The sequence below is a fragment of the Rhipicephalus microplus genome, chromosome 2 (genome assembly GCF_043290135.1).
Source record: "Rhipicephalus microplus isolate Deutch F79 chromosome 2, USDA_Rmic, whole genome shotgun sequence".
NCBI lineage: Eukaryota > Metazoa > Arthropoda > Arachnida > Ixodida > Ixodidae > Rhipicephalus > Rhipicephalus microplus.
The window spans coordinates 294,743,915-295,006,009 of NC_134701.1; the positions used below are offsets into that span (position 1 = coordinate 294,743,915).

The window sequence follows — 262,095 nt, forward strand, 5'->3', positions numbered from 1 at the left end:
TTGCAAACTGCACATAGGTTAGTTAATGAAAATCCTGATTTGTGAAGATAATAATTTAACCAAGGAACTCTACAGCGAAAGCTTGTGAGGGTCACCTCACGTTGATGGGAAAGGCATTTTGCGGTGTTCCATGTGAATTGCAAGTGCCGAAATTTGCAAGTGCCGAAATTAGTTAGTGCAATTCCAGCATGCGCGGAATTGCACTAAAGAAACCAAAAAAAACCGAACTTCTGATAGGCTACGTGGTATGAGAGACCAAAATATCCCGAGAAGAGGAGACTGCTGTGCGGACGTTAAATGCATACAAACAGACACGAAATCCGAAATAATAATAGCTTTTGATTGTAGAGAACTTAGTTTTTGAAGAGCCAGTGTAATTGCCAGGAATTCTGCAAGACAAATTGGCGTTAAGTCAGGCAATCGGAGCACAAAAGACCAATCAAGCTGATGGAAAAAAAATGCCTACTCCCACCTTCTGAAGATGTTGCGTTGCATCCGTCGAAATTACCACGTAAGTAGGAAAATGACTGAGATGGTCTTGAAAGAGGCCCTCCAGAAAATGCTTTGGAAGTAACTTAGCATTTTTTAGAAAAATGTCATCGAAAACTAAGTCAACTGGCATCGAGCATAGGGTTTGGGGAGTTAAACGCTGAAGGGAAACGTGAAGATTCGATAACAGAGACTTGACGAAAATGAGTTGGGATAACGACGCCGCGGGCACTTAAAGAAAGAATCTGGATATTTGATGAAAACTGTCTGTGAACGGGTGAGGGGCACATCGTAGACTTTTAAAAATGTTTGTATGGTAAGCTGTCGAAATCTTGCATCAAGTGGAATGATTCGAGCTTCCAAATAAAGCACGCTATTCGCAACACACCTAGATAGCCCGAGACACAGCCGCAGAGTTTGCCTTTCTAGCAGTATAAAAGGTATTAATTTGTGCTCAGCAGTTCCAAAAAAAAACAGAACGCAACCAAACTCCAGAATTAGGGATACGTCAAGTTTGTATATCAAAAGTAACACATCTCTGCGCATCCCTAAATTGTTATTGCAAAACCGGCGTAACAATTCTAAGGCGCTTTCTGCTTTACGGGTGTTTGATTCTGTTAGTTACTACCAATTTAATCATCATCATCATCATCATCATCAGCCTGTCTACGTCCACTGCAGGACAAAGGCCTCTCCCATGTTCCGCCAGTTAACCCGGTCCTGTGCTTGCTGTTGCCAATTTATACCCGCAAACTTCTTAATCTCATCTGCCCACCTGACCTTCTGTCTCCCCCTACCCCACTTCCCTTCTCTGGGAATCCAGTTGGTGACCCTTAATGACCAGCGGTTATCCTGTCTACGTGCTACATGCCCGGCCCATGTCCATTTCCTCTTCTTTATTGCAGCTATGATATCCTTAACTCCCGTTTGTCCCCTAATCCACTCTGCTCTCTTCTTGTCTCTTAAGGTTACACCTACCATTTTTCTTTCCATTGCTCGCTGCGTCGTCCTCAATTTAAGTTGAACCCTCTTTGTGAGTCTCCAGGTTTCTGCTCCGTAGCTAAGTACCGGCAAGATACAGCTGTTATATACCTTCCTCTTGAGGGACAGTGGCAATCTACTTGTCATAATTTGAGAGTGCCTGCCGAATGTGATCCACCCCATTCTTATTCTTCTAGTTACTTCAGTCTCGTGGTTAGGCTCAGCGGTTATTACCTGCCCTAAGTAGACATAGTCTTTTACAACTTCAAGTGCACTATTACCTATCGCAAAGCGCTGCTCCTTTCCGAGGTTGTTGTACATTACTTTCGTTTTCTGCAGATTAATTTTAAGACCCACCTTTCTGCTCTCCTTGTCTAACTCCGTAATCATGAGTTGCAATTCGTCCCCTGAGTTACTCAGCAATACAATGTCATCGGCGAAGCGCAGGTTACTGAGGTACTCTCCATTAACTCTTATCCCTAACTGTTCCCATTCTAGGCTTCTGAAAACGTCCTGTAAGCACGCAGTGAATAGCATTGGGGAGATTGTGTCCCCCTGCCTTACACCCTTCTTTGTTGGTATTCTGTTGCTTTTTTTATGAAGCACTATGGTAGCAGTTAATCCCCTGTAGATTTCTTCCAGAATGTTTATATATGTTTCATCTACGCCCTGATTCCGCAGTGTCTGCATGACGGCTGATATTTCTACTGAATCAAACGCCTTCTCGTAATCTATGAAGGCTATGTATAGTGGTTGGTTATACTCTGAGCATTTCTCTATTAGCTGATTGATAGTATGAATGTGGTCAATTGTTGAGTAGCCTGTTCTAAATCCTGCTTGTTCCTTTGGTTGATTGAATTCTAATGTTTTCTTTACTCTACTAGCAATTACCTTTGTAAATAGCTTGTATACTACAGAGAGCAAGCTGATCGGCCTGTAATTCTTCAAGTCCTTGTCATCTCCTTTCTTATGTATTAAGATGATGTTAGCGTTCTTCCAAGACTCTGGTACTTTTCCCGTCAGGAGACACCTCGTAAATAGAGTGGCTAGTTTTTCTAACACAATCTGTCCTCCATCTTTCAGCAGATCTGATGTTACTTGATCCTCACCAGCAGCTTTGCCTCTGTGCATGCTCTCCAAAGCTTTTCTGACTTCTTCTATCATTACCGGTGGGGTGTCGTCTGGGTTACTGCTAGTTCTTATAGTATTAAGGTCGTGGTTGTCTCGGCTACTGTACAGATCTCTGTAAAACTCCTCCGCTATTTTAACTATCCTATCCATATTGGTAGTTAATTTGCCTTCTTTGTCCCTTAGTGCATACATCCGCCTTTTGCCTATCCCAAGTTTCCTCTTCACTGCTTTGACGCTTCCTCCGTTTTTCAGAGCGTGCTCAATTCTCTCCATGTTATACCTTCTTACATCGCATACTTTACGTCTATTATTCAGCTTCGAAAGCTCTGCCAGTTCTATTTTGTCTGTTGTACTTGACACTTTCATGATTTGACGCTTCTTAATTAGGTTCCTAGTTTCTTGGAAAAGCTTGCCGGTGTCTTGTCTAGCTACCCTGCCTCCAACTTCCACTGCACACTCCGTGATGATACTCGTCAGATTATCATTCATTGTATCTACGCTAAGGTTGGTTTCCTCGCTAAGAGCAGAGTACCTGTTCTGCAGTGACACTCTGAATTCCTGTATTTTCCCTCTCAGTGCTAGCTCATTGATTTGCTTCTTGCGTATCAGTTTCTGTCGTTCCTTCTTCAAGTCTAGGCGGATTCGAGCCCGTACCATTCTATGGTCACTGCATCTTACCTTGCCAACCACTTCCACATCCTGCACGACTCCTGGGTGTGCAGTCATTATAAAGTCTATTTCGTTCTTATTTACGCCATTAGGGCTCCTCCATGTCCACTTGCGGTTTTCTCGTTTTCGGTAGAAGGTATTCAAAATACGCAGATTATTGCGTTCTGCGAATTCTACTAGTAGCTCTCCTCTGGCGTTTCTAGTGCTGATGCCATAATCTCCTACTGCCTGGTCTCCAGCCTGCTTCTTCCCTACCTTTGCATTAAAGTCGCCCATTACTATAGTATACTGTGTTTTCACCTTACTCATTGCCGATTCCACGTCTTCATAGAAGCTTTCAACTGAAGCGTCATCATGGCTGGATGTAGGCGCGTAAGCCTGTACTACCTTCATTTTGTATCTTTTATTCAGTTTAATTACAATGCCTACCACCCTTTCATTAATGCTATAGTAATCCTCTATGTTGCCAGCTATGTTTCTGTGAATTAGGAACCCTACTCCCAGTTCTCTTCTGTCTGCCAAGCCCCGATAGCAAATGACGTGCCCATTCTGTAGCACAGTATAGGCCTCATCTGTCCTCCTAACCTCACTCAGCCCTATTATATCCCATTTAATGCCTTCTAGCTCCTCGAATAATACAGCTAGACTTCCCTCACTAGATAACGTTCTAACGTTAAACGTTGCTAAGTTCAAGTTCCAATGGTGGCCTGTCCGTATCCAGAGATTCCTAGCACCCTCTGCTGCTTTGCAGATCTGACCGACGCCGTGGTCAGTTGCTCCGCAGCTGGTGGGGACTGAGGGCCGTGAGTTAATTGACGAATGCCTACGGGAGGGGGTGGCCAGATACTGCACCAGGGTGGCCAATCCTTCTCTGGTGAGATCATTGGTGCGTACCGGCTTTAAGCCGGTACGCACCGCCATACCAATTTAAATTGTCCACGTAAACAATGTGTAGATATTTTTGTGCCAATACTTGTGGAAACCGATCATTTCAATATTGCAGCGAAAGAAATACAGGACCGGAATATAGGAAATACAAGTAGAGCACATTTGCAAACATTAAGCAAAAAAAAAACAGTCCGCCAAGCCATACCTCAAGCTCACTCACGTACGATTGTAAGATTTAATACAAAGTATTGATATCTCGGGATGATGAGAAAAAGGCAATATCATCGCATAGACGTAAAGAGGAACATTTTTATCAACTAGAATTGATGATAATAAGATATTAAATAAAAAAGGTGACAGAACTGATCCTTGTGGAACACCTCTTGTTTGTTATATGAGGCAGAAATAATTCTCTCGTGGCAACAAAAGAATTGTCTCTCAAAGAGAAACTCCTGAACCCAAGATACAATGTAATTGGGCACATCACAGTCCTCTATTCTAGAAATCAATATACTATGTTCAACACTATCGTAGGCTTTTGCAATATCTAATGGGACTAATGCAGAAAACTCACCAGGTACTTTTGCAAGGCAAATTCGGCTTTCCAAATCAAGATGAGCCGACCATATAGAGCACTCCTGTCTAAATCCTACTTGCCTTGGCGAAAGAATACCTCGACGAGTGATGAATTCACTGGGCCTGCTATTAAGAATTTTTTCAAATATTTCAACTAAGTTCGAAGTAAGCAAAATTGGCCGAATGTTATCTGGGAGGACATATTCGAGGCTTTGATTTTTTCGCAGCAACACAACTTTAGCAATTTTCCATGCGCTTGGAATCCATGTGTGCTGTACGGAGCAGCTAACAATATTCAAAGGCTTATCGGGATGGGAATTGAACATCAATTAAATAATAGAGCTTGTAATCTGATCCGGAGTGGGAGCCGCTTGATTTGCAGTTAGAATGACATCTGCCAGTTCTGCCATAGTGACTTCTTGAAAGCTTGAGGTTGAGCTTTGGAATGTCGTAAGTCACAAGCTCGACACAGCGAAATGCGCTTCAAGTCCTTTCGCGAAGCCCTCTTACAAATCGGTCGCCTCTTAAGGAGACAGTACTATACTGAATGCGAATACGCTGGTACCTGTGAAGATTGTTTGTTCTGTAAAAATCTGTACAGAGCAGATCTTTTATCGGGTTTCCCTAAACGTGAATGTAAATCAGATTTGTGTTTATCTTTAGGTATAGCGACTGTACGCTTAAACAGTGCTACGCAGAATTTACAGTCAACCCAATTTTTCAGAATATGGTTGTGGCACAAACGTTTACAAGCAGCCTTATGTCGCCTATACGCAAGCATACAATCTTCAGTCCATCAAGCCGAACTTGACGGTATGTTGCCGGACTTAACAGAATACTCTGCTGGCAGAACAGTCACTTATAGACATGCTACTACTGAAGCAGCTCTTTGCTGTCCGTCGCGTCCTCTCAATGACGAAAGCACAGAATTTAAAACAGTTTTATATACTTTATTATGGTGGCTAGAATTGGGAGGTGACGCCAACGGGAGCTCGGAGCCGCTCCTTCGTTTCGAGCAGCGCGGCGGTGGCGCTGTCGGCGGAATGGTGATGCTAGTTACGCGCGCGCGCCTTGAGCGCGCGGACCTTTCAAAGATGCTGTTGCTGAAGCATGATTCAGATAAATTGGCGATTCAGATAACTCACTGTGACGATGGCTGATAGAACGCCATTTCAAGCATTAAAAGAAATTGGCTGCCGCTGCAAGACTTCTGTGACGTTGAATCTGCGCAAATTAAAGCTTTCGTTCGCATATCCCTGCAGTGTTTTGGAGTGCAAGGCGACGGCGTTTTTTTTAAAAAAAATATTACCAAAGTTCTGGGCGAGGAAAATAAAACAAATATTTATTGCACATCATATTATTAGGAAGATCTATTGCACATCATGGAATACAGGGTAAAATAAAATAAAATGAAAAAATACGCACATTTACATACGCTCGGGAGTAGTTAAAAACATTGAAACATTGCACACAGACAGCGCATCGCTTGGCACTAAGTAATAAGAGGCATACAATCACTTTCCACTCGGCAAAAAAAAATCAATAGAGCTTAAAGTTACAATATCAAACTCAGAGCACGCGTCTAAGCTTCAGCAATTTCATTCTTTCCTGCTTAGCGTTTCGTTTGCTGTTCTGGGCTTTGACATGAAAGTGGAGCCTAGTAAGAACATAAAACTTGATAATTTTGTTTGTGAGGGACATATTGTGGTCAGGGCAGCCAACAAGTGTAAGCTTTCTTAACTGCAAGAAGGAAACCAAGTCCATGATGCTGTCAGGTTTGACTTCTGTAACACTGAAGCAGTGGGTAAAAGTGTTCTCGAGAGTGGTCACGAGTTCATTGAGCTTGACTGATGGGTACAGCAGGCCTCCTCGGTCAACAGCAGCCGTGAGGGATGCTGCAGCTGGAGATGGATCGTTCTCGCCTTGTAGGAGCTGCTGGCTGCACTCTGCACATTTGGTGCTTGCAACGCTTTTTCTTGCCACATATCCAGCCATGTAGAATATGAGTCTGGCATCGCTGCTTTGCACGACCATGTCTGCATGCTCGGTGCCGTGGCCGTATTCATTGAGCACTTCATGTGCTTCGGCAAGGTTTCCTACGTCAAGAAGCTCGTCTAATTTCCTCCGAGGAGTGAGGTCCTTTCCGTTGTCAGCTCCCAGCAGACTTCTCAGCAGTCCTGAGGACACATTGCTTCCTTTCGGTGGTTTTGCCAAATTCTGGAAGCTCAAAGTGTTGACCGAGATTAGGAACTGAGAGGCAGTCGGATGATCATTGCATCCAGACATTTGTCGGACGATTCCAAACAGCCTCTCCAGGGGGTCCTGACTCAAGCGGCATGTCATCATATAGCTGAAGTTCAACTTCATCGTCAGGTAGCGGAGAAGGTGTAGCGTGCTTGATAAGGTAACACGAAGCCCCTCGGCTGTACTGCGGCTTAGGAAACCTCCGGAGCCAGCAGCTGTTTCCCAATCGTCCAGGTAAGTCAAGAAGTTTTGAATGCACTTCTCGTGCATCCCTCCAGGCTTAAGTGCACCCGAACTGCACCTTGAAGTCATGGCCTCAATGAGCCTTCTCATTCTTTCCACAAAGCTGACTGTCGCCGCTGTGCTCCCATCATTTTCTTCGATGGTTGCATTGTACAAGAAAAGGCCTCTGAGGACTTCATCACTGTAAAGCCGCACTGCATAATTTACCCTCATTTTCTCAAAGCCATTGGGATGCACAACCGATTTGCTAATATGAGGCATGGCTTTGAGAGTCGTGTCATGCTGTTCATCAAGCTTCCGGGCACAGTCAATAGGGTCAACACTGGCATGGCCTTCTGGCAGTTTCACGCCCGTTCGAACAAAGGTGTTCCTCACACATTTAAGAAGGTGTGGGAAGTCCGAGATGAAGTGCAGAAAACGTTCTGGGTCTGTAGGGTGCTGCCTTCTACATACTGTGTTTTCTTTCCTGCCGTGTATGCCGAATGAGTGCCACATGCTTCTGTTCCACGCAGCTCCATCAGTGGTGATAAAGTCTACGTGCAGACCGGCGTTTTCGCTCATGACTACTGCTTCGAGGATTATTTTGCCTAACGTCTCGGACTTCACATTGCTGCGTGATGCGAACACACCAATAATCTGGTGCCACGTGCCTGTAAAAGGCACGAACAATACTACAACGCCATGGTCACATGCTACGGAGCGCTCACTCTCTGGTGTGAACTTCCCAAGGTCCACAAAACCTTCGATGGTGCCATCGGTTCCCAAGCTCAAGTGTTCAGATAGCTTAATCTCATCAATTAGCAGCCCACCATGGCGCTGGAACAAGTCCATAGATTTTGTTTTTTCCGCCACAGCAGCAAACACTTTTTCGCTCAGGCCGAATCCACTCCTGTAACGCTTGAGATATCGACGTAGTGATGTTCGAGAAGGCAACGCCATGATGTTGTTTTTGCGTATATGCTCATAGAGGCGTGGGCTTTTCATGGACATAATAAGGCACTCTAGAGCCCATTCACTTTCATACTTCATCCCTTTCGTGGATTTTCTTTTAGCCGCAGCAAAGCACGCCTTGACTTGTTGCTGCTGCTTAATGGGTAGGGCCTTCACCGCTTCTTCAAATGCTGTAGAATCATTCCGTGCATTCTTTTCTTTCATTTGTTTGATGAGTGATTTAGCCTGCAGGACACTCAGGCGACTCCTTTTCGCTTGCGCTGTTCGCAGCTTAAGCCTGTATGAAAGCTTTTGGGACTGGGCCACATTTTTGCCTTTTCTTCGCCTGTAGGACTCACGATTCAGGAGTAGTCTTCTGAGGTGCTTGCATTGTGGGCAGGCTTTTTCTGGCGTTGGAGCAACCCCACGGCAAGATGGGCTGAAGGTTCTGCCATCAAAAGTCTTCTCCTTGTACTTTAAATTCACTCCAAATTCACCAGTTTTACCAAACCCTCTGCATGGTATCATGGAGTCGACGTCGCGAAGCAACTCTTCTGCCATTTCGATGTCGGTAATGTCAAGGGTCTTTATTTTTGTGGCTTGCACAAAAGCTGTCGCTTGAAGTTTGTTTTCATCTGATGTCATTAGCACATACTTGTCAATAGTCAACTTGTCACCATCTAGTGCGCAAACTGTAAACACCGTGGCGTTGTCGGCTCCAGCAATTAGATGTCGAGCCCAGTAAGCGCTGGGAAGACCACACTTGCGGACGTCGGGAATTGCGGGCACATTCGGAACATGTATTTGGTTACTGTCGCTTTCTGTGCTGTACGAGCCAGCTGTCTCCTCGCAAGCAGACGTGCTTGGTTCCTGACGCCGAATTTTCGATGGTATAGGCCGCAAGTGGATGTTCTTGACGTCCTTTTCTTCGGCACTTTCTTTGAAAGATACGCAGGAACATTTGGGAATATGGTTGGCACCGCGTCAGATTTCAGCACCGGTTTCCCTCGGGGAATCTGAACAGTTTCGCCGTTTATCACATGCGTGTAAAAACGCTCAATAAACTGCTCGTCGAAATGAAGCTCACATAGCGCCGACTTCACGTCCAACGACTTGTCGGCACGGGGTACGGCTCGTTGCCAGGCTTCGAAGAGGGCAGGGTCTTTGGGAACAGAGAAAAGAGAAGCACGCTGACCTTGCTCCCTCGATGACACATAGCCGCTCGTGCAGCCAGGAGCAAAGCAGTGGCGTTGCCTCGCTTTCGTAGTGCTGGAGTTCATCCTAAGGTCGGCACTCACACTGTCATGTCAGCAACTAAATACATTTTGCCATAAGCGAGACATCAACGCGGAAAACTGCACACACCCAGACACGCTTCCAGAGGCGAACCAGCGAACCCAGCGGCGAGTCGACGAGAGAGCGCGGAGCGCGCGCTTCGCCCGCATCACTATGCCGACAGGAGCGCCGTGGTGGCCGTCGCGGCGGCGCTTGAAAACGAGGATCGCGCGCGCTCGGCGAATATGCGGGCGCTGGCGTCACCTCCCAATTCTAGCCACCATAACTTTATAGTTGATGAACCATTGTTGCCGGATACCAGAGGTGTGGTGTGGTAGCATTATCTCATAGGTAACAAGTACATGATCACTACTTGTCCCATTATCAAACGTTTTCCACGATAAAATAATAAACTGGCCACATGAAAAGGTCAGATCTAATATTAATGAGCTTATTCGGCGTAGAAAGGTAACTTGACCAGAGTTATGACAGCGAAAATTATTATCCTGCAACCAATTCCACAATCGTTTGCCACAGCCATCTGTTTTAAACCCCCAAGAAGTGTGATTCGAGTTAAAATCCCCTGCCAATAAAATTGAACTTGAAGAAGAATTCTTGACACAATCTAGGTGATCTGTGCTTTTTACTCCATTTGGAAAGTACGCATTGATCACTGTAATCCTGTAGGAATCGGGTAACAAACAATCTATACCTAACAGTTCACAATTTGGACAAATACGTTCCAAAGTTACAGTAACATGATCATATATATTTGAAGAGATTAGGGCCATTAATCCACCTCCTCTAACTGGCCGATCAAGTCCAAAAGTTTGAAAATTATTTAGAGTAAATTTTTGGTTTACTGAAAGCCAAGACTCTTGAAGTAATATTATATTAAGATTTGTTTGCTGTATGAGATAAAAAAGATCTGTATAAGCGAAAGATGCGGAACGGCCATACCACTGGAGAACTTTCACAGGCCCTATGGTGGACTTGATATAGTTGACTCAACCGCAGAACGCAAAACGTTCTGCTCGTAGTTGCCATTAGTAGCACCTCTTTTAGGTTTCGACATTGGTGAATTGTTTGTAGGCAACAGAGCACTGCGTCGCTTACGAATGATATTACCAAGCCTCATGTCACCAAATGACCCACTGAGCCCCGCAAGGGTCTGCGCCTGAGAACTGACAAGCTCTTCAGGGGGAACATCTTGACACCTACTGTTTTGTTCAGCGTCGATGTGCCCAGCTTCCCTCTGAACTGTGACAGTGTGTGCAAGGAGGAAATAAGGCTGTTTAAACTGGCAGCGAGCATCTCGGTCAAATCTTCAGCAAAGGTGTTGAAAAACGGTTCCATAATAATCATTGGCATAGTTTTATCTGTCACTGCCGACACTGAGGAAGCAACCGTAGCTTCGATGGACCCACACTGGCATAACGTAGCAGCCACATACCCGACTTCGCGCTCTTTAATGAAGGATGTTGCCTCAGATCGAGAACAACGGCGTTTCTCCACAATATCCAGAATTTGTGTTTCACGTTCACGAGTAGGGCAGTTATTGTTTGTGGCTGCGTGTGCTCCATCACATAGGCAACACCTGCAGTTCTCTACCCAACGTTCTGATGTAGCATGTGACCTACTGCATTTCGGATATCTCAATAAGGACCTGCAAGCATTATCGTTATGTCTAAATCGCCAGCAGTTACGGCACTGCAGTGGGCGAGGTGTCAATGCCTCTACACGGAATACGTAAGGCCAGGCCTTCAGCTCTGAGCGGCTTGTGAGACCCGCAAAGGTAACGATGACGCTTTCAGTAGGGACCCACGTATCACATACAGGTCTGGTACACCTGTAGACAGGTACCACGCCTATCGGAGAAATTATCTTTAAGAGGCTTCAAGATTAATATTAGTAGGAATACCGCGAACAATGCCCTTCATGCAAGCAAGATGAGGGGGGACAAAAGCGCGAACAGCAATGAACGCAAATCTCGTGGAGGCCAGTAAGTCCTTTAAGCATTGAATATTTGAAGACCTGCATAGTATGCCAGTCTTGCCGAAGCGCCTCACCTCCGAAATGTCCAGAAAATGCACGGTTATGTTGCGAAGCTCTTCTTGAAATTCCTCCTTTTAACCGAATGGCTCCACCATTTAACCGAATGGCTCCACAAGCACGACGGGCAAATTGCTTACGCCATTTTTAAGGAAATACTCCAGTGGTACCGATTCAGCCGGGCGACTGGCCGATCAGGGCGCGCCCTGGCCGGGACCGGAGACCACCATTGATGGCGCCTGAAAAAATCAGCAAAAAAATCCGCTGCAGATAAAGGACCAAAGGCGATAAATGTGGCCAATCCCCTCTCAGCAGCAACGACGGCAGTGAACGTTCCACCCGATTACCGAATCACACCAACCTTCTTCTCATGGCTCTTGCAGGGAATTGGCCGAGTGTTACGTACATAAATGTTTCTTCGCAATACTTCTCGTACAAGCTAGGGATAGGTACTAACTTAATTATGGAATTTAGCTCAATAATATTTGTCTGACTGGCGAATTCCTCTATGGCGTAGTAAACATCCTCGTGACTGTAGGCCAGCGTACAGGCGCCAAAAGAAAAACCAACTGATTCAAATATTTCAAGACCGAAGTTTCGAAGAGGTGGTACTATGAAACTTCTCAACGACGTGTAACGGCGACAGGATATAAAGTAATGACTAATTGTTTCCTCCTCCTTACAGAAGAGACACAGAGGAGACAGCGCTTGACTTGCTTTATGTAAGTAAAAGTTGACGAAGGTAACCCAGCAGCGAAGTTTGGCTATAGCCTTTTCTATTACTTTTGACCGCGATAACTCACTGTTCCAGGGAAATAATAGGAGCTTATATTCTGGAGAAGCTGTCAGGACAGGGTCTGATAAATGCGGAATGATGCAATTACAATGTCACCAGATGTAGAGAGTGAAGAACACACAGATGAGTCAGTGATAATTGCTACTACTTTATGTAAACTGTGTAACTTCTGGAGAGCTAATATTATGGCCATAACTTCAGCTATAAAAACTGCGATAAAATCCGGCAGGCGTAAAGAAAAATACCACTCCAGTTCAGGGCAGAATATTTCTATGCCAACTTCTTCCTTGATTTGCGATGTATGTGTTGCAATAACTACAATCGTTAGTAGATCATTTAGATGTTCTTGTGACAGTCCATTTAAAATTCTATGAGGTAATAATTTCGCGTGGTTTGTGAGAATATCGTGGTAGACAATGTCTTTGAATTCAAGCTTGCATGGTCAAAATACGCACATCACGAATTCGTACATTCAGGGAGTAATCCCCAGCGGGACTCTTCCTCTTCAGTGCAGTGGCTGAGCCCTGTCTGGAATTTTCTCGAGTATTTCTTTTTCTTTTTAATTCGCCAGTGTTTGCCGCACTCGCGCTCAGCAGCGTACCTCCATCATTGTGCCGCGCCGACTTTGAAAATCACCTCACTCACGCACTTCACTCAAAACATTGCTATAATTGATATGACACTTTAATCAGAAAAAAATTTGTTAAGAGTTGCACCTAGAATATAATTTAAACAATGTACATTTCTACTATAAGCCACTCATTTCTGTCAGACTTCCCGATTTGGTACCTAGGCCGATGCCCAAATTTTATTTTTTTTTCAAATCATGATTTTGTTCTTTTTATGTATTAATGTAATATTTTTTTTATTTCAGGATGAAATCAAGAAAAAATGAACATGAGCTGGGCACGTAGCACGTAGACAAGATAACCGTTTGTCATTAAGGATAACTGACTGGATTCCCAGAGAAGGCAAATGCTTGAAGGGGAGACGGAAAGTTAGGTGGGCCGATAGGATTAGGTAGTTCACAGGTATAACGTGGCAACTAAAAGCACAAGACCTTGTTGATTGGCGAATCATGAGAGAGGTCTTTGCCCTGCAGTGAACGCGTAGTCAGGCTGATGATGATGTAATAAAATTAAAACCTATATTTATAAAATAACTGCCATGGCGTGTGTCACCTTTGAAGTTTCTACACCACTGGAGAACCAATAATTTTAGAGGCAACTGGGAGATACTACTTAAGTTTTCTTTTTCCGTTTATTATTCATTTATTGTTTTTTCGAAATTACACATTTCTTTTTTGTTTTCACTTGCCTTCATAAGTTCAGATTCTCTACTTTCATGACAAAAAAAATGAAGCTTGTCATTAAACTCAAGGTTTGTTTAAATACTTTTAAAGAGCACAAAGTGGCTTATAAAATTTTTAAAGAGGTGATTGTCTAGTCCCAACTGGAAATTGTAACCTGGCTGCTTGCTATTGCCTTTTGCATGAAGAGTTAATGGAAGCCACATGCTCGATATAATCATGATTCCCAGACTCTGATTTGTTTATTTATTTTAGCCAATACTGCCTGCTTTTAAAGTAAGTCGCAGATAGGAGTGGATTACATATCTATACATTTGATATTACATTTTTATGCAAGAAAAAAACGGAAAGAATTTGTAACAAAAATGACGTGTCATAAGTTGATGATGGCATAATCATCTAAAAAGCTCATCTTTGCCACATAGATGAACGTTCATCGCAATGTTTTAAACGCTTTATTCTCAAGATGCACTGTGGACAACTCATTGTGATAGGACGTCACGCTTTTGGTACTTCCGATTGGCCGCATGGACTTATTGTTGTGTGCGAGAGTGGGTGCCAAGAGCTGTCAGAGTCTAGCAATTCAAGCTGACGCTTTGTGCTGAGTGATGCGAACACGGCATTGCTTTTGCACGAACTTTTTTTTCTTTCCCCACTTTCTAGAACTAGAAATAATTCGCTCCTGACCTTCCCTCCTTTATTTCACCTTATTAGGCTAACCGTTGATGTAATTATCAATACGTATAGCTGACTCCCATCTGAGGGCCACTGTCTCTTTATATGTCTATTCACCAGAGTGTTTTTTTTATTTACTACCCCAAAACGTCAGCAAAACAGAATACAGCCTTAAAGACAGCACCTGTTTATTCTTTAGCAGCTAGAAACGTTTAGCGTTTATTTTCATGGACTCCAACCACCCGCGACGTATACGCTCAACGTAAGAATCACCTGGAAGTAGCCAATTAGTCGAAAAGCAAGTGCACGCAACTCGTCAGTTTGCATGAAACGTCAACATTGACACTCGATCTGAAACCAACAATGTCAATATCAAGCGCGACAGGAAGATGTTAGCAGATAACAAATGCGTGGAAAGAAGGGTCATTCAAGGCACTAATCCAGCATAAGCTCGCAAGGTCAGAAGTTTGAAATCACACAGGATGCTTTTTTTTGTTCTTTTTTTAAATAGGAAAAGAAAGTAAAGCGAGCTACGAGCTTGGTGAAGTTTGGAGCTTATAGGCGGTCAGGTGGTTTTCTACAATGCTAATAAAGTGCAACAGACCATCTACTTAGAGATAATGCAGCAGCCAAGCATGCCATGACAAAATTCGGTTCGAATAGAGGTGTAGAACCATTCCCAATTGTATATCTACTTAAAATGCGTGAGAAAGGAATCGTTAAAAAACAAGTAAAAAAATTCCGCCATATCCACGAAGTGAATGATGATGAGTGGGCGAAGCTCCGGAGGTAAACCTGGTAAACCATGAATCCTCTGTACATTTTGCCCACTCGATTTTATTAAATCGCTCCCCCTAGCGTACGTCGCCGCACTAAATCGAACGATTGCCTTCAACCAATGACACGCGCCATATGTGACATCATTCCTATTTTATAAGATCTCGCGTCTTTCATCAACTACAAGTACCGCTTTCTAGTTTATAACATCTTGCATCTTTTCATCATCAGCTACAAGTACCACCATCTAGTAAACACTACAAGAACTAAACGAGAGGTGGCTACATACAGGAGACGGTACCGCCATCTAGTGAACACTGCAAGAACTAAACTAGAGGTGGCTACATACAGGGGACGGTACCGCCATCTAGTGAACACTGCAAGAACTAAACTAGAGGTGGCTACATACAGGCTACAGGGGACGCACAGCCCACGCCCTAAGGAGCTTCGCCCCTAAAAAAAGAGGTCTGGTTGCGGCCTCACTGGCGACCATCTGCACTCTTTCAACAGAGCAGGATCGCCCATCCTGGTGCAGTTCCTGGCCACAACCTCCCATGAACACAGCAATTGCCCCTTGGCCCTCTGTCTTCAGCAGCTGCAAAGCAACTGTCCAAGGCAGCGGTCAGACTTGTGATGCAGCGGAGGGTGTTAATAAGAATCCCTGGGTACAGACAGGCCGCCATTGTAATCTGAACTTGGCTACCTTTAACACTAGAATGCTATCTAGTGAGGCTGGTCTAGCTGGGTTATTTGAGGAATTAGAGGGTGTTAAATGGGATGTAATAGGGCTCAGCAAAGTTAGGAAGACACGTGAGGCTTATACAGTGCTGAAGAGTGGACACCTCCTATGCTACCATGGAGTAGTTGACAGAAAAGAACTAGGAGTGGATTTGCTCATACACAAAAATATCGCTGGCAACATAGAGGAATACTATACCATCAGTGAGAGGGTGGCAAGTAACATAATGAAGTTTAACGAAAGGTACAAGATGACGGTGGTACAGGCCTACACGCCTATATCGAGCCATGATGATTATAAGATTGAACACTTTTATGAAGACGTAGAGTCAGTCATTAATAAAGTAAAGACACAGTATACTATTTTTATGGGAGACTCTAACGCCAAAGTAGGCAAGAAACAAGCCGGGGACCATGCAGTGGGGGAATATGACATTGGTTCTAGAAATGTGAGAGGGTAGTTTGTAGTAGAGTTCGTGGAACGTAATAATTTACGGATTATGAATACCTTCTTCAGAAAATGGGCTAACCGTAAGTGGACGTGGAGAAGTCCTAATGGCAAAAATAAAAATGAAATTAACTTCATTCTGTCTGCACGCCCAGACATTGTACAGGATGTAGAAGTAGTTGGCAAGATTAGATCCAGTGACCATAGAACGGTAAGAGCTCATATTCACCTAGATTTAAAAAAGCAAAGACGAAAACTGATACGCAAGCCAATTAATGAACTGGCAGTGAGAAGAAAAATACAGATTCAGAGTTTTGCTTCAGAACCGATAGATAAACAACGTTAGCGTTGACACAATGAACGATAAACATACTGGTATCATCAAAGAGTGTGCAATTAAATTTGGAGGCTCAGTCACTAGACGAGAAACTGGCAAATTATCTCGGGAGACGAAAAATCTTATTCAAAAACAACAAATGATGAAAGCCTCAAATGCAACTGACAAAATAGATCTAGTGGAGCTTTCGAAGTTAGTCAACAGGCGTAAAATAGCCAACATGAGGAGGTATAACATGGAAAGAATTGAGCAGGCTGTAAGAAGTGGTAGAAGCCTAGAAGCTGCGAAGGCAGACTTGTGCATAAGCAATGATTGGATGTATGCATTGAGAAACAAGGAAGGCAATGTCATAACCGATATGGATAGGATAGTCAAGATGGCTGAGCAGTTCAACAGAGAGCTGTACAGAAGCCAAAAGAACCAGTTTAATATTGTGAGAAACTATAATAGTCCAGGAAAATTTGACATCCTACCAGTAACGATAGGGGAAGTAAAGAAAGCCCTAGAAGGAATGCAAAAAAGCAAAGCGGCTGATGAGGATAAAGTAAAAACTGGCCTTCTGAAATATGATGGAGAAATTGTGTTAGAAAAATTAGCCACCTTATATACAAAGTGTCTCTTAACAAGAAGGGTATCAGAATCTTGGAAGAACGCCAACATCATCTTAATCCATAAGGAGACATCAAGGACATGAAAAATTATAGGCCAATCAGCTTACTTTCGGTTCTCTACAAACTATTTACAAAAATAATAGCTAATAAAATTAGGACAATATTAAGAGTTCAATCAGCCAAAAGACCAAGCAGGGTTTCGTACCGGCTACTCCACGATAGACCAGATTCATACTATCAATCAGGTAATAGAGAAATGCGCTGTATACAACCAACCTCTATACATACCTTTCATAGATTACGAGAAGGCGTTTGGATCAGTCGAGACATCAGCAGTAATACAGGCACTATGGAATCAGGGCATCGAGAAACCATACATAGACATACTAGAAGAAATCTACAGAGGATCCACAGCGACCATAGTTTTCCATAAAGAAAGCGACAGAATCTCATTAAAGAAGAATGTAAGGCAGGGAGATACGATCTCTCCAATGCTATTCACCACGTGTTTACAGGAGGTATTCAGGACCCTAGACTGGGAAGAGTTAAGGATAATAGTTAATGGGAGTACCTTAGCAACCTGCAATTCGCTGATGACCTTGACTTGATGAGTAACTCAGGGGACAAATTACAGTTCTTGATTACTGAACTGAACACAGAAAGCAGGAAAGAAGGTGTGAAAATTAATATGCACAAAACTAAAGTAATGTGCAACAATATTGGCAGAAAACAGCACTTTGTGATACGTGGAGCGATGTTACAAGCTGTAAAGGAATACATCTACTTAGGACAGGTAGTAACCGCTGGGCCGAACAATGAGAATGAAATAACTAGGAAAATTAGGATTGGGGCATCACATTCGGCAAGCATACTCAAATCAAGAATACCCTCAAGAGGAAGGTATATAACAGCTGCATCTTGCCAGTGCTTACCTACAGAGCAGAAAACTGGAGGCTTACACAGAGTGTTGCGCTTAAATTAAGGACAACGTAGCAAGTGATGGAAAGGAAAATGATAGGTGTAACCTTAACAGACAAGAAGAGAGCAGAGTGGGTCAGGGAGCAAACCGGAGTTAAGGATATCATAGTTGAAATCAAGAAAAAGAAATGGACACGGGCCGGACACGTAGCACGTAGGCAGAATAACTGGTGGTCATTAAACGTAACTGACTGTATTCCCAGAGAAGGCAAATGCACGAAGGGGAGACAGAATGTCAGGTGGGCCGATGAGATAAAAAAGCTTGTGTCTATAACGTGGCAATGGAAAGCACAAGACCAGGTTGATTGGCAGCTGATGGGGGAGGCCTTTACCCTGCAGTGAGCGCAGTCATGCCGGCAGATGATGATGATTGCCAAATCCACATGATTTTCCCACACAATTTACAATAATTGAACATGTGCAGAGAGAAATTGCCTCGTTTAAAACCTGATGTCACTTGTATGATCATTTCAAGACTTCTCACATTAAACGTTTCTTTTTCATAAAATGTCTTAAACTAACTTTCTTGTTAGATATTTGTATTCTATAGTTAGAGCAATATGAATCATTAATGATTCATTACCACAAAAGTCTAGTGGTAGAAAAAGTGTGTAAAAAAGTCATGTTTTTCACATTGTGATGTTATATTATGAAAATGTGCAAGTTACTATGAAACAGCTAGCACATTTTAAATCGGCACGAAAACCTATGTTAAGAAAAAATATTCATTGCTCATGGCTACAGATTAAAAAAAAAACTTTTTTCGTGTAATCTCCTTCCTTATTAAGCAGCAATTACGCTTAAGAGATTTACAAATGCTAGTCCTAGCTGGTTGTATCGTTCTCCATCTAATATATAATTACAGAGAGATAGGAAAGAAAGTTGCAAAAACAGAAGCCATGCTAGTGTTACTCCCAAGTGCAGCTCTGATAAGTTTTGCCAGTATAGTCTCAATGCAGATGGAAGTTGCTTTTCGATCGATGCACCGTTACATCCCTTCACACTCCCGCCATGACCAGCAAAAAACGAGCGAGACTCTGCTTGAAGGGCTTGGCCCTACAAGATGCACCCTCCATGTGACAAAAATAGTTTCCCATCTACTTAAGCTACGTTCGTCACCAGTGTTTGTGAGCTTTTACTAATGGGTAGCACACACAATGTGCTATACAATACTGATCATGACGGCAACCCATTAGGAGTGTCTATATAGTCATGTTAAGAAATATGTAAAACCATAGAATCAAGCTCGCCCTTTTTTTGTGGAGAGCTGCATCACCTCCATTGTGAAAAGAATTCTTCCGTCGGGACAATCAACTAATTCAGTGCTTCGTCTTGTTTGTTTACTAATCTACACAAGTAAACTTTGAGCAAATAAAGTGTACAAATGCATTCATTTATTTATTTAATCTATGCATAGTGTAGCAGGCCCAAGAATATACTATCCAAGGAGTTGGGATGTCCTTCTTTAATGCTAGAGGACTTCACATGCAATATTCGTGAGACTTCTGGAGGAGAGAAAGATGCGACAACTTCGTGAGGGGATGCATTTTATGTCCAGATTCCCCATTTGAGTTAGAAGACAAACAGCTGGGCGTTGTAACTATTGCACGGCATCAGTGGAGCAATGATTACCCCAAGCACTTTGGCAGCGGCCCACGGCGATGAGAGCAAAACAGGCGGTGAAATCTATGAGGAGGCTTTTCACATGCTTGAAACACATGGTATGCCTCTTTAATAATAAACACACGGTATGCCTCTTTCTCCACTGTACAGTGGCTGCTTCTATCCACAATTGGCATTATTTGTAGTAATATAATAGCACTTTCAATGGAAAAATGCACTTGCCAAGCTTGCGGGTACAACTAAACTTGAACATATTTTAAGTCGGCCCATGACTACGGGAACACAAGAGAACAAGGGACAAACCAAAGCGCTGACTCGCAACTGAAGTTTTACTTTGAAAAAGATGAATGAAAAAGGAACACTTTAACCTTCACACCTATGTGACCGCATCAAAGAACTAAGCTTGATGAGCAAATCTGCATCTGCCGAAGTGTGCCATCCCTACAACATGGGCGTATGCAGGAAGCGTTGATCCGCAATGGGGCACTACCATCGCCACGCCATTTTGATGGTCCATCTGTACGCGCCTTTCTGCTGTCCGTGCCACGGGTATAGTCAGAAATGTTTTTCGGGAGGGGTTCAACCGACCCGACTGATAAGGGGGGACACAAGCATAAGCTTTTCCCAGTGACGTGACTGTTGGAGGTCGTTTGAGCAGATTGTGTACATGTATATCTAAGTCATGAGACTCCCCCCCCCCCCCAACTTTTCCCCTTGCGTATGCTTGTAAAGAGAGTAAGTAAAAGTAAAGTAATCACAGTAAAGTACAGGTCATTATTTGATTGATATGTGGGGTATAATGTCCCAAAACAACTTTATAATTAAAAGAGATGGCATTGAGGAGGGCTCCGGAAATTTTGGCCACTTGGGGTTCTTTAACATGCACCCAAATCTGAGCACATGGGCCTACAGCATTTTCGTCTCCATCGAAAATGCAACCGCAGCAGCTGGGATTCAATCCCGCGACCTGCAGGTTAGCAGCAGAGTACCTTAGCCACTGGACCACTGCGGCAGGTGTAAACGACAAGTAGAGTAACTGTTTGCAGCAACGGCCTCTCGTCGCATCATCGAATGAACTAGTCTTTGAAAATGCATCGTTGCGATGACTTGTCCGATCGAAGAAGACATTGTTAATCATTAATCTTTCTTAAGCATAAATGGTATAGTCCTCGTCGTGGCAAAGTGCGTTTCACAAGTCAAGGACGGCTCCGCTTACAACGAGGAATAAGAGGTATACGCAGCATGTTTTTGTACATTCATAATTACATTTCGTTTTCGCTTACTTTGCTGAGCAAATAATTTCTTACTGTCGAAGTTTGTGATTACATGCCTATGGGAATGATTTTTGTGTTAAGCTCTTTATGTCGAGTAGCCCTGACGCAGTGATAGCTTTTAGTCAACAATTTTTGCTTTACTGCATGCATCAAGCACGCTTGCGATGCACAATAAGTAATTTTTTTTGTAAGTTATGCTGCACATTACAACATGATTTTGCGGGCGTTATTTTTCGGGCAACCTTTTTCACAACCTTGGTTGACATTACAGTTGCAATGTGACTTTTGATAGCAATGAAGTACTCCAATTGTAGAGGTTTTATCGTGCGCGGTTGCAAGGGCAAAGTAATCATTGTTGAGACATGATCAGTTGATCTGTTGATCAGTTGATCTGTTATCAAACCTGGGGTGAGAGTACAGCTACACACATGGAAATGTCTTGTTCACTGGGTATATGCACTAGAAAACTTGAATATGTGCAAAGATGCGTAATGTCCTCGTTTTACTTTTTTTTTGTAGGTTTCGTCACTCTGCCCACTGAAATGACAGCCTTGTGGCAAGGTGCCTTCCCTTGTTTCCAAGCATACAGCCGTCATTTCCGTTTACGTCAACAGATTCAGAACTGTACATAATATTTCACCGCACAGCAGATATGCCACTGTTCTAACTAGTACCTGGAATCGTGTTTACAGCACTTACGCCAGCATAAACAGGAGCAGCCTCGTACTACACAAAATCGCGAGTGATCAATTCACTAGTGATGAAGGAATTAACTCCGGTCTCCTTCAGAGCATAGTGCAGCATAGTCGATTTCTCAGAACCCATGAACTCTGACAAGAACTGCCAGAGTGTGCAACAAGAGTTTACTTACGCTGTACTGAGCACCATCCGTGCCTGACGGTTATTGGTTTCGGGCATTCTGATGTGAGTCACTGGATTTCCAGTGCTTGCATCAACACCTTCATGCTAATTCACACTTGTGGTATGGCATCACAACACAACAGAACCTACCAGCCTTCTCTAGAGGGCGCAACTACAAACGCGATCGCGCGCCGAGTAAGATACTGGGCAAGCACGATTTTACCAGCACCTGAACGGAAGCGGAGGAAATGTACACCCGCGAATCTTTTCGCCAGGGGAGAAATGAGCACTACTGTTTAAGGCAGAACATTACCAACCAACATGTATTGTCTCTAAAGGTTCTCGTTTCTCGCATTCAGTGTCACCACCCGAACTTTGCTGAGCGCATTGGCTTCCTAGCAATGCGAAGTTACCCCCTTGAAATATGCTCTTTAAATACATCTCTAAATATTCATGTTATTGTACGGATCTCGCACAAGGTGGGTGAATAAAGGTTTCTGAACGTGCGACGAGCGTGAGGACCACCAAAATGATGACCCCGACGGTAGCGATCTTCGCGGATGACGTCAAGCGCATACCTTGTCACCCAAGGTGTGTAAGTTTTTTTTTTTTTGCTCTTCTTTCCCAAAAGAAAGTACTAAGGTTTAGTACTCTGGCATGACCCTGCAGGAGCATGTGGTGGAGATATACACACAGCTGACTGAGCCTGTCCTGCAGCCAAAGGCGGGCAATCTTTCACTGAAATGTGGCACTTAAAGGGGCCCTGCATCACTTTTTGAGCGTAGTCAGAAAACGCAGCCGATCAGTAGTAGAGGCTCCCAACAACACGTGAGCCAAATATTACAGCACAGCAAGCAGCCTGCATTTCGCAATAAATTATCAGTCAGCTAAAAATTGCTTTCTCTTCTCTCGACAAATGACGGATGGCGCTCTAGAATCACTCGTAGAAAGCTTATCTATCAGCCATTGTATCAGGCCGCGACTTGTCCACGCGTGCGTACCCGATCACTCTGAAAAAGTTGAGCACTCAAAGAAAAAAAAAAGTGCTCAAGGTCACAAGGTGCTTGTTGGCAACATATTTTCTTCGCGCCTTCCATCCCTCCCTGCTTAGCTTCCAGCGCTTTCGTCAGGACGAGAGAAGAAGGAATGCAATTGCAGCATATGCGACAAATCTTTGTAACTCCATTCGCACTGGACGGATTCTTAAAATTTTTGCGGCGTTGAACTTGATTTGATTGATTGATATGTGAGGTTTAACGTCCCAAAACCACTATATGATTATGAGAGACGCCGTAGTGGAGGGCTCCGGAAATTTAGACCACCTGGGGTTCTTTAACGTGCACCCGGCGTTGAACTTATAAGGCAATAAGCTCTTCCAGCGAGTTTATTTCATGGTTACTTGAAAAAGTGCTTCAAGGCCCCTTTAACACACAGTACCAGTTGTCACAAACGATTCATGTGCATGCTCTAATATCCGAGATGAGTGCTTCCCACATTATGCACAACTAGTGCGACTTTATTGCAGTATTCACAGCAAATATATACAAAGCTATCTAGTCGGTTTTTTAGAAGGTGTGATCTCAGTAAAAACTCATTTGAGCTAATGTTTATGAGATGCAGAATACCAAAAAAAGTGAGGCTTGATGAACAGGGGCCAAAGAACTGGGAGTCTGTGCTCAGGTCGCCACACTAAGATCAGTGTCCTACCATTCTTTTGCTAGAAACATGCCTGGCGTTCTGTTATCAAAATGACTAGAGATGTGTGGGCCTTTTGACTGCAGTCTTGCAGGTTGCTCCATACGAGCCTCGCGTCACGAATGAGGCTGCAGCTCTGGGGCAAACTCCAGCAAGAATGCTTCCAACAAGTCCTGAAAAGAAAGAAAAAGCACGCACATATTGAAATTGAGGGCTAGTTACTAGCATCTACGGGTCATGTCCTGTTGCCCTAATCCGAGCCAATATTACTTTCATTGGCCAGATCTTCAATGGCACAACGCGGCTATCACGAGCCATTTCTCATGGCAGGTGTGACATTAAAAAAATCAGGGCCAAGCTTGCACTAGTGGCTCAAGGCCAAAGGCATAACTGATTCTTAGCTGGCCCTGGCCACTCAAAGCAATGCCAAGTAATTCCAAGTTCCTGTCGATTTCCAGCAGAATTGCCTCCCGCCATTTAAGCTACACTACGTGGTGCACTACATTAAACAAGCCGAGGCTCAATTTGTAGTGGTGCGATTCCTGGTAAGTGGCTTCCCAATTGGCAGCACAAACCTTCTTCAGTCTCCCAATGACTGCATCTGGCGCAACGTGCGGGTTTTATACAGCATATGCTCACTTGGCCATGACATCACAGCCGGTGTGACCAAGCGTGAGCGTTTGTATGCAAAGCTCAGGCTGTTGGCAGAGCAAGGTACTATACGTATGGATGGTTTTTGAAGGAAAGGAGTTAATGTCTACCTAATGTGTCAGCATGACTAAGCTCCTTGTAGAGGATGGGAGAAGTGGGATAAAAAGAATAGTAAAAAGATAAAGAAAACTGAGCATTCGCTGCACAGGAGTGACAGAAAAAAGAGATCGGAAAGATGGGAGACAGGGTCGAAAGAGTTAAAAGACGGGCAATGATCGGTGAGAGCTACGCTGGCATCGCAGATCGCAGACGACACAACCATTCAGTTTGAAATACACCGAGCAAGTCCTGCAGTGTGTGAGCTATACTCAGCGACAAATTTTCTTGACAGCAGTGTGTAAGCTACAGAATTCAAGCACATGCCTACTACTACATCACAAAATGGGAGACCCGCAGTGGATAGTTGGCGATCCAGTTGGCGCACTGTAAAATAGCGAGTTACGACACAACTACGTCGCTTGCACCCAGTTGACTAGCCGCAGTATAACACGGCGAGAACACGCATGTTCGTTATCCCGTTCTTTATTTTAGCACAAAGAACTCAAGAAGCCATTGCGCCAGTAATAGTGCACCATGGTTTAGAAAAAAATAGCTTTCCCCGAAGGTTACTCTCAAATAATGGAAAATGGTGAGAAGCTCTGCAAAGCGGACTACCCTATATGGCATGGAAAAGACAGTGTCGAGCCATGATTGCGATTCCCTCGTCAAAATATTGTCATATAGGGTCGTGACGCAGACGAAGGGACCAGACTGGATGGTCAGAGGGAACTGTTTGTTGGGCTGAACTTGTGAACACGTAAAAGGAAAATCATTTTACAGCAAGACACTGGCACTGATAGCGGCGAACAGAGCATCGGCCGTCGATCAACTGACAATCAGCGAAGCGCATCGGCATTTATGCACGTGCCGTCGACAAACTTGGAACATCTCCCCGAAGAAAACCCTGATGGGATGCGAAGCAGCAGCGTTGTGCACGGGTGGCGTCACAGGTTCCACGGCGCTAATGCGGGTGCTGCGGTAAGCGCTGAAGATTTGTTTGAAGCAATAGCCGGCATAGGTCTTGAGTGTGACATGTACAGACATGTTTCAACGCATGCGTTAGGCATGCGTCAGGTTTATTGCGCGTAAACCAAGGAGTTGGCGCGCAGTGAGCGACGGCCACGGCAGGTGTTGCGGGCAAACGGACAAGGCGGCAGCTGCTGGCCCCGCAGCAAGCACACGGCATGCGAGGGAGAGAATGACGTCGGCGCGCACTGTGGGGGAAGCATGCTAGAGCTGTTTCATAGTTTCTGCCCTGCACACTTAAATGAGACAGGTCTCAGAGTATGCCAAAGTGTCATGCAGTGTCGTAAGCCTTTTTTATATTGAGGAACACAGAAGAAAAATATTGGTTATGGACAAAAGCGTCACATACTTGTGCCTCGATACGAATAAGGTGGTCCAGGTGGATTTCCCTTGTGTAAACCCGCACTGGTGTGGGTCATGTAGACTGTTTGTTTCAAGAAAATTAATCAGTCTTCTATTTATCACCTTTTCGAAGACCTTGGACAGACAGCTAGTATGGGCGATAGGCATGTAATTAGAAACTATGGAGAGGCCTTTGTCCTGTTTTAAAATTGCAACAATAATGGCTTCTTTCCAAGCATTGGGGATCTCGCAGAAAAACCAAACAGCGTTACACAGAAAGGAGAGCATTTTGAGTTTCAGAGTGCAGATGCTTTAGCATTTTTCATACACGAGTCGATCGGAGCCTGGAGCATATTTATTACAGCAACATAGCGATGCCGATAGTTCTTCTAAACGAAAGGGTTTGTAGCGCCCTCGTTCGGGCGGCGCGCAAACCGGAGAGCGCGCGATGGCGACAGAAGAAAATAAAGAAGGCGCTAGGCCGTGGCACGTGAAGCAACGGCTCACGTTCCGGGCTGGCATCGGTTATCGTTCAGGCGTGTCTTTCTTTCGCTCCTGTGGCATAAGCCTACAAGTGGTGACCTCGGACGAAGACAATGACTGACTCGAATGCACCCTCAACCGAACAAGCCTCACGTCCGCAGGACGTCTCGGCCGTGCAACTGCGTCTCCCATCTTTCTGGCCACAGGACCCGCAAGTTTGGTTTCATCAGGTCGAGGCGCAATGCTCCCTGTACCGCGTCGCCTCGGAAACGACACGCTACTACCACGTAGCCTCTGTCCTTCCTCCTGACGTTGCCAGCGAGCTCTCCGACGTCCTCTCCAACCCCTCGGACACTACGCCATATCAGCACCTTAAAACCAAGGTGCTGGAACGATTCATGCCTTCGGAACGCGTCCGCCTACAGCAGCTCCTTGAAGAGGGGGACCTTGGCGACAGGCGCCCCTCCCAACTACTGCGCCGAATGCGACAGCTTCTTGGGAAACACGACGTCTCTGCCCACTCAGCGTTGCTTCGCGAGCTCTTCCTCCAACGCCTTTCTCAGCCAATCCGCCTCGTCCTCGCGGCGGCCGGCGACGTCAATCTCGACCGCCTGGCGGAGCTCGCCAATCAGGTTCATGAAACGACCTCCCCATCTGTTAACGCTGTCTTACCACCAGCAGACACAGCGATTTCGCGCCTTGAGGCCCGCATCGACAAACTCGCCGCCTCCATTGCCGCACTCCGGAGCCCCCTGCAGGAGACTCGTTCGCCTCGTTCCGGTCGTCGAGCTCTTCCACGCACACGAGATGCTCGGAGTCCCAGCCCTCCACCCCTCTGCTGGTACCACCGGCGTTTCCGACACCGAGCCACGAAGTGTACACCCCCATGTTCGTGGCAGGGAAACGCCTGCCGGGATCACTGACGGCGGCGTGTGATCTCCCTTCTTGTCCCAGCCGCCTTTTCATGGTCACGGACCAGCTATCGGGCGCCAGGTTCCTTATAGATACGGGCGCGGAAATTAGCGTTGTGCCCCCGACTAAGGCTGATCGTTCAAAGTTACAGGGGCAAGTGCTTCGTGCTGCCAACGCCTCGTCTATAGCAACGTATGGGCTCCGATCTCTCACCCTCGACTTCGGCCTTCGCTGCATTTTCCGGTGGGTTTTCGTCATCGCAGACGTGATTCAACCGATCATCGGCTCGGACTTCCTCTCATACTTCGATTTGGACGTCAGCGTGCGGCGGCGCCGCCTCATAGATGGTAAGACTCGTCTCTCCATCTCGGGAGTCCTGTCCGACATCGCTCCAATGGCCATCCGCATGCTGATACCTTCCTCACCGTTCGAAAAAATCTTGGCGAGTTTCCCGGAGTTAACTAAACCGTGCAACCTCACTCAGCCGCCTAAACATACGGTGACACACCACATCGTCACCCGGGGTCCACCGGCAGCCGCTCGACCACGCCGCCTGTTTGGAGACCGCCTAGCTGTTGCTAAACGGGAGTTTGACCACATGCTGCAGCTCGGCATTATCTGCCCGTTGTCAAGCGCTTGGGCTTTCCCGCTGCATTTGGCGTGTTTTGTAGATTTCCACTCTAGCTTTTGTTTTTCTATTTTTAATTTGTATCATTGGAAGGCTTCAGAATAGTGCGACGAGCTGGACACCTGTTTGAGAAGGCACCTAAAAAGTTCGCCTGGCCTTCCAAGCTGTCACATTGTGTGTTTACTAGAGGGAGTGACTGTAGGTGTTTTCGTGATAGCCTAATAACCATGTGCCAGACTTTGCCCTCATGCGTATACGAATTGATGCCTGATAAAAACTGCTGCCAACTTTCTCTCCTGGCCTGCCGTCGATTCTCCTGCCTTGAGACTATCTTCTTGAAGATTCTCAGCGGTCGGTTATTCCCGAAGCAGCCTCCACGCTTTGTTTTGCTGTCTGCACGCATTCTGGCACTCAGAGTTCCACGATGGCACCTGTCGTTTTCCATGTATCTATTCATTTGTGGGATGCATTTTGTTGTAGCATCAATCAAAAAAGCTGTGAAATAGTTGAAAGCGGCATCAATGCTTAAAGTACATATGTCAGTCCAACTTAAACTAGTAATGGTATAAAACTTTTCCCAGTTGGCTTTGCTTATGAGCCCATTGGGAACCTGTGGCGAACATTCAGTTGATGTAGGGGAGCTCAAAACTAAGGAAAAATGGTCACTTCCATAGAGATTAGTGATGACTTTCCAGAGGAGTAGATGCCCAAGCAATGAAGATACTATGCTTAGGTCTATGAAGAAGTAGGTATTCTTAGCGAGGTTATAATAGGTTGGTTCTTTTCGATTCAGGGAACACGTGCCGGACGAGAGAAGAAACTGTTCAATCAGTCGACCTTGCGCGTCGCAATGAGAGTCACCTCATAGCCTACTATGCGCATTCAAGTCTGCAAGAAGAACATAAGGTTTCGGAAGTTCATCTATTAAGGATTGGAAATCACGTTTTTGTAGGTGATAGCTCGGAGGTACGTAAAGAGTATAAATTGTGATCAATTTGTCGAAAGGCCCTGCTCGAACAGCCATTGCCAGAGATGTCTGGGGTTGAAAGTGTATGCATGCAATCCATTGATTCACTATAATGACAACACCTCCGGATGATGTCATGGCATCATCATGGATCTTTTGGAAAATAATGTAGTTACGTATAAAGTTGGTGTGTTTTGTGTATAAGTGTGTTTCTTGTACACACAGCACTTTTGGTGAGTGTTCATGTAAAAGTTCTTGTACATCAACACAGTTTCCAAGAAGATCCCTTACGTTCCACTGTATAACTTGTATGTTCACAGTGCAAGTAATGTAGTGCTGTGTGTACAAAAAGTAACAGGTCCGTCACGGGCCTCGTAATTTGCTTTTTGGTTTTCTTAGCGTGCTCCCAGAAGCCACGCCGCTCTTCCGGCACCAGGGGTGCCGCCCTGTCCATTGTCCTCTCCGATGCACCAAATGCCCGCACATGTCAGCTGATTTTCGAAATTTAGACCTCGCGTCATGAGGCGAGATCTTGAAACCTGAGGACCCTGGGGTCTCCGATCTCTGTTTGTGAGTAGGCGGAGAAGACTGAACTACTGCCGCCTTAAGGGTAGGAGCCATAGCCAATGGCTCGCTCTAAGTAGGCCGAAAGTGTGGCGAGGGCTGGTGCGCCGCTGCCCCTGACGCACGGCATCAGCATAGGTCGGGCCATAAAATGGCGACTCTTCTTTTTTCTTCTTTGTATAAGATATTCTCTTTCACCTTCAACATGATGATCTGATGATCTCTTTCTTTTTTCCAGAATAAACGCGACCGTGAATATGCGGCATGATTTCCATCACAGTTGATGCAGTGCGCCAGTTCTTTGCAGGTGTCAGAAATGTGGCTGGAAACTCCACATTGTGCACAAGTTTGCTGGCCACGACAGTTTTGCGCTCCATGGCCATATCTCTGACTTTGGAAGCGCCGTCGGAGATTAGGTAAGCATGGTCGTACACGGAGCTTTGTGTACCCAGTTGCAAGTGTCTCAGGAATAATGATGAAGCCAAAGGTAATGATTATATGTTTTGTTGGAACATTTTTGTTATTTCACTTTATCTTAGTTCTCTGGACATTGATTAGATTCTCTTCTTTCCAGTCATCAAGAAGTTTAGCATCTATCAGGTCAACTAGGTCATCCTCTGACACAACTCTTCAGACAGGTTCAACGAACGATGTGCTGATACAGTGATGGGGACATCACCAAAAGTCTTCATGCTGGATAGTTTTTCATATTGCTCCTTGTCTCGGACTTCAGTGAGGAGGTCTCTACAGACCATTTTCGTTGCTTTGTAACCTGTTCCAAGTGTGTCCATAAGGCACCTTGAAACAAGGAATGGGGGTTTTTTTAACTGGTTTTGCTGGTGTGTCACTGTGTATAACATGATAGCGTGAGAAGCTGTCTTCGTTCAGTTAGAAAAGTTGAAAGCTTGCTTCAGTGTGCACTCTTTTCAGCGAGTGATCAACGGAAAGTTGAAAGTTTTTAGCCAATAAACATGGATTGTGCTCAATAGCGGTGGTAGCCACCCACCGCCGAGCCCTACTGGGAGGACGCTGGAAGACATGACGAAATACCTTGCATACGCCAGCTGTGCACCGCCACTATAACCTGATGTGACAAATCCCAAGGTGGTGTGAACACACGAGGTTAACCCTTGCCACCAGGAAGAACCGGTAGTAAACAGAAGAGAAAAGTAGACAGGAGAGACAAAAAGTGAGAGAAAAAACGTAGATGTATGGAGAGAGAGATAGGAAAAAGCGACTGCCAATTACCCCCTGGGTGGGTCAGTCCAGGGGCGCCGTAATGTAAAGCCGGGGCCAAAGGGGTGTGTTGCCTCTGCTGAGAGGGCCTTAACCGTCGAATGCAGAGATGTTTTTTGACGCGTACTTGACTTAAGCCAGTTTCAAAACACCCTTATCGCTGTCAAGTTTCAAGTCTGCTGCGGGGATAGCTTGAAACAGACTTGGTGCAATATTCCAACATGGCCACCTCTCGAATGAATGTCCCGCAGGGGTTGTCCTCTTTTGAGTTCGCATGCCACACCATGGATGTTGTGTTTTCGGATGCACATAACCTGCCGAAGATTCCAAGACCGCCCTACATGACCTAGGAAATACTTTGGAGCTGTACGACAACGAAATATTTCACACTTGCTACCGGTTCACGAAGCACACCATGCGGCAGTTTCTGTCTATGCTCCAAGAAAGCGGGACAATCGAGGTCAGCTTGTGCCTCCTATGCTGCAGCTGCTGACAGTGTTGGGAGATTTCAAACAGTGACTGGGCATCTCGTCCCCATTATGTAGTCTACAGTGGGCCGTGAAGTCGGCAAAGTTACCATGCTGATCGCAAAGCACTTGCGCTCCATGCTAGTGCGCTTCTCGCAGCCAGCGGAATTTCAGCAAGTTACGCAGGACTTCTAAAAAGTGGCCGAATTCCCTGACGTGACGGAATGCGCAGACTGCACGCACGTGCAGATTAAAAGCCCCAGCGGTGAAGATGCCGAAGTGTTCCGCAATCGCAAAGGCTATTTCTCCTTCAATGTGCAGGTAAGCAATGAAATTAGTTCGTGTTTTTTCTATGAATGCACGGGTCGTAAACTTCTTTCCATGCTGTAATCAACGTGTTTGTGTTTAGCCATGATTGTCATGCACTAGCGAAACAAATAAAGCGAAAGAATAATGCAAACAGTTATTCGAGAAGCCCAGCACTTGCGCCTTCGTGGCGGGTTTTGCTCAACTCTAGGTCAGTCTTTTTTTTTTTTTACTGAAAAGTTGCTTTGAAATGAACCTTTATTTTTTTTTTTTTTACAAAGCACACTACAATGGCATTTTATTAAGCTTTTCTTGCTGCTTGCTCCGGAAGGCAGGTTTCGTGAAGGTTTTCAAAGGAACAGTACTGTGCATTTTGTCATAAAAATGCACTCCGATTGACCGTGACTCGGTGCAACACAAATTTGTGCTGCACTGGTAGTTTATACCGAACCCGCAAAGTGAAAAGTGTTTTACAATGCTCTGTTTCAGATTATTGGTCTGCTGCTTTGCTGCAGGCTGTCGCTGTTTCACAGCTCCAGTTTTTCGACATTATTGCCGGCTGGCCTGGCTCTGTTCATGATATCAAAATGTTTGACAACTCCTGCTTACTGGCGCTGTACAAAGAAAACCGGGTGCCCGGAATGCTGTTTGGCGACACTGGATACGCATTCCAGACATATCTATTCACACCGTTTTCTGAACCAGGCCTCGCAGGCACACCCAAAGGAAGGTTATTTCCTATGTCAGTGACTACAGAAAGTTGCAGCACGTTTTTGTGGTGTGGCATTAAATCCAGTTGCTTGTGGAATGATGCATAATATTCTTTCATTTGCCCAGGTGCCAAAAAGCCCAAATAAAGACTCACAACATCACTGAAAGGACTTTCAGCGTGTGGAACAGGCATTTTCCTTTCCTGGACATAGGAATGCAGCACAAGGTCAGAAACATCGTGCTCAATATCGCTGCTTGTGCAGCACTCCACAACCTGGCCTGCTTATTAAAGGAACCTGAGCTCAAAGGGTTCCACAGCCTTCCCCAATCAGTACAGTGGCAACCAGAACAGTGCATTTGCCACCTGTTGATCGCTTCACCGACAGCCGTTCAGGAAATCAAGCACGGAAGCTGCTCATAAGCACGACCTTCACATATCTCAACACTCGGCCATACATGCTCTTTTTAGGGCTGCTGCGCAGGCCCATCTGCTTATCATAATACATGCATGAAAATGTACACTCACATGGTTTCATCGTTTTATGAGAGATCCCATCGTTTATTTATAAATAAGGTGCATTACATTGCAGTGTGCGGTATTTCAATCTCAAGTTCTTACTTTTCTATCTCATTCTTGTGCTTTCAAAGCTCGAGCTCTCACACTTGATTGTCGAACTCTCTTTTGTCTACCCGTTTGAGAATCATGTCTCGTAGTCCTCCTGCAAAAGCCGGACATGGACTGCGTGCTAAAGAGCTCTGCTCGAATTACATTTTCAGCGGCCAGCGTCGTCTCCACAACAGCCATCCGGCCCCTAGGTATCCTGCATGCCTCAGCAGCAACAGTTGCTGCAGAAGTACTACTACCAGCAGTTCTGGCGGCTTGGTGGCAGTTTACACAACTTTTCGCAGCAGTGTTTGCTTCGGCATCATGCTGTGCTATAGAAGTAGGTCTGCTATCCTCGTTGGCACCTGTGCCTGTTGGCAGCTGTGACGGCTCTACAGGAGTGGTACCTAGCCACAGATAGTCTGCAATAAACAAGAGATGGCACGATGTTACTAACAAAGCAACGTCTATGACTCAAACACCTGTGCACCACTGCACGCAGAGAAGAGACATTTCTGGGAAATACACACCGTGAAACTTCTTTAGGACAACATCATTACGTCTTGAAATGCAACACACCATACCTTGCCAATCGAAGTATTGAAGTCCATTTCATTTCGACCATCACTCATGGGCTGCAGCAGCCTCGCGACAAGCAGACTTGCAATGGGGGGCTGGTACTTTGCGGCGTCCGAAACAAAGGCGTTTCTCACCCTTGTCGCCATGTGAGCAGCAATCGAACCCACCAATTGGTACATAGAAGCCATAGCGGAAGGCGCCAGTTCTTCTCCTAATCAGCAGTAACGTTTCATTGCAGAATGAAGCACCATTTCATAGACGCCTTCTAAAAAAAAAAAGAAAAAAACTCTGCAGTTCCACTATTCCTTTCTCTTAAGTTGAGTGTAATGCAGTTTACCTGATTCAACTCAAAGAAAAATAGCAAAAAATTTAGCAGAACAAGCATGAGCCTGCTTATATGCCCTTTTTTTTAAAAACCTAAATACAGTGAAATCTCAGTAGAACGAACCCCATATTAACGAACTTTCCAGATTAATGATTTTTTCGAAAATCCCGCACCGCCTGCTAATAGTTTCTATGTAAAGATATTTCACTACAACGTACTTCAGAATACCAAACTTTTCAGAATAAAGAGCATTAATTTAGTTCCGCATTATATTAACACCTCAGTACTACGAACCCATGCTCTGAAATCCGGCGCGACCAACAGAGCAATACGCAAGCAGACGACAAAGGGAATGGACGCCTTGCTGCTTGAAAGACGAGCGACGGTGTAAAGAAAAAAAAACAAAAAAGCTACTTTTTTTTCTTTCTTTTTGTTGAAATGCTGCTGTTGCAGGTTTACATGCGCATAGGTGAGGGCAACATGGTGAGGGCAACAGCGAGGCAGAGTGGGAGTTGCGGAGCAGGAAGCATGGGCACGGAAAGCCTGAGACAGCAAGGGGGCAGAAAACGAGACACAAAAAATTTTCTTTTTTAGCACTTTTTTTTTCTTCGGAAGAGGCGATGACCAGAGTTATGAATAACTCTGGCGATGACAGTCGCGAGGCTTCGGTTTTTGCTTACACTTCTACATGTGCTCTAGGAGGCCTTGTTTTACCCGTGCCACACGGGCATGTCGTGCTCATCTCTTTTTGGTGGTTACTTGTCGCATCCGCAAAGGAAGTCGGCGATCACACTGCAGCACTACTACAAATGAGTTCATCTCTGCTTACGACGAAGAAACGGAAGCAGTTTTCGCTAAGCGAGAAAGTGGATATTCTTTGGCAACTGGAAAGCAAAAGGCAGGCTGTTGTGACCAAAGAACCGAATCGCACCACAGGAATGTGAATGAGCTGAAAACTTTTGCGCTGCAAAGTTTGTGCTGCGCTTGTAAAAAAAAAATCAGACGACTTTAAAGCAGACGTGCATTTCTTGGTGTTCACTTGTGATTTCTTTTTTCCCGTGAAAAACGAGTTCAAGGACCAACCGTTGTAAAGGTAAGTCATTTTGGTTGTTGGAAAATAAGTATTCATGGTTATTTTTTGGGCTTTCACTATACCAACCTTTTAATATAACGAACAAATTGACGCAGCCCCCCCAAAGTTCGTTATACCGAGATTTCTTTGTATGTCATTTGTCCAAAAATTTATCTGAACAGGCTTCTCGAGAACTGTTTGCACTGATCACGCATGCTACATGCCAACTTCAAAGCAGTTCTTAGTGGAAAATGTAATTTTTAGTGGTTCTTTCTTCATTCTTACACCATGCAGTGTAAAACCTAATGGTCATAGCTATTTGCACTCAGCGCTCACATCTCTACTGAATACAAAACATGTGGAAGATCAAAAGTGAGCCAGTCATGCATAACATGTACCGCTTACCAGTTTTATGGCGCTCTCGCTTTTCTCTTGCAGTTTCCTCTTTCCATTTCTGCTTGAGGTCATTACAGCATTTATTTAGCTGCAGGTAGTTATGCCGAATGATTCCGTGGTTGGCATTGTAGCACTTGGCAATTTCTTTCCATGTTTAATCTTTTTTTGCTATCGATGCAACATCAGTTTTCTAGCACTCGATGATGAGCTTGAACTGCCTCACGAGAGCGATAAGCACAGTCTTTTCATCTTTGGTGAACCGCAGTGCTGCTTTGCATTGAGGTGTCTCTTGACACGATAGGGCACTTTGCTGCGACATCTTGGTCCGAATAGTCTTTTCTCCTTGACCATTTCGCTCAAAAAAGTGACGCGGTAGGTTTCGCTTTCCCCAAAACTCCTTTACTAGTAGAGATTTCCCATGATTTTTGCCTCATTTGGTGCAGCTGTGTGGGACTGAAAGAAATGCCAGACATCCATCTGCAACACGAAGCTACAAAAATAAAGAAGTTGCTCCTACTCGGGGTTCCTTCACCGACTATAACGAGTTTTTCGGTAGAAATGCGAAGGTTTTCTTTGGGTCTTCTAATAGCTATTCATTACGAAAAAGTGAACGAACCCTTCGTTCACCTCGCAGGCCTGTGCCCTTTTCATTGTTCTCCACAAATCTTCCAGCAGAGAACATCATGAGGCTGACCACAATCGTGCCCTCCCCCCTGCCCCTCACCAACATGCAAAACAAATTTGTACCCCCATTCTCCGATGTCCACCGCGGTGGATCCCAGCGGCGGCGGTCGCATTTCGGTGGAGGCAAAGTGATCATGGCATTATACTGTCTCGTATAAGTGCAAAATAAAGAGTACCAGGTGGTCAAAATTTCCCGGGTCCTCCCGTATGGCGTACCTCATATTTTGGCGTCATCATAATTTTGCAAGGTAAAACTCTGGATTTATGACGCACATGCCATCTGCTGTAATGCCTGCTAATGACAATGCAGATACCAAATAAAGAAAGTGAATAAATATTACTATGACAACCCCTCTCCATTGAAGTCCCGTAGAAGCCCGGGTACTTCACCCACACTTTTTCTCTTCTCAATTTTCGTAGACAAACCATTAGCATCTGCGATTCGATTTAGCTCTATTGTCCAGTTGGGACACCCACATGGGTGTGCACGGGAGCTTTATACACCGAGTTTCTAGTACTTGTTGCCTTCATTTTGTATTCACGTATAACTACGACATAGCCCACTACAGGCATGTCCATAGGCGATTCGAAAGGCGAGTATGACGAGAAATCGCTATGCTTTGTTATAACTTGCGACCCAGATATCTGCATATATACCCCTCTGCGTTCTATAGCAAAATACGATAAATGAACGCCTGAAAAAATGTGCTCCTTTTGGGCGACCACTGAAACCAGCTGAAAAAGGACACTTTCCTCAAGCGACAATGCGTGTCTCGGCGCAGCGGCCATCACGTGGACGTCATGTGGCGCTCGGTGGAAGTAAAATTACAAAATTATACTTGTAGCACTTTGAGTCAATAGTTTGAATATGCAAGCTTTTTTGCACTAACACGTGCCTTACACCAAGAACTTTATTATTAACCTCGACAACAGGCGAGCAACGTGCTTCTGCATTCAAGGTCGTTCTTGGTTTGACGAAGCAAGACAGCCTGAGCTTCTGTGAATAGCAAAGGCCGACTTGAATGTTTTCAAGACCGCTTCCTGCTTTGGGCCAATTTGCTCAAGTAGAGTCGAAGAACAAGCCAAGTAACATCTCTGCATTCGGCGGTAAAGGTTCATCGGCTCAACCCCCAGAATCCCCTTTTTCTAAAGACATGGCAAAACCACGCACTGCTAGGCCTGTTAGGGAGTGAAAACCCCCTCATTAGCTCGGGTCCATGGTGTCGCTAGGCACCAAACACCTATTTGCGAAGACAACCCTGCAGGGTAATATACGGAAGGAGGTCTCATAGACTGTATTCACTTCAATGTCACAACAAGTTGTCGCCAAGTGTAGCGAAACAGTCATGGTTGCTAGGCAACACGAGGTGCTATTATCACAGCGCGGGGTTTTTCATTCGTGTTAGATTACCACCCGCTTAGATAGCTCTACTTTAAAAAAACGTGGCATTGTGCTTCAGTCAGTGAGTACACTGCACTTGCAGTTCGCAAGAAGAGTCGACTCAAGTTATATCATGAATAACCGCCAAACCCTATGGGACACGAAAAGAGACGACACAAGGCAGCTGCAGGGGCTGCTCTCCAAGGCTCAGATGGAGATTAGTATCAGCAGGAAAAACTAGACGCACATTGCAGAGGCAGTGGCCACATTAAGGATGGTGATTGCATTTTTTCACCACCCAGAATGAACTTTTGTTCGTTTCCACTTGAATGCTCGGCTCCTCTGTTGTCTTCTGGCATTTACTGAACATCACATTTGTTGAAGGTTATCTGGCATTTTTATTTATTGTCTTATTTTGTTAATTATGCCCCTAACTTTTACACTTTACCATGGATTCATTATGGAATTTCTTTCTCAACATCACAGTCATGCAAGCAAACAAAGCAACCTGGAGTTTTCACCAAAACAAGTATGTTCATCTGCACATAGGTCTCATGCCATATATTACATTGTAACATGCCATGCAAACATTTTTTTTCTATTTCTTTCTCATTGCTCCAAAGGCACATTTTTGTATTACTTTGGTGTGATTGCTAAGTGTGTTACTTAGCTGTTTTCTTGTTATTCATAAGCAATGTGCCATTTTTTTTTTCAGCATTAACTGCAATTTTTGTTTGTTTTCTGACAATCCTTAATATGTCCTATCACTTTAGCTTTATTTGTAGCACAGTTTTTGAAACACATAATTATTGGAAACATTTTTGGCTGTCAGGTTTTCATCATTTGATCTACATTTAGCTCAATGCTTCCTTGAATAAAATGTGATGAAATTTTAAAAAAGTCCAAGTGCCAAAGATACATCCATACTCACGTAAAATAGCTGCTTGTTTAAACGTACATTCTGGAAGACATCAAATGCTTTGGCAGCACCCTTGCGTGCATTTTGTTGCCCGACTACATCAAGGATGCCTGCAATTTAGAAAAGACACTAAAGATAAATCATATAGATAAAAATTTCTTACCATTACTAAAACCAGTTTTTGGCACGTCGCACACACCCGCATGTACAACTCCTTCGGACCCCACCATCAACCAAGCATCCCATGCCCCGGCTAGCTATGTTAGGTAAACAAAATAATTGCGGCATCGTTGTGCCCAAGGATTTCCCCACTTGTTTGTGCCTAGTTCACTTCTAAACGTCAAGAACAAAATTAGGCCACCGATTGCCAGGACATAGGAGGGACATCCTCCACAAACCTCGTGCATGGAATTACAAAAACAGCATAATGCCAATTGCGAGACATTTTGCTACATTGGTATGAAGCACAATGTGCATGGCATGCATGCCAACTGGGAAGGAAAAACACATAACACATGCATGTCATGTTTGTCATGCAATCAATTATTGAACTACATAATGCCACTGTGGTCAGTTGTAATGCTACGGATGACATGAATGTAGAATCAATATGGCAACCACTTGAGTTTTTATTGATACATATGCAGTTTTTTTTCTTAAAGGAGCCAAATCCACAAACCGTAAGTGGGCTAAATCTCACAGGAGACCTCAGAGAATTTCTTTCACTTTTAAAACAATTATAAAAAACAATTATAATCAAAATGTGTAACATGGGCTTCAAAAGGCAGTTTCAAATCTTAAATGAGTCTAAACTAGCACCAAATTGAATCAAACCAACGCTGTGTCAACCAAAACAGCCAACGTGTCCACATCTAATCAGTTTCATTTGTGTCCTAGTTATTTGGCTATCGTGCTTTCTTTCCACAATTAGGTTTCCTTGGACTAGCTTACTAAAGGACATGATGAAAAATATGTGAACAGGGGTTTACATATTTTTCATCGCAAGCTTTCATTTTTTCCTTTCTACCGTTTTTTAAAAGACATAGAGCAAAACTCCTTTCTGCCTTTCACGACCGAGTTTCACTCAACAATATCACGTCCCTTCCCTTTAAGACAGTATAACTGAAATAGAAGACAAGACGGTGCATCTATCTATTCGTTGAGAAAGAAGAATGACACCAAACGGTGTGGCATAAAACGAGCTCAAAACAAGAGCTGAAGCATTTTTCGAAGGCCATCAATAGATGCCAAGAACTAGAAAATGATGCCCATAACAGTGTGCCTTCTGTTTCACAGCACACTCACTCAACAAGTTTAGTAATGGCTATTATGCTCGTGGAACAAATGACTGAACTGACAATGGCTTTGATGTTGAAAAATATTGCCACTTCGATCATTTCCTGTGATTTCCTCGGGGAACTAATTTAGGCCCCCCCAAAAAATATTCCATTCTGACAGTAGCGTGCTGAATAGATTTTAGCTCCAACACAGATTTAACGTATTCGGAAAAAATGAGCACACTGGATAAAAATTGTAGGAGTAGGCCCGACCTTCCTGCCAGGAACAAAAAAAAAAGCAGTCTTCCCAGTTCCTTTTAAAGAAGACTCGGCTGTTTTAGAATGCAAATGCTGCATATGCATCCATCACAATGCACATAATGTGAATATAATAATGTAAATGAACAAAGAGAATTTTCAGGGCTCATTTCTTTTTATGTCAATCAAGTTGTGACTAGCTACATTAAAATGCTGTGCCACTGAGCCAAACGCCTTAGAAAAGTGTTTTACAAAGCACCAATGTGAACTGCCTCAATAGAAATTTTAAGGACATGTCAGTACATGCTAAAGTAAACCTGTATTCTACTGCCAGGAATGCAACAGTCGAAATAGAATTTGGAGCAAATTTTGGAGCAGCAAAATTTTACTCTTGGAGCACTAAAATGCAAATTCGGAGAAGGTTCCGGGGAAAAGAAAAATTTATTGATTTTTTGAAGATAACAAAAAATAAGAACAGCCCAACTTATTACTAGTTACAGCATTACTACAGTAGCAAGAAACAAGAACAGGAAAGGGCAGACAGGAAACAGCGCTCTTAACCGTCCTTGTTTCTTGCTTCCATAGTTACGCTGTAACTACAAATAGATAGTGCTGTTCGTATTTTCAGTTACGTCCTACCAACTTGCCGAAGTTTCCAAGCTTCATAAATTATTTTTTATCACGAAAAACCAAATTTGGAGCAGTATAAAAAGAGTGATGTTTACATTTAGAAAAAAATTTATGTACAAACCATCCAACATCACCTGAATCGTTCAGAGTAAGATAGATATAGATAGATATGTGGGGTTTAACGTACCAAAACCACTATATGATTATGAGAGATGCCGTAGTGGAGGGCTCCAGAAATTTAGACCACCTGGGGTTCTTTAACGTGCACCCAAATCTGAGCACACGGGCCTACAACATTTCCGCCTCCATCGGAAATGCAGCCGCCGCAGCCGGGATTCGAACCCGCGCCCTGCGGGTCAGCAGCCGAGTACCTTAGCCACTAGACCACCGCGGCGGGGCAATCGTTCAGAGTAAACATAAGCACTGCTTTTTCAATGAATGTAGTATTTTCAACCACCCCACAGAGCAAACAATGATAAAGTCCGCATTAGTATTTGCCACATCTTTCAAATACTTTAACAGACTCTGCAAATTCAAATGTGGGTCTGCCAAGCTGGCGACATCGAAAATCAGGGGATTAGTGAAACTGAGGAGCAGGGGTGGCAAAAAAAAACTAGCACACAGCTTTTTTTTTTAAGGCACCAGAAACGTCATACACTGCTCCAAATATCTGCTCATAATATTTTTAGAAGTCTGCAATCATACGAGTACTCACAGCTATGCGGTGTTTACACGCATTAGTAATTCAACAAAATGAGGTGTGGCTAGTGCTAGACCTAATAAAAATATAGTGGTTTACGGTCAGGGTCTGTGCGCTTAAATTGATTGATTGACTCAAACAACAGGCGACCAGCATGGCCTCTATTTGTCGCTGAAATCGGCACAACTGAAAAAATTTAAAGCTGGTCGTGCATTTTGGCGCAGTGTGGCACAATTTCAGCAAATATTATGGTTTTGGGGCACTTTTTGCACCCCTGTACTACCCACACCACACCTTGCTCTCATCCAAGACTTGCAAATGCCTTCAAGATCATGTTAAAAGTGCCAAAAGTGATTAAGTCCATCATGTAAAATTTAGTTTTACCTTCACTAGTTATCTACATGACCGAAAAGTTTTTATTGTCCAAACGGTACATGAGCAAAACGAGATTAAACAGACATTGTGCGGACACGTCAAAGAAATTATCGAAAGCACTGGCACAGCACTTTAATGTAGCAGGTCAAAATTTCAGTGACCTCAAACTTTATAGATTTCAGTCATAGTTCTGGCCCCAAGAGACTGTTTAAAATATAAAAACTATGCAGAGCCATACTTTATTCCCAAGTTCATAGTACTCCAGCCAGCAGGTATAAACATTTCTAAGGGGAATCTTGAATTCATTCGATACGGTTCGTACACAACAAAAAACCAATTTCCTTCTGTCAATTTCTAACCTGTCGTTAGGTGGTGCTTTCGCAGACAACCCTCCCCTCTCCACTTCTTTCTTTCCTTCTCATTCACGGAATAGTTCTCCTCTTTTTACTCACAAAATTAGTCGCGGTGCCCCTCTCTCTCCTCCCACTACCCTGCATTCCCAGTTGCCCTCTGCCCCTCCATTGTTTGAATTGGAGGAGAGAGTACAAAGCATAGACACGTCAGGGCCAAGAAAATCAGTTCTCGCTTCAAAAAAGACAAGTCCGTTCGTCAAAATGACGACTCAGGAACACAACCCTTGTTTACGGGTTTTTTCATAACATTAAAAACATGACACCTGTATTATAAAAACAAATGGCATTGTATGCCAACACATGCCATCATCAACAGTGGAACATGTCAAACAAAATGAATAGCATGTCATTGCGTGACATGAGTATAGAATGCATATCGTAAGATGAATGGCATAAATTACACAACCACATGTTTATACTGATATCCAGCTAAGTTGGCCTAAATATTTCGTACTTTATTTCCACCTTAGCCCTCAATCATCAATGCTTCATTTCGGGCATGTTGTATTTATATGAAACCTACCACTTACTCCAATTGCCAGTTTTTTTTTTTTTTGGTGGGTGTGCTAACAGAAATATAGTAGTAGTAGTAGTAGTAGTAGTAGTAGTAGTAGTAGTAGTAGTAGTCGTAGTAGTAATAACATCTGGCCTTTAACGTCCCAAAACCACGATATAATTATGAGACACAGCTCTAACACAAGTGAAGAGAACAAAAAGGGTTAATAGAAGGAGGCTATAAAAGTGGTTTGTGAATAGTGGCCTCATTTGTTTTCGAAGCGTGTTAAGGGCATAAAAACAATACGAAAGGCAAAAGACAAGCTTGGTTTGCAATTACGTGACTGCCGAGGCACCTACTGGCACATCAACGTAGGTGACTGGTCAGCTGCCTTCCTCAATTCAATAGAAGTCCATAATATTATATATTTGAAAAAAACCACAAGTCTGACATTCAACACAATTTTTCTTCAAATGGGTTCCCGAAATCCATTCTTTTTTTTTCCCGCACCGTTCTTAATAGGATCCCTGTGACTTGCTGATTACGGTATAATTTTCTCGGTTTATGAAAATCTTGCCCGGACAAAGGCACATGAAGTATTTGATGCTCTGAAAACTATGTACTGTGCTGGAAAAATAATTGTAAATTTCAAACGAGCAAAATATATATCAGCTCAGCAATCTTGAACAAAATTAGTGAAGATTAAAACAAACAAACTTTAACAGCAGCCTTCTTCATTGATGCAGACTAGACCATAGGCTATCCCAGCTCACTTCTGAGTTGGTTCGAGATCATTGAGAAAGCCTTTTGTTCTGCAGTGAACAAACAATAGGTTGATGGCAAAGATGATAGTACATACGTATATACAAAAAAAGTTACAGCTTTGCCACAAAGGCGCAGCAATGAACGCGATAGCAACAAATTAGAAGGTCACACGCAGAATGGCAAGCAGATCGAAACGCTCCCGTGTTTCTCACGCACAAATGACACTCAAAACGTACTCACAGGTACAGATGAATGCAAACAAGCATCTCTGTTGTTACTTTGCTGTGTCGGAACAACGCGCTCTTTTCGCGAACGAAGACTGCAGGGAGCGCAGTGACCGTTGTTCGCCCGGGTAACTACAACATAATCGTTCAGGTGAGAGCCCAAAGCGTACGATTCTCCCCACCCGAGAAAGCGCGCGCTCGCAAGAGCGCCCCCCCCCCCCCTCCCCGGCCCTCTCATGCGTGGGAGGTGAGCGCGCGCCGCCACTGCATCACGATTATCTAGGGACGCTACATCAAGGAGCTTTAAGGGACACGCGCTCATTGCACAATCTCGCTGATAATGCTGAAAATATGAGGTGGCCATCGCCAGCACTAAGTGGTAGATATAAATAGCTTGCATTTTGATGTTAGAGGAGGTGCTCCTTCGTGGCCCGGCTCAGTGGTTAATGCCTCGCACTCACAAGCAAGAGGTCGGACATTCGATTATGCGTGCCGGAGTCCTTTTTTTTCTGGATTGTTTTTTTTTCTTGCATTCTAACATATATATATAGATACGTATACATATATGGTGAATCACGTCCATGCCGGTGGCAAAACACAGCCAAGAGTGTCCATATAATTGCTATCGAAATAAAGATTGTAATTTCATACGAAGTAAGGCTGGCAGCCAACTCTTTTGGATCTGACATCACGGAACTCCTTCTAAATGTTTTGTGTGAGTAAATACGGCCGCTCCAGGAAGAAGTGATCTTTTCACACAGTTCCTCTGCCTTGAAAGAGCACAGCTGATACTTGCTGAGATAGCACGCACGCCATCGATTGCAACCGCCTTCAATATCAAAAAGTTCACTGTAGCTACTCAAGTGAGCCTACACCCCCCCCTCCCCCCGCCTCCCGTTTTTCCATGCTAGTTAAAGACGGGTGGTTTCCTTTCTGTTTGAGCATTCACGGCAGTTATAACACGCCGGGGATGTTATCTTATGCGCTTTCCTGCCGATAAAGATGGGCCAGCCCATTTGATCGGAGCTTCAGCAGCGCTCGCGCCCTTTTACCCGCTCAAGAAAGTTACGATGTGCGGGGGCATGTTATCAATTAAGATCGACTTGTTATGGAACATGGGAGCCACAGCAACTGCCTGCAAAAATCCGCTGAAAGTGTACATACAATTGCTATTGCAATAACAACACAGTTTTTCACCGCTAAATCAGTGTTTTTGGTTAACTCTGCCTTCAGTCCCCCTTTTCGTTTAATTTGCGTGTTTATTTTGCTAGTTTTTGTACCGAACCTCCATATAACAAAATCCTCTTTATAGCAAATTTTTTCACGAATTTATTCATAGTGTTATATGCAGGTTTCAGGAGGGACGAGGGTCTTAAAACAGCACGAAATTCTAATAAGTGCCGACTTTCGAAAATTGCAGTTTGAGATATTTATAGTCGAAAGTATGTGTGAAAAAATTTTATAATATAGCAGAATACTATTTATTTTTGTTAAAAGCTTAATATATGAAATCACAAATGTTTTTAAGTCTGAAAACATAATTTTCTTGGCATTGTTATTTTGTGAAGTGAATGTGCCTTACGGAAATTTTGAGAAAGTTTCTGTGACGATATCTAAATAAACTTGGTACCATTCTTTTTCAAAGCACTTGAAATACTCGAAATACACGCTGAAGCTTTTATTTTTCTCTCAACTTTGATAGAAATGTAATTATATGACAAATACCAGCTAAATACTGGAAGCTCACTTTTACCTTCCAAGTTTAAACATTATTTTTGATCAAAATCTACTTTGCTTTTGCCTGTGGGATGACCTTTTAGAAGAAACAGGTAGTTGTGAAAACTAATATTTTTTATTGTGAGTTAGCATAAGGACCCGTAAAAATTTACCTCATTATAATGTGGAAATTTGTCATTAGTTTTTTTCTAAATGAGATATCTGAAATCTGTTTGCAGATTTGAAATTTCCCTTCAATGGTACACATGCATGCTAATTTTCATGACAGTAAGATAATACATAAAAACATTTTATTTAAGACCCTCGTCCCCCCTTGACTGTACTAGTAGAAAACATCAGTACTGTTCTTCTAGAGCATTTTTGTAAGTAAGTCAACTTCTTTGAGACTTATACAGATCTTTTGGCCTGTTTTTCGTCTAGGCAAGACCGCTCTGGTTAAAATGATAGCAGTTGTCGCAAAAATTATGCTGAATTTGCTCATTCACCTAGAACCCGGCGTATTTTGAAGTTAAACGCAATGCAGACAGCTGAAATATAGGCAGAACATCGATTCTCAGTCAACTTGTGATGGGCAATGCATCCAGGCCAATCTATATAGGTGACTTTGTGCGTATCCACATAAGCAGTCCACAAATGCGACATGAGAATGTCTGCTGGAAGCACGATGAATGGTCAAGTTTGATAATAGTAGAAAAATAAAGCCGCCATGCGCAAGAGTGCGGCGGACCACCGCAGTACGCCGCCGTAGCAGACGATACGCCGAGAGAAGTGCAAGATCTGACTGCTGTGCTGCTAGTTCTTTCGACCACCGTTCGGCTCATTTTTCTCCGCTTGCTAGTGGACATATGGTGCTCTGAAACTAAGTTTATTCTAGTAATGTTGGTTCTCCAGTCATTCGGGAGTTGGCCTTCTTCTAATGAACATAAAAACACAATGGAATAATTTATAGATTATTTAGATCAGGAATACAGAAAGGGTGCATCCTGCCCTTCCTGAAAAAAATCAATGTGTGGCCCCTTCATTGATCAGATGCATTTCTCGCAGACCCTGTAGATTGGTGCACAGATTCTAGGGTCTTAACCTGAATGCTCTTGCAGTGCCTAGTCTATTTAACACCGCCTCCTGCATACTAATCTTCAATTATACTTTGTTACTTGCCCTCTTGAGATTCTCGATCCTTTGAAGTAGCCACATCGTTGAATTCACCAAAGCATAATCATGCACTCTCTTTCGAACCAGAGTGTCAGTGAAAGTTTCAGACACATTTAACCGATTCACCCTTAATGACCAAGAAAGGGCTCTGAGCGAACACTAACGTGGCAAGTTTTCCAGCAGCAACAATTTGGCCTGCTTGCGAGCAGCCAGCTGTTCCTGCTCCGAGCGTTGCAACCATTCGGGGGCAAGCTGGCCTTCGGGCCATATCGACTCCCGCAGCAAGTCCAGCATGTACACTTGCATGGGCTCCGAGAACACCCACGACACCCACTCACGGAGTTGCCTGAAAAACAAGATGACAAAATAACAATGCATATTGCAGTGGCTAGGAAAGAGAAATAAGCTAATATGATTTAGTCAAAATGATTTGAAGCAGATCCAACGCACCCCATCATCACTTACGAGGCTGTTGTACTACAACAGCGAAATACAAGTAATGGTACCCCATTTGTGCGACCACTGCTTGCCAGGGTCGAAACGAGCTGCCAGGTCGTGCTTTCCCTCAAAAGCTGAACAATGACACAAGCGTTTCGAAAAACTACGGCAAGTTCTCCGCCTGCCAGCTCGACAGAGCATGTAACAGGGGGCCTGCACAGCCTTAAACAATTCCGCTCACTGTTTTCAGTCTCCTTCACAACGGTCGGGACAAGGTCCACATCATCTTCCCCCTGTTCTCCTACATTGACCGTAAGCTAACACGGCACAACTAAAGACAGTCCAGTTCACGAGTGACTGAAGCTTAAGGGTCTACCTGCGTGGACGAGGCATTGACTGCTAGTCCTAGGCTGGCAGGTTTTGTTTGAAGAAGAAACGGGACTGCAGATTAGCGGTGTCGGTGGGGAAATAAGGGTACGCCAAAAGTCTGGAGACTGATAGGACGAAGGGCTGCGAGAGGGCCGCAAAAGTGGCACAACATAAAACTGTGAGGTCTCGCAATGAGACATGCTCTCAAAACAAACAGACACAGCAGACACGGTCATGCAAACCGAAACACAGTACATTTATTCAATTACTTTCACATCAACAATATTGTCAGTCGAATCAAATATGTTGCTAGTGACACGCTAAAACCACCTTATACAATATTCCAATACACCTTATCAATATAACAACAAACACAAGGTAACTCTAAGGCGTTGTCACTCATGTTCGACTCACTGCAAGGGTTCCACAAGACACAACCTGCAGTTGCTGTATTCCCCGGGACCCTCTCAGGAGACGACCATCCATGCCAGCCGCCACTAGCCAAAGAGGGCTACTCATGTCTCATGTGACACTAGCCATCTTCGCTGCCAGGAATCACTGCCAGTGCTATCGTGCTAATCTGCTCGAGCAAAGTACCACCTACTGCGGCCTAAATGTGGCCTATCCACGTGACACGTGTGCGCCACGAGGTGCAAATGACATTACAAGGGGTGATAGCACCCCCACATGCACGAACCTTCGTTCTAAAGCTCATTCTATCACTCTGTAAAGTTTCATTTAGTCCCAATGTTGTCGCAGAGTGTAATGCGACAGTAGAAACAGCTGGCTTTTCTCAAAATGAAAGCCCACAACCTGAACACCTGGACACAGTAGACAAGGTCGAGAAAATAAAACATTGTGTTCATCTATCCAACTACAGTCGACTCTCGATAATTCAAACTCGAAGGGGCCCGAAAATTTGATCGAATTAAAAGAAGCTCCAATTAATAAAAGCTAAATAAACGGAGGGCTCTCCGTGAAGTGGCACATGTGCATTGAGCTAACACATGAGGGGGAAGTTTCAGAAGACTTACATTTATTCACATATCACAGGACATCGGTTATTATTTGAAGTAATCGGTGATGCGCGTCTGCACGCGTTTGCCTTGAAGCAAGTCAATCAATCTGCAAACTGCGTGCGGCTTCAGCATTCTCTTGGCAAAACAAGTTGCGCGCGGAAATGTGCCGTAGTCAGATAGGAAGGAGATGCGGTGCAAAGCGCTTTGTCCCAGAGTCTCACGTAACTCATCAACCCATCATCATCCATATGTCTGTCCCGGCACTTCCTCCCCCCCCACCCCACCCCACCCCCGGCGCCGACACTTTCCAAAGACGACAACAACAACGACTGCGTAGCGGAGAGCCACAGCATGGCCAGCACGTGACGAGACAGGAGGAGCGTCTTCACGCGGAGAGAAGCAGATCGGCATTTTAACAGAAAACCAACATTCCACAACAGCTTTTTTTTTTTGCTCTCTTTGCACACCTCGTTGAAAGGAGAAGGGTTACGTGGCAGAGACCGGAAAGGGCGAAGCGTGGCACTGCGTGTGAGAGACTCCCCACCCGCTCAAGGCACAGAGCCATGCTCCCGCAAAGGGCAAGGGCTGCCGAAGATAGTGCCATTTTCCTTTCCTTGAATCACACATTCATTCAACCCAGCGACAGCTTTCTTTTTTTCTCCTCTCTCTTCGCGCGATTTGAGACTGAGCAAGCGTTCTACCGCAGCCTCTTCTTTCTTTTAATTTCTTTCGCGCGCAGCGTTGAGGTGTCGCAGGTGCCGCCGCGGGATTGGGCGGGGTGCTGAGAGCATTTTCGGAGCGCTGTATGTTCGAATTAACCGTCGCAAGTGCAAGCGAGTTCGAATTACCGGGCGTTTTCGCCCATACGAATACACATAGCTTTGACGGAACCTCATTGTGAGTTCGAATCAACCGGGAGTTCGAATTAAGCGTGTTTGAATTAATGAGATTCCACTGTACTTTTACATCGATGATATTGCCAGCTAAATCAAAGATGTCACTAGGGACACGCTATAACATCCTTATACAATATGCTAATGTACTCACTCAACATAACTAATACAAGGTGATGCGAAGGCGGCGGCGCCAAGGTTCAACTCACCATGAGGAGCCAATGGGAGATGAGCACTGCCCCAGCCGCCACACACCAAAAGTGCACCCTAGGCCAACCTAGTACGGTCACCATTTGTGAGTGGGCCACTTTTGGGATATATCAGACGTGGTGTACCAGTGTTGAGCTCACTTGCATCATAGTCACTACGTGTCTTTTGTTTGAGCACAGCCGACTCTACCAGGCCGATGAGATAAAGATTCAGCCGCACTAGGGCGACACCCCTCCCCGGATCATGACCAAGTATCGTAGATGTGGCACTAGCTTGTTGTGCTGATATTCCATATTAATTATGTGAAGAAAGTTTATTGAAGGAACTGAGCAAGCGGGTGGTAGCTCAAAAAGAACGCAGGCGGAACCAGATGACGGTGCTCAATCACCAATCTCGTGCCTTTTTTTTGTGTTGATGATAATTGAGCCAATGATATCACCGTCTTCCTTATTCACTGTAATTCACCCCGGCGAAAATGTTGAAGCCATCCTGGCAATCTAATACGTGGTGACAAACGGGTTGAAGTAGGGCTTGAGACGGTTTATGTGAACAATATCACGTCTACGTCGACGACGGTCGCTCGGTTGCGTGATGGGTACGCTCGATCACGCGGTAGAGACCATGATAATTAGATAGTAGCTTGGGTGATACACCAGGGGCGCAGGGCAATACATGCAGCCATACAAGTGCTCCAGGAACGAACGTTGGCGCAGAACGACGCTCGTCGTCACGGGTCTCCTTCTGGCTCTGTTGGTCGGCTGTAGTAAGCCGCTTGGCTACCTTGCAGCACTCTTCTGCGTAACGAGCGGCTTCAGAGACAGGCGTGCATTCGGAGGGATCTGGCGAGTATGGCAGTAAAGTGTCGATGGTGTGCGATGATTGGTGACCGTACAGGAGAAAAAATTGGGAAAACCCAGTAGTGACTTGCGCAGCGGTGTTATACGTGTATGTCACAAATGGGAGAACTCTCGTTCTCCCATTTGTGACATACGATTGAACCGCTCAGTAAAACCGTTCGTCTGTTGGTGGTAGGCTGTACTCTTGCGGTGTACAATATGGCACTGTTGAAGAAGTGCTTGGATTACATCGGAGAGGAAAACACGCCCTCGTTCACTGAGGATCGCGAGGAGGACCATAACGAAGCACAAAACGACTGAGTATGAAAGTTGTGACATCTTGTGCTGCAGCAGTGGGGAGAGCAGCAGTTTCAGGGTACCGAGTAAGATGATCCACAGCCAGGATAGCCTATCGGTTGCCTGCCGTTGTCAATGGTAGTAGTCCGTAGAGGTCAATTCCTGCATGGTCAAATGGGCGGTCTCGGCATGAAAGTGGCTGCAATGAACCTGTTGCAGGATGTGGCGGGTTTTTCTGCCGCTGACATTCGTGGCAACCGCGAATGAACTGGCGGACTAAGATAAACATTCCATGCCAGTAATACCTTTTTCGTAGGCGCTCGTCGGTCTTGAAAAACACCGGCGTGAGCACATTGCGGATCAGAATGAAACGACAGTCAGATAGTAGAGCGTAGCGTTCGGGGAATGACTAGTAGCCATTTCCTACCATCTGCTGAATAGCTGCGCCGGTACAAAAGGCCATCCCGAATACTGAAGTGCGGAGCCTGGCGGCGCAGGGCTTGAGTGGTTGGAAGTGTCGGTGCCTCGGATAACATGTAGCGAAGCGATCTATGGATCATTGCGTTGTGCGGAAGAGATGGTGTCCTCATCAAGAGCTGACAATGTGTTGTCCGAGGAAACACGTACACGAAACGCGTACTGAACAGGAAGTGTTTCTGCGCAGCAGCAACACGATGCAGAACGAATCCGAAATCGTGGAGTGTCATCAGGGGAAAGTAGAGTGTAGATATGAAAACTGACCACGTGGCTTTTGTTTTGTTTTTCATTTACTTCTTAAAAGGCACTTCACTAGGTCAAAAGAGAAATTTTATTTATACCCTGCAAGTTGTTGTGTGCTCAACGAAAAGCTTTGCACCAGTATAATTTTTTAATTGATTGATTAGAAGCCACGAAAGCATGATGAAAGGAAGTGAGCTTGAAACCTATGCCACTCGCCAGGGGTAGATTTCGCTTGTGGAATTCCTTCCTTGCCCTCTTCGGTATCGGAGCAATTCGGAGCCAGAAGTTCACACGACGAAGACGTATTAACATGTCAAGCGCACGTAAGGTTACATTCGCACGACATGCCCATGCTAGGGCGTTCACGCAAGCGGTGTTACGCCGTTTATGTTCCATGTACCCTACTGCATGTTTCTGGGAGATGAATCTCTCCATGCACACACGTTTGCATAGGCTAGCATTGATCCTGTAACCTTACCCCGATACACAGCATCGCACCGCTGCAACCTATCTAAGTGACGGTGTATCGAAAACACGCGAATGTTGGCACTGGCATGATACGAGAATAGCGAGAAAACCAACACAAAAAGAAATAAAGGCAGCTTAGTCTTGCACTCCCTCCATTGTCTCGCATCACGCCCAATACAAAGTAAAAAAAGTAACGCGCATAAATTTCGATCGTCTGTCTTAATATCTTTGTCAATCTTCAAACTTCTATTTATGCAACAAATAGCACAAACTACACATATTGCCTCGAATATTTCTCGCAGAGTCACGAACTGCGTTCGTCCGTGTCTCCGCCCATCCGTACCCTGTGTATACATCACCTCCAACATGCTGGGCGCACACCCGTGAGTTTAGGTCAAGTGGCGTTCAGTCTGACATTCACCTCTCTGCGGGGGCGTGTAGCATTGTAAATCTTTGCAGATGAGATCGTGAGACCCAGTGCATGCAGGACCGGGTTGGCAGTGCAGAGGTTAAAAAAAAATAAGGGAGGTCCCTCGCCCTGCCTCCTTTCTTTTCTGCTTTGTCATCTGGTCTAGCTTGAGACTTCACGCTTTTTAGAATTAGCTGCGAAGAACACAAGCCATAATTTCTTATCACCTTAAGTTTCCTATCACCTAGGCATTTTTATTTCTTGCAGCGTTGTGTGCACACGAAATTTATTTTACGAAAGAATGCGTCATAAGAGCTGTGCTGCCTCGTGAATTGTCGAGCACGGCAGCGGTGTTTTATATCTGCTCGGGGAAGCATGATGTTCACCTGAAACACCCGTGGTTGCTATGTAGTCTATTGCGAGTTCAAAAGTGATGGTTGATTAAAGAGCGCCCCCCCCCCCCTAAACACTCAAGCAATAGTGAGGAGGAGGGGGGGGGGGTGTTCTGCAACCAGACAGTGGTCATATGTTGTAGATATTTCCTATGCACAACCTTTACCAAGTAATGGTGTTCAAAGTTTCCCTATATAACCAGCAAGCAGGGTTTTAGACAGAGTGGCAATGCCAGAATCGAAAAAATAAACCATTACTTCTTCGGGGTCTTTGCATAATCAGGAAGTCTCGTACCATACAAATATTTCATGGTACGTTGTTTACGTTATAATGAAAGCATACTATAGCATACCCATGTGTCAGCTTCATACCGGTTATTTGTCTTCAGCGCGTTAAACAATATTTCAAACAGGAACCACTTTCGCATTGCATTTTGGACCATATACCTGCTGAAATCCTCGTCAGGCTGCTCTATGCATGTGTCCATCTGCTGGATCCCCTCCTTCCCTTCACAGGATGCATAGTCTTGGGCGAGTAAAAGGTTTTTACCACAGACTGCAGAACTGCGAGCCCACTTCAAGATTATGCACGTTATGCAACGAACAACCTCTTAGAAGCATGTATATTGGTTGACGAAATTTATAATTTGTTTATATCAGGGGAATCCAGCAGGAGGCTTCAACTTTTTCGAACAAAATAATGAAGTCTGTTATTTTTTCTGGCCTTTGGGGGGCCTTTAAAACTTGAGGGCCCAGTTCACTTGAACCCTTTGAACCCTATATAATCGGCCCCTGAGTGCATGTACTCTTCTTGCCTGCTCGAAATTCTCAAGTCTATATAGCCCTTATAGTGCTCACAGACAAAAGAAAAAATTATTCTGTGCTTGTTGGACCAAGTTAAAATGAAGCAAGGAAATCTTCTGGCCTGGTAGCCCTTTGACTATTTGCTCCTGCGTTGCCCTTCTCGGCCGAAAAGGAAGAGACCCAAGAGCGTGCTTTTACTCGATAATGCACCCTCAACTTGCCACTCTGGACGAAAAAAAAAAGGGGACCATATTCTGCAATCCCTGCGGAAAAAAAAAAAAGTTGTGGCTATGATAAAGCATTGGCGCCTTTGTACCACCATAAACTAAAACATTGTTTGCTTTCCTGTCGTATACACAGATCTCACACGTATTTCTTCGAAAATTATAATTTTGTCAAAGTTTATTGTGCCTATAATTATAATTTAGAGGGCCTAAAAGAGTGTTCTGCTTGCCTCTGTTTGGCACCTAAAACCCGGTTTTTCAGTGCTTATAAATTCAGCTTCTACTCGTAACATACCAGTTTTGCAATATGTCACGTGAACGAAATAACCACTAGAGCAGCAAGACCATGAAATGTAAATCATGACATTCATGACATATGTGACGATTTTCATGATACGACTAGTCAATTTTGCTAGTCATACAGTCATGTTATGCCATACCAATATTGGTAAGCTACCATTATCGAAACTGCCATGAGAACTGAAAGTTGTAGACAGCTAAATCATGGTGTCTAATAATATAATTTTTCGAATTTCCCTGACTTTTCCAGGTTTTTCATGACGGTTTAAAGCAAATTCCATGATGTTACATCTGCTTGGAAAACTCTGCGCACTAGAAACGGACCCACAAGTGGTAAAAAAAAATCAGGCAATCCTATAGAATAAGTTAATAAATGTATCACACGTGCTTCGAATGTCTGAGCATGTGCAGTAAATAAAAAAAAAATCCGTATATTTGGCCAAAATCACACCTCCGAGCCAGAGAGTCGGCAAGTTGGCTGTTTGGCAGGATGCAAACAAACGATTCGAAATTAATCGCAGCTGAAAGTTTGAAGGAGACCATGATAGTCCGGCAAGGCAATCAAAGCTGCTAGGAAATGTAGAGGTGGCACCATTTCGTGGCATCTGTGTAAAAAAAGGAAGCCTGAGTTCAGCTTGCTCCGCCACTGGAGTATATTCTACTTCACTATAATGGTTACAGGCCGGGCCACTTAAGAGGTGGATTGGAATATATTAGATAGACCTGTATTATCTGGCTTTACTATTTAGGATGCTAATTGAACTGGATTTGATGCAACATAGATTATTGAATTTAGTATTGGTTTGCATCTCCACCTAAACTGTACACCTATAATATATACTTTTCAGCAAAAAAAAGAATTACATACTGCTTGTGTATTCTGCGCACCATGCGTTCACAAGGACTAACAACTTTGCAAGAACGGAGCCGCAACGCATACTTTCTTTCTTTCTTTCTTTTTTTTTTACGACGAGCACAAGCGTGTCGGTTTGATATTTCTCTGGGCTGTGTCCTCAGATGCCTGCAATGAAAGCTAGGAGTGGCGTTTAAAGCGATGGCGCTCAAATATGTGCTGGCAAGAAGGAATCAGTGTGGTTGCAACAGTTTCCTCGATTCCACAGATTTATCACAGATGCAGGTGGGTTACCTTCGTTTGTGTACTCTTCTATGGACATAACGCTAAAGACTAATCAGAGATTTAATAATACTATCTTAGGAAACTGAAACGAAAAATTTAGATGAAGTTACCCAACTCTACCCTTGAAGCGCAAGCTATCAGAAATAAATGCATAGCTGAGGAGGTTTGCTATTGCATCACCAATAATAATAATGATAGTAATAACAATAATAAAAGGTATCCCATAGCCCGTCAAGCCTCTGCAAATGGCAGTGCTATCCGAACCAGAAGGCCTTCAAGCCGAGCCGAAATTAGGTCAAGACAAACATACCCAAATTTACCAACAAGTATAATGTAGTGGTTGGAAAGTCAGGTATGCTGTGGGTTATGTGGAAGCAACAGACATCAAAATAGTGAATGTACCAACATGGAAGCTAAGGAATGCTTTAGCAAACGTGAAGGACAAGTCCTCGAGTGAAACTGTTCACGGTCTTTTTTATTTTTATGCTTCAGGTTGCCACAATTGTGAACTATCACATTGGTGAGACCACTGATTTCACGAAAAGAGTTTAACAATACGAATATGATGTCAGGAAACAACGCGTCACTTCATATGTCCTCGCTTAACATGTGCATACTATAGGGAACCAAACTGACTGGTCAGACGCATGCGCTCTGGCAAGAAAAAAAAAAAAAGCTTTCATCTGCCTGCACCTGGAATACCAGCACATAGACAACTGCACTTACGCTGAACAGGAGTGATAGGACGCTTCCAACAATGTAGTGTTGGTGCTTATGTCACATAATTAGGTGTACTTAAATACACTGTGTATTTCTCGTGGCTATTATTGTGAACAAGGCTCCCATAGCAGGTTCGAAAATGGCAGTACACTTTATATTCTTTTGGTAGGTGTATTCTTTCACGTCTACATTACGAAACAGCCACGCACTGCTTTTGATTTTTTTCATGCATCCTTTTGCTGCTCACTGTAGTTGTAGCTGAAAGAGAGGCTTTTTTAGCTTAGATCAATGGTAATGTCTATGTTTGTGACGATTGCACAGACTGCCGTCAGTTTTTTTGACCAGGCCCGACTTTTCAAAATTACCATTGATCAATGGTAGCTTAGATCAATGGCAACGCAGTAAAAGTCGTTGAAGTTCGGCAAAAAATGCTTCCTATTTAGAAAGTAAGCTCAACACAGAGTCATTTGCTATTGAGCAATCCAAGATGGGTTCACATGTACAGAGGGCTAACACAAACATCTGGCGTTTTGTCGACAGTGTGCTGGTGTGCTACTGGCTCACTGTTTTTTCACCTGTTGCACTTTTTTTGCCTCTGTTTGTTGTTGTTTTAAACATTTGCTATTGTTTTATAGCTTTGCTGCAAGTAGTACCTCCATATCTATAAACGCTTATTGAATTGAACCTGACTTGCCACTGCCTCAAGCAGTGTGGTTGAAACACATTTATGCTGTCTTGACACCACCTATAGACAGTGCAAGTTCAAAATGCACTTGTGCTGCACTGAAGGTGGTAAGAAGTCAAGTTAAAGTGAAGAACTGTTTCTTAATACAGATGTTAGGCTCTGCTCAAGGTTTGAGGGTCTCGGGGAGTTTTTTGTCTTTCGGACCGTGCCACTGATGCAGTTATATTTGCAGGCAAGTTTTCAGGTAACTCCTGCTGATCAGAACAATGGTGCTGCTGAAGGGCCTTGTCTTGTGTCGATGCAAAGGGGATGTTTTATGCATACATGAAGTTTCTGTGCGTGTGTAAAGGCTGGCCGATTTTCACATGCATGTGGCTGTTTTTTTTTCCTTTCTGTCACTAGCGTAGCAGCGTTAACAGAGCCTGGGTTTGTGTACGTGGGTGGCGCTTGTGCTGTGTATGCATACACAAAGTGTTCCAAGCACCACACTGTGTGATTAAAAAAAAGAGTAACATCATTACGCAAAGCACACTAAGTGCATGTTCCTGGTATATTGCAGTAGTAACTACTAATCTTTTATTTAATAAGATTTAGTTAATTTATCTTAAATGCATCTCCAACTCGACAAATCCTCACCTATATTTAAGATGTCAATGAGATGTATGTCAAACAACATCTAACTGTGCTATTTTTAACGTTTTAACTACACATTCTTGGCTAATAAAAAAAGCCCGAAAAACCTTAAAAATGGCACATGACTAGACTGCAGTGTGCATAAGCCCCGCCGGGGTGGTCTAGTGGCTAAGGTAATCTGCTAGCGGCTGACCCGCAGGTTTTCGGGAGCAAATCCTGGCTGCGGTGGCTGCATTTTCGATGGAGGTGGAAATGCTGTATGCCTGTGCGCTCAGGTTTGGGTGCACGTTAAAGAACCCAAGGTGGTCAAATTCACGGAGCTTTTCACTACGGCGTCTCTCATAATCATATGGTGGTTTTGGGACGTTAAACCCCACATATCAATCAATAACAGGGTGCATCAGAAAGCAGCACCCTCAAACAGGATCACTGAGGTGGCAAGTCAAGAAGACTACCTGCTAGCGTATTGTTTTCTTCCTTCTTCATCTTCTTAGACATGTGCATCGTATTAAACAACTTGCCAACATCTCATCTGTTCTACTATTTGCTCCCCCCTTTTGCAAGTGGGAGCATAGTCACATGTTATTTTTCGTATTTTAAGAGCTTTCTTTATCAGCCAGGGAAAATGGGCACGAACCTAGTACATGTTACTTTAGCGTGCCTACATATGCTTCATCAATACTTTAATGATTATATGAGCACTTCTGCAGTTAAAAACATAATCAGTACTAATTAACTAAACCTCATTGACACAAAATTAGCAGTGGCTACCATAGTAATGATTGATATGTGAGGTTTAACGTCCCAAAACCACCATATGATTATGAGAGATGCCGTAATGGAAGGCTCCGGAAATTCGGACCACCTGGGGTTCATTAACGTGCACCCAAATCTGAGCACACGGACCTACAACATTTTCGCCTCCACTGAAAATGCAGCCGCGGCAGCCGAGATTCGATCCCGCGACCTGCGGGTCAGCAGCAGAGTACCTTAGCCATTAGACAACCCGCGGCAGGCCTGGCTACCATAGTATGAGAACAATATGCACTAGGTGCGCTTCGTGTAATGACGTTCCTCCTTTTCTATATCGTGCCCCATGACATTTGGAACATCTTGCATATGCTCCATATACAAGGTCTGCTAGAAAAGTATCTTACCTTAGGTGGAAGAAAAAAATACTGGCGTAACTGGAGCATTGGAAACCTAGTCCCCCTGTATCTAGTCCCCTTGGGTCTCCACGCGCTTCTACCAGTGGTGCTGCCATTGTTGGAAGCATTTTGAGAAGGCCTCTTTCGGAATGGCTCAGCTGTCGTTGCAGCCATAATGTCCTCCCTTGTCTGAAATCTCTCTCATTTCAATGTCTTCTTGAGTTTGGGAAACAGCCAGAAGTCGCAAAGGGCCATATCAGGAGAGCAGTGATGCTACCGAGGTATCTAGATCAACTTTTAGAGCAGCAATATTTTCATTTTGGAGCACTTAGGATCAGCAAAGTTTTCCATTTTAAAGCAATTCGGAGCAGCTAACTTCAAATCCTGGAGGAGAAGCAAGTTGCATTTCCTTTCAAGGCATGAATAATTATTCTGGGGCTCTTGTGAAAACATAGAAATATTTCTGTTCATTGCAAATTTCGAAGAGTCAATGATCTTGGGAGCTAGCACTCTCTATTTCAGTTGATGCAAAAAATATTGCCATCATTATGCCGAGTATTCTGTAAAAAACTTTTTCAGTGATTATATTCGTGGCAAATTAACAGAATGCTGGTTGAATAAAGCTGCACTTCATGAAATAAAATTCTAGATACACCTGCGTGGTTATTAGTAGATATAGTAGACAAACACTGTGACGTACAATGTTAGACTCATACATGTCCTAACTGCATTTCTCTAAGATGACCCTAAGAATAAAGAAAGGTTCTTCACAACTGATTAGACTGCTGGGCGTAACATGACGTCATTTCGCAGTCTCATAAAGCCAACCTTCACCAGTACTCATCTTTCTATTCTGAAACTACACAACTTATAAGCTTCGTTTTCCTTTTGCAGCAATGTTTTATGTGGCTAGGGCGTTCTGTCTACACTCCAAAATCCCCCAGTAGTGTCCTCTAGAAATCAGTGCATCAAGAAAATAAACCCGACAGGGTCCCTTATGCATACGCCTAAGACGACTCGAAAGCAAAAGCCATTTTGTTTTTATTGCAATAGCAATTATATAGACATTCTCGACCAGCCTTTGCTATCACCAGGGGCGCAGGCAGAATTCTTTTTTTTTTTTTGAGGGGGGGGGGGGCATGCACCTTGATTTAAATGGGGAGGGGGGCAGGCAAATGGTAATTTTGAGCAATATATACAAGGTGTTTCAGGAAACTTGTCCAATGTTGTTTAATTATCAGCGAAAAAAAAACTATTTTCTCACTGTTCTCACAGTTGCTTTTTCAGTAACAGGTATTTTAATAGGGTTGAAGACACCGTTCAGAACAGTAATTAGGAAAGTTAAATTAACTTTTTAGCCATGGGTCGTATGTCCCGTGTTGTCGTTTAGTCCTTAGAATGTATGCTGGATGGTGGTAATTGTATATGATGAATATATGATAAAAAGATGTGAGATGACAGTACTTGGAGTGTTCACTCGATGGATGGACAAACGGACACGCACACCAACAGATACACGGAAGGACCGATGGATGCACAGACGGACGGACATACACTTTGCCCCACTCATCATCATTCACTCCGTGTATATGCTATGATTTTTTTTTTAACCATGACCTACAGACCCTACAAAGCGAAAGGCGGACATGTAACAAGGCGTAGCCACTTCACAGTGGGCCTTTCGACACCAAAGCCGCCAGCAACAGCCTCTTTATTGAAATCTGCACAAATTAAGGCTGATTTGCAGCTGCTCCAACCAGGAAACATGCTTTTCTTAATGAGATTACACTTAAAAAAAGAGGGCAAGTGAAAATTTTAAATTCAAACCCTAGCAATCTCGCGTTCGAAACGGCAGCATGTTTACCTCAATAGCGATTACAAATGCAGATGTGCTGCTGGAAGGAATCACGAAAATGAACATCCGAATGATGATTCATGAATTTGGTATAATAAAAGAAAAGTGTTCATGCATTCCCACCGTTGACGTGTTCTTCTTCAGATGCAAAGCGCGGAAAATTAGACCGCGATGTAAAGAAGTAGGTAGACGTGACAGACATTCTAGCAGCACGCATGAAGTTATTAGTAAAAATTGCTTTTATTACGTGCTGCGCTACACTTCAAACCAGCTATCAGCAGCATTCTTGGGACAATGTCTACCCCCAAATCACCGCCACAATTTCACCCACCGATTGCACTAGACGTCTCGAGTCCCTGCAGTGAGGGCATTTCGCCATTAGGCCAAGCGGGTTTGTACAACAGAAGTTGCGTCGGCACCGAACAACATCATAGATTACTTAGGATGCAAGCGCGACCACTATTTTTTCAGCGGAATAATTCCAGGTATATGATTGTGATTTTGATGGCCCCAAGAACAAGATGAACATAATTTGATGCGCAGGCGGGACAATTGCTGGTGATAGATGGGGCTAAATCTGACTTTGGTACAATTTTTGTTTATATTACCAAGATGGCGCAGTAAATCTGATTTGGCACACTTTGGCGCAGTTGGCACAGGAGTGGGTCACTGGGAGAGCAAAGAGCCTGTTGAACTACAGGAGTCTGACTTTTTGCCAAAAAAGTCTGAACCAAGTGTCAGGAATGTGCAGGAGCATTGTGATGAATGCGCCAGTTTCCTGTTGACCACAACTCAGGTCTCTTGCGTCACACAGCATCACGTAGACAACTGAAGACTTCCGTATAGTACTCAAAGGCAATCGTTTAACTCTGTGGTGCGTACTCGTGGTCTACCACACAGTGAGAGTCAAAGAAAGCACTCAGCATCACTTTGACGTTGCTGCGCACTTGGCGTGGTCTTGATGACGTGGAATGGTTCCACTGTGACGACTGGGATTTGGTTTCTGTGTCGCACCCGTACGCCCAAGACTTGTCACCAGTGATAATGGTGCTCATGAAGTTAGGCTCACTGCTAGTGAAATCCACCATGTCCCGTGAGACTTCGACACGAAGTTGCTTTTGCTCCACAGTGAGCCGTGTTGGAACAAACTTTGCCTTCATGGCGAAATCTTCGTTCATAATCAAATGTGCAGAGAAAGTGCTGATGCCCACCTCTTTCGCCATTTCCCAAATAGTCACACAACGGTCCCGCATCCCCACAGCGTTCACTTCGGCAATGACTTGTCATTTCGGCATGTTAATGGCCAACTGGAGCATGGCTCGCCCTCTACCGATGTGCGGCTGTCTTTGAACCGGTTGTACCACTCCTTAATCAGTGTGCGGCTCATAGCGTCGTCACCGAAAGCTGTTTTGATGTTCCAAATTGTTTGCCGCCTGTTTTCTCGCAAAATTTGATGCAGTAGCGCTGCTCCAGTCGCTCCACAATTTTTCTTGCAATTCGAAACCGCCGAGAGCACTGCACACTACCTCACTCAAACCCCAAGTCCCAGCGACTGACGCTATTGTCAGGCGGGAAAAAATTCAACATGTGCACGAAGGTTCAAGGTTGGTTGATGCAAGTGCGCTTGTTTCACAAATCCATCAGGTGCTTGCAAAAAGAATAACGTTGGATACTTTTCTAACAAACCTCGCACTGGAAGTGCTAGGCTTGTACTACCTGTTCAATGATATGAACCAAGTGACATCCAAAAAGGCTTTTTTTTTTTTTGCTTGAATGTTGAATTGACTGACTACACACTGCTTTCATCAAATAGCACCTTGCAATCATCACACGGCCTGAAAAGCTGTACAAGGTAGCAGGCGTGCTTTGTTTTTAGTTTTGCAACATAATGTACAGCACTGGCCACCATGCCACATGGAACTTCCATCAGTGCTGACCACATGCAATTCTGACTAGGAAGAGAACTTGTTGTTGGGCTAGTTGGTAGATCATTTCAAAAGTTAATTAGAGCGCGAAAACTAGACACAATCACTCACACACGCACACACCCACGCATCAAACACACAGCGCTTGATTGTGTGTTTGATTGAGTGATTGTGTCTAGTTTTCGCGCTCTAATTAACTTTTGAACTGACTAGGAAGGCATGCATTTCCAGGCTTGATAGTGATCATGCACGGCAGCGTGAAATTCAAAGAGGCTTGCAAACAGACTGCTCCTCTAACTTTTTTTTTCTCTGCCCTTCTCAGGAGTTGTGCCGAAAATAACATGTTTGGCAGCTGCTTAGACAATTCAAACACTCCCTTTGAAATTTCTTATAATGTGCAATGCAGTGACAGCCACTTTCCAATACTAAGACGTTTTCTGATGAAGGCTGAACACAACTCACTCATAACTGCTCCAACTCACTTCCACTAGTGTCCGATTTGCACAACCCAATGATTTAAAACAGGAGTATCTTGACTGATCGCTTTCTTCTGGCTGGTTAAGTCATACAAGTGAAATTAAGTAAACCTAAATTTGTAAGACAAAGTCAGCAAAATCAGCACCTTATGTACTTTATACATTGTAAAAGATCATGACGATAGACAAGGAAAAAAAAAGCACATACATAACCACACGCCTTTTTCAGTTCTTGTCTCTTGTGCTGATCCCCCATGACAAGTTCGATTGATTGATTGACTGATTGATATGTGGGGTTTATTGTTTCAAAACCAACATATGATTATGAGAGGCGCCGTAGTGGAGGGCCCTGGAAATTTCGACCAGCTGGGGTTCTTTAACGTGCACCCAAATTTCAGCACACAAGCCTACAGCCTTTTCGCCTCCATCGAAAATGCAGTCGCTGCAGTCGGAATACGATCTCCAGACCTGCAGGTCAGCAGCTGAGTACCTTAGCCACTAGACCACCGCGACGGGGCCCCACGATACGTTCAACTAAGTGGCTGACACCCTGCATTATGCAGAAGTTTTTCTGATTAACACTCAACATTTTATTCAAAATACAGTCATAGGAGTTAATTTTTTCACAGAAGGGACTGTAAAAGAAATGTCTGTATAGGGGGCACTCCAAGAAAAGCAATCAAGTTGAATTTTAAAGCTGACAAGCAGATCTAGGATTTAAATAATCCTTTCCACAGCATTTCCACTTAAGGCACAGCATAAAATACAGGTTTAATGTGCAGTGTTGATTTCCCTTCCACTCAGTCACCACAACTGGTCTACATTGCCCCAGGTATTGCCCATACCAGCAAAGCAGAACCACAATATCACTAATACAAAATCAAAACACCTGCCAAATAAATAAAGAAGTGCAGTTTCACTTTAAATTCATGTGCATGAGGCAACACTCTCAATTTGAGCAAGTTCGATCACGGACATTTGTTTTATGCCATCCACGACTTTCAATGACTATAGGGGCACCACAAAAAAACCAAAATGACTCTCATTGCACTGATCTTCCGCATGCATGGAGCCTTTTTCGCAGGTGTTGTCACTGCATGATTGTCGCCGCTTGAGGCTAGAATAATTTTTGATGGCATTGAAATTCCTATGAAGGAAGCAGCTCATGCTTAATTGAATATAGTGTGGAACACACGGTGCGATCATTCAACGGATTCAACGCCCGATATGCTTGGGCAGCAGCTGGTTTGGTGAGAATCCGTCGCACTGCATTGCCACATCTGCCATCCAGCGTGCGTCAAACTCAACATATATTTGTCGTTCGCTCCGTCCAGTGATCGTGCGGCCGTATATTAACAACAGTAAAGAGCACAGGAGACAGGTGACATAGAGCCGCTTGAGATACCAGTCGTTTCTTCATTACTACATTCATTTTGACCGAGAATGCCACTTTGATTCCAGTTTCATGCCAGTGCGATCACTGACATGAAAAAGATGGGTTTCGCAACTAATTTCTAATCAAATAAACCGGTGCTCCAGTGTGGAACTTATTCATAACAGCACCGACTTACGGGTTACGAGCGAGATCGGCAACCATAATGCTTGGGCATTTTGCAGGTAAAACATGTGACACTGTTGGCCATCTCGCTCAATTGCCTTACATTGCTTCAATCTCCATATCGATGTTAAAGAGAAAACTGCTCGCGTATCTCGACGCAGGCATAAGATTAGAAGTATCAATCATATAGCTAAAACTTGAGCACCCTAAACAAGCTTACGCTGGATCGCGGGCGGCGACTGCGTCTTCCCAGCTTCTGCTCGCACGTGTCAGTTGCGGCAAGCTGTTTGCAGGGTTCGTACAGCTATCCAAAGCGATAATTCAAGAATATTTAAGGACTTTCCAGGACCTGCCACAGGTTTTTCAAGGACGAAACAGCATGTAAAGTTGGCATTATTTTACTCTAAAATTTCCAAATACGACTAGTTTTATTGCACTTAAAGAAATAAATACCACAATTACAACAAAAATGTCTTCACAACTTCTTAAGAACATAAAGCACAACAAACAATCACAAAAACGGCTGAGATTTCTCCAGCATAAGCTTGGTGAAGTTCACCAAGGGTTTGATTGATTGATTGATATGTGGGGTTTAACGTCCCAAAACCACTATATGATTATGAGAGACGCCGTAGTGGAGGGCTCCGGAAATTTAGACCACCTGGGGTTCTTTAACGTGCACCCAAATCTGAGCACACGGGCCTACAACATTTCCGCCTCCATCGGAAATGCAGCCGCCGCAGCCGGGATTCGAACCCGCGTCCTGCGGGTCAGCAGCCGAGTACCTTAGCCACTAGACCACCGCGGCGGGGCAAGTTCACCAAGGGTGTTCTAAACATTCAGTATCATGTTATTTCACTTTATTTATAAAGATAACTAAGTGTACAGGAGGTATGCACTTGAGATCATTCGTGAGGAGCACTAGCAGCGAGGTCACCGTCTTGCAGGCCCGCGCACTCGCATAGAACTTGCTGCATGCGCTGTGACCTAAAAAACACCTCCTGCATGCCGGTGCAAGGACGGCACGCGCAAATGGGCCTACAAAATGGTGCAGTAATGGTATTGCCACCTTGCAGATTAAAGCAGAGTGCACACTGCCTGTATCACAATTATAATAATAAACAATAGCTTTGATCACCTCGCAAGTCCACAAGAGTACACAGAAACGTTAACACACAATGAACACTCCTATTGGCTGCTCTGACTCACACCGTATAATCTAAGCACGTTCATCAAACGTCTCCAAAACATTCAGCACACTCTTGCTACACTGCCATTAAATGATTGTATGTTGCAATTATGTAAAACATATTTAATCTTTATCGCTTCTCAAGCACGATATATTAAAATATCACACAATGACCACAAATACCAGCTGCTCGGACATCTCAAGATGTCCAAGCAGCTGGTATTTGCGGAGGGTGTGAGTGGAGCAGCGTAGTGCTATTCCACTCACAATTATATTTTTTTTAAATGTCCAGTCTTCATCCCTTCTGAACACTGAAAAGTTCACAACACCCAAGAAGAACTGGTGACAGTTACCGTATTACCTTGGTGATATTCCTTAAGCATTTCTTAAATACCCTGCATAGTTTGATTGCACCCCTCAAGTCATTAATAATGAGGGAAAAACAGTTCCCAACAAGTGGTCACAACTGTTGCTAGGACTTAGCTCAGTACTGCAGTCCCAAACACATTACAAATCTTTAGCACTTAACACTTTCATAGTCCTAACAAAATACAATTGTTCACAACAAGCAATAGCAAGTTCACAACAGCTGCTGGGACTTCTCTTGTACTGTGTGATGTTTACCAGCTCTACCGCTTTAGTTTTTGCAGTCCACAAGCTGTTGGACTTGGCTAAACACGTGATGTCATTTGATTTTTCCGCTTTTTATGAATAGTGATCAGCTGCAACAGTCAAATCAGCAATAACAGCTTCCAGTTTTTTTTTTCTTCATGTTTTCAGTCTCATAATTGATCAGTAGCATTTCTGACAGCATAGTGTCACGAAGTTTCTCCTGCTTATGAGCCTCGATGCGCGTATTGCAGTGATTCCTTGCTGCTGACACTGATATCCATAGTTTCTTCTGAATGGGAACATTCAGGGTACCGCCAGCTTTCTCTACAACGTCACATATGATGCGTTGTGACACATAGGACAAGTCTGCGAGGTTCTCTAGTGCAACCTGATCATCATCATCATCATCATCATCATCAGCAGCAGCAGCAGCAGCAGCAGCCTGACTACGTCCACTGCAGGACAAAGGCCTCTCCCATGTTCCGCCAGTCAACTGGGTCCTGTGCTTGCTGCTGCCAATTTATACCCGCAACCTGATGGTTTACACTAAACCCACGCTTGCCTGTTGCTTGTCCGTGGCTGAGAATTAGTAGTGATTTGACAACACTTCAAAGCTCACCATATGAGCAATTTTGGGCCAACAAACTAATAGAACTGATCCAGCCAATTCAAACCTTTTCGGAAGAGATTTTTTTGTTTCTGCAGCAACAACTCCGTATATTCAGGTAACACACAGTTTCGTTGTTTTTTGTCAAATATTAGAGCTCCGGCGAGAGCATTAAGCATTTTTCTTGGGCCTGAGAGACATTCATCTGGCTTGCTGCACATAGGAATGACAGGCCTCTAACTAGTATTGACTTTAAAGGGCTCTTCTATCAAAAACTTGTTGCATTCCATTTTGAACATCTTTTGCACTTGCTCTGCAGTCTCTGCTCACATGTGTAGCCTATGTTTCACTTTTTCCAGTACTTCCTCACGTCTACAATATCAAGCCTCAGAAGGCCACTGATCTCTGCTTCTGACAGAATTGAGTATTTTATAAACTTCATGAGCAGCTTTCTTACAACAGTCTCTAGGTCCCTTGCTAAAAAGAAAACTATAGGCTTGTCTACTTGGTATTCAACCAAGAAGGATCTGATGGCCATGGCAATAATTAAGGCAATGCTTGGCTTTGCTAGGACAAGAGGGTCATGAAAAAATTGACACAAATTCTCAAAAGATGCGCAACTCAGTAGGGTAATTTTTTTGTAGCTTCCATGTATCATCTTATGTCACTCCTGAGGAGCAGAGCCCTTTCTATCAATTTGACATTTTACACCCACTGACGTGCTACAAACTTCAGCGGAAATGTGCTCTGCCCAGTTGTGGCTGTAAAATCTTCTCTTCGTGCTGGGTCAAAGAGCGTTCTCAGACTTAACAGTAGGACATCAAGTCCTCATGTACTAGCCACAATACCCGCCCTATAGGCATTGTGGACTGCGTGCAGGCCTCATGTGCCAATATCAACACACTGCACTTGGTAGTCCTCATGCAAGTCTGCTTGTAGGTACCTAAATGACTTTAAGTTAACGTTAGATCCGTCTATGGAAATTTGAATTACCTTTCCAAATGGCAAAGGTTCAAGGGCACTTCACAACTTTTCCTGAATATCATCGGCTGTCGCATGTCCCATGAAGGCTGATGGGAGATATCTTGTTGCGACGCTATGTGAAGAATTCCAGCACCTCACATATACGTCTATTTGTTTCTGCTGAAGAAACTCGTTAGCAGATTCATCAAAAAGCATGACGAAGCAGTCTGAGTTTCCAACCTTGCCCTGCACGGCTGATTGAAAAAAGGTCTAAGCCCCTGGCCCGCGATGTAGGAGCATTTATTCTCTCCGCAGGAAAAAGCCTTTGTGAGCTGACTGTCAGGGAACATGCGCCTTAAGAGATCTACAGCTTGTGCCAAAGACCTGTATGAATAGTCGCGAGTCCACAAGGTTTCAGCATCTGTGACCATGTCATAGGACTTACACGCGCCGTCCAAATCCATCGCCTGAAAGGAAACCGCGCGGATGGGTGCATTATTGTTACATCATTGGGACAAGATAGTTGAGAACTGTGCTTCCTGCTGCTGCCTTCATTGCGACACTGTGCTCGCACGTGGCTCTTGAGTGCCGACTCGTCCATTGTCGCGATGGTGAGGATCGATTGTGCACGGCGCAATCCACTTGTTGTAGCTGTCATGGCTAAGCCACCCAGCTTGAAATTTACATTTCCCCAGCATTATGCCAGTGTTCTTGAATAGATTCCGCTGACGTGGAAAGATGGAAGTTCACCTTAAGAAACCCGTTGAACACAGGCACCCGTCACGATCCACAACACAATGCACGTGCGCCGCAATCATGGTGTAAGGCCAGACACCAAACAAAAAAAGTCATGCATTAATACAGCCTTGCATTAATACAGCAGTGTAGCCACAACAGAATGCAAAGTGACATTTTGTCAACGTTACTAACAGCTAAATGAGAACCAGCTATCTATGAGTTGCTAATGCTTGTGCGAAAAAAAATAAATATATACCCTGGAAGCCAATCATTAAGCATTGAATGGTGTCTTAAAAATACCGTAGTATTTTTTCTGTCTGGCAGTAAAAGTCAGCGTTTTTTAATTTTATTTTTTGTTTAGCTGTGACGGCAGAGCACCAACAACGTGCATTTCACGGCAGGCGACTTTGATAAAGGCGCTAACCATGAGTGGTAGAGGTGCTCCACTATGCCCTACATTAGCTTCGCTGCTTGTGCACTTGAGCAAGACAGACAGATAGCGAGAGGTGAAAACATGAATGAGAAGAAAGAAAGAGCAAGGAAGGCAGTGTGAAAACTGGCAAGAAGCCAGCACCAAAAGTCTGAAAGAGTCTCTCGCTTCATTCGCTCACTGTTTGATGCAGTAAATATTTCTTCCCGTGCAGTTCTGGGAATCGGGACCATCGGTACCAAGAGTGATCACGCCGAATAGCTTTGTCTGGAATGGGGAGCTCGTCATTCCGACGCCGATCTACCACGCTATTGAGGTCGCGATGTCGACATGAATCTTGAAATTCTAGTATTTTCAAGGACGGAAATAAATTCCAGGACTTTCGAAGGCCTTGAAAACGTAATCTTTAAATTCTAGGGTTTTCAAGGATTTCAAGGAACTGTGCTGTGTCGTCAAGTGTTTTCCATTCACAAAAGCATGGTTGTATTTAGCGTGTTTCTGTAACCCCCACGCAACCCCCCCCCAAAAAAAAAAGAAAAAAAAACTACTCGCCTGTTGTGTCTCAAGATTACCCACCATGCTAGACGCTAACACTGCACACTAGGTGCTGTACTGCTGAATTCGGTGGCATGGGCTCGATTGCCGGCCTCGGCGGTGTAATTCCAACAGGGCTAAATGCAAAAAAAACAACCATGAGCTAAAATTTAAGAGCACTTTAAAGAACACCAATTGGTCGAAATTAATCCCGAGGTCTTCACTACGGCGTATCATCATATCACGGTTGTTGTAAATAAAATCCAAGCAATGATTTTATTGCGTTCCAGAAGTCAGCCGACTTCCAGTGCACAATAATAACCCCATTGTTATTGTGACAAATTTCACAATGTGCAAATTGATATCCCATTGCTTTTTCCGTCATCAGCTGAAAAGAAAACCAAGCACACTTCCATAGCACCTTTGACAGTGGGGTTGGAGCATGGCAGCCCGCAGCACGTGCGCTCATTCTTATAGTATTTGCCCATCATCAAAGCTGAAAGGTTCGACATCCTTGCCCCAACATAATCTATGGTACGCCAATTCCAGCACGTGCCAGAAGTTGTGGCACACAACGACGGCCAAGCATGGCTGGCACATAGTCGCCAGGCAAGTTTTCGTTATATCACCGCATCACGGCTTTCACAAGTTGTCGTGTGGCGCTACCATAGCTGAAAGTTGTGGATAGCGCATGATGTCTAGAAAATTGAGCAACACTTGATAGAAAATAATAAATGATACTTCTAATATTCTACCAACATGCCTGTCAAGCAACAATAATGAGCATAAATATAATGAATTATCTGAAATGACAAAAATAATGAGGAATAGCATTGCCATTGAAACAGTGTTATAGACATGCATATAGAAAGCATTATCAAATATAGCAAAGCTGTCAGATATACTTTGCTATAAAAAGTTTCACTGTCTTATCATGAGTATGCAACATGCTTTCATAAAAAACAGGCTCCACAAAAGTTCACTCAACTACTCCTAGAGCGCTATTATCTCAATGTCAAAGCTTAGGCATGTAGGCAATACAGCATGAAAGAAGACACTCCCCCTGAATATCTTTCAATTTTGCTTGCACACATACGAACTTGCGTACAAACACACATAAAGTATGACTGAACCCCTGCCAAAAGAAAAATGTTTAGCTACGCTTCTGGTCACCTCTAGCAGTTATTCTTGCTGAGATAAGTGTAATCGAATGTTTCGAGTTGCTTTTGCAGAGAATTTGTTCTTTTGTTCTTTGATGAGTTGAACAAGTTATTTGGATCCTGCAATAAGCATAACTTTTCTTATTAGCCTTGAGCTCAAATGAGAGAGCAATGCGCTGCCTTCTCAACCATTACTGGTCTGTATACACTGATAATAGTTTAGCATTCTAGCCAGAATTTCGAAAAAAAAAAAAAACATCTGCATGCTAATTGACGTACTCAAACCTCAATATAATGAACACAGATATAACAAAATATAGATTATAACAAATAAAGTAAAAAATAGTCTAGCAATAACTTTTATAACAAATTTTTGAATAAAACAAGCTTATTTTCTTGCAAGATGCAATTGATTGATCAATTGATATGGGAGGTTTAATGTTCCAGAACCACCATATGATTATTAGAGATGCCGAAATTGCGGGCTTCGGAAATTTCGATCCCCTGGGGTTCTTTAACATGCACCCGAATCTGAGCACACGGGCCTACAGCATTTCCGCCTCCATCGAAAATGCAGCCGCAGCAGCCGGAATTCGATCCCGCGACCTGCGGGTCAACAGCTGAGTACCTTAGCCGATAAACCACCGCGGCAAAGCAAGATGCAACTGTTGTAATTAAGTTTGAGTGTATATCCAAGTGTTTCCATTGGCCTTGCCTGTTAATTGGTTTTCCATAATAGGTCTGCACAAATGAGATCAGAGCCCGGCGAAGCAGGTTGAAAACGCCTTGAAGCTCGAATAGTTCATCAGCAAGTGCATACAGTGGCACAGCTATGTCGTCTTTTTTATCCTCTCGCCTGGAAAAACAAAACAATGCACGCTATTAAAACTGAACATGCCAAATCCCCTCCCTTCCAAAACACACAAATAAAGAGGTTGAAGCAAGGCCTGCCTTTTCAGCCCTGGCAGCTGAGCTTTGACTGGATCACTAAAGAATGAAGTGCTAGGAAACTGCACAGGACATCTGCAAAATAATATTCACTGCTTCAATTCCCAGAATTTACTCAAATAGTGAATACTGTTCTTGTGAATTTGCAGGCATTGTTACAACATTTTTATTCGTTCACTTAAATTTGTTACACTCCATTACGGTAACATTTTGCCATTCACTTCATCGAATCATCACTCCGTTCATCTCACATGTGAAATACGTCTGAACTTTAAAATGTCGTGGAACAGCTTGAGATCACTTGGCTTTCTGCATAAACGTTGGTGGATCGAAAATGTGCTGAATGGCATTACTGTTGAAAGCAGTACATACACAAATAAAAATTGCATTTTTTTTTTTGCTCTTGTGCCATCACCTTCTCCTTATGAGTAGAGACTGCCACCCACAGCATGGCTACTCGAGTGCAAGAGGCACTGGGTCAGGGGTGTTTTAGCCGTGGCAAACATTACGATACCGCTCATCAGCAAGGTGTGCAATATGGTCTGCTGGCCTGCTGCACAAAAATGCCCCCTGGTTGGCTTGCACAACTGTGGTCTTTGTTTCATGAAGGCAAAGGCCTAATTGTGGTTCTCGATACTTCACTTTCCCCAACTCTTTTCTCAACTCATGGATTCATCATATTATGTTCTGTGCTTCCTAAACTACTGACAGATGAGACTGTTTCACCGTTCCCCTTAAGTATGGCATAAACAAGGTAAAAGATATAGCAAAGTTACTTTGACGACCTCTTCATCAACTCCATGGTGATGACCTTCAATGATGACTAACAAATCCTGAGCAAGTTTTTCCCTACCCTGAGCCAGTGGAAATGTTTGTATAGCACAGTAAGCAGGCCAAATCACATTTCTGGTTAAACGTGCAGCGCAGCACAGACGACAGGCAAAGAAACAGTCGACACGAGCACTGACTCTCAACTGAAAAAATTTCTCTTAGCTGAAAACGTGTCAGCGTATATCTGGAAAGTGCTTTTCTAAAACTGCGCCCGAATTCAACATGGCAGCAAGAATGTTTTTCAGTCACAAAAAACAACAACTAAGCACTAAGTGAAAATGGGCTTCCACAGAACATTTTCCGGAACTCGTTTAGAGCATGGAGCATAACAATGATGACTCGCAAACGCAACTATACAGGAAGGAAACATCATCTATATGCGGGTAGCATCATATAATGCAGGAACCACCTCCATTGATGAGGCAACACAATCGCTCTGACATTAGCTAACAGCATGGGCCAGAAATACACTCAAACCTCGTTATAACGTAACGGGATATAATGAAATAATGGATGTAACAAAGTAAATAAAGTTTTCCTTGAGAACTCCATTGAGAACCATGCATTTTAAACCTCATTGTAACGAAGTAAAATTGACCGATAAATGAATATAACAAACTAAATTAGTCTATCAAATAGTCTATCATAAAAAACCAACTGTTAAGTATATCGTTTTTTTTTTTTGCGGAGTTTGACGCTCATTCGGTGCAGCTCTTTCAAAACTCCCGTGCCGATCTTACAGCCACACCCTGCGCGGCCGAGCGAGCCATTTTCCTCACACAGCCAGCGGAGAGAATTGAAGAAGCCCTCAGCAGGTCACATGACCGAGAAGCGGCGCCACGGTGCAAAGCTATTTCCTTCTCAAGACGGCGACAACTGCGTCTCCTCTGCTACTTAGAAGTGTGGCAGCTTGGGCTAGTTGGTATGGCATGACGATAGTTATAGCGCGAACACAAAACGACGACACAGAGACAAGAAGGACACGAAAGAGACGAGATCTAACTTCCAACTGAGTTTATTGCGCAGAGCACGAAAATATATAGAGGAGACAGTAACCATGTGATAAAAACCATATGGCAGAAAGAGCAGAACATGAGTAAGAGAAAAACAAAGACAAAAAACAAAAAAAACAAAATCACAGAAAACGGCAAAAAAATCTAAAAAAGCGAAACAGAAAAGTAAAGATAATATAAGTACTTGCGCGCACCGAAACCGTGCGCCTCGTTTTTCTGTGTTTTTTTTTTCTTTGTTTTTCTCTTACTCATGTTACTTACTTTTTCTGCCATATGGTTTTTATCACATGGTTACTGTCTCTTCTATATATTTTCGTGCTCTGCGCAATAAACTCAGTTGGAAGTTAGCGCTCGCGTCTTTCGTGTCCTTCTTGTCTCTGTGTCGTCGTTTTGTTCTCGCGCTCCAACTATCGTCCTCTGCTACCCTCTGCACCGAGAAAGTAGGACTCTCCGCGACAGCTTTCTTCTTTTCTTTTTCTTCCCTCTCTCTCCGCTAGCGGCCTTGAAAGGCGAAGGGTCTCTACGTCCAGAGACGAAAAATGGAGAAGGGTGGCACAGGCACGTCGCAGATTGGCATTTGAGAGAGCAAACAATCTACACAGAAGTTAAAAAAACAGCGCTAAAAAGACGGGACAAGAAAGGACAACAGGACAGGGCGCTGACTAGCAACCAAATATGTTTATTTCTTCAGTCAGCATACATATATACCACCGCACTATCGCAAAAAACAGCCTACGCAGCGGCATGTGAGCCTGCGCAGAGGCATTCAAAAAATTAGTTTGACAGAAATTTGACCTCCTTCGGAAGGAGGGAAATGGAAGGGAGGCTAACACATGCCTCACCACTGTTATGAATGTGAAAAGCTTCCGAAATGAGACGTGCACGTTCATCGTGGTAGTATGATAAGAAAATGGTATCTTTAAAAGATGGGTGGCAACCGCAGTTGTTACAGTGAAGGGAAAGCTGACTATCTGTAGCGCGATTATGAACTTTGTTTGAATGCTCACGCAAGCGGTCATTAGCACAACGGCCCGTTTGCCCTATATAACACCGACCACAGGAAAGAGGAATCTTGTAAACAACGCCATGACGACATTTCACCAACTTGTGCCTGTGCTTCTTAGTACATCCTTTTTTGTACGGTGCCTCACGATTAACATGCTGGCACAAGCTGCCTAGCTTATTTTGGGCAGAAAATAGCAGCTTAATGCCTGCCCTGGCGACAACTTTTTTTAGATTGTGCGCTACCTTGTGCACATAGGGGATAACTGCTACGCTTTTCAGCCAGCTTTTTTCGGACTGCACAGTGGCCAGGCGCTTGTCCTTACAGACTGCTACTAGGCTTTCAGCAATACTAGTCAAAAGCGTTGCAGGAAAACCTGCAAGCTTCAGGCGGTCAACTTGCGAAAAGAAACACTTTTCAACTTGGTGGTCACAGGACCTGTAGAGCGCCGCCTTCATGCAAGCTCTTGCAATGCCGCGTTTAACAATTTTTGAGTGCGCCGAAGAAAAGGGAAGAAGGGCCTTTTTTGACCTGGGTGCGTAACCCCAACACACGTGGCTGTTTGAGAACGACAGTTCTAAGTCTAAAAAGCGTAGTTTGTTATCTGAAGGATGCTCAGTCTTCAATTCAAAAGAACTTAATTCTGCGCGGAACACGTCAATTATTTTAGAAGCAGCAGGCTGCGCGTCAGGTGGGTTAGTGCGGTAAAAAATTAAAAAATCATCCACGTAGCGCATCACTTTTACCGTGCTCGTCTGATCTAGCTTGCTCTCTAGATTGCGGTCATAGCTAGCCAATAAAAGGTCACTCAGAATGGGGGCGATGCAAGACCCTATGCACACTAAGAAGCACTGTACTTCTTCTGTAAGCTTCTGTACTAAGAAGCACAGGCACAAGTTTGTGAAATGTCGTCATGGCGTTGTTTACAAGATTCCTCTTTCCTGTGGTCGGTGTTATATAGGGCAAACGGGCCGTTGTGCTAATGACCGCTTGCGTGAGCATTCAAACAAAGTTCATAATCGCGCTACAGATAGTCAGCTTTCCCTTCACTGTAACAACTGCGGTTGCCACCCATCTTTTAAAGATACCATTTTCTTATCATACTACCACGATGAACGTGCACGTCTCATTTCGGAAGCTTTTCACATTCATAACAGTGGTGAGGCATGTGTTAGCCTCCCTTCCATTTCCCTCCTTCCGAAGGAGGTCAAATTTCTGTCAAACTAATTTTTTGAATGCCTCTGCGCAGGCTCACATGCCGCTGCGTAGGCTGTTTTTTGCGATAGTGCGGTGGTATATATGTATGCTGACTGAAGAAATAAACATATTTGGTTGCTAGTCAGCGCCCTGTCCTGTTGTCCTTTCTTGTCCCGTCTTTTTAGCGCTGTTTTTTTAACTTCTGTGAACATGAACCAACCAGCCCAAATGCGTACGCTTCTGCAGTTTAAACAATCTACCACAGTCTTTTCTTTCCTTTCCTTTTTTTTCCTTCTTCAGCGTTGGAGGATGCCGCCGCGGCATTGGGCTTGGTGCTGAGAGCATTTTTGGAGCGCGGTATCTTCGAATTAACCCTCGCAAGTGCTTGCGCATTCGAATTACAAGGCGTTTTCGCCAATTGGAATACAGATAGCTTTGACGGGACCTCAGCATGAGTTCGAATTAGCCAAAAGTTCAAATTAATGAGATTCGACCGAGTCTATCTTCCGTGACACGCGTGATCACGTAGCGGTACATCAGGCCACAAGGTGGTTTTCTTCTTTGCATGCTTATAGATGTGCGCCCATCTGAGCATACATAGCCACAAATTGTTATAATCAATATAACCTAAATAATAGATATAACGAAATAATTGTGGCTCCCTTTCAACTTTGTTGTAACGAGGTTTGACTGTACGCCATGGGTATTATCTTCAAATTGCAAATAGAAGCAAAAGCTTCGAAGGCAAGCTTTTGCTCATGGGAACCTGAAGGGTGTAGTGCGTCAAGTTTGAAGTGTGGTCATTGTGTGGGAAAGCTGAAAAAAAAAAAAACTAAGTAATTCACATTCCAGTGTTGCCTCAATGCAGTGCATGATCATGATGTGGAGCAAAGGCAGTAGGGAGTTGCTGGAACATCTTCAGTAGGTATAGTGCATGAAGAAGACAGCATAAAATAAAAGCACAAGTCAACGCCCAGCAGTGCCCTACTTCTGTATGGCTTTATTTTGTTTGTGCACTACAAAGAAACCTACTGAAGATGTGCTACCAACAAGCCTGCATTGTATCTTTTGTGAATTTTATTCCTGAAGCCGAGCAGGAACTTGAAATTAGGAGTGAAATATATTAAAGGGAAAGGCACTTGCTTAAGTGCTCGCTTGGAATTTCTAGATACTAGACTCATGCTATAACATTCACAATTAAAAATCGCATGTAGGCGGTTACACCGATACTTGTACTACTCAACATACTTAAAACGTATTCACAGCCAAATACGGCACATACTTAAAAAGCTATTGTGCAAAATAAAACTTACAGGTCCTTATCACATAAATAAAGCTCATCATCTTCCTCGTTGCTGTCCTGCAGGATGGGGCCAGACAAACTGCGAAATGGCAAAAAAAAGAAGAAGACAGAGATGTACATGAAAAAGCCATCACTTCGCACTGGTGACTGCAGCTTTCAACAACTTGAAAGCTGCTGTCACTAGAGTTGTTCAATTATACGAGGTGTAAAGCACCATAACAAAATCCAGAAATACCCATGACAAATTCGTATACAAGAGCAGACTAACGTGCCACCTGTTATGATAAAAAACTCACCGCATTGCCACGGCAAGAATTGGGAGGAGTACTTAGAGTAAACATGGAAGAGTTTTGGGGCCATTGTATCACCTACGAAATGTAAGCCATAGGTATAAACACACTAACTTCATCAATGTGCCACAGCATACAATACAATGTGCGAAATGAAATTTAATAGCTCATTTTTCTGAGCATACCATGATCAAAAGACCTCTACGATTTTGGCCAATAGTGTCCAGAGTTTATACAAAAATCCCATGGGGAGTTTTTCCGCTAGCATTACATAAGAACTCCGGCAATCACAACCTACCTGGGAAAGCGTATTCGAACTGTCAATTTCAACTCTCAATGATTGAGGAGCTACAAGAAATTATTGGCACTGGTCTGCCAGCTTGATCCAATCGCGCTGTGCTGAAAGAGACTTCTACAAAATACCACACCAAATATTCTGAAGTATTAATGCATCAATTAACTCCCGGCCCTTATTCCCCAGCGGCTGCGAAGCAACTGACCACGATGGCGGTCAGATCTGCAATGCAGCAGAGGGTGCTAAGAATCTCTGGGTCAATAAATGAGAAATTTGACGGCAAATAAAATGTCCTCAATGACAACATGACCGGTTTGCATGCTTCGAAGGGGTGAGTATGTGGACTATAAAGGATGAGACAATGTTCACGTGGAATGGCTTAAAGTGGCCCTCTATTCAACCAACCATTTTTTTACTCGTGGGTTGGTTAGAGTGAGAGACAGACTCCCTCACCACTCCCGCACTCTCTCACCAGTGAAGGATTGGATGTCCTGGTGCAGTACCTGGCCACTACCTCCCACATGCATACTTCAATTAACTCACGTCCCTCAGCCCCCAGCGCCTTCGAAGTAACTGACCATGGCGGCGGTCAGATCTGCAACGCAGCAGAGGGTGCTAAGAATCTCTGGATCCGGACAGGCCGCCATTGGAACCTGAACTTGGCAACAGTTAATGCTAAGACCTTACCTAGTGAAGCAAGTCTAGCTGTACTATTCGAGGAGCTAGAGGGTGTTAAATGGGATATAATAAGGCTCAGTGAGATTAGGAGGACAGATGAGGCCTATACGGTGCTACAGAATGGGCCCGTCCTTTGCTATCGGGGCTTGGCAGACAGAAGAGAACTGGGAGTGGGGTTCCTAATTCACAGAAACATAGCTCGCAACATAGAGGAATACTATAGCATTAATTAAAGGGTGGTAGGTATCATAATTAAACTGAATAAAAGATACAAGATGAAGGTAGTGCAGGCTTACGCACCTACATTCAGCCATGACGACGCGTTTGTTGAAAGCTTTTATGAAGACGTGGAATCGGCAATGAGTAAGGTAAAAACACAGTATACTATACTGATGGGAGGCTTTAATGCAAAGGTAGGGAAGAAGCAGGCTGGAGGCCAGGCAGTAGGAGATATTGGCATCGGCAGTAGAGATTCCAGAGGGGAGATACTAGTAGAATTCGCAGAACGCAATAATTTACGAATTTCGAATACCTTCTAACGAAAGCGAGGGAACCGTAAGTGGACATGGAGGAGCCCTAATGGCCAAAATAAGAACAAAATCGACTTTGTACTGAGTACACACCCAAGCATCATGCAGGATGTGGAAGTGCTTGGCAAGGTACAATGCAGTGACCATAGAATGGTACGGTCTCGAATTCGACTAGACTTGAAGAAGGAACGGAAGAAACTGATACGCAAGAAGCCAATCAATGAGCTAGCACTGAGAGGGAAAATACAGGAATTCAGAGTCTCGCTTCAGAACATATACTCGGCTCTTATCGAGAAAACCAGCCTTAGCGTTGACACAATAAATTATAATCTGACGAGTATCATTACGGAGTGTGCAATGGAAGTTGGAGGTACGATAACTAGACAAGACACTGGAAAGCTGTCCCAGAAGACGAAGAACCTCATCAAGAAGCGTCAAAGCATGAAAGCCTCAAGTACAACAGACAAAATAGAGTTGGTAGAGCTTTCAAAGTTGATTTAAAACCATAAGGTATCCAACATAAGAAGGTATAACATGGAGAGAATTGAACACGCTTTGAAGAATGGAGTAAGCGTTAAAACAGTGAAGAGGATACCTGGTATAGACAAAAGTCGAATGTATGCACTACGGGACAAGGAAGGCAAAATAACTACCAGTATGAATAGGATAGTTAAAATAGCAAAGGAGTTTTACAGAAATCTGTACAGTAGCCAGGACAACCACGACCTTAATACTATAAGAACTAGCAGTAACCCAGACGACACCCCACCGGTAATGATAGAAGAAGTCAGAAAAGCTTTGGAGAGCATGCACAGAGGCAAAGCTGCTGGTGAGGATCAAGTAACATCAGATCTGCTGAAAGATGGAGGACAGATTGTGTTAGAAAAACTAGCCACTCTATTTACGAGGTGTCTCCTGACGGGAAAAGTACCAGAGTCTTGGAAGAACGCTAACATCATCTTATTACATAAAAAAGGAGATGACAAGGACTTGAAGAATCATAGGCCGATCAGCTTGCTCTCCGTAGTATACAAGCTTTTTACAAAGGTAATTGCTAACAGAATTAAGACAACATTAGAATTCAATCAACCAATGGAACAAGCAGAATTTAGAACAGGCTATTCAACAATCGACCACATTCATACTATCAATCAGGTAATAGAGAAATGCTCAGAATATAGCCAACCACTGTACATACATTCATTTATTATGAGAAAGCATTTGATTCAGCAGAATTATCAGCAGTCATGCAGACACTGCAGAATCAGAGCATCGACAAAGCATATATAATCATCCTGGAAGAAATATACAGACGATCAACAGCCAACACAGAGCTCCTTAAAGAAAGCGATAGAATACCACTCAAGAAGGGTGAAATACATGGGGATACAATCTCCCCAATGCTATTGGAGATGTCGGCGCTCAGTGCTGAAGTTAGTGAGCAGCAAGTTTGTGCGTCCAGCAGTGACAGTGACAAGACCTCGAGCAACTGAAATACCGTGGCTAAATATCAGTGAGCTGAGTTGGTCAGCAATGCCGTCGCCGTCAAACGGCTCATCCCCTGCCACCGAAACAAGCGTACACGATCGTGGCGGGACGACCACATCATCATCCGTCAGACGCAAAGGCCCTGAACAAGACGTATGCCTCGGCTCTGAACAATCGACTAAAGTAGGGCTGTTGTTGCGAAATGTGATGACACTGTCAGGGATGTTGATCACGGCGCCATGTTCTCTCAAGCTGTTCCCACATGCTTACAGGATGTTTTCAGAGGCCTAGAATGAGAAGAGTTAGGAATAAGTTATTAGAGAGTACCTTAGCTTCGCTGATGACATTGCATTGCTGAGTAACTCAGGGGACGAATTGCAGCTAGTGGTTACGGAGTTACACAAGGAGAGCAGAAAGGTAGGTTTTAAAATTAATCTGCAGAAAATGTACAACAACTTCGGAAGAAAACAGCGCTTAGAGATAGGTATTAGTGCTCTTGAAGTTGTAAAAAACTACGTCTACTTAGGACAGGTAATAACATTGGAGCCGAACCACGAGATTGAAGTAACTAGAAGAATAAGAATGAGGTAAACCACATTTGGCAAGCACTCTCGAATCAAGATTGCCACTATCATACCTTAAGAGGAAGGTATATAACAGCTGCATCTTCCCGGTACTTAGCTATGGAGCAGAAACCTGGAAACTTACAAAGAAGGTTCCGCTTAAATTGAGGACGACGCAGAGACCAACAAAAAGGACAATGGTAGGTGTAAACTTAAGAAACAAGAACACAGCAGAGTGGATCAGGAAACAAACCAGAGTCAAGGATATCATAGTTGAAATCAATAAGACGAAATGGACATGGGCCGGGCATGTAGCGCCTAGACAGGATAACCGCTGGTCATTAAAGGTAACTAACTGAATTCCCAGAGAAGGCAAGCGGGTTAGGGGGAGACAGAAGGTTAGGTGGGCAGATCAGATTAGGAAGTTCGCGGGTATTCTTGCTCTGTCCCGCCCATAGGCACGTCTATGAACACCATGTTCCATAAAGCCAATAACCAGCAAGTCCATGTTCATATTTCAAGTGACATGTTAGCACAAGAATAGTTGGAAGCTTTTAATAATAATAATAAAAAACAGGCCTTCACTGTACTTTTTAAAAGGCCAGTCAACAGGCTCCGACTTTTTTTACACCCCCAAACAAGTTCGGCAATTCGTAGAGTAAACCGCAGCGATACTGTTTTCTGAATAATACAGAGATGCGTGCCACGCAGAGCCTCTATTTCGAAAAACTATTCCCCTGCCCCTTTCCTACGCCTGACCTTTGCTCCTTGCACGCACAGTGACGCTAACTCGGTGATCCACGACGTGACGCAGCACGCAGCTTGTCGATTGGTCTAAAGCAGATTTTAACAAATTATCTAAGTCAAAAACAGTTGCTGTTCCCACCCCCAGCTACGACAGAGCTGTTCAATCATATAAGTGCGAAACTTCCCATAGGCCCCATATATCGAAATCCGGACACGTTACTGGCCCAGTTTTTGAGAATGAGCCGATAGTCGTGCCACATGATGCACACACCCACTATTAAAGGCATTATTTGTGTTTTGTGTTGCTGCTTACAGATGACATGACAGTCTGCTCACGAAAGATCGGGCCAACCTCATGTCCTGGTTTTGGAACGCAGTTTTGCTGCAAATCCTTGTCGGCTGCAAATAGAGCAATAGAGCAACTGGGCTGTGGAGAAGCATCGGCACCGAGTAAACAGTAAACAACCAGGCATCGCAGCAAGCGAAAGTGCAATGTGACAGATCGAGTTTGTCGATGACATCAACTGCTGATGTCTTGTCACGTTGGTGAAGTGGGCGAAGGCACGTCAATGGGCTACGTCTTCCTTTCCCTCTTAAGGAGAAGGGTGGTGAGGCCGGGAAAAAATTTGAAACCAGCCGAAAGCGATGTTCTAGCCCTTGTAACTTCCTTAATACTTAATATAGCACGTATTCGCAAAATTTTTGCAGCAGCATGCTCACAAAGTAAAAGTGCACCTATTTCTCTTCATAACAATTTTCTGTTCTTGGGGTTGTTAACTGGCTCTTTAAACATTTTTTTTTTATCTTTGTGAAGATGAGATCCAGCTTTTTTCGTCTATCACTGTAATGCTGGCAACAATACTGCTGCATCCATGCCACATAGTTTCCTCTAGGCCTTGCGGTTAGCAGAAACATTTAGCACCGAATTTTCTCCTATCTAGTTCTACTTTTGCGAGTCTGTTAGTATGTTTGTACTACAATGCATTCTTTAGTGTAAACAAAATCCCCCGATAAGAAATGTTAGTGAATTTTACACCTTGCTGCGAGAACTTTGCTCACTGAATGTCTAGTCAGGCAATGTGCTAACATATTATGGACAGTCTAAAGCAACTTGATATAGTAGTACACAATGAAGTGAAATGCAAGTGCATTGCGCATATGAGGTATCCGACTTGCTGCTCTTTCTTCGGTATCAACTGCTGTCATTATCAAGTCGGATGTAGCACGTTTTTGTTGTGACACTGCGAAATGTTGCTCAGGCTTCTTCAGCAGCATAAGAACTGACAGTTGGGCCAATTCATACTGAGTTCATGCCCAACACTGGACAAAGGCGAAAATTAAACACCACGAGTGCTTAGCTAGAGGGGCCTGCATCACACTGTACACCTACAAGATGAGTCTGTCACAAAGCTATCACTCTTGTGTATCACAAGTCGCCACTTGTGATGGAAATCATCGTGCCTTCGATTGAATAAACACAGAGTAAATGGAAAGAGTGCCTCTATCAACTGGTTTTATTCATTTGGTCGCTGAATTTGTGTCACCAATGAGAAGCCACACAAACGACCAGACGGCAGGAAGAAATGTAAGCTGCTAGGAAGAAAACATGAACAGGAAAAGACTAAAAGATGCTAACAGCACATGTTTAGAAAAAAACGATCGTCTCATTGTACAGACAGTGCACCAGTGTGACTGCATATGCGGGGACGCTCACATGGTGACAGATTTAGAAATATGGATGTGTCAGCCTTCATCAGCCACAAGAGCCAAAGACCAAACGACTGGAAATGGCTTGGATGCGTGCCCAGCTGGGAGCGGTGCCACAGAAACTTTGCCGGCCGCCATTCCCACACCCCAATGCCCTTATCGGCCACATCTCCGTCGCGCTTTTACAACCTGGCGTGGCAGCTACTCACTGGTAGAGCTGGTCACACGTTATCTCCATGCACTCTGTCTAGGCATTGACTTTTTCCTTGATTTCTGGCAGCGGCACCTTTCGCCACATTCGCACAATTTCTGAAACATGCACTGCTCACAGAGTGCTGCAACGGCCATTAAAATTCTGTGTTTGCTAAACATGTGAACGTGGTTGTGACAGCGCACTCATAGCGTGCTGGCATGGCTACGTGTTTTTTTGTCCTGTTTTACCACCATGTGTGCTTCCGATTATAAATAATACAAGTGCCTCCTTTTGTTTGAACATTTGTGCTCAGGGTGCTGTTTCAAATTCAATATTAACTTTACAACAATGCCAGCCACCAATATGGGTGCTTTTCAGTGGCACGTGACCCTTGAAACACTGAAACAACGGGTAGCTTATTACTCACTTGCGAAAAAACTGCAGCAGGGGAAAAGAAAGATTCTTCTTGGCAATGGGCAGCTCCTCTTTCAGAGGATCCGGGCTCTGGCTGAGAAAGCTGTACAGGGCCTCGCTCTGGCTGAGGCGTTCTTCGTTCATCACAAACTGAAACCCAGATCACATACACTTCCCAATAACATGTTGAGCCACGGCATTAACTCTTTAGGTGAGCACACTTCAAAAATAATAATAATAATTGAACCTTGCATCGGACCCCATACTGTGATGCACACCGATCATGACAACACTCCCACAGAGTTATCATAGTTGATTGTGAGTGGTTTTTAGAGTTCTGTGCCACTTGGTGTCGTGTAGTGTCAGAATATGGCAGCACATGCACATGCTCTTCCTTGTAAAAAAAAAAAGAGCTTAGATTTGCATGCAAACTTTTTTCTCTACGCACCCAACCACTCGCTTACGATCCCTTCACGCACACACATATTGCAATTAACCGAGACGGAAACAACACCAGTTCGTAGGGCAAGCTGTTGTATTGTCTACTATTTCCTTCGCTTTGCTGTCACTGCCCTCATGCTAGCTGAGCCCAAGCTCGAGTGCCGCCACTATTAGTCATCACAATACGCGTGTCTATTACATGTACAGTCGAGCCCGCATATAACGAACCTGAGCGTGACGCGGCATCCGTTCGCTGTATCCCGAAGTTCGTAGTAAATGAAACACGGCTTTAAAAAAAAGTTACGAGCGAAAACAGAAACTTTTTTTGCCCCAAAAAGTTCGTAATGCACGTGTTTCGAAGAGCAGAAACGCTAAGAACGGTCTCGAGTTCATTTAAAACGGCAGGCTGCTCGTCCGCCGAGGCCCGTGGCATATGCTGCATGAAGCGCTGGCTCCAAAGATTCGTCGTTCTCGCAATCCGATTCCTCCAAATCGCTTGATTGATTGATTGATATATGGGGTTTAACGTCCCAAAACCACTATATGATTATGAGAGACGCCGTAGTGGAGGGCTCCGGAAATTTAGACCACCTGGGGTTCTTTAACGTGCACCCAAATCTGAGCACACGGGCCTACAACATTTCCGCCTCCATCGGAAATGCTGCCGCCGCAGCCAGAATTCCAACCCGCGCCCTGCGGGTCAGCAGCCGAGTACCTTAGCCAATAGACCATCGCGGCGGGGCAACCTCCTCCAAATCGCTCTCGCCACGTACTTCATTTACAATGCCCCAATCTGTACACGGTTCCGCAGTGTTGGCATCATCATCGGCCGTAAGTAAATCATTGCAACAGATGTCCTACCCGCTCTCCCAGGTCGCAATCGACGACGCGCTGCCACAAATCGCCGCCGCAGTGGTCCTGTTTGGAAGCTTCAGGCTCGGCATCGGGCCCGACGATCAACGAAGTCATTTTCGCGAAAATAGTTTCGCGCACATGTAGCCTTCACCAGCACCCACGAAATATTCACCATCTTCACAGCTGAATACCGGGATGCCCAAAGCGGCAAGTTGGCTGCCAGGCGGTTAACAGCTACGAGCAAGCGCTCTGCAACGCGGCATTTAACACGCGGATTACACTCAAGCCAAGCGGTCGTACTTCCGACGTTTTTTTTTTTTTTGAGCGGCACGAAAAAGCGTGCTAGTCCTCCCGTCGGCCATCATGACCACACACGCACACCAAGAGAGAGCAAGAAGCGCAAATGCGTGGAACAGCTCTGGGCGCATTTCCAGTCGGAAAACGAAACTAATTCGAGCCAGCGTGGCGGGCGTCGCGGAGCGGTGGAGACGGGCAAAGGGGTTGTGATCAAGAGAGGAGGGCAGACTTGCGAGAGAAGGGCAAGGAGTTGCGATAAAGAACGGAAGAATGAAAGATTCCTTCCTCAGTGCGATAAAGAGAGGGGAGGATGCGGCGGGAGGGCGACCTTGAAAACCAAAACACATGGAAAAGTGGGTAGCTCGCTTGAAAGGTCCACGAAACTCGCACGTAGAAAAACTTAAGAGAGCCAGCACGTGCAGAAGTCAAAGCATGGCTGCCTCGCTCGGTGCGCGCGGCGGCGTTCGAAGACTCGGCAGCCGTGATCAATAAATCGTTTTGTTGAGCCGGCGGGTTTGCGTGGCCTCACGAACTTTGATATATCGCGATTCGTTCCGCTTAAATTAACAGCCGTTCTCGCGCTTCCGCACGCGCGCGGAAGGCATGCTGAGTTGAGTGCGAAGTGAGCAAGAACAAGTCCTAAACACGAAACGAATCGCAAATTATCGCAGTCGGTGGGGTAGTGTACGCGCGTGCGCGTGCACTAGACGCAGACTATCGGATACAGTCGGTGGCCGACGATGTTGGCAAATGGTCTGGTCACTCCAGGCCGGTGACGCCAACGACAGTACCAGCGATCAAAAACAGGGTACGTGGCCGACCGGTCTTCGAAAGATCGGTGGCAGTGTGAAAACACGAGCCTCGTCTGGTGATGCGGGGTGCTCAGAGTAGCTGGGGGACAAAGGACGGAGTGGTCGTGAAAGTGCAAAACATAAAAACAACAAAAAGCGGTCGTGGAGAGCAGAAACTAGAGGGGCAAGGAGGCAGAATCGGCGTTTAACAATAAGAATGTATGGGCACCTCGTCGATGCCTGATCGGTGGTCAAAATTGGTTTCCCGGGAAGTCGGCAGACCGCTGACTCCGTTCGCTGTAACCGATCAGTGGCCCTTGAAGACGTTCGTTGTAAGTGCAATTTTGTGCCACTGAACCAATGTATATTTTGACGGACACGGTTCATTTTAAGCGAAAGTTCGTCTTTAGTGGGGCCGTTATATGTGGGCTCGACTGTATATCTTTTTCGAGAATATAAGGAAAGAGCATGCTCAGAACTGAGGTGCGGTTAGGAGTGTGAAAACAATCCCTGCTAATTCTAGATATTATATCCGACTTCAACCGTAAATGCCGTGAGCGTTTTGTGAATACTGTACTTGTTCCTTTCCTGTTTGGCCTCCATTTGAGGTAAGCTTTCTTCTTTGTTGACAGCTTTAGACTTTAGAGGGTTGGCACAGATATAAGTAAATATGGCAATTACCTTCAAAGAATATCTGCTTCTTCAGTAGCCCTCCAAAGTCTATAAGTGCTACGGCACTGCTGCCATATATGTGCCTCCTTGGAGGTAAACTTTCAAAGCACTTCATATGATGCTACTCAATTGGCTGTAATCAGCTCCAATGCTTCCGGCTTCCACCACACATTGAACCCATCCAAGGAAGATGCACATTAAATATTTTCTGGTAAAGGCAGCTGCAAAACTGAAGAGCCCTCACATCAAGGAACCACTGCAACATTGGCTGGGTCTTGTCCAAAAAGGCTTGGTCATAGCTGCGGAAGCGAGGTTTGCTACCAGATGGTAAGCTCACTTGCTTGAGCCCAGGGCACAGCTGCAGTGGTAACAGTTGCATCAGCAAACTCTGGCATAACAGGTCATTTGGGGAATGAAAAGCCTGTACTTGCCGGCAGCAGCCTTTGGCAGAGGCATTGGAAATCGCCGATGGTCTTGGTAACTACCCAGCCAGAATGGTCGTGATCCGGTCTGCTCACCAATATGGTAAAGTATGGCACTGGTTTGGGAGTACAATCCTTAACAATCTAAAAGTGTGAAAAAAATAAGCATTTATGTTCTCACCTGCCACGAGAAGCTTGCATTCAGTACATGCCCCCCATCCCAGGCGTTTCAAGAGCTCAGGTTGGTCCCCCAACTTTTGGTGTACTCTCTGGCAGCCGTTTCACAGAAATCTCTTTATTCCCATTTATTTCACTTTTCAGGCCTTTAAAATTTGGATCTTGAGCCAGTGACCGGTCACACATTTAGCAGGAAAGGCCCCTCAAACAGATTTATACGTGCAGGAGATGTTGCCTAGATAAACAAGTGAAGTGCCTACTTCTGACATAGCGTCATGACAGCTGTGGCAACGAATTTCTGCCTTGATGTAGAGCTCTTGTGCAAAAATAACAGGAGTCTTACCATTGTAGGGCTTTACTGAAAAATAAGTATTGTGTAAAGAAAAAGAAACTCTTGCATAACTAAAGCCTCCCATGCCAGAATTACCTGACTTTCGTCTGCCTGGTGCATGTTTTAGTAAGTTGAACAAAGCATGACAACTGAAATTACCTAAGACAAACAGCAGAACCACAAACACAACAATAACAAAGGGGCACTGCGTTGAAATGCCATATTGTGCACATGAAACCATTAACCCAAGGATGACAATAAATCTGGAATATCCCACTAAAGCGCTTAACAATGACATTGTGGTGACAAGTCAAACACACTAAAAATTGTCAAATACACTACAATGAAATCTGGAGCCAGTGCCCACTCCTGTATAGTGAAAGATAACAGGGCAAGATTGAGGGAGGGGGAGGCTTGCTTGGTTGCGGATGGCAGTGGGGGAACCTCTAAGAAGAATGCACACCTGTGCTTTTGACGAAACGCTATATTGACTACACATGCATTTAATCAACCAGACAAAAAACTCTTAAATTTTATGTGTTAGGACAGGGGGGGGAAGATGTTTTTTAAATGTTACAATATTAAGTGACAACCCAGAATGAAACCCATAGGTAGCACCTAGTCGAAGTGGTAAAAATTCGTGCAAAAATTGAAAGACTCTCCAAATTTGGGTTCCCGAGAATCACTGCTGCAGAATTCGGTAACGGAGAACAGGATTAAAAAAAATTATCGGACGGAAAGAAGGGTGACGCTTGCTCAGAATTTCCGGCAAATAATTTATAAACACTATCAAACTATACGTATACTCTCTGCCTAATGTTGCTTCCCCCACCCCGTTCCACCACTTTACTGAACATACAAACTCAAACTTAAGTTACATATCATTTCGAGCTGGGAAGCATTCACTGAGAATTCTCAGCACTGAATCGTTTTTTGCTCCAGAGACACTGCTCTATGTGCAGACAAAGCCCAACAGGTGAGTCCTCTTGTGTACACGGTTTCAACCAGACGACGAGCGCAGCTTGTGTTCTTGCAGGGTGGCACTTGCTGGGTGTGAGGCGCACTATCATATAGCTTACGTCACTCAATAAGCCAATATAGAGAACCTTGTGCATAAACTGCCCTTTTGTAATGGGGTTTTGAAACACACACAGAGCCACCAGGGACATAGCTCACAGAACTGTGCTTGCGTCTGGCCTTTGACGTGGTCTGGAAAGCTAACGTGCCAAGTCGTGCTAGTCATCGAGCCTCTTCAGCCCAACAGTCTTAGCGGTCATCAAAGGGAGGATAGTGTTCAAAGTATAATGAGGTGGGCACATGCCATTTTGCGTCTTGTCGTGTTGAAGGCGCATGTTATAAACAGCAAAATCTCGACCCGGTTTTTATAATTGGACGCCATATACATTGAATGCACGTTTGTAAGTGTCCGGTTTACACTCTTAGAAAGTCAGTTTACAGTTTGGAGATGGCAGGGTGTTGAAAAGTAGACTCACACAAGCACCACAATTCCTGCACAACAGCTGCAGTGAACGGGCGTTCACAGTCCCTAATCATCACTCGGGGCGGCTCGTGCCGGTGAATGGCAGAATGCAGCAGGAAAAGAGACGGTAATAGTATAGAGTAATGGAGGCTTAAAGTAGAGCAGTAAAGTAAGCTTAAGGTATAGCAGTAAAGGGCCAGTTTCAGTGTAGCTCTTCTTATATAGTACAGTCAATCCCGGATATATCAAACGCAGATATATCGAATTATTGGCTATATCGAACAGTTGAGAAATGCCCTCGAATTTCCTATGCAAAAATATGAGACCGGTGCACCCGTACATCGAACTCCCGCACAGAGGGACATTCGCTATTGTGACCTAGCCAAGAACGATGCGGTAAACAAGTTTTATTAGAGCGAACTTGTGCTCGACGATAAGTGCAAAATGAGAAGGAATACAGGTGGCGAAGATACCGCCCACCGATAGACGTCGGTGGAAAAACGAATGTCATTGTGCTTCTAGTGTGAGCATTCTATATCTTGTCGTAATCTCCACCAACATTGACTTACACAGGTAACACCTGTCTGATGGTGCCAGGGTGAAACGCTCTCCCTATCAAATGAGATAGTTCAAGGAAGGAGGAAAACAAGCACTTTGCTTGCAGCACAGTATGAGCGCGACTCACAACATATAGCATGATCGGACGCAGCCAGATGTGAGCCACGAAACACAAACGAGAAGGCATAGTTAGCGACTTTGCCCTCCATTTTAAAAAGCATTAGCCTGATGCTACTAATAAAAAAAATAGTCAAGAAAAAGTTGGTCATCTGGCGTAGTAATGCTTAAGCCTAACTACGTGGACAACTTCGAGACTCGCACGTCATCATGACATGCCGTGGTCGCCATCGGGAACAACCTCGTAGATGAGTGGGCCTAAACGTCGCTGCTCAATTTAATAGGGCTTGAAGTACTGACACAAAAGCTTTGTCACTAAGTACGCGACGTAAAATATGGGTTCAAACCCACACGAGATCACCTGGGTCATAATCAGCGTCGCGGCGTCGGAGGTTGTAGCGTTCGGCATCCACGAGGTGTTTGTGTGTTGTACGCACTTGAGCAAGCTGGCGAGCTTTTTACGTGCATTGTAGGTACCTTTGGACGTTGGTGTTGAGGTCATCATCTTCTACATGTGGAAGCATGGCGTCGAACATTGTCGTTGGCTGTCGCACATAGACAAGCTCGAATAGGGGGGGGGGGGGGGGGGGGGGCACTTGAGTAGTTTCTTGCATAGCTGTGTTGTACGCGAACGTGACAAAAGGGAGTACGTCAACCCACATCTTATGTTCATCGTCGAAGTACATATATAGCATACCTGTGATCGTCTTTATTCAGGTGTTCAGTTAAACCGTTCGTCTGGGGATATGCCATTGCCTTCCAGTGATCCGTGTGGCTGTAGTCCAAGACCCATTACATAAGCTCTGCAGTGAATGCCGTTCCGGGGTCCGTGATCAGTACTTCAGAAACTCCATGTCGCAGCACCACCTAGCATATGAAAAAATTAGTGACCTCTTTTGCAGTTCCCCTTGGGAGCGCGGCGGTCTCTGCCTTGCACATCAAGTAGTCGGTGGCTACAACCATTAACTTGTTCCCGGCCTGTGACGTGGGGAACGGTCCAAGAAGGTCCATGCCAATCTGTTGGTAGGTCCTCGATAATACTGCAACCGTCTGTAAGAAGCCGGCGGGTCTGGTAGGCTGCGTTTTTCGGCGCTAGCAGTCGCGGCAGCTCCTGACATAGTAGGTGATGTTGGATGTGAGACGCGGCTAGTTGTACTTCGCCTTGATCTTTCCCAGCGTGTGGGCCGTGCCGAGGTGCCCCAATGTCGGCTTGTCTTGACACGCTGCCAAGATCTCGTCGTGGAGGGGGATGATGAAAAGGTACTTTGCACTCATTGTAAGGTCAAAGTTTTTCTTCACGAGCACCGAACTTTTCAGATAGATATGTGGGGTTTAACGTCCCAAAACCACCATATGATTATGACAGACGCCGTAGTGGAGGGCTCCGGAAATTTTGACCACCTGGGGTTCTTTAACGTGCACTCAAATCTGAGCACACGGGCCTACAACATTTCCGCCTCCATCGGAAATGCAGTCGCCGTAGCCGGGATTCGATCCCGCGACCTGCGGGTCAGCAGTTGAGTACCTTAGCCACTAGACCACCACAACGGGGCAAACACCCAACATTTAAAACCAATGGCGGCAGTATTGCGCTTAAAGACCCTTGGCACTGCGGCATTGTGTCCTTCGAGATGTTCGATCAGGGCGCGCAGCTCGGGATCGGCATGCCGCTGAGTGGCAAGGTCGTTGTCTGTCACGATACCAAAAAAACTGGACGTCATCCTCAAGGTCCTGTGGCGACCCGTCGACGGGAACGCGTGATGGGCAGTCGGTGTACGAATGTTTCCTGCGGATTTGTAAACGATGGAGGCGTCGTATTCCTGCAGGAACAGGTTCCATAACCCCTGGCGGCCTGAGCCTGAGGGGTCCTTCAAGTTTGCGAGCCAGCACAACGCATGGTGGTCGGTCTGCCGTAGACCTGCAGCCTGCCGTAGACGTATGGACGAAACTTTGAAACGCCCCATATTATTGCAAGGCGCTCTTTTTTGAAGGCCGAATAGTTCCTTTCTTTTTTTTTGGAAAGGCCACGGCTGGCGTAATAGATTACTTTTTCACAGCTGTTTTGCTTTTGTACGAGGACAGCTTCCAAGCTTACGTCATTTGCGTTGGTGTGCACTTCTGTCTCTGCAGAATCATTGAAATGTGCAAGCACAGGCAGGCACTGTAGGGAATTTCGCAGTTCACCGTACGCGTTCTGCTGTGCTTCCTCCCAGCAAAACTGAGCATTGTCTTTCGTCAGACATGCGAGCGGTTTAGCGATTTTCGCGAAGTTTTTCCACAAAGGGCCTGCACTACGCGCACAGACCGAGGAATCGTCCCACGCCTTTTTTGTCTTTCGGCCTCAAAAAGCTTGCTATGGCTGACGTTTTTGGGGGGTCACGTAGGACAACCTCGGCATTGATGATGTGGCCAAGAAACTTCAGTTGGTCGTATGCGAAATGGCACTTCTCAGATTTCAGCCATGATCCCAAGCCACGAATGGCTTCGAGTGCAGACTCTAGCCTCGCCAGGTGTTCGTCGAAATTCTGTGCAAATGCGACGTCGTCAAGGTAGACGAGGCAGGTGGGCCATTTCAGACAGGCTTGTATGTTGTCCATGACTCTTATGTGGCCGGTTCTGTGCACAGTCCAAAGCGCATGACCTTCAACTCGTATAGTCCACGCGTTATAAATGCTCTCTTCTCACAATCCTTTTGTCTACTTCAATTTGCCCATACCCAGTTTTCAGATCCATTGAAGAGAAGTACTTGGCATGGCAAAGATGGTTGAGGGTGTCGCCACTTCGAGGGAGTGGGTATACGTCTTTTTTCATGATTTCGTTCAATCACCGGTAGTTGACGCATAATCTCAGAGTGCCATTTTTTTTCTTCACAAGCACAACTGGGGCAGCCCAAGGACTTTTAGACGGTTTCGGCAACTTTTGCCAAGACCGTCCTTTTGTCAAGACTTTTGTCAAGACCGGAAAGTGGCAACTTTTCTCAGCTTCGACGCAATGGTCTGCTCATCACTGAATAGTCGGCGCCTGTGTCAATTAGTGCGACTACGTCGAGGCCGTCGATGCACAGTTGTATATCAGAAGTCAACTGGGCGTCCTCTCACGGCTTGTTCGCATTGATGGTTGGTACAAAGGCATCGTCGTTTTGGTAACTGCAGACTTGGTTGCGTTGGAGAGGGGGCAGTGCCATGTGGCTGCCGTCGCGCTGGGGGATCATGTCGGGAATATAACGGAGCGTCGGACTGTTAGAGCATCGTAAATCTTCATCTATTGCGCGTCGGTGCGTCGCTGGAGGGTTTTTACTTTGCGCCGTGGTGCAACTTCACCTCCTGAAGTTGCTGCTTTCAGATTCCCCATCCTGGGCTAGGAGACTTTTCGCGTGTGAAGTTAGCGTTGCTACTGCGGCTTGTTAATTTGTAGGGGTGGAGCGACGGCTACCAGCTAAAGAGAGCTGGTTCCTGGCTAGTGTGAGAATGTTACTCGTCGATTTCGCTTGGTCATTGGCTGGGCAAGATGCATGGCGCGTCGACTGAAAAACTTGGAAAGCCGAGTTCTCTATAGGGGCAGCAACGATAGACATGGCCGGCTTCTCCGCAGTTGTAACACAGTGGACAACGGTGGGGGGCTCACGATACAACAGTCTTCCTTAGCGTCGGGTGCTGAGCCATAGGTGGTTGGGCGGGCGACAAGTAGTGGCAGTTTGGCAGCTCTTGGCGACAAGTTGAGAGCGGGCGATGGGGGTCAATAGCAGTGGCATAGGATATCGCTTGCAGCTCACATGGTGCTTCCAGAAGCGTAAAGGTTCCTAGGGCTTGTTGGACCTCCTCACAGACGACATCACTTAGAGAAGCTACTTGCGGTTACGGCCCCGCTGGAAAAAGTTTCTGCAGCTCCTCCCTCACTGCGGCGCTGATAGTCTCGCATAGTGTATACGTCAGAATACGTGTCCCATTGATGCAGTTCGAACTGCCCATGTCGACAAACTGGCGGTTACTCTGCTTAGCACACATGTCAAGGGCCTTCTCAATTGTGCTAGCTTTGGCGACGAATTCGACAAGGGTTTTGGGTTCTCCATCTCTATCTCCCGACCTTACGATCGCATTCCTTGCCAGCAGCGCTGACGAAGTGCAAAAGACAGCCAGCCGTGGAATACAATACTCCCGCTGCGTTCATTTCAGAACACTCGACAGAAACAATGGACAAGGGCCTAGAGAAGGGAGCTTCGGACTTTTCGCCCACGTTATACGATGGTCAGTACGGCTAGCCATCGGCGGCGGCCGAGACGCCCAGCTCAAAAAAAAAAAAGAAAGGTCGCTTTTCCTAATTCATGCATGGCGAGATAAAAATAAGGTGAGGGAAGCAGAATGCAACACCTCGACGCCACGATCCACCTAGTTGTGCCACATGCGACAGGCGGCTGCGCGGAGACTTAGGCCTAATGAGTCGCTCGGCAACAACTGGCATCCACCCAGAACCCAGCTTAGGCGTAGAAGAGGCAGCCGCGAGGTGACATCCACTCTTTGAGGTGGCCCTATCGGTCGCCACACACAGCAGCTTACCGAGTGATCGACGTCAACTGCCCGAACGGTGTTATGACGCCCCGGCGTCGAGCCGAAATACCAGACAGCAACAATGCCTGGCTCCCTGAGCCCAAAGAGATAGAAGCTATTTACAGAAAATTGGACTACCCACAAGGCTTCCGTACTCACTCACTTTGGGCCTGGCCTACAAACCTCGTGCTCTAAGCCTTGCTCACCCGAGGATGCAGACCGCATGGCTCTCGTTCTAATTCAACAACGTTTTTGAAAACTAACAACAAAAACTTGCGAGCAGAAAAAAACAAATAAGAACTCAACCTGCGGACAAATTCAAACATGTCAGAAAACCGATCTCCTCGCTTCTCAACAAAGCACACCGCCGACGCTAGCAAAGAGTCCCCCCTAGGCCTACTCTACCCCGGCTCTAACAAAAGCTTGTCCGATCCGCGAAAACTGTGCAAAGTAAAAAAAGAAAAGTGCAAAGTAAAAAAAAAACACGCTTGGTTGCATCTTATTGGTCAACTTCGACATTTTTCCCCACATAAGGGGAGACGAGGGTCTAAAAGTAGTGGTCTTCCGGAATTTTTCGCTTTTTTTTCCGGTTGTATTGGCAGCCTTGCACTATAAACTTTTACTTCTGAAAGTATCAAGCTGAAATTCGCACGAAAAATTATTTAAAATTGCCTCCTAGTGGGGAGCGAAGACATGACAAATGCGCGAAAGTCAACAAAAATGGCGTACTTCACGTTGTCTTGACGCGAAACGACACGTTGGCCGCCATTCGGGATCGTTCACACATGCTGCAAAGGCCTTCCCTTTCACATTCCACTAGTAGCCAGTCTCGTATCTTCACGAAGAATAAACAAAAAACAAGAAAAACAATGCATACGCCACCCGTTTTGAATATCGCAGCAAACAGTGCAAGGCCACCATTGGTCAGCGGTGCGCTCCGCCTCCTCCCTTTCCTATTTTTCCGGCAAAAGAGCGAAGCCTCGGACGTCACAATCAATTGTTGTGGGAATCGAGAGCACCCTCCTACTTGGCGCCTCATTCCCCAGCTGCCGCGCGCACGCCGACAGCGTAGCCCAGGCGCGCATAAGCACCAGCATTCCCCAAGATGGCTGCCAGGGCGCTTCTTGGTCTGGGCCAGTCAACTGTCGGCTCCTTCCCACGCTGGCATGTTCGGGCACGCTACGCTGGCACGCTGTGCGGGCCTACGTCACAACGCAGCGCCCTTTCCCTTTGGGTCGCGCGTGACATCCTCCTCTCCTACGAGCTATGCTGTGCCCGATGATTCGCTCGTAGCGGCAGATGCTCTCAGGCCTCCACGAGAGGTTGACGCGCTGTTTAGCAGGCGGCTTCTCGTTCGTGCGTTCGACTTCGGCCCTTGTGCGGGAGTCGTCACACCCTAGGCAAGCGTACTTGCTCGGTCTTGCAGAGTACTCTATATGGCCTGGAAGCCCGTGAGTGTCGCACTGTGCTGCATTTTGGGTTAATAAACACGTTGTTGTTATCCTGCCTCGTGCGTGGTTTCTGCGCCGTGCCGGAGAAATCGACAAACCCGGCCGCAGCGTCTTCGCACGCAGCGGCAATGGAGGACGTCGCATCCTTACACGGTTGCACTTAGTAGGTAAGCCTAGTGCAAACCTATCTCCACATTGTTCAGCGTTTTTCTGTAGTTTTGCGTCATGGCAAGCTCCAAGAAGCGCAGTCTAGATAATCGAAAGTTCAGAACTCGCCTAAAGTATCGAGGGAAACAGCGTCGGATGCTTCCCAAAGCAATAGCGAATGCCGATGTCACCGCCATCCAACGCCCCGACGCTCCGACTTCGGATAGGCCTAACACTGACACCGAACCCCGCGGCGACAGTGGTTGTGGAATAGCCGCTGCCGTGGAATTCGTCAGTGCATCCCAAATGAAGAGCGGATTCTTCGAGAGCGAATGTACAGTCAAACCTCGTTATAACGAAGTTGAAGGGGGAGTCGTAATTACTTCGTTATAACCATTAGTTCGTTATAGCCAATATCCATTTCTACCGACAATTAGCCAGCAAGAGAGAATGTACTCACCACCGAATATCACAGCAGCCCGCCGCGCAGAGAAAAACGGCCGTCGGAAGGCAAAAAACTAGCAAAATAATAAAGAACAATGCAATAATAAAGAACAATACGCCGAAATCTTCGGCCACTTTTTTTTTCTTGACGCCGGACTCAACGGCTCTCAACATTGCAGACTTCTGCTCAATTGTGATGATTTTGCGCTTACGTTTGCCGTTGTCCATGTCTAGCGGCGGAGGGGTGTTGCTCTTCCACAGCGAACGACAAGGAACCAAGCACAAAGCCAACAAAGCCGCAATCTCCGCCGACCCAGCGTGGAGCTGAGGGAAGGAGGAGGTCAGATGCGCGGGCAGGTCAACGAGTTCCACAGGAGAGGGGAGGTCGGCTGACGCGCACGCTCGCGCGAGTTGCTGCGCGGGCGAGTCCATTAGTTCCTGAGGAAAGGGGAGGCAGGGCGACGTGCACCCACGCGCGTGTTGGCAGGCGGCGCAAGGCGCGAGTTTTGAATTACCGCTGCCGTGATGGGACGTGAACCGGCGCGCGCTATAAGATATTGAATTCACGTATACCAAAATGATCAGTAAATGCTCGTTGTGGTCAAAGAATGGTTCGTTATATCCATTGTGAGGAAATTTTCGCTTCGTTAAAACGAGGTTTTGAATACATGGGCGTCTATGGGAATTTCAAGGGGAATTACAATTGCTTCGTTATATCCATTAGTTTGTTATATCCCGCTTCGTTATAACGAGATTCTACTGTAGACCAGTAGGTGCTGCTACTGCCAACACGCTGCTTTGTGAAATCGATGCGCTGACTGCCCTTGTAGCGAGTGCGCAATGCCCAACCTGCTGCGAACGGAAACTTGGCGTCCGAGAGGTAGCTTGAAACCGCAAAAGGCTTTTGGCGTTCCTCGAACTCTGCTGTGAAAATATGTATTGCCCTGAATCTACACTTTCATTCGCACACGCGTCGAGACGTACTACTTCGGCCCGGGACCAAGGGACGAGCGCTCGTTTCAACAGTGGCAGCTCGCAAGATAGCTTTGCTGTAAACGTGAAGGCAGTTCTGGCAGCACGCGCTATAGGCGCAGGCCATGACCAACTTTCACGATTCTGTGCGATTCTCGGTCTTTCGAGCATGCAGTGCAAGCTGATTTTCATTGTGCCCCAATTTGATGCAAAAAAATGGTTTCCTAATAAATACCAACTTTACAAACTTTCAAACATTTTTTGCCCATTTTCATTTTTTTTTAAATTTCACGTTTTCCAGGCAGCCTCTTAGACACTTATTGTATAGTAATGAAACTTGGCACGCATATTCTTCAACACATGCAGAATGGAAATATCTACTTGAAATAGCAATGCCTACCAAAATTAGTTGTGAAAATATTAGGTTATTCTTTCAAAGAAGATTGAAAATAATTAGTCATTAAATACTATTTTTTTTTCTTGGTTCTAATACTTCGTGACATATCTGGATAGATATTTGCACTTCACAATCTAGCAGGAGTCAAGTAAGATCAGAGACAATGCTTTTACTGAAAGTTCTGTACATAGAAGAGTACCCGCAAAACATGTAACTTTTTCCTATTGTGCATGGCATAACTCAATAACTATAGCAGCTACACAAAAAATGATTGCATATTTGATCTTCATGAAAAACTATATTATTAACAAAATTTTCAAATATCTATGACTAGAAATAAAAAGAGTTCTTTCAAGGAGCATCTCTTCTTAAGTTGATGTTGCATCGAAATTTTAGCTTTCGAGGCTGTTCTGGAGAAGTTCGGCGCAATATTCACAATTTTTATGCTTTTGGAGCAGCTTGACGCAAAAAAACAAAAATGTATCGAAAACCTGCAATATGCGCAGCTGTCTCATTCCTGATTATCCCTGTCTTGTGTTACAGTCGAGTCCACTTATGACGGTACCGTTTCTGACACTATATAACGATGATGGCAATATCTACTTTCGTATGGCAAAATAAACCACTCAGTACGATTCTACAGTGCCGCGATATCGGATGTAGTGACTGAATGCGCCCAAGAATGGATCGTCGACATGCACCTTGCACTCCATCCACAAACTTGGGAAACTATGACTTTTATATAGAAGCAAGATCTTTCCGATGCCAGCAGAGGCAAAAAGCATTGTGGTCGGTGCTTAACGAAGATGCGTCGCATCTGGACTACTCATGTCATTGCAGAAACATCAGTGATGAGGCATTCATTGAGCAGTGCCAATATCCCAATGCTTGGAATATCAAAATAAACGAGTTTGCAGGTAATCCCCTTTAAAAGTGCTTTCACTGCGGTAGACGAATGCCAAGCTGCAAAAGCACCTAAGTGTACATAAATTTGCATGTAACCTCCTGTAAAAGTAATTTCATGAAGGGGCTCAGCTGTCAAAATGTCTATTCAGACGATATCCACACTGCGGCAAAGCCTCACTTCAAGGTTAAATGAACATATTACCCTTAAATTGATTGATCAGTTTTTGAGTTTAAAAGCTTGTTATGCCGGCTTATTTGTTCCAAGTATAGTAAATTATAAAATGCAACCTATTTTTCAGGTTATCACTTGTATTCTGCTTAATGTAAATTCTGCTACTATTCAAGATTTTTCCCACTTACTTTGAACAAAATAAAATGGCTTTTGCACAGACTTTGTTTCAATACCTTAAAAAGTATTGTGTAGGTTAATTAAGTCATAAAAAATATGCCCATTTTTATTCATAATATATGATATATACTAGTATTCGGATTGGATTGGATTCCCAATTCTTCACACAAGGCTAGCTGTGCATGTACATGTTGCGTACAGCAGACTCTGGCAACGTGATTGAGCAGCCTATCCAGCTACTCTCATCGCAGGAGGCCCCATAGATGATGGCACAGTACCTGCCGCTCAGCTACATGGAGCACCTTGGTACTCTTGAGAAAGGCCAATCAAAGCTGACAGATTATGGCTTTTCTACAAGCAGGTACTCAGCTGCACTACCTTACACAAAGAAAATGTTTCTACTGCTGTTCTGTTCTTTTCTCAACTCCCTTATTAGAACTGTGCAAATATGGAAGTGCGAGTGTGAATAGAATATTTTTATGATATTTCTAAAGTATTTTTAACACTTACAGGAAAGAATAATGGAGAGGAGTCCTAGGAGCATTCTTACGAGATTTCTTCTGGCCAAATTGATAAAACACCGGTGCAGAAGTTTCTCATCAAGAGTTAGCAGAGGCCGAATCGTATATGATTTCGTGTAACCAAAGTGTGGCCGAACACTTTACTCGTTTACGGCTATTTCCTCAGCCTCTCTTCTCCTTTCAACTTCTGTGGAAGCCCAAGTGATGTGGCCTACAAGGGTATGCTCCCTTTGAGTCTGTAGGGCCAAGTCTGCAGGCGTTAATATACGAGAGCATCTGCAATTTCGGGTGCTAAAAACCTTCAGTCTAGTTTTGGCACTTCCTGCCCTAATTTCAGGTCCAAAGCAGCATTAATTGATCCCCCAGCTCTGTCCCATCTATCATCTTCATGTTAGAACCAGCATTTACTCATGTTGAATGATTGATTGATTTGTGGGGTTTAACGTCCCGAAATCGTCATATGATTATGAGAGACGCCGTAGTGGAGGGCTCCGGAAATTTCGACCACCGGGGGTTCTTTAACATGCACCCAACTCTGAGCACATGGGCCAACAACGTTTCCACCTCCATCGAAAATGCAGCCGGAATTCGATGCCGCGACCTGCGGGTCAGCAGCACCTTAGCCACTAGACCACCGCGGCGGGGCCATTTGTTCATGTCAAATACATTTGCGACCGTAACAGTTTGAAAAGCCACTTTGCTGCAATACTAGTTTGTGGCAGCTTTTTACTTCATTTTTATTTTATTTTCACATATGTAGCCCGGTTACAGGGCTATTGCAGGAGTGAATACAGAGCCAAAAAATACAAGAAAGAAACTGAGAATAATTGAAATAAATATAATGACAAATCAAATAATTACTAAAAATGCTCTAAAGGTAATTATACAAACATTGCAAGGCTAGACGTAAGGATTAGTGTATGCCGTCTTTTAGTGCCTTCAAATATTCATCTTTTTCTAATGAGCGAATGTCACCTGGTATGGTATTCCATATTTCAATACATCGGGGGAAAAAGTGTATATGAAGAAGTCTCTACGATCATGAAAGACAGATACGTTGAGTGTATGGCTGTTTCTGGTGAATGTTGTTTTTACAGGGGTTATGTAGTTGTTGTGCGATGATTATTGTGGTGAATTTTTCTGAAAAAGAAGTGGAAAAGTTTAGAAGCGTCATCTAGAAAGTGAAGTTAAACCTTGCTAAAGATTGTATAATTGATTTAACGGCTCTGTAACACCCCAACTTTTGCTTGGGCCCAATTGTGACCCGCAGTATTAGTAAATAAATAAATAAATAAAATAAACCAATGTGCACCAGGTGAGATGTCGGTGACAAATTGAAGTCATAGCGTCTATATATGAAATGAATAGCTTTTTTCTGGATGGATTCAATGCGATTTATGTCATCGATTTAGTATGGGTACCATACAGTGGCGCCATATTCAAGTATTGGTCTTAGGAGAGTTTTATATGTTAACAATTTTGTTTCTTTTGGAGCTAAACATAGTGAACGGTTAAAATATCAGAGGTTTTTTTTTTCTTTTTTTTTAGAGCTTTGTTGCAAGTAGCGTCGATGTTTTGAGACCATGATAAGTTTGTGGTGAAAAGGAGGCCAAGATATTTGTAGTGTGGGACCCGCTGTACAATGTAGTTGTTAAACGAATAATTGAACATTGATGGTGTTTTCTGCCTGCTAGAACACATGGCAGCAGTCTTTTGGAAATTGGTGTTCGCCATTAATGACTTGAGATGTAAAGCCCTTTGTATAAAGTAACGCACTCAGAAAAACACAGTCTAGGATAGCACTGTCTCTTGTGGCATCAATCACAACTTGTTTTAGTCCTAAGTTTAATGAAGAATTGACCAACTTCAAACCAAGTGGCAAATCAGTACCCAGGATGGACAGCGATTGCCAAGAGATGCCGGCCACATTAATGTCACCCATGCAAATTAGGTGCCCCCTGATGAAAGCCCTTTTCGGTTTATGAAACTACTCAGTACCATTAGTTGATCTGGTGATGAGCCAGGTTAGCGATAGAATATACCGACAATTAGAGAGGTACTCGCGATATGGACCTTACACCCAACAATTTCGATATCTGGAGGTGACTTCAGTACAGAAAAACTCAAATTAGACCTCAAGAAGGTGGCCACACACCCACCGCGACCATGTTGTCTATCAGCATGAACAACATTTAACCCTGGTGGAGTAACTTCCGAGTCGTAAATGTCAGTGTGAAGCCAAGTTTCCGTGACACCAATAATGTGGGGACAATAAGTTGCAAGCAAATGTATAAAATCAGGAAGTTTGTTATTGAGAGTTCTGGCATTAATGTTCAGTAGGGAGATGTTATCTTGTGCCTCATGATGTGGTCATTTCCTACGGATGGATGGAACATTTGAACTCTTAATAGACTGTTTCGAGGACTTCAATAGTGAATTGGAAATGCAATTCCAGTCATACCGTTCACTATCAACAAATACATGGTCATACCTTAAATGTACAAAAGAACCGTTGTTCCTGAAAAAAGTAGTAGCGTTCCATAATTTTTGACGAATAAACCGTACATGCTCCGAGAAGTTTCAGATATCTGTAGTTCGGAACTCTTAAGTTTGAAGTCATTCTTTAACACCTTGATCTTTTCGCGGAAATCAAGAAGCTTGATAATAACAGGGTGGGATTTACTACTATAGTATGTACCAATCCTGTGGAGCCGTTCAATCTGCGGAAAATCAACCTTAAGTGTTTCTGAAAAGAAGATTTTCAGGCTGACCTGTAAAGAATTGTCATTTTCATCTTCTGATTCCTCAAGACCATGTATAAAAATGTTGTTTCGGCATGATCGATTTTCTAAATCATCATTTTTTAGAAGAGAGCTTGTTGACTGTAGAAGTCAAGTTCTCAGTTTGGCAGTGCAGGTTGTCGTGAAGTGTAGCATTATCCGAAGGTGGTGCTTGTTCGAGAACCGCCAATCACGATTGGCAGAGCTACCCAATTCCGAGACATCGGGTTCTATTTTCTTTTGACCAGATATAATTCGCACAAACATTTCTGACACTGAGCATTGATTACCCGAATCGGTAGTTGATGTATGACTACCTTTCATTTTATTGGAAGCTGTTCTCGATGAAAGGCTTCTTGAGTCCGTCATATTAGCACGAACTGACCTTTGGATAGGCCCCGGGTTCAACTCAACATCACTGCTTAGTAAGAAACTACACAAACAATGAATAATATCAGCATACAAAGGAGTAAAACCAGTGAGCATGAGTGGGGGCAAGGTACCAGCAGCAAACATCTATTGTCTGATCGGAAGCAGTAAGCGTTATTGAGATAACATACCTGAACAAGGAAGAGACAGCAATTAAGCATAGTACTAGTGCTGCTGTGACCTTCCCCACTGAAGCGATAAAGTTTCGGCGGAGCTTTTACGGTATATCCCTGTTCGTCGACATCACATCGTTGGGCATGTTGAAAATTCCACCGTCATAGGTTATGTCACTGATAAAGCTTGTTTGCAGAATGGCCAGCATGCTGACGAACGAACCTTGGCTATCCTCCGGAGGAAGGACAGGGCAGTCGGTGCACAGGCAAGCCGTAGATTGCACGTGTCGATGAGCAGTCGGGGAGACACCAAGATCCATCGAAGATGCGGCTACCAAGAGAGCAGTCACACCAGCGCAAAACTGCACAAGAAATAGACAGCGATTAACTATGGTGCTAGTGCTGCTGCGACCTTTCCCACTGAAGCGATGAAGTTTCGGCGGTGCTTTTATATCCTTGTTCATAGATGTCACACCGGTGGGCGCGTTGAAAATTCCACCGTCATAGGCGATGTCACTGATAAAGCTTGTTTGCAGAATGACCAGCATGCTGACGAACGAACCTTGGCTATCCTCCAGAAGAAGGACAGGGCAGTCGGTGCACACGCAAGCCATAGATTGCACGTGTCGATCAGCAGTCTGTGAGACACCAAAATCCATTGAAGATGTGGCTACAAGAGAGCAGCCACGCCAGCGCAAAACTGCACAAGGAAGAGACAGTGATTAAGCATGGTGCTAGTGCTGCTGCGACCTTCCCCACTGAAGCATAATAAAAAATTAGGGGACCCTAAAGGTTTGTTTTTAGGAGTTGAACGCGATAGCGACATCCTGTTCCTAGTGTGTACTTGAAACACTTAGTACATGAAACCTTTTCGAATTTGCTATGCACCCACTTCGTGGCCTTGAGGGGAGTAGCATGTGTGTCTTTTGTAGTGGAGAACCGGCTTTCAACCACGAGCTATTATAACAACCACATATTCTGAAACCCGTTGGTAATGGGCACTTGTACCACGCATTATTACTGCAATATTTCATGTTTCGTTGTGAAGCATATATACAGGACGCGTGTGTTTGTGAAATCTGAAAGCTATTTTCACTGCATTTCCAAGCAGGGGAAGTTCTTTTCACTGCTTACACAAGCAGAGGCATGACGGTGTGGTATAACACCCGCTTTACACACAAACGTCCCAGTTTCGGTCCCCACTTGGACCCAAACAACCCTGCTCCAAGATTTTTATAATTTATTTATTTTATTTGCATTGTTCTCGATTTTTCGGTCACGTGTAAAATGATTTCTTTCTCGCAACCAACGACACCCCGACGCCAGAATTTCTGCAAAACGAGCTCTTGAACGCGATAGCGTTAAAATCAAAAGGAGTCACAGTCAATTGGACGCTCACTGGAAATAATTTGTCTCAGGGAAGAGTAAAACTCCGAGGCGAATAGAATCTAATAGCAAAGACTACTGAAAAAAAAAATATTTAAACTTAGGAACACACCGAACAACAATTATTAGTTCATTGGATATTGTTATAAGTAGACTGCACTGTTCACAATTGATACTCTTAGTGTTTTGACATTGCATTTAATTCCGGGAGCAGTTGACGCAGAGCACTCATTACTGCCTGTTACGACTAACTTCTGACAATACCACGCAGAGAAAAGCGTAGCAAGCAACAAGCATTAGATAATATTTTAGTGATTCTCAATAATTTGCCCTCTTAATGATTGGTAATGTAACGAACACAATGAGCCAGACATTAAACGAAAAACTACCATACACGTTCATTTAGGCCTGTCAATAAAACCACCGTTGGTAAAATATGCAAAGAAATGTGCACTGAGTCTGCCAGTAATTACTGCTTAAGCATCCACCTGAGAGCCGCTTATGGTGACGGTCCACTTTCCCGAGCCCTGTATCCAGTCGTGTGCTCGTTTCAGTTGGTTGGTAAGGAGGTCACACTTGGCACGCATGTCTTGTATCTCTTTCTCCAGAACTCTCACCATCTGCGAATCCGCACCCACCGACTCAATGTCATTGCAGAGTGTCACAAGTTCAACTAAAGCACTGCACTGTACACCCACTAAAATATTGCTAGGTGGGCCCATTGTCATTCAAGTAGTCCCATACCTGCCAAGTTCAAGAATTTTGAATCCAGGAGATTTTCACAACAAAAGGGGGGGGGGGGGGGCTGATTATTTGCCCATATTTTTTTTTCTACCACAAAAAACAAAAAGACAAATACATAAACAAAAAAGAACATCGCAGAAAAACAAGAGGCGGAGGGTGGTCCTCAATCGCAAGCACCAACATGAGCGTTGAGGTCTTATAGTGGCTTGGATAGGCCAAACACACTAGGGTAGGGTTTCTCCTAAGGTGAGAGTCTCAAAAGATCAACACAACTAGCATAATCTATTTCCGCCAAAACAACTCACGTATGTCTTCCAAAGACAGACATGAACCGAGGGAACGGCGCAGCTGGCTGCCGCAAATGCGCGGGTCAAAGCTTTGCTCGCTACTAGATTCTTTTGACAGAGTGTCTAGCCCCTTTTTATTACGATAGCAATTATATGAACAGTCTAGGCTGGTTTTTTGCCGCTGCCATCATTCACCTTTTATGTATATGTATATATATATATATATATATATATATATATATATGAACACTCAAGAAAAAAAAAAGCCGCTCGCGCTTCGGGCCAAGCTCGTCACGATGCGCCGACACGCACTTATCTCTCGTGCATACTTTGCCCTGCAGATTGGGGGGAGGGAGAGGGGTAGATGCTTGTTCGCGCACACTTATCCTTTGGTGAGGAGAATCGTGTGCTTTTGGCTTTCACTGGAACGATTGCGTTAGTTTCCGGGCCCACAAAGGTCACTTCGATCTTTGCACAAGCCCATTTGCGAAAAGAGCACGCTTTTCATACACACCAAGGTATAACTGGGACACTTGTTATTAGTTTGTACTCATCTGTACCTGTCATTACGTATCGTGCATCGTTTTTGTTTAAACAGCACGTTACGTGTCGAGCAGTAAACGTTGTTAGTTCACCCTCGTCCTATGAGTATCGTTTTTGTTCGTGAGCAGCGTGCTGCACATTTCGATCTGCTTGCTGTTCTCAGCATGACATTCCAAGTGGCTGCTGTTGCATTCATCGCTTCGCTCTTGCGGCGAAACTGTGATTTTTTTTTTAACGTATTTACTCTTCAATCTACCGCTGCGTGCCCTTAGAGCTCGTTTTGTGCGCGGCGGTTGTGGCAAACGGTCATTCCTTTTACAATTCCCATGGGCTTGGCTGCGCATGAGCCTTCAAAACCAAGTCGTTTTATGCCATCTACGATCACATCTGCCACAGTATTGTCCACATAATTTGTGGAAAGCAGCGTTGCTTTGACTTGTTGAGCGCACACTTTCGGGGTTCTGTCAGTTACGTTGTCGCCATACATAATTGTGTCAAGAGGGACCCGCAGCTCGTCCACAGTGGTTGTGGGAACGACAATTACACGCACTGTAGAAGAAAGTGCATGCGCCGTTCGCACGCGTACTTCCGAAGGTTCGAGTATGCTGCTCTCAACCTTCATTCGACAGTTTCCAAACTAAAGTTCGTATCACCCGCCACTATTAGAAAATGTGTTTGGAACATTAAAAGTTAGGCAAAATGAACACAGTAAAATTTGGCAGGTGAATTTCACCAATTCGTATCTGCCACATTTTCGGATCACTGAGATGTATGTTTAGATGAACACCTCTTTAACTCATTTATAATAAAATGGGGTAGGTTCAAGAAACCTGGAGTGGTGAGCTGCTTTTTTTTGTTAATGCAGCCAGATAACGCACAGAAATTTCAATTTCTGGGAAATTTTCATGACAACAATACAAACAAAACAAACGGCCAAAATCCTGGAGTTTTCTCGTTAATCCGAGAGACTTGGCAGATATGGTCCCATGCCCATCATTACCCCGTACACATAGTCCACAAAAAGTCCCCCTGGCAGTCTATCTGAAACTGTGGCACCTCCTCCTATGATATGCTATGCTAAATCTGTAACTCAACTTGACTTTTACAATAGTGCTGCGCTTCCCCATCAGCTTCTTCTGGATGAGGTGGCAGATAGGACCAGAGTCACAATATTGGTGGGACTATGCATCTCTATTGTTGATCTGACCACTCCAGTTTGTATACTTGATCAGCATCTAACCCAGTTGTATACTGTGCACGGTGTCTCAGCTTAAAGATAGCTTATTTGCGAGCTGTTCCCGTGGTTCGGATAGGCACTCGACTTGCAGTGGGCTTACATGGCCGGGCATGTTCAACCACCACAGTTTTTCAGGGAGACATATACCTTGGGGTCTGAATTTGGTGTGGCCTGCAGTGCTTGCAGAGCCCTGCGCTTGTCACTGAGCCGAGACTCGAGCCGTGTCAGCTGGCTCTTTCGCTGTGCCCAGCACTCTTCCACTGTGGGCTCAGCGGGCGAGCCCAGGGGCACACACTCTTCCTGCTGGCTGCCGCTTGAGCAGCTCTGTTCATCTGCAAGCAAAAGACGCTCTCAAAATATACTCCTCCGGCTGGAAAAGCAGTATTTGCTAAAGAAGACCTTTGGCAAAGAACTCAATTGAAGGGATGCGATAGCTAGCTACCTGCTCTGAAAGAGGGCTTTAGTTTGAGCCATATTGATTTGGTCGTTCCAGAACACACAACACAAGCTGCAGGTTCACTTCAATGAAGGCTGTGAGCTGTCTTGAACAATTTTGCGCTTTAAAAGGTAAGATTTACAAATACGACGAATGTTTACATAATAATGTCCTTCCTGTCAGGCATGATCCAGACTCGCGTAACGAATGCACCTTTTTTTCAGAAAAGTTGACGCCAATTTGGGAGGACGGTTGATTACGCAGGAGAAAAGTCACGGGACTTACAACAGCGAAAACTTCCTGTGACGGCTTTACTTGGTTTGGCGCATGAAATGCACAACATATCTTTTTTTGTAGTACCGAAGCTCGTTTTGTTTCTTCGCACGGATCGACGCTGAAGTTTTGTCCAGGAGCTCGATTCCAATGTTCATGTGCCCACTGCTTGTAACCAGCCATGTAGCTAGCGTACCGGTGGGACGCTAGCTACATGGCTTAGTTGGGGCACCTGCGCAGCAAGTGCCCCAACTAAGTTGACAACGAAAAACCCGACAACAAAACCGCAGCGTCAGACGGCGGCGCACAAATTTTACGGTAGATGTTTCAGGTCTGCGATGCGCCGTGGGTGCCGTGGGTGCGGTTGCGTTTTCATGGCCTCGGAGATGGTGGGCGCGGCATGTTTTTAGCCGCACGCCCGCCATTTCGGACGTCACGCGCTTTGTTTTTTTTTTTTGTTGTTGTTGTTGTTTTTGTGCCGCTGTGCTTGCGTGGCCTTATCAGCAAAGTGGTTTCTCTTGCATTTGGCAGATGGCAGTTTGCCGCAAAAGGCGCGACTTTCAAATTTCCATTGATGTCCTTCGCGCTCGCAACTTTTTAGCATGGTTGCAAAAGTATGCTTTGACTTTTATTGCGTTGTTATTCTATTATATAATGGCTTGATTCAATGTTGTTTCGATAGTCAACGGCCGTGGCTATCATACTGAAATAATATGAACAAATATTTTATATATATATATTTTTTTTCAAAAACCAAGGTGGGGGATAGGTTTATTATGCGAGTGGGTTCATTACGTGAGTAAATACGGTAGTTGGTCCAGCCACTCAACTGTCACAGTCAATTTGAATTTGCCCGTTTTGGCAACAGAGTGATTTTTGACAGACCTTTGCTAAACCAGTGTACATTTGTTGTTGAGAAAATGCACTTGGCTGGCGAACTTGACAGAAATGCGTGCCCCTCGTAGTTATGCAACAGTAACATCAATGTTCTGTAATCAAAAGAACCTTTGCAAGTCAAATATTAAAGTATCAGCTTCGCAATCTGACAATTTTTAGAAGTAATAATTGCCAGAAATGTATGCCAGCAATTCAATAGAGAGCTGCTGCTGGGAGTCAGAGAATATTTATTCTACAAAAGGCATTTGCCCAGATATGCGGCATGTATAAAATGTGGAGGTGGCCTTCTCAGCCAGTTTCCAGCAGCTTTGGTTCCGCTTGTGCTGTATATTTATTTTTTCATTTTATTTGTCAAATACTGCCAGTCTTTTTAGGCCATTACAGGGAGTGGGTCGAGAAATATACTGGAGAAGTGCATCGTACAAGATGTCAAACTAGACAGTCATAATAACTAAAACAATAAAATGTGGTAAGTCTCGTAATCAAGGAGGGAATGGTTACAATATACACTAAATGAAATTAGACATTATTTATGCCAACCAAAGCAACAAATAATTCGCAAGCCTCACAGTCAAGAACGCAAAAAAAGAGAAAAAAAAAAACGTCAATATGTTATAGCGTACGAAAATACTCCTCTAATCATTGCGCAAAATTTCATACGCTATCCATGGCAATAATATCTTGGGGCAACGCATTCCATGTTTCAATGGAAGCAAAAGAAGTAAAATTTGAACGTGTTGCAGCGTGTAACGTATTGACTGAGGTGCTTCTCATGACAATTTCTACAGGAATGGCAATGCGGTGGTTTAAAGTGTTCGTGCTTGTCTATGTTTATGTGATTATTATAAAGCAAGAAAAAGTAAGCTTTGCCAAAAGGGCAAAGCAATGAATAAGATAGCAACATATTCGAATGTTTTACGAAGCAAGGCTATAGTTTTTAGAAGCAATATTAAGGGGAGACATGGCTCTTGGGACTCGAAAATTTGCCCAAAAATCGAACTTTCAAAAATCTAATTTTTGTATTCTTTCTACCACTGTGCACCTGTGTGCAAGTTCTTGTTTCAAAATCTCGCGTACTAGCGGCATAACAGTAAATCAAAGATGCGCTGCCATGCCCCCAGCCCTTTAAATTGTGAACAAATCTCGCTTATTTCGGCTGTCTGTAACTCTTGAATGGCCCGCTCCAACGTGGCTATTTTGGTATTGTTTAAAAGCTCTCGCATTAGTCTTTTTTTATCGCTAGGTCAGGCAACACCGAGCTTGCCACTTTCGAAAATAACAAGGAAAAAGAAAGTAGGCGTAAAACGTTGTCATTGGCCACTTCCGATCACATGGCTCAAATGGCGTTGTCTGATTGGCTTACGGCACTTCATTTGAAAACCTGGCTAGTTGAGGCACATTTTAGCTTAATTTACACTCCCATGACAAACGTGCCAGGAGGACTGAGAAAGTTCCACTCAGAGTATCAGATCAACCGAAAGCGAGCCAAAATAAAGAAAGAATGTACTAACGGCATGACATCACAGGTTTCTGCAAGCGATCAGCAAGCGTGCGTCGTTGCTTCGACACCCAATAATGACGATAGAGGTGATTGCGGTCTGCTCCGCAAAGGCATGGTATCGCGCCGCTCTACTGATGATCAAGCGACTCGCGGGCATCCGACATCGTTGGCGCAGGTGATACTGGTCTGCAAGATAAGGGCATGCCATCATCTGGCTTTACAAATGATAAGCAAGCGGCCCGCGACAATGCAACTGGTAGCGATTCTCTCGAGAATGATGGAATTCTTCTCGCTGACTCTAGCCTTGTGCGAGTTGACGCTGAAGCTGTCACGAGCAGCAACGTAGCTACAGTGGCTAGAATAGGAAAGTGTGATGAAGCGCCAGCTAGCGCGTAACGCCTTGAGAGGAAACCGCCAGGTGGCATCGGCACACGTCTGCGTGTCACCCAAGAAGACGATGCGCTGTGCAGAGACGGGAATCAACCACGCGCACTGCCAATGTGAAACATTTAAAATATATTTTGTTGCTCCTGCGTGACCTCAAAAGACGACAGAGAAAATATTTTAATTAGCTTCTGGAATTACAGGATGCCTACGCAGGTGCGCGACTGCACTGAAATATCAACAGGGTGCCGAAAGTGAGCACGTGACGGCACTGAAAAATTTTATCGTTGCGAAGTGGTGGACGAGTGGAACAATGAACTCAGTTGTCAGCCATTGCTTGCAACACCTTCCACGGCAAACCATAATTTCCTGAAGCACTAATCTGTAAACAAAGCCCCATCATTAGTAACGTCAAACTCAGAGATGAGAATCACAAGCGGTATCTGGGTGAAAACCTTTTATTTCCTGCACACAGGTCATACAACCCATTTCACTATCTGTTTACAACAATGCCTTATTCATCATTTGTCGTGAGATAAAAGAACCTCAGGTGGTCGAAATTTCCGGAGACCACCACTGAGGCGCCTCATAGTCATATGGTGGTTTTGGGACGTTGAACCCCACATATCAATCAATAGTTTGTTGTGCATCTTTTTTAGATGCGGAAGCATCTTATACTCGCGCCTTGTAGTGCGCCGTCCGCACCGCTTCTCAAACATTCGACAGCTGACGCGCGCGCATGCACCATCGCGCCGTCGCCCACCATCTGTGCCGCGCGCGCTTCTCCTTCGAGAACATTCGACAGCTGACAGCGCATGCGCCGTCGCGCCGTCGCCATCTGTGCCGCGCGTGCGCTTCTCCTTCGAGAACATTTGACAGCTGACAGCGCATGCGCCGTCGCGCTGTATATATACTCAAGGTCGGCGCTCGCTCGCTCAGTTGCCGCTCGTCCGTTGGTTTGTACGGCGCGTGGACGTCCGAAGTCGCCGTGAAATGAATGCCAACGAATCCACAAACAGAATGATCGACGTCCCTTCGACCAGCGCCGGCCAAACTGTTGGCGGAACCGCTTCCGCATCCTCCTCAGTGTTCCCCCGAGGGAAGCTGCGGGCAATTTTTTGCCCCCTCCCCCCCCCCCCCCGAAAAAAAAGTTTTATAGTTCACAAGCGCCCCACATAACATTGGGCTGCAAGCCTAAGTGATCCGCCTGAGCTTTGGGCACTTCCTCTTTTCACGGGAATATGTTCGCTCCTTGTGGAGTGCCTTTGTGTAAAAACGCAAATGGGTGAGCAGAAAAAAATTGGTCACTTGATTAGTGAGGCTCGGACCATGTGGTGCACAGCCCAAGGTGGCATACTTAATTTTTTTTTTTTTCAAGGAGGGAACAAGCTTTTTCGTTGTAGCTAAACCACTTTGAAGAAGTGATTTCAAGGGCGTCTCGAAATGCTAAGAGCTTCTCCGAAAGGCCTACCCATAGGCGTCCGTACGAGGAGGGGGCAAATGGGGCGGGTGCCCCATCTAACCACCTGAGAGGGAGTGCTAAATCTGCTCTATACATTGACTAGGCAGCATGGCACTCTTTTAGTCATCTAAAAGGGGGGCGCGAAATCTGCCTCATACACTAATTTAACAGAGAGGAGGCACCCTGCAATATACCTTCCCCACCCCCTCTCCCGCCACCGGCAAGCACGCCTATATTGGCCAACTTCATTCAATGCGGACGATTCTGCCACTCACAGTGTGCTAAAAGTGCCAGGAGATGTACTTCTTGTTGAAATGCAGCTCACACACAGCTGAGGTTTTTTTTTTTTTTTTCAAGCAGCTTGTCAGCGCGCGGGATCGCTCTCCGCCACTGCGCAAACAGAGTTTCGTCCTTTGGAACGCCAAACAACGCATGCTTCTTTTTAGCTGACTTGTAGCCTGTAGTGCACCATAGGGGGAAGCAATGGCTTTGTTTTCGCGCCATGAGAGTGCATACAGAAGCATTAGTGTCAGAGTGCCACCGTAATAAAAAAAAATGAGGACGAACGCGCTCGATAAAACTGTCGGAAATGTGCGAACAACGTATAAATGACTGCGCGTGCCCCCACGCGGCTCCTCCTCAGAGGCTTTAGTGCCCTCCGTAGGCGCCACTTGCCGCTCATCACACTTCCCTATTCTAGCCACTGTAATGTAGCCCAAGCGAGTACTTGTGAGCAGGTCATGGCTGATCAACTTGAGTAGACACTGGCGACAGCGCAAAAGAGTGCGGTTTTCCCGGATGCAAGTGACGCATCATCGGCCTCCGCCGCGGACACTGCAGCTTCGCGTTTGATGGTCGACTTGGTGATCCTGAATGGGCTTCTCGCCGATTCCCTACGGTGCAAAGCATGGTGCAAAGTATGTGGCGGATGTTCGAAACTGGTCACGAGTGAGCGAGACTATGGCCTCGCTAAGAAACTGATAGTGAAGTGTGACTGTTGTGGCGAAATTATAACGGCATGGAACTCGCGCAGAGTCGATGGTGAAAAGTCGTGCAATGCATTTAAGATAAACATTTTATCCACACAGACAATGCTTTGTAGTGGGAATGGCCAGACATTCATGAACGATATTTTAGCATCAATGGGACTGCGCAGCAGGGGCTGCACAATAAAACGTTCTAACGGCAATTTTTTTTACCTGGTTCCCCAAAGTGGCATTTCTGATGGTGTCATATTGGAGCAACAATATATCTGGTTCTGTCACTACTTAACCAGTCTCTACGATTCTTTTTTTTTTTTTTTGTCAGAGAGGTGGTGAATTGACAAGTGCAGCATGACTAGTACATAATTACATATTATTAAATAACAGTTATAAAAACATTTTTTAAAAGTTATTATTGGGTTTCACAAATAAATTTTAAAATGTCCTAAATTTTATTCCAGGTTGTTGTAGAATACTCATTTTTGCCTGATTGAACTCGTATATCATCCTCGATCACTGTAGTGCTCAAGAGGCTTTGAAAAAGAAGACCGGGAAGATGGATTCTACAGCCGCCACAGGGACCTTCTCATCGATTAGCTCTGAAGAGACACGCTTGCTGGATTCCGTGCTGACCAATTGTGCGCGCGCGCGCGTCACGCGCTTGCGATCTCCGGCGTTAGCGTAGCTCTGGCCGACTGGGCTCGCCCTACGTCACCTCCTGACGCCGACGACCTCCTGACGCCGCATGATCCAACTACCAGGGCACATAGAGTATACCCTTAGCGTGATGCTGCATCATATGGAGCATGATAAGCCGCTAAAGAAATAAAATATCACTACGACTGAGTGGTGTGAATGGCAGTTGACTAGATCAAGGTCGAGAAAAATCACTGCGTAGGAAATAAAGCAAAACAAATGGGACGAAGACTAAAAAAGAACAAGAAAGCAAGCACTCTTGTTTAGTTCACAGTGGCACGGTGTTTAACGCAATAAGATGTACCAAGTGGCAGCCAGATGCGAGGACTCCCTTAATCGGCAAAATTTGACAGTGAATGTTCTCGTGTAGCTGCGAAAAATCGGGAGTTTTATTGTTCGCAATCGAAATTGCCGTGAGCCAATTGAGTCAATTCTTACAGCTATAAAACGAATTCCCTTTGGGCTGCAGCTAAGTCGTAAAACAGATGTGAATTGCACATTTTTGGTGTAAAAGTTCTTTCTAGAAGGAACCCAACCTATTTGTACAAGCCAAAAGTATATAACCGAAAGCTTGCACGAAAATTGCTTAGCACAAGTGCGTCCCACATGAAACATATATCCGTGCTTCATTGTCAACCGCCGCCTAAGCAACTAAATTGTCTTATTCGCAAGCAAACATATGAAGGAAGCAATGCAACTCAAAGAACAGTGATTACATGTGACTATTCTTTATAAATAAGTGAGTGAGTGATTGATTTATTTATTTATACTGTTAGCCAAAGGCCGATACAGGGTGGAGTACTAAAATACTCTTCACACAAAGACACAAGCACTACACAGTGAATCAAGACAGACAATGCATCTGGTAGCTTTAAAGATAACTATAGACCATATAAATTGTAATGCAAATGAAAAGCAAATCCAACCAAAAGTACAATGCACAAAAGTATTCAAGTTTTACACAGTAGTGACCAACATTGAGCAGAGAGCAACACATACACTACACTCAACATACACTGTTACACATGCTTCAAAATTGTAATCATCAAAATAAGGAACTTTTTCATAATTACGTCTAATTATTTGAACTGATGTCAAAGCATACAAGCCACCTTTCACTGAAAAAAAAAGGTAAAAAAACTTATATACGGTTGCTTTGAAGAATACTAGGCCAGTATCATTTTTTTCAGATTCCACCGAAGAGTTCATTTTAGTTATACTGTTACGATGGGGTGAGTTTATTCAAGAACGAATGGCAAAGGATAGCCACGCCGACATCGAGCTGCCTCCAAACAAACCACTTCGTTCTTTTCTTCCTTCCTTCACACGTTGCCGCTTCAGCGTAACACTCCCCCTTTCCCAGATCAGTCCCGAGGATGAAAGCGCTTTAGGCGGGCGACGTGAACAAGCTGCGTCTGCCTAGAACAGTAGCCGTGAGACACGAGACGGGCGATTGAATATGTCACATCACTTAGGTGATCAACGATGACAAAGGGACCGGTGTAACGAGCCAGGAACTTCTAGTACATGCCGCGCTTGCGAAAGGGTGTCCACAGCCATACTTTGTCTCCTTTTTTTTTCCGTTCGACACGTTCTTGTGTCGTGAATCATAGGCGAACTTGGAGCGGTCTTGGGATGCCAACATACGGAGCTAAGCTCGGCGACGTGCCTCCTCTGCACGGCAGAGAGTTTGGGCAATGCCAGAGTCCTCATGAGCATGAAAAAGCAGAATAGTGTCAAGAAAGTGGCAGGGTGGTCTGACATAAAGAAGATGGAATGGACTGTAGCCAAAGGATTCATGCTTTGCTGTGCTATAGGCGTAGGTGATAAATAGCAAGATGTCATCCCCGTTCTAGTGCCTCGAGTCAACGTACATCGAAAGCATGCTGGTAAATGTTATGTTGGGGTGCTCGACAATACCACTTGTCTGCGGGTGATATGGGGTCGAGTGGCAAAACTGGCAAGCACAGAGACGCAAGAGTTCTTCTACAACATTGGCTACGAATTGTTGACCAAGATCACTCAGAATAATCCGAGGCGGTCCATAGCACAGTATCACAGAGGAGAGGAGGAACCTCGATGCATCAGTGGCCGTCGCTGTTGATAGCACTTTGGTTTCCACATAATGTGTCATGTGGTCGACGCAGACTATAATCCAACGGTTGTTGTTCGATGACCACGGAAATGGACCGAGGAGATCCACTCCAACCATTTCAAAAGGAGATGAGGGAAACGTCAAGGGTTGAAGGAGACCAGCCAGAGTAGTACTTGGTCGCTTTAATTGCTGGCATTTATCACAACTGGCCACATACTTTTCTGCACTGCATCGCATGGTAGGCCAATAAAATTGAGCCAGCAAGTGGTGGTACCTTTTGGAGAACCCCAGGTGCCCTACCGATGTGTCGTCGTGCATAGCGTAGAGTACATGCGTTCCCAAATTCATGGGGACCACTAAAAGAAGGCGAGCACCATCAGCCGCGTAATTTTTTTTTGCAAAGCAAGCCATCTCGTACGATAAAGCCATGGCTACCTATCGGTTGAGCGGCTGAGTCAAAGAGATTATCCAAGCTATGGTTGTTGCGCTGTTCTTCTCCGAAGGTAGCGAGGTCAGGAAAAGCAGAATTGTCGATGGCAGCTAGAAAATCGTCAGAATTGTTGGCGTCACATAGAGTGGTTGGTAGGAGAAGCCCCGAGCAACAGTCGGCGTCTGCATGATGGCGGCCACTCTTGTAGCATATTGAAAAGTTAAATTCCTGCAAACGTAGCGCCCATAGCCCGAGGCGACCAGGAGGGTCCCTTAGACCAACCAACCAACATAGTGAATGGTGGTCAGTCATGATCGGGAAGTGCCGCCCGTAGAGATATGGACGGAACTTATGCACAGCAAAAACAACAGTGAAGCCCTCTTGTTCAGTAATGGTGTAATTCTTCTCGGCCTTGCTCAACGAACAACAGGAGTAGGCGATGACATGCTCGGCGTCATCAAAGCACTGGATGAGCATGGCACCGGATGCCACTCGCGTCGGTGTGCACTTTTGTCGTGGCAGATGGGTCGAAATGGTGCAGTATGGGTCCAGACGTGAGAAGGAATTTAAATTCACGAAACGAGGAATCACACTCCGTTGTACAGATAAAATTCGTATCTTCGCACATCAGTGAAGTCGATGGGTGGGCAGTATCAGCAAACCTGGGGACAAATCGACGAAGTATGAACAGAGACCCAGAAAACTTCTTAGTTCACGTTGTGACTGCGGTTGTTTGAAACAGCAAACTGCAGCAACCTTCTGAGAGTCTGGGCGCACACCATGTTTGTCAACAAGATGACCAAGTACAAGTGCTTCTCGCTGACCAAAGCGACTTTTTTTGGAGATCAGGGTAAGGGCAGCTTGTTCAAGGCATGTTAAAACAACATCAAGTCGATAGTTGGGTTCAGCAAAAGTGTGTCCAAAAATGACGATGTGGTCGAGGTAACATTAACAAATCTCCTATTTGAGTCCATGCTGTACCGTGTCCATAAACCTTTCAAATATCGCAGGGGCGTTGCACAAACCAAACGCCACGACACTGAATTTAAACAAGCCACCTGGTGTGACAAAAGCGGTTTTCTCTTCGTTCACGGAATGCATAGGTCCCTGCCAATAGCCGGTTTGGAGGTCCGCAGATGAGAAGTAAGATGCCGAATGAAGACAGTCGATAACCTCATCTATACGGAGAAGCGGATACACATCCCTTTTCATCACCGAATTCATACCCCAGTAGTTGACGCGAAACCTCCAGGACCTGTCTTTTTTCTTCACTAGGATGACCGGCACAGCCCAGGTGTTCGAAAAGTCTTTGATGACGCCCTTAGTCAACATGTCTTCCACCTGTTCGGCGATCACATTGCGCTCCGATGCAAACACACAGTATGGTTACTGCCTTATCGGATGCGCGGACCCTGTGTCAATCCTGTGGCAAGCCCGCGTATTGGGAACACGAACTTTAGGAGCATGCTGGGTGAAATTAAACAAGGAAACACGCCTGCTAAGGACGGTGACCAGGGCTTGACGCTTCTCAGAGAGTAGTGCCTTGTTAATCATGCTCAAAAATGGCGAAGAGTCTTCAAGGACACCAGGGCTAGTCTCATGCGCACGGGATTCGTTTGAGGCATCATTGCTTAAGGCGTCAATATTAAGGCTTATATCCGCTTCAAGCGAGGTAAGTCGCATACCGCTTGGAAGCACAACAGACTGGTTAGATAAATTTGACACCCAAAATGTACTTGTACCACTGACCACAGAGACAATACAGCGAGGCAGGAGCACACCCTTCTGTGCAACGATTGAAGACATCGGCTCAACAATAGCATCGAATAGATCATTGTCAGCACTAGCAACAGTAACATGGACGCTGGATAACGAATGGGCCGGTACAACGGAATCCTCACAGGCGGCGAGGGTGTGCGAACAAGCAGTAGGTTGGTTGGCAACAAAAGGAGAGACAAAAAGCTCGCCGGTACCGCAAGCAAGAGTGGCAGCGCACTGTTGCAGGAAATCTAGACCCAGAATTGCATTATGCGTTCATTTAGCGGGCACTGTGAATTCGGCTCGATAGACGTTATTAGATAGACGTTCGCGGTGCACTCCAAGAGGTCGTAGCAATTCTCCACTCACAGCACGAATTGTGTCCGCATTATCCCACTTGAACATCACCTTACGGCCTAATTGGGTTTTGAAATTCATGCTGATAACGGAGGCACTTGCTCTCGTGTCCACTAAAGCTGTCGTAACATTGTTCACAGAAACACAAATCTTGTCGGACGCATGGTCACTGGTGGAGGCGTAGCGGCATATAGCTGAAGATGACTGGCGACCTCACCTCCATCGGTCGCACCGCCCGAAATGGGACATCGTCGAGAAGATGCGAATCTTCGGTAGCGTGAAGGTGGAGGCATCAAGCTGCGCACAGACGCGGGTGAGTCACTGTGGTGATTCGCCCGACGGTTTTGTCTACTGTCAAAGTCTAAAGGCCAGGTTGTCTCATCAGCGTGCTGATTATTGTGCCCGTAGAAAGTGCGTGGTCCCCCATAGGACGGTGCTGCCATGCGACGGCGATCGGGGCAGAATCGGGCGACATGACCACGGATGCCACAGTGAAAGCATATGGGACGTTCCCGAGATGCGCAGCAGAAGGATGAATAGCTCGGCCTTTCCATGCCTAATAAACAGTAGGTGGTCTGCGTGCGTAGTCGTCATACAATGGGTAGTACGGGCGCATAGCTTGCTTGGCCCTTGCGGACAAGGCGTATATTTGTAGACATCTAGGGAGGCGACGTTGATAATCGTCACGCTGAAGTAGCAGGAAGGAAAGGGCTCTCGGACATTAGGTGCTGGCCAAGAAGCCGCCTCACATAGGTCGAGCTTTTTGCGCACTACTTGGCGAATCATGGACGCGAGATCCTATGGGGCTGAATGTACGTCGACGCTGACGACATTAGTGACGTTGGGCAGGCGGCCGAACTTTGGTGTAATTCGCCGCGCTTTCAGCGTTTCAAGCGTACGTGCTTGATGACGTCACTTACACTCTCCAGACATTCTTTTGCGATGAGGAACTGATAAACGCGCTCCGCGATCCCTTTTAGAAGATGACCAACCTTGTCCTCTTCTGTCATCTAGGGGTTTAGTGCTTTGCACAACTTGAGTACCTCCTCGATATACATCGTGCAGGTTTCCCCAGGGACTTGTGCTCGTTGCATAAGAGTTTGCTCGGCACGCTTCTTTTTCGCTGCCGGATTCCCAAAGCACATCTTGATTTCATCAACAAACTTCCACCACGTCGTCAGGCTTTCTTCATGGTTTTCAAACCATACGTATGTGTTCCTCTGAGAGAGAGTCCCACATTGTTGAGCTGGCCACTAGCATCCCAGCCATTAAACTGACTCACCCATTGGTAGGAGCTGAGCCATGCGTCGACATCTACCCCAGCTTGTCCAGCAAAGGATGGGGGCTGGATGTAGGGCTGCCACAGAATGCGGGAAGCAGGTGGCTCGTTGTCATTGTCGTTGTGAGACGCCATCGCAGGTGGTAGACCAGCAAGTCATCGACTTCGGCGAAGCTCCACGTATTGCGCCTCAGCTGTTGATGAGTCTGTTCAACGGGGGTGCCGTTATCGTACCCAGCACCTCTCACCAAAAACTGTTACGATCAAGTGTGTTTATTCAAGAACGAATGGCGAAGGGCAGCCGCGCCGACACCGAGCTGCTTCCAAACAGACCACTTCTTTCTCTTCTTCTTTTCTTCACACGTTGCGGCTTCAGCGAAACAATAATATGCAGAAGCACATTCCACTATTCAATCGTTTCCGAGAACAAGGAGATTTAAAGGTATCAACTTTTGCGGGTATGGGCACAAATTGATCCTGATGGCTCGATCTGACAGACTGTAAAATGCATGACATTCTGTTTTGTATGTATCTGTGAGGGTTAAAGTTGAAGCAACCGTGTTTCATTGTCACAAAGTGTAATAATGAATATACATATATGCACAAATACTATAACTTCTTTACTATATGGGTATATTTCAACAGGTCATAGCTCTCAATTGACCATGTACTCTCGCTAAGTACACCCTACTCGTATAACTATCATGCAAACAGCAGCACTTTCCTAGCATGCTTCGGAAATGACATTTTTGGAAATGAAATTAGGGTGGTGTGAAAATATTAGGGGTCAATAATTCTATTGATATTGTATTCACTTACTTTATTAATAATAGTTTAATAATAATAATAATAATAATAATTATTATTATTATTATTATTATTATTATTATTATTATTATTATTATTATTATTATTATTATTATTATTATTTATAATAAAAAAGTGGTTATTACAAGTCTGCCTTTTACTGTACTCAATTCAGCATGAAAAGTTAATATTCGTGCGCTTTTACAAAATAAACAGCACAGTACACATAGTCGGGAAAGCTTAGAGACCCCATCAAGAACGAAAAGTGTCCGGCGCGGTCTACACGAGTGCTAAAAAAATCATTAGTTGATGTCACAGGTCACCAAAATTTTTGAAATCGTGACATCAACATGCGACATCACCACTTGGTCTAAAGTGGGCAAACCCCAAGAGACTGATAAACCGCGCGAGGTGCAGAACGCTTTCGATGGGGAGATAAAGTCGACTGAGAAGAAAAAGAAGACTGCTTTGGCGTTGAAATCCTCTTAGAGAAACGTATAAGACACATCGCGGGTTTTATTGGGATAGAAATTTCGCACACCTCCTGCGCACTTGCTTGGCTTTCGCGAATGTGACGATGCACCTGTCAAAATCTGATCAGTTCCCACACATGGTACAGCAGATCTTTTCATTCCTGTTTCAGAACCACAGCACAGTGGTGTGGTAAAAGAAGCAATCACACGAAACGGTTGCTTTATGAGTGGCACTCATAGCACCAGCATATGGGTTGACCATCGGGAAAATTTGCGCACAGCCTTTTCTTTTTTCACGATTCCAAGTCTTTTTTTTTTTTTTTTGTTCAAGTTTAGAATCCCCCCCCCCCCCCCCCTTTGCGCTTCCACCATTCCCAGTGTCTTGATAGCACGCTAGCTGATTGAGACCCTTGGCTTAGTGAGTGGTAGCTGCAAAGCCAACCCGAGTATGGCATTCGTCATTTGAGAATAGGTGACTCATACATTTGTGGCTGCCCCCATGGAGCAGTCGCTGAAAAGGTTCATTGGAGCGACATGCTTGAGCGCATCTTCATTCTCTGCAAACGTCTTATTTTCTAGGCGTCTATGGCGGCCGATGCTGCCAATACAGAGAGGGTAAATGAATGAGCTACGTCACGCACTTTGGTCAGTGAAAGCTGGGTGCCTAAAAAATAAAATATATCATGATCTACATGAGCAAACAGATTATTTGCTAAACTTTAGTTTTGCTAGAGATAAGTGGTGCATGTCTTGTCTATTCGCGCACTCCAAGCTACCTCTCTGCTATATCAGTCGTTGTTTGTCCACTGCCACAAGCAAATGGCACTCACATCAACGATTTTCGAAAACACAATGATCATTTGCAACACGTGTTACCGTTATGCGAGTGTAATCATTATGCTAGCAAATACATCTTTTATCGAGAACACGTACTGGAAATCGTGTTTTCAAACTTCGTTGGGACCCATGACATTTTACCGAGAGCTGCAAGGAACACTAGAGCTCATGCAGCCATCCGCACTTTTTGCTGCAGTCGGGGAAATATGGCTCGCTAACTCAGGGCTTACAAGATTGTTACTGCACATAAGCGAGCACGACTGTTGCCCACAAACTTGCTCGCAAACTATCCACAAGCTTGTCAATGGGCCTTTTTCAAGTCTGAACAGCCCCTCCATGGAGATCACAGGAATTGAAATTGGGGGTCGGTGGCCTCTGAAGTCATCCGCCACGCACTGGTATTTTTCGGAAGGATTTGCAAACGATGCCAGGTGCCCCTCAGTTCGCACCTGTTTCCACCTTGTGAAACAATTAGATAAGCTTTTTGGCCTTCTGACCCCGCAAAAAACATGGCGTGCATCAAGAAGTCACCACCCGTTCGCATGAGCAGACTAGTCTCTCGAAAAAGGTCCATTGTTATACTATCGTTCAACCTGTCTCACGTGAAATAGTCGAACACAAACTGCCAAACACTCATCACCTGCCTGCGAAGGGAAAGCAGACTACCAGGTAATGTCCTACGTGTCTCAAAGCAAGGTAAAGTTCTTTGTGTACTTCAAAACGATTCTACAGTCCCCTGGCTACAAAGGCGAGAACTATGCTCGTCCTAGAATTTTCGGCACAATAGCCTTAACTCCTTGTCAGGAATGTGACATGCTTTCTTCCCTTCTTTCTTTCTGTCACTCCCTCTCTTTCTTTCTTTTCTTTTTTTAGCAGCCTCTCGTGAGTTACATTGTACACTGAAGACATAGCGACTAGATTTAGCCACTGGGCTAAACACTGAAGTCTGGATAAATAACCCATACGTATTTCGGCGGCAGTCATGTTTAGCGGTGTCACTTTTGACAAACCTCTGAACTGACATGAGACAATTGCATGGTTTTTTTTTTTTCACAGATGGTGCCACCATAAAAAGATATTTGCGAGATTTATTATTTTTTGAAAATCTGCTGTTTTAAGCGCGACTTCACAAAGTTAGTGAGCACTAGTAATTGCAAGACGATACATGGTCCTGCTAATGAGCAATACTTGTAGTGAATTAGCCTATAAAAGAAAAAAGTAAATTTGTACGAACCTGGCAAGCCGATTTGCAAGTACCTTAACACAATTTTCTCCTCATAAAAACCTAGAGAAAACCTTGCTGCTCGAATATTGAAAATTTCAGTTTTAGCTTGAATAGTTTTGTCACTTCATCAGTAATGCTTGAACATGTGGAGCCGTGAATTGCCGAATTGAGGTATTAATAATTCATGAACTACATCAGAACGAAAAACAACCTCACGCAGGCATTAAAGAAGCCCTGCAACACTTTTTGAGCATGTTCAGAAAACGTTGCCGATTAGTAGTAGAGTCTGTTGACAACACGCGAGTCAAATATTAAAGCGCAGCATGCGGCGTGGAATTCACAATAAATTATAATAGTCAGCGTAAAATCGCTTTTTCTTCTCTCAATAAATGACATAGGGCACTGAAAAATCACTCGTAGAAAGCCCATCTATCAACCATTGGCTGGATTGAAAATCACTCGCTCGGTCGTTCAAGAGATCCCCGCAGGATTTCGCGACTTGTCCATGCGTGTGATCACACTGAAAAAGCTGTGCATTCGAAGAAAAAAAAGCGAAAGTGCTTAAGGTCACGAGGCACTGGCAATGTATTTTCTTTGCCCCTTCCATCCCTTCCTGCTTAGCTTCCAGCTCTTTCATCAGGACGAGAGAAGAGAGAATGCGATCGCAGGATGCAACGAATATTACGGGCGTAACGGTAGCGACGCTATCGTTACGCCCGCAATGCCTACAAGCATTGCGTATGGTATTCTAATTCTAGACTATTTGCTTGCACTTTTTGTGTCTCAAATAAATCTTGCCTTGTGTTGAACCTCTGCTTTTATTGTTGAGGTGAGTTCTAATAAGTGCTTCTTAAAGCTTGCTGTAAGTTGCTGGTGTGAGAGTCCGGATTTGTGGCCACTTCGTTTTCTTTTTCGCTCTGTACGTTTTCGTGGAAAGTTTTCCCCCCATAATTCTCGCACCCCCAACTTTGCATCAGTTTTCCGGCAAAAAATGTGCGCGAGTTATGCGAGTAAATATGGTACCTGAAAAAGTGTTTCATAGCCCCTTTAGGTACTTTGTAGCTTAGAAACCAATTCAATATTGTTGCGTACACAAATCAGAGGTTCCATGTTCAATTGCGCGTGCTGGAGTCATTTTCAGTATCTTTTTATTTCTTGCATTTTCATATATATATAAATACGCATACATACACAGTGAGTGACGGCGACGCCAGTGGCAAAATCCAGTCAAGAGTGTCCATATAATTGCTATCGCAATAAAACAAAAAAAGTTATTCACTCGTAAACTTACATTGTTTTGCCCAACTTCAATGGAGCCTGCGGCACTTATTAATTGCTTTACTGGCTATATCTCTTTATAGAAACCTTGCATAATGCTTTTAAGAGGTTCAGCAAATTTCATTTGGTCATGTTGAACAGTTTTGCCCCACGGCCAGTACAACGATGGCTTGTACAGCAAAAAAAGTGGTTCTTGCTTGCATTATTTTCATTGCTATGCATACCGCTTCATACTAGGCTACTAGCTGTCTTTAGAAAGTGAAGTAACTCAAGCTTTGTAATACAATTCACATCAATACGGTGAGTGCAGTAAGCATAGTGCTTCAGCAAACAATGAATAAAATACCGAGTAGGTGCCACCAGAGTGGGACCGCCACTTTAAGAATATTGGCTGAAAAGGAAGACCAGCGAACCTGCTCACTCCTCCTTAGGCGGCAATGAATCTGCACACCAGACAGCTCAAGGACTCACAGACCGAGCCTCTGGATTGCCCTGGTCGAGCTGGGAGGACGATGAGAGATTTGAGCGCATGACTACTTAGAGAGATATTACGCTGTATTACAGGCTAAGCAGGAAAATTTGTCCTCCCGCACACTCGTCATTGAACAAAGAACAGGCGGTGGCGTGGAGCCAACTTCAGACCCATACGTTCCCTAGTCCGGTAACGATGAACCGCTGCGTGCCGAAACTTCATTCAGACAAGTGTAAATTTTCTAACAGGGCAGACTTGAGCCACATTCTCTGGGCCTACCCGCAGGCCCCCATGAGAGGCGAATTCCCAGATGGGAGTGGATGGAATCGCGAGAGTAATTATTGCAATTGCAATTATATGAATGCTGTCATCAGAGTCCAAACCAATAAGATCGCTTACGCATCGTCTGTTTTACGTGTGAGTAAAAGCGGGCTAGTGCTGGGGACGAACGCGGCTGAAGCAAATATGAAACGACCCAGCTGTCACCGTCGCGCGAAGGGCACATGCGATAACATCCCTCCGCATGTGAGGCCTGTCGTGAGTGTCGTCGCTTGTTTAGGAGTTATCTCGTCTGGCAAGGGACCATAGTACAGTCCCGCGGACCACTCGCCTTCGCCAGCTCAGCCTTCTCCGATCGTAGTCCAGACGCGGGCGCGTAACATGCACTCTTTTCAGCAACCCTTGCGGATGAGTAAAAAAAACAGAAAAAGAAAAGAATGTTGGAGGAAAAAACTTAGAATATGGGGGATGAGTGTTTCATAAGGAAGATGGGGATAAAATAGACAGTGAGAGAAGAAAATGGTCTAACTAAAACATAGGGAAAAGTGAAAAAGAAAGTTCTGGCTTGCGAAAAGGAAAAGCGCTGGTTAATCGTGGCAAACGGCCATTAGGTTCGATTAACCCTTGTGGAAGCACGGTTCAGCTTAGCTTTTTGAGGGAGCATGGAAAGGGGACGCATAAAGGAACGGTGCAGATAGTGTGTAGTGAGTTGTGGGCATGAGGACGCCCAGTTCCCCTTCCGGATAGGTGGAGGAGAGTGAAGGTCCGTCGCAGCATCACCCCCTGCCTCCTCCCTGTCCGCCCAGTCGCCGCTCTCCTCCCTATTATGTCAATGTAAAGGGCTAACTATACCCTACCCCCCACCCCCCTTCCACCCCGAAGGTTAACGTTCGCATGCCTAAAGGCGTGGGTGCATCCGTACAATGAAACAGCCACAAAGATGGGCACACATTCCTCGGTGCATGCGCCCGTTTGCTAACGCAGCCCGCGTGGTAAATGTAAAAAAACGCAGCCCGCGTGGTAAATGCGAACTAAGTTCTAGTCGGCATTCTTGCAAAACACAAACGTGAAACGAGGACGAGGTGGGGTCTTTTTTGTACGTCACTACTTACTCTAGCAAGTAATATCAAACGTAAACATTCGGCAGTTGTCTGTCTGGCTCGAAAACCAGTGCCGTGACGGGGCAGGGCGTTGGACGGCTGCGTGAATGTTCGAGTGCCCACTTCCTACACCGGGAAACAAAGAAATTCCAAGAAAAGATACGACAGTGCAGGAACAACCTCCGTCACTTGAACAGCGGAGTGCAGTGGCACAGCACTGTGAGCAGTCTGAGCACCATTACTTCCTGGAATGCTGGCACACTCAGCAGCCAGCAAAAGATCAACCCTACCACAGGGCCACAGCCCTCCCTCCACTACAATAAAGTTTTCTTTCTTTTTTTGTTAATGTACATGACCTTCAGAAACTGCACAGCCATGCGCGATTTCGCTGCTCCTACTCGACAGGCCATATGTTCTGGCGCTATTTTGGCATCTCGAAAACATGCATTGAACCGAGTTGAACATTGCTACATCGTTAAAAACAAAGAAGAACCCTTTTTACTACGAGGCCAGACCACTTTGCTCAAGTGGCCAGACAAAGCGCTGGACACGCAGGGTAAAACTGGATTTCCAGGAGATTTTCCTATGACCCGTACAACCGGAAGAAACATTCAAAATACCAGTTAATCCAGGAGACTTGGCAGGTATGGTAATAGAACACAACCAAGTGTCACGAAAGGGAGCCCCACGAGACTGGTTGAGGCTTTTCTGATGATGAATATGTAAAAATATGAACCGGAAATGGCAGTGCTGTCAATCATTTTTGCACAAAACAGACACAGAACGAAAGTACAAATGTAAGTCTCATTTTATCCAATAGGACGATTACAAAAGTTTCCAGACAACTTGGATTGTATTGGAACATAAGCACTGGCGCTGGAAAATCGAATCAGCCAGCTTTGTGTCTGACTTGCGCCAGTCTCGCAGCGACAGTTCGTGAAAATGACAACCAGTACCCCGCCACAAAACGACTCATCAAACTGCAACACCATCTAGCGTCCACTAAAGGAATTAACACAAATAAATTATTAAAGTTATCGTGCTCTTCAATTTCAAGCTTTGGAAAATGGTGCCTGCCAATACTGATTTTCACCTATGATAATTCTATATTTCTTCATGCCTGGAAAATATTTCTGAATAATCTCAGCTTGGCTATTGGCTATTCGCTCCTTTTTGTCCTTTCACGACATTTTATTCCGTTATGTCACAGAACGCTTACAAAATGGTCCCCAAGACTACAGCATGCGCATTTGAATTTCTAGCTGCTAATATAATTTGAATATTATTTATATTCACATTTGTGCTTAGAGGTCCCCCGATGAAAAACAATATTGCCAGGCCAGTGTAGTGACCCTACCTTCTTTGTAGGTGCCAACGTCCAGGTGAAGGTTCTGCATCTCGATCACCATGCTATGGTAAGCTTCGCTCACCAGAAAAGAGTGGTAATAGCGCTCCTCCAATGCTTGATACACTTCCTTCTGAGCTTGCAGGAATGCCTCAGGACCCTGGAAAGCAAACAATGCCACATTATTGCTCGGTAAGTTCCTTGCTGCCTGTAATGCTACATTCTGCAGAGAACACTGCAACTCTTGCACAGGAGCTTACCTAAGAATGTAACAAAGGCTACAAAAGACATGGTGCATTACAAATGCGAGTGTGTTTGAATACTCGCCACAGATGGCAAATGAACAGCTTTATGAAGACAAATGTCATGCGAGCTACTTGGCAGTCCAATGTTTGATGGTGGTTGAGCAGACTGCTTGGTTCTCACCAGTCTGCCCACCAGTAGATGCTCTATTACGTGCTTGAAGGCAGCTATGCTACATTTTTTGTAGATGATGAAAAAAACCTACAAAAGTGTAAGTGTAAGGGCTTGTTTTCTTTGTTAGACACAATATAACAATATCTTTGTTAGACACAATATAAGTGTAAGGGCTTGTTTTCTTTGTTAGACACAATAAAAGGAGTTCCTGCTTGGCTACCGGTGGCTCCGTACTTCTTGTCAGCTGGCGCTTCAGCGTCGTGCCCTGTGTTCCCCCTGCGGCACGTCCGCCGCACGATACAATAAGGGCTCATTTTTCCGTTTTCTGACACAATATTAATGACATCTAACAGACAATAATGCCAAGCAAAGTATACAGAAAGGTATTAGACCGAATTGTAATGTAAATGTGAAGAAAAAAAAGTCGGTGAAAAGATAACTTGCCGTGAGCAGGAACCGAACTTGCAACCTTCGAATAACACATTCGATGCTCTACCACTGAGCTACCACAGCAGCGATGCCCCCAGCCACTTTATTGGGTATATATGTGAATTTAAACGTGGGAGTGTCAGTCAGCGCCACCAGTAACTATGGCGGCGAGTGTGGCACACTCTTTATGAGCCTGTTTGGCGTCACGTAGCACGTGAACTTATTACAAGCTGGCAGCTGACCAATAGTCCCTCGTATACAAACGAATAGCACCAAGTCTGCCGGTACGAGACCCTCGTTAATGAATAAGAAAAAAAAGTGTATACGTAAGGGCTCGTTTTTCCGTGTTTTGACACAATATTATTGATATCTAACAAACAATCTTGCCAAGTATAATGATGTTATTAGAAATAATTGTAATGAAAATGTGAAGAAAGAAAAGTGGACAAAAAGACAACTTGCCATGGGCAGGGACTGAACCTGGGACCTTGGAATAACGCGTCCGATGCTCTACCAACTGAGCTACCACGGTGGTGATAACCTTGTCCACTTTTATAGGGTATGCTTGTGCATTTAAATGTAGAAGCGTCAGTCAGTGCCACCAGTAGCCACGACGGCGAGTTTAATACACTCTTTTTCGGCCTGTTTGGCATCGCGTAGCACGTAATCACATGATGAACTGGCAGCTGACCAATGATCTTTCGCATACTACCTTAAAGGGGCCCTGAAGCACTTTTTCAAGTAACCATGGAATGTATTCACTGGAAGAGCTTACTGCTTCACGAATTCAACCCCCAAAAATTTTAAGACTTCGTCCACTGCGAATGGAGTTACTAAGATTTGTTGCATGCTGCAATTGCATTCTCTCTTCTCTCGTCCCAATCAAAGCACTGGAAGCTAAGCAGGGAGGGATGGAAGGGGCAAAGAAAATACATCACCAGTGCTTTGTGACTTTGAGCACTTTTTCTCTCTCTCTTTTTTTTTTTTTTTGAATGAGCGGATTTTTCAATGTGATAGCAAGCGTGGACAAGTCGCGGCCTCCCGCGGCGGTCTCTGTAACGACCGAGCGTGCCATGTTCAAATCAGCCAATGGCTGATAGATGTGCTTTCTACGAGTGATTTTCGAGCACCTACCGTCATTTGTTGAGAGAAGAGAAAGTGATTTTTAGCAGACTTCGATAATTTATTGTGAAAGAGTGTTCCACGACGAGCGTAGAACACTCTTTTTTGGACTGTTTAGCATCACGTAGCACGTGATCATACGGGCTGGCAGCTGACGAATAATCTCTTGCACACTTCCCAAGGCACCAAGTAGGCCCGAACACTTTCCTTCATTCATAGTGAGGGTCTCGATCTGGCAGACTTGGTGCCTTCATGTAGTATGCGAGGGATTATTGGTCAGCTGCCAGCTCATACTATGATCACGCGCTACATGATGCCGAACAGACAGAAGAAGAGTGTTCCACATTTGCCATCATGGCTACTGGTGGCGCTGACTGACGCTTTCACGTTTAATGCACATACAATGTGGACATGTGGGGGGGGGGGGGGGGGGCATGCATTATTCCAAGGTTGCAGGTGTTGTGCCTGCCCATGGCAAGTTGTCTTTTCGTCCACTTTTCTTTCTTGGCATTTACATTACAGTTATTTCTAATAAAACCCCCTATACTTATCTTGGCATGATTGTCTCTTATATCTCATCAGTGACCGAAGCTAGAAAAATAAAAATCTTTTTAGTTTTCTCTTAATGTAAGGGGTCATCACACTGCACAGGCACCATCCCGACAGATTCCATTATTGGATGACTACATCTCAATTCTGTCTCCTAAACTGTCAGTTTGCACTCGCCCAACCTAACTAAAACCAAATATTCTCAGGTTTTGTGTGCCAATATGGAGAGATGTTACTGATTTATGTACTGCAATGAGAGACTACAGATACATGTCGAAAGTCATTGTCAACAGAAACTGCCGTAGTTGAACACTGTTAAATTAACTCTGTCTAGTGACAGCTTGTGAACACTAACATCCCTGCTCCTTCTAATTCTTCTCCCATGCCTGGCTCTGGTATGGAATCAGCATGCTCAGACAATACAGAAACATTGGCACAAACTTGTTGACATGAAATATGTGTTATATCCTGACCAAGGTTTAGGCAAGAACGAGGAGCCACCTACATGCCTCAACCACACGGCCAACAAGGGAGCCAACATGTTACACTTCAACAGCGATCACTGAAGTGATCATTGCATTTTGTGGGCTTCCTTTCCCATTACAGCAGCTCCACATTCTAGCTGTGGGACACGTCGGTTCCTTTGCGATAGAGACAATGAAGCCTCTTTCAAAGGGCTGATCAACCCTCAGCCGGAACGCGCTATCCCCTTTCCTGGCTCGTGAAATGGGTTACTTTCCCTCGGCGAAGGAGCAGCCCTCGTTGGGGAGAGGTCGGAGAAAACGAGCGTGCCAATGGGGATACACTTTCTTGCACCGGCCACCACAAAGGGAGGACAAACCCCATATTTCCCTGCGAGACAACGCAATCGACATCGAAGGACGAAAGCGTATACCCATTTGTCATCTTCCTAGAGGGAACAGTCCCTCTTTGCGACGTTCACGCGTTATTGCTAACGTAGCAATAAAGTGATCTTTTGTTGACCTAGCCTGTTGCCTTACTCGCCCAAACCCATCGTAGCTATGACTGGAGCTACGGGAATGCTAAGTACATATATGGGAATGCTAAGTACATTAAGGCAGCCTTTAAGAGTCGCTGTAGAGCTACAGTTAAACCTGGATATAATGAAACTGACAAAGTGTCAAAAAAAATTCATTAGAAACAGGTTTTCAGCATGAAAATTCACGAAAGAAAGTCACAAATTAAACAAAAGAACAACTGGAAGCATAGCTTACCCAAAGCATTTTTTAGAAGCAAAAAACTGCATTATTTTGCTCTAGGGCTTGCTCCTGAGGAATGGTAATATCGAACGTTCATAGAGCACATCAACGAAACAGAACATTGTCATCGACTAGTTGTGGCTTCCAAACTGGGCGCCGACAGTGTGTTGGCGGCGCCAATCTCGGAGGCCACTATTTATAAACGGCAAAGCACGTGAGGAGTTGACGTCCGAAGATCTGTCGTTAAGACTGTGGTCTCAGACAGTTTCCATCAGCGCCTAATCTGACATGCACTTGGTAGTGAGTGACAACACGATTTTCCACAATAAAAAAAAACACGAAGCTGCACATCCTGGGGAGCTGCTCAATGTGCGTGCAGTGAAAATATGCGTGGGTGCAAGGCATCGAAAACAAAAAGCGAAAGACACGGATATTACGAAAAATTATGAAAGGTGCTCCTCATATGCGGCACCACAGAGTGCGGCGCTAACTCGAAATGTCGGGTTTAGCATCTCAAAACCACCGTATGATTATGAGAGACACTATAGTGAAGGACTCCAGAAAACTCGAAATGTATCGACTCGGAGCAAAATTATTTTTTAGGGTTGTCACCTGGTGCCAAGTTAATGAAATGCAGTTCAGAGACTTCTGCAACAACGAAAGAGGTGCAACAACGAAAGAGGTGCTTACAACACAAAAACATTGCTTTTTCAAAGAAGCACTGGCATCAAATTTCAAAATTGAGATGCTCGGTGTGTGTGGCCGTCTTGGCCAAACTTTAATCACCTCCGTCGCGTGGATGTTAATGTATTTTGACGGCAAACAGCATCCGAGAGTTTAATGGAAAATCGAGTGCCCTGCAACATCAAGACTAGTGCTATGCGTTCGATGTGATACATTACACACATACCATACTGAGTGACAATGCGCTAGTAGCAATGTCGTCTACAATCTGAGTGTCCTTATCTTGGCGCCCAATGGGCGTCGAATCCTGTAAACACACTCACTCGTCATGTCTGATCTTCGTCGTACTGCTTTGAATGACTTCGTGAAATTACCAAGATGCAAACCACCTAAAAACAACGGTGAAAGAAAAGAGGATGTTTCAACGTGTGCTTGTCAGTCAGCATGTCAGGGAATGGTTGTGAGTTGTAGTTGTCTAGTTAGAAGCCCGGAAAAAAACGCAATAAGGGTCTTTTGATTACACGCATGCACTATGTGCACATATGTTACACGCCAGCACGACCACAAGCTATCAAAGTGGAGTAGCATATGAACAGATATCATCGCTAACAGGTAACACACAGGTATAATTAATAGTGAATTTTAGTTTGTCCAAAGACTTCTTTGAGTCCACGTATTAATGTGTTACCACCACCACAACCGCGAGAGGCAGAATAGGTGGGGCCATCTGCTGGCGCAAAAAAGAACCTGGCAAACAGAGAACGTATTCTATTTATTCGCTGGTATGCATTCCCGATACCGATATTTCACTGACCCTTTGCGTATATACTTTAATTCGCTGCATGCCAGAACACAACAATATATTTACAGAAAATGCATGTGTCAAAAAGACTATATTCAGAGCAATATCCTTTGGTTGTTGATGTTGAAAATTCGTTACATTAAGCGTGTTATTTTGTTACATAGGGGTCACAAATACATGTGATTCTATGTAGTGACAGCTGGGAATGCAAAACCTCATAGTATCGAGGAATTCGCTACACGGGGCTCTTTGTAGGCATGTTTAACTGTACAACATGCTCTGACAAAGAGAAACTCTAAAAATGGAAGCTGTAATTGAGCCACGTGCTGTGACCATCAGAATCTCATGCTGTGACCATGACCTTTGGCTAAGAAGCCTTCCCGAACTTGGTCTTTTGATTTTGAAATGAACGCATCACATCAGTCAGTGATGAAGGAAAAGTTCTTGCCTTGTTGGCCATAATGAAGGCCTCTATGCCCTTGAGGACGCCTTTTGAGAGTCGAATCCCAGGACGCGGTCGCTTGATGTACGTCTGGTAAATCTCGTTGCCCAGCTGATGCCATTCATCCTGCATCATAAAATGATCCCAACAAATAAGACAACAGCCGGAGGCATGGGTGAAGACCACAACTCACTTTGCTGGAGAGTTTCATGTTCTCTATGTCTTGCCAAAACCTGGCATGGGCAAAATTAATTTTCATCTCATGTCATGCAAATCAGCACTGCCAAAGGAAAAAGAACATGAGGCACTTACAAGAGCAGTGACTTCCCCAACTCTTCCCCCTGCAAGAATCGTGCCAGGTATTCTCGACATACAGGCGACTCCATGAGAACCGAAAATGCAAACACCTGGAGGGAGACGATCAAGAAAACGGAAAATGGTGAGCCATACGAAAAAACAAAGGAAAGAAAGAGAAGCGGACCTTGCGTCCTGGAAGACTTTCTTGCTCTTCCGAAGGTGAGTCTAAGCCACCTACTAGCTTGAGCTGTTTTTCACATCGTGCCTTAGCATATGTCAGCTGAAAGAAAAAGATAACATCAGCAATGACAAAGCAGGAGGGCTACAGCACTTCCTTTGTGTGGTCTTTGTTTTTTGCTTTTTCACTATGTACCAGCACAGACTCCTTAACATGGCTTAATGCTGACTGACTCATCTACTTGGGTTTTAAAGGGCCACTCACCAGGTTTGACAATTTTGAGCTGACAAGCGCAATGTGTACACGAGGCCTTTATGATCACGTCTGCCAAAATTTGCAACGCTACGCGCCGTAAAAATGGGTCAAATTTCAAGATGAACGCTGCTTCCCCTCCCTTCTGCGGGTGCGCGCCCAGAGAATGAGGCCATGACGTGTACGTATGAATGGCCCTACGTACACGGCAATGCAGTGACGTTGGTCCTCTACATAGACGACTCTTCTCTGACATTGCAAACAGTGGCACATGACATGGTGAAAATTATTTAACACAGCATGTGTAGTTCATGTGATTTGTTGCTTGAAGAGATTAATAAAGGTCTAGATAAATAATGAGACACAATAAGGGAATGTGAGCGCCTTTTTTCCATTTTTCTCCCATGAATTGCAACGAGATGCAGGGCTATTGTGTTGGCGTTTCGCATGCGTTCGTGTCCTCGTGGTCAGCTCATCGAGCAGACGACCGCCGTAGAACGCTCCTACACGTTCGCACACTCATTGTGCTCATCTAGTCTAGCGCGTCTAAGCCAGCGTTTCCAAACCATCCCGCAGAAACAGGCAGAAGGCCACAAAAGAATGCTGGTCAACAAACCAACGCCGTTCGCGTGCTCGGGAGTTGGACTTGTTTGGGCATGTCAGGCGCACGTGAGCTCTTGGTCGGAGGCTGGAGAGGATGGGGAAGAGATTTGGCTTGCGAAGGTTACACGGAGGAGCGGCAAGGATGTCGAGCTCCCCTTTTCCCATCCTCATTTCGCACCGCTTCAAAAAACCCGTTTTCTCCGCTCATGATGAGACGATTAAAAAAAAATTTATGGCAAAATATTCCTCATCGGACACCTAACCACTTCCACTGTCTAACTAAAATTTGGTATGGGGATGGTGAGTGGCCCTTTAAGGAGCTATGAATGCCTAGGTGTCACCTTTTACAACACGATACCACAAAACGATACTATAAATAAACCTTCACCCTTCAGCCTTTTGAGGCACTGAAAAATTTTTTTTCCAATGTAACGTTACTAGGCTACAATTCCCTAATAAGGCTTGAGCTGGAATACACATGCAGAGTCTTGGATACTTGCGCAAAAACTAAAGCCAGCATATTTGAAAAAATTTGACAAAAAGCAATTTAATTTATATTTAATAAATTCTTAGTATCCAATTCCCCATCAAGCTAATCGAAATTAAGAACATCCAACTGCTCAAATCTAAAAAAACTAAGTCACAAATCCAGTAACTTGGACTCCTATATTAATTTAAACTAACAACTGATTCCTAGGCTAATTTCTGTATCATGTGGGTTCTCGTTGTGGAGAGCTCCACGCTCTTGGAGTGAACGAACACAGCAGACGCAGTCGGAATGGACTAAAACAACACGCATTTATTTAACTGCTTTTAGAATGACAATATTGCCAGTTGAATTAATATACACCAATCGTGATCAACACGCTAAACAGCCTAACACAATATTACACAACATAACAAACACAATAACACACACGAGGCGGTTTCGCCACCGCCTGTCTTACCACGAGGGCCCATTGCAGACAGCCCGCGGTTTCATCCACCGCAGGCCCACCGCTAGAGACAACCCATTCGCGGCAATCACCACCCACAAAAGAGGACCGCCCATATCTCGGGCGCCGCCACCCAGGCCTGCCGCCAGGCGTCACTGCTGGCGCTACCCACTAACCATGATGACGATGATGGCAATAAATGCTTGAGCGCACAATGCCACCTACTACTCGATAGTTGTGACCCCCGAATGCGGCCTATGTGCCAAACATCTGCGCCACGAGGCGCGAACAACTTTACAAGGGGTGTTAGTAGTGCTCCCACAACCTATCGCAGCTACCTTACTTCTGAGCTGGTTCTGTGAAGTCCAAAGGCAGATCAAAAAAAGTTGCTTCCAACATAAACTGTGCAGACACCAGAATGCCAAACTCATCCAGCTTTCCCCTGTAATGTGATCTCTACTTCTCTGAAACAAGGCACCTGTTGCTGCATGGCCAAGTTCATTGGAAGCATTTGAGTTGACTAATTTCACCGGGACACTTGCATGTTCACTCCCCAAGTGTCGGTGAAGTGAATCTTTCTTGTGTGAGTTGCTCATTTATGATACTTTTTGAGTGTGGTGATAGCTAGGTTTTCTTATGCACTATAGGAGTTCTGCCCAAGTCAGAAACAAATGGCAGCACGTCACATTTTAGTTGTTGGAAGCCTGCAGTAGAAGTTACAATCTCACTATGCCACACATTTCAAATAGTTGAAGATGTTCAGTGATTTTTGGTGATAAGTTACACTTGCATGTTTTTCGGTGGTTTCTATTAACTTTTCAGCCATACTCGTGATAAAGTTGCAATCACTGGTCAGTGCTATCCAGACCTTTGAAAATATTTTGTGGCCACACCTTCAGCTGCAGGTGTCTTTTGTGTTGGCAGGCATGCGATAACTAGTGGCAGCACTCCTTGTTGTCGACTAGTACAGCCACAACACTGTATTTTCCAAGCACATTTTAAAATTTCTCTGGAGCTTGTTACAAAAAAAAGGAGCCCTCCGTTAGTTCTAAAGCACCTATTTGCGCTTTGCATAGAATGATGGGATAATTTTAGCATGGGTCTAAGCAAAAATTATTTAGCAAGTCACTACATTGCTGCTGACAGCACCAGCGTGAAGTGGCTCACCACAACTATTACAGACAGAAATGACGGCAGAGCAAGTGAGATTGTATAAATGTAACGTCATTGTGGCGAGCCATCAGATCACCAATGCGTTTCTTCTTTGTGCTTTTTAATAAAACCCCAAATAGAAACAACAGAGGCTGCCATTTCGACTCCGAGACTTTCACAGGTCAGACTTCTCTTTCTTGCTTCTTCTTACTTCTGTACGTTTCCACATGTGTGGAAGGAGTGTTTTTGAAGACATGCATGTTATACTGATGACCTTTGTAGTTTGCTGGGTGGTACCACCCACAAGGGGTCATTGTATGCTTCATCAGTCTGAAGAACCTGCTCAAGTTCTGACATTTCTTACTATGGCAGCAATGGTGTGCAGGCCTCCCCTATGTCAGCATTAGGGCTCTTTTAAACACAGCGAGTGAAATGGGACCCCGCAAAAATCAAGTGGAAGGTGACCAAATAACTTGCCATTCTTGCTGCACTAACGTGTTCCCACCAGTAAACAACGGGGTGCCCCTTTAAAAGAAGTGATCGATTTGGGTGTAGATGATGAACTTACTTTGCTAGAATAGAGGTATTCTTTTGTTTCCTTGTACTCTTAACTGAATGCACATCCTACACCTTGTAATAGTATTGCTGTCCTTTGTCTAGCGAACCATATTCCCTGTATGCATCATTTGGACCACATTTTCCAAAGACGAAAAATAGCAAGATGCATATTTTTGTTGGTATCAATCCCTGAAAAAAATGGATTGAAGCCAAAGCAGTATTCAGTGCCGTGATCGACCAAAGCCACTTTGCTGCAGCTCCCAAGGCAGCCAAAATCTTGCTTTGTAGCAGCATAAAAACCTTTGGAGCAGTTACCAAGATCAAATTTTCTAAAGCATATTGTCTTCTCTAAGCTTCATCAGTTGCACTACCAGTGTAAAAAAATAATATGTCCACTAATACGACACACTTTTATTTAGAATACCCCAAATTATCTTACTGCTCGTCGTTCTCTGCAGAGAGCCCAGAGTTTCTTTAGCGACGTGACCTCAAGCCACCTAGCATTTTTTTAAAATTCCTTTTTTTTTTAATGAATATGGCCATCCGTGATGCTTCAGTTATAGTGCTGGAAGCAGAATCTGTACAACATTTTTTGTACTCTGCAATCCAGGAGGACAATTCTGATGACGTTCTTAGTTTTAGCACCTAGGGTTCGCTGCGTGGTCAAGTTGTGCTTTACGAGGAAAATTCTAAGCTTAATAAATGATTCTCTCTATATATATAAATCAGGCTTTGTGAGGCTTCATATCTAACACTGCCAAGTTTTCACAGACAACCTGCAGCGACAGTCGCGAAACAGAACCGTGATACCTGAAGCTGGGATATCATGCTTTCTCAGCACCGTTCACTGTAGTGAGTGCTACTATTGATAAACTATGGTTATTACATGGTCAGACACAAATCGTACACACTGCACAAACAAATAGCACAATATTTTTAAAACAAACCAACTATAACATGTGGGAATCGAGAGCGCTCTCCTACCTGACGACTCATTCCCCAGCTGCTGCGCGCGCGACGACAGCATAATTCGGGCGCGCAAAAGCACTGGCATCCGCCAAGATGCCTGCCAGGGCGCCTCTTGGTTTGGGCCAGTCAACCGTCGGCTCCTTCCCGCGATGGCATGTCCGGGCACGCTATGCTGGTGCGCTGCGCGGGCCTACGTCACAACACAGAGCCATTTCCCTTTGGGCCGCACGTGACATCCTCTTCTCCTACGAGCTGTGTTGCGCCCGACGATTCGCTCGTCGCTGCAGATGCTCTCAGGCCTCCATGAGACGTTGACGCGCTGCTTAGCAGGCGGCTACTCGTTCGTGCGTTCGACTTCAGCCCTTGTGCGGGAGTCGTCGCGCCATAGGCAAGCGTACTTGCTCGGTCTTGCGGAGTACCCTATACGGCCTGCAAGCCCGTGAGTGTCGCACTGTGCTGCATCTTGGGTTAATAATAAACACGTTGTTATCCTGCCTCGTGTCTGGTTTCTGCGCCGTGCCGGAGAAATCGACGAACCCAGCCGCAGCGTCTTCGCACGCAGCGGCAGTGGAGGACGTCGCATCCCTACACGGTTGCGCTTAGTAGGTAAGCCTTGTGCTACCTATCTCCACATAACTGGCGCCCAACTTGGTTTCGGCATGTCTTCAAGAGCAGACCTCTTCGAGGCTCTCGTTCCTGTGGCGACGGACTTGATCTCGTTCGAGGCAGATGGCTGCAACAGCACGGGGTACGGCCCTCTCGGCGACCCTCTGCTTTTGTTCACCAAGAGAGATCCCTTTTTCGGGGCCCCCTACGGTGATGCGAGTCGCTTGAACGAGTACCCCAGTCCTAGCCAAGCCAGTAACGGGCTGTATCAGCTGTTTGAGACTCACGCGCTTACAGGCCCGTCCCCGGCGCAGTCTCCGCTCGCTGGCTTTACCCCGTCAGCAGCAAGGTTGACCGCTCAAATCGCCGCACCCAGTCCTTCCTACCGGGGGCACTCAGGTGTTGGCGGGAACGCGCTTACTGACTCGCCGTGGCCACGAGCACAAAGGGTTGACGATGTCGTTTGAGAGCCTGCTCGCTTAACCGACAACGTCGCCGCGTTCACTGACGCTCGCTGGCCTGAGACTCGCGCGGACGACGCTTTCGACGGATGTGGGCCAGCGCGCTCCACTGTGGACCTATTCGCCAGTAGCGCGAGGCCTCAAGCCCCAGTCGGAGCGCAAACCCTACCTTCCTCCATGTTGTGTACTGGCCCTTTTTGGTCGGACGCGCATGTTGGGGAACAGGCGCGCGCATCTGTTACGGCCGCGCCCGCGTCGGAGCAGTCACCGCTGCACGCAACTGCGGCGCAGCTCCTAAACCTTCTGTTGGAAGCGGTGCGCTCGCAGCCTTGTGCTTTAAAGGGAGACCCCGAGTCCCCTCAGCCAAGCGTTCGGAGTAGCTTAAGGGTACCTCTGCCTGAGTACAGCGGTTATTCGAATCGCATCAGCGCCACAGAGTACCTCGATGCACTGCACCGCTATCAGCAGGCTACACGGCTGAGCTACAGCTTTATGCTAGGCTCTGTTTTGCCCGTGTCACTGACAGCCCAAGGGGTGAGGTGGTACCGGCTCATCGGCCACCAAGCTCGCTCGATGGAGGAGTTTAGGGTGCTCTTCCATAGCGAATTCCTTCCTCCTGAATGCGAGCGCCGCATGCGTCGCGAGTTAGAGCTTCGAACACAGCATCCCGACGAATCTCTTCTCGAGTACCAACGGGTCTTCCCTACACCTGCAGCAAAAGTGGCACGTATGGGCTCGGGAAAAGTGACCTCAAGGGAGATGCGTTCGCCCCGAAGGGAATCCAACCGCTTCGGCAGTTGACGTTGAATCGGCAAAGAGTGCGGTTGTCAGTGTCACGAGTCTCACATAGGCAACGAGCATGAAGTGTCCCGCTCAACGAAATGAGGTTGGCTGGGGCGTCTACCGAAACTGGTGAGACAATCAGCGGCATCCTGTTAACTACCCTACGTTCACCACGAGCTGGCATAATTTATTTGGAACCTCCTATTGCGATTCTTTTTCAGCCATTATTTTATTATATTATACACAGCTTTATATACTCAGCTTGTGTGCGCCGCACCGCACAAGATGCTCGGAAGCGAGAGCATGATCTTTTTGCAATTTCTATTTGTGTCTCTTTTAGTTTCCATCATGCCCACTTACTTTAGTAACTTTCCATATTGAGTCTGCCTGTACCTGTCGCAGTGTTCTTTAGAGCATAGTTTATTCGATAGCTGTTCTTTTAATCTTGCCCATTCAAGGGGCTATGGTAGGGTAAACCATCCCAAAAATTGAATTTGCAATTTTTACACCAAAAAATCCACTCCGCTCTGAGGAACAAACCTCTGGAAGCCCGATGTCGAGTGGCCGCTCTAAGTGGTTTAAATGCCGTGCACTCTCTGGTGTAAGCAGTATGCGCATGTAAAACTTAGTTTTTTTCAAATTACGTTTTTTGTACATTTTTCAACTTAATGTACTCTTTCACAAAAAGTAATAAATCGATTTCGATGAAACTTTCTACGCGTGAGCTCGAATAAGTTAGACACAATCTGAATTTTGAAAAATTATCGAATTCATAAAAAGTGAAGCTGTAAAAAAATTACACAACAATACGCACCTTCCATGACATTGTGCAAGCAGTCTTTTTATTTTTTTTTACCACGACTATATAAAAGATGTAATAAATTTTTTAATTCAGATGTAATATATGAGCCTCTACAACAACACGACTTAATATGGTTACATACCTTTCGGTAGTTGCACAGGAAAGGTACATTGAATAGGTGAACCCCCTTTAAAAATTGGGAGTGGGCCATAAGAAGAAAAGCAACCTACACATAAAGAAAGGGTCACTTGATACCCAGTGAGATTTTTTTGCGAGCATGTAAAATTTTATGGGAATACTTGCAGCCGTTTCTAAGATATTACGCTAAAACTGACATATACCATTTACCTTACCATACCCCCATTAGGATTTTCCTCTTAGCTGATTTTTGTTGATGACTAAAATGTGGTGTTTAACATCACAAAACCACAATATGATTATGAGAAACGCCGTATTGGAGAACTCCAGAAATTTCGACCACGTGGGGTTCTTTAACCTGGAGCCAAATCCAAGCAGATGGGCCTACAGCAGTTTTGCCTCCATCGAAAATGCCGCCGCCGCAGCCAGGATTCGATCCCGTGACCTGCGGGTCAGCAGTCGAGTACCTTAGCCACTAGATTACCACGACGGGGCAGCTGATTTTTGTTAACTCCTGCCAATGCCATGTCTTAATTAAATGCTTGTTTGTTTGCAATGAAAGGTTCCCGTTTACTCCATGAGTACGTGAGTCCGACCCAAACATCACAATACCCTGTTTCCCCGCTTTGGTTCAGCACTACCAAAGCTACGGGGTGTAAGAAATCCACACGCTGACGCAACAAAATGTAGTCACACATACAAGCGCTTTTATGTCACCAGAGTTGGCTGGAATTAGCGTTTCTTTGGTGTGTTTTATGCCAGGTTGATACATGATATGTTTATTCTTCTTCACATTTATTTCTTACGAATTCAATTATTTACGTCGGTTACCGCAGTTAACTGTTTTTACAAATCAACATGGCAGCCCTTAATGCAGAAGTAACCGCCCACTTCGATCCGGACTTGCTCTTGCTACATGTCCACTGCACTGATAGCAGTAAATAAATCATGAAATCAGCCATCAATTTGTTTCATCTCAATCTGGAACTGAAGCATCAGGTACGTTTTGTCAATATTAGCGAAATATGCTGCTTGCTGAACCGCACCTGCTGAGCTTAACGTGCCGAGGCAGTGATCGGACTGCGTCGTCAGACCAAGAACGCAGGATCTCCAAATATCGAACTGACACCTCCCACAACATTCCCTGCTGTTCGAATCGTCCTTAGGCGGAAACAAAAAGGAGAGAAAAAAAGCGTTGCAGCCAAAAAGGAGAGAAAAAGAGCACTGCAGCGGGATACGCGAAGAAATTCGTCGACGGAGAAACAGACATACGAGAGCCACGAACAGCATCGGAGAGAAACTGCCTCAAAGTGAAATTATCCGCCAGCCTGGCATTCTACCGATCTTCACCAGAGCAACAAATTCACGCTTCTTCAAGTTCCCAGTGTGATTGCTTGTTTAATAACCTTACTGCATTTTCAAGTTAATAAAGTAGCCATAATAACCACAATTCGTTAAGCAGACACCTTGAATCTCACGAATAGTTCCTATATATATATATAGGTGACCGTCTAGTACTACAAAATTATCCGACCGATCTTCTTAACATCGTCATGCTGTAAGCTTATCGAACACATAATAGCTCATAAATTAAATCTGTTATTTAGAGTGTTTCATGTATGCTCACCCTGCTTGGACTTTTTGTCCGCAGTATTCTATAAATAAAATAAATAAAAAATACAAAGAGCAGACGACATGGCACAAATGAATACATGTGAAGGGTCTAAGCACCCTTCTTATTGGCTGAGGGATTTGCAGCCTCCACAGTGCTGAAGGGAACTTCTGAAACAGAGTATACACGTGCAACCCCACATGGGTCGACCAGCCTACATGAATTTGCAATGCACCACTTCGAGCTTTTTCAGGCATCGCAAAGCCGAAGCGTAATGTGGAAGCCTGTGAGTGTGTCGCACACCGCTGTTAGATCGACATACCTGCCAACAGAGAAATTCGTAAAACCCCCGAGCGGGAAAAGGGGGGCGAAGGATTACCGACAATTTTTTTTTTAATTTGTAAATGTGATGGGTCTGCCTTTTGCAACAAGCATAATCGCCCAAGTTTTGACGCGAAATATTCAAATCGACGAGCTGAATTATTGTTCCCCATTTTTGACACCAAAAAAAAACCCAAAAAACATCGCGGAAAACAAGAGGGGGGTCCCAAATGCAAGCGCTAACATCGGTGTTGAGGTCTCATAATGGCTTGGAGTGGCCGTACACACGAGGGTAAGGTTTCCCACTAAGGTGAGAGTCACAAAGGGGGAGTGGAGCGCAAATGCTAACCGAAGTTTCATGTTGTCAAAACCAAATAAGAAAAAAATCGATTTCCATCAAAACAACTCGCGTATGTCTTCACACATGAAGGGTCAAAGCTTTGGCTTTGCTCACTACTAAGTTTTTTGGACAGAAACGCCAAAACTCTTCTATTCTTTTTTTTTTGTTGTTTTTACCGCCTTTCGTCTACCACTGCGTCAGCCACGTGCCCTCAGAGCTCATATATCGATCACTATGGCATCGCTGCAGCCAGGATCTTGTGCACGGCGGTTTGGCAAATTGTGGTTTAGTTTTCAATCTACGACCCTTATAGTGCTTTAGTTTTCAATCCACGAGCCTTCAAAACTAAGACATTTTATGCTATCTATAGTCCCGACTGCCACGGTTTTGTTAACAGAGTTTCTGAAAAGCAGCTTTGACTGGTCCAGTGTTGGCCGTGTGCGCACTTTCGGAATTCTGTCAGTCAGTCACGTCGTCGCCATTCACGAGCATGTTGAACGACCTCGGTTTCGTCCACAGTGGTTGTGGCAACAACAATCACACGCACTATAGAGGACAGTGCATGTGCTGGTCGCACACATACTATCAAAGCTTCGAGCACATAGCTCTCAATCAGTCTTCGTTTGAAGGTTTCAGCACTAAAGTTCACATCACACGTCGCGATTAGGAAAAGTGTTCCCAACATTCGAATTTTGGCCCAATGGACACATGAATTTGGTTGGGGAATTTCACAAATTCATATCCGCCACGGTTTCGCATCACTGAGACTCTGCTGTATGTTTAGATGAACGCCACTCAAATTTGTTTATAATAAAATGCAGTGGGCTCGCAAAAGGCCTGGAATGAACTGACCTGAATTTTTATCAATGCAGCCAGATCTTGCACACAAATTTCGATTTCCTGGAGATTTTCATGGCAACCGTACAAACAGAAGAAACTATCGAAATCCTGGAGTCTTCCGGACAATGCGGGAGACTTGGCAGGTATGTGATGATGATAACGCCAATACATATTGTTCTCTCCTGGTGGCGGAATATAGCACAATGCCATTTTTGTGGCCTCCGCGACTAGCTACGGCAATGCGCCGTAGCCAATAGCGGAGGCCATGCTATTTCGCTAACTTTATTTTTTTATCGAAAATAAAATATTTTTTGTAAAATTTCAGGCAAGATTTGTAAAATCATAACTGCAGTCAAAATTCGTACATTTTATGGGAAAAGCTAAAGATTTGGCAAGTATGGATCGGTGGGGCCTCGCTCGAAGTGTGTGACATGAATGCACTACCAATTTTATGTTAAGGCTTCAAGGCTCTTACATTGCATGTCGCTTTAGAACTATTTTGCCAAGACCAATACTGCCAGAGCCACTGATGACAAGATGCTTCAACACCTATGTTTTTCATGTATCACATACAAAGGCAAAGCCTTAATACTGAGGAGCAATGACAAAACCAAATTATCAGGCCAACATCAGCTCAGTGCTTTGGTAGGATTCCACGAAAGATTAATTATTTAACACCCATTGGCCATGCCAAACTGCTAAGTACCACTGTCGCGAATAAAGGAGAAAAAAGGGGCATGGGTACAAGCATGAGCCAGCGTCAGGGTCTCCTTCTTCGTCTCTCAGAACCACTGTGTCAGCTTATGGTGCTACCAGTGAGGGTTGACACGCAGTGTATAACAAAGAACCTGGGGCTTTGTCCTGATGACCAGTGCTCGCCGTTGTTGTTGAAGAACGTTCATATTTTTCTTTCCTTAGAAACAATGTCACTTGCACTTGTTCACCACCGCATAGGGCACAACAGACCTACCTGCTTGATGTATTTGGAGAGATTCCTCGATTGGAGCAGGTCGCCTTTCGCCGTACTTGGTGCTTCATACTGCTTGTCTGCATGAACAGGCATACAGTCTCGCACAAGTACAGGCAAAAAGACAACTCACCTTCACTGATGCCCCGTGCTTTTTTCAGGTTGTTAGCAGTGGTAGCTTGCATAATTTCCGAGACAATGTTGAACCTGCATAGACCAATGCTATCTCTCGAGAGGCAAGGCTGCCCTACCCGACATTACAGGGACACATCCCTTGCTCATTAATCTTGCTACAAACAGCTGCCTGGCCTCTCACTCTGCAAGAGGAAGAAAACAAGCTCACCGCATACGCTTCAAGTCCTGGACGTCTGTGCAAGTATCGATAACAAAAATGAAATCCTCCCATGTCTCGGCATAGGCATACGTTCGACTATGCTTTTCATTTTCTGCTTGAAGCCATTGAAGGTAAGCAATTAGCTTCTGGTTGATGTAGTCAGGATCGGTTATCAGGTCAACCGTCGGCTGGAAAACTGAAATAGTAATTGTTGAGCTTTTACACTCAAAACAACGACATGAGACACACTGTAGGAAGGCTCTAGAAATTTTTCGACCAGCTGTGGTTCTTGAATGGGCAAATAATTAGACAGTCCTCCAGCATTCGATCTCACAACCTTTGGGTCAGTTGTCTGACCACTACACCCCTGCGACAGTTTAAAAACCGTCAAGTTGCACATGGGCCACTGTATAATTGAGGAGCTCTGCAAATTTCTTTTGGGTATAAATCAAATAATGAGAACCAAATATGAGAAATTTACATTTTTGTGTGCAACGCCTGCTCTCAAAGGCTGGCTCAGACATGTTCTTCATGCACCAACCATCAGATGTGCTTGCTCTTTCTTGTGCCAGCACACAATTGAGCATTCATTGAATTTTATTGCGCAGTTACAATCATGACTGTAGCGTTGTCATCATTCATAATCATCATTTCTCAGCCACGTGGTAGCGAGAGACACGGAGCGGCGGCTGATAAATTATGATGATGATGACGCTACAATGACAATGCCACAAGACAACCAACCGTTGTCTGCCAGCTAAGGAACATTTATACTCTCATCAATACAATGGACTATCTGCCCTGCTCAGAAGCAGCCACAGATTTTGAAAGAGCTATGAAATTTTTGTACAGTTGGACGTTTGGTCTTCCTGAAATCCCCTTCTGTGATATCCTAAGAAATGCAACAAATTCATTCTGCACAACTTATGCAATACTCCAAGTATCTTTTGTGTGTCCTCAAGCAATATGTATGCACTTGGCTTAGCATGTACCCCTTACAGCCAAACATCCAAGTGTTTTTAGTGTACAGTGCCCATGGACTGACAGGCGACAGCAGACCCTTTAGCATAAAGACTGCAATTGCTTGGTATATCGTGACTCTATGAATAGAGCTGCTGTAGGTAGAACTAATGAAAAAGATTGCGTCGAAACTTCACTGACACAACACACACTGAAGATGGAGCACAGCCATTATTTAGCCCTCAGTTTAGCATTCCAGTTCATGAGCAGTTTGCCTCTGTAGTCACAGTAGCTGCCCAATACCAGCACAGACCCCTTCTTCCAGCTGGACTGCCAAAAAACAACTCATGGGAAATGTTCATGTAGCACTCTATGAAGTGGTCCACCATAGTTCGAGAAAACAGCAGTTTTATCCATCCGAAATTCATGTAGCATGAAGTCTAAGAAAACTAATTTTCTAAAATTACATACATTCTTCATGGTCTATGTCTGCAGGGTTAGATCAGTGTACTGAGCTCATGCAACAAACGAACATGCAGACATTAACTGATTTTACAACAGTGACATTGCCAGTTATATCCAATAAATAACTAGTAACATGATGCGAAAACAACACGCATACAACAGATATAATGTACTGCAAATGCAACGTCAACTACGTTTGACTCACCACATGGGATTCTTCCCCCCCCCCCCTCCCCAAACGCTGCATGCAGGATATGTCAGTCTATGCACGTTGCCAAACCCAAAATGAGAGTGAAATACGACTTCCTCCAGCACCCACCTCCCAGGCCTAAAGACCCTGGACACCACAGCGTCGGCTCTCGCTCAATGTACCATGAGGCAAAAATGGCCTTACAGGGCACAGTTTGTAATTCGTAGTACCCACAAAGAAGCCTTCCTGTACCGAGTCGCTTCTTTGAAAAATGTGGCGAGTGAACCTGTGCATGTCGCGAACAAATGCAACAAAGCCTGCAACATGCTGGAGCCAACCTTCTTGTGGGTTGAATCTGGACATACCATTGGCTGACAGCAGTGGCACATGTATGCAGGAAAGTAGCTAATACACTGTGTGCTGCATTAACAAACCCACAAGCAATGTTTGGGTGTTGACATTTGTGGCCTACAGACAATGCTGCGACCAAAGAACTGTTTGGTTTTTGTTGAACAAACTTCTTTCAGCAGCAATTCTTGCAATTACAGGAAAGACTGCAGCAATTGTGGCAATGCAATGTGTTTTCTGCCGTCACTCCCAGGTGGCATGTCAGTTTGCGATCCTCTGCGAATTTGTCCTCGGGTGTGCCGATATTTTTGAATTTGAATTTAGAGCTGTCCTTTGTACACACACTTTTGTTTATAACCACAAAGCATTTCTCGGACACAACAACATGCTGCACGGCATGACACTTTCACCCACCCAACAGGAAGCCACACTTACCCAAGCAGGCCAGAATTTCACGCAGCAGATGGCGCACAGAAATGCACAGGGCATACTCCGATGGCAGCAGCAGCGCTAGCACAAAGTCGGCCACCTGACGTAGATGGTCCAGCTCTAGCTGCGACGTCTCTAGGAATGGGCTTAGCGGGAATGGCCGCTTGTCACCATTCCTGCACATAGTTGGAGCCTTCATTCGCCACGGGTACTCTGCTTGGTGCTCGCCCACTGAAAATGCGTGTCATGCACACAGACTCTAAACCATGACATTATGCGACTGGCTTAGATGCTTTCAGCAGAACTGGCTTTCCGAGCAGGTATTGCTTGAAGCAAACTTAAGACACGTACTGTGTTCACGACATACGAGCGATCAATGCACAATGTGCTGTAAGCTAAGCATAATAAAAATATAAATATAGAACAACATACAATTATCAATAACCCCTGTGGCTAACCTGACAGTATTTAGTCAACAAAGGGAATGGTGAAATATAGAACCACAGCACTCCATTATCAAATGACTGAGCATGACATGAGTATCAGAGATGAGTTTGTCCATACTTGTACACAATACATTACAGAAACCTCCATAATTGCACCTTTTTTAAAAGGTGTTTTATCTACAACAATCAAATACAACATCTGGCTTGTTGAGCTCGTCGACCAAATACTTATTAAAATACTGCCTGTGACCATAAAAAAATGTTTAGTATATTTTGAATATCTTTCGTGAGAATTGCTTGGCCGTTTCAGGAGGAACATTTTTGGATACAAGGCAGTTAGTGTGTTAGCCCATAAGTAAGGAGTGCCCTAAAGTGTCATCCCATCCACAAAAATAATCACTACATTTACCATACGATGACCAGGCGGGACGTTTCCTGGACTTGTGAATTCCAAAGTTGGCTGGGTTGTCTTTCAGTGCAGCTGGCGTATTGCTAACGTCTAATAGCCATGTCGGTGCTCACTCCGCAGGCCGCAGCAGACATCCCAGCCATTTAAATACACAAATACAGTTTTTCGGCTGCCCAACTTTTCAGATATTCAAGAAAATTCAGATCCTTTCATGGCACCGCCACAAGCCAGTGTGTAATAATGTCTTAAATTTCAGACACCGAATAGTTTCGATGTCAGATTTTTTGAAATCCCTGCCCACATGTTCGAAACAACCTTCGCGTGTGCCTGAATCAGCGCTTTTGCAAGTTGAAGTGTTTGCTATCGTAGCCAATGTCCTAAAGTCAGCTTTGCCACAATGCTTGATGGTATAGGGTGAACCCGACCAAAAATTTAAAGGGCCACTATAGCGGCGCAGTCCGATGATGCCTTTATGGATAAGCACCGGAAGTGCGCGGAGATGTGATAGCAACAGACGGAAAACATGCCAGTGTGACTAATTGCTGAAAACCCTTCACGATAAGCGAAGTGCTGGGTAGTACACGAGGCCTAGCACTGTTGTGAGTGTACTGCATGCAGTGTGTGACAACCCAAACATGCTGCACCACCGTTCTTTACGCTGCTGTCTCTTTGAGAAAGATTGCTTAGTATGCCGCAGAGACGCACCACCTCTACAAATGAAAGAAGCTGGCCATCACTGCACTCCTGTGCGCTCAGGAGTGAAGTGGGCATTAAGAACACTGTCATGACAAATGCGTGCATACTGTACAGCATCGTCCCAGCAGTGACAGAGTCAGAATGGTTCGCATTGTCCTGCACACAACTATGAGCTTCCCAGGGCAACAAGTTCGGCGTGTCAGTGAAAGTTTTCGTATCGCATCGCTTACGTGCACGCACGCATTGGCGGGGATGCAACAGCCAACATAAAATTTGGAGCAATTCTCGAAGTAGCAAAATGCTGCTTTTGAAGCACAAAAATCCAAATTTAGAGCAGGTTACGCAAAAACTTTTTCATGAACGACCAAATTTGGAGCAGTTCGAAAAAGAAGGCTTACATTTAAAGAAATATATGTATGAAAAACTCAACCCATCTAATCGTGCATAGTGAACAGGAGCATCGCTATTTCAATAAAAGTAGTATTCTGAATTACCCTGCTGAGTAAACAATGAAGTCCACATTAGCATTTGCCGGGCCGGCAGAATCCTTTGACAGACACTGCAAATTCAAATGTGGCTCAGCCAAGCTGGCGTCCTTGAAATTCAGGAGATTTGTAAAACTGAAAAGTAGGGATGACGAAAAAAAGCTGGGGTACAAGGCTTTCTTTTCTTGAGGGCGGGGGGGGCAGCAGAAGTGTCATTTGCTGCTCCAAATGACTGTCAGCAACTCTTTTAAACGCCAGCGATCACACTAGTACTCACAATTACGCGGCACACACATGCATGAGTATTTTAACAAAATGTGCTGCATTCTGCGACTAGCTCTAACGGCTCTTTCCGAACCCCAAGACACTTTTTCGCAGGCACCAGTGTGCTGCAGCCAAAGTGACTTAAGCAGCGTTCTGCGCGAGTTGGAACAAGGCCAAGAAATTTTCTAATCATTACCCCCCCCCCTCCACCCCCCCACGGACCCCTGCCCCAACTTTTTTTTTTCCTTGACAGTTGGTGATGTTTAGGGCCCAACTTCTTGGCTTGCTTGCAAGGCGCATTCGACCAGATAAAGTAACAACGGTGCGCGCCCGCTGGACCGGCGACGGATATCTATAGCCAGGACGACGCAACATCAAGCCAAAAAAACTATGTGTCGTTGCTATGACAACAAACGTAGTGGCTGGAAATTGCTGTGCTCGCGAAACATTGACCTTGTTCGTGAGTGGAGAATGCGGCCTACATTCTTAACATGCCATATCCGCATTTGCCGACTAGGAAAGTCATATTTCCCTGGAATTGTTGGTGGCTGCAGCAATGCTTTTTTTTTTTTTTCTGGCTTGATGTTTCATCGTCCCGCCATTAGGTATGTGCTATGGTCCGCGGACCGATGGGCATGCGGCATTGTTACTTCATTATATACTTTGTATGGTCGATCGCTAGTGTCCTCGCCTAATGAGTATATAACTTACACAGTGTTTTAAGGTTAGAGTTAGCCGCTTGTTTTGATTGTTAATGCCAAGTGCGGGTGGCCAATGTGGCCTCCATTTCACGCTAAAAGTTAACGCACGTGAGATAATTTTGAGGCTGGTCGGGCATTTTGGCGCAACATGGTGTAAATGCAGCAAATTTTGTGGTTTTGGTGCAGCTTTGCGTAACGAAAAAGAATTGTATCAAATTAGCGCAGATGTTGCACCTCTGGATCAAGGAACGCCACACAGGCCGTCCTCTTTGATTCTGCACTTTGCAAGTATCACCAGCGCTCACCGCGAGACGCAAATTTGCATTTGGCATTTGCACGTGGTTTATTCAGAACGCATTCATAAAAGACCGGGTGTGCGCCAAAATACATACATGACGTTGGTCAAGCAAATCACGGTGACAGTAGAGCATGTGTTGTGTCGCGCTGCTATCTATGCTTGAGGGCGCATCACAGATCCCCAACTACAACGGCCGCACTTCGATGTGGGTGAAACACAAAGATATATGTGCACACTGGGAAGCCCCAAGCAACCACAATACATCCCGATGGCCACACTGCAGCATGCGTCAAAATAATATCTTGTTTGGCACATGAAAGCCTAGCAATTATCGACATCTCGGTATGAAGGCATCTCAGTATAAAGTATTCACCGTCAAAGAATCTTTTATAACAGTTTAAAGTCGTAGGTGAACGTGCCCCCACACAGATCTTGTGGAGAAGGCAGCTTTCTTTTATACCAAACTTGCTTATAAATAATTCGAAGGGAACACTGAAGATATTCATATCATCCCCAATTCGTATGAACCAATACAAGATACAGGTGATCATGAAGATGAACGACAGCTTTATTGCGATCAATCACTTCTTATTGAAAAAATAATGTTCTTTTGCACTTTTCTGCTTTTGCCGTCCTTTAAGAACGCCACCTGAAAGACATAAAACCGTGCCACAGTTTCTTCACTCACGTTGCCGGCACTTACGGCGCAGCGCAGGACTTCGAGGGTATGGTGGTTTTCAGACGTTGATGGCCGGTCACACACTTCGGAGTCACCGTCACTGTAGGATTCAGTTTCCTTAACCTCGTCAACCAGTTCTTCAATAAATCGCAGTCCACAGGTCGCAAGGTTATCGTCCGTGGTGACAAAGTCTCGCACCGAAGCTTCAGTTTTGAGATTCTACCAACCCTCAATGTGCTTATCAGCATCAGGCTCTTCGTTATCTTCAGTCGGAGCCGCAACTTGTCCTGACAGGAAACCACACTTGCGAAAACAGTTTGTGATCGTGTCCAGCATCATATTATCCCAGGACATCCCAAGAAAATCTTCCGGTATGTCTTCCCAAGGTCTTCCGGTATGTGGCAAGCTTAGGCAGTCCAAAAATTCAAGAAGACGATACGAACACAGCAGTTCGAGCAGCAAAACTGGCATTTGGGAGAGCTGGCATTTAGGAGAACTGGCGTTTAGGGTGGGACGCGGCGCAGCAGCGGGGAGCAGGCGAGCAGAGAATGCAACGCTTCTTCGCTCTTTGTGCTAAAGCACCTGTTTGCACGGCTAGGGCAGCGCAAGAGGTGAAGAAAAGTGGGGTGGAAAAAAAACGCCAGCAGCCGCGGTGGGTGGGCCGATGGCCACTCCGCGTTGTGTCGTTCGTGTGAAATGGTCATTCACACATGTTATACGCAGATGCTGGGGAAACTATTAGTATATGACCGAATGACGGCCTATTTTAAATAACACAGACTGTTTGAAACAACCTTAAAATTCGTATCATCGCTAAATTCGCATCAACTGTAATCGTATCATCGAGATTCTACTGTACCTGCCTTTTGTATCATTCACTTCATGCAGTGGCATCAGATAAAGTTTGGTGGTGGTGGTCAGATGGATATATGTGTGAGAAACTTTGTTAGTCCTGAGGTGCATGACTCAACGCTCAGCGGGCCAGATAAAAAAAGAAATTACATATGCCGTATGCTGCATAAGACATTCATTTTATTTCCAGCAAGGTGCAGTTTCACTTCGACTGTTTGACCCTGGTTATCACCGGTGGCCGTCCTCACTATCGAATAAATGTAGCAGACACACGCCATTTGGCTTAGAAACCATCCGGACACTACTAGACAGAAGAGCGGGAGCAGAACATACTTTGCTCGCCTGACCGCTTGGATGCGATGCTGCCTCCCCTCTTATTGATACGAAAAAGAAAAAACGTAGACAAATACATACCCCTCTTTCTACATAGTGTTGTTCTTGAATATGCAGCAGTATTGCCCTTTGGTTTTGTTACGACGATGCGTGCCCGCACCGCCTCTCCCAGCCGCCACTCATCTGCGGGGGCAGCCGACAAGTGCGCGGTTTGAGTGCCAAGGGCGGCCATGGAAACTTCAGCGCTGGTTCCCTACAGACGTAGCTAGTAGAGAGATGGCACTGTGGGCACATAGTGGTGGCCTGGTGGCACACATGTCACCGCCCTGTTAAAAAGGGGATGCTCATGCATTCATCTCTCCATCCGGCACAGTAGCACCTCTTGGCAGAAAGCTAGTTTACCAGGGTGCTTATAGAAGAGCACTTCCTTCCTTTGGGGTTCTTCAGCCCTTGTGGACAGTCATCTTCCATAGGGACGATTCTGTGGCGATTCCCACAGGCCCCCATCACGAGTTAAAGATTGGCGACAATGTATTGACATGTTCTGTGGGAGTCTGTGTGTTGTATTGCCGTTACTGGTGCAATGTGAAAGCAGTAAACAAATGTACATTTGGTCAATCGTCTGTGTGTCCATGAGAGCAGCTTTTTGAGACCCCCATAAAGTGCCGAGACAGACTGGATGCAGTCACTCTGAGTCACGAACACTTGCGCACTGACCGTACTCCCCCCCCCACAATACGTCAGCTCGCCTTCACAAGCTCTCACCTGTGGTGCCACAAGTGCCAACAGCCGTGTACTCTAAGTACCGCACTTCAATCACCAAGCCCTTTGCACCGATCCCTGCATGTTGTGTCTTCACTAGGCTTGTGCGAATATTCAAGTACCTCAAATATGTGAATTAATATTACAGTATTCAAATTCGCTTCAAATCCAATTTAAGTCGGAGTATTCAAAGTGAACGAATAAAAGTATACAATATCAGGGTTCGTACAGGTTTCCAAAGTGAAAATTCAAAGATATTCAGACTTTCCAGGACCTGTTGCAAGTTTTGCAAGGACTCAAAGCGGCATGCTAAGTTGGAATTTTTCACTCTGAAATTTTCACAAATAACTAGTTTTATCACAATTACAATAAATATATGGATACCGCAATTACAAAAAAACTGTATTCTTGTAAACTTCTCGCACCCTCTCCCTCACTCAAAAAAGGGAGAGGGCAAGAGGCTGTGTCAGTTACATGCTGATGGGCTTCAACGTATATGTGTAGTCAGGCCTTAAAGCAGTAGTGCTACAATTTTTGTGGCTTGCGCGCACCTTTGCTGCAAGCTTTATTTATAGCTCCAGCAAGCACTATATACGCACCAAGATTTGTTCATTTTTGCTACATAATTTGTCTCCGTATTTTTATGAATAATTTTCAGTTCTTGTTTGTGGGCACTGAGTTGGGCAGGTACGAAGCAGTGTAGCTGACTTACATCATTGCAAAGCATTTCACGCGTCATGCTGAGTACTGTCAGATCTTGCACACAATGTGCCACACAAACACCTGCAAAACTAACGCGCAGCTAGCTGCAGCAGCTGCGATCCTTTGCAGGTATGTACGTGACGAAAGTCCGGGGGTCACTCACCTGACTACAGATGTGGCATGACATTACAACTTTCGTTGCCCTTCCTAGAGTGCATCCAACACGTGTCAGTGTTCGATGCACTCGCGATAGGCCTCAATAGGAAAATGAGCATTTAGGTGCACTTGGGAGGTGACATGAAATATAACCTAAACGTTTCCGAAGTCCGACAATTCATGTGGAGTGTCCTTGCCTATATAGAAAAAAAAACCACGCAGTGCTTCCTATAGCATTAAAAGCATCACCCCATTAAGAGTGTTGGCTTGTGAACAGTTGATACTTGCAGCACATTGCTCAATAGCCAAAAAGTAAAAACTGTGACAGTGGTTAATTTACACTCATCCTGTGGATACACGTGTGTTCTTTTCTAGCATTCTTCTTAGTTGTTTAAGCAGCATGCTTCCAGTGTCGAGCTATGACAGTTGTTCATGAGCACTTGTCCGGTGCGCTTTCTTTTCATGCGTCCTTTTTCGCTTGAGCGGCGCATTGCATGTATGGGTTTGCTTTCCCTTCATCGCGTGACATTCCGATGTCTTGCTATCGCATTCACTGCTTCACCCTCGCCACAAAACTAACGTGTTTTTTTTTTTTCACGTGCATTTTTACAAAATGGGACCATGTGCACCCACGCCGCATAACTGCTTTGGGAGTGGAAAGTTTGACAGGCGGACACACCGATCTACCACATTTAGGAGGTCGCGATGTCGATATGAGAGTGCACTATTCACAAAATTCAAGCATTTTCAAGGATGGCAAGAAATTTCAGGACTTTCAAGGACCTCAAAAATGTTTTTTTTTTTTTTTTTTCAAATTCAGGGGTTTTCAAGGACCTGTACGAACTCTGTATGTTGATCTGCATGTAACCACTCACACACTCCTGTAGAGGTGGTTTCACTGCACAAAAGGGGTGCTATACTGCGAATACACCTATTCGGGAGAAATACGCATTGCCATGAAGGTCCACTTCAAGGTCAAATGAGCATATTACCCTCGCATCGATTCATCATTTTTTCTTTAATTCGAAAGTTTCTTATACTGCGTTATATGCTGTGGGTACAGTATATTTTAAAAAAAATAACATATTTTTAAGGATATCACTTGCATTCTACCAAAGTCAAATCCTGCCACTATTCAATGTTGGTTACATTTTCTTCGAGCCAAAAAGAATGACTTTTGCACATGAGTTCTTTAAATAAGAAAAAGATTGCGCAGGTTAACTGGGTCATGACAAATATGCTTATTTTTCTTTTATTAATTTGAAATTGTTTGACCAAATCACTATTAGCATCCAACCAAAAATTTGATATTCACATAAATCCAGTCCTCCAACTTAATTAAACCACATAGTGTTTGTTATTGACAAGTATGACTTCCTTTACAGCACTAAAATATTTTTTCAGATGAAGAAAAGCAAGACTTTCTTGGAAATGTGTAGCACTGGGATATTAACAGAAATCACAAAAAGAGGTAAAAGAGTAATGCCAGAAGCCTTGTTAAACACCCTATGGGTATTTTCTTCAAGCTCAATTCAGATAACAACCTCCCCGAGTTGATTGAGCCCAGGCTTTCAGGACACATTATAGCGACGAAAGTAAAACTTCCAGCAACAATAAATTTCTCAATCAGTAAGTATTCAGTATGATGGAAAGTTGGAATGCTTGCACGACTGATGCAGTGCTAGAGACATTAGGCGTACAGGACGAGTGCTGCTTCACAACAGCAAGATTTATTTCGAAAAACAAAGCTGAAAGCTATGCCCGGCATTATTTTCTCATTTTGGTTGTTTGAAATAAAACGGCGCTGTGCACTCTGTGTTCCTTCCATCTTCGTTTGTAGCACCGCGTCAATCATGCAATAACTATAAAACCCAGACTGCGTGAAAGCAACAGTTACAAAGTTTGTTGGAAAAAAAATGGCACTTGGCTAGAAAATCTTGTTGCTGGGCCTGTTACTAGAAGCAATGAAAGAACCAGCTCATGGACACATACACAAGTAGAAAAGACGCCTCTTCTTGTGGATGTACATGTCCATACACTTTTGTTTTTTGTTTTTTCATTTCTTCAAGAAAACAAGATGAAGGGGAAAAAGGAGTAGGCAACAGTAAAAAATTACTGCACTTATGTATGCACATATACAATATTGTTACGGAAAAGAAGAGACACCATATCGACGAGACTGTGGAATAGATGTATTTAAACCAGCAATAATGGCGTGACCAGTTCACCAGCGAGCGAGCGGAGACCACCCTTCGTCTTCAGGCACACACGCGCATCACCCCCTAGAATCTCAGTATGCATGCATGTAGCATAATCCCCGGCGGCAGAAGCGCCGTCTCGGCGCATCTAAATGTCAATGTCACTAGGAGAGTGGTAGGGCTTCAAGCGCGCAACATGTACAATATCGGTAGCCTGTCGGGCATATGAAGGCAATGGGGCGACAGGACCTATTTCATATGTCACAAGAGTAACGATACGAAGGACTTGGTACGGACCTGTGTAGGGAGTAAGCAGTTTTTCTGACAAGCCAACTTGACAGGTCGGAGACCCGAGCAGGACCAAAAAACCGGGCGGAAAGTGTACGTCGCGCTGTCATTAGTCATATAAACGCCACTGCTTCTCTTGAGAGGGCAGAAGGCGAGTACGGGTGATTTCGCGTGCGTGAGTGGCCTGAGTGATAGCGTCTATGGCATATTCACTGGTCGGTACTGCAGGGGACGGTATGACTGTGTTTAGAGGCAATGTTGGTTCTCGGCCAAACAGCCAAAAAAAAATGGAGAGTAACCGGCAATGTCATGGCGCGAAGAATTATAGGCAAATGTGACGTACAGCAACCCAAGATCCCAGTCGGTGTGGTTGGTAGAAACATACTTAGCGAGCATGTCTGTAAGAGCTCGATTTAGACGCTCCATGAGTGCGTTGGTTTGCGGATGGTATGACGTGATCGGCTTGTGTCTCGTTTGACAGGACTGCAAAATGTCGGCTATGACCTTCGACAAAAAGGTGCGGCCACGGTCTGTAAGCAGCTGCCGTGGGGCTCCGTGTTGCAAAATCATGTCCTTGAAGAGGAAGTCGGCGACGTCTGTGGCGCAGCTTATTGGAAGACCTCATGTGATGGCATAACACGTGGCTTAGTCGGTGGCCACAGCTATCCACTTGTTACCCGAGGAAGACAAGGAAAAAAGGTCAAGTAGGTCCAAGCCAACGCGGAAGAATGATTCTGACGGAATGTCAAGTGGTTGAAGGCGTCCGGCGGGAAGTGTCGATGGCGTTTTGCGGCGCTGACATTTCTCACAAGCCGCAACGTATCTTCTCACTGAGCGCGCAAGCCCTGTCCAGAAGAAGCGTCGACGAATTCAGTCGTAAGTACGTGACACACCAAGGTGACTGGCAGTCCGAAGGTCGTGAAGTTCATTTAGAACTTCCGAGCGAAGGTGTTTCGGAATGACAAGCAGCAGGGCCGGTCCATTCAGCTCAACTTTGGTGGTATAATACACCATCGTGGAGCACGAATGAGCGATGGGACTGATTGGAAGATGGGGATTCGAGGCGCTCAATGATAGCACGCAAGGATGCATCATGGCGCTGCTCGTCACCGATGGATGTCATTTGCGAAATGGAAAAGACGCAAGGCTCGGTGTCGGTGTCAGGCATGGTGCTTGACTCGTCAACCGGGTAGCGGGACAGGCAGTCCGCGTCCTGATGTAGGCGTTTGGACTTGTCTGTCACCGTGTAGGTATACTCTTGCAGTCGCACAGCCCAGCGCCCGAGCCGGCCAGTAGGATCCTTCAGTGATGTAAGCTAACATAGCGCATGATGGTCAGTTATTACAGAAAAATTTGTGCCATATAAATATGGGCGGAACTTTGAGACTGCCCAAACAAGAGCAAGACACTCACGCTCTGTAATGAAATAGTTGCGCTCAGCAGCTGTGAGGAGGCGGCTAGCGTAGGCAACAACTCAGTCGTGTCGCCGTTGGCGTTGGGCTAGGACGGCTCCGATCTCGTGACCACTAGCATCGGTTCGGACTTGTGTTGGAGTGGACGGGTCAAAATGAGCCAATATAGATGGAGTCGTAAGAAGCGTGATTAGATATGAAAAGCTGCAGCTTGGTCGGTACCCCACGTAAACGTGACGTCTTTCTTCAGAAGCTCAGTGAGGGGCCGAGCAATGGTTGCGAAACCTTTCACAAACTTTCTAAAGTAGGAACGTAGTCCTACGAAACTCCAGACGTCTTTGACTGACCGGGGTACAGGAAAACTGGTGACTACACGAGTTTTATCCGGGTCCGGCAGCACACCAGATGCGTCGACAAGGTGGCCCTACACCGTAATTTGCTGGCGTGCGAAGTCGCACTTCGACGAGTTTAATTGAAGGCCTGCAGTGCGAAATATGTCGAGAACAGCTGACAAACGCTGAAGGTGGGTCTCAAATGTTGGGGAATATACAACGACATCGTCAAGATAACAAAGACATGTTGACCATTTGAACCCTTGTAGCAGAGAGTCCATCATACGCTCGAACGTGGCTGGGGCGTTGCATAAGCCCAAACGGCATGACCTTGAACTGATATAGGCCGTCTGGAGTTACAAACGCAGTACCTTTTTGGTCTTTTTCGACGACAGCAATTTGTCAGTAGCCAGAACGTAGTCTGTTGAAGAAAAGTATCGGGCGCCGTGGAGACAATCGAGAGCATCATCAATGCGGGGTAAAAGGTAAACGTCCTTTTTCGTGATTCTATTCAGATGGCGGTAATCCACGCAGAAGCGCCACGTGCCGTCTTTCTTTTTAACAAGCACAACTGGGGACGCCCAAGGGCTCGAAGAGGCTTCAATAATTCCTTTGTCTAGCATCTTGCCGACTTCTTGTTGAATTACTTCACGCTCGGTCGCAGACACCCGGTATGGTCGCCGATGGATGGGTGAGAATCACCTGTGTTAATGCGGTGCTTGATGAGTGAAGTCTGGTCGAGTGGACGGCTGTCTATGTCGAATACGTCGCGGTATGAAGCCAGAATATGTTCGGTTAGAGGCCATGGTTACGATGGAGTGTGGGACAGTAATGTCGCGCACCAAGAGAACATCAGGAATCGGCGTCACTATATAATCACCGTCAAGAACAGGAGAGGATGTTGCCAATTCAACGAATGTGAAAGCTTTAGGTGGTATCCGGAAGAAGTCAGTGGTGCACAAGCTGTTCGGGAGTTCAGGGTGAGAATCCAGGAGAATCAGGAGAAGAGGAAGTTCTAAGCAGAGAGTACCGGTGGCTCAATCGATGAGGGCATAATGCGTCGATAGGAAGTCCGGGCCGTAGATTAGGTCGTGAGGGCAATTTTCAAGCACCGTAAATAAAACGGGGACATGACGGCAGGCAATACTAACGCGAGCGGTACACATTCCAGTGCTGGCCACAGTTCCACCATCAGCGACACGGAGGGCTTTAGTTGCTGCAGGCGTCAGGACTTTTTTGAGCAGGTGAGACGTCCCTCGCTACGCCACCGATTACCAAAGAGAGGGAAGACCACTCAACCCCTTTTTATCCGGTTCCCTCTTAGATACGTGTCTCAAACACTTTTCACATACAGGGATTCGTGCTGGTGCCGGGTAGTAAAAGACGCTACGACCTGTTTCTGTTTACTGATTCATTTAATTTATTATTAACTTAAAACATCGTATACCGCATACATTAACCACTACACAAAATTATAACACATGATTTGGACATTTGCGACATTGGACACAGGGCAGGCACATAAAGAAAGTAACTAACAATACAAGGGTATGCATATAAAAAAAACACACGACGACACAAATGATGACATTATCAATTATTAAAACCGTGCAATGTCTCAATATGCTGCATCTTTTCCCGCAAAGCTCGTTTAAGTAAGGGACGTGAAGTTCGTCTCATAGAATGTCCACGTAGTCGGGGCCTCGGAGTTGGCTGCTTGAATCGGGGCCGAAGGTTGGTTCTTGGCGTCGAGGTTTGATCTGTCCAATTCGTCAGCGTCTTCATCGTCTTCGTTATCGTCGCCTACGTCGTGCCTCTCAGTGATTTCCATCTTAGCTTCTCTACCATCTCGAGCTCATCGCATCGTCTCTCTGACTCCCTGGTATCGTCTCGTAGTCCCTTTTTGTAGGACCCGACTCCGCCCTACCGGGGCACCAAACCAATCGCCACTATCGACGTGGCATATTTTCTTGTCAGTCAGAGTGTATCATCTTCGACGGCCGCCCCCGCGGCCCACACCAGTAGAAAACCCTCTCCCAAACAAGGCCGAGCAAGTAACAATGTACAAACTCAAGCCTCAGAGAGAGAGATGGGAGAGCTGTCCCAAGACACTTTAATTACGGGCGAACAATGGTCCCGATGCTTTCGACAAAGTGCGTCGCCTGTAATGGCCAACGTCCGGAGTTTGCAGTGTTGTGCCGAAAAGCTTTCGATCGAACTAATTTCCCTGGTTTATGGTACTTGATGAGCCGATGTCCAAAACGAGTCTCGACGTCTCCATGCTGCTCGGTGTCTCCCGCGAAATTCTCCGTAGCCGCCGCTTCTTCGTCATTCAACGCCGCGGCTGGCCATCTGCGCAGAACGCAGTAATGAGTTCTGGAGCCACGCAGGCTGACAGAAGTCAGACCGGACCCGGCACAGGCGCTGTGGCAGGGTCGCATTCCCCGAACCAACAAAAGGTGCTCTGCTGCTCCCCCATGCCACAAATCTGAAGGGTGTGCACAAATTACCTCCACCGTACACTGTCTGTAGACGACAAGGCGCCGCCCGGTCCTCGTGTTTGCGTGGGGGGGAAGGGCGAGAACAGTAGAAATAATCCTTCCAGGTACTCCACTCCGGAATGCCCATTCGTTACACCGAAGGTTTTCTTTTTCTTTTTTTTTTGCGTGGGTTTAAGAAACGAGCGAAAAAATCTTGAAAGACCGGGGTTCAGTTCGTGTTTGCGGGGACGTCACACAGGCAACACGGATGAGCACTCATTATAGACACTTGAGCTCCGGTATCGACTAACGCCGTCAAAGAAATATCGTCCACATACACCTCAATCAAGTTCGTATCAGTGGGGAGCGTCAGCGGAGGATTTGGATCACTCGCAATTGATCCAGCACTACCTCCCGGAGCTGCATGATCTATTTTTCCGTCCGAGAGGATCCACAGTTGACCAGTGACGGATAGCGGCGTGGTTGGGGCGATGGAGAACGGCGGCGTTGAGGTGACAGCGAACGAGCGGTGGAGCGGCTGTTAGGAACGTCAGAAGAAGGGTACACATGACTGGGCGAATACCTACGGGAGTCCTCGTATGGTCGAGTAGAGCAAAATGGGCTCCAGTTTGAGGGCGTCCAAGTGCTGCGGCAGTAGCGGGAGATATGGCCAACTCGGTGGCAGCGGAAGCAGATCGGTTTGTCATCTGCAGTTTTCCATTCCGTCAGACTGCAGGATCGCGGAATAAAATGTAAGTCATGGCGTGGTGCCTTTGATGCCATTGGTCTGGAGGTGTGTCATGAGGCAGAGCAGGCCACAGGAATACCGAGCTTTGCGATTTCCAGCCTCACGACGGCTTGGATAACGGAGACCGCTGAAGGTGTTTGTGTGGCGCCATGGTCGAGCGGATGTGGAGGAAATGGTGCCGGACTTTGCGCCTCAAGCTCCCGTCGAACTATACGTGTCACACTGTCCTGCATGGGTGGTGCGGAACCGGGATCGGTGCAGGTTGATGTAACAGCCGTGTTTGGTAGCTGCGTAAACGAGGCAGAACACGTCGGCTTTTGGCCATTTCGATGCGGCATTCCTTAGTAATCATATCTACTGTCGTGACGTTGGTATACACAAGCAAATTGAAGGCGTCGTCTGCGATGCCCTTGAGAATGTGGCCTACCTTGTCACTCTCTGTCATTTGCTCGTCCACTTTCCGACACAACGCGAGCACGTCCTGTATGACATACAGGACATGCTCCTGTATAACATACAGGAGCACGTCCTGAGACATACGACTCAGTTGAGGACTGCGCACGAGTTCTTTTCGCGCTTCCATTTGGCGACCGGACGGGTCCCCAAAGAGGTCGCGTAGTCGCTCCTTGAAGATACCCCAGCTGGTGAGTTCGGTCTCATGAGCGTCGAACTAAACACGTGGGGTGCCGCCCAAGTGAAATATTACGTTGGCGAACATCATTGTATGGTCCGATCGGTGTGTCTGGCTAACACGCTCGTACATACATAGCCAGTATTCAACGTCGAGCGCAGGTTGTGCGAGAATGTACCAGGATCACGGGGGTGGGGCACCGTCAGGTATGTGGTGGCTGGAGCTACAGATGGAGATGCTGATGGGTTGTTATTGGTAGCCATCGTTGGAGAGGGACCAGTGCGGCCACTGCGAAGCTTTGTGGTGAGGAGGGCGAACGTTCCACCTCCACCAAATATGTTACGGAAAGGAAGAGACACCGTATCGAAGAGGCTGTGGGATATATGTATTTAAACCAGCGGTAATGGTGTGACCAGTTCACCAGCGAGTGAGCGGAGACCACCATTCGTCTTCGTCGTCAGGCACACACGCGCGCCTCCCCCTAGAATCTCGGTATGCATGCATGTAGCAATATTGTACTTTTTTATTGTAATACGCCAATAATTGGTATCGTGTATATAGAAAGTTTCATCCGATTCTTGAGAAAAAAGGCTCATCAGATGGTAGCTATTAGTACGCCTTTAGTACGTATAGTTGGCCTCACCCCCCAGTGGCGATTCGCGCAGCATGGAAGTGCTTCTGAACCTTGCGAACCATGTGGTCGGTCAGCAGCTTGACGTCATCGATCCGGTGGCAACGATCCTTCAGGTTCCGGAGAACCCGCCACACTTCCCCCCTAAAAAGATATTTGGAGACACACAATAATGAGAAAACTCCAAAGTTGCAAGTGTGGGTGTAAATATTATGGGTTGTTGTTTGGCACATGCACAACAGCTGTTCATATTCTGGTAAGAAAGCTCAACTGCAATGTTCCAGTCTTTTCCAGTACCAACATTGACGATATCATTATGTAGTGAAGCTGCACCATGTTTTTAGTAAATTTAGATAATACATTCTGCTGGACAGCAGGTTTCTTCCTGCATTTTTTTCTTAAATGTGTAAACGAGATATTGCTCTAAATGTCTGCAGCCATGAAAATGTTATCCAAGTGCTAAATATTTTAGACAAGAATCTGGCAGATAGTGGACAATTTAGGAATCGATTAGATTTAAAGCAGTCGGCAAGTACAGAGGTCTATCAATTATTTGACACTTTCAGGTGGTTCCTTGGGCAAATGGTGTGCATATCATGAGCTTCCCAGGCATGTCGACTACGTCTGCATGCCAAAGGACCGACATAATGTCGGCACTTATGTTTGTCAGTTTTATCCTACATAGGTGCACACTACGGTGCCATGGTCTGCATATGATAAGCAATGGATGGAGGTGGATTCGAGCAATGCTTGACTAAAGCTTGCAGAGTGAATATTTGTTACACAAGTAGATAGCCAACATTGCAATTACAATTGGTGTTTCCCCAACATAACGTTTGCAGAGGGCCTTTTCCTAAGCAGTACGAGGTGCTGGCATAGTTCTCAGGTACAATGATTGACCACGATACAGACTTCCCAGGTTTAATTCTGGCTTGAGCAGATATTTTTAGTTTTTGCTTTCATTGGGATGTTTCGTTCATAGATGCCATCGACACCAGATTATCCGCAACACAAGCTCTCTAGTAACACTACAGCTTCAAGGCCTTATTCTTGCTGTCCTTGGGTTGACATCGACTGTGAATCACCTGTGGTGCAAACCCATACACCGCGGGCCATGCTATGTGGCTATGTACAGTAAGGTCCACGTTTTGAGGGGACATGCGAGTGCATGGCCAGTGGTGTGCGGAGCGCCAACTGCTGGCGAGATTTTAAAATGTGGTGTACGTGCATTGGTTTATCAGAGTGGTGCATGCCACACATTATGTGCTACTTCTCCGCCCATGCAAACGGCTAGCGAGCCGTGGCCCTTCAGTTTTGCAGACTTGAAATCAGCTGATACCAAGCTGGCCTTCTTCCTCTTCTTTAATAAGCCAATATCTCATGATCGGAAAGGTTCGCTTAGAATGCTCGCTGCATCAGATTTCAACGGCTTCATAGATTTTTCGTCCTTGCTGGAAATCTTACAAGGTGGAGTGACAGCTAGATAAATTGCATTGCAAGAATAGAAACGGGAATAGTGCCTCTGGTCCGCTAAAAAATGTTAACATTTCCAAACATGCTTCACTTTAGTAATTTGAACCGTTTAAACACATTGTGTAGCAAACAACTCGAACAAACAGCTCATAAGCACGGGTTTTGCACGACACCGAAAGCAAAACACACACACCTGAGAAGCATGCAGAAACAACGGTAGTCAGGTACCAAGTGCCTGTACCAGGGAAGTATGAAGTCTCTGAAGACGAGATCAAATATTTCATTTATCTTCGCGTCAACCGTGCGCGAGAAGACGATGTGCTTGCTCTTGTCGTCCGCGCTGCGACTGTATTCCTTCATCTTTTCCTGCGGTTAGAATAGTGATGTGAGACGTCCGTTCAAGCCAATTTGCATGCACTACCTGCAGCACTTGCTTCAACAAATGGTTTCCCTCGTGTTCTTTCAAGAAGACGGGATACGGGTCGTCGGAGCCGAGCACACTGCGGCAACCGAGCACCACACCGAGCGACACCATGCCGACGTACATGAGTGCCACTCCCGCCGTCTCCAAGTGGCCGTAGTAGTGAGTCAACGCAGCAGCGATGCACACGGCGAATCCTCCCTGCAAAAACAGGGTACAGACGTCAGCCTCGGCTGGAGCAGGCCGCGCACGTTCGCTTCAGCATCCGTAATTACCTTGACCAGAAACGTTCCCATCGCTGCTTACTCCCAATTCTTTATCCTAGTCATCTGCAACGAAAACGTTGGTCTGTTTCTTTGCCGCAAACCGGGCAGTCGCACCATACCACAGAACACCTTTACACTACCATTTAGACCATAGGATGGTGCAATCAGTTGTGCAGAACACCTTGTGCAACGAAAATAAGAGTAGCGGTGGCGTTATGAACTAACTTATCCGACCTAGAGACGGCGCTGGTAGACCTATCATCATCATTGCGTTAGGGCAAATGAGGCGGCTGCTTTGGTAGCTGGAGCAGTGGGTCGTGGTGCGCGCTCGCAGGTTTATGGGCGTTTATTCGCTGCTATTGCGGGGTGGTATTCGCGCACACAACACCTTAACGTTACTATAAATATTTCTGCTATGCCGCCAGGTGACCGAGAGGCCTCAACTGACAAAAAACACGCCAAGCAAGTAAGCTTACATTGTTTATTGACAATCGTGAGTTCAGCAATATACATGTAAACAAGGAATACTGTCTCTCACAGAGTTGAACAATACATGGGAAAAAACAGTTATATTTATCTGTTTAATAAAATTACCCGGTGAAATTGTGCAACTTTTTCTTGGCTTGTTCAGTCAAACAACGATATTTACACTCACGGCTCACGGAGGAATCGAGCTTGGGTCCTCTGCATCACGAGTGCGAGGCGTTAATCACTGAGCCACGGCTCACGGAGGAAGGAGAGGTTTTACACTGAACCAACGCCTCCTCTAGAAAGATGCCTGAGGAATGGCTCGCGCTCCCAGCGGAGTTGGCCTGCCTTCAGTTTTAAACAAGCTCCATGCGGTGGCGCTCGCGATCGACACTATCATCACGGCGACGGGCCATAGCGCACAAAGCGCACCATTGAAAGAAGCTCGGGTGCGGACCTCTGTTGCTGGTCGCGCTTCACCAGAGGATTCGGACAGGTGCATCTCAGAAGGCGTCGACGTGCTCCTACAGGGTAAGCCTACCAGCAATAACCTTCCGGTGCAGAAGACGACCAAGTTTCTGAGAGACAATGAACTTTGTGTCATGCCGTCAGATAAGGAGGGTGGTTTCGCCATTCTTCCTGATTGCTTGTACCTGGAAAAGACGGTCACAGCTACCGGCTCGTTATTAAAGTTGAGCATACTTAAAGTGCCCTGCGTGCAAATACAGCGCAAAAACTACCGAGCGTAGAAGACACCCCTCGCTTTCCGAGCGCGGGAAGTCCACGATAGATGGATGGAATAATGTGGCTTTACCCTTTAGATTGTGCGGCAGCTAACGCTACCTAGCCGTAATACTTCGTCAACCAACAACTAGATTTATCTTTTTTTTCCTTTATATAGTGAAGTATAGGACTGGTACTTTGAATGGTTTATTTTCACTCGTGCCTTGACTTTAGCCACCAATCAGATAACCTCCTTCTAGTTAATTCTACCCCCTTGAAGTCTATTTTGCCCTCCCTGTCTCTAAACACCAGTGCTTTGAAGAACTCTGCGCCATCATCCTAAACTATAGGGTGAAGCCCTTTACAGAATATTATCAAGTGTTCGGCAGTTTCCTCCTCAACTCCGCATGCACTGCATACCGTGTCTACCCCTTCGTATTTGGCCCGATATGTCTTGGTTCGCAATATTCCCATCCTGGCCTCAAACAGTAGAGAACTACCCCGAGTATCATCATAGATCCTTTCCTTGGCAATTTCCTGCTTAAAAGTTCGATATATCTCTAGAACAGACTTCTTAATCATGCCGATTCTCGACATTTCAGTCTTCGTTTCCTTCACCTTCTTCTTAACCGATAGTTCTGTTTGGTTTGCCTCCCTGCTATCTTCTAAGTATTTACCCGTCAATTTTCTGGTTCGCTTTCTCCATTTTGTATCAACATTCTTCATGTACAAGTAGCCGAAAACCTTCCCAGCCCAACACTCCTCCCCATTTCTCTCAATCGCTTCTCAAATTTTATCTTGCTGCTAGCTTCCCTGCCCACTAATGATGTCCATCCCATATCACGTTGTGCTCCCTGATTTGGTGTATTCCTGTGAGCTCCTAAAGCAAGCCTACATATTCCACAATGCTTATTTTCTAATCTTGCTTGAACCTCTGATCTCATGCATAAGACCACATTGCCGAAAGCTGGACCAGGAACCATCACCCCTTTCCATATTCATCTCACAACATCATACCTATTGTAATTTCACAGTACCTTATGTTCCATCACCGCTGCATTCCTGTTTCCTTGAGTCGTTACGTACATTTCGTGTTCCCTTAGGTACTCGGTCCCAACGCGTATTCATACGCCCCGATATTTGTATTTATTTATTATCATTAGAGTGACATCCTGTATTGTAAGCTCACTACCTCCATTATCAGTAAAAATCATAACTGCTGATTTTTCCTTACTGAATCAGAAATCTAACCTAGCTCCCTCATTACCGCAGATGTCCATCAATCTCTGCAAGTCTTCCTTGTTGTCGGCCATTAGCACTATATTTTCTGCGTACATCAATGCTGGTAGTGCCTGTTCAATGAGTTTTCCTTGTTTGGCGAAAGAGAGGTTGAAGCCAAGTCCACTTCCCTCTAATTTGGCCTCTAATCCTTGTAGGTACATCATGAATAACAAGGGCGACAGAGGACACCCCTGCCTAAGCCCCCATTTTATCTCTGTGGGCCTGGATACCTGTTTTTCTCAGGGGTCTGGCGCAGCAGCGGCGCGGAAGTTCACCGCAAAAGGTCAACGCGGGAGCCGGCGCTTTGGACCCTCCCCATCACAGTTTCATACAATTGTATGAAACGCTATGCTCCCCATATTCTAGGTCACACTATGCTTGACCTACTTGCTACCGCTTTAACACCTGCGGCGAGGGGAACGCGTTGCAGCGCGTTCGTACAGACAAGTACACACGACGTTACACGCGTGAGTCAATGAGCTGCTTCGCATTTAAAAAAGTTATATAGTATGTAAAACCACATGTGCACCAAGAACATGCTTTGGGCATTTGTTTGTCTCGTCCGAACATGTCCTTATCCTATAGCTTTCTTTGTTTTGCCCCGTAGCCTTCATGCTATTTTTTATATTTTTTCATAATCTTCACAAGTTAGAGAACCATTTTATGATGTCAGTAGGACAACCAACTCCACTGGTTGCACAAGTGATGTCTGAATGCAAGCGCAGTTGAAAGCTGCACGGTGGTGCACTACGATTTGTAGTGATGTGCATGTTCTTTAACATGCACTTGTGAAGCAACATCACTTCAAATATGTGAGGTGGCGTGTATGTCTGTCTTTCAAGCAGGCCTCCAATTGTCCCGGATAGGCGAGTGGTGCTACCATTTTATGAGCACATACTAATAGGTTTTGTGTCTGTTATTTTCTGCAACAGCACGACCTCTCATTCGACACTAGCAATAGATGCTATATAGCCGTCTTCCATGCCCATGCCCGCAAGTCAAAATTTCTAAAGGGACACAAAAGTGAGAAAATTTATTCAGCCTAGATTGATAAACTTCACTGTGAGAACTGTATTGCCATAAATTTCCCCATCATATGTTCATTAATAGAAAAAAGATTAAGGTCAAAGTTTCGTTTGTAAGTTTGTCATATTGGGAAGTGACATCAGGAGTCTTAAAATACATTTTTCATGTCAGTGGCTCAACAAAATATCCTGAAACTTGGTATATTAAACCTCTGGACCCCTCAGACAGCCTTGTGCTTCATATAAGCCGATTCGTGAAGGCATATGACCAAGTAGGCGCCATCAAAATCTATGATGTCGCAGTATTTGGAGCAGGAAAATGAAGGTGGCATCGTTAACTACATTCTGTTTGAGTGCATTTTCTCACTTACCAAACGTCATCTCCCGGTAAGGATGGAAATTTCAGTGTTGTGAAACTGAATTTGCTAGAATGGAAAAAATCATTAGGTGTCTCTCCAAGCTGAGGTGTTTTGTAAAATGCATTATGTTACAAAGAATACATTCAAAATATTTAGGAACATCCAACTCTTCACTTTATTTCATAAATAAAGAGCACTTGAGCCCAAGTTCACCATTCGTATAACAAAACAGCCTATGGAGAAGCATTCTAAACAGCACATTACATACACAAGCACATTCTTGCTTAAGACAAAAAAAAGGCTATGCAGAAACAGTTTGAGCTGCTACAGGTTCTTGCTTGTCTCCACGAATGCGAACCACACCTCCTGCCATCTTGGATCCATAATTGCCTGCCCAGAATTGCGTGTCACAGCCAGAATGTCGAAACTGAATAAAACGCACCCCCGATGGGTAGTCACGAAAAACATGTGTGACCTGAAAATAAACAAATGCAAACAAGGATCAATGGAACTGGTCTCTATTAGCTGTCAGAGTGAACACAACTAAGTGTGGTGGCACTTTGTAAAACATCACTGCATCAGGCACAGCTACACATTGTTGCGAGGCGGCACAGGTGCACCGAGACTCATACAAAGTGCTTCACATCGTCTTCCACAGATTGATTGATTGATTTGTGGGGTTTAACGTGCCAAAACCACCATTTGATTATGAGAGACGCCGTAGTGGAGGGCTCCGGAAATTTTGACCACCTGGGGTTCTTTAACGTGCACCCAAATCTGAGCACACGGGCCTACAACATATCCGCCTCCGTCGGAAATGCAGCCGCCGCAGCCGGGAATCGAACCCGCGATCGTCTGCCACAGAGCAGATCACCTTTGCTTTAAGCGAGCAGTGACATCAGCTTGATGCATGTCGTGTTTCCTGTGTCAATGCGTGGTTATCGATCCTCTAGAAACAATTCAGTGTTAATAATGCAATGTTATGTCGATTAGCATGACTAGTATCGAACCTAGTTAGAACGGCTGCAATTCAGTCAACTTTCAGCACTGCCAGTGCTGCCAAGTGGTCACCTCCCACAGTCCCATCCCATATCTAACCATGTGGCCACTTTAAACGGTGATGTGAGTTTCAGTTTCCATTTCGTCTGCTCGGCGTACACGTGTATAGGCACATCTTTGCTACCCCCACTGTCGTAGCCTACATCAGCGTTCACAAGAGACGATGAAAACACTGAGGAATATGGAATCGAGGTGATTCGCAGCATGGCAAATCAATTTAGGTTCGATCCTCTTCTGAGCAGCAATTCTGAAATCGATGCGGGACTGAGCAGAGACGACGTAGCTGGAGACTCACGCTTTGGCCACGCTGGCTCGTAAGACATAAACGCTGCGTGCATGTTACTTGTTCACGATGACAGTGGCTTCAAATAACCACATTCATACTCACAACTACACGACAAATAACCCGAGGGGGCACAACGAAAATGCAGCACTCACACGAACGTGCTGCACGAACTAAGCAAAACAAAGCAAGTGAATGGTATAACTATCAGTTAAAGCGCACGAATAAACAGAAAGGAAGAGAGGACAAGCGCTTCTAGGAAATGTAGGGCTTTCAGTATAGACAGTGAGGACTTGTACAATTCGATACCTCAAGATGAGCTGATGGCAAGTGTTCAAAGCTGCATCGTGCAAGATAATGATGAATTGTCTTTCAGCCTGAAGTGTGGAACTTCGATATCCAGTTTTCTAGAATTACTTAGCTTCTACCTGAAGTCAACTATTGTGGCTTGGAGTGGCAATCTTTTTGTCCAGAGATCAGGGATATGCATAGGCTCTTCAGTAGCTCCAATTTTAAGCGAAACTTTTCTTGGAAAAATTGATGTAGCACTTCAAAATCATTTTTCAGGACTCCCGGTTCGCGTATTCAGATACGTTGACAATTTTCTTGTGTTCACTACGTCCTCAAATTTTACCCATGATGTTGTGAATATCTTCAAGATTTTTAAAGAAACTGGCAAGAAACTAAACTTTTCTTTTGAATTGCCGCGTCTAAATCAACTGCAATTTCTAGATCTTAACTTGGTCTTCGAACCCCAGCATGTTTGCTGGTATTATTGTCCCAGATCCGTAAAGCCTATACTCAATTACAGGTCAAGCCACTCTAAGCTGGTGAAGAGAGGTATCGTTACTACGAGTTTGGGTTTTGCTCTAAAAAAGTCCTGTCAACACAGAATGAAAATGAGCTTTCATAGTCAAGTAAAGAAACTAGTACAAGCAGGGTATCCTAATGATGTCATCACGTCCGTTTGTAACAACATGAATAAGAAACTTAAATTTGAAGAGAACCACACGGGGCGTCGTGAAGAGAGTAGAAAAGGTAGGAGAATAGCAGTGGTTTCTTACCTTCATAAGACATCACATGAACTTAAGCAACTAGCTAATAGATATAAAGTTGATGTGCTTTTCTCAGCCAAAGACAAACTGCAGTCTATTTGTTCACGCATGCGCAGAGAGTTTCCGCAATGTCGCACGAAACACAGCAAAAAGTTCGTGGACTGCACAATGGGCGTTGTTTACATGACTCCTTTTAGCTGTGGTAAAGTGTATATCGGTCAGTCGGGAAGATGCGTCAATGTTCAACTCAGAGAGCAAGAGTCTTCTTTGAAATCTTTGGGTGCATCGCATCTCGTGGCTCATTGCAGAGAGTGCGGTTGTTATCCTCTTTTTCAGGATACTGAAGTGGTTTTTCAGTCTAAAAATAAATTAACTCGTGAGTTGACAGAAGCTTTTCACATAAGAAAAAGAGGAGAACAATGTGTCAGCCAGCCTTCGGTTTTGCTGCACTGCTGCAGTTTGTTTTTCTAGATTATGTTCTGAGATAATCTTTCTTCTTTTACCATGTGTTCTCGATGTGCCACGGATGTACTTTTTTTGCCTGCACACGCATGCGTCGTGTTTTTCGATTGCCTGTATATATATTCTGCCCTTTCTAATAAAAGTTGAGTTGCGAGAAAGCGCTTGTCCTCTCTTCTTTTCTGTTTATTCGTGCGCTTTAACTGATAGTTATACCATGCATATCCAACTAGCCCAACTTTCGATTCTAAAGCAAGTGAAGCCATAGCTAGGCAGCCAGGCATCGCCACCAGACAGTACCACATGTAAACAAGTTGATGACAACACTAAAATTGTTGACGTCATCACTGCTCACACATTATCACTCTGTGCTTGGAGCTCGCTGAACACATCAAAATATTGCCAATGCCTCATGGCCAGGAACGAGCCATTTAGCCTGTGGAGACTGTCTAAGCTTGAAATAGAACAACTTCTACCTAATGAACACCATTCATACTATGCTAAAGTATTCATGCATACCTAGCAATTGAATGAATGCCACAGCTCAAGTTTGAAATTTGGTGCCACTGCTCCTTTAAGGGCCCCTAAACCCCCTCCGATATTTTCTTAAACATTTCAAGTAAACAAGCGTATCGCGTGCAGAATGCCGTTGCGATCAACAACGCAGCACGCCACAGCGCTACAGGTAATAGGCACGCCACAATTTTGAAAAAAAGAAAAAAAAGCCTTTTCTTTCCGGTTCCCACCATTCCCGCCATTGACATGTGTAACATCACCAGTAAAACTCAATGACGTTACCACTTTTGATGCTTGCGATTGGTTGAATGACAACCGACAACTTCCGGTCACTCTGCAAACAGCTGTTCGCGCGCACCTTGCTGTTCATGGTCGTGTTGCCTTTGGCAAACTGACATATGCGGCCTGTAACCCAACACAGGGTACATACCGGCATGACAGCAACAGAGGTTAGTCAACGATCAGTGCACCCAGATGACACACACAACACAGTTTACAACGAACTAGGTCGTCGGAATGGCGGATCGCGGCAACCGGAAGTAGACGCTGTCTCGAACAGGACGTCGGCGGTGACATATGCCACGCGAGATGAGGAAAGGCACTCAGCTGACCCAGCAAAGAGGGGCCAAGCGGTTTTGAAACAGGGTAGCATAGGAAAGAGGGAAAGAAGCAATCGTCGCGTTTCAATCAAACATGTGTAACTCCACTATCACAGCATTGTTTTGAAAAGTTTTCACGGCTACGTGTTCGTTGTAAATTCAAGCACAACTTCTTCACCTCAACTAAATTTCGACCGCTGAGTGGTTTAGGGGCCCTTTAAGGACACAGGGTAGGGTGAAATAATAATCATTAAAAAGTCGAAATTCGGTTCTTTGAAATAAGGCCTTCCTTGACAGTACTCCGTGCCCTACACATTTTGCGCATTCTGATTGAGTCAAAAGGACCAGTCTTTTAAGACCAACTGATGAGCTACCAAGTCTCCTTTTCTCAGACCGCGCACGACCTCAGCTTTCTGTCACAAGTAAACTTTTCAAAAATCGAAACGGGAAGTTTCTCTCAGTATGCAGGTTTATAAAGAACTATTCTGGCTACTACTTAAAGACACATGGCGTAGTTTTTTCAACACAAATTCCACACACACTTGCCTTGTGTGTGTGGAACCTGCATGGGGACAAGGTTTTATGTATTTATTTTAAGTTTAGTTGGGCAATTGTTCAATTTGGTGAGGCAGCAAAAGATATTCCTTATTGGAAAAATCTATAAAACTGTTTAGAAAGCACAGTATACTTGGAAATTGAAATACTTCAGCTACTAACAGAAATGAGACCGGAAGCAGTTGTGACAGCACTTCGACAAGTGAGCTTTGTCCTCATTCTATGTCACCACAAGAACAATATGTTATCTCTATTGATAATGGCTATGCTTTGATTAACGGGGATCTTCTACAAACCGTGATGACCAGTAACTGTGTCTGAACAGAATGTGGGAGAACCAAGGCACTCATCAAGAACACAATGAATCGTGTTCCTTGGGATAAAAACCCTGAGAAGTGCCACTTTTTGAAACCACTCTAAACTTTCAAAAAGGCGTGTTTGGCCTGAGTTAACTTTCTCAACACAGTTTGGCATATCATCGGGGCATAACAGTGCAATATGCTTGGACGAGATTGACCAACTTTGACAGTATTTGGCCACTAGAGACATAGAAGATTTTATAACAAAACAAGCCAAGAAAGCAAGAAAACAAAAAAAAAAGAAGTGAAAACTGACTGATGTGATGAGCACATTACTGTTAAGGTGGCGGTTCCAGTCCCTCCTTCTTGCCATAGTTCAAAAGAATACACCAGACGACGTCACTCAACCACACTTTTAAAAAGCAAAAATTGCGCGCGCAAGTACGGTCAGCGTCGCCTCGCGCGCGTCTTGTATGTCATTCGAGACGGCGGAAATCGACCAATGAAAAGCAAGGAGCACAAACGCAGATGGCGTATTTCACCTACAATCCGCCAACTGTGGCCGTCGTTTCGACGACACGATGAAAGGTGCCCCAGTGTTAGCTGGCAGACAAATGTCTTTTCCTATACTCCGTTTCCTACGTCAAGTGCAACGCTATGAAGGCTAGCGAGAGTTCTTGCAATGAATGCATTTGCAATAAGAAATAGTGCAATTATGTTTGCATCTGGGACATGACTTATTTTCTTCTTTGTGCTTTGAGCGTCGGAGTTAAAAATGCCCCGTTATACGGCTTGTCTTGGTTCTTATTTCTTGATGTTTTACTTGCAGCCTTTCGCGACGCTCTGCAGGCGGGTTTCTGCTCGTCTCGCACGAGCGTTTACAACGATGAAAACTAAGCGCGAGACATGTGTGAGAGAAACCACACATGTTTCTGACCGAACTTCTTGCATAGCCTTCACAGCGTTGCACCTGATGTATGGAACGGAGCGCACATGAGGTGGACACGACGGGCACCCCCCCCCTTGTACCCTAATAGTTCGTGCACGAAGTCTGTCCCGTGCTATAGTGCCTAGAATGTGAACCCATACAATGCACTGATACAGAAGGAGTAGCTGTTATTAAACCATTGACCCCCTTTTAAATGCGAACTTACAGGCTTACTCGACATTGACTTACAGGCACTATCGATAAGTTTGCCATTTAGGTTGCCGCAACAGTTTAAAAAAAATAAGTTGGCATATCCCACGTACCTTAATATTCGACGTTATGCGAAGCATTCGTAGGGAAGGTGACCATGTTGCAATTTTTATATCGCCACACATCATGAAACGACGCTAAGTATATGTACAAATCTTGCACGCACAGACACACATTGCAGACATTTGTATAATTATTTTTTTGCACTCGCGCAATGCCGTCGAAGGGGAACATGAGTATTAGCAACACCACAAGCGATAAGCTGATATGGAAGCGCTGGTGCTCGCAAAGATGGTACCTCTGCATGCTCTTACATAAATGGACTACAGTGCATGACACCTACCTACAATTGACGTTAACCCCACGTCACGACTGTCGTCGTAGGAGTACATATGTAATCATTATATAATTGGATAGCCAGCACGGCAACTACAATTAACGTTTCATCAATATTAGGGTCTACTTGAAAAGTAGTTCTGAGACCTGGCGTGGCTTTGTGGGTGAATGCTTGATTGCCATGTATAATGCTTGGGTTCGATTCCTGCTGAGACCTCGACACTTATTCTTTGCATTCTTTTCATTTGCAAGGCTCACGCATTAAAACTGCTCCTATGTGTTCTTGTCGTTGCTGGGTAGATTCTAAATGTCGATCATCCGTAGCATATACCCGCAATACCAGTGGCACATACCCGCCCGCAGATATGTGCCACTCTCTAGTGCAAGGTGTTTGACAACAAACGCGACGGGATCATGAAAGTATTCATGTGTTGACTATCGATTCATAATCATGAAATTATCTTCCTATACTAATTTTGGTTCACGCAATCACGAGAGCACCCAGACATAAGTGGCTAGACAGACAGACAGATAGATAGATAGATACGCTGGTAGACGCTAAAAGTGCTTGCAGTAGGCAAAAAAATGCTTCGCATCGAAAATGTTCGTCAGTGCTACAGTATATGTATCAGCACTATTTTTTTTCATGTGACCATTTTCATGGGCATCGAAGTCCATACAGGCTTACTCTGATTTTCTTGGCAACTACAAGATTTGAGAATGTCCACCAAAAATTCGGATGTAGAAGTGTGATCTGTGTGACAATATTTCTGTGAATCAGTGTGCCAGTTTCTCAATGTGGTGAAGGGACAAGATGATGTACCAAAGTGGACTGTGAGCAACAAACTATTGGTACGAATGTCAAAGTATTGACCAATAGTCAGCTCAGAGCTGACGGTTCTTCATTGTATTTTGTGTTACTATCGTATTTTGTGGAGTATGTGCAGTCTGAACAGTCTTTCTTGCAAGGCAAGAAAGAAAAAAAAAAACATTGTGTCCCCTTTGAAGCGGCACTACATACATATCATTCGCACGACATGTCAGTGTTCTTTCTTTCGAAATTTCGAACCTCACAGGCATGAAAAAATTTCAAAGAACGCGCTAAACACGAGCAGCTGTACCACAAAGAGATACACATTACTAAAGACGCGGTGGGGAATGGTGGTTCTGCGAGCACGTGACGAACGCGCAATTTTTCAGTGTACCGAAACCATTTGCCACTTGATGACACTGCCCCACCTGCTGACGTAGTGCGAGTGGAAAGGATTCATTATTCAGCCCTTCTCCTTTTACAGTTGGTGTTTGTTACGTGTGGCGACTACACTTACCTTGTGAGGCAAACTATGAAGCCTGGAGATATAATCCATACCTGTTTTAGCCGTTCTATTATGTTTAATTGTGCCACATTCGGCGAACGTTTCAACTCACATAAAACAACTTGAGTTTTCAACTAATAGATGGAGCTACCACCAAAAACATCTCTGAGATTTATGATTCATTGAAAATATTTTGTTTGAAGCACTAAGTGGTCAAGTTAGTGAGCACAAATAGATACAAGACACAGTATGCATTTACTAATGTGCAACACTCGTTGGGAGTTAGCGTCAAAAAGAAAAAAAGCGAGTTTCCGCAGAACTGGCCAGCAGAAAAATTGCCTAAATTCAATGCTGTCTTGTAGGTTCTCTAATAAGGATAAAGGAATTTTCTTTCCATTGAATCACAGAAAGGTGTCTGCTGCTTCATTATATCCAGAGTTCATATAGGTTTCCAGGAAATAATTCAAGGATATTCAAAGACTTTCCAGGACCTAATGCAAGTTTTTCAAGAGCTCAAAGTGGCATGCTAAGTTGCAATTTCTCACTCTAAAAATTTGAAAAATGACCACTTTCATTGCACTTATAATATATGGATATCGCAATTATAAAAAAAAAAGAGTAGTCTTAATAACGCACCCTCTCCATAGGAAGGGGGCACGATGTCATGTCCTTAAAATTTACGTGCTGATGGGCTTTCACGCGCATGTGTAGTCAAATCTTAAAAGGGTCATGCCAATATTTGTGGCTTGCGTGTTGTTCGCTACAAACTTTAATTATAGCTCCAATAAGTATGATACACAACCATGATTCACTTATTCTCGCTGAATAATTTGTCGCCTTTTTGATATCAACAATTTTAAGTTCCTGTATGTAGGGACCGAGTTGTGCAGGTACATAGCAGTGTAGCTGACTTATTCACGTGATCACAAAGCTTTGCACGCGTCATGCTGAGTATTGTCAGCTCTCGCACACATGTGCCACACAAGCAGCTGCAAACCAAACACGCCGCTACCTGCAGCAGCCGCGATGCTTGGCCGGTATATACGGGGCAGAAGTCCGTAAGTCACTCAGCTCACTACAGATTTGGCTTGACGTGACTAGAACTTTTGTTGCCCTTCCTATAGAGTTACGTCAGGGTTGAACGCGCTTGCTATGGGACTCGATTAGGAGAATTAACATTTAGGTACACGTGGGAAGTGACTTAAAATATATTCTTAAACCCACAAGGTGCTTGCTATAGCCTTGAAATTTATTGGCACCACCCCATCAAGAGTGCCGGCTTGTGCACAGTTGACACTCCCAGCACGTTGCACAACAACCAAGAAGTAACGACTGTGACTGTGGTTAATTTACACTCATCCTGTGGATACATGTGTGTTCTTTTCAAGCACCATTCTTGGTTTGTTTCAGCAGAACGCTTCCAGTGTCGAGCTATGACAGTCGTTCATCAGCACTTGTCCGGTGCGCTTTCTTTTCGAGCGTCCTTCATGCTTGAGCGATGCATTGCATGTATGGGGTTGCTTGGCCTTCTTCGTGTAACATTCTAATTTCTTGCTATCACATTCACTGCTTCACCCTCGCCACAAACTAACTTTTTTTTTTCACATGCACTTTTGCAAAATGGGATCATGTGCACACACGCCGCATTACTGCTTCAGAAATGGGGAGTTTGACAGGTTCACACACCGATGTACCACATTTAGGAGGTCACAATGTCGATATGAGAGTGCACTACTCAGGTAATTCAAGAATTTTCAAGGATGGCAAAAATTCCAAAACTTTCAAGCGTCTTGAAAGTGCATTTTCCAAATTCAAGGGTTTTCAAGGATTTCAAGGACCTGTATGAACCCTGTATATAGAAGTTCAGAGTATCAGCTTGTATAGTTTTGTCGCTTCATCAGTAATGCATGACCAAGTACAGCCATAAACTGCCCCATTGACACAATAATAATTCATCAAGTTTTCGTCAGAGCACTGAGCGACTTCGCATGAAAAATAAGTTTAATATAGTTTACATAGCCACTAAATATTATGGTTCTGCTATGTAAATAAAAAAATATATTCCTACACAAACCTTCATTATCTCGCCCATTTTCATTGGAACTTAAATAAAATACTCATTAGCTTTGTGGAATATCTTTTCATAGAAACCTTGAATGGCACTTCATCTTAAGGTACAGTAAATTCCGCTTTGTTATGTTGAATAGTTTCGCCGTACTTGCAGTAGAATGAAGGCTTGTACAGAAAAAATGCTTTTGTTGCTCAGGATTGGCCAGGGGGCGCTCGTCCAGTGCGGATGTGCGAACACGTCGGCTCCCGTTTGTTCAAGCGTTCTGGCACGGATTTTTTGCCTCAACTAGCAAGAACTGTGCATCATTCGACGCCGTTTGTTGTAGTGAACCAGCAGATACCAACATCTTACCGGTGAGTGAAATTTTTGGACATCCCCAGGACTTTTACCCACGCCACGCAGACGCCTCGCGCGTCGACGTGTTTCTCGGGCGCTGCAACAGCGTCGCTCGAGCTGAAGAATGGCCTCCAACCCCAATGTGTCGGTTGTAGAAGGCATGGACATCAATCCGGAAGAAGCGGAGTGCGCGGGATGGATTGAAGTAGCCAGCAAGAAGAAGAAACTTGCCGAGCGGGCGGATTGTAACGCTGGTAATGCGCCCACGTCAGCGACAGGAAGCGGTAAAGGCGGCTTCCGCACTGCCGCCTCACAGAACGTGTTGAGGCGTGTTGTGAAAGCTTCCAGGATCCCAAACCTTCCCAGGGATCACTTTAAGACCATTATACGGCCACGTGGAGGGATGGATGTCAAGAAGACAGACCTTCTTATCTTCAAGCGCTCGCTCGCAAAGGCGGCTTCCCTAACAGCAGAGCAGGTGTTCGACGACACGCTGTGCACGAACCCCTTCCAGAACATTTTCGTCGTTGCCACGCCGTTCGAGGCGAACGCGCGCGCCTACGCCAGGGTCCAAGAGATAAGTATGGGCTCGACTGTCATAGGCTTGGCGGCTTACGTGGCTGCGTCTGACGACACATGTAAAGGAGTGATCCGTGGTATCAATGTGGATCTCAGTGACGCAGAACTGACGGAGATGATCGTCAACCGGAGGAACCCTGACGCTCTGGGGGTTCGAAGAATCAAGAAGACACCAACAGTGATCGTGTTGTTTGACGGACAAAAGGTCCCCCAGCACGTCGTGTGTGATGGTGTTCGATACCCTTGTTCCTTGTATCGCAGGCAAGTGGACGTGTGCTATGCATGTGGTGATTTGGGCCACAGGTCCGATGTTTGCCCCAAGGGCGATGAACAAAAGAAATGCCGCGGATGCGGCATGCAGTCACCATCACCGGATCATCAGTGTGATCCCACGTGTGCCATCTGTGGCGGAGCGCACCCAACGGCGGACCGCAAGTGCAGAAAGCGCTTCCAGGTGCCCTACATCGTGCGCCAAAGACGGCGGCCCCGCCGTAGGCGCGCGCGGCGTGGCTCCGACACAGCTGGAGGCGAAGAAGGACTGGCGGAAGAAGAATCATTCTTCAGCGCTCATCGCAGCAGATCGGCATCTAGAGGACGCTCCCGCTCCAGAGGACGCTCCGGCAGCAAATCGCGCTCTCGCTCCAGAGGGCGTGACAAGGGCAGCAGTCACTCCCGTTCGAGAGGACGATCGGGTTCCAAGGGCCGCGTTCAGAAGCAAATGTCTTGGGCGGACAAGGCCAGGATGAACATCCCAAGCGGCCAAGAGGTAACGCAGGGCATTTTACCAGAGCAAAAAAGAGAACAATCAGAGATTTTAATGCTTAAAAAAGAAAATGCAGAACTTAAAGAAGCACTACGAACGCTGAGGGCCGAGTTCGAGCTCTTCCGCAACTCGCGTGAACCCCGTGAAGTAGCCACACCCATACCGGTTCAAGCAGGAGGGTCGAATAAGCGCAAGACCGTTTCGCCCCCCGCGATCGCGGAAAGCGAGGCAATGCAAAGTGACGAGTCCCCCGCTCAGGTCCCTGAGAAAAATGTACTCGCGTCTTTAACGGCGATTGAGGAATCGCTCAAGCAGGTGAGAGAGGCCTTAGCCATTCAATCTAGCACAATCGAACATATGGACGGGAGCGTCTCCCACCTGACACGTCGAGTAGGAATCCTCGAATCTAAAATGAAAATGATTGACTCTAGCAAACTCAAGACGACCAACACTGGTACGATTGCAAAAGCCAAGATAGTGCAGCAGGATTCGGACGCTACGAGTTCGCCGCAGGCTATGTTCCTTCAATAATATTCAAAATGGCGGGCCAAACCGGAAACATAATTATCTGGCAGTGGAATTGCGCAAGTTTCTTAAGGCGTAAAGCTGCTCTACTGCAGCTCATCAAAGCACAGGCGTCAATGCCGCACGTCCTGCTCTTGCAGGAAACCCTTAGCGAGAAGGTAGTTCTCTCCGGCTACCGTTCGATTAGCCAAAAAGGCGCAAATGGCAGAGGTATCGCCACGTTGGTCAGGAAAGATACCTCCTTTGAGCAGCACGAAGTCAAAATTTGCGACTCGGATAAGAGATCCGGTCTCGAGGCACAATTAATTGAAATCATTCCCAACGGCAAAATCCGAAGCAACATATTCGTTTTTAACCTGTATAGCCCTCCTTCGGCTTATAAACATAATATCCGCTCACTCCTTCATAGGGTCGCAACTGCCGCCAGATCGCACCCTTTAATAGTAGCTGGGGATTTCAACGCTCCCCATCCGTCTTGGGGCTATGTTACGAGGACAAAGAAAGGGGCCAATCTAGTTGCAGCCAGTATAGACTTAAACCTAACGCTTATCTCCGACCCGCGTTTTCCCACGAGGCTGGGAAACTCGGTCGCCAGAGACACGATGCCTGATCTCAGCTTCACTAGAAATGCGGTGGTCGAGTGGTCCAACTTACAGGAGAACTTGGGAAGCGACCACAGCATCATAGAACTCCGGATGGAAATAAGAGCACCACCCCCAAGAACCTATAAATATACAGACTGGGACCTTTTTAGGCAAATCAGAGGTGAAGATGAGTCAGTACATGACACCTTCAGTAAACTTCTTGTACAAATCCAGAAGGATGTCGAGAAGGCCACCAAAGAAATAGTAACAGAATTTGATGCTCCGGGGATGGATGCAAGGTTAGCGCACCTCCTGGACGCCAAACGCTCTCTCATCGAGAGATGGAAAAAACAAAGGCTAAATCGCAGGCTACGGAAAAAGATTGCGGAGCTCAATCGGCATATTGAGGAGCACTGCTCCGAACTCCATAAACAACAATGGAGGGACGCCTGCTCGGCTGCGGACAGGAAAATGCGCAAAGGAGGCAAATGGACCCTCTTCAAACACCTCCTAGATGATGGACAATCCAAAGGCAATCAGAAACTAGCCATAGACCGACTTATTAATAAGGAAAAAATGGCAGGCATCTCAGAAGCTTCCCAATTTCAGATACTTGCCAACAAGTACCTTCCGCTTAGCCAGAGCTCAACTTCTGTCCCCCACCGGTATGAGGGTGTGCCTTCTCCAGAGTTGGACGCTCCCTTCTCGGAAGCTGAGATCAGGGAAGTGCTCCATAGCCTAAACGGAAGGTCTGCCCCAGGTCCCGATGGAGTTACGAATCGGCTCTTAAGAAATTTGGATGATAAAGCCATTCAGGCCTTAGTGAAGGAGATAAACAGGGTATGGGAGGAGGGCGTCGTACCAGAAACTTGGAAGAGGGCCACAGTGGTCTTAATCCCCAAGCCAGGTAAATCACCCAGCTTAGATCACCTCCGCCCGATCTCCCTTACTTCTTGCCTTAGCAAAGTAGCAGAACATGCAGTACACAACAGGATATCGCGCTACATCGAGAGGAATGACCTATTTCCATATAATATGGTAGGTTTCAGGCCCTCACTTTCCACGCAAGATGTCATGCTCCTCCTCAAAGCACACATAATTGACTTTCCAAGCAAAGATGTAAAAGGGGTCCTCGCACTGGACCTCACTAAAGCATTCGATACTGTCAAACACGACTATATTCTTAAGGAGATATCGGCTTTGAACCTGGGAGTTAAATTCTTCTCCTTCGTTGAATCTTTCCTCGAGAGTCAGACGGCGGCAATAAAATTGGGACAATCAGTCTCGGAGCCTTTCAAACTCGGACGAAGGGGTACTCCCCAAGGGGCAGTTATCTCCCCCCTTCTATTCAACATAGCCATGCGCAAGCTGTCGGCAAGCCTTTCTAAAGTTCCTAATGTCGGACACGCTTTATATGCTGACGACATTACAATCTGGTGTCCCGGAGGATCGGACGCGGCGGTTGAACAAGCTCTACAGGAGGCTCTGGACGTTACAGAGTCTTTCCTGGAAGGTACGGGACTGGCGCTTTCGCCGGAAAAGTCGGAGCTCCTGCTGTACAGACAGGCTAGACGAGGTGTTAGGGGACTCACGCCTTTCAATCAGGTGCCCATTAGCGTTTGCACCAAGGATGGTCGCACAATTCCTAGAGTCAATTCTATGAAAATTCTGGGGCTTTTATTAGACTCTAAGGGATGCAACGCAAAGACTATAGCCCATCTCACCACAAAAACAGAGAACATTCTGAGATTAATTATGCGGGTGTCCAACAAGAAGGGCGGCATAGGCGAGGATGTCCTCCTTAGGGCCCACCACGCTTTCCTCATGAGCCATATCATATACATAGTGGCGGCTCTCAATTGGACCAAAACGGAAAGGGATAAATTGGACACGCTCATGCGCAAAAGTGTCAAAAAGGTGCTCGGCGTCCCAATCACGACTAGCACAGAAAAACTCATGAAGTTGGGAGTGCACAACACCACTTCGGAATTAATTGAAGCGCAAAGGTCAGCACAAATAATTCGGTTATCGAGTTTCAAAACAGGAAGAAAACTGCTCGATGCGGCAGGCCTCCGTCCTATCTTCAATCAGGGAGAAACTACGCAGCTTGATTATCAAACAAGGAATTCCTTTATTGTTGACCCTCTTCCACGAAACATCCATCCCCAACACAATAAAGGTCGTAGGTTGGCGAGGGCTAGGGCTTTCATAAAGAACCTCTCCGGAACAGAGACATTTGTGGACGCGGCGCGCCACGCCGGCGGCAGCAAGTTTTCCGTGGCAGTCGTCAATGACAGGGGAGAACTTGTCTCGGCAGCTTCAGTGAAGACCTCCTTGGTCGATGTAGCAGAACAGGCTGCTGTAGCGCTGGCATTACTGGACACGAAGCGCACCACGGTGTACACCGATTCCCGAGCGGCCGTTAGGGCGTTCGCATCGGGATTGATAGCCACAGAGGCAGCCAGAATTCTCCACAGCAAACCCCCCTCAGACGTTATTCACCACATAGTCTGGTTTCCCGCTCACATGGGACCAGACGTACTGCCGGGTCACCTGAACCCAAACGAGATAGCCCACGACTGTGCGCGAGGTTTCACAAGCCGCGACGGGGTGGTCTCTCGGGTGAGTTCGGGGTCCACAGTGATCCTCTCGTTACTTTTCACGAGATAACATCTCATTACAGAGGAGAGCGACAGATTTTTCCTTTTCCCCATCATAAGCTCCACAGATCACAAGCAAGCACGCTCCGCATGCTCCAGACGGGGTCTTAACCCTCTAGGGGCTTTCTGAGCATGCTTCATCCGGATATTGATCCACTTTGCCCAGATTGTGGTGAATTTTGCTCTTTGAGTCACATGCTCTGGCAGTGCCCTGCGTTACAGGATTTTAAAACAGAAGAAGACTGGACGACGGCAATCACAGACCCCAGACAAGACGTCCAGCTTCAGGCTGTCCAGAGGGCCCGTGAACGAGCGGAGAGGCATGGCCTCTCTGTTCCGACATGGGACTAGCCAACGGCTGGGTGGGGACCTACATAGTTGGCCCGCTGCCTTGCCTCTCAGGACCAAATAAAGTTGTTTGTCTTGTCTTGTTGCTCACCCTATTTTCATTGCTACTAGGTAACTCTTCCGACCAGGAATTAAAATCAGATGTCACTGAAAAGAAGGGATAATAAGCTTTCTGAAGCAGCCCAATTCAGTTTTCTTTGTGAAGAGCAGAGAGCCCAGTGCATCTGCAAACAATGCGTATAAGGCAGAGTGATTGCGGCCGGAGTGGGACCACCACCTTAAATTGTTCAGCACATGTTTTTTCTAAACAGAACATGAAATAAAGTTGTTTTTCCTTTTTAACTCTCGAAATTAACTTATTTTTGTTACATTTGCTCCATTTCCAAAACAACTTGATAAGGAGAAGGCTTATTTTCAACCATAAAAAAGCAAACATCGATTTGAAACTACTGAACTAGATTAATCTACAGGTCACAGGATCGAATCCTGGCTGCCGTGGCTGCATTTCCGATGGGGGTGAAAATTCTTGAGGCCCATGTGGTAAGATTACGTAGGTGCACGTCGAAGAACCCCAGGTGGATGAAAGTTTCAGGGCCCTCCACTAAATCGTCTCTCATAATCATAAGGTGGTTTTGGGACGTTAACCCCGACAATTATTATTAAATAGAATAGTGTATGTATGTGAAATCGTCTAGAGTTTTTATTTTTTATGCAGTTTAATTTAAAAATGACAAAAATTACCTTCTCTGCTAAAAAAAATTGAAGAATAGTCACAACTTAAAATAGTATTGTAGTTCTATTGCATGAAGACACACCGAGGAATAAATTTAAACAAAACTCTTTCCTGAAAAAATGGGTCCTAAAGAAGCCTTACATTACATAAAAGGTCTACTCAGTGCTGTTAAAGAGCAGCACACTCCAGTGCTTAAGTATATCATTTTTCTTTGGTCCCTGCCATAGCACAGGTGTGCAGGAAAAAGAATTCTTCAGGTGTGAGTGCAAAAATTGCAAGAGTTGGGACATCTATAAATGAAATCAAAGGCATTTCTTACACTGTGCACTGCAGGCTGTGTTTCAACAGTATCTCTCATTTTTGTATGATTTCAGTGGGATCGAATATTTAAAGTGGTGGTTTTTTAATGGTGTTCCTGTAACTGCTGGGAATCCATAGATGCAGCAATATAGTGAAATGCTGCATCTTTGCAACTTCACGTTGCAGATGTAATGAGATGTTAAACACATCATAAAAAGCCTGTAACCCCTAGTCACTCTTTTTATTATGCTTATCACGTGTTTCTTTCTCTGCCTATATATTTCGCGTTTGTGTAATAAAACTCCGGCTGGAAGTCAGTGCCCCTACGGTGTGGTCTAGTCTTGGTGTCCCATTTATGCAGCGTTTCAAAAACTATGCGTACGTACCAGCAAGCCCACTTGAACACCATTTCGAAATCAAGCTGGCACATTAAAAGTGCTTGAAACAGTTGCCATTGTGAAGAAAACTTAGCCCCAGTAGAGCAGTGATGCATTTCCATTTATGATTGTCTAAAAACATGATTATGCTTAAAAAACTGCATGTCAGAAAAGTAGGCATACGAAAATTGCACTTTTCTAGATGTCGCCTGCTTTTTTTATATGGCAAAGCTCGGTGAGAAGGTTGCACAGCAGTACAATTGGAAAGCTGTTGTGAGATGTGCCTTACCTGATTCCACTCACGGCCAACCCATTGTTCGGTCACAATGGAACCGGTGGTGTACTCAAGTAGCACTTTTCTTTTATCATTTAGGAGCGATACTGTCAGTCTATACTCGGAGCCACAGTCAAATCGTGCTGCATGCCTGCAGAAAAGCATGTTAAGCAGCATATATACTCAGCGACAAATTGTTTGCCAGTTGTCTTAAAATAACCACACAGTGCATCCAAACACATGAGCTCAGTAGTAAACATGCTGGCAGTAAAACACATCATCAAGGCCTGAAACAAGCAGTGCAAAATGTACCCCGAAAGTTAGATCAACACATAGGCACCTTAGACCAAGTGGCCTAGAATACGGTCTATTGAAATGCTGTCTAAAGCACCTCAACCTGTCTGCATATTGGCTCTCACGTCAACTATAAATGCTAATTTTACAAGAATACTGAAACCAAGCACTAAGTCAGTTTATAAATTGATACAAAGTTCTTCCAAAGCTTTGTTCTCAGGAGTTGATTACTGTATCAGTACATCACAGTGATGTCATGGATTTCAAAGTAGTATTGTGTAGCTCAATTCTCAAAACCTGCTGAATTCGTTCTTCTGGTTTACACCACCAATGTAGTCCGTCGGGATCCACCGTGTCACTGTGAGCGATTGTTTTTGCATAATTTGTTGAGCCTTTTATACTGATAAGAATGTTTTTATTTAGTACCACTGAAAATATATCAGGGGGCGAAGCTCCTAAAGCCGTGAGTCTGTCCATGCATGTCTTTTGTGACTGGTTCGTAACTACCTAGTTGTACGACTCACTCAGCAGGTGGCGCTAGTGGAAGTGATGACGGACGGATGGACGGACAGGCAGACACACAGATGGACGCACGGACAGATGTACAGACAAACCTCATCGCCAATGACTGATCGTGCAGCACATGCTTTCCAAGTACGCACGCAGATATATCCTTATGCAACCTACCACAATCTGAGGGACGTGCATAGACTTCGTGTTTGCAAACTTCCCATCGCATTCAGTACAAGAACCTCTCTCGCTTCATTTCACGGACCATAAAGCTGTAATAATGAAGGGACCTCGCAATCCAGTCGTCATGACAATGAAGAAATAAAACAACAAACAAACTAAAACAAAATAAAAGTTGATTTGTATAATTTGCACACAGCCTTACGTCTTTCTAATGATGCAATAGGCTAACTTTTCCCAGGAGAGTTACGGTTTACCAATGATCTCTTCCTCTCAAGCTTCACCCACTTATCATCATTAATTCCGCAGATATGGGTCCTTGAATGTTCCCCAACCTTACCTGGAAAGACAATGCTCACGAGTAACATACAAATGAAGCAAGTGTCGATTGGTTTTGTTTTTATAGACGTATTTTTATCCCACTTTATGCTACTGCTCTCCGTTTAAGAGACTATTATTTTGCAGGACCTTACCATCTCCTCCCCATTTGGCAACGTTCCCGATGTAGTATGCAATATTACCAAATAAACAAGCGAGTTCAACGATAGTGAGTGAGACTACAAACAGTGGCACAAACAAAAGAGTGGAAACAAAAGGATGAAGTTCTGAATGTAAAATATACAACTATTCTAAATAGATGTGGTTCAAGTGACATGCAATGCTGCTGAATGAAATAAGCTGCTACAGCACTGTAAGCTAGGTGTTCACGTGACATGAAGCAGCGGCTGTCAAAGCAGGTCACAACTTCTGAGCACGAACAACAGTTCATGATGGTTCGCTAGCATTCATTGTCCTCACTACAATAACCCTTTGGAAAGCAACAGCCGGTCTTGTCATAGTACAGTAGACTTGCTTCAATTTAAACTCTGGTGATTCGTACTTTCGATTAATTCAAACAAAAGTAAAATTTTTGGTTGGCTCGCTATTCTTTCACTGCACTTAAAAAGCATTTAAGGGGCACTGCAACACTTCTTGAGCATGGTCAGAAAATGCTGCCGATCGGTAGTAGAGCCCCCGACAACACACGAGCCAAATATTAAAGTGCAGCAGGCGGCGTCTAATTCACAATAAAATATTAAAGTCAGCTAAAAATTGCTTTTTATTTTCTCAACAAATGACGGAAGATTCTCAAAGTTCACTCGGAGAAAGTTCATCCATCAGCCATTGGCTGATTTAAACATGGCGCGCTCAGTTGTTACAGAGATCGCTGGGAAAGGCTGCGACTAGTCCACGGGTGCATGCGATCACACTGAAAAAGCCGCGCATGCGAAGAAAAAAAAAAGCTCAAGATCCCTTCCCTCCCATCTTAGCTCCCAGCACTTTCGTCGGGACGAGATAAGAGAATGCAATCGCAGCATGCGACGAATCTTTGCAACTCCACTCGCACTGGACGGATTCTTAAAATTTCTGCACCATTGAATTCATGAGGCCATAAGCTCTTCCAGTGAATTCATTTCATTGCTACATGAAAAAGTGTTTCATAGCCCCTTTAATCCAAACTCTCAATCGGTTGCTCTTACTTTTTTTGTGTCCATACCAGAAATACTTACTGGTTTCCTTTAACTATTTGAAAAATTGCATGATTTGTGGGGGGCTGAAGCATGCCCGCGACCACATTTTCACGGTACTGCCACTCTCTTGCCTTCTCCCATGCTGTCGTTACGCAAGGTCTTGGGCCACAGGAGTCGGCAAGACAGAGTCTTGTGCGTGCTGGTGTCTTTCCTCGAGCAGTGCATGGTCAGCACGTGTTTTCTCTTCATCCACGTCCCCTTTGTGAATTTCCAAACTGTAGCCTGCCTGGGTGCCTCGGCATCTTTGATGGGTGCGGGTGTGTTCACCGATGTGCCATGTGCGGTTCTGTACAATAAGCCAAGGAGCGGCGCCCAGTGCCATGGCCACTGGATAAAAAAAAAGAAAGTGCAGCCTGCTGCATGCCGCTGGAGCGGCATCTTGGGCTAGTTCACCTAGTGCCCACTTTGGCGCGAAAGCTCGTCCCCGAAGAAGTGCTTCCACAGGCATTGGTGCGGATGACAGTGACTCTAATGAGGCCATGAATTATGCGTTTTGTAGTTGCCATCACAGGTTCAATACTGAAGTCGTTATTAGAAGTACCTATTAGCCCACATATTTTTACCATGCCATAATTCGTTATTCTTTGGAGAAGTGTAGTACCTGCTACACAATTGTAAGGCATTACGTGCACTTTGTTGGTGCTGTGGCTGAGGACAATGAAAAACTATGTCGAGGCTTTTGTAATAGGTTGAAGCAATCAATGAGCCACTGCTTACATAATACGCATTGAGTGACACTTAGTTGTTACTCTTCTGTTCTAAAATTCCTTGTAACGCGATTATTTACCTGACATGAAGACTGCCCAGGGTCAGTTTGCATCGAACTTTCAAGCACCGCTAAAACACTGTGTTGCCGCGGAAAGGTGCCAGGTTCGAACCTCATTCCATTTCGGACATCTTTTTGTTATTTTTGTTTTTCTTATTTCACGTGATAGAGGCTATGGACACTAGCGACAGCGGACGACTACGGCACCTTTGTTGTGATGTCATAACAGCTTTTGTTGTAAAATCCAGAGGTCCCTTTGAGTTTCAACTGACGAGAGTTGACTGTATGCCTTTTAAAGGGGCCCTCGAACACTTTTGAAGCACCTATTTTTTATTTGTGTTTCGTGTAGAGCAGTGGCTGGGGATACTTCTAGCATTGATGTAAGTGCTTATATGAAATGATTTAGTATTTTAATCATGACATAAAATCACTGTATCACTGCCAATCGCCAGAAGTTTTGAGGGCAGAAACGATGGAGGATGGCTGCAGCCTATGACTAGATAGAGGTAACTGTAGAAGAAATCCTGTTGTGCCATCAAAACCGAGATTACTCATGTGTTTCACTTTTCACACCTGTGCTTTTTCATTGAGCCCTGAACAGACGCGGCCACAACAAAAAAGATCACTGCGACTACTACTAGGTGTGACGTTGGCTACTATTTCAGTCTCTGGATTTTAGGGGTGAAGCTCCTTATGGTGTGGCTTGAGCGTCCCCGTTGTGAGTAACTGCGCCTTGTTAATTCTTGAACCGGCCATAGAGGGCGGTACTTGTACTATACACTGAAAAATGCAAATGGCACGACACTACAGTGCATTACTTGTAGAAAAAAAAAGGATTGACGCCACACGTACGAAAGGAGAGAGAGACGATTGCATGTTCTTCGGTGGTGCCGTACACTACGGGGCGGTCTATAGTACAATAAAAGCGCCGTTCTGGCACGCGCGCGCATTCAGAGGCTCGGCGACGGAAGATGGACAAGGCTGCTGAGTGGTGTGTGCGAAGGGCAACAGCGGCTCGCGCTCAAAGAAGGGACACCGACATGCACACGCGCAATGCAGAAGCGCACCGCGAAGCTGCGAGGCGGTGCCACGAGGACCCTGCAGTACGACAACAGGCAGCCGAAGCGGCGCGGCAGCGGCATGGGACCCAGCTTCGCCCCACTCTCCATCATTCACTCCGTGGATATGCTGTAATTTTCTTGGCTTGATTTGGTCTGAAAGGTCTTCTTGCTTTTGTGAGTTTGTCAACTATCTCTTTCCACATGTGCAACAGGCTCATAATTGTTCTTGAACGCACACTTGTATTCGTTGGGCAGCTTAACGAACTCACGAAGGGTCAACATTACTTCACCTCTCTGGTCGTTCCACAAATTCTTCTCTCAGAATAAGAGGAGGGGTGAGACAGAATGTTGTGAAGAACAGCAGAAAATACCTCACTACGAAACAGTAGCGCCCACTCATGTTCTGGCAAGTCAGGTGTCAGGCACCACATTTGTTACTGTGGCAATGACATTACAATGGAAAAAACAAGCAACAAAGGTGTGTGAGCTTCCCATACATAGGCACTTTCACCTGATTTCTTTGGGGGAGGCAGTCGAACTCACTGGGCAAGTCAGGGCGACTGAAATGTGGTCAGGGACCCCTCAAAAATCAAGCTGAAGGTAGGCTTTTGTTTTCTTGTATTTTGCATTTTCTAAATCAAATAACTTAGCACTGCATGCCATTATAACTGCCGTTCTTGCTATATTAGCCTGTCTGTCATCATCATCATCATTCTGCCTACGTCCAGTGCAGGACAAAGGCCTCTCCCATGTTCCGCCAGTCAACTTGGTCCTGTGCTTGCTGCTGCCAATTTATACCCGCAAACTTCTTTATCTCATCTGCCCACCTAACCTTCTGTCTCCTTCTAACCCGCTTGCCTTTTCTAGGAATCCAGTTAGTTACCCTTAATGACCAGCGGTTATCTTGTCTACGTGCTACATGCCCGGCCCATGTCCATTTATTCTTGATTTCAACTATTATATCCTTGACCCCGGTTTGTTCTCTAATCCTCTCTGCTCTCTTCTTGTCTCTTAAGGTTACACCTACCATTTTCCTTTCAATTGCTCGCTGCGTCGTCCTCAATTTAAGCTGAACCCTCCATGTAAATCTCCAGGTTTCTGCTCCGTAGCTAAGTACCGGCAAGATGCAGCTGTTATATACCTTGCTCTTGAGGGATAGTGGAAATCTATCTGTCATGATTTGAGAGTGCTTGCCAAATGTGCTACGCTTCATTCTTATTCTTCTAGTTACTTCAATCTCGTGGTTCAGCTTTGCGGTTATTAGCTGCCCTAAATAGACATAGTCTTTTACAACTTCAAGTGCACTATTACCTATCTCGAAGCGCTGCTCCTTTCCGAGGTTGTTGTACATTACTTTCGTTTTCTGCAGATTAATTTTAAGACCCACCTTTCTGCTCTCCTTGTCTAACTCCGTAATCTTGAGTTGCAATTCGTCCCCTGAATTACTCAGCAATGCAATGTCATCGGCGAAGCGCAGGTTACTAAGGTATTCTCCATTAACTGTTATCCCTAACCGTTCCCATTCTAGGCTTCTGAAAACCTCCTGTAAGCACGCGGTAAACAGCATTGGGGAGATTGTGTCCCCTTGCCTTACACCCTTCTTGATTGGTATTCTGTTGCTTTCTTTACGAAGCACTATGGTAGCAGTAGATCCCCTGTAGATTTCTTCTAGAATGTTTATATATACTTCATCTACGCCCTGATTCCGCAGTGTTTGCATGACGGCTGATATTTCTACTGAATAAAACGCCTTCTCGTAATCTATGAAGGCTATGTATAGTGGTTGGTTATACTCTGAGCATTTCTCTATTACCTGATTGATGGGTGAATGTGGTCGATTAATGAGTAGTCTGTTCAAAATCTTGCTTGTTCCTTTGGTTGATTTAATTCTAATGTTTTCTTTACTCTTTTAGCAATTACCTTTGTAAATAGCTTGTATACTACAGAGAGCAAGCTGATCAGCCTGTAATTCTTCAAGTCGTAGTCATCTCCTTTCTTATGTATTAAGATGATGTTAGCATTCTTCCAAGATTCTGGTACTTTTCCCGTCAGGAGACACCTCGTAAACAGGTTCGCTAGTTTTTCTAAGACAATCTGTCCTCCATCTTTCAGCAGATCTGATGTTACCTGATCCTCACCAGCAGCTTTGCTTCTTTGCATGTTCTACAAGGCTTTCCTGACTTCTGTGGGGGTGCTGACACCCCCTGTAAAGTTGTTTGCGCCGCTTGGCGCACATATCTCGCACAGAAGCCGTATTTCGGGAGTGACAACCGTCGGACGATAGATAGCATTGTGTTTGCGTTGAGTATTACTGTTGGTAGAATGGTAGCGCCGGCGGTGTTCCCTGGTGGAAGGCAGGCCTTGGTGGCGGGCAAGTGTTGAGCGAGTCTCTTATGCCCATGGCGGATGCCGCGAACGGTTGTCTGTAGCGTGGGTCCTCGGCGCAGTCACCGCGGCCTGCGCGTCGGGGGCCTTCATGGTAAGTCAAGCGTTGACGCCGCCGCTTTGGTTGTGTTATTGTGTGTTTGCCATGTTTTGGAGTGTATGAAATTTGTGTGTAAGGATGTCTTAGTGTGTTGATAACGACTGATGTATCATTCGGTGGACGATATCGTCATTGTAAATTAGATGATAAATGTATGATTGTTGTGTTGGTTTGTACCGACTGCGTATGCTGTGTCTGTTCACTCCAAGAGCAGGGCGAGGCGCTCGCCTCGTAGAGACCCCACACTGGCTGCCCAACATGGAGCTCTTGGAGTATCGGAGGGCAGTTTTTGCGGTTCGGTACAAGCTTTTGTTAGCACCGGGGTAGAGTAGGCCTATGGGGACTTTTTTGCTAGCGTCGGCAGTGTGCTCTCTTGAGAAGCGAGGAGATTGCTTTTGTGGCGTGTTTGAACTTGTCAGCAGGTTGAGTTTTTATTTCCTTCTGCTCGCAAGTTTTTTTGTTGTTGTGTTAGTTTTCAAAACCATTGTTGAATTAGGACGAGAGCCATGCGGTCTGCATCCTGGGGTGAGCAAGGCCTAGAGCACATGGTTTGCAGGCCAAGCCTGAAGCGACTGAGTACGGAAGCCTCGTGGGTGGTCTGATTTTCTGTGAATAGCTTCTTCTATCTTTTGGGGCTCAGGGAGCCGGGCGTCGTTGCTGACTTGTATTGCGGCTTGACGCCGTGGCGTCGTGACACCGCCTGGGGCAGTGGACGCCGATCGCTCGGTAAGCTGCTGTGTGCGGCGAGCGATAGGGCCACCTCACAGAGTGGATGTCTCCTCGCGGCTGCCTCTTCTGCGCCTAGGCTAGGTGCTGGGTGGATGCCGGTTGTTGTCGAGCGACTCATTAGGCCTAAGACTCTGCGCAGCCACCTGTCGCACGTGGCACAACTAGGTGGATCGTGGCATTAAGGTGTTGCGCTCTGCTTCTCTCACTTTTTTTTTATCTTGCGATGCTTGAGTTAGGAAAAGAGATTTTTGTTTTATTTTGATGGGCGTCTAGACCGCCGCCGATGTATTAGCTGGCCGTACTGACCAACGCACCACGTGGCCCGAAAGCCCGAAGCTCCCTTCCCTAGGCCCTGCTCTATTGTTTCTTTCGAGTTTTTTTTTTTTGCATTCAGCGGAAGGGATGTCACCCACGGCCGGCTGTTTTCTGCACATCATCAGCGTCACTGGCCAGGAATGGGGTCGTGAGGTCGGGCGATGGAGACGCCTCGGACCTGCGCAACTGCCTGCAGTCCGGCGCCCTCGTGAGTGCTGGCCGCAACTAGAAGACGTGTCGGCGCTAGCGACGGTTCGTTGCCCCAACGGCAACGTTGATGTTCTGGGGCCGGTACTGAGGTGAAGTCGAGTCAAACATTGCAGCAGTGTCGACCGGCGGTGGTGTCGTGGCGCAAGAACATTATGGACATGTAATGTCATTTTTTTTGTTAAAGCTTGTGTAGCCTATCTTTGTTTCCAAGATATGGTTTGATTTAAGGTTGAGAGAATGTGGGGGTGCTGACACCCCCTTGTAAAGTTGTTTGCGTCGCATGGCACACGTGTCTCGCACAGAAGCCGTATTTCGGAGGTGACAACCGCCGGACGATAGATGGTTTTGTGTTCGCGTTGAGTACCACTGTTGGTAGAATGGTAGTGCCGGCGGTGACCCCTGGCGGAAGGCAGGCCTTGGTGGCGGGTGAGAGTTGAGTCTCTTCTACGCGTGGCGGTTGCCACGAACGGTTGTCTCTAGCGTGGGTCCTCGGCGCAGCCACCGCGGACCTGCGCATCGGGGGCCCTCGTGGTAAGTCAAGCGTTGACGACGACGCCTTGGGTGTTTTGTGTGTTTGCTATATTTTGGAGTGTATGGAAGTTGTGTGTGAAGATGTCTTAGCATGTTGATAACGACTGATTTATCATTCGACGGACGATATCATTGTTGTAAATTAAATAAATATATTACTGTTGTGTTGGTTTGTACTGACCGTGCTTGCTGTGTCCGTTCACTTCAAGAGCATGGCGAAGCGTTTGCCTCATAGAGACCCCACACTTCGATCATTAATGGTGGGATGCCATCTGGGCTAATGCTAGTTCTTATATTAAGGTCGTGGTTGTCCTGGCTACTGTACAGATCTTCGTAAAACTCTTTCGCTAATTTAACTATCCTATCCATATTGGTAGTTATTTTGCCTTCTTTGTCCCTTAGTGCATACATCCAAGTTTTGCCTATCCGAAGCTTTTTCTCGCTTGCTTTGATGCCTTCTCCGTTCTTCAGAGCGTGTTCAATTCTCTTCATGGTATACCTTCTTACATTGGATACCTTATGGTTTTTAATCAACTTCGAAAGCTCTACCAACTCTATTTTGTCTGTTGTACTTGAGGCTTTCATGCTTTGACGCTTCTTGATGAGGTTCTTCGTCTCCTGGAACAGCTTGCCAGTGTCTTGTTTAACTATCATACCTCCAACTTCCATTGTACACTCCGTAATGGTACTCATCAGATTATCATTTATTATGTCAACGCAAAGGCTGGTTTCCTCGATAAGAGCCGATTATATGTTCTGAAGCGAGACTCATAATTCCTGTACTTTCATTCTCTCCATGTTATACCTTCTTACATTGGATACCTTATGGTTTTTAATCCTTTCAAAAGCTCTACCAACTCTATTTTGTCTGTTGTACTTGAGGCTTTCATGCTTCGACGCTTCTTGATAAGGTTCTTCGTCTCCTGGGACAGCTTGCCAGTGTCTTGTCTATCGTACCTCCAACTTCCATTGCCCACTCCGTAATGATACTCATCAGATTATCATTTATTGTGTCAACGCTAAGGCTGGTTTCCTCGATAAGAGCTGAATATATGTTCTGAAGCGAGACTCAGACTTCCTGTAGTTCCCCTCTCAGTGCTAGCTCATTGATTGGCTTTTTGCGGATCAGTTTCTGTTGTTCCTTCTTCAAGTCTAGTCGAATTCGAGACCGTACCATTCTATGGTCACTGCATCATACCTTGCCAAGCACTTCTACATCCTGCATGATGCCTGGATGTGCACTCAGTATAAAATCTATTTTGTTCTTATTTTCGCCATCAGGGCTACTCCATGTCCGCTTATGATTCTCTCACTTTCAGTAGAAGGTATTCGAAATTCGTAAATTATTGCGTTCTGCGAATTCTACTAATATCTCCCTTCTGGCATTTCTAGTGCCGATAACATAATTTTCTACTGCCTGGCCTCCAGCCTGCTTTTTTCCCTACCTTTGCATTGAAGTTGCCTATTAGCGTAGTATATTGTGGTTTTACCTTACTCATTGCCGATTCCACGTCTTCATAGAAGCTTTCAACTGAAGCGTCATCATGGCTGGATGTAGGCGCGTAAGCCTGTACCACCTTCATCTTGTATCTCTTATTCAGTTTAATTACGATACCTACCACCCTTTCATTAATACTATAGTATTCCTCTATGTTGCCAGCTATGTTTCTGTGAATTAAAAACCCCACTCCCAGTTCTCTTCAGTCAGCCAAGCCCAGATAGCAAAAGACGTGCCCATCCTGTAGCACTGTATAGGCCTCATTTGTCCTCTTAACCTCACTGAGCCCTATTACATCCTATTTAATACCCTCTAGCTCCTTGAATAGCTCAGCTAGACTTGCTTCACTAGATAAGGTTCTAGCATTAAACGTTGCCAAGTTCAGGTTCCAATGGTGGCCTGTCCGGATCCAGAGATTCTTAGCACCCTCTGCTGCGTTGCAGATCTGACCACCGCCATGGTCAGTTGCTTCGAAGCCGCTGGGGACTGAGGGACGTGAGTTAATTGAAGTATGCATTTAAAAGGTAGTGGTCAGGTACTGCATCAGGGAATCCAATCCTTCTCTGGTGAGGGAGTGGTGAGGGAGTCTGTCTCTGCTTCACTCTAACCAACCCACAAATAAAAAATGATTGGTTGAATAGTCTTAGAGGGCAACTTTAAGCCATTCCACGTGAACAATGTCTCATCCACTATAGTCCACATATTCACTCCTTCGAAGCATACAATTCATTCAAGTTGTCATTGAGGACATATTATTTTCCATCAAAATTGTCATTTATTGATGTTCTCATGACACTATTATCGGCTGGTATTTTGTAAATGCGAAGGCATTTTGTAATCAGGCTATGTCAGGCATTCGGCCAAGTCAGCGCACTGGCAGGTGTTACCGTATATACTCGTGTAAGGGCCGCACTTTTTTTTCGAAAATTTTGCTAGGTGCGGCCCTTACACGAATCAGGCCGATTTAGTACAGGCAGTACAGGCCAAAGGTCTGTACTGTTTATGCAACAGTAGCAGAGTGCAAGAGTCACAAATGACATGCCAGAAATGTTTTTATTCGGATTCCATTTCGCTGTCCTCGTTCTCGGAGGAGCTCGCCTCGGCGTCCGCGTCTTCCCAGAGACGGTCATCTTCGGTGCCGTTCATGGAGTTCGAAATTCCCGTTACCTTGAAGCTTTTAGCAACTACTTCTACTGACATGGCACGCCACGCATTCAAAATCCATTCACACACCTGTTGGAGCGACGCCCGCTTCAGCCGTCCTGTAGGGGTCTTCTCGTGGACGCCTCCAGCCATCCATTCAGAGTAACATCGGCGAAATTCCACTTTGAATGGTCTGTTGACGCATACGTCGAGCGGCTGCAGCACACTCGTCAGGCCACCGGGAATGACGGCCAAGTCCGTACGAGTTGCGGCAACTCGGTTCTTGACGCGGTCGGTCAAGTGGCCCCTAAAGCTGTCCAAAACAAGGAGGGCTTTCCGTTGTAACAGCCCTCCAGGTCTGTTTGCCCAGACGGTCTTAATCCAGTCAACGACCAGTTCCTCGGACATCCAGCCCTTCTCTTGCGCACGTACGACGATTCCCTGAGGGAACTTCTCTTTTGGGAGAGTCTTCCTTTTAAATACGACGTACGGCGGAAGCCTCCTGCCGTCTGCCGTGATGCACAACATCACAGTGCACCTTTGGCGTTCTGCACCAGTCGTGCGCACAGACACACTTTTCGCACCTTTTAAATCCACTGTGGTGCTTTCCGGTGCATCGAACCACACAGGTGTCTGGTCCGCATTCCCAATTTGGGACAGGTCGTATTCATGCTCCCTCCTGAGAGCATTCACGAAGCGATGAAACTTAATGACGTGGTCTTCGTACTCGCGCGGCAGTTTTTGGCAAATCGTCGTTCGGCGCCGAATAGAAAGCTGGTTACGGTTCATAAACCGCGTAGCCCAGCCCCGACTTGCCTTGAATTGTGCCGGGGGTATTTCCATGTGGCGAGCGATGCTGAGGGCTTTGACGCGTATCATGTCAGTCGATACGGCGTAGCCGTCCCTTCGTGTGTCGACGACGTAGTTGACGAGCTCGCTTTCGAGTTGCGGGTACTTGCACTTTTTCCCGCGAAACGCCTTTCGGCTCCTGTTAGTAGCGGCGAGGGCATCTTTCTGATTCATCCAGTAACGCACGCGCTTCTCATCGACGTCGTACTTTCGTCCAGCTTCCCGCTTCCCGTGCTCCTCGGCATAGTCAATCACTTGCAGCTTAAATGCTGCAGTGAATGATCTCAGATGCCGGCCCATCGTCCGTCACGTGCGCTGGCTTCTGCAGGGTTCACTACAACCAACAAAGTGACACCGACGACACCGATCTGAAGTCGCGCTGCCAACGTATCGACACGATGCTAGGAACGATGCCAACAAAGAGGCCGCACAAGGCAAATATGGCGGCGCGCTGTCAACAGCGTGGTCGGCGCGTCGGCGGAAGTAGAATAAAAGCGGAAAAGCGTGCAGCGCCATCTGGCTGTAAATGAACTAACTACACTTTTCTGGCGGGACATTTTGAACTTTTGTTTTTTTTTTTTTCGAAATATCCGCTTTCAAAGTTGGGGTGCGGCCCTTACACGAGGGCGGCCCTTACACGAGTATATACGGTATCTCTCCGCTTTCACTCCCTTTCTCTCCCATAGCAACAGCTGCGGGCGGGCGCACTTAACCTCACCCCTAGCAACCGAAGCAGATGGTGCGAGCAGAGTAACGCGGAGTGAGTGGAGAGGAGGAGCACACTCTGGTGTGAGGGCACTCACATCGTGGGAGCTCAGCAGAGCTCCCACGATGTGCTTCACCGCTCCTTCTCTCGCCGTACGCTCTCTCTCGCTCCACTCTCTTGTTCGCTCGCTCGTACGTACATATAAATGGAGTGAAGCGTGCGCCTAACTCTCGACCATTTGCTGGCTGATGATTGCGTAAATAAATGGCTACGGTACAAATCCTTGTCTCGTCATAAATTTATGCCATTAAAATTACCACGCCATGTACTCTTGGTGCAAGAGTGCATTTTCATTTCCTCACGATTCCTTCGGAGAGATGGGGGCAATATTTATGATAACGTTATCCTTGGCCCTTATTCAGTGATGTTTTAATGATGTTATCCTCAGTCATAGTTCATAGCTAACAAGCCAAGCACTTCCCAAGAAATGTTACGATAATGTGGTCAGCCCAGGCAGAAAAATGCTACAAGAACTATGTCATAACCACTCACAGAAACAGCAAACTTAAGCCAGTAAAAAGGGGTAAAAATTGTCAAGGCAAGTTAAGCTTAAGAGCGACAAACTTGCATTGTTCATGATTAAATGCAGTTCCAGTCACACACCATTCAGAGACTTCGATGTGTGGCTTGAAGTTGTCCATTATTTCAGGAAGGACACCCTCATTCACAAGATTGATGATTTGCTCCTTCGTACATGGACCATACGAAGTTGAAAAACATCCCTGTTTATCTGTAAAAAAACAACATAGGTTTTTCAGTGCACACCTTGTTTCAAGTATATAAATGTACATCTTCACAAATGTGCAAACGCGCTGTTGCATTGTTAGCCTATCCCCTATTCACAAAATATACCTCTATATCAGGCAGGTTATATCTTATTATCAGCCCGTATATCTTGCATGGACATACTTACTCGTACTCTCTCCTTTTAGTCGTCTTTAGCTGCATACCACGGAAGACAGAAACGACCTTCCCTGCCATCATTGCCATCACCAAACCACATGCCTTTACTAATGCTGCAATGCTCACTGCTCTTCCTGACTGGTCCACATTGCCCGGTCACTTCCTGTTAAGTCATTTGCACCTAGTGGCGCACATGTGTTTCACAAATAGGCCTCATTTAGGGTTAACGACCATCAAGCGGTAGGTGGCACAGTGCTCACATGGGTTCACCATAATCATAGTTATGGTTAGCGCAGTAGCACCAGCAGTGACGCCCGGCGACAAGACTGCGTAGTGACATATTACACATGAGCAGGTATTTTTCGCGTGTGGAGACTTGCATGAATGGTCATCTCCTGCGGGGGTCCACGAGATATGATGACTGCAAGTCGTGTTTCATGGAGGCGAGTAGAGCTGGCGATGCCACCTTCATGTTGTGCTTATTATTGTTATGTTGAGTGTCTTGAAATATTGTACAAGGATGTTTTAGCATGTCACTAGTGACATGTTTGATTTGGTTCGCAATATCCTCATTTGTAAAAGTAGTTGAATAAATGTACACAATGTTTGGTTTGCCCGACCGTGTCGCCTGTCACTGTGTATTTTGAGAGCGGTGCCCTGATTTCAGGACCTCACCACGTGTCATCAATTCTGTATAACCACCCCTTATGCAATAGCCCCAGAGCGGAGTCTTCAAAATAATAAAATGAGATGTGAAGTGTTGACATGGCAGAATGAGCACTAAAATTAATTGGCAATAAGTAGTGCACAAAGCATTGTGAACTGCTAAAATACAATGCAGCAAATATATTCTGAGCATGCTCACTCAATCCATATTAACACTTGACACAAAGAATGTAGCCATAGCATACCAGTTGTGCAGACAAACTAAGCTTTGCAACACACGACGTAGATTCTGTGGGGTCTTGAAATGATGGCCGCTTTTGCCCGACCGTGTCTGCTGTGTCTGTGTATTTTGACAGCAATGCTATATTTTCAGGACCACACATGTATATGTTTATTTACCTGCTTTTGTATCAACAAGCTTGCTAGCCAAATTAAATACATCATTAGTGATATGCTGAACAACCTTACACTATATGCCAATAGAACACACAACATAATTAACACAAGCTACTGTGATGTTGCTGACGTTTGACTCGCCACAAGGTATCTCTCATTGACCCACCACTGGATACGTACGTCGCCACACGCCGCTAACCCCAAAGAGAATCTCCCTGCTGTTTCCTGTGTGCCCACCAAACCTCACCGCTGGTTGGCACTGCTGGTGCTACAGTGCAAACCCTGCCAGTCTTCATATCTTGGGCAGGTGTGCACATGAAGGCTCCTTATAACCCACAAGAGAACAGCGCCACTTCTCACTAGGTGGCTCTTAAACCTAACTGCGGCTAATCCATGAGACAGGCACATATGTGTGCCATGAGGCATAAACTACTTTACAGGAAGTGATAGCATCCTCGCAATGCACACAACGAAAACTGTAGAGTCAAATAAGGTAGCCATGCTTCATTTACTGGCTGCTATATTGCACGATCTATAGGTCTATGTTGTCAAGAATGAACTTGCACCTGGAAGCATGTCTAGTTGCCCCCTTGTTCCTGTGCTATTTATTTTGTGTATGGGCATCAAGTGCAAAGAGACCTGTAGCAACAATCTGTAGCTAGACCATGAGTATATTGCCATTCCACTATGAGGGAGGACTTGTAGCTGACTGTCCCATCCTTTATACGTTTACCTGACGAAATATTGGCAACTCGCTGCCCTATATCTTCCTGAAGGCTTGAAGGAAGAGTAAAGTCGGCAATCAAGCCGCTAGGCAATCAAGTCGGCATTAAGCTGCCCACCCGAAGCACCAAAGCCAACAAAAAACCACAGATTTTTCAGAAAAAAAAATGTTGGTAGCTTGCACTAGTTACTTTTTACTTTATAGAACAGGTTCTGAAGCAGTCATAACTGTTGCAGCTATTGGTATTTTAAGAGCAGATACTCCGGTTGGAGTCCATAGCATCGTAGAAGCATCTCGTGTAAATAATGTTAATCATAAGATATATTTCAAAAACAATAATTAATGTAAATTTCAAGAGGTAAATAATCTTTAAAATGGCTGGATGTCAGAAATGTGCTGTGAAATGAGCTGTGTAACTAAAATACTAGTGTTTGTAGAAGATCAAATCAAACCGGTAAAGCTGAGCTTCACATTTTACAAGTAACCACAGCCCCTCCATAAGTGTCGCTGAATAAGCAGTAGATGATCGGTATGAGATAAAATTAATTCTGCTCATTTCACATTTCCCCAAACTAACCTGCAAGTGTAACTAAAAAAAAAACTACCAAATGAGCTACATGCTTAATATGCCAGTTTTTGTCGCACAAATGAGATCAGAGCCGGTAATAATGCACACTAGTAGCATACTCTGATAGTATACAGATTCTTTTGAGTTTATTTAGGATGAATGAGCTGGTTCAACATTAAAACTTTGTCATTCTCATTCTCTCAGTGCCATTTTGGAGCACGTTTGGAGCAATTACTATAAAAAAATTACTGTTTGGAGCAGCATGGAGCAGCACTTCCATCACTGCTAGTGGTGCAACAGGGCTGGACAAACAGAACTTGTGATTGACCCACAATATGAGCAAGGTAGTAATTAGCAAGATGTAAGTTAACATGGTGCTAATAATAAAATATTATTTAGAGATTGTAGCTAAAGTATTGATTACCATATTTCTAATTAAGACAGTCTTTATTAGCAAGATGAGTCTTCCTCTGCTTCTGTCAGTTTCTCGTTTCTCTTTCTGCTCTGTGCTTTTCTTTTTTCATCAAGAGGCACACCTTTTGAAGAAACACCTACATTGCACATTCGTCATGTCAACATGAATGGTCGTGCTGACCTTATTATCTGCCAAATCAGTACATAAGTAGTATAAATATATTGCCAAAAATAAACTGTGTTCATTTGCAGTCAAAAGGACGAAGAGTGCACCCGCTAATTGAGTTGCTGCGTTTCATGCGCTAGCGGCAACTACACATGGCAGGCTGTACAGTATGAACTTTATTTAATGACCACCTTTTAGGGTGACACCGCGGGCCGTTTAGTTTTCTCAAAATTTATCCTGGTTTGGGGTTTGAACTCATGGCTAATACCTTTCTTGATTGATATGTGGGGTTTAACGTCCCAAAACCACTATATGATTATGAGAGACGCCGTAGTGGAGGGCTCCCGATATTTAGACCACCTGGGGTTCTTTAACGTGCACCCAAATCTGAGCACACGGGCCTACAACATTTCCGCCTCCATCGGAAATGCAGCCGCCGCAGCCGGGATTCGAACCCGCGCCCTGCGGGCCAGCAGCCGAGTACCTTAGTCACTAGACCACCGCGGCGGGGCGCTAATACCTTTCTGGTGGACACTCCACGAATCCAACTAATCAGGAAGCTAGAAATTGACAGTGTAACGGTGAATTAACCCTTTACTGATGACTGTCGCGAACTGGCGACACACTGAAAAACTTTGAGCAAGCATGTCACGAAATGTATGCCACCTTTAATGGCAGCCGTCAAATCTTCACGGGGAACGTAGCTTTCAGCATGAAAAATCTAGCATCGTCTCATATGGGGTATTCTATGCCAGAACCAATTGTTTTGACGTTGATGGCAGAGAGCACAAAGCATGTGCAACAATTCTCACTTGTTCATTCTTTCTCACTTGCAAAACATAAGTTCTCTTATATAATTTTGATTACAGAAAAAAACACACATAGAGAAGACAGCATTCTCAAATAGAAAACATTTATTGATCATGAAGATGAAACAAAGCAGTTGGTTCCTGATGCAAATAACTTGAGAAACATACAGCCTCTAGTTCTGTTGTGTGTGTTTTTCTGTGTGTGTTGCGTGTGTGTGTTCTGCTGTATGTTTCTCAAGTTATTTGCATCAGGAACCAACTGCTTTGTTTCATCTTCATGATCAATAAATGTTTTCTATTTGAGAAAGCTGTCTTCACTGTTTCGTTCAGCCAACATTCGAGGTAGGTTATTATTTTTTTTTTCCAAGCTTCGAACTTTAGGAAGTCTGCTTAGAATCGGGGTCGGCCTAGATTTGAGTCAATACGGTACGCGGTACCGGTAGTCAAGGTGCTCCAAGAGAGCTTCAGTCGTCATACAGCCCTCGTACACGAACACATTAACGATTTGCTTGCCATCGCTACTGTTGATCGTTCCTCAAATCTATCCCAGCTGCAGAAACTATACGAAGAAGTATGCTTCCACACTAGCTGCCTGGATAGCCTCAGATTTCAAGCATGGGAGTACGCGGTCACTGTGTGCTCATGCGACCACTCCCCAATGACATCGCTATTCTCTACTGGCAATGCAAAAAGGACGAGAGCAATAAAGCTACTCCAAGGTCACGTCAAGATCAGGTGCATGACGTGATGCAGTTTCTGCAGATACAGATCGAGAGGAGAGCTCCTGTTCGAGAGGCCTGTGAAAATTCAGCCCCACGGGACATGAGCGAAGTCATCCTCATTTTCAACCATCGATACGGTTGGCATTAGCGCTGACCAAAGAATCTGCAATGAACAGCTATGCTTGCTGCGTACTACGCTGCTACCGTGACCACACTATAAAGGGCTGCCAGACCACTATGACAGCAGACGATATTCGGTAGTAGATCCCATGAAAGTGCTGCGATGCCACATGACTCAAGTGCACGCACTGCAGGAAGCATCATCTTACTGTACTTAGCAAAATATGCAAACAGGAAAACCACGTGAACACAGACAACAGTGACACAATGAAAATTGAAAGCATACGAATGAACACCAGCGCTCCCGCAAGCAGTTCTATCACAATCCCCTCATGCAAACGGCCACAGTATGGTCGTCGGCAAGGCACAATTCCATGCTGGTTCGTATGCTGCTTGACACTGACAGCCAAAGGACATTAGACACTGCTGATGACATCCCCTTTGTTCCTTTAGTGTGAACACCATGGCCAAGACACTTCATAAATAACTGACCCAACAGAGACGTAGAGATTCAACCCGATAGGTATCACCAACCCTCCAGAAGCTGCCAGCGCTTAGGACCAAAAATCATTGAGTATGTTAAGACAGTATGTGCACAAGGATGCCGGTATAAATGTGGTTCCACTTATGATAAAGTGCCAGGGTCGATTGGCTAGCACCAACTGAAGTGTCGCAGAAAATCGACTCAAACGCGAACTTCAGAGCTTGGGAGGACAACAGAAGTTGTTGGACGCACATGACAGCGAAATTTGAGAGTATTTCACAGAAGGTTACACCGAATGTGTTGACACCTTCGAAACCAGGAGCAACCGTTTACTACTTTTCGAGCCACGCTGTAGTTTGTTCAGAGGCTATCACTACAAAGATCCGTGTAGTGTTTGACACTTCTTCCCACAAACGCGAGTCATCCCTCAAAGACAACTTGGACAAGGAAGTCAAACTTGGTGCTGAGCTCTTGCAACTCCTGGCCCAAGTATTATGACAGCAGACGTCTGGAAGGTTTTCCTGCAAATATCCATCTCACAAGAAAACCGTGATGCCCTCCGCTTTTTATGAGTCAACCGAATCAATTACAATGAGGGGATACCACCTTCCATCGTCGAATGGCGCGTAACTCGTGTGCCCTTTAGAGTGTCATCAAGCCTACTCATTCTGGCTGCTACTTTGCAGCATCACATCAAAAAGTGGAGGAAAACGGAGCTAGTAATACCTACACGCCTAAAGAATATTGTTACGAGAAGGAGACTGATTCAGAAGAATACGTTCTACATAGATGACCTTGTCATAGGCGCTTCCAGTGACAAAGAGGCTCTCGAACTCTGCCGTAACTTATTGACTAAGTGGTGCTCCAATTCAACCCTTCTTTCAAGCTTTTACTGCAATGCTAAGCATTTGTGCTACTTTTTCGACATTCAGGATTACACTCACAGAATCTAGTGGCACTGCATCGTTGAGTGTGGTGGGAAGGCATTCGGAAACACATCATTCACAGTTCGAAGGAAGCACTCAAGCGTTACCTCTGACACAGCAGCTTGCATTACAATGAGCTGCTCCCTGTACTAGTGGAAGTCGAAGCAGCAATCAACTGTCACATACTTAGAGGATGCACTCTTGGCAAGCACTCTCAAATCATGACTGGTACATTGCCACTATCCCTGAAGAGGAAGGTGTATAACAGCTGCATCTTGCCAGTACTTACCTACGAAGCAGATGCCTGAGGACTTACAAAGAAGGTTCAGCTTAAATTGAGGATGACGTAGCGAGCAATAGAGAGAAAAACGATAGGTGTAACCTTAAGAGACAAGAAGAGAGCAGAGTGGATCAGGGAACAAACCGGGGTTAAGGCTATCATGGTTGCAACCAAGAAGAAATGGACACGAGCCGGGCACATAGCATGTAGGCAGGATAACTGCTGGTCATTAAGAGTAACTGATTGGATTTCCAGAAAAGCCAAATGCACGAAGGGAAGACCGAAAGTTGGGTGGGCAGATGAGATTAAAAAGTTTGCGGGTATAAAGTGGCAGCAGCAAACACAGGACCAAGTTGACAGGCGGAACATGGGAGAGGCCTTTGTCCTGCAGTGGACATAGGCTGATGATGATGTTGACTAAGAGGATGATATCACTTAACGAAGAAACACTTTGAAACCACCCCATTTTTTAGTTGGCAAGCATCTTGTCACTCAGCCCACAGATCGAAAAAATCTTGCTCTCGATGCCACTGAGGCCAACCTTTGAAGAAGAGCACAGCATCAGGAACATTTACTTGAGAATCTGCGGAAACGGTGGAAAAAGGAATATCTTTTGTTCCTGCACACTGCACACCACAGCTTGCCTATGCTGTCATCTGACGTAAAGCCCTACGATCTCATTCTGATAGAAAATTTAAATACATTACCTCTTACATGGAAGACGGGTCATGTCATTAAAGCATTTCCGGGAAAAGATGATACTGTAAAGCTGTCATACGCTCACCAAGTCCAATGTCCTGTGCAGTGACTCTACCTCGTGGAGGCGCAGTGATGCAACACGGCAGCGGGAGTGTGATAAAAACTGAAGAGCACGATGCAGAGCAGAGGGCGAGCATAGGACGCCGCCCGAAGTAGCTGTGTTCAATTATGAAACCATGACTGAATACATGTCAGTCTGTGTTCCACAGTTATAGCATAGGGACAAAGACCATTGACATTCCTATTTATACAACAGTAGACAATTAATCAAGACCAATGATAATGTTTTGAATGAAGGTCTTGGTTACACAGTGTTAGCTATTGATTCACGAAAGCAAACTGAATAGGTGGTTTCAGTCCTTTAAAGTCCAAGGGAGCATGTTTTAGTGTCACAAAGGTTGATGCCCACTTTACTACTACAGTCACAGTGTGCACAAGTAAAAGTGGGTCTAAAAGTAGTTTGTGACAGAGCTGTGACATACGGCAGTAAGTTTTAATGAAGCAAACATAGCAACAGCACTTTTTCTAGTGCCATGTACTTTTTGACAGTCACCAAACAATGTTTACAATGCAAGTATTGCTTACCTAAAGGCAAGGGGTCAGCACCCTTCGGTGTTTCCTCATATTTCCATCCATCGCCACCATTTTCTATTACTCGCCATGAGGTAAATGCACCTAATAAAAAGTAGAAAAGAAAACAATGTAGAGCAGTCAGCATTAATATGAGAAAAAAAGAAAATAAAGCTCAAATCTGTCACAGTTATATGCGGAGAAATGGGTGGTTGGCTTAGGGCAGCGGCATCAAACAAACAGACAAACAGCCCGTAGACAGCATGCGACCCACAAACCTCTTGGTAGTGGCCCGCCATGGCCAGATGCTATGTTGATAGTCGCTAGGACAATCGCCATCTTCCCAAGTATCTATGAACAACTGCTCTCTTCGCTGAAGGAGAACAAGTTCAGTCAAGGGTGAACAGCTGCGATCTACCACGAGCATTGTCTACATGCAAAAAGTTCATGTGGCCATTTCTTCCCCTGTTGCAGCTAAGCATTACCAAGCATCAATAAAATGTATTTAAAACTTAAGCAGTGATATGCGTCTGAAGAAATCAAGTTTTATGAGTTTGCGAAATGATACCCGCATTGTTTTCTCCTTCATAAAGAACAATAATGCTTTACTTGGATAAAACAGATAGGCGTGATTAGACTCAAGTATTCTTTCTTTTTTTGTGAGCCACCCCATGCCATCACCATGTGCTAAAACATAACCACGGAATAAAAACTAACTATCTGTCAGAATCAGTGTGTTTCCAGATGTAAGTAGTTCCGGAGGTCGGTATTGATGTATGTCTTGAATTATGATGTCAAATACCCTTCAGGAATCACCCATATATGACACATAAAACAGGCCTTAATACGAATGGCAGCATTAGCCAACATCGTGTTCTTGCTTCTGCTCAGGGGAAGAGATAGAAATTCTTGAACAAGGGGTGTCACTGGAGCAACATGTTTTGACAAGTTCGCTAGCCAAAATATTGGTGAGACCCCCTGTCAAAGGGTATACCATTTCTTTAATTAACCATCTTAGCTAAAGTATGCTGTAGCATCATCATCATTGCCATTATTCATCATCATTTCATAGCCACCGTGCCACGCCTCTCGCACAGCTCATGCATAGCCCAAACTGCGTGAGAATGGAACAAGTTCACAAGCCTGGCTTGTCGAATGCTGGCAGCCGCCACCGCTCCGCTTCAGACTATGAATAAAGTGACATCTCAGCGCCACCACACTCCACAACGGCTACATTGCCACACGCCTGGGAGCCTGGACCTGACATTCTTTCGCCCATTATTTGACACCCAATCACGGAGCTTCTTTTGTCGATAATCTCCAATGAAGGTGACCTTCCATCGGCCTCGACAGTTCGTGCATCTTGCCAGCAGGCATGACCATCTACCTCGATTTTTCCCACAGCTGAAGTTCCTGCCCGTGACATGCTACGGCCAAACTACCGGGATGCTGCTACAACGACCGAGGACCAGGTGGCAGCTATGTCCATGGCGGAACAGCCCGCACCTTCTATAGCAACCATACTAGTGGACAACCACATGACTGTCTTGACGAGCACAGGTACGCCATCCAACGCTCCAGCAGAGTCCATGCTTTCTGGGTTTCATAGCCATTGCCCGGAGCCTTTGACACCGAATGGAAACCACCAGACGCGTGTACGCAACGCAGGCTCGCTGATAACAAAAGCGACGGCGACGACGCCTATTCCTCCACTACGTCTACCACCCGAAACACGGTGTCAACAAAATCAACGCGCTCAGCGTAAAACAGAGCGGCCCCTTTTGAGCTGTCCTGCTATGCAGCATTCATGGTCCTCACAATGACAGAAGCACCTACTAAGTCTGCCCAATGCAATGGCCAACCATTTGCCCTGCACATGACTACCCGAACTGCACGTGGCGCCGTTATTCAGGCACGACGTTTTCGCATCTATCGACGCGACCACTGCTGCCGGCACGCCCGCAAGAACAAAACGCTGACATTGGTGTTCTATCGATGATGACATCCGCACGAGCACAACCGGCCGACTTCTCCTTGTCGGCAGCGTGGTCGGCATCCTATGCGCTGTCGAAGACCCCGCCACTGCCGTTACACTTCAGTGTTTGGTCACCATGGGCGTGCTTTGATGCATCACACCGTTTCAGCCACATCGCAGGTGCGGCTTCTTCAGCGCCTCTCCATGGCCACACTTCTGGGCACCTTTGTCAGCCGCGTCTGCTCGAGCCGCCGGTAGCGCTCTCGAATGCTCCCACCGCGTCTGTAGTAATCTGTAGCGTCACCATCATCACCATAATTCATCATCATTTCATAGCCACTGCGCCCCGCCTCTCGCGCAGCTCATGCATAGCTCGAGCTGTGCAAGAACAGAACTAGTTCACGTGCCTGGCTTGTCGGACGCAGGCAGCCGCCGCTGCACCGCTTCAGACTACGAACAAAGTGGCGAGATCGGCACAGCGATGTCGGCCACCTTCACGACGTCGTCTCACGTCTCTCCTTTCCGCCGCTACATATACAAATCAGCAAGGACATATGTCACAAAGGAGACCGGTGACATGAAGTGTGATGGCACACGTGATTACCTCAACAGCGAAGTAGGATGTCATTTCTTTATTCCTTATTTTTTTCCAAACTTAATCGAAGATAGGACACCTGTGCTGCTGTGGTGTAAAGTTTAAACTTGTGTCTATGTCACAAACAAGTTAATTAAAATGTGAAAACAGTCCCACCTGTGTGCGTACATTTGCATGTATGTAAGCAAATTCTCACTGAAAAAGGCACTTGTCACCCGTGTAAATTATGTGATTCATTTGATTTGCATGCACCACTATGCACCAGTTCACATAGGAAAACAAAATGTTGAAACATTATGCAGCTCTAATTTAGCGGTGTCGGCACAAAAAAAATGGGGAAGTGGTAATGCTGTGCATGCCTTTCATTCAAAGGGAGAGAGAGAAAATACTTTATTAAAAATAGATCAATCACGTCAGGCACTGCCCTTCAGCCAGAATCCCTCAAGACACGGCCGGCAGCTAGGACTTGACTGATGATGTCTATATTTCACAATACTGTCAACTCTATTGTGAGAGTCCTTATAGAGAGGGTATCATAATGAAAAAAAGAGAGAAGAACATCATCCGCAAATACACATATACAGGTTACATCAGGATCAAGCGGTACACTCGTACCGATAGTCATCCAACATCTGTTCAGAATCTGACAAATCATACTGTTCAACAACGCACATCAGCAATTCATTCCACATTTAAATTATATTAGGAAAGAAGGTGTATCTGAACCTATCATTATGAGTTACGTAATCTTGGATTGCCCTGCTGTGGTTAGTTCTTGAGCTTTGTTTACCTGGTGGCAGTAAGTATACTTCATGGTTAATATTTAGCTGACCACTGAGTATTTGAATAGCTTCAGATCTTTTTTCCACCTATGCATTTCCAACATATGTAGGTCACAAGAACGATTATTTCTGTGACTGACCCTGCCCTTCGTTCACGGGAGCATGTAAATCGTACCACTTACCTCCCAATTTTTTCCATATCTTCATTTAGACAATTTTCATGAGGACCCCATACTACTCACGTGTACTCCGCAACTGGTTCTACAATTGTTTTTTAAGAAGCAAGTCTCACATTGGCTGCTGCGCCCTCTAGTTTCGTTCGCAGGATCTTGTATGAAGAAACATTGCTTATGTGTAAGCTCCAGGATAAATTTTGCATTATCATTAGTTCTAGATATTTAAAGTGAGTAGTATTTATTGAGCACTTGCTGGACGTTGGGGTCTGGGCTGTGAAGCAGAGCTTCCCAGGAGTGTGTGAACCATCATTACCAAATTTGCTACCTCATCACAAAATTTGCACTGGGTCCAGAAAACTTCTGGGTATAATTTCCGGTAGAGTACAGGGTTTGGAAAAACCCCTGCCTGCAGTAACTTTAGCCAAAGAGCCCCCTTTTTCTTACTGAGCAATCTCTTTGCTCCCGTGTACATTTTCTAATTTAGCCTATAGTGTGCTACGATTTTAAGGTATGTGAATATCCTCACTTGTTTAGGTAAGTTCGCTAACCAGAGGTTCTAAAGATCGACTGATAAGCGATACCTTCGGTACCCAAATGAGCCTCCTCCTTCCCTCCCCTGGTTTGCTGGTGCCCAGATGAGCTGCACAGTCTCTCTGGGTACTCCTGCGGTGTTTAATATACAGACGGTAGTCTCCGTCACCTTTCCCGATTTATAATTTATCACAACGTTTGTGGAGTCACTGATGACCACACTGACCCCCTTTTGGCTGATGGCCAAGGCTACGGCCACTTCCTTGGCCTCTACAATACCGGCCCCACAGACTTCCCTGACTGCTGTGTCTTCCCTGACTCTGTCTTCCCTGACTGCTGTGTGCACCGTTTTGCTTTTATATTACGCAGCATCTTTATACAGGAGTAAAACATTAAAGGAACACTAAATAAAAAGCAATTTTTTTCCTCATTAGCAAAATACTCTTTTCCAATAACAAAATCACTACACTTGTGAAAAGATTCTTGGTAAGTGCAAAAACGTGTAAAAACAAACTCCTGGAGACGGGGTCTTACCCCTCTAGGGGCTTTCTGAGCATGCTTCATCCGGATATTGATCCACTTTGCCCAGATTGTGGTGAATTTTGCTCTTTGAGTCACATGCTCTGGCAGTGCCCTGCGTTACAGGATTTTAAAACAGAAGAAGACTGGACGACGGCAATCACAGACCCCAGAGAAGACGTCCAGCTTCAGGCTGTCCAGAGGGCCCATGAACGAGCAAAGAGGCATGGCTTCTCTGTTCCGACATGGGACTAGCCAACGGCTAAGTGGGGACCTACATAGTTGGCCCGCTGCCTTGCCTCTCAGGACCAAATAAAGTTGTTTGTCTTGTCTTGTCTTGTGGAGGAAAAAACATCGTGAAATTCTTGTACCAATAGACCTCTCCCTGTTTGTAAACAGTGTGACGTCACTGCGGACAACCTGTCCACCATACCCTCTCTCGGAGCAAGTGCTGGTTGGCAAGAAAGCTCCGCCGCCGGCATCTTTCTGCATAGCAGAACTGCGTGTCTACATACCTTCGACAGAAATTTATACATTGCTATGTTCTAAAGTCACAGTTTTTGAAAGAAGGGGGTCGCGGAAGGGTCACTGCTCATAGTCTGGAAATTCGCTTGTCGTAGATGGATGGATAGATGGAGAAACTTTATTTAAAGTACTGAGAGACGCGACTAGCACGAAGTGGGCTTCACCCACGTAGATGACAGCCATAAAAAAATCTGATCTTTTTCGAAAGCGAACGTTTCGAATGTACATGGTGACTGGCACTTCGAGAAATATTTGCATGGCAAGGATGTAAACTTATTAATTTTCCATCGCGGCATGTGTAATGCAGTTTTAGACGAGGTACAGCATTGGCAGCAGCATGGTTTTGAACTGCTGTGCGCGACGTCACGGATAAGATTCTCACTGATTGCCTAAAATTCAGATCGGAGAAGAATGAAAAAAAAAAAGAAACACTTCTTGCCATGCGTTCGGCTGAGGTTAACATAACCCCGTAAAAGTGAAATTCTGCCGCTGCGTTTCTCAATAACTCAGTGAAAATTCATGTGGTGTAAAACCCGACAACTTAATAATATATAATATTATCTTGGTGAATATTATCTTGGTATATAATATTATCTTGGTGAACCACGATGAATGCTCACCAACTAGCCCAGTTTTCCATCTTGCTTAATATTATCTGGCACGGTTAGCTTGCTTCATTTGACAATTACAACGTGTTTGGTATCTATATTGCTCCTTTAGGCTTGATACACAAGCTTCTAATGTGCATTGTCACTTCATAAGTATCGAGCCCTAAAAGTACAAAGTAAATAAGAAAGCGAAATCTCCGCTGTTTCTATTATTGCGTATCAGATATGCGATAATACTAGTTATAGCCGTGTTGAAGTGTATATGCAGATTCAGCAACGCTACAACATGCTTGTAGCTTATGCGTACTTGTATGTATCATTTGGAGATCGTGCACTTTTATTTCTCTGCACATCCCGCGTACGCTAAGATGTACCTATTCGCAGATGATCGCATCAAATGCATTTTTACCTTGACTAAAATGTCAGATAGTGAAGTTCCACCGACAACCAGTTACTGCAACCTGCCCACAACGAATACCAGTGTTTTAGCAAACAGGATGCATCGCGTTATTCACTCTGCACACACCATGCACAATATTCCCAGTTTCACCGTCCGTTAAGGTGAACCAATACTGTCGATGCCTTTCAACGCGCACTACACGCCGCAGTCAACACTGCACATTTTGGAAGACGATGCCGCTGTTCATCGCACCGGCCGCCATGTGTGTTCACTTATCCGAGAGAAACAGCCAGCCAGCTTGACAAATATTTCATCACTCACTTTACCAAGCACGTAGATGTTCTCTGACACATACCACAGCTAATGTGGCCACTGTGAGATGAAGATTAAGCTTTTAAAAAGAAAAAAAAATGCCTTAAGCACCGAGCAACTATACCCCACTCAGCAACCAGCGGGAGTATTTTGCCAACCACCACCTTACATGTGCCTCGGTGACGTCACACTGTGACGTACCCCGGTAGAGGTTTATTGCTGAGACATCACATAGTTTAATGGTATCTGCTAAAGTCTATGTGCGATGAGTGATCAAATAAAAAGGTGCAAAATGGGTATAAATGAAGTTTTCATTCAAAGAAATGCCTGATCACAGCCATCCCACTGATGAATGAGCCAAAGGATTCCTTGTTCCCAGAATTCCTGTGACCGTGACAAGACCTAGTCCTTGACAACATCACTGATTTCGTCAACCAAGTTCAAGTCTTTTAGATGGTTTTTTTTTTCAGGGGTCCAAGCACATGGAAATGGCAGATGTAAACAGCGGCCAGTTTAAAGAGACACTAAAGACAAATATTAAGTCAATGTTTATTGCTAATACAGTGGTCCAGAAACCACTGATGGTCCGCATCGCATTAACGCACTTCAAATCACCCACCTGAAAGCGTTCTTTCTGTCGTCAATGTTACCATGCCCCCTGTCGCTCGCTTGTCCTGCGTGGCTGCTAACACTAGTAGCAACAGAGCGGAAATAGTGGAAGCAAGAGCTGCAACAAGGGCCATTGAACAATTTTCTGCTCTCTTTGTTCAGCTGGGCCCTGTTAGATGGCACCACCTACCCAGCCGGAAACGCAACATTTGAACCATTTGTGCCATTCCTCATAATAACATCAGGCATTTTTTAAATTAATCAAACAGAAACAAACCAACACAGTTTCATTATGTCTCTTGATGCACGGAAGATTTTTTTTATTACAGCCAGTTTGATTACTAGGTACTAATCGTAGCCTGACGCTCTCACGTCATCGAGATCATTTCCAAAATGTCCAACTTGTGGCGCACTTCGTATGATACATTGAGATCAATTTCTCGGTAAGTAGGGCACTGGTGTTCATAATATTGTAACGCACAGTTCAATGAACACTTTTAATAGACTAACGTAGATAGAGCGAACTTGTGCCCGAGAATAATAACACAGCTAGAACGGAATCTCCTAGCAGTCCCGAGTATTCACTCCTGCTTCTTTCTCCACGTTCTTTTTTTTTTTTTTCAACACAAGTTGCACGCAGTTTGGGCCCGCAGGTTCATGCGCTGCGAAACATCCGGAGGTCATAAGTATCGGCTAGCGCGCATAACTTGAAGTCACATTGTGTCATTGCCCCCCTTTCCAGAGTATATCGTCCCGATCCTTGTGTCGAACTGGTAGCATGGCAGTAATTCATAACACCTCGTCGTGGATGCAGGTAACGAAGAGCAACGTTGTGTCCTCGACGTTTCATTGCCTGTCGTGATACGGTTTTATCCTGACGACATGCACAGTTTCCGTGCGATGCTACCGTCGTGATGAAATATCCTGTCCATCTGGCATAACTTCGTAGTTGAGCGAGCCGACGCGACGGAGCATTCTGTACAGACAGAAATAATGGCGAAACAGTTTTTCCGATAGGCCATGAACTCGTACAGGAATCCACACCCATACTCTGTCTTCTGGTGCGTACAGGACGACCCTTCGTCACAGATTGTATCGGTGCGTGTCTATTTTCTGCTGTTAGAGAATGCAATATCGTGCCACCTGTCTGGCTTCTTCTGCTCTTAGTGTGTAGTCGTGAACGTCACAGTCATTCTCGGATGTCTCGTCAATAGGTAACATTGCATCTAAAGGTGTCGTTACCGTCCAGCCAAAAACAAGTTTGGATGGCGTCATTCGTGTTGTCTTGTCTTTTGCATCGCAGCGTTGTAGGCGAATGTTGCATAGGGTAATATTTTATACCGAGTACGGTGTTCTATATCCACGTACATTGACAAGATATCAGCCAGCATTCTGTTCAGTTGACGGTAAGACCATTCGCTTGAGGATGATATGCTGTCATTTTCCTATGACTGGTGTGCGTCAATTTTATAATACATTTCATCAGGTAGGCCGTACATGCAGTTCCGCGGTCTGTAATCAACACTCTTGGTCGTGTTGCAGTAAGATGTTGGGGACGAAGAATTCGGCTACTTCAACGGCTGATCCTTTAACAAGAGTCACTGTCTCGGCATCTCGGGTTAGATAGTCGGTCGCAACTATTATCCACTGTTTTCCTGATGACGGCGTAGGAAATGGGCCCAGTGAGTCCATTCCCACTTGTGTGAACGGGGCCTCTGGTGGTTCTATCGATTGAAAGAGACCTTCTGGTTTTAGCAGTGGGGATTTACGTCTTTGGCAGTCCTGGCAAGTTCTGAAGTAGTGTCATACAGAACTAAGCAATTTTGGCCAGTATTATTTAGTGCGGATGCGTCTGTTTACTCCTAAATCTGCAGCTGATAGATCGTCGTGGCAAGCCTCCAAAATCTCTGGTCGCAGAAGTGAAGGTACGACAAGCAGGAATGTCGCTGTATTGTTGTCAAAGTTCCTTTTATACAGGATGTTATTTCGTAGGACGAATGCTGACAAGCCGCGGGCAAAAGGTCGTGGAACATCGACAGACTTTCCTTGTAGGTACTTGATCAAGAAGAGTAGCTCAGGGTCGGATAGCTGATGATGTGCCATCTTTGATGGTGTCACAGCTCCCAAGAAAACAACATCTTCACCGTTCTCGGTGGAAGCAGAAGCAGAAGGTTGAATAAGAGCACGTGACAAGCAATCCGGATCACTGTGCTTGCGACCCGACTTATACACAAGCGTAATATCGTACTCCTGTAATCGCAGACTCCATCAAGCAAGCCGTCCACATGAGTCCTTGAGATCAGCCAGCAAACATAGCGAATGGTGGTCGCTTATAGCTCGAAAAGGCCTACCATATAAATATGGCCGAAACTTGCTTATAGCCCATACGACGGCAAGGCATTCTTTCTCAGTCGCTGGGTAGTTCCCCTCAGCTTTCCAAAGAGTGCGACTGGCATACGCAACCACTCGTTCTTGTTCATTTTGCCATTTAATGAGCACGGCCCCAAGACCTAAATTGCTTGCATCCGTGTGCATATCGGTTTCCGCTTCCTCGTCAAAATCTGCCACAACAGCATGGCTTTGAATACACTTCTGTAGTTCATTCAAGGCATCCTCTTGTTCGGCAAGCCATACGAAAAACATTTTTTCTTTTGTCAGCCGCGTCGGTGGTTCAGCGATTTGTGAAAAATTTTTTAACGAACCATCGATAATACGTGCAGAGGCCTAAAATCGCCTAACAGCCTTCTTGTCTGTTGGCTTCGGAAATTTCGCTACGGCCTCAGTTTTTGCAGGGTCTGTGCGGACACCTTCTGCACTGATGAAATGGCCAAGAAAAAGGAGCTCACGGAAGCTGAAATGACATTTCTGTGGATTTATCTTCAGGTCCCCTGACTTGATAGCAGTGCGCACGGCCCGAAGCCCTTCCAAATGTTGCTCAAAGGTAACAGAAAAGACTACAGCATCATCGAGATAAACCAGGCACAACTGCCATTTCAGACCGAAAAGCACTGTGTCCATCATACATTAGATTGTGGTGGGTGCTGAACAAAGGCCACCCTGAACTCATATAAACCGTCCAGTGTTACAAACACTGTCTTTTCGTGATCTCTTTCGTCAACTTCTATCTGCCAATATCACCTTTTAAGATTCAGTGAGGAAAAATACCTGGCATTTCACAGCCTATCCCGAGTGTCATCAATTCTTGGGAGAGGATAAACGTCCCGTTTGGTGACGATGTTGAGCTTCCGGTAATCAATGCAGGAACGTAAGGTTTGGTCTTTTTTCTTCCACAAGAACAACAGGTGATGCCCATGGACTTGATGAACTAGATTATGTCGTCCTTGAGCATTTCTTTAACCTGATTACCAATAGCTTCCCTTTCTTTTGGTGATACTCGGTAGCAATGCTGGTACATTGGCCTCACTGACTCGTCAACAACGATGCGATGTTTGGCGATAGGAGTTAATCGAACTTTAGATGACAATGAGAAACATTCAACGAATTCCCTTACAAGACCCTCTATTTGCTCTTTTCGGCTTGGTAGTAGCCCTGGCTCAATGACGACGGCTGCAAGGACAGACACCACGTCTTGCAAATCAGACTCATTGGTTTCGAAAGTGCCCAGCTTCGTAACCTGGACGAAATCATTCAGACTAGTGATGACAGTTCCCTTTGCAATGTGCTGCACCTCATTTCCAAAGTTTGTAAGTAGAACATTCATACATCGTTCCCGTAACTTAACAAGGCTTCGTGCCACGCAGATCCCTTTTTGGAGTATTAAGGCAGTGTTAATGTCAGCAAATCCTTCGAATTCACTGAATGCTTTGTTGGTTAATACGACAGATATGCTCGATCTTGGCAGCACCACGACGCCATCATCTTCAATACAAAGGTCACATACGTTTTCTTCAGTTTCAAAGGTAGCAATCGCGTGCCTTATCGAGAAAGAGACGAAAGATTCTTGCAAGTTAATTACAGTGCCATTAGCTCTTAAGTAATCCATACCAATAATCAAGTCTCTTGAGCATTCCAGCAGGACAATAAAACTAGTGACATATGTGAAACCCTGTATTCCAATTCTTGCTGTGCATATTATAATTGGGTCGATGAGGTGCCCTCCTGCTACGCGAATTTGTTGTCCCTTGCAATGAGTCAGCACTTTCTTCAGTATTTTAGAAAGTCCGCTACTTATCACTGAACAATCTGCACCTGTATCTACCAGTGCGATGACTTCGTAGCCATCAACGAACACACGTAACCCGGAAGGAACGTCACTATCGAAGCACCGGTTTTTGAGTAGGTTGTCGTTCAGAGTTAGCGATGGGGGTTTTTCTGCATTAGCGTCGACAGAGGCCTTGTCTCCACAGGCCCCCGACTCTAGTTTTCCCGACGCGGGCTTGGAGAGTGAGACCTTTGGTAGCTTGCTGAAGGTCGGAAACTAGGCGACCTATACCTCCCCGTGGTCGTTGCTCAAGGTTGGTGTCATTGGAAGCCACTTGACCTTTGGCGACTCAACAGGTATTCTTCAATTTTGAAGAATTTCGTGGCCGAGGTGCATTGACAAAAAACCACGTAGCCCTGCCTGGCGGTAGTGGCACATTCGGTAGAGGTGGCCAGCTTCCCCACAGTGGTAACAAAGCCGTATCCTGTCGAGAGTCACCAGACATCGCTCTTCCTGAGTCTCCTCTCGGGCACTGGCTGCAGGGTGCTCGGCGGCATCGGGTACTGTGTAGGTGCAGCCGCCGCGACGTCCGCACGTCCTGGGGGTCCTCGTAGTAGCACATCAGCATACGTCATTCTAGTCTTCTGTTGTAGTGGCGGCCCTGGCTGTGCGTTGCTCGAAGGTTCGCGTACCACCTGCCTGACCTCCTCACGGATCACATCGGCCAGAGACGAAAGCACTGGAGCATTCTGGTCAAGGCGCTGCTTCTGGAGCTCTTTTCGCACAACAAACCGCACTAGCTCGTGTAGTGCTTCCATGCTGTTACTGAATACTGGTGGCAACATGTTCAAGGAAGTGCTGACGGCATTTCGGTTGTATAAACTTGCTCGCTGTTGTAGCGTCCTTTCCATCGTAGTCGCCTCAGAACGAAACTCGGCGACAGTGCGTGGCAGGCTCAGAATTAGTCCAACAAATAGTTCTTGCTTCACGCCTCGCATTAGACAACGCATCTTTCTGTCTTCACTCATATTTGGATCCACTCGACGGAATAGGCGAGACATATCTTGCACGTTTATGGCGACACTTTCATTATTGCGCTGATTTCTTGTCTGTAGCGCAGCTCCAGCTCTCTCTTTGTGGCCTTTGTTCGGGAAAGCAGCGAGCAGCTCCCATCGAAAGTCATCCCATGAACGGAAGGCAGCTTCGTGGTTTTCATACCATGTTCGTGCGCAATCTTCCAGCGCGAAATAAACACTTCCAAGTTTGCGCTCTGCCCATATCCGTTAGCCTTTGCGACGTGTTCAAAATGTTCAAGCCAGTCCTCCGCGTCCTCATAGCTCTTGGCTGGTTCACTATAATGTTGGCTGGAGTGAGCTGAGCTGTCATGTCGGTTGCATACCCGTTCACATAGTTGAGGTTCTAAGGCAAGTCGATAAAGGCGAAAATTCAGGACCCTCACCACGCAGGTGTCGACTGCAGCGCTGGTGAACAGGCATCAGCTCGCTGGGTCCAAATCGCTGTGGTTCTGGACTGGGCTCTGTCACTCTAGAGGGGCTTGGCATCGCACCCAGCACTTCCACCAAGTTTGTAATGCACAGTTCAATGAAGACTTTTAATAGACTAACAAAGGCAGGGCGAACTTGTGCCCGAGAATAATAACACAGCTAGAACGGAATCTCCTAGCAGTCCCGAGGATGCGCTTCTGCTTCTTTCTCCACATTCTTCTTCTTTTTTTCAATCTGGGCTGCTCGCAGCTGGGCCCCACAGGCTCGTGCATTGCAAACCTTCCAGAGGTCATATGTATCAGCTAGTGCGTAACTTGACGTCACATTGTGTCAATATTGCCATTGTATATGTTGCCATACATTGAGCTTTCGCTCTGACATAACCTGCAATTTTCCTTTAGTGTCCCCTTAACACCCTCCTCGGACAGAAATAGGGTAATTCCTCGCTGCTCCTCAATTGTTGAATTTTGCAATGTGAATGACATCCTGTCCTCACATGCGGGGCATTCCTGCATGCTCCGATACCCGGTACAATCCCCATACAAATCCCTACATGTCTCACTATGTTCTCCCATAGTGGCCTAGGCATCTATGTTTATGGTCACGTTGTAACGACATGGCGTACCTACCTTCTCATTTTGCGACTTTTTATAGTTTATAATTGGTATCACTTAAGTTCATTGTCCTCTGAGCAGGCCAGAGGCATAACATACCAGGTTTCAACGAATTTCATAGAGCCGACATTGCCAGAACACCAAAAATTCATCTTGAAATACGAGACATCATGTGCAGAAATTTTGGTGCAAAAATTGAAAACGAAACTTTGACCTTGGTTTTCTCCTCTATTTATAATGATGAAATTATAGACATTAGTGTTTTCAGAGCAAGTTGTATCAATCTAAACTCATAATTTCATTGTTTCACTCTAGTGTTCCTTTAAATCAATTTAAACGAAAATTGTTCTTTCGGGACTGTAAACCCACTGACTCTGCCAAGAAAAGATATTATTAGAAGTAGAAATGAAAGTCAAAGTTTCATTCTTGATTTTCGCACCAAAACTTAATCACATGAGTGTCAGCGTCATGACCCAAATTTCTAAGTTGTTTTTTTGTATTTTGGGCACATCGGTACAATAAAATTTTTTGAAACTTCCTATGTCAAGACTCTGCGTCTCTCAGAACACAATGTAAATACTCTTTACTAGCAAACAATTACGCAGGCCTTCGCAAACACCATCAAAATTTGTAACATCATGATGAGCTGGTGCAGGAACTTCAATGAGGCAGGACCACTTGTATTCTATTTCTGTGTCATCTCCCTTACCAAACTCTTTCTTTCAATAACTGTGATGGTTTCAATACTGCCAAACTAGAATGTTTCTCATTGAGAATGTTCTTAGCTGCTGCTGAGCAAGTTAGTTTTTCATTCTGAGGGATACTGCTTGAAAACCTTAGATATATGAAGAAACAAACTGCACAGGCACATTAAAAGTCAACACTGAAAAGAGCCCAGCAAACCAGTAATAAAACTTAGAAGACGATACTGTCGGGCGAGCTGATAATTCATTCTGAGTTCAAACTGTGCAAAAAATGTAGACAGGAGAAAAACGCGAGAATGCACCGGTGTTGTTCGTTTCTTCCTATGCCTTTCCACACAGTCTGGCTCAGTACAGAATAAACTAATGGTATAGAAAAAGATTTTTCTCGTTGGCATCTCGTTAAAGTGCACAGTCCACATAAGGTTGAGGCACCATGAACCACACGCATGGTTGGCTTCAAGGCATAAACACATTCTAGGCAGTATAGATACAGAAAATCCACGTGTGCTGCATTGTTTGCCGATTCAGAGCTAGATGCTTGCACCAGTAGAAAACCCCCTAGCTTTTCTATTTTTTTCTATATGAAATAGTTTAGAGGACATTAGTGCACTTCTAAACTGAATGGAAGGACAGACGTTCTTGTTTGGTGCAGGCAAAATCGAAAAGAAGTACCTGAACCATAATTAACAATACAAAGACACAACACATCTCACATACAAAAGAAACGACACACATGAGTGCTGACTACCAACTACCGTATTCCTTCTGTTTGGTACGCATATTAAAGTCCATGGTAGCCTTACCACACATGAGCACACAATAAAAAAGTGAAACAGTGATGGAACAGGTGTATCAGATATACAAAGACTGTTTTCGCTGTTAATTTTAGTTCAGGAATATGAGCCAACTAGGCCCAAATGAAGTTTTATTGAAAAGAAGTATAGTGACTCAAGTCAAACATATCACAGATACCTACGCAGGAGTCTATCCTGATTGCAGAGTCCATCAGGAGCTGTTGCACTACTTTCGGGAATGGCGTCGCAAATTTTGAACGTCTATGACGCTATGGTGATTTAATTAATGACAACCGTCATGTTCATTTTGTCTTCGCTTGTCATGTTGCCCCCAAAAGGCCGCGCAATAATGTGAGGCTTCCGCCTTAAAAAAAAAAAAAACTGCCAGGCCTACGCTGTCACAGCGAAAGCTAGAAGAGCGGCCTTTAAGAGTTTTTTCAACATTCTTTGGGTAGCTGCTGCAAGAACACTTGCAGCATACCCCTATAGCATTAGTCTTTCTGTAGCTGGCAGACATTCACTATGCCATCCTACATCATTCTTCGGAGAAGCGTGGTACCTTCTGCACACTTGCAAAGAACTTGTGCAATTTTCGTGTGCTGTGACTAACAATGATGAAGAATTAATGCCAGAAGCGTTTGTAATCCCCACAATCCCCCACAGTGAGTATGCATTACAGTTAATAGGTGAACAAGATCAAGGTTTTGTAAAGGGTGGCAGCATTCAACGACCCACCCATTGCACAATGCGCATTATCTTACACCTGGTTGTTCCTTTGCTGTTCTATAACGCTTCATTACTCATATTAGCACGATTCCTTTCCTGACATCAAGCCAGCCTAGGGCTAATTTGATAGGAAGTTCCAACCAGCGTGGCTCAGTCATTCTGCTTCTGGTCACCGACGCGTGCGAACGAAGAATGGCTGGCTCCCAGAGAGCTGCGACAGTGCTGGCCTGCGGCCATGGTATCCCGTTTGTTTGAGTGCCTAAGGACTACAGAATTGTTCTGTCCACTGTCTCAACAGGTGATGCTATGAAGCATGCTGTTGTACTGCACTGCAATATTTTAGAAAGACCGTTTCTCATCAAGAATTTTCGAAAGCCCTGGCAAGACGTCGGTGTCATCAAGGATGTGACTCTCATCGGTGCCTACAAGATGTCACACATCTAGCTCGTCAACCTGCGGACAGATGAAGCCAAAAAGAAGTTTGGGGAAGTTGGAGGCTTGGTTGTCAAGGGCCAGCTGTGCATCGTTATTGACCCTAAAAGACAAAAGGTGTGTCCGACGTTGCACTGGGTGACTTTGGATGTTACTAACGATAGCATTTGCAGAACGTTTAGTGAATATTAATAGGTGAAAGAAGTGGATAATGACAAGTGGAAAGTAGAAGGCTTTGAGGGTGCCGATTCCCTGAAAAAATTTGTGAAGCTGTTCCTAAAAGAAGGTGTTTCGCTGGACGACATACCAAATCAGATACGTCTTGACAGAGGCACAGCGCTTATTGCCGCGCCAGGTCGAGCACCACTGTGCCTTTGTTGCAAACGCAGGGGGCATATCCAACCCGACAGCAGGGTTTCAAGATACACCAAATATGGTCATGCCTTCGGCCACTCTCAGGAGACATGCACTCAGAGCTACGCCAGAGTGGTGGGACAGCCTGCAGCTTCAGAACAAAGGGAGCTCATCATGGATGAGGAAGGGGCCAAACTGTGACGACTGCTAATAATGAAGACGCTCAAGGTGATCCAAAAGATGGCAGCATCGTTGGGCATCAAGTGAGAACTGTGGTCAACGGTGACGGAATACGCCAAAAGCCAACGACAGCGAACGCGGACGGCGTTGACTTGGAGCACTGAGGAGAGGAATCTGCCAGAGAGCAGCGGGACGAGTGTAGCATCTCTCAGGTTCCAAAGGCAGCGGGCGCGGAACTGGTGGTAACTGAGGTTGCTGCAGAAAATATGGATGCCGAGACAGTGCCTGCAAAGTGTCGCCATGACGATGTGGTCACTGTGTCGAAGGGGCAATGTCTGAGGCAAGTAGAAGCATCTGTGGGTGTTGGCGCGAAGAAGAAAGCGTGCAATTTTGCTACCATGCGTGCACCGTCCCTATGAAGGGGCGATGTAGATTCTAACTTCTAGCGGCCACAATGGCATGTGAGCAAGGAGTCAATATGTATGATGAGGGTGTCTCGCCGTTGGTCTCGGCCGGCGAGACCAATGTCATTGGAAGGGTCCCCACATGTCGGAACTGTTAATGTTCGTGGATTAGCAACTAAAGGGAGGCGAAATCAGTTGTATCGTATTGTGACAGAAAATGAATTGGATATACTAGCAGTTCAGGAAACAAAAGTTGAACACGAGGACAAGACCCACATGTTACGCCCTTTCTCGGTGTGGTATAATGTATGTGTTAGTCATGCAGTTGGTTTGTCCGGAGGGTGCCTGCTTTCTATTAGTAACTTTCTGGGAATCATTATACAGTCGGTTATAATCTGTGATTCGGGCCACCTCGTGATATGTGACTTTCTACTCGCTGGCGTCTCAAGTAGCCTGTCTGTATGCCCCACACGTGTCGCGCTAGCGATGGGGTCAGCACAGTCTCGGTTTGGAGCTGCAAAGGCGAAAGGGGGACACCCTCAGTAACCCGAGCGGCGCCGGGGCACGAAGGCCTTGAGGTCTAGGCCCGCGTGACATTAGGACTTCTAGTGTAACGTGAGATAGGGTGAACCCCACGCCCTGCGCGGCCGGAGGGAATCCCGCATGCTGGAACCCAATAAAGTTTATTCTCTCTCTCTCTCTGTATGCCCCAACAGATGGGGTGCAATGCATGGATTTTTTCTGTCGAGTAGGTTATTACTGCAACACTGACCTCCTTCTCATCATCCTCGCAGATTTTATTTGTGTTTGTTCAACTTGAGACAAAATGGGTAGTATGCCTTATTGAGAGACGAGTACGATAAGTTAGCGGACATCATAAACGATTACACTCTTGAAGATGTGCCCCGCTGCGGTGGTCTAGTGGCTAAGATATTCGGCTGCTGACCCGCAGATCGCGGGATTAAATCCCGGCTGCGGCAGCTGCATTTCCGATTTCATAGGCCCGTGTGCTCGTAGACCCGCCTGAATTTCGTAGGCCCGTGTGCTCAGATTTGGGTGCACATTAAAGAAACCCAGGTGGTCGAAATTTCCGGAGCCCTCCACTACGGCACCTCTCATAATCATATGGTGGTTTTGGTATGTTAAACCCCACAATCGATCGATCAATCAAATCATTTTGAAGATGTTGGGGAATGTATGGTGTCCGATTCACGCATTTTCAGGGGTTGAGTGATGCTGGCTTAGATCGCACCTATGTATTGCTGAATATTGTAATGATGTGCACTGATTATTGTGTAAATCCTCCATCATTCATGGACCATTGTTTGGCGATGCTTACAATAGGCAACAGAAAAGAAAAAGAAAGTTCAATTGGGAGTTACGGAAGCTGAACAACAAACTCCTTGACAATGATGTTTTCCAAACTGTAGCAGCATATAAAAGCTTAATGATGACAACAGCTCTAAAGCTAAACAAATGTGGGAAAATTTGAAACAAAAAATGAAAAAAGAAGCAATAGAGAGGTGCAGCATTTTTAAGCATGAAGGATGCAATAATCGGCAGCTTTTGTCTTTGAACTTGAAGACTCTTCTCTAAGAAGAAAGCGAAACGGCGGACGAGTTCAAGCAAGATATTCGTGTGGTCAAAGAAAAATTGGAGCTTTTAGATAAGGAAAAGCTCCATGGAGCAATAATTAGAGCACGAGCAGAAAAAAATGGCAACTGCTGAGGCCCCCATGAAACGCGCTCTGGGTATGGAAAATAGTTACGCACAGCGCAATTCAATAACATAACTTGTGTACAACGGTGCAGTAGCAAATGCTAAGGAGGACATTACACATGCTTTTCACGAGTACTATAGGTGGCTATTTCCAATAGGCGCTGTAGATCAGGATCACTTCACGAGTGAATTAATCACGTCGATGCCGCAATTAGATGATGAAACTAAAGATAGATTGTAACTTTCAATCTCAGGGAGAGAAGAAGAGAGAGCAATCGACAAACTAAACTGTGGAAAATGCCCTGGTCTGGATGGTCTAAGTGCTCCTTTCTACAAGAATCTTAACCAGGAATTATCTCCCATTTGGCATATCCATTTAATTAAGCTTTGGAAGTGAAATCACTCCCTCCCTCATTTCTGCCCTCTCATACTATTCTGATACCTAAAACAGACCTTTAAAGGAAACTACTACAGATGTCAGCTCATCGGCCAATGGGTCTGACCAATATAGGCTACAAGATCCTGATGAAGAATATGGCTGGTAGGTTGCAGAGCATAATGAAAGAAATAGTAGGCCCACATCAAACATGGGGAATAAAGGGAAGCAGCATCTTTACGAACATTCATAGAGATAGATGCGTATTAGAATGTAATGATATCATGGGCTCTGCGGTCGCTATGCTTCGGATTGACTTGATGAAAGCCTTTGATCGCGTGCGCACGATTTTATACCGGTATGAGAACATGTTAACGTCGGGAAAGTAATAATTGAAGCCGTTAAGATGGCATACACGGGATGTATCACTCATCTGAATGTTAACAAAGAGTTCGGTAAATCAATGGAGCTGCAGCGATCCGTGCACCAAGGGTGCCTACCCTCTTCTGTTTTGCATTTACATTGAAAGCTTCTGCCTAAGTGTAATACCCAGCAACTTTATTAAAGGGTTCCAGCTTCATGCATGTGAAGTGCACCTGCTGGCGTACGCAGATGACATAGCTATCTTTTGTACAAATCTTGAAAGCACCACAGAAGCAGTTAACAGCAAAACGTTTTTGTGAGGTTAGTCGGAGCGCAGTTAACTGGGCAAAGTGTCTTGGTTTTTGGCATGGAAATCAGAAACTCACACCAAGATATTTAATGAACATTTAATGGATGACAACACCAGTAAAATACTTGGGCACACCCTTGGAAAACTACAGTAACAGTGATCCTTACTGGGGCAGACAGACAGTTGAAATCCGTGAGAAGGCAGAAAAATGCAAAGGCAGGGATTTATCCATTTTTGCTCGCACGATCATTTGCAACCCGTTCTTCATTACGAAGCTGTGGTATGGTTTGTAAGTATTGCAGTGCCCTCGAACGAAAGTGCACAAATTTCATCATATTTTGCCATCTTTATATGGGTTTCCACGTGGGAGAAAACAAGCCGGATTAACCTGTTTCGACGTGTGTGTGACGGTGGTCTGAGTTGGTCGCACCTGTTTCTGCGGCAAATTGTAAACCATTTCTTGTACCTTCGTGATGTTCAGGACCCTTTTTTTGCACATCGTCACCAGCAGCCTGACTACGCCCACTGCAGGGAAAAGGCCTCTCTCATGATCCGTCAATCAACCCAGTCTTGTGCTTTTCATTGCCGCGTTATAGCTGGGGACTTTTTAATCTCATTGGCCCACCTAATTTTTTGTCTCTCTTTCATTCGTTTGGCTTCTCTGCGAATCCAGTCAAAATCCACACTGTCTGTCAAACGCGATTGGCTAGTGCTTTGCCCGAGTTTGTTGTGTCTTCTGTTAGATTTGAAGGTAGAACACAAGGCTATTTTAAGGAAAGCATTGAGTTCTTTCGCTTCCTGAAGGCACATTTTTCTTTTGAATATTTGTGCAGTTTCTCATAAAAATATTGTATAAAGATTTATGCCAAATGGTTCTTCAAATTCCACTGTACCATACTCAGTACCCTTCTGGAACATGGAGCAAAGTGTTGAAGCGCTTTAATCACATGCCTATGCGTCCGGGGGTTAGAACATTCTTCTTCAATCTTCACGCCGGTGTCTTGCCAGTTAAAACGTGGATGTCTGACAAAAGTTTACTCGTTCCATAGAGCTCAGTGCTTTTCGTTTCGGAAGCCCGAAACAATTGAGCAAGTTTTTTTCGATTTTGGGACGTGGTGTTTTTTTGGGATGTCCTACAAAAGACATTAAAGAAAAATTTCCCGCTGCACGCACAGGGAATAAGGTACCTCGCCATTGATAAAGAGGATGCATTTCCGTGTAATATCGTCATGCTATTGGCTCTGCATAGTATTTGGAGGTCGCACAAGGCTACACGTCATGCTGATGTTGATGCTCGACGAGCTATAGAATACTTTTGAGAGTCCTTGACTTCGTTCCTGGAACTGCAAAAAATGCAAAATGATATGGCCGATTGGGTACCGCGCATGAAATCTCTATTGTATATGAAACAATTGTAGAAAATTTGTGCTGTTGAAAATTGTTGAAGCACTGCAATACTTAAAAAAAAAACGGCGTGGCTCAGTGGTAGCATACCGGGCTGGCAAGCAGTGGACTCATGGGTTCAAATCACATTTCGTAGATTTTTGGTGCTTGTTATTTTGGTGTATGCAAGAAGAACTGTCGGTTATAGACGGACTATTGTTTCGCGCTGAACGGGTCGTTCCCCCAGCAGCACTTGCTTCCAGGCTGGTCATGATGGCACACGAATCGCATCCAGGCATTGTAAGGACCAAACAACGGTTGAGGGAACAGTACTGGTGGCCCGGAATGGACAGTGATGTTGAATCTTTGGTTAGGAATTGTGCTGTCTGCAAAGCATCAGATAAATCTGCAAAAAACGGTAAGGGCCCCGTTGGAGCCAGTGCAGTGGCCCGAGAAGCCGTGGGAAAAGCTTGGAATTGACATCGTTGGGCCGATGGAACGAGCCCCTCCAGAGTGCAGGTTTGCAATCACTATTATTGATTACCACAGCAAGTGGCCTGAGGTGGCATTTGTGTCCACAATAACTGCACAGGCAGTAGTGAAAGTACTCGTGGAAATTTTTTCGAGAGAAGGGTACCCGAAAAGCATTGTGACTGACAATGGGCGTCAGTTCATGTCGACATGTTTTGAGCAGTTTTTACGAGACCGGGGAATTCAGCACTGTGTTACAACATTGTACTACCCGCAATGCAATGGGCAAATTGAGCGGTTCAACCGCGTTCTCAAGGAGTATATGCAGGTTGCGGCATTGGAGCGAAGACCACTGAAGGAGGCAATTTGGGACTACCTGGGTGTTTATAGGGCCACCCCGCATGCAACTACAGGAGCGTCGCCGGCTTACCTGTTGCATGGAAGAAAACCCAGAACGAGATTGGATGTTGTTGGCCTCCCAGAAAGGGAATTTTTTGAGGAGCCGCGTGTCGTCATGGAAAAGTTGAAACAGCGCGTTAAGGAGCAGCAACAACGAACAAAAAAGTACGTCGATGAAAAACGAGGTGCCAGAGCGTCTGTCATTGAGCCAGGAGATTTCGTAAAAGTAAAACAAGGCGGACCGAAGACGAAACACAAGTTTTCTTTGCCGATCCAGGTGAAGAGACGTGTGGGCACGAATTCGTTTCTACTGGCAAACGGGACGAAATGGAACGCATCAAAGTTAACAGTAATTAGTAAAGGAAGGACAGGACAGGCACAAGCACTAGCTGACGCGGTTACAGCGCGACGCAGTGCATCTTCGGGGTTTTCCTACGACATGGATCTTCACATAGGAAAGATGGCTCAGCCACAAAACCCTATAGTCGTGAATGAATCGGAAGTGGGTCCATCAGAAGACACCCAGGGAAGCGCTAACCATTCTGACAGTGCACAAACCACGGTAACGGAGCCCATATTAGAGGTTCCCGATCAGCAGGACACATCTCGGTCGCAGTTGGCCACAGCCACAGCACCATCACGCACCAGGCCGGAACGAACAAGAAGAATGCCAACACGGTATCAAGACTACGAGCTGGCCTGACTACAAGAACATCAAGTGTGGTGAAGTGAACGTGTGCTGTGAAGTGAGTGCGCGAAAGTAGACTGACTTTAGTTGTGTTGTTAATTTTTATGAGGGGGGAATGTGTTGTGTAGTGTATAGGGGGCGCTGTCAATGCTATCATCTGTATATAAGCGATTGCCATCAAAATAAAGGCAGTGGTTCCCCGTCCATGGATCGGTTCGACTTATCACTCGGCGCTTCGCGATACGGTGATATCACAACCGACTTTTTTTTTTCCTTCATTTCATGCGACAGTGGTTACGGGTACTGGCGGCGGACAAAGCACCCACGTGACCCGTGTTGTAATCTCATAACAGCTTTCGCTTAAAAATTCGAGCTTTGTTTTGACAGGCACAGCTAGTCCCTGTGGTCGTCGAATTGTTAACCACACATACATTCCAGCGTTCTCCTTGAAAAGTGCCGTGCATGCAAATCGTTCGGGATTAAATGCGCAGCGATCGTCTACGCACCTTTGGGAGAATCTCCGTGGCCGTTGCGAAGCAAATTCCTGCCGTACGGGTTGCCGGTGTAAATGCGCAGGTAGTAGCGCGGTGGAAGTTCCTGCAGATGAAACACGGGAATGCTCTTGCCGTCCCGCAAGCATTTGATTTTCCAGAAGCTGTTGCTGTCTATTATGTTACGGAAGAGCTTACACGTATTGCGGCAGCTCTTCAGCAGATCCGTGTGGCTCACGAAAGACAGCACGTATTCTATCAGCTGATCGGGAAGGGCCATCAGGGGAAAAGGATCTACGGCCTCCAGCGGTCTTTCCGCACTCGGCGCAGAAAAAAGGAAGCGCTTGATATGCTTCATTGCGTTTGGACGAGCGAACACGCACACACGTTGGCTGTACCAACGCCTCCTCTAATGATGATGGTCCTTGGCACACACCCACAAAGGGGGGAAGGCGCCTAATTTCTGCAATCCGGTAGGGAGCACGGCGCAGCGCCTGCCACGAACGAAAACATCTGCCACACCCTTTTGCTTCTTCATTTTAGACTAGATGGATGAATAAGATATCTTAGATGCCAGTCAGTTCATATGCGGAACATTGAGAGCTCGCGGGACACCGCGCTTTGCATGCTTGCCATGGTATGGCGCTACTGGCTGACACTATCGCCGGCCTGTCGTCTGCTCTGGACGAAGGTGCGGTGATGCTCTGGCTGTGCCAATTATAGATGTGAAATTTGTGAACAAAGTTTTCACGCAATAATCTTAATGTGCTCCAGTAGCAAAAACTACGTTTTGTATCTCGCAAGTAGATTTTACGACTACGACTTTGGGATTGCGTGAGACTTCGCCTGTGAAGATATTGTCGCAGTACAACGCGAACAAAAGATGACAGCAGCTTACGGCAGCGAAAAGAGCGTATTCAGGATCAGCTGTACAGCAAGATGCCTGCTTCGTTGTCGTCCCGAAAAACCACCTGACCCACTAGCTGGAATATACAAAACATTCCTATCACCGTTCTTTTTCATATAAACACGTGTCACTTGCCCCACCTTATAAAAGCATCGCCCCGATGCTGATTCAGACGCACAGTATTTTTTTTAACGTGAGTCAGTCACTCACATACGGCTTCATACGCACTACATGAACAAGTTCAGGCTGGTGCTGGCGACGCCTCGGGCATTGGGGACTGTCGGAGACAACCTCGTAGGTGACGTCACTTAGCTGGCGCGATACTCGGTATGGCCCGAAATATCGCCTTAGCAGCTTCTCGGACAGTCCACGTTTTCGTACGGGTGTCCAAACCCACACTCTGTCACCGATTTTGTACGTTACAGTTCTATGGCGAGCATTGTAGCGGCCTGCGTCATAGTCTTGTCGCTGGTGGATCCGTAAGCGGGCGAGCTGTCTAGCTTCTTCCGCGCGTTCAGTGAACACGTCAGCGCCTGTGTCGGTAGCGTCCCATTCATGTGGCAACATCGCATCCAGCATAGTCCGTACCTCCCGTCCGTGAACCAAGCTGAATGGAGTCATGCGAGTCGTCTCTTGTTTAGCCGTATTGTATGCGAACGTAATATAGGGTAAAATCTCGTCCCAATTCTTATGTTGGACATCCACGTACATCGACAGCATGTCTTCAATCGTCTTGTTGAGGCGCTCCATTAGTCCATTTGTTTGCGGGTGGTACGCAGTGGTCTTACGGTGAGTCGTTCCACTAAGCATCAGGACGTGGTCTAAAATAGCTGCCGTAAATGCTGTTCCGCGGTCCGTGATCACGATAGTCGGAGCACCGTGGCGTAGCACAATATTTTCTATGAAAAATCTCGCCACTTCCACGGCGGTGCTCTTTTGGATAGCTTTTGTTTCGACATACCTGGTTAGGTAGTCTGTTGCGACTATAACCCAGCGATCCCCTGCAGTAGAAGTAGGAAGGGGTCCTAAAATATCCATTCCTACCTGTTCAAACGGTGCACGTGGGACCTGAACTGGTTTCAGCTGACCGGCGGGTCTCTTTGGAGGTGACTTGCGTCGCTGGCAATCGATGCAAGTGTGAACGTGGTGCTTGACGGCTGTTGTGAGTCGTGGCCAGTAGTATCCCTGCTGTACTCTTGCCAATGTGCGAGTGTAGCCTAAATGGCCAGACGTCGGCTCATTGTGACATGCTTGGAGCACTTCAGTTCGAAGGGGTGCAGGAATAACGAGCAAATAGGGAGCTCCGATGGACGAAAAGTTTCTCTTGTAGAGGACGCCATTGCGTAATCAAAACGACGATAATGTCCTTGCAAAGACTTTAGGTGCCCTCGAAGAACGTCCGTCCGCGTAATTAATTAAATGAAGCAATTCAGGGTCACTTCGTTGTTGTTGAGCAAACGTGGACGCGTCGAGAACACCAAGGAAGGCCATATCGTCGTCGTCAGAAAGAGAAGCTGACTCTACTGGTGATCGAGACAGGCAGTCGGCGTCCGTATGGCGCTTCCCAGACTTGTGTATGACCGTCATATCAAACTCTTGTAACTTCAGACTCCACCGTGCTAATCGGCCGGTTGGATCTCTTAAATTAGTCAACCAACAGAGGGATTGATGGTCACTTATAACTTTGAAAGGGCGGCCATACAAGTACGGGCGAAATTTCATAACTGCCCAGACCACGGCGAGGCATTCTTTCTCAGTTGTTGAATAATTGGCCTCAGCGCGTGTTAGCGTCCTGCTTGCGTGGGCAATCACTCGTTCCGTGTCTTCTTGCCACTGCACAAGCACAGCTCCGAGGCCTACATTGCTTGCGTCAGTGTGAAGCATTGTTGGCGCTTGTTCGTCGAAGTGAGCAAGCACTGGAGGTGTTTGAAGACGTTGGCGGAGGTCATTAAACGCTGCTTGCTGTTCGTGATTCCACTCAAAGGTGGCGTCGTCTCTAGTGAGGCGAGTTAACGGCCACACAATCCGTGCGAAGTCGGCGATGAACCGGCGATAGTAGGCGCATAGGCCCAGAAAGCGCCTGACAGCTTTCTTATCGGACGGTACTGGGAACTGTGCCACGGCCGCAAGTTTTTCTGGATCAGGCCGAACGGCGGTACAGCTGACGACATGACCAAGAAACAGCAGTTCTTCAAAACAAAAGTGGCATTTCTCTGGTTTCAATGTGAGGCCTGCGGAGCGCATGGCTCGTAAAACAACTTCTAGCCTCTTGAGATGCTCGTCAAATGTTGGGGAAAACACTATGACGTCGTCTAGATAAACTAAACAGGTCTTCCATTTTAACCCTGAAAGTACAGTGTCCATGATCCTTCGAAAAGTAGCGGGCGCTGAGCACAGGCCGAACGGTAGAACTTTAAATTCATAAAAACCATCCGGCGTCACAAAAGCGGTTTTTTCCCGATCTCTTGGGTCTACCTCGATCTGCCAATATCCACTTCTGAGGTCCATTGAAGAAAAGTAGCGAGCCTTTCGAAGCCTATCGAGGGAGTCATCAATACATGGAAGCGGATACACATCTTTCTTAGTCACTTGATTCAGCTTCCTGTAATCCACGCAAAAACGCAGGGTACCGTCCTTTTTCTTAACTAATACTACAGGCGATGCCCACGGGCTCTGTGATAGCTGAATCACATCATCAAGCATTTTAGCGACTTGTTGCTGTATCACTTCCCGTTCCTTTGGAGCCACACGATAAGGATTCTGGTGTATAGGCCTTGCTGCGTCGTGGGTAATTATTCGATGCTTTGTTAGCGGCGTTCGACCGACCCGTGATGTCGATGAAAAGCAGTCCTTGAATTCGGCTAGCAGCTCAAGAAGTCTCGTTCGTTCGTCCCTTGACAACGTAGTACCAACGTCAAGATTAGGTAGTGATTCTTCTTGAGGTGCTTCGTCTAGGGCCGATAAACTGCCTTGGATTTCTGCAGTAGTGTCAAAGTAAGCGACGGCTGTACCCTTCGGGAGATGTCGGCGCTCAGTGCTGAAGTTAGTGAGCAGCAAGTTTGTGCGTCCAGCAGTGACAGTGACAAGACCTCGAGCAACTGAAATACCGTGGCTAAATATCAGTGAGCTTATTTGGTCAGCAATGCCGTCGCCGTCAAACGGCTCATCTCCTGCCACCGAAACAAGCGTACACGATCGTGGCGGGACGACCACATCGTCATCCGTCAGACGCAAAGGCCCTGAACAAGACGTATGTCTCGGCTCTGAACAATCGACTAAAGTAGGGCTGTTGTTGTGAAATGTAATGACACTGTCAGGGATGTTGATCACGGCGCCATGTTCTCTCAAGAAATCCATTCCGATAATCATGTCTTTACAGCAGGAAGCGAGAACGACGAATGTCGCCACGAAAGTAGAGCCACCTATGTCGAGCCTTGCTGTGCACATTCCGACAGGCATCAGTAATTGGCCGCCTGCCGTCCTTAAGTGAGGTCCCGTCCACGCTGTCTTTACTTTCTTGAGGCGTACGGCAAGGTCATCACTGATAATAGAGAAGTCAGTCCCGGTGTCGACTAAAGCTTTGACTTGCTGTCCATCCACAAGAACGGTAAGGCCTGGGGTCACAGTTTCGTCGGTATTACGTCTTGTCGGCTTTACAGCGTCCTGAGGTGGGAGTAATGGGGGCTTTTTTTCTTCGTCTTGAGAGCCTGCAACCTTACCCCCTGAGGTCGCCGCCTTCAGTTTCCCCGGTGTGGGCTGGGTGACCTCGCTCCTCTGGTGTCGGCAAAAGTGCGGCGCTGCAACGAAGGTGACTGGGCAGGAGAAGGAGAGCGTGGTCGATGTCGGAAGACCGGCTCGTAATCAGTTATAGCCTCGTCATCATTGTTACGGCGGCCGTCGAATGGGTGTCGAGGTACCGGAGGTCCTTGAGAACCGACATCTCCACGGCGGGATACGTACTCGTTGGCATGTCGAATGTCATACCGTGGCCTGAGATGGCGAGACGGATCGGCGCGGTGCCAGCAATAGCGGGATATGTGGCCTACACCTCCGCAGTTGAAACAAAGTGGACGCCTGTCGGCAGTGCGCCAGGTGTCTGTTCGGCGAAGCTGTGGTTGCCGTGATGACTCCTCACGCGACGAAGGCCATGGAGAGCCAGAAGACGACTGGTCGTATGGGGGCTGGATGGGTGGGCGCCACGATGTCTCCCCCTGTGGTGGTGACCAAGGAACAGTTGCAGGTGGGGGGTAGTATGAAGGCGGAGCGGGTGGGGAGCTTCGAAGGGCGGCGGCGTACGTCATGGGACGTTGTTCGGGGGCAGGATCAGCTGTCGGGAATGCTTGGCGGATTTCGTCACGGACGACTTGAGCGACAGATGCCATGGGTGTGTCCACTACCGGAGTCCGCAGCCTTTGCAATTCTTCACGAACAATCTCTCTAATCATTTCACGTAAGGAGCTATGACTGTCAAACGTCACATCGGCGGCCTGAGTTTGGGGGCTGCTGCACAAGCGGTCATATTGTCGGCAGCGTTGGTGAAGGGCCCGCTCGATAGCCGACGCTCCTTTGATGAAGTTTTCTACAGTGCTTGGCGGGTTGCGCAGAAGTCCGGCAAACAGATGCTCTTTCACGCCACGCATGTGGTAGCGCAACTTCCTATCTGCAGTCATCTGCGGGTCAGCCCTCCGAAATAAACGTGTCATGTCTTCGGCGAACATGGCGACCGTTTCATTGGGTTTTTGGACCCTTAGCTCTAGTAGTTGGTGGGCGCGGTCACGTCTGTCGGCATTGGCAAAAGTTTCAACCATCTTCTGCTGAAAGTCGGTCCATGTGGACAGGTTGCCTTCTCTGTTCTCGTACCAAGTACGAGCGCTGTCATCGAGATAGAAGTAGGCCCGGCCAAGCTTTTCCTGAGCAGACCAGTGATTGATCTTCGCAACACGGTCATAGTGGTCTAACAAGTCTTCTACATCTTCGTGTGCGCCACCACCAAAGCGTTTAGGCTCCAGTGATTGAAAAAACATTACCTGGGATGGAGCGGGAGGACTGGTGCCGAGAAGTACAGGCTGGGGGCTGGTGTTAGCCATTTCTAGATGTCTGGTAGAGGTTTTCTGCGAGGGGTTGCAGTCTGGAGGGATACCTCGTAGCCGACGACTGAATCGATGAACAGGGGTTGCAGTAGGCACGTCCGGGCTGGATGAACGGCTCCCACTAGGAGTGTGAAGCATCGGGTAGTGTCACGGCCCAGCTCCTCCACCAGTGTCGCAGTGCAACGCGAACAAAAGATGACAGCAGCTTACGGCAGCGAAAAGAGCGTATTCAGGATCAGCTGTACAGCTTTTTGTTTTTTGTTTTGTTTACCTGGGAGGCTGGCTCATACCCACTCAGGGGGATTGGCCAAGAAAGTGTAGTGCAGTTTTTCTGTAATCATTTTAACAATGTTTAATGAATTGGTATTATAATGAGATTAATGTAAAAATAAAAACAACATAAAAAGAGCAAACGAAAAAAAAAGAATCAATTTGAGCAATTTTGAGATTTGAGGTGTTATGATTAGCACTCAGCTGCGTTCACTTCACTCTGCCCTGGGGAGTAATAAATAATTTTTTTTGATTGAAGATCACAATGGTATACGCTTGGTTGCCTGAATATAATTGCAAACGGCATTGAAAACATCCCTGTGGCAATGTCCCAAAGCTGAGGCGCCAAAGCTTAGCGCCGTTTCCACCGTTAATCTAAGGCCTATTTTCCGAAATTGCATAACTAGTAACCTTTTTCTAAGTATCTCGTAGCGGCGACAATACAAAAAATAATGATCTAGTGATTCCATTTCTCCGCAGAATGCGCAGAGGGGTGATGTTGTCTGACCAGCTCTGTGTAGATACAGGTTTAGAGGGGGGACACGACATCGAAATTTAGTAATTAAGACTTCGAGCTTTCTGGACTGACTCCAGTGGTGTTGCCATGGAAACATGAGGTGGTTATAGTCTGTCCGTGTAATTACTTTTTCTATCGTATCCGTGGAGATTGCTGATTTTCGATATCTTATTGCCGTGATATATTCAACATCTGGCAGTATGGACAAAACTGGCCCATCAAGTGCGGCTCGTGCTAAGGAATCGGCCAATTCATTTAATCTTAATCCACAGTGTCCCGGAACCCATAGTAATCTCAGGAGTCTCAACTGCGGGGGTACTAATGTTTTGAATGTGCTTAGGATTCGAGAGTTCTCTGAAGCCGTCAGAGCTGCACAAACTGAAAGAGAATCCGTCATTATTACTGCGTTGTTTTGATTTGATGGAAGTTTTCGAAGAGCTAAAATAATCGCCAAGAGCTCCGCTTCAAAAACTGGAGTAAAATCAGGCAGTCTCACTGAAAAGGACCAGTCAAGCAAATCAGACGCAATGCCTACACCTGCCTTTTGATTATTTACGGAAGCATCTGTGGCTATTATATTTTTAGTTTTTGCATGCTCCAAGTAATCTAATAATATGTTATTTAAAAATTTGAGGGATTGTAATTTGGCGTTTTGGGGGAATATATCATCATACTCAATAATAACATGACAATTCGAGTCATTAGTCTCAATTACATTTCTAATGTTCACATTTATACTTTGTAGATTTTTTTGTACAAACATTATCTGAGGTGTGTGAAACCGTGGCCAATGAGCAAGAAAGAAGGCGTCTGGGTTTGCGATAAAAGCATATTGAGATCTTCTTGCCGGTGAGCTATAAAATTTTAAAAATGCTTGTACGGTCAAAATTCGAAATCGACAAAGTAGTGTAGGCAGGCGCGCTTCCTGGTACAGTACGTTGATAGCCACAAATCTAGGGAGTCCCAGACACATTCGCAGTGCTTCTCGCTCCAAGACGACTAGAGGTTTCGTTTTATAAGCAGGGCCACCCGAGAATAATATGCAGCCAAATTCCATGATGGGGCGCATGTACATCTTGTACAACGTTATCAAGGTGTGCCTCCGTAATCCATATTTCCGGTTACTTAGCTTGTGTAGTAAGCCTGAAGCCCGCTGTGCTTTGGTAGTTATATACTCTATGTGTGGACTCCAGTTAAGTTTCTCATTATAAATGATTCCCAAATATTTTATAGAGTCTACTTGCTGGATGGGTTCCTGTTTATATAGAATTGAAATTGAAATTGGTTCTGCAAGCGGAAATGCCATGAGCGCGCTTTTGTTGACATTTAACGATAACGAAATCGACTGCAACCAAATTTCTAACATGTTAATATATCTTTGTAATTTAAGTTGTAGTGAGTAAATATTACAGTCAGCAGCAAAGAGTGCGATGTCATCAGCATAAATGTAGACAGTAACTTCTTGATCTGTTGGAATTGTGCTCATTAAAGCATTAAATAATATTGGAGATAAGACTGCTCCTTGGGGAACTCCGCGCGTTTGTTTAAATCTAGATGATGAACATCCATCCTTGACGCAGTAGAATTCTCTTGATTTTAAGAATTCTGCCACCCACTCAATAAAATATTGTGGGAAGTTCAATCTCTCTAGCGTATTTAACAATATGAAGTGCTCCACACTGTCATACGCCTTGGCTATGTCAAGCGTTACTAAAGCAGCGTACTGCCTTCTTTTACGCGCGAGCTGTATTCGGCTCTCTAAATCAGCATGGGCACACCAAATTGAGAAATCACTACGAAAGCCGATTTGGTTCGGTTTTATTACTAAATTGTCTGTCATCCAGATACTTACTCGGCTATGAAGGACCCTCTCTACTAGTTTGACCATGTTAGATGTTAGAGAGATTGGTCTGATATTATCGACTGTTAATCCTCCACCCGGATTTTTTAGTATAGGAATCACCTTTGCTATTCTCCAATCCTGCGGCACCCATGAGTTTTTTAAGGAGTAGTTAATAACATTGGCGACGTCTCGAGGCGATAAATTGAACAGAATTTTAATCATGGCTACTGTGATCCCATCTGGGCCAGGAGATGCACAGGGTAAATGTTTAATCACGTTGGATACTTCAGTCTGTGTCACTTCTTCAAAGTCAGACCTTGCCGTAGACTTGTGCCAGTTGTTTGGCACTACTGAAGTGAATCTGCTTTCCAGACCTTTACCTATTGCCTCTAAGGTAGTGGTCATTTCTTGTGCCGACAGATTATCACAAGCTACATTAACTGGTGATGGCAAGATTTTCCGAGCTCTCATATATCGGAACAGTGCTTTCATATGTTTAGGCTTCGACAGGTATTCATAATGTCTTTTGTCATAATCTTGTTTAGCTTGAGCTACCGTTCTTTTAAAGCCCGCAGCAATGAATTTATAATCGGCCCAGTTTTGTGGGGATTGATTATGTAAGAGCTGCTTCCAAGCTGCCTTACGTCGTCGGTGCTCTCTTGTACATTCATCATTCCACCAACGGCTATATACTCTTTTTGTGGATTCAACAGTAAATTCGGCTCTTTTGTAGGATCTTTTCATGACTGCGTTTATTTTCTGTGCTTTTTTATCATCGCTCTCTTCCGAGTGAGTAGCCAGTGCTGACTTCAGGTCATTCCTAAATTTAGTGTAATTTACAAATACTCTTACATTTGAACAAGATGGAATTATCGGACAAGAAATTTCAAAACTTATCGGTAAGTGGTCACTGTTGGTGCCACAGTCCAGCGCTTTCCAAGAAGAAGTAGTAATGGCTGAACTGACAAAACTTAAATCTAAGGCCGACCTGTAGTGAGTACGAATAAATGTGGGGGTTCTCACGTTGAGGCACGTCAGGTCATTAGCCATTGTCCACTCCCACAAGCGTTTCCCACTAAGATCAGTTCTAAAACCCCAACTCGTGTGGTGAGAATTAAAGTCTCCAACTAAAACTTTGTCTTTGCACCATGATTTTGTAGCTAGATCCAAACTTCGTGTGTCTTGAACTCCATCCGGAAAATACATATTAACTAAAGTGAAAGGAGTGCAGTTGGGCAGTGTAATGTCTACTGCCAAAATTTCGCATTCTGGCGAAATATGTTTGTATGAGCATTTGACTTTCATACTAATTCTATTATTAATAAAGAAAGCTAGACCCCCACCCCTCGATGGACGGTCTAATCGAAAGGATTGGAAGTTATTTAAATGAAACAAATTATGTACAGATAGCCATGTCTCTTGTAATGCTATAATATCAGGAGCGAATTTAGAAGTCAAGTATACCAAATCCGTAGATGCAGAATGGATTGAACGGCAATTCCAATGGAGAATCTTAAGCGACCCTATGGTTTCGAAAGAGCTGCTTCCGCTATAGCTTTCTCTAGAATGCCTTCCTTCAAGAAATCCCTCTTCGAAAGGCTCTCCTTTTCTTTCAGATACTTTTTGTTCTTAGTTTGTTTCGGTGAGTTAGTTTTCTTTGACACAGGGGATCTAGATCTCTTCAGGGACCTAGGGTCCAAATCCATGTCATCGGAATCTATTGTATATGTAGCTTTGTCCTCACTTACACTCTGTATATCTACTGCAGAGGGTGCTGTAGACGGAAAATACGAGGGTGCGGTTTCAGATTCCTCATTTTGGCTGTGGACGCCTATTGCAGAGGCTCCTGCTGGCGGATAATACGATGGCGCAGTTTCAGATTCACCGTCAGCTATTGGTCGTGAACTCTCAAGATGTTGGGATACTAGGCCTGGCTCTCCCGTTGTACCAAATATGCGAGTCATCTGGTTAGCCAAAATTTGAGATAGAGAATCGCAAAGGTTAGAAGTCAGTCGTTCCATGGCTTTTTCTAGAGCCTTTTCTATGGCCTCCGCTATATTCAGGGAAATCGACCCATTTATTTCCGAGAGATGTCGTGCTGCAACACTGGCATACCCCTGAGTTCTAGTCTGTATTTCCGCTAAGGCTTCTCGTCGAGAACAGCGCCTACGCCCTATAATTTCAAGAATTTGCATTTCTCGAGCCTTTGCTGAACAATCAGGATTATCTGCACAGTGTTGTTCGTTGCAGAGACAACATTTCTCTTCTTTAGCTTTGCAGTAATTTGTTTCGTGGTTGTCACCACACACTCGGCATCTGAGTTCTGACCTGCATCCTTTAATAGTGTGACCGTATCGCCAGCACTTCGTACACTGGAGTGGTCGCGGTGATAGCGGTTCCACTCTGTATATTAGTGGCCATGCCTTGATTTCGCTTGGGAGATTCGCTCCAGCAAAGGTTACAATTACCGACTCAGTCGGCGTCTTCTGCTTCTCTACTAGTCGTGCACACCTATAAACGGAAATAGCACCAGTCACGGCAAACATCTCTAATACCTCAGACGGAGTCAAGTTAACATCGACACCGCGAACAATACCTTTCACACATGCCAGATGCGGGGGAATAAAGGCGCTTACCGGATTGGTCGCGAAACTCGAGCACTTCAATAGGTCTTGGACACAGAGCTGATCAGATGAAAAGCATAGAATACCACCTCTGCCGAACTGGCGGACCTCTGTGATGCTGTGGAAGTGAGACGTCGCAGCTCTAAGCTCCGCCTGAATCACTTTCGGATTCTTCATCCTAATGAAGCCGTCATTGCTAGGGACGAGGGCCACAGGAACTGCGGGAATGCCGTTGCGTAGAAACTGATCCACTGGTATTTGAAACTGATCCACTGTGGCGGAAGTGAAGCAGACCAGAGGCAAGCCCCTGGTCCAGGTGAAGAAAACTGCATCTAAGTGAACTTTTTGGCGCTAAAAGCGCTTACGTAGCTGTAAAAGCACTATAGGAACACCTAATAAAGACAAAGAAACCACAGCCACTACACAAACTTAGGCCAAAACCCAAGAGCAAGCACGACCAGCTACTTGCGTGTTCGAGCGTTCCAACCTCCGAAATGTACAGCTGTTGTTGTTGTTGTTGTTGCCCCTTCGCACTGGCACATACCCACTATGGGGGATTGGCCATGAAATCTAGAAGTAGCCTATATGAGATCTACTAAAAGGTTTATCCTAAATGAAAAACTAATGATATAATAGAAAAGAATAATTAACTAGAAAAAGAATATTAAACTAAACAAATAATTGAAGATTGAATCAAGAAGAGAAAAGGTGAGGTAATACTACAGTGTAAGACAGAAATTTTGAGTAGACCAGACAATCGAGCTTATCTCACCCGGTCACAATCAAATGAATATGCAAATTTCATTCAAAATTAGACAAGTGTCGTCAGAAATATATTTAAGCAGGCATTATTATGACATGCGCTTTGATTCTCGAATGAAATTGCATACAGCATCGAATACGCTCCTGTGGCAATGTCCCAAGCTAAAGGCACCGAAACTTAGAACATTATCTGCAGTTAAATTTAATCCTACTGCGTGAAACGGAACAATTAAAAGTCTTTTCCTAATTAATGAATAGTTTTTACATGTTATAAAGTAATGCTCTATTGTTTCCGTTTCTTCACAAAATGGACACAGGGGGGATATCGCCAGACCAGCTCTGTGCAAGTAAAAGTTTAATGGAGGGACACGACATCGAAATTTGGTTAAAATAACTTCTAACTTTTTAGATTGACTCCACTGAGGTTTCCAGGGATATGTAAGGTGTACAGCAAGATGCCTGCTTCGTTGTCGTCCCGAAAAACCACCTGACCCACTAGCTGGAATATACAAAACATTCCTATCACCGTTCTTTTTCATATAAACACGTGTCAATATGTATATTTTTGATGTATTTGATTGCGGTCATCCTGCGATTTGTTGTAGCACGCGTTCGGAAAAAGCGTGGGGAACTACAGCCACTGATTCCATTCCTGCACCAAATGCGCCAAACTGATACAAACGAGAATCTTTGCGCTATTCTGATGAAAATCTCAAAAATTGCGCCAAATGCGTCGAATAGCTCTCGCGGGCCTTGGTGGTGTCAGCCAGCGCCGCCACCACAACCTACAACAAAGCCTGAGGTATGGTGGCTAGCCACCATACCTGAGGGCACGGAGGAAACTTCCTCCGTGCCTGAGGGTACACAATCCTCCATGGCAACGATAAAACTATGGATAGATAGATAGATAGATAGATAGATAGATAGATAGATAGATAGATAGATAGATAGATAGATAGATAGATAGATAGATAGATAGATAGATAGATAGATAGATAGATAGATAGATAGATATGGCTGTACCCTTTAGATCAGACGGTGGGTAGTGCCACTAAGCCGTAATGCTTAATGAACCAAAAACTAAATTTATTTTTTTTCCTTTTAAATAGTGAGGTTGAGGATTCGTACTTTGCACTGAAGGGTTTAATTTTCACTCATGCCTTGACTTTAGGCACCAATCAGATAACTTCCTTCTAGTTAATCCTACCCGCTTAATGTCTATTTTGCCCTTCCTCTCCCTAAACCCCAGTGGTTTGAAGAACTCTGCGCCATCAACCTGAACTATAGACTGAATCTCTTTAAACAACATTATCAAGTATGTCTGGGTTCGCAATACTCCCGTCCTGGCCTCAAACAGTAGAGAACTACCCCGAGTATTATCCTATTGGGTAAAACAGTGTAGAAAACAAACAAGCACCCTGTTGGAACCAGTACAGCCATGAGGCTGCCTGCTGGGACCATCAGCAAGCCAGAAAGCAGCTTGCTGGTACCAACAAAGAACCAGTGGCTACACTGCTGGAACCAGTGGGTAGCCTGTTGAAACCAGTGGGTAGCCTGCTGGAACCAGTACAACCAACAAGAAACCAGCAGCTCATCTGCTGGTTCCATCAAAAACCAACAACTCCCAGCAGACAACCAGCAGAAAATTTTCATCTGGGACCTTGTACTCCCTGATTTGGTGTATTCCCGTGAGCTCCTAAGGCAAGCCTACCTATTCCACGTTGCTTTATTTCTAATCTTGCTTGAACTTCCGATCTCATGCACAAGACTGCATTGCCGAACGTCACACAAGGAACCATGACCCCTTTCCATATTCCTCTCACATCACACCTATTGTAATTCCACAGTGTCCTGTTTTTCATTACCACTACATTCCTGTTACCTTTAGTCGTCATGACGATAGTTATAGCGCGAGAACAAAACGACGACACAGAGACAAGAAGGACACGAAAGTCGTCACGTATGTTTCGTGTTCCCTTAGGTACTCGGCCCCTTTGCTTATCTATACGCCCAGATATTTGTATTTATCTGTTATCTCTAGAGTGACCTCCTGTATTCTAAGCTCACTACCTTCATTGTCATTAAAAATCATGACTGCTGATTTTTCATTACTGAATCTGAAATCTAACCTATCTCCCTCATTGTCGCAGATGTCCACCAATCTCTGCAATTCTTCCTTATTGTCGGCCATTATCACTATATCATTTGCGTACATCGATGCTGATAGGGCCTGTTCAATGAGTTTTCCTTGTTTGACGAAAGAGAGGTTGAAGCCCAGTCCACTTTCCTCTAATTTGGCCTCTAATCCTTGTAAGTACATCATGAATAATGAGGGTGACAGAGGACACCCCTGCCTAAGCCACCGTTTTACCTCTGCAGACTTCGATACCTGTTTTTCCTACTTTATAACTACCTAGTTACCTTTATAGATATCCTTTAAAAGATTAGTGACTACATCTTCCACGCTTAGTGTGTCCAGTATTCCCCACAATTCCTCTTGAACCACGCTATCGTACGCTCCCTTGATATCCAAAAATGCTAGCCACAGGGGCCTGTGTTCCTTTTCTGCTATTTCGATGCACTGCGTCAGTGAGAACAGATTGTCTTCCAACCTCCTGTGTTTCCGAAACCCATTCTACAGTTCCCCCAGCACCCCCTCATCCGCTATCCATGCCTGCAGTCTTTCCTTTATGATCTGCATCGCCAGCCTGTAGACCACTGATGTCACTGTTATAGGACGGTAGTTGTTTATGTCAGCTTTGTCCCCCTTTCCTTTATAGATCATGCTCATCCTGCTAAGTTTCCATTCATCGGGAACGTCACCATCGATTATTAGTTTGCTCATTGCCGCTCTCAAAGCCTGCTTAGACTTCGGACCTAATGTCTTTATCAGCATCATTGGAATGCCATCTGGGCCTGTTGGCGTACAACTAGGAACCCTTTTCTCAGCCCTTTCCCACTCTCGTTGTGAAAATGGAGCCATTGCGCCACTTGGTTCATCCTTGTCTATTGTGGTGCATAAAGCACTTGTTTGTTGAATTTTCTGTTACCCTTGTTGTTATATATTCAACAGCTTCGTCCCCTTCTAGCCTAGCACCTTGAGCTGTAGTTATAAACCTCTGCTCTAGGCTCGTCTCCTTTCTGAGGGAGTTTAGATGGTTTCAAAATTTCGCAGCTACCTTTCTATCTTCTTTATGTACTTCTGCCAGCCACTGAGCTCCCTTTCTTCAAATCTTTTCATTGATCAGAAGGGCAGCTTAGAAAGATTTCCCATTTTCTTTCAACATCATCTGCCGGTTCGCCCCGCTGCTTAGCATGTCTGTGTTCCCTAGAGGCTTCCTGACGTTTTGCTATGGCTCTCTTAACTTCCTCATCCCACCAGCTTCTGGGTTTGTGTCTTCTTTTCCGGGGTGACATGTCCCGTGCCTTAGCAAGCTCTAGCTCAAACAGTATAATTAGATTCGTGTATGTCCACACTGCTTTATTAACCTCAGTGATTACTTACTCAATTTGTTTAGTGGCTATTTCAATTTGCCTTTCTGAAGAAAAATTTCCTGTAGTTGCTCATCTTGTCTCCTTCCCACTTTCACTACTCTTCCAAAACTTAGCTTGATACGTATGTGATCATTACCCAGACTTCTGGAGCCACCTTCATCTATGTGCATTTCCTTGAGCTTATCATACATCCTATGTGACATCAGTGCGTAATCTATCGTCGACTGCAGCCTTCCTACCTCCCATGTTATTTTCCCTTCACACTTCTCGGTACTGTTACAAATGATCAAATCAAGCCTTTCACACATATCCATTATAATTTTGCCTGTCGGGTCGGTACAGCCATCTATATCTTCTATGTGCACATTCATATCTCCTAGTATAATTATCTCACACTCTCTTCCTAACTCCTGAATGTCCTTTGATACACACTCTACCATTGCCTGGTTTTCCTCTCTGACCTTTGCTCCCGTCCACAAGTACACGAAACCAAGGAGTGTCATTTGACTTGCCACTTTCCCTTTTAGCCATAAATGTTCCTTGCACTCGTTCCTGGCCCTTTGCCAGTCTGTACGTTTATGAACGAATGCCCCAATACCACCCCCTTTTCTGCTGCCTTCTGTTCTATTACAATATTCCCACGCGTAGTCCGGATTGTTCGGAGGTTGTTCCATGTCCCTAAGATGTGTTTCTACAAAACCGTATACCATCTGCCTCTCTTCCCTTAGTTGTTCTTCTACCTCTTCCCACTTCAGCCTGTTCCTACCACCCTGTATGTTAATATACCCTATGTATGAATTGGCTCGGCGCTCGTTGCTACGTCTATTTCTGCCCCGGACTCTACCTATCTTCGATAGTGGTGCCACTTTGGAATCGTATCTGTCCATACCACCTGTCAAAGAGTCTGCCTGGTTGTTTTCCTCGTTACTGGCTATCCTGCACCCCGAATGGCCCACTTGCTCCCCAAAAAAGCTACTGCACGTCCAGCAAGTCACCAACCCACCTCATGACCTAGCCGCCCATCGAAGTGAATTCTGTCTCGTTGAAAACCACCCCACCTATGCACCTCTCTGTTTAGTTACACCACCTCAAAGCCTTTTTCTCGACTCATCCGCCATATATCTTGGTTTGCGTTGACAACCGCTCTTTGCAGGTTGCTATCACGCACCGGTACCTCAGGTATCGTGCATATCGCTACCTGTACCTGAAAAGAAGTGGCGCGCATGTCATCGACGCCTTTCGCTAGTGTAGTTGCTAGTCCTGTTGTATCTTCATTTAAGACATCGTTTAAACCGCCTGAAATTATCACGAGGTTTCGTCTATCCGCTGTAGTTTTGAGTTTTGCGCTCGCTTACCTCATGACTGCTTCCAGTTTGCGTCCTGGGAACGCCCCTACTGCAACCCTCTTGTCAGCTCTTACCCTCTCTTTAATGGCTTCTGTGCATCGATTTAAATTCGAGTCCCCGGCGATTATCATATGCTGTGACTTTTCAGCTGGAGCGTCCTGCACCTGGGGGTTACTTGCACCTGTGACGCCGGCTCTTTTCTCCCCTCCCAGCCCCACCACTACTTCGCTGAAGCTGGGCCTTGCGACAATTGAACCGGCTGAACTTGTTTTTTTTTTCGAACTTGCTTGATCTTTCTTCTCCGCAGTTCTGGTTGGCGGTTCCCTACTGTTCTCTCCGTAGGCCACTCCTCTGTTCCCCTTGGCTAGCGCTTCCTCGGCGGACTTCAGCCTTTCTCCCATAGCCCTCGTTTTCTCTTGCTCTGTCACCAACGCAATCTCGTGTTCGATTATTCTCATCAGCAGGTCACTCTGGGCAACCATCATTTTCTCCATTTTTTCCTCGACCTCACATTGCCTACACTTCGCGTCAGCTTCTTCTCCTTCCGCTTATACACTTGGGTACACTTTCAATGCCACTCCCCATCCTGAACACTTTACAGTCTTTTTAACCGTGTCTTTCCGACACCAATTGTCCCTATGACTTGTCTCACTCGATAATTACAAAACTCGAGCCCTGCCCTACGAAAAAGAAAAAGTCTAAGCTCTCCTACAAAAATTTGCTTGTTCAATGCACGTGCACCTCCCCCGCGGGGTGGCAGAAGAAAAAAAACGAAAAATCAAACACGCACACACGCACAAACTAATAAATACTTGGTGACTGACCTCCAAAAAAGCCGTACAATAAAATAAGTGCTACAGAAATATTAACTGCTGCCTTATACTTATAAATACAAGCTCAAAACATGCAGAACAACTTATCTGCGCAGTCGATCGGGAGCGCTCAAAAAACACGTCCATCCACCGTGACAGTCCATCCACTGTGGCATGGATGGATGGATGGATGGATGGATGGATGTATATCTGTTGTATCTGTAGAAGACGGTCTGTCCGACCATAAGCTTGTCCTTTTCTCATGTTCTGTAGTAGATCTATCTGACCAGGTGCCCTTACAGCGAAAAATGTTTAAAGACTTTAGTAGGGCTAATGATGAATCTGTTCTCGACTATCTTGATTTGTCTTTCGACGGTTTTTCAGGCAATGATGCTAATTATCTGTGGAAAAAGTTCCGGTCGCTGTGTGAGTTTTGCCTCGAAAACTTCATACCAAACAAAGCTAAAAAGTCAAACCACAGAAACCCTTGGATAACCAGAGAAATTATTCATTTAACGCGCAAGGTTAAGAAAACGAAAAGGCGGCAACCGAAAGGCCCGCTGCTTCAAAAGTTAAAAGATACACCTGCTAATAATATACGCGCAGCTAAACTTCATTACTTCTCGGTGACCCTGCCACAGTTCCTAAAAAGTGATCCGGCAAAATTCTGGCGCAAACTTCAGCATAAGAAACAAAAATCAGTCGAATGTATTAAGCTCGGAGACGAGATTATTCGAGATTCTAAGCGAATCGCGATTTAATTTAACCGCTATTTCCACTCAGTGTTTTCTGACCCGTCCGTGTGTGCCAATTCAAATGATAACTGTATTAAGGTTGATCCAGATTTCATAACATTTGAAGGCATATTTGCCATGCTTCTTAATACCAAATCTAAAACATCATGTGGCCCAGACAACATCCCTAATGTATTTCTTCGTCGCTACGTCGAGTCACTCGCACGTTTCCTGGTTGAAAATTTTCGCTCGTCCTTGTCGCAAAGCATTGTCCCGAAAGACTGGCTCATCGCCCGGGTGGTCCCAGTGTTTAAAAAAAGAGATAATGCCATCGTAACAATCTATAGGCTCATATCACTAACTGTGTCATGTTGTACACTCATGGAACACATTATTTCGAACTACATTTTGAACTTCTTAGATGAGCGTAATATTCTGTCACCATTTCAGCATGGGTTTCGTGAGGGCCTTTCTACCACTACTCAGCTTATTACTTCTATTCATTCGTTCTCTGCTGTAATTGACAAATCAGGCCAAACCGACATAGTTTTCATAGATTTCAGTAAAGCCTTCGACAGAATTTCCCATTCAAAGTTAATTTTGAAGCTTAATTTACTGGGTCTTCCATCTACAATCGTAAACTGGATAAAATCTTACCTGCATTCCCGCGTTCAATTTGTAAATATAAATGGCTCTCATTCAGACTTCCTTCCTGTTAACTCCGGCGTCCCCCAGGGAAGTGTTCTGGGACCATTACTTTTCCTGATTTATATTAACAATGTAGTATCATGTGTTAAAGAAGGCGTTGAAATATGATTATTTGCAGATGACTGTTTGTTATCCAGCAAAATTAATTCTTCTAATGATCAGCAAATTCTAAACGATAGCCTTGACGCAATAAATAATTGGTGCGACCTTTGGGACATGAAACTAAATACTGAGAAAACCGTATTTATGCGTATTACTAACAAAAAGCAACCATATGAACATCAGTACACAATCAATGGTCTTCCTATCTCGCGAACTGATAGCTTTAAATATCTTGGCGTTACAATTACTAGTAATCTAACATGGTCCTCCCACATTCTTAAAGTATGCGCCTCAGCACGACGAAAACTAGGTTTACTAAGACATAAACTGAAAAATTCGCCTGCGAACATAAAGCTTCTTGCGTATAACACAATAGTACGACCATGCCTTGAATACGCATGCATAGTCTGGGATCCACATACTACAAAAGACATTGACAATCTCGAAAAAATCCAAAGATTAGCCGTCCGCTTCATTTACAACCGATACCGCCGTTATGACTCCCCGACAGAACTAATGCAGATGAATAAAATCCCTACTTTGGAATCTCGACGCAAAATGAATAGGCTAAGATTTATTTTCCAATTATCACACGGGAATATCAGACTCGAAACATCGGCCTTCCTGACTCCGTAATCATCGCGTCCCACCAGGAATTACCATTCTGCAAAGTTCTCGCCTATCACAGCGCGCACTAACAATTTTAAGTATTCTTTTTTCCCCGCACTATAACCGACTGGAATAGCCTCCCGCATGAAATTCTTTCATCTGACAATGTGCTGAAATTTATTGATCAAATGTTTGACTTGTAAAATTTTGTATTAATATTTTACAGTACTTTCAAAATATTTTGTATTGTCCTGTTTATTGTTTTTACCTCGCTAAAGATTGTATAATTGTTCTAACGGCTCTGTAACACCCCCACTCCTGTTTGGGCCTATTTGTGGCCTGCAGTATTGTATAAATAAATAAATGAAATAAATAAATAAATATACCTGTACCCTTTAGATCGGGCGGTGGCTATCATCACCAAGCCGTAATACCTAATGAACCAAAAACTAGATTTATTTTTTTTTCTTTTTAAAAAGTGAGGTTGAGGATTCGTACTTTGCAGTGAAGGGTTAATTTTCACTCTTGCCTTGACTTTAGCCACCAGTCAGACAAACTCCTTCTAGTTAATTCTACCCGCTTAAAGTCTTTTTTGCCCTCCCTGTCCCTAAACCCAACTGCTTTGAAAAACTCTGCGCCATCATCCTGAACTATAGGGCGAAGCCCTTTACAGAACATTATCAAGTGTTCGGCAGTTTCTTCTTCCTCTCCACACGCACTGCATACCGTGTCTACCCCTTCGTATTTGGCCCGATATGTCTTGGTTCGTAATACTCCCGTACTGGCCTCAAACAGTAGAGAACTACCTCGAGTATTATCATAGATCTTTTCCTTGGAAATTTCCTGCTTAAAAGTACGATATACCTCTAGTGAGGACTTCTTAATCACGCCAATTATCCACATATCGGTCTAAGCTTCCTTCACCTTCTTCTTAACCAATAATTCTTTTTGGTTTGGACCCCAGCTGTTTTCTAAGTATTTACCAGTCAGTTTTCTGGTTCGCTTCCTCCATTTTGTATCAACATTTTTCATGCACAAGTAGTTGAATACCTTCCTAACCCTACAGTCCTCCCCAATTTCTCTCAATAGCTTCTCGAATTTTATCTTGCTGCTTGCTTCCCTGCCCTCAAATGATGTCCATTCCATATCACCTTGTACTCCCTGATTTGGTGTATTCCCGTGAGCTCCTAAGGCAAGCCTACCTATTCCACGTTGCTTAATTTCTAATCTTGCTTGAACTTCTGATCTCATGCACAAGACCGCATTGCCGAACGTCAGACCAGGAACGATGACCCCTTTCCATATTCCTCTGAGATCCTACCTATTGTAATTTCACAGTGCCCTGTTTTTCATTACCGCTGCATTTCGGTTACCTTTAGTCGTCACGTATATTTCGTGTTCCCTTAGGAACTCGGCCCCATTGCTTATCCATACGCCCAGATATTTGTATTTATCTGTTATCTCTAGCGTGACCTCCTGTATTCTAAGCTCACTACCTTCATTGTCATTAAAAATCATGACTGCTTTTTCCTTACTGAATCTGAAATCTAACCTATCTCCCTCATTACCGCGGATGTCCACCAATCTCTGCAAATCTTCCTTGTTGTCGGCCATTAGCACTATATCATCTGCGCACATCAATGCTGGTAGTGCCTGTTATATGAGTTTTCCTTGTTTGACGAAAGAAAGGTTGAAAATCAGTCCACTTCCCTCTAATTTGGCCTCTATTCCTTGTGGGTACATCATGAATAATAAGGGTGACAGGGGACACCCCTGCCTAAGCCCCCGTTTTACCTATGCAGGCTTGGATACCTGTTTTTTTAACTTTATAACTAGCTTGTTACTTTATAGATATCCTTTAAAAGATTAGTGACTACATCTTCCACGCCTAGTGTGTCTAGTATTCCCCACAATTCCTCTTGAACCACAATATCGTACGCTCACTTGATATCCAAAAATGCTAGCCACAGGGGCCTGTGTTCCTTTTCTCCTATTTCAATGCACTGCGTCAGTGAGAGCAGATTGTCTTCTGTCACAGAACGAGCGCTAAAAAAGAGCGCGCCGCCAAATCCTTGCGACAACGGGCGGCAGAAACGCCGCGAGGTAAAAAGAAAAAAAAAGAGAAAGCAAACATCCAAGGCTCCCGGGCGCGCGCTCTCCCCGCAGAAGCACGGCTTCGCAGACGAACCTCCTCACCCCACAGCGGCGGCCGGGCAAGCGCTAGAAATTTCCAGAACGAACGGGGCGGGGTCAGACCGAGTGAATCACCCTCAGGAGAGGGCAGTCGAACCGTCTCGTGCCTCTCCCCAGCCTTCGCTGCGCGTCGCGCCGACGAAATGAGGAGAACGTTCTGGAAGGTGGCGCGGAAAGTATTTAATCGAGCGGCCGAGACGAGAAATCAGGAGGAGACGGAAGTTAACGCCGGAGCGCGTAGGAATTCCGCCGTGTAGTCGGCGAAGGTTCTGCCCGTAGTGACAGAACAGGAGGAGACGGAAGTGAGCGCCAGAGCGCGTAGGAATTCCGCCGTGTAGTCGGCGAAGTTTTTGGTCCGTAGGGACGGCTCGAGCTACAGGCAAGAGCGTGGGTTTACCGCTATCGAGCGAAGACGCGGGCAACAGCTGCGTGTGTGAAGCCGACGGATTTCCGGCGAAGAAGCTTGAAGCTTGGAGAGTGGCCATTTGAGGACGCGAGGTTTCCTGGAAGAGAAACTTCGAGAGCTACGGAACGACAACAACGCTGGACTTTGAGTGAGTGATTCTCGGAAGAGTATCATTCAGACTTTTGTTCCAAGGACTTTGGACTGAATAGGTTTTCTATCTCTCTAGTCCTTAAGTGTCTTGGTTGTTCAATGCATGCGACTGCATTGTAGTGCGTATTGTTGTCTGTGTCCGTTGTTTTGAGTGTGGCTGATTGTATTGTGTAGTACGTTGATTGATTGGTTTGATTGGTGACATATTGTATGAAACTATTGTGGAGTGTGCATTTTTGCGTATTGTTTTCGGTCTGCCAGTATTGAGAATATAATTTGTTTGTTTATCAACTCTCGGCTCTGACTTGTTCTTTGGGCCACAGCCGGCGTCCGCTGGCGCACCAAAAAGGACCACTTCTAAATTGTCCACGCTTTCGTGGTGCGGTTCGGGGGGCCGATACTTCGGCTCTTGGAATTAGCCCGGCGATCGCCTCCCTAATAAACGGGACAGGTGTGACAATTAATCTGGCGTCCGCGACAGGACCTTTTGGTGCACAGTGTGTCCAAAGTAGTGAGAAAGAGCCTCGAGTTGTTGATAGTGCTATCGGAACGATTTTGTGTGTTGTTCAGTGTTCTCGTTAACGAGTGCAGGAGAGTGTTCCGATAGACTGATTTAGGCAGATACTTTTTGCACGCGGCAAGGTTGTATTTGCGAGTTGCGAGACACAATGGATCTCGAAAAGTTAGTTGCGCTTGGTGAGAAGATGGGTCTTTCCGGCGCCGAACTACGGAAATGGGTAAGCCAGAAGGAGAAAGAGGCGGTGGAGAGAGAGAGGTTGGCGGCAGAGAGGGCCAAGGAAGAAAGAGAGGCAAAAGAGCGACAGCTGAAGGAAGAAAGAGAGCAGCAGTTGAAGTTGGAGTTGGAGAGAGAAAAGCTTGCAGCTGAAAGGGCGAAAGAAGAAAGAGAGCAGCAATTGAAGTTGGAGCTGGAGAGAGAAAAGCTGGCGGCTGAGAGGGCGAGAGAAGAAAGAGAAGCGGAGATGGCTGAAAGGGAGCGGCAGCGGCAGCACGAGATGGAACTCGAGCGGCTCCGTTTGCAACAGCGAAGTGAAACTCCCGTCCAAGCTAGAGTTGAAAGCAGCGAACGAGAGGATCATGGCTTCCGCTTGAACCCAAGCAAGTTGCTCGTAGCATTTGATGAAAGGAAGGACGACCTTGACGCGTACCTTCACCGATTTGAGACGATTGCGAGGAGCCAGAATTGGCCGGAACAGCAATGGGCAACTGCTTTGAGTACTTGCTTGAGTGGTTAAGCGCTCAGTGTGTACGGTAGGCTGACGCCGACCGATGCAGCCAACTATGCAAAGGTGAAAGCTGCTTTGCTGAAGCGATTTAGATTCACTGTGGAAGGATTCCGGGACAGATTTCGGACAGGAAAGCCAGCTGATGGTGAGACGGCTACGCAGTATGCCGCCCGACTTTGCCATTATTTCGACAGATGGATTGAACTTTCAGGGACAGCGCAGGAGTACGATGAGCTTAGAGAGCTGCTAATTAGAGAACAATTTCTTACTAGTTGCCACCCAAACCTGTCACTGTACTTAAAAGAGAGGAAGGCTGACTCACTTGAAGGAATGCTTGAATTGGCTGATCAATTCTTGGAAGCGCAAGGTGGCACTAATTTGGCCAAGGTAAAGAAGGAGTGCCCCGATGATTCGAAGAAATTGGCTCCCAAAGAAAAGAAGCGTGCACCAGAGAGCATTCCGCGATGTTTTCTGTGCAACCGAGTGGGTCATCGCGCGAAAAACTGTAGAACGATCTTTACGAGCCCTACGGCAGTAAAATGTTTTAAGTGTGGTCAGACTGGGCACAAAGCGGATGCATGTCGGAACGGAGTGGGTCAAACTCACCAGGTATCCTGTGTTCAAGCGGCACCGAAATCTGATAATAATGCCGTCACTGATGGATTCGTAGAGTTGAAAAACGGGGAGAAAATTCCTATTGTGGGTGCTGTAATGTCAAAACAGCCAACCGGTGTTACGAAGGGAATGCCAGCGCTGCCTGGAAAAGTTGCGGACAAAAAGATTACGGTGTTAAGAGATACCGGCAGTTCCACTGTTATCGTGCGGAGAAATTTGGTACGGGAAAGTGAGTTGACAGGCAGAACGAAACCGGTTTGCCTAATTGACCGTACGGTTCGGATGCTTCCCGAAGCAGAAATTGAGGTTGAAACCCCGTACTTCAGCGGGAAGGTTACTGCTTTATGCATGACGACCCCCCTGTATGACCTTGTCATCGGAAACATCTACGGGGCGCGAGGGCCAAGTGATCCAGAATGTTTGGGAGAAGACCCGAAGATAGAGCCCTCGCCAACACAGCGGCCGCGAGATACAGCGGAGGAGCATCCCGTGACGGATCTCACTAGAGCCCAAGGTGAAGCTGCGGCGCAAGAGACCGCGAAGGAGAAGACGATCGTGTCGAATAAGTTCACGGGCCGAGCAACCGGACTTACGTCGGCACGACCTCAACCGACCGACAGCGTAAAGGAGACGGAGTTGGCCAGCCGGGCAAAATGTAGAGGCATTATCAAGCGGGTACAGACAGGACCCGTCGAATGTAATGACGCGTTAACGGTGTCGGAAGAGACAACGATGGCTGAGATGACGCCTCAGATATCGTCGTTGGAAAGGGCTCGCCGAAAAAGAACGTGGAAACACAAGAAGAGATCGAGCGAGCACCGCAAGAAAGGGCGCAAGCGCCGCGCAAGGTACACAGGATAAGTGCTGAAGTCGAATCAGAATGTGTTGGGCAGTGCTGAGTGCCATATGTTGTGTTAATGTTCTTGTTATCCTGTGTCTCAAGTGTATGTCGAGCGAGTCAAAGTGTTCTGTGCGATGATGTGATGTATAGTGTTGTATAATTGTTGTAATGAGAGAACTTTGTACATTTGTATTATTGGGAATGTGTGGTGGAGTGTTGTACTCATGTGCCTGTGGTTATATTTCATGTGTTGTGGAATTGAACTACAATGTAAGATTGTATTGAGTGATATATTGTGAATGTGACGTGTCACGAGCGACGGATTGTGTTACAGTCTGTGAGAGTGTGTGGTGACTTTTCGCGCTCGTTTGTGTGGTTTTGAATATTATGAGATAATATTCTTAAAGGGGGGGGGGCAGTGTCACAGAACGAGCGCTAAAAAAGAGCGCGCCGCCAAATCCTTGCGACAACGGGCGGCAGAAACGCCTCGAGGTAAAAAGAAAAAAAAAAGAGAAAGCAAACATCCAAGGCTCCCGGGCGCGCGCTCTCCCCGCAGAAGCACGGCTTCGCAGACGAACCTCCTCACCCCACAGCGGCGGCCGGGCAAGCGCTAGAAATTTCCAGAACGAACGGGGCGGGGTCAGACCGAGTGAATCACCCTCAGGAGAGGGCAGTCGAACCGTCTCGTGCCTCTCCCCAGCCTTCGCTGCGCGTCGCGCCGACGAAATGAGGAGAACGTTCTGGAAGGTGGCGCGGAAAGTATTTAATCGAGCGGCCGAGACGAGAAATCAGGAGGAGACGGAAGTTAACGCCGGAGCGCGTAGGAATTCCGCCGTGTAGTCGGCGAAGGTTCTGCCCGTAGTGACAGAACAGGAGGAGACGGAAGTGAGCGCCAGAGCGCGTAGGAATTCCGCCGTGTAGTCGGCGAAGTTTTTGGTCCGTAGGGACGGCTCGAGCTACAGGCAAGAGCGTGGGTTTACCGCTATGGAGCGAAGACGCGGGCAACAGCTGCGTGTGTGAAGCCGACGGATTTCCGGCGAAGAAGCTTGAAGCTTGGAGAGTGGCCATTTGAGGACGCGAGGTTTCCTGGAAGAGAAACTTCGAGAGCTACGGAACGAACACAACGCTGGACTTTGAGTGAGTGATTCTCGGAAGAGTATCATTCAGACTTTTGTTCCAAGGACTTTGGACTGAATAGGTTTTCTATCTCTCTAGTCCTTAAGTGTCTTGGTTGTTCAATGCATGCGACTGCATTGTAGTGCGTATTGTTGTCTGTGTCCGTTGTTTTGAGTGTGGCTGATTGTATTGTGTAGTACGTTGATTGATTGGTTTGATTGGTGACATATTGTATGTAACTATTGTGGAGTGTGCATTTTTGCGTATTGTTTTCGGTCTGCCAGTATTGAGAATATAATTTGTTTGTTTATCAACTCTCGGCTCTGACTTGTTCTTTGGGCCACAGCCGGCGTCCGCTGGCGCACCAAAAAGGACCACTTCTAAATTGTCCACGCTTTCGTGGTGCGGTTCGGGGGGCCGATACTTCGGCTCTTGGAATTAGCCCGGCGATCGCCTCCCTAATAAACGGGACAGGTGTGACATCTTCCAACCTCCTGTGTTTCCGAAACCCATTCTGCAGTTCCCCCAGAACCCCTCATCCTCTATCCATGCCTCCAGTCTTTCCTTTATAATCTGCATCGCCAGCCGGTAGACCACTGATGTCACTGTTATAGGACGGTAGTTGTTTATGTCAGCTTTGTCCCCCTTTCCTTTATAGATCATGCTCATCCTGCTACGTTTCCATCCATCGGGAACGTCACCATCGATTATTAGTTTGCTCACTGCCGCTCTCAAAGCCTGCTTAGACTACGGACCTAATGTCTTTATCAGCATAATTGGAATGCCATCTAGGCCTGTTGATGTACTACTAGGAACCCTTTTCTCAGCCCTTTCCCACTCTCGTTGTGAAAATGGAGCCATTGCGCCACTTAGTTCATCCTTGTCTATTGTGGTGCATCTTTTGTTGAAAATTTTCTGTCACCCTTGTTTTTATATATTCAATAGCTTCATCCCCTTCTAGCCTAGCACCTTGAGCTGTAGTTATAAACCTCTGCTCTAGGCTCGTCTCATTTTTTAGGGAGTTTAGATGGTTCCAAAATTTCGCAGCTGCCTTTCTGTTTTTTATGTACTTTTGCCAGCCACTGAGCTCCATTTCTTCTAATCTTTTCATTGACCCGAAGGGATGCATCCCTCCAACAGCTTAGAAATGTTTCCCATTTTCTTTCAACATCATCTGTCGTTTCACCCCGCTGCTTAGCATGTCTGTGTTCCCTAAAGGCTTCCTGACGTTTTGCTACGGCTCTCTTAACTTCCTCATCCCACCAACTTTTGGGTTTGTGTCTTCTTTTCCGGGGTGACTTGTCACGCGTCTTAGCAAGCTCTAGCTGAAACAGTCTAATTAGATTCGTGTATGTCCACACTGTTTTATTATCCTCCGTGATTACTTTCTTAATTTGTTTAGTGGCTATTTCAATTTGGCTTTCTGGAAACAATTTTTCTGTAGTTGCTCATTTTGTCTCCTTCCCACTTTCACTGCTCTTCTAAAACTTAGCTTGATACATTTGTGATCACTACCCAGACTTCTGGAGCCACCTTCATCTATGTGCATTCACCTGAGCTTATCATACATCCTATGTGACATCAGTGCATAATCTATCGTCGACTGCAGCCTTCCTACCTCCCATGTTATTTTCCCTTCACACTTCTCGGTACTGTTGCAAATGATCAAATCAAGCCTTTCACACATATCCATGATCATTTTGCCTGTCGGGTCGGTATAGCCATCTATATCTTCTATGTGCGCATTTATATCTCCTAGTATAATTATCTCGCACTCTCTTCCTAACTCCTGAATGTCCTTTGATACACACTCTGCCATTGCCTGGTTTTCCTCTCTGACCTTTGCTCCCATCCACAAGTACACGAAACCAAGGAGTGTCATTTGACCTGCCACTTTCCCTTTTAGCCATAAATGTTCCTTGCACTCGTGCTTGGCCCTTTGCCAATCTGTACGTTTATGAATGAATGCCCCAATACCACCCCCCTTTCTGCTGCCTTCTGTTCTATTACAATATTCCCACGCGTAGTCCGGATTGTTCGGAGGTTGTTGCATGCCCCTGAGATGTGTTTCTACAAAACCGTATACCATCGGCCTCTCTTCCCTTAGTTGTTCTTCTATCTCTTCCCACATCAGCCTGTTTCTACCACCCTGTATGTTAATATACCCTATGTATGAATTGGCTCGGCGCTCGTGGCTACGTCTATTTCTGTCCCGGACTCTACCTATCTTCGATAGTGGTGCCACTTTGGAATCGTATCTGTCCATACCATCTGTCAAAGAGTCTGCCTGGTTGTTTTCCTCGTTACTGGCTATCCTGCACCCCGAAGGGCCCACTTGCTCCCCAAAAAAGCTACTGCACGTCCTGCAAGTCGCCAACCCACCTCATGACCTAGCCGCCCATCGAAGTGAATTATGTCTCGTTGAAAACCACCCCACCTATGTACCTCTCTGTTTAGTTACACCACCTCAAAGCCTTTTTCTCGACTCATCCGCCATATCTCTTGGTTTGCGTTGACAACCGCTCTTTGCAGGTTGCAAACACGCACCGGTACCTCCGGTATCGTGCATATCACTACCTGTACCTGAGAAGTGGCGCGCATGTCATCGACGGCTTTCGCCAGTGTGGTTGCTAGTCCAGCTGTATCTTCATTTAAGACATCGTTCAAACCGCCTGAAATTATCACGAGATTTCGTCTATCAGCTGTAGTTTTGAGTTTTGCGCTAGCTTGCTTCATGACTGCTTCCAGCTTGCGTCCTGCCTTTCTCTGGAGGAGCAGCAACCTTAACTGTGAAACTGTCCTTAACTGGCCTTAACTGTGAAAGGAGTGCCATTTTCATTTGCAGATACTGCATCCAGGATGGTCCCTGTGATGTTTTCAGATTCCAAAAGTGCTGAAAAGTTCTCTTGCGGCAGGACTAAAGCGTCCTACATCATCTCTGATGGACTGGGTCCGCTGTTCAGAAAAAAAGTGATAGAGGAGCTTTGCTGGCCAGATGTGTACTACTCGATTAAAGTTGATGAAACGCCCAAAGCAGACCAACATGTTCAACAACTGGACATCCTTGTGCGATATTATTTTAAAACACAAGAAAAAGTTGTTGTTCAACACTTATAGTCATTTAACCTTGGTAGTGCGACAGCAAGTATCTTGGTGGACTGCATTGAAAAAGGCCTGACAGAGCTACCAAAGGAGAAGCTGCTGTGCTTCTTCAGTGATGGCCCAAACACCATAAAAAGTGTGAAGAAGAAACTGAGGGAGATGCTCAACCCCAACCTTCTAGACATCGGAGAGTGTATACTTCACAAAGTACATAATGCATTCGGCACTAAACTGAATTCATTTGGATATGATGTGGAGCTGCTAGTGGTGAACATTTATTACTTCTTTAAGCAAGCCATTCACTCATCACAGCTTTCAGAGAAACAGAAAGACCTTGAGATCCCCGAGCACGTCTTTCTTCAGCATGTCAGTAGCAGGTGGCTTACATTTCAGTCTAGCCTTGAAAGAGTGTCGCAGCAGTTCGAAGTGTTGAAAGCGTTTTTTCAAACTGAAGGCGGCGCCACACCAACAAGCGCTGTACTGCAGAAACGACTAGCATCTGCACTTTCAGATAAGACGATTCTCGCCAAGATGCTGTTCTTACGCAACTCTGCAGAGCTCTTATCTGAATTTCAAACCGTTTTACAAAAAGAAGAGCCCCTTGTTCACATTGTACACTCGAAGTGTATTGGGCTAGTAATAAAGCTGCTGAGCCGCTTTATGAAGCATGAGGCCTACTGCAACTTGTTTGGCAGTGAGTTGAAACAACTTGATGTCGAGTCACCAGAATGGCTGAAGCAAGTTTTGGAAATCGGATCCGACACTGAAAAAGAAATGCGTAACTGGTATCCCCAAGAGAAGAAGAGCTTCAGGACAAGCGCACAGGCATTTTACATTTCTACTGCGAGACATCTAATCAAGCGGCTTCCTCTGGATAACAAACTGCTCTACCACTTGCACTTTTTAGATCCTAGATGTTCTTTACCTGTAGAAGAGACAGTTCAGTCTATCAAGTACGTGGCTGCAGGCGTGCCCCACATGATAAAGGGTGAGCAGGTGACATCATTTGTAGACCAGTGGCATTGCCTTCACAGCCAGCCTATAAGTGCAGGTGCTCATCTCCCTGCCCCCAGCATCGATGGCTATTGGGCTTCAGTGTTAGCTTAAGGAAAGTATCCTCTCGTGTCAGTGTTTGTACGAGCCATGTTGTCCTTTCCACATGGAAACGCCGACTGCGAACGTGGGTTTAGCGAGAATAAGCGCATCGTGGACAGTCGAGCTAATTTAGGCATTGTGGCTCTGAACGGCATTCGGCATGTCAAGAGCTATGTGAAGCGCTGTGACGACCCTTCAAAAGTGCTAGTTACGAGGGACCTCGTTAATGCTGTGAAGCATTCGCACAGGACGTACACGGAACGTCTTCAACGGGAGGCCAATGACATGGAAAGGCAAAAAAGAAAGGCACCTGTGGCCAGCAGTTCACTTCAGGAGAAAATGGCCAAGCTGGACGAAGAAAAACAGTGTGTAGAAAGGCGTCTAGAGTCGTCAAAAGCAATGCTCTAGCGTGCACAAGGACTGATCAAGAAAGGCCTTGCTGGCAATGATATTGCCACTTCATCGACATCCCCGACTGGTCATCCTTCAAAGATCAGCTTCGCCATGTCTTTGGCACACCGGCTGTTCGTTCAGCTCTTGCAAAGAAAGCTCTCGCGACTCGGAAACAGCACATCGAGGAGTCGTATACATCTTACATCGACGATGTTCTTTCACTTTGCCGCCGGGTTGACACCCCAAGGACAGTGTCAGACAAGGTACGCCACCTTCTTAAGGGGATTGCACCCGTCGCATTCAATGCCCTTGCAATCCAGAATCCGGCTACCGTTGCTGACGTTGCGACAACCTGTAAGCGCATCGAAGAACTTGAGTCTATGCGCCTACAACCAGACAGTGACGCGGCCCGTATTACGGCGGATCCAAACCTACGAGACACAATAAGGGTGATTATACGCGAAGAATTAAAATCGATGGGATTCACACTACTTTCAGTATGTCCCATTCAGTCTTTTTCAACGTCATTGCAGGATGTCATCAGGGAGGAGCTCACGTCCATGACCCACATGGCCCACCTGCAGCCCACTGTCGCTCGTACTCTCCCATCGTTCTCGCATGCCGTCGCCGCACCATCAGGCACCATCAGCTCGACGTCGCCGCCCCGAACGTACGCGTCGGTTGCTGCCGCACCCCCCAGAAGCTTTCCCACGAGCTTTCCATCACCACCGCCTGAGCCATCATCTGTCCCTCTCACTGCTTTCTCTCCCGGTACATCTAACACAAGCTACTACCCTCCTTATCGATCGACTCGCCCTACGTGCTATTATTGCGGCTATCGTGGTCACATTTCACGCTTTTGCCGCAAGCGCCAGCCAGATGAGCGCCGAAGGTGCGACATACGCGAACGAGACTACCGCAGGAGCCTTGTATCAGGGCCGTCGTTATTCGTCACCGCCGCGT

General features: G+C 45.3%; 3 protein-coding genes across 12 annotated transcripts; 1 reads left to right on the plus strand and 2 right to left on the minus strand.

The window, feature by feature from the left end:
* Positions 1 to 23,400: 23,400 nt before the first annotated feature.
* On the minus strand, positions 23,401 to 164,737 carry LOC119178350 (sorting nexin-25). 8 transcript variants are annotated; one of them, XR_012888420.1, is made up of 26 exons: positions 164,565 to 164,720; positions 164,290 to 164,490; positions 164,062 to 164,234; positions 162,408 to 162,539; positions 148,938 to 149,063; positions 146,899 to 147,068; positions 144,510 to 144,696; positions 144,300 to 144,373; positions 144,170 to 144,246; positions 132,834 to 132,929; positions 132,665 to 132,759; positions 132,546 to 132,585; positions 132,359 to 132,478; positions 126,700 to 126,847; positions 106,468 to 106,652; positions 103,998 to 104,129; positions 86,417 to 86,551; positions 86,230 to 86,343; positions 82,943 to 83,079; positions 76,035 to 76,103; positions 70,445 to 70,585; positions 46,144 to 46,325; positions 37,965 to 38,062; positions 34,978 to 35,421; positions 33,181 to 33,440; positions 32,523 to 33,018 (listed from the first exon to the last, which is right to left on the minus strand). XR_012888420.1 is itself a non-coding variant. In XM_075882289.1 (25 exons), exons 2-25 carry the CDS (start codon positions 164,583 to 164,585, stop codon positions 23,717 to 23,719), a joined length of 2,910 nt encoding a protein of 969 aa, XP_075738404.1. In that variant the 5' UTR covers positions 164,586 to 164,618; positions 164,675 to 164,737; the 3' UTR covers positions 23,401 to 23,716. The 8 variants fall into 8 exon arrangements, 6 of the variants coding, with proteins under 6 accessions (XP_075738404.1, XP_075738405.1, XP_075738406.1 ...); XM_075882289.1 differs by lacking the exons at positions 32,523 to 33,018; positions 33,181 to 33,440; positions 34,978 to 35,421 and adding an exon at positions 23,401 to 23,773 and having other exon boundaries at positions 164,565 to 164,618; positions 164,675 to 164,737; XM_075882290.1 differs by lacking the exons at positions 32,523 to 33,018; positions 33,181 to 33,440; positions 34,978 to 35,421 and adding an exon at positions 23,401 to 23,773 and having other exon boundaries at positions 164,565 to 164,618; positions 164,696 to 164,714.
* Positions 164,738 to 165,435: 698 nt separating this feature from the next.
* Positions 165,436 to 186,814, plus strand: LOC142783369 (uncharacterized). Of its 2 annotated transcripts, XR_012888424.1 has the most exons (3): positions 165,436 to 165,554; positions 178,353 to 178,510; positions 186,459 to 186,814. XR_012888424.1 is itself a non-coding variant. In XM_075882293.1 (2 exons), the coding sequence occupies exon 2, from the start codon at positions 178,618 to 178,620 to the stop codon at positions 180,364 to 180,366; it is 1,749 nt and encodes a 582-aa protein (XP_075738408.1). In that variant the 5' UTR covers positions 165,436 to 165,554; positions 178,353 to 178,617. The 2 variants fall into 2 exon arrangements, 1 of the variants encoding a protein (XP_075738408.1); XM_075882293.1 differs by lacking the exon at positions 186,459 to 186,814 and having other exon boundaries at positions 178,353 to 180,366.
* Positions 168,563 to 230,706, minus strand: LOC119178411 (F-box only protein 6). 2 transcript variants are annotated; one of them, XM_037429613.2, is made up of 5 exons: positions 230,174 to 230,698; positions 207,067 to 207,156; positions 199,148 to 199,274; positions 185,652 to 185,787; positions 168,563 to 168,886 (listed from the first exon to the last, which is right to left on the minus strand). In XM_037429613.2, exons 1-5 carry the CDS (start codon positions 230,514 to 230,516, stop codon positions 168,713 to 168,715), a joined length of 870 nt encoding a protein of 289 aa, XP_037285510.2. In that variant the 5' UTR covers positions 230,517 to 230,698; the 3' UTR covers positions 168,563 to 168,712. The 2 variants fall into 2 exon arrangements, with proteins under 2 accessions (XP_037285510.2, XP_075738409.1); XM_075882294.1 differs by lacking the exon at positions 185,652 to 185,787 and having other exon boundaries at positions 230,174 to 230,706.
* Positions 230,707 to 262,095: the final 31,389 nt, after the last annotated feature.

What these genes read in the sequence shown, in the direction of transcription:
- LOC119178350 (XM_075882289.1), bottom strand. Translation starts at nt 164,585, where the DNA reads ATGGGAACGTTTCTGGTCAAG. An exon ending in AAAGTCTTCCAGGACGCAAG is followed by an intron (nt 132,760 to 132,833) that starts GTCCGCTTCTCT and finishes GTCTCCCTCCAG; the next exon opens with GTGTTTGCATTTTCGGTTCT. An exon ending in TATTTATGTGATAAGGACCT is followed by an intron (nt 70,586 to 76,034) that starts GTAAGTTTTATT and finishes TTGTTTTTCCAG; the next exon opens with GCGAGAGGATAAAAAAGACG.
- LOC142783369 (XM_075882293.1), top strand. Translation starts at nt 178,618, where the DNA reads ATGGCCTCCAACCCCAATGTGTCGGTTGTAGAAGGCATGGACATCAAT.
- LOC119178411 (XM_037429613.2), bottom strand. Translation starts at nt 230,516, where the DNA reads ATGAAGCATATCAAGCGCTTCCTTTTTTCTGCGCCGAGTGCGGAAAGA. An exon ending in CCACGGAGATTCTCCCAAAG is followed by an intron (nt 207,157 to 230,173) that starts GTGCGTAGACGA and finishes ACTTTTTATTAG; the next exon opens with GTGCATTTACCTCATGGCGA. An exon ending in CACATCGAAGTCTCTGAATG is followed by an intron (nt 185,788 to 199,147) that starts GTGTGTGACTGG and finishes GCTTTTCTGCAG; the next exon opens with GCATGCAGCACGATTTGACT.